Genomic DNA, 281,175 nt, shown 5'->3' on the forward strand with positions numbered 1-281,175 from the left:
CTCCCCGCTCTGGAGGTGAGCCTTTCTGTTGTCCTGCCCAACGTTGGCCTGGATTCTCTTTGGCCCCAAAGGAACAAAACAAAACAAGATATTTCAAATACTCCCTGCCTCGGTCCTGTCCCTTTCGCATGATGGACAAGCCTGCCGCAAGTTGGGGGCAGATAACTCCGAGTGGCTTCTCTTCAGAGGCAGCCACACTGGCTATCTCTGGGGATGCAGCCTGCCTGGGCTGCCGCTCCTGCTGCCCGCCTGGCCGCCTGCCAGCATGGGGGGGGGGAGCCATTCGGCAAGGCCAGGCCTTGGCCAGCGAGGTGCCTGGGCAAGAGCTGGGGCCGGCCTCACTGCTGGGACACTGTCTCCCCCGCCCCCTTCTCCCTGTCCCCTCGGAATATTAAGAGAGACACGTTTTAATCTATTTTTATTAGCTCATTGCTTATTAATATCACCAAGGAACCTACTTGTTTAGGCCTGTGCTGGCTTTTCTATCCAGAGGCAAATGGTTTCCCTTTCATTTAAGCCAAGGATTCCCAGCCCCAGCACAATGGGCCTTTTGGATCCGATCATTCCTAGTTGTGTGGGGACTCTCCCGTGGACGCTAGGTATTCTGCAGTGTCCCTGGCCTCCCACTACATGCTGGCTCTGCCCCATCGCAGGGTGACAGTCTAAAACTCTCCAGACATTGCCAAAGACCCCCACCCTGCTCCCCCAGGTGGTGGGCAAAATCGCCCCTGGCTGAGAACCATGGATTTCGAGAAATGTAAAAGGCTCATTTTGGAGATGGTCAAGCGGAATCTCCTTGCTGGAGGTTCCCGGGGGAGGGGCGCTTTCTCTGGGCCCCAGTCAGTACTGGGGGGGGGGGTGGATGAGTCTAATGTAAAGCTTCACCCAGTTCCTTTGGGGTAAAGCACAAGGGGCATCTCCAGGGGTGGACCTCCTGAAAGAAAGCTCAGGTGTTGCATTTGATGTTGGGAGAATTGAACCTTTTGTTCCTGCTGAGCTTGGTTTAGCTCTGCTTTTGAGTCTAGAGGCAGGGCAAGGTACAGGCTTTAGGGATATGAGGTCATAGTTGGGTTGGAAGTCTGAGTGACAGCACTTGCTAGCTGTGTGATGCAGGGTAGCTCATTTACCTCTCTGGGCCCACTTCCAGGTTCCTAACAAGGCTCCTTCCTTCATGGAATCAGTCTGTGCAACACTCATTTAATAGTCACCGCACTCAGGCTTTAAGAAGGGATAGAAATGGGTCTCCAGGTTGAGGCCTGCAACATTTGGGTTTCTTCATTTCCTGTGTCTTAGCCACATTCCACCAAGTCCAGGAATGACCCTTAGCAGGCCAGGCCGGGCCTGGCTTCCTCTTCAACCCGCATCCCTCCCAGGATTCCATCTGCCACCATACCTTTGTCTCGGTCCCCAGCCGAGCTGTCATTTTCCCAGATAACCTCAGACCTACCCGAATGCCAGCAGCATTCCTCCAACGGAGCTGAGCTGCCAGAATAAGCCAGCAGCTTCCTGCTCTTTGCCCCAGAAAACATTTCAAGTGATCAAGTGATGGGGAGAGGGTGGAGGGCGGGGGAGGATGCGGCAGCTGCTTATGCAACAAGCTTTAATCCACGGTTAAAATCCTCCACGCGCACCCGCGGCCGCTTTCATTTCCTCATCTGGTCTTGGAAGTTAGCTGCACATCAGATCCGCCACCAGCCCCGCCATCCTGTTGGTTCCCCCAAAAGCAGCACCCGCAGAAACCGTGTTCCCAGTGGGATGGTGGAGGGCTGCCGTCCGCACAGCCAGGAGAGCACAGCTCCACGGCTCAGGCCTCTGCCATTTGTCCCTGGAAGTTCCCCTCCCCAGGAAGAGCCGGCTTCTCCCTTCTGGTGAGGCCTTTGCCTGTTGCACTGGGTGCTGGATTTTTGTCAGCCCAAGTGGCTACATCTCAGCCTCAGTAACCTAAAACAACGAAATCCTGTCCCTTTTCAAAAGCCTGGGCCTGGTCCTACTGTACAGTGTGTTTGGATCCCCGGCCAGATCCTGATTCTACGATTCCCAGCCAGGAGGAATTTACACACCCGCTCTAGGTGTCGCTGGGGGCGGGGGCAGGGAGAGCAAGCAATCTGCTCTTGGTTTTCTTTGTGGGATGGTGTGGGACCAGAAAGTCCACAAGTCCTCTTTTCCGAAGGAGAGGAGACTTCAGGGCAGCTTGTAAAGAAAGGCACTTATTTACCTTCTGTTGTTCCGGCTTGCATTTTTTAAAAAACAAGTCTTTTTAAGCACCTGATTGTTGAAAAACAAAATAAATGCAGAAAAAGAAAGCCTCCTTGAACATTTTTAAGATCCACTTGGATTGGCCTTTCCTTTGCCTTCTCCACAAAGGCAGCTGTAGGAAGAAACAGGCTCTGGCCTCCTAATACTATGGAGATGGGTGGAATTATAAGCAGCTCGGAAAAACTAGTTAATGTTTTACTGGGGAGCAGTGCCGGAGATGGGGGGGCGGGAGGGGCCACCAAGTGTAGGTCTGTGTAGCTGTTGCATCCTCCTTTGGAGCCCAAAGAAGCCGGTCTCCGTGGACATAAATTGAAGCAAGAATCTTTATGAAGCTCTTGGGATTTGTGTGCCACTGAGGAGGGCCCAGTTCCCTAGAACACACTTCAGGGAGGAGTGGTGGGAAGGGCTAACCTGTGGGTGTGCGGGCCCCACTGTAATAAGGGTGCTTGTCTCCTGGCCGGGTTTGACATCTTTCTTTCTCCCTCTGGATTTAAATGGCTTCTCAGACTGAGAGGCAGACTGCCTGTGCCCTGGATTCAGAAGGTACACGCCTCCTCGGGAAGCAGAGGCGAGAGACAGCGGCTCTCTCTCTCTCTCTCTGCATCTGCCCGGGGAGCTGCAGCTGGTACTTTTCCACAGGCCTTTTCTGCGATCTCAGGGCCTCGTTTTTCCCAGCCAGACCCAGAGTCCGAGAGAGGGTTAACAGGCAGGAAGCTGCAGCCATAGCAGACTAATACGGAAGTCAGATTTTTGTTTAACTGACAGGTTTAGCAGGCCTCAGGGGTGGGGGAGGGGGCTGGAGGGGAAGGGAAGTTAGTAGGTGGAGGCCTGTGGCCTGCTAGGAACGGATTTGGCTTTTCCTGGGGTAAGCAGGAGAGGGCCCCCGTGGCAGCTTGGCAGGGAGGCAGGAACCATTTTGCTCTTCCTTTGAGGACTGACCCAGGGGGGCCAGAGGTTAGACTCTGGCCTGGTCGGCCGCCAGTGGCTCCCGGGCCTGCTTTTCCAGGAGGCATTGTGACAATGACTGTGCAGACCTGACCACGCTCCCCTGCTCCCCTCCTCCCCGCAGTGGCCGGCTGCTGTCTGGGGAGAAGCCCGGCGGCCTGGGGCTGGTTCCTGGGGCTGGCACCAGAGCTGCTCTGAGGCCTCCCTGCAGCCCTTCTCCTGTCCCTCTGGGCATTTCCCGGGCTCCTCGCTCTGCTCAGCATGGCCCTTGGAGAACCGCTCTGCCGGCTCGCCGAGGAGCAGGGCCAGCCTTTCTCCTGAGGAGCAGGCCAGGGCCGTGGGGCCAGGTGAGGGTGAGCCCTGGCAGCCCACCCCAGACCGCCTTCCCCGTGGCCTCCGGGCCTCGGGCTCTGCGGGAGCAGGTCAGGCTGGCCGCACTGGTTCGCCAGTGCCGGGGAATCCAGCCAGGGTGTGGGAGAAGTGCGTGCGGGGGCCCCTTTCCCAAGTTTTTCTTGCCGCAGAAGGCCTAGCTTAGCCTGTCTTTTTCTATGCACAGGATGGCTCTGGCTCACCCGAGCCTCACAAAGATAATCGCTCAGGAAGTGTTTCAGCCAATCCGGGGCCGCTTTACACTCCGATTGGCCGGCGCAGCCAATCGGGGATGAGCTTTTATTAGGCGGCCAGATCATCAGCCGAAGTGCCAAACCCTTTTTCTGTGAGAACTAGGAGCCTGTCCTCCATGTTTTATAAGTATTGACATTACACAGTGTTAACAATGCATCCACAGAGGTAAGCTCGGCTTTTTAACCATCTTTTTCCCCCTCCCTCTGAGACATCCGAGTTGTGGGCGAGCAGTGTGACTTCTCTGTGGCTGGCTGTGCCCCACTCACCCCAGAGCACTCAGGTTAACTTGGAACTGTTTAGAGAGATTTTTTTTTCCTCCTTTTTTTTTTTTTTTTTTTTTTTTTTTTGCTTTCTTGGGTCACATGGCTGAGTAGCCATTAGCCATAGCTTGGTTTTGCAACCTGGCCAGGGGGCCTGGCACACCTTTGCCTCCACCAGGGCATGGTGTTTCTGGAATAGTTTGAAGCTAGACCCTGGTATGCCAAGAGAAGAGCTTTCTTTCCCTTTTTTTTCCCCCCTCCTTTCCCTCCCTTCCCCTCTCCTTCTCTCCTGAGCAGTTTCCCCTGCACTATTGTCTTCTCTTGGGTCACATGCCTGCTGGGGGAAGAAAATGGAAGGTGAACACGCAGGCTTCTCTCCAAGGAGCGCTCATGGCAGACAGCAGAGCAGGCAAGTTTGCCTTCCCAGAGAGGTTCTGGGAAGGCTGGACTAAGTTCTGACAAGAGAGGCCGTGCGCTGGAAAGAGAGCCCAGCCCTCAGCAGAGCAGCCAGGAGCCAGGGTAGCTCTGGGCCTAGGTGGGTGGCGGGTGCGTGCCTCCTCTTTCTCTTCCTCTCCAGAGCTTCTCCCTTGAAACTACATTGTTCAGCCTTTGCTCCTGACTTAGCTTGATACAGAGTGTTCTGCAAACCAGCCTACAGCCAGCAAATGTTTCTGAAAGTGTTTGCTAGGCTCTGGAGGAAGTTTTTGGAGTAGGGATAGGGTTTGGGGGGCGGGGTGGGGGGTGGGAGAATCTTGGACAACATCCTGCTTAAAAAAAAAAAAAAAAGAAAGAAAGAAAGAAAATCTGGGAGGACCCTGAAGCCCAGAGCTTTCTACTCTTGCATGATTTTCAATGAACTAATGTATCTTTTATCTTTGTTTTCATTTTTCCCCTTGTTTTAAACATTGTATCATCCTCTGTGCTCCTGGGTGATAGAGTGCAGAGGAAATAAAATCATGTTTGTGGCTCCTGACAGCATTCCCTATCCAGTTGTTGGGTTGTATTGTTGTGGTGCTGGTGTGTGTTTTTAATAATACCATGTAACTGTTTAAAAACAATTTCGTTTTTGATCAAGTCCCAAATCTGCCAGGCTGTTCTCTCTTCCTAACTGTGGAAAAATGAGACGGTTACTTGAACATTTGTTGGGTAAGTAAAGCAATCCATTTCCTCTGTGACCATGTAGCCAGAGTTTTTGTGAACATTTGGGGTCTGTTTGGAAGAGGGGGTCTTGGCTACAGCAGCTGGGGGCTTCATTAGCAGGAACAAAATAAGAGCTTTTATAAAGAGAGTTTGGAGTTTAGGTGACTGTTTGAATCCACTGTTTTTCCTGATAACCTGCAGCTAGGAGGGAGGATTTCACTTCCTGTTTACCCTCAGCCAGGGGAGAAATGTTCAGGGCATCTTCTCTTGCTTCTTTCTACACCTTTAACTGGGTTTGTTTGGATCTTAGAACTCTGGGTAGGAGGTCTGCTTGTTGTTAGTTAATGCAACTGCTTGTTCTTAGAGTCACAGAGCCCTACAAACATGGGGGGCGGGGAGCTAACTGGTGGTGTGAGTGTGGGGGTGGGGGTGTCAGTACTTAGTTTTAGGGTTACTTATTGCAAAATCCCATCCACCACCAAACTTGATTTCATTCAGGACTCAACTGACCAACAGAGTTGGCCTTTTTCCACGCTTGACCCACACATCTGTAAGCATGCTGGCCTGACTTGGCTTTATTTGTCTTTTTCTACTTTTCCCCTGATCTCTGGATGCTGTAGCTAGAATTTAAAAGTGAAAAAAAAAAAAGTCAACTTTTGCTTAGCGTTACCTTTAGAATTCCCTTGGAAATTCATTCCATACATTTCCAGCTAGGAGACCAATTCAGCAGGATTTTAAGTGCTAGAAATATATTCAGTATCTGTGTTATGCCAACTTGATGAAGTCAGTTAATCTTTTTTTTTCTTTTTAAAGTAGTGTCCAGCCTCCCAACTTTTGACACCAGTTGGATGAAGGTGCATTGAATAAGGAGAAATGCACCAGATTCTAAGTTGAAGTCTAAGGTGGGCTAGCATCTTAGAGTCAAAGCGCAGAGGGTGGTGATATTTTATATGGAACAGCCCCCCCCAACTTAAGTTCAGACACTTAGCTATTTTCTTTGTTCTTATCTCCTTGCTCTAAATGGAAATTTCATATTGAGCTTCTCATGGTCTCCTTAGAAGCAATATCTAATCACAAGACGCCTGGTTTGGTGCCTTCAGTGTTTGCATAATACTGTGTTTGTTGGGCTGCAAGGAGACTTAAGGGCAGAGCATCTGTCCTCTAAAAGCTTGCATTAAAATGGCTCCCACAGGTTTGGAAAGCTAAGACCTGTTTTCAAGTGTGCTGCCCCAGCACCTTCCCGGCCCTGGATCAAGCTGGTCACTTTTCCTCTGGTACTGTGGCCATCACCAAGCACGGGTCAGTAAAAAGTTAATTGCTTTTCAAAGTAGCCCTTATTTCCCAGTTCCTAAAGGGAAGGAATGTCTGCATTGCAGCAGGACGAGGTAGAGACAGCAGTGTGGGCCCACGGAGCAGCCCAATGGGCTTCCTCTCTCTGGCTCTTGAACCAATAGACTGGGAGGAAAGGTTAAAGATTGACAATTGCAGTGGCCGGACTGAGAAGGGGTGTTCTGGAAATTTCTACTACCATCTTTGTTCCTTTCAGGAAAAGCAGCTCCCCAGGCTGAAGAGTCCTACATTCCATTCCTCGGGCCTCCCCCTTCCTTCCCCCCTGCTTCTCTTATCAAGGTAGAATGTTCTTCTGCCACATTGGTAAATTGCAGAGGGAGGAACAGAATGATGGGCTGTTTTCCTTTTTCCTTCTGCCTCCTCGGTCCCCAAAGAGGATGACAGCTGCAAGGAACAAACACAGACACACTGGAGCTTTTGATTCCTTTTTTTTTTTTTTTCCCCCCTCCAAGACCCTCCAGGATGGATGCACTTTCTGCTTTGGGAAATTAAGTGGTATTCACGTGGGGGAGGGGGAGGGGGAAGCAGCGGCTTTTATTAGCTCTAGAAAATGGTCAGTGTTCAGTCTGTAACTAGGAATTAATTATATATAATCACTCAGTAAACTTTCTTCAGAGTTTTTCTAATTGCTGAGCATGAACATAGTGAGGCCGTTGGAGCCAAGTCCAGCTACTTTTATAATTAACAGCTCAAAGATTTGAGTCAGAAAGAAAGAAACAATGAGGGCCTCTTGGTTATAAATTAGGGATGAAAACAATAGTTATTTTCCTTTCTTTCTTGTAACCCCTTTTCTTTTAAACAAAACATCCCCCTTTTCTTTCCCTGGGGAGAGCCAGTAGGGATCTCAGAAGTAGAAGACCGAGTCACTCTTTAGAAAGCTGGGTGACAGTAACCTAGCAAAACCTGCAGGCAGGGGTGGGTTTGGGAAGGACCAGCCACTTCCAATGGGTGACCTTCTTTGTTTCTTGGGCCTTCTCTCCCTTTCTCTCCCCTGGCAGAGGCAGCCAAACATTTGTCAGCCCTGGATCTTGTTTTGCCTCGGGTTGACCCTGAAAAGAAAGATACATTCAAGGGGGCCTTCCCCACTCTGCAGCAGAGACCTGAAAGCTGGCCTGTTTGGAGGCCCCAAGTTGTTCTTAAAATGCACAAACAAGTAAGGATTCACCCTTGGCCTCAGGTTGCGGCACTGGGGCTGCCCTTCCCCCCCTGCTCTCCTTACAGACAAACAAGCAGGCGGTGGCCACTCCAGCTCTGCAGCCTGAGCCTGCCAGGCTGGCCCTCCCCATCGCGGTCACCTACCTACCGGCCGGCACTGAGCCAGGGCCCGTCCTCGCCCTGGCTTGGCCCTGGGCTCTGTGCCCTCTTTCTCCCCTGGAGCAAAAAAGCCGTCACCTTGAGACTCCTCGTTCCCAGCTCTGGAGGAATCCTGAGGCCAGTTCTCAGACCCAGACCTTAACCGTCAATGACATTATCCACCACGAGGCTGTTAGTTTGGCCTCTGAAAACGGGTTTTGCAAAACCTATTGTGCATTCTCAGGGCCCTGTTGGGGGTGGACAGAAACCTAATTTGTGAGTATCCTGTTCCTTGGAGAGGGGAACGTGCGACTTGGGGTTGTCTCTCCTTGATGTTCACGTCTTAGGGGTGGCTCTGCAGAGGGCTGGGTGGATGGTGGCCGTTTTCAGGCTGATAAACAGCCTTTTAATTCCACCTTGGCCTCAGCCTGGGGTGCAGCCCTCCAGCTTAGCTCTCCAGATGCCTGCTGTTCCAGAAGCACTTTCATTTTACCTCACTTGCAGGACGGATGCAGAGCTGGCCGCCCTGCACGGAGAAGGGGGAGTGGGCTTCTTCCCACCCCCACCCCGCCCCCACCCCCAGCCTGCTCCCTGGGAACATTTCCTGTTTGCAGGGACACCTGTCTGTCTGCCAGTGTGATTCCTAACCTTCCACCCACCTAGTTCCAGGGCCAGAAGGCCCCATCCCAGAGCCTCCTGTGGAAGGCTCAGAGTCTGAAAGGGAAGGCTTTTCCTCAGGAACCTGCGACTTCACAAACTCTCTCTCCCTGTCATTGAAGGATCTTTTTTTTTTTTTTTTTTTAAGCTTCTAAACGTTGGGTTGTTGGTGTCCTTTGGTCGAGCTTCTCCTGGTTCTGATATTTAGGAAGGTGGCTTTGAAACTAGCAGGGCTGCTGAGACACAGGCTCAGCTATTGAACAAACTGCTACCATTTTAGCTTCAATCCAGGAATGAGGCAGTGTTGCCAGACGCCATTTTAAGAATCCTGCATAAATAGCTTAGCCACCGATGACGGCCTGTTTTAGGTGAGTGCTTATACAAAGCTGCTCTGCTAACCATTCCCTCCCCCTGCCAATTTAGAAAAAAATTAATTGCAGATTTTAGGGAAGCATGTTTTTTTTTTTTTTTAAATTTGGATGTTCACTGTTTTGTGTTCTAGAAGAGGAAGATGTTCTGCCTTGGGGATTAAACATTTCTTACAGCCTGGACCATTTTGGGATTTTGAATGAAAGTAAAAAAGCCAAGAAAAGTCCTGTCGAATGATGCATGATTCTTGAATCGCCGTGTGATGAGCCTCCTCTGAGAACCAGGGTCTTGTGCATGCTGGTTATATATTCTAGATGGGTTAGAGATTGTTGGTTAAAAGTCAGATAGAAAGGGCACTTAGGGAAAAGAAATATCTGGGCATTGTGTATCTAGGCATTTTTTTTTTTCTGTCAAACCTGGATGCTTTTTCTTCTCTCTCTCTCTCTCTCTCTCTCTCTCTCTCTCTCTCTCTCTCTCTTGGAAGTGTGGAAGGGATGAGATTCCTGGGAATTACGGACCAGCCCTGAGCCCTTCTGAGTCCTCAGAATTAATAACCAGAAGGCTTAAAGCATCTTGGAGGTGTAGCAGTTCATCTGTAACTTTTAATTGCTCTTTTTTTTGTTTTTTCTTTCAGTGCATGCAGGTTCAGAAGTAAGCGCAGACTTTTCTTGATTTGGCATTGGGGGGAAAGCTTTTATTCTTTTGGGGGCCAGGGTGGGGGATGGTCTTCGTTGTGTTTGTAGGTGCTGTTCTTCTTCCTTCTTTGAATTGCCTGGACTGTATCAGTTTGTGAAATCCACAGGCAAGTGACTTGGGTAAATGTGAGTGCCAAAGGTGGTGGTGGTGGTGGTGGCCGCGGCTACAGTGATGTGTACAACTAGTTGATGGTGGATTTTCCTATGGGCTGTGGGGTGGTTTTCAGCTAATCTCACCCTTTTCTTTTAGCGGCCCCCAGTCTCCCCAATAGACCTTTAAAAAAAGAAAAGGCATGCCAGTTTGAAACCAGGACTTGTCCTTCCTTTGTTTTTGATTTAAATGATCAGGTTGCAGGAAGCTAGCAGAGATGGAAGGAGAGAAGCTATGTATTTTCTAAGACTTAATGTGTTAATGGCAGAAGTTCAAAGCATCTCTCCAGATGCAGCTGCCTTTTCTTTTTAACAAATATTTGACTGTTTTTCCCCCAAATGACCTAACAGTTCTTAAACCTAAGTTGACTAAGATCTGTTGGGCATCCAGATAGATACAAATCTTTTCTCATCACCTCTTTTGGTGCAATATTTATAGCCCCCCCCCAACACACCAGTACTTAACACTAAAAAAAAAAAACAAAAACAAAACAAAAACCCCTGAGATCAGCGGTGTAGAAAAAAAAGGAAGTCTCTTTAGATGTGGCTATTGGAAATGACTAATTGTGCGTTCTGGTCTTTGCTTTTGTAAACGAAGTTTTTTTCCCCCTTTTAATGCATAGGCACTGCAGTTTCCTTTAGTCAAATATAAGTGTGTGTGTGTGTGTGTGTGTGTGTGTGTGTGTGCGCGCGCATGTGCCTGGGCATAGGTGTGTGCACGGGTTTCTTTTGAAAGGATGGCTTGCTCATCTGTGAAAAAGATGGTTTTCTCAAACTGTTGTGCTTGAAATCCTGGGCTAGGGCTGGTGGTGCTGTTGCTGAAGTTAGGAGATCTTGGTGCCCACTTGTAATACTTGGAAGGATAAAACAGCTCAACCCCCCCCACCTTTTGCTTCAGAATTGATTATCTTAAACTCAGCAGCAAACAGCTACCCCATCACTAGTTTGCATTTCTTAGCCTCTCAGCAGCATTCCTGCCTCAAGTATTCAGCTCCTCCAGGCTGTTACAAGCCAAATAATTGTTCTCTTGAATGCCTTCCTCCTCCATGATCAATACACCTTTGAATGTTTTCATCTCAGCAGAAATCCTTCAAGTGGGTTTTGGGGCTCTGTTATGCCTAATTGTTGCTTTCATCACTGTACGTTTTAGTTGGAGCCCAGATTAGCGTTTTCTGCATCATTCAAAATATGGGATCGGTTTCAAGAAGTTTAGGATTTCACAGACTTCTTGCTAGAGAGGGAAACCAAATTCTAGTTGCTAGAAAGATCAAGGTTGCTCTTTAACCTTTTGAAGTTAACCATCCACCCATCTCTGAGAGCAGTGTGGGGCTTTTTGTTAAAATCTATTTCCAGTCACTCCAAGCAAGAACCAACCTAGCAGCACAACCCGTGTGTGTGTGTGTGTGTGTGTGTGTGTGTGTGTTCGATCCAGCGGTGTGTTGTGGGCTGAGATGTGTAGCTCTGAAGTTGGAGCAAAGGAGTCTTGGTGCTAAAATCACCTTCGATCAGTCACCGTTGTGTTATTGTATGTTAGTGAGGTGTTTAAATTTAGCAGGCTGCTCTCTTCTGACGAAAACCATTTGTGACAACGTGTCAGTTGTTTCTTTGGTGATTTGTGTCACTGGCTTCTCTACAGATGCTGTGTAAATTAAGTTGTTAATGGGGTCCAATATGGGAATGCTAAATGTGTTAATATCCTGATTTAAACCCAGGCCAGCCTCCTCCTCCTCCTCTGCTGGGACTAGTTGGTGGAGGCCCGGAGCTCCTGTGATTTAACCCTGAGCTATCACCTTTTCCTTTCTGCCTGCCGCCCATCCTGAACTCTCCTCCCAGCAAACCTGGGGCTCTTCTGAACACGTCTCCATCCTACACTGGGGTTCCAGGCCCAGGCCTTTCTGGACTCTTTTTTTGCCTCGTCACTGTCTCAGACAGCCCGACGCAGACAGGACGTTCTTCTCTAGCCCTCTTCCTGCCCTGGCTTGAGTCTTCCCAATGGAAAATTCCAGCCCTGTCGGTTGGCGACGCACCTCTTGCTCCTTGTGGAGCTGTGGCCTGATGGAATCGCATTCTGAGTGGTGGCCGGGTGGAGAGTTCTAGCGCCTCCAGCCCTTCTTCACACCTATAAACTCACTACGTCACGTCTTCCCTGGGCTTGGCTTGGGAGGTGGTATGGGGGGGAAGATCTGGAATGGCCCAAGTTCCAGCGGAGAGGGAGAGAAGGTTCTGGAAGACTTTCCAGCTAAGGGTGCTTGCTCACCTTCCTTCTCTCCCCATCCCTGACTCTTGGCGGGGTCTTTCCTCATTCCACTTTTGTGGGGGGGGGATAATTAGTCCAGCTCCACAGGGAGCCAAGCCCCCACCATGGAGGGGTGTGGGGTGCACAGACCCCTAATTTGTTGAGTGGATGCTGATGGTTGGAATTGTTTCGCAACCAGCTCCTCCTTCTTCTAGTCAGTCTGGGCATATTTCACTACTTTGTAATTTAACCTGTATCTTTTTATTTTTTTTTTCCTCCTTGTGTTCCTGCCTCATCAGAGAATTGTAAGATTTTTTTTGGGGGGGGGCGGTCTGGGAAATACTCACTGCAGAGATGAGAACTCTGGGAACTCTGCGAACCCTTCCGCTGCCTGACTTTGAACCCAGTGCTGGCAGTGAGAAGCTTGTTGGTTTGAAGGCTGGGTTCACAAGAGCCCCAAGGGGTAGGTTGTAATTGTGTATCCAAAAAGATCCGCTTCTTTGCATACCCAATAGCATGGCAATTGGAATAGTAATTTGACTTAAAGAACCCTCCAGGGTTTTAAAGGAGCCCTTTAGGGATCTTAACACTGAAACCAGGTTTGTCCTTTCCCCTGAGGTGGAGAAGGAAGGGGGCAGGTTCTAGGCCACCTAAACATGAACATCATTTGCTCTATTTCAGCTTGGCTGAAGAGGAAATAAAAACAGAACAGGAGGTGGTAGAGGGCATGGATATTTCTACTCGCTCCAAAGGTGAGTAAAATTCTTGCATTATCTATTTCTGCACAAAGGAAGGAATGGGGGTTTCTTTTTATTGTTGGGGAGCCGTGAAGGGTGGCCCTCTGAGCTGGCATTGCCACAGTCCGTGAATTGTGAGATGTGGGCCCTTTGATGGCTGAACCTAACTTCTGGAGAAATCTTTGGATCGTCTTTCCCCTGCATGTATGCATAGGTGGACCTACTTGTCGGGAATCGTCCCGACATTAGGTTTTGGGCATGTGTTAGGCCTGGGGATGGGCAGCTGCTGCTGGCTTCCTGATTTTAGCAACAGGCCTCTTTGGGATCTCAGAAGTGGGATGAAGTTGGCCTGGTGCCTTGGGAAACGGTGGGCTTGGGTCAGAGAAGAGAAGGAAGATCTGGGCTTTCTGGAATGCTGGGGCAGTGTTTGCATTTAGGGCAAATCGTGGCCCATGAGGGCACATCCAGTTTGTTGGCTCAGGGTGTGAGCGGACTCCTCCGCCGTGGCTGAGGGATTGGTCCTCCTCCGCTGGTCTGTGAGACTCACAGGCCTCTGCAGAGGGAGCAGGGCCTCACTCCTTCCTCAGGGTGCTTTTAGAAGTGAGCTGCTGAGTCCTCTTCATGTCTGATTGATGAAAATGCTTGTCCCTAAACTTAGTGGCTGTACCAGTGTTTTTATTCCTTTGGCACCTCCCTGAGTGCCTGCCTGCTCTGCGTGCAGGGAGGTGGGAGGGGCTGCAGAGAGGGCGCTTACAGATTATTCCAGAAGGACATTCTCATCTGGCTAGAGGATCACAACAAGTGACTCCCTAAAGGCTCCTGAAACAACAACAGCAAAAAAAATGTTTTGAGGATTTTTATAAAGCAGCACGTCTGTCTGTCTGTCTGTCTCTCTCTCTCTCTCTCTCACACACACACACACACACACACACACACACACACTTATTCACTCATTTTTCGGAGTACTGGGGTGTGACCAGGGCCTTGTGCATGATAGACAAGCACTTGACCATTGGGCTGCACCCCCAGCTCTTTTTATTTTGGGACAGGGTATTTGCTAAGCTGCCCATGCTGGCCTTGAACTTGGCGATCCTCCTGCCTCAGCTTCCCTAGTGACTGATGACCAGGTCAGCATGGCATTTTGGGCCCAGCTGCGGCTCAGATCACCAGCAAGGCCGGGCTGGCTGGGGGTGGCCTGTGCTGTGGAGCAGGAGAGGACGCAGCTCCTTCCTGTGCGGGGCCATCGGGGGCCATGGTTGGGGAGAGTCACGGAGTACCTCACTCATGCAGAGGAAGTGCCTTCCCAGAGCCGCGTTTGGAGACAGTGGTGCCCCTCGCCTGCTTGTGGCTGGGTGCAGTGAGCTAGAGAGGCGGGTGGCCTTGTCCTTGCTCTTCTGCTTGCTGACTGTCTGACCTGCTGTTTTCTTATTGTGAAGGGTGCTGAGTCTGAAACCAAGGCTCCCTCTTCCCCCACAACTATAAAACTGGCACTGTGTCTGTGAAGTGCTAATAAAGGCTTGGCCCATACCTGGCCAAGGTATGATGAATTCCTCTAATCTTTTGTCTTTGTGGTGCAGGGCTTGCGCATGCTAGGCAGGTGCTTTGCCACCGAGCTCACCGCATCCCCTTTGGTTTCTAATTAATTAATTATCATTATTTTTTTTTGTATCGGGGATTAAATCAGGGGTGCTCAGTTACTAAACCACACCCCCAGCCCTTTTTAATATTTTATTTAGAGACAGGGTCTTGCTGAGTTGCTTAGGGTCTCACTGAGTTGCTGAAGCTGGCTTTGAACTCGTGATCCTCTTGCCTCAGCCTCCCAAGCTGTTGGGATTTCAGGTGTGCGCCACAGCGCCCAGCTGATTTTTTTTTTTTTTTATTATTTTGAGACAGGGTCTTGTTATGTTTGAGCTTGTGTCCCTCCTGCCTCAGCTTCCCGGGAGGCTGAGGTGGTAGGCGAGGGCCTTTGTGCTCAGACGCCAGTCCCCTTCTGAGGTGGGAGCTGTCATTTCCGCTTGCAGATGAGGAACCTGAGGCTCCAGATGGTGGGGTCTCCTGGGTGGTCAGCAGCACAGCAGGACTGAACTGAGACTGGCTCCAAGGAGGTGCCTCCCTCCTGGATGTGCCTGCCGTGGCCCCTGGACCCTCACGGTGACAGTCAGGGATCACCATCTAGAGCAGGCACTGCCCTGCTCAGGCCCATCTGCCTGTGGAGACGCCTCTTCTGGCCCTGTAAGTGTGGAGACCTCTTCTCTTCATCTCACGCCTGGGTGCTCCTGACTCGTCACCAGGTGGCAGCCCCTCTGCTGCCTGAGTGACTGCTTCGGGTGACCGTGGCCTCTCCCTGCTGGAGCTAGGAGGATGGTAAAAAGCGTCTCTTTTTTGCTGGCCCCTCCACTGACCTGCCAGCACCCTCCGTCCCAGTCTGAAGTCCCTGTGCCCTGCCTCCCGAGACAGCCTTGCTCCCTTCCTCTTGTGACATCCTGTTCTCCTGGGGCCATTTCTCCCGACTCCACTCCAGCTCCTGGCCTCCTGCTGTGCCTTCCTTGGGGCCTGTGTGCCCTCTGTCTGGAACACGCTGCCCTAGGACCTGGCTGCCTGTGTCTTGGATTCGTCCCCGAGGGTGACTTTTCTTGGCCGCCTGGTCTGAAGGAGTCGTTCCTTCATTTTCTGTTGTTTTTTGAAATGAACTTTTTGCGTTTTAGAGTCACTTTAGATTTCCAGAAAAGTCGTGCAGACAGTGCTGAGAATTCCCACGTCGCCCGGCCTGCGCGCCCACCCCATCCCGTTCCTAGCATCCTGGGGTGCCAAGCATTTGTCAGAATCCGAGGTGGGGTGGCACGTCATTACCGACAAAGCCTTCACTGTGTGCAGATGTCCTTAGTTTAGCCACTGAGGCCCCTCTCTGTTCCAGGCTCCCCTCCGCCATACCTGGTTGTCTTATCTCCTCAGGCTCTGGCTGTGACAGGTTTTCAGCCTTGCTTTCGATGACCTTGACAGTTTTGAGGCGTGGGCCAGGCGTTTGGTAGGCTGCCCCTGGCCTGGGTTCATGTGGCGCGTCTCAGGATGGATGGCGAGTTGCTGACCTCAGGATTGGCGGGATGGGTTTTGGGGGGAAGAACCCCTGAGGCACGTGCCATTTCCGTCACATTAAGGGTGCCTGTTATCAGTGACTTACATCGGTGCTGATGTTGACCTTGGCCACCTGGCCTTGGTGACAGTTCCTTCGCTGTTCATATGGTGTCCTTGGGAGGGAGGTCGCCCAGGCCACACTTAGAGTGGGAGGCCCACTCCACCTACTGAGGGCGGAGGATCTCAGGAAATTATTTGGAGTTTTTCTGTGTAGGAGGTTTTGTTTCTTCTGCCCTGTTTGTTTGTTCATTTAATCCTCCATGTGAGTGTGAATTTAAGGATAATTGGTTTATACTTTGGGTTGTAATACAATGCTAATGATCTATTTTACTGCACATTGTTCCTATTTTGGAAGTTGAACCCCCCCCCCCCCATAACTGAGGATTGAATCCAGGACCCCTCTACCACTGACTACATCCCCATCCCTTTTTATTTTTTATTTTGAGATAGGGTCTCACTAAGTAGTGAAGGCTGGCCTTGGACTTGAGATCCTCCTGCCTCAGCTGCCTGAGAGCTGGAGTTACGGCATGCGCCATCTCACCTAGATCTGTTTTTTTCTTTTTCTTTTTTTCCTTAATTGGAGAATGGTATTAGAAATCAAGATCTGGGGCTGGGGACATAGCTCAGTTGGTAGAGTGCTTGCCTCACATGCACAAGGCCCTGGGTTCTATCCCAGCACCAAAAAGAAAAAGAAGTCAAGATCTGTGTGCTGGGCATGGTTCCTGGGTGTCTGTGCTTTTAGGTTCTCTGATTGACAGCGGGGAAACATTTACCTGTTGGTCGCCAGGGCATAGGCACCTGTCTGTCCATGGTCCTGCATGTACCCATCTGTGTTAGCTAAACGTGAGCTCATGAGATCCTGCACTTGACTGCATGCTTTCCCATTCCTGCACGGATCCACTCTAGCCTCGTCCCCCTAGTTGAAGTCTCCCCCTTCAGCAGGGAGAAAGGTGGCTCCTGCTGTCTGCCCTTGGTGTACCACGTCCTGGTGCGCAGTTAACCTGGTCTGTACATACAGCTTGACAGATGACTGAGCGAACACTTGGGGGGGCTAGGACTCGGGTCAAGATGATCGAGCATCGTCAGCATCCAGAAGGTTCCTTGATCGCTCTGATATGGCTCTCATACTGTATTTGTTGGTTTCTGTGCCAGAATGCAGATGTCTTTTTTAGAAGGGCCTGGGCCTCCATGCACTCCTCCTCTCCCTTCGGGGGTCAGGAACCGCAGAGGTTTCAAAAGCCAAACTCCTCCGGCCAGATTCCCTGGTTCTGGGTGGCCTCCTCCCTAGTTCAGTGTTTATTCTCTGTGGCTCGGTTTCCCCACCTGGGGATGACGAAGACGTACGGTTAGTGCTGAGGTGAAGTCGCCCACCTGTAAGTGCTCAGAGTGGAGCCGGGCCGTGGTGAGGCCGAGGGGCTGGCTGCTGCTGGAGCAGGCTTGCAGAGGCGGGCGTGTCCAGGTGGGCCGCCAGGGCCGGTCCTCCCTGCTGTTCTGCTCTCCAGCCTCTGGGAAGAGGGTGTGCAGGCAGCTGGGAAAACGGTATCCAGCCCGACCCCTGCTCAACAGGGAAGGATCACGTCGGTGGCCCCGCCGATGGCTCTGGACCTCTGTCTAGACCCCGTCCCGGGCACCGCCCTGCCCCTGCCTGTCCTGCGGCCGCTGCTCTGCCGCTGTTTGGTTTGAGCTCCCAGGTGCTCTGTGTCTGGAGCTTGGGTGGGGAGTCCCTGGAGGGGCTCACCTTGTTTTGAGGGTGACTTTCTCTTTCCTGGGAGGCTGTCCTTGGGTGGAGCTGAGTGCTCTTTCCTGGGGAGGGTGGCTGTGGTGGTGGCTTTTGTGTCCAGGACCTTTCTCACAGAGCCACTGGCACCCGGGGAGGTAGTGACACATGCAGTGACCTGGGCTTGACTGGGTTGCTGAGACCCAAGTCTGTGTGGGCAAAGGTGACAGTTGTGTTTTTGGTACCAGGGATTGAACCCAGGGCGCTTACCCGCCGAGCCTCACCGCCAGCCCTTTTTGGTATTTTATTGAGAGACAGGGTCTCACTGAGCTGCTTAGAGCTGTATACGCTCAGTGGCTGAGGCTGGCTTTGAACTTGGCATCCCTTCCCTCAGCTTCCTGAGCGGCGGGGACTTCAGGTGTGCGCCACCGTGCTTAGCCAGTGGGACATTTGTAGAAGCGAACAGGACGGCTGCGGAGCCCGATCTCTCTCTGCTCCAGTTACCGCCGGTCCGCGGCGCAGGGCTCCTGACTGGGTGAACGCGGGCTACTCCTCCAGCCTGCTTTTCTGTTTGGGAAAGTCAGTGCTTTGGTCCCACATGACACTTCCCGTCCGGTTCTTTGGATGTGAGCCGTGGCAGCCAGCTCTCGTTCATGAGGACAGGAAGGAAGATGGTCAGTGGGCGCCCAGGAAGGCCGCTGGTCCAGGTGGCTCTGGGGAGTGGAATCAGTCTGTGGCCTCTCATGGACAAGAGAGTCCATGTGTCATGTGTCTGTCCTTTGGTTAGGGAAGGTACCCACCAACACCGTCCCCTCCAGGGAAGAGAGAGTTCTCAAAAGGAGCGGAAGGGACCACCTTGGCATCTTGGGAAGCTGGCGGCGGTGCTCTGCTGGCCGTTAGAAAACAGGCCTGGGCCGTGCTCTACTTGGGAACCTCGGACCCTGGTGATTGGCCCAGAATTCTTTGCTCCTTCTCCGGCATCTGCTCCTTACAACTTCCAGGTTATGTGACTGGATCTCCACCTGCACCCTCTGCCCAGCGAGCTCACCTGTTAACCAAGTCCCACGTCACCCTTTCCATTATGCCAGCCTTGGCATTTTTCAGGTTTTCAAGATGACACTGGACATTTGTGTCCAAGGACGTGTCATCAGGATTCCAGGGGTGTTTGCGGGGCTCATGTTTTGTGAGCACTTACTGGGCCACAAAAAATTTGCAGATGACCACATTTGGTTCTATGATGATGGCTTGGTGTAGGTACGCTGTCCCCCTTTTATAGTGAAGGGAATCGAGGCTCCTGTGAGCCGACAGGAGTAGCACTGCCGTCAGACTTTGTCTTTGGCTTTAAGCCTTTCACTTAACCATGGACCGTATCCAAGGGTTTTGAGTTCAATACGTGTAGGGCCCAGCAAGTAGGTCAGTGGCATGTGGGATTCTGGGGGCTTCTGTGAATGGGGGTGCTTCCATTTCATTGTTGACCCCTAGGGATACGGCCTACATGGTTTAGAAATGTGGTAAAAGAGAGAGGAGAGATGTAGTCTAGGTACACCAGCTTTTCAAAGACTGTGGATGAATTCAACGAAACATATCTTGAGATGGAAGTGGCCGAGGACTGTCAGTTTGCATTCTCTGTGTTCGGTTGGTCACAGCAGAGTTCTTACAGGACTTTGGCCACCCTATGTGTGAGTCAGGACAAGCCCCTGGAAGGTCTGGCTCTAGAAGCTTGAAGAGTGATGGGCGCGGGTTGAGTCCTGTCTCTGTACAGGAGGCACAGTCCTGCCGTGCACCGTCCTGCCATGCATGCATTCACAGCACCGATTGTGGTATGCGTTTGCCAGGCTGACAAAGCTGAAAACATTTTTAAAAAATGTCTGTGTCATGTCACCAGCACAAGGGAGTGAGCCGCTTGGAAACCAGGCACAGATGCAGCGGAAGCCCAAGATATTAAAATCCTGCACGGTACCGTTGTCGCCGAGATCTGCCTGGGTAGGAGATGTTTTCGGAGACAGGATGCTAGAGAATATACAATTATAGCAATTTGCTAACCAGCCCCAGACCTTAATTAGTACAGGATCCTCGTTTTCATTGTTGTATGTAAATTAAGATTCTCACAAAGGGGTTGTTTATGAGGATGGCTCTGAGATAGAGACCTTCTGTCATTTTTCAAGGAAACTCTTTTAAGAAAATGAAACCGTAAACACTTTGTAGAAGAGCTGAGAATTTTTTTCTTTGAAGAAATGAGCATCGTAATTTCGAGTCTACTTTGCCTTTTTTTTACTTCTCCAAGTAGCACCGTCCGTGGACTGTGCACTAGAGTGTATTTGTGAGTTAGATCACCACCAGATTCCTCTCCCAGCAAGATCTGAAATATCCCGGGACTTGGAAGATGCCTGACTGGGAGTGGGATGTGGTCCACCCTCCCTGCACGGAGCCCCGTTGCTGACGCCCGAGTGACTTAGTTTAGCTTTGGGGTTCACTTGCAGAAACCCTGCGCCTGCTCCACGTTTGAAGCCTGACCCTGGGGCTTGTTTGTGGGACTATTACTGTTCTGAGGGACAATGGTCAGAAATAGACCCTTTTCAGCCTTAAAAAGGAGCCCCATCTCTTTCTTCCTCCCAGTGCCCCGAGTAGACCCCAGGGGCCCCGAGAGCTTTTGGAGACCCTGACACTTTTTCACTTGAAGTTTTGGGTAGTGTTGCAGGTTGGGTGTCCTTTGTCTGAAATCCTTGGCACCGGAAGCGTTTTGGAGTTGGGATTTTTTTCCCTTCAGATTTTGCGATGTCTGGGTGTGCATACTGCGGTATCTTGGACGGGACCCGAGTCTAAACAGAGTCTAACAGAGTTCATCACTGTTTCCTACGCGTCTTCCACGAGTGGCCTGTCGCTCATCTTGGGCAGTATCTGTAGTGGGCCTCTCTTGCGACTGACCCGTCACGTGAGACCGGGTGTGGGATTTTCCGCTTGTGATGTCACATCAGCACAAAAAGTGTCGGATTTTAGAGCATCTTGGGTTTCGGGTTGTTGGACTCCACCTCTACTTCATTTGGCGACAGTGGACTTTCTTCTCTTCTTTTGACATGGGATCTCATGTGTTGCCGAGGGTGGTCTTGAACTCGGGGCTAAAGCCATTCTCCTGCCTCGACCCCCTGAGTAGCTGGGAACACAGGTCTGCGCCTTGGGAGCTGGCTCCTATAGTGGATCCTTTACCAGTGACATAGGAAGGCCATGGCTTGTGGTGGGAGTGAGTGCAGTGCTGTAGGTCCCCAAGGCCCCCTTCAACCTCCTGGGAACCCCCGCTGCACCCCTAGGAACCTAGAGATCGGCATTGCACAGACATGAAGAAACAGCCTGATTGATCCCCGCCTCTGCTGTCCGGTGTGTGCCTCGATTCCATCCTGGACACGCCTTCTCACAGGACTTTGAGGACCATGCAGTTCTAGGTCAAGAAAAGCAAATCCCACCCCTTGTTCTATACCACTGACCTACACCCCTGCTCTCCTTGGTTTTTCGGGTGAAGGTCTCTGTCTTCAAATCCTCATACACTGCCCCTGCCCATCTTCCTGCCCACCTCAGTGGCCTCCTTACTCCCTGTATCCCCCTCTTCTTCATTCACACTCCGCCTTACAGATCCTTGAAAGAGTCACTGCTGGCCACAGGGCCTTTGCTCATACCTGGAAACTCTCTCCTCCCCTTTCTCTCCTTGACGCCCCTCCCTGCCCCATCATTTAAAGCTCTAGGAGAGGAAGAGTTCTGCCTGTTGTTTGGGTCCATCCTCTTAACTAGTACTGTGCCTGTCGTAGGTGGTGTGCAATGAATCTTTATTTTGAATGAATAACTGAACTTTGTCTATCTGATGGATGGAACTTTGATCCTTTTGGCTGGGTTTTTAGCATAATCCAGTGCCTGGAAATACTTCCCTGGCTCAGGTGTCTGTTCTCTGTGTGCTACATCTCGTGGCTTATCTCTTCCCTCCAGGGACGTGGGACCGTTGCACATGGTCCCTTCCCTCTGATTGCTTTCCGTCTTGACATACTGTTTCTGCTGAGCTCTTTCTAACACACAAATCCAGGTGTTCAACTCTCCTGCTTGAGGGCTGCTGCGGATTGGGCTGCTGCAGATTGGGTGGTGCAGAGGCAGACTCCTGGTTGTGTTGGGGACGCCCTGCGGGCTCTGCAGACTGGCCGCCTGTGGTCCTGTGATGCGTCCTTACTGAGCCGCCCTTCAGCTCCTTCCAGGCTGCCTCTCCCTGAGGACACCTTCCCCTGGTCCTCCATATCCCTCGAGACCCAGGCCCGCCCTCCTGAGCCCTGATTCACACAGTGTCACTCTTGAAAGTGATTAAATGGCCCAGGAAGGGAATCCGTTTTCATCAGAAATCCTTAGCCTTACTAAAGGTCTGAGAAGTTTCAAGCTAGACTAAAGGAGGATTGATGTGTCCACCTCTCTAGGCCTGAGTTCACCTTCCAAACGCTCTGGCCGATGGGGAGGGGCCTGCCTGTGGCCTGTTCTGGGTCTTCCCATCAAGCTCCAGCTGCCCAATATGGCAGCCACAGGATGGCAGTGTGTGTTTGATTCACAGTTTGCAAAACCAGACCTCTTTCCTGAGATCTCGGTCCTCGCCCCGCTTCACGTGCACAGCAGCCCCGCGGGGCTGGAGGCCGCCATAGTGGACCGCACAGATGCAGAAGAGACCCAGAACAGGGCCGCCATTATAGCAAGCGCTGTCGGGCTGCCCTCCTCTGTGGCTCCAGAGGTGAATGGGCTCATTGTGAACTGAGCCGGGCTCGGAGGGGGACGCACACAGCCGGGCCCAGGGCCGGGTGGATACTCCGCCTGCGTTGAGTCGACATTTTGCTTGATGAGATCTCTCTTCCCATCTTCCCAAGTTGGCATTTCTTGCCCAGATCCTGAGCAACTGCCTTTTGCCAGACCCCAACCGAGGTTCCTCAGGGGGGTGGAGAGCCAGCTGCCCTCCCCTGGCCTCCTGCCTTCCCTGCTTTGGGTGTGTTTCCTGTCCCTGCACGGGGGTGTGTGGGGGTGTGGGTGGGGGGGGTGGGGGGTGTGTGTGTGTGGGGGGTGTGTGGGGGGGTGGGGGGTGGGGGGAGGGCGGTAGGCCTGCTTCCTGTCCCTGCATCCCAGGGCTCCAGCCCTTGCATCTCCTGACTGTGGGGCGGTCACCTCATAGTAGCTGCTGAGTACATGCCTTTTTCAATGAAGGGTGTCTTCCTAGAATTAAAATCAATTTTAAGGGAAAAAAATGGCTTGTTGGGTTTTTCCTTCCCAATTACCATAAAATCAGTGTAGATCTCCTTGCGACACGTCAAACCGCTCAGAGGAAAAGCGAAGACCCCTCTTTTGGCAGGTGACCGTTGTTAACAGTGGTGTCTTGTGTCTGGACCCCGCCCCGTGTATAGACAAACCTGTTCAGATCCCCGGAAGCTGAACCTGAACCCCCCACTCCATCTCCCCCAGTCCCGCTTCTCCGTGAGCCGCTAACAGTGGAGACTGGCCACCAGGGAGTCTGCAGTCCCACCCGAGGGGCAGCCGTGGCCAGTGCTCTGTGTGGAGCGGGAACCCTGCAGGGCCTGATTTGGCGACTTCACATCTGGTTTTAAAATTTAGATTCTACTTTTCTTTCTTTCTCGTTTTCTTTGGTGCTGAGGATTGAGCCGGGGGTCTCGCACATGCTAGGCTGGTGTTGTACCACTGAGCTGCACCCTAGCCCTAGTTTCTGCCAATTTTAAAAAATCAAATCAATTAATTAATTATTTGGGGTACTGGGGGTCTAACCCACGGGTGCCTGACTGCTGAGCCAGGTCCCCAACCCTTTTTGTCTCAATAAGTTGCTGAGGATCTTGCCAAGATGCCGAGGCCGGCCTCCGTCAGCGCCTGAGTCTCTGGGATCACAGGCCTGTGCCACTGTGCCCAGCTGCCGATTTAAAAATTTTAGAATAGTGATGTCCAGCTGTGGGGGCCTCTTTGGCACCACCCCAGGCCTTGCTGGGGGTTCCCCTGGCCTGAGTGCCAGTGGGGCCATCCTGGATCACTGGTTCCCTTGTGACCTGGTTTGTCACCTCCTCCTCCCCGTGAGCCTAATTCCCTTCCTGGCACTTCAGTCTTTGGGGACCATCTTTCAAACCAGGTGGCTATTTTTGTGGGGCCAGAAATAGTCAGCTGTGAAGAGTGAGGGACTGTGTGGTAGGGTAGGTGGGCATCTGAAATCTGGACCAGTTTGGGGGCCGCGGATGCTTTGCCAGGCTGAGGAGGCCGGGCGGAGGCTGAGGAGGCCGAGCGGAGGCTGAGGAGGCCGAGCGGAGGCAGGAGGTTGACTCCTCTCACTCCTGCCCCGGGGGCTGGGATGGGGTGACAGGCTTGAAAGGCAGCTTTGGCCTTGTCCTGGCTGCAGGAGGCTTCACCACTGTGCAGGTACAGAACTGAGAATCCCGGTGGCCGAGGACCCTGGGAGGTGTCCCCACAGAGATCTTCAGACTTAAAAGGCCCTAAGACAAAGGTCAGGGAGGCTGGGGCCTCTGGTGCCTGCGGTCTCCTGGCAGGGAGTGTGTCCCCCCCCAAAGTCACTTCTCTTTTTACTGCCCAAGAGGTGGGAGGGGTGGGAAGTGGGGGGCCAGGAAGCCTCCCCAGTCCCCACCTTGGTCTTCCAGTGGAGAGTCTGAGCACAGCCCTGACACACTCAGGGTATAGATCCTCCCTTAATCCCTTTCTTTTAGGGGGAAATGGGCCTGAATGGCCCTGTGCCTGTCCAGAGGGAATTTCCTGTTTTCAGGGCCCCTTTGGGCTGTTGCCTCCACAGTCCTGCTCTTCTGGATTGGCTGAAGACATTCCTGAAGGCCGGGAAGACAACCTGGAGTGTCCAGGTGGCTGGCGCCCCTCTGGTCCTAACCTGGTCATCCAGATGTGTCTGGGGGCACCTGGCCAGGTTGTGTGCCCAGCTGTGGACTGCGGCAAGGACAGGCATGCCGAGATGGAAGGCCCAGTCAGGAGGAGACACAGTCAGCCAGGGAACTGGCAAAGGAGGAGAATCACTTATTTTACTCATTTATTTTATTTTTGGTCCCAGAGATTGGACCCGTGGGTGCTGAACCACTGAGCCCCATCCCCAGCCCTCTGTGGTATTTTACTTAGAGATGGGGTCTCACTGAGTTGCTCTGGGCCTCACTGAGTTGCTGAGACTGGCTTTGAATTTATAATCCTCCTGCCTCGGCCTCCTGAGCGGCTGGGATGACAGGCTGTGCCACCACACCTGGCAGAAAATAACTTGGTAGTCCTCAGGGAGGGACGGCGACCCAGGAAATAGGCCACAACTTCTGGATACTGCCATGAGGAGGCTGAGGCCAGGGTAGTCAGGGAAGGCCTCTCTGGGGAGCTGGTATTTGAGCCAAAGTTGGCCAGTATGGAAAAGATGGCAGAGAACATTCTAGATGGAGGTGCATCCATGTGCAGGTGGCTCGTCTGAGCAGCAGAAAGGGGGCCCCTGCTCGCTGGGGGCGCTGTAGGTCTTGATAAGAGGCTCTCAGAGGAGGGCTGGAGCAGGATGTGCCTGGTCTTGTGGAGGCCAGCAGACCAGCCGGTGGTTGGATAGTCATGGGACTGGAAAGTGGCAGCCCAGAAGGTTGGAATGAACGGGCAGAAGTGATGGTGGGGCAGGAGCACCCTTTGCTGAGCACCTTTTAGGTGCCAGGCACCCTAGAGACCTGTCATCCTAACCTGCCTCCCTCCCTCCCTCCCCCCCTCCCTCCCTCACTCCCTGCCTTCCTTCCCAGCACTGGGGATCAAACCCAGGGTCTTGCATGTTTCGGGCAAGCCCTCTAGCCCTGCCCTTCTGATTTTGAGACAGGGTCTTGCTGAGTTGCCCGGGCTGGCCTCCAACTTGCAGTCCTCCTGCCTGAGCCTCCTGATTTCCTGGGATCAGGCCTGAGGCACCACACTCCCTGCACCCTGGGAGGTGGAGGATTCTTAAAGTAGCCGAGAAATGTATGAGCCTTGTACAAAAAGAAGATAGAGAAGTACTTCCCTTGCCATACCTTCCTCCCATACGTAATCACACATTCCTGATGTTTCTTTTTAAACTTTTTTTGTCTCGAATGCAGTCAGTCGTTTTGAATTTACTAGCCATGTGACCATGTGACCCATTCCTCTGGGCCTCGGTTACCGGGTCAATAAAATGGGGTTTCTGAGAACCTACTGTCTCTGGCAAGATTGTGGTGAGTTGGAAGTCAGTTGATTCTTATTTAGAAATCCCCCCCTCCCCCTGTTCTGCGGGAGGCAGCTGTTTGTTTCTGGCCCTCCCCCCTGGAGGGCAGGCCCTCCCCCCATGCTGGTGGCCTGGATATCTGGAGTTGCTTGGTGACTATCTGTGAGTGACTGTGGCCTTTGTTTTCTTCCCTTTGAAATGCAGGTGAGACGCTGGGTGTCCTGGGCCCAGGCCTGGCCAGGCCGGTTGCAGCAGTGGGGTGGCATGTTTACTCCGGGTCAGGCCTCCTGCAGACTCACCAGAAGGTCCTTGATACTGGGCTTCTCTGCACAGTGGACATTATGGACCCGATCAGTCTGTCCTGGGGCCGTCCTGTGGGGTGTTTGGCGGGAGTCCCTGGTCTCTGTCCACCACAGGCCAGTAGCAGCCCCTCTCTTTGTCTACCGTATCAATAAAATGGGGTTTCTGAGGGGTTTGGCAATTACCAAAATGATCTCCAGACGTTGCTGCTGGGTGTCCTGGGGGGACCCACTTGGTGACCTCTGTTCCACACTGTTTTAAACATCTGAGTCCCATCAAGGTTCCCCCGGATGGATGTGCGGTTGGGGGAGGGCTGCCCTGAGCTCCTGCTGGATACTGGATCCTGGGGATACAGATCCGGGTAGGAGCACCTGGCCTGTCCTGAGGGTTCCATCAATCTGTTGTCCCCATCCTCCACTCACAGTGTCACAGCATTCAGGGGCCCAGCACTTACTGAGTGTCCTAGGTCTTGGCCAGCCCAGCGCCTGCCTGGCCCCTCCTGCACCTGGGTCTTGTGGCTGCCTGGTTTCTGAGGCCTTTGTGCCCTGACAGCACACAGATGCGTCTCTGCATCCCACCATGTGGCCGCCCCGCGATGCTCCGCGTCCCACTCCCCCGTGGGTGGGCACTGCTGTGTGTCCTGTCTTGGGCTCCCATGGCCACGCTGCAGCGGCTGCCCTGGTGCCTGCTCTGAGCACGCCTTGCCCGTGGGCGGTAGGAAGGGCATCTCGGCCTCGCCCACTGGGGTCCCGGGGACGGGAAGCCTCCCCCCTCCCTCCCTGGGCTCCCTGAAATGTGGGGGATGTTCTACGTCTGAAATCCTCCCTTCCCCAGAGGGGTGCCCTGCGTCCGCGGTGGAGGGCTGTCCTTCTTCCTGGTCAGCCTGCTCTCGTCTTCATTAAGGGGCTTCCCAGAGGCCTGCGGAGCGCGGCCCGGCTCCCGGCGGCACCTGGGCCTCCATCCCCTCCATTCTGAGGCGCCTTTCTTCCCCTTTCTTCTCCCAGACCCACTTCTGGGCTTCAGCTGCAGCCGCACAGAATCGCCTTTTTGTTTCTGAACGGGCCCTCGCGCCGCCACGGCTCCCACTGCCCCATTTGAAAGCGTGGGGCACCTGAGCTTCCCAGAAGCCCGGCTGCGCGGTGGGGGTGGCACGGAGTCCCTGCGGCCGCGTGAATCACGCACATGGGTCTCTGCCAGCAGAGCCAGCGGCCTTGGGCCGGCCCGAGGCAACCGGTTCCTCCACATTCCCTGTGTGGTCTGGCCCAGGTGGCTGGCCGCCCTCTATGTGCCATGTTGGAGTGGCCCCGAGGCCTGGCCTCTGAGGGCGGGGGTCAGTGCTTTCCTGGAGCAGGTTGGGCTCTGCCTCTTGGTAAATTGCATGGAGTTGGTTCTGCAGCAGGAGATCCCTGGCCGCTGCTCTCGCTCTTCCTCCCCCAGGCCCTCAGTCCAGCTCCAAGGAGAAGTGAGGTCGCTCAGGCTGCTGAGCTGGAGACAGAAGCCCTTTGGAAACCAGCCCCTTCCCTGGGTAGAAGCAGGTCCACCTCTTCATTCCAACTGCCCTTTGATCCCAGTGTGCCCGGTGTGTGGGGTGGGGGAGGCTGTGCAGGGACCGGTCACTCCTCCCGCACCAGGACGGGCTTCTGCCTTCCAGGAAGCGCATCAGAACTCAGAGGCAGTTGGAGCAATTATTAGGACAATTGAAAGCACATTGAAAATACCAGGCACTGCCCGGTCCCCTTCCCCTCCTCACTCCTGGCCTGCAGCACAGCTCCGGCTCCTTGTGTTTATTCACCTTCACCTGAATAAATGGCTCTTTGGTGCAGTGCACCGAGGACTTGCAGCTTGGCTGTGCTGCTGTCGAGGGTGATAAATCAGAGGCGAAGGCTCAGGGACATCAAGGCAAGCCTCTGCCGCAGATGGCCTGGTCGCAGAGAGGTGATGGTGTCCTTGCCCCACCAGGTGACCTCATGTGTCCAGGACCAGGGCTGGCCTGCTAAGTGGTGACTCTTAGCCTGTCCTCTGCTTCTTCCTCCTCCCCCTGGGAGAGGCTGCCGAGGAACCGGAAGCAGGAATGTCTGCAGAGCAAGCCTCTGTGTCTTTGGAAAAGGACAGGCCAGGCCCTCGGAGAAGCCAGGCTTCCTCCATGGCCGGTAAGTGTGCCCTCCCTGATTCCTGGGCTCTATTTGGGTCGCGGTGCCCGAGTTGCCGGGGAAGTGACCCTCTTATCCCGCTGCCTTGTTTTCCCTTTCACCCCGTCTCCTGGTTCTGGGTGGGAAGCTCCGGTCACCGAGGGCGTCCTGGAGGAGCCACCAGGGCCGTGGAGGAGGCCGCTGCCCTCTGACCTGGCAGGCCCAGGGGGGCGCCGTGCTCCCCATGGGTTCCCGTGGCTCCGAGGCCGTGTCTGCCCCAGGTCTGTGGGGACTCACATGCTCCTCGAGGCTCAACTTTCTTTGCTCTAAGGACAGTTTCCCTCCCTGCCCCCCTCCTTTGCCCTGATTCCTGCTCTCTGCCAGGAGGAAATTCCGGGCCTTTTTTTTTAAACGATGTATTCGATGTATTCGCTCCTCTTGGAGGCCCCAAGGTTCCTGCAGTGGGAGGCTGCTTGGGTCCCTGCTCCGTGTCCCAGGAGGGCAGCTGCTTTGGAAGTGATCAGCCGGGCTCCACCTCACTGCTTCTGGGAGGGCAGCTGCGGGTGGTCATGTTTGTGGCGGGCTGTGCTGAGGGCCGTGGTCACTGAGAGCCCTCTGAGCCTTGCCGGCCTCCTCTGACCTCCTCTGTCCCTGGAATCCTGCATTTTTATGGTCTGATTGAAATGCAGAAATCCATCCTGGCTCATTCCGCACTCCACATGGACTGATGTCTTTGATGACTGTGAACTGTTTGTGGGGTTGATTTAACGTGCACTTTGGAGAAGGCATGCTCTGCTTTGGGGGCAGGGTGGTGGTGGGGAGGAGGAGGAAGAGGAGGAAGAGAAGGAGCAATGATTGAGATAGTTCCTTGATTGAGCTCACTTTGTGCCCAGTCTTCTCCTGAAAGCCGAGCAAAATCAACTCATCTCCTCCTTTGGTGACTCTGCCCTTATCTCCGTCTTCCAGAACAGCCCAGAGAGGCTGAGTTGCTTCCTCATGGTCACACTGCTGGGGAGAGCGGAACTATGTTCTGGAGGCTGTTAATGCCAGAGAGCAGTTTCCTGACCGCCTGTCTTTGTTGTCTACGACCTGGTGCCTCTACTCTGTAGGATGACCAGTTGTTCCAGTTTGCCTAGGGTACCCCGCTGCGGTGGTGGACATGCGGTGGTGGACATGCGTGTCCCACTTATCTTGCATGCAGGCCCCAGCAGGCTTGTGCAGATGTTGTTAAGGAAATTTAACACCCATAGAAACAGGAGGCCTGGGCCTTGGCGCTTCAGCCCTTCCCCTGGAGGGAGGCGACGATTCCCTGTAATACGTGTCATTTCCGAGACCCAGGAGAGCATCCAGTGCTGACTCAGGCCCTGGGCGTGGGTGGGGACAGGGTGCCTGGCGTGGCCTGTCTGGGAGGCCTCGGTGGAGACAGAGAAGGGAGGGGAGGTGATCCTGGAGCCCCCAGCCTCTTTTGTAGCACCCAGCAGTTCTGATGCCACCGTTGGAAGATCCGAAGGTGAATGTGCTCCTGGGCGAGTGTCGTTGGAGAGAATGGTGTGCCACCTTCGCCCAGTTCCCGCAACTCCTGGTGGGACCTTCCCTGCCCCCACAGCTGTTGGGGAAAAACAAAAACAAAAGCAAAACGAGAGCCACCTGTTCAACCCTGGGCCCTAACTTAGCAAGTCCTCGCGCTCGGAGCCAAGGGTGAGGCCCTGCTGGGGCGAGGTCCTGGGGTGCCAGGGTTGGCATCGTGGGCCTCAGAGCCAGCACAGCTGCCTGGGTTCAGTTCCCTGCCCGCCCCTCAGCAGCTGTGCCGTCTTGGACAAGTGACCTGGAGGGAACCCCAGGGAAGCATTTTAAATGGTGCCTTGTGCTTATTGCATGTGACAAAGGACAGTCTTGGCTGTTAATAACTGCGGCTCAGGAAGGCTCAGATCCAGGCCTGCTTGGAGGATGGATCCCCTCAAGTCACGGTGTGGCCGGGCAGTGGCGGGCAGGGTTGTTTCTGGTGGTTCCCAGTTAGGTCTGGGGAGGATCTCATCACATGCTTGGCTCTTGGTACCCAGGAGACTTCCCGTATTCTGAAGATCTCGGGGAAGTGTCACCAGCCGGGAAACGTGCTGCTTCCTGTTGAGGGCCAAGATGTTTCCCAGAGTCATCACCCTGGCCCTCCCCGGCCCGGTTCACCCGGAGGATCCCTCCCAGGCCAGACCTACCTGGAGGGCGGGTAGGGGCCCAGGGTTGCTGGTGGGCCAGCCCCATAGAGTCACCAGAGAAAGTGGCCAGGAAAACCCAGACCGAAACAGAACCCAGAAACCCTTCAGATCCAAGGTGAACCCTTCCCCGCGCTGCAGTCCAAGAGGCTGTTGGTCATCCTTCCAAGTTCGAGGATGAAATGTGCTTAGCAATACGGCCTCGTCAGAATGAAATCATTAAAGGAGGAAAAAAAAAAATTGACTCAGCCTTTTGGAAAAGCTCCCTGTGGTGGCTTCGTTACCTTGACGACAGCCAGATTTCTACCACCATCTTGTCACCACCCGAGGCCTGGTCTCAGCCAAGGGCTTGCGTCAGAGCTGACCGCCATCTCCGACCTCTGAAGGGTGTGGGGTCCGGTGGACGTTTCCTGGAGTTTCTGCCTCTGAGCCTTCACAGAAGGCCCTGCTCTTGCCAGATGTGTCTGCTGATTGGGGGCTATTAAATTTCTGCCCCTTGGATACAGCCACTCAACTCTCATTAACTCTGGGGGGAATCGGGGCCTTTGTAACCGCTTTTAATTGCTTTTTTTTTTTAATTATTTATTTATGTTTTTAAAAATGTTTTTAGTGGTCCATGAATACAATACCTTCATTTTGTTGGTTTAGTTTTATGTGGTGCTGGGGATCGAACCCAGGGCCTCGTACATGCCAGGCAAGTGCTCTACCACTTGAGCTACAACTCCAGCCCCCACATTGGGGTTTATATGTTCTGCTGAGACTGGAAAGTTGGGGATACTCTTCAGTGTGGTGACCCTGGGCCAGACCCGTCCTTCCACAGTGCAGGACCCAGTTTGCTCCTGGTGTCCTGGTGGACTTGGGCAAACCTGCGTGGGGCGCTCTAAATGGTTGAGGGGAGTATTGATTTCTGGTGTTGTTCATGGCATTAAAGGATTTTGAAATCCCAGAGGGACTTTGAGATCTGCTGGCCCCGTGGTCTTGATCTCTAGGACACCTCTGAGAAGCCTGAGTAGGCTTGGCCGCTCGGCCCGGGGAGTGGAGTCTGTGTGCAGGACGCGCCTTGGGTTGGTGGTGGGCTCCAGGGGAGAGCTTCATTGGGTCCCTTTCCTTCTTCCTTCCCCACTTTACAGACCAGGCACTGAGGCCCTGAGAGGGAAAGACACTTCCTAGGGCTCTTTTTGATGTGGCTTCATTTTCCACCTGGTCACCTGGCCTGGCTCTGTTTGTGGAGCCCCAGACCAGCCCCCGCAGGGTGATGGGAGGTGGAGGAGATGCCTCCCCAGGCCCGAGACCTCACAGTGCCCCCAGACACACACCACCCAGAGCATCTCAGACTGGGCGCCTCTTAGCCCTGGAAGGCCGTTGAAGAGGGTGGCTGGACCCTGCCCCAGTGTTTCTGATCCTGTGGACCCAGAGCAGGGCCCCAGATTGTCATTTCTAGTGTATTCTCAGGTGCTGCTGCGGCTGCTACTGCTGCTGGTTGCCCTCACCCCAGGGGACCTCAGTCACAGAGATCACAGGTGCCAGGGGGAGCTGGCGCTGCTCCGGCCCCGGCGGCCACCTGAGCACTGGCTGGCTGGTCCCATCACCAGACCCTGTGTGTCTGGGGCCTGGGGGAAATGAGTGGCAGGTGCTGGGTGGTCCTTGCAGTGAGCTTCCCTTCCAAGATCCTCCCGAGAAACCCTCCCTCCCTCTCCCACGGGTGAGCTTTTCTTCTCTCCCAATACACTTGAAAACACACCAACCCAAGCCTTTGCCTGATGGCGCTCTCTGTGTGTGTTTTGTGTGGCTGGGATGGAACCCAGGAGTGCTTTGCCACTGAGCTACACCCCAGCCTTTTTAAATCTTTTTATTTGTTTATTTTTTTGGTTCCGGGGATTGAACTCGCCGGGGGGGGGGGGCACTTGACCACTGAGCCCCATGTCAGCCCTGTTTTATTTAGAGACAGGGTCTCACTGAGTAGCTTAGCGCCTCACCTCGCCATGGCCGAGGCTGGCTTTGAACTCTCAATTCTCCTGTCTCAGCCTCCTGAGCTGCTAGGATTACAGGCGTGTGCAGCCGGGCCCGGCCCCTTTTTATTTTTTGAGACAAGATCTTGTAAAGTCTGGAGGCTAGCTTTGAACTTGTGATCCTCCTGCCTCAGCCTCCTGAGTCAATGGGATAACAGGTGTGCACCACCACTCCTGGCTCAGAACACCTTTCTTAAACTTTAATACTCTTGACACTTGAGCAGAGTATGGGGGTGTACTAGAGTCGTGTAGCACAAATCCCCAGCGCCTTCTGTGGCTCTCAATCCAGTCCCAACTTTATCCACCTGGGACGTTTTTATCCTGAATTGGGTCTCCTCCTTCGTTCATCAGGGACTTTGGTTCGCACCTGCTGCTTTCTTTTTCTTTTTTTTTAAATGTGTAACTGAATTTTATAAATACTTTTAATCTCCCTTATTTTGATAAAGTCATCCAGGCACATAGTGAATACAATACACCGAGGTATACAGTGAAAAATAATCTCTCTCCGCTCCCTACAGGTCTCCTTCCAAGGCGGCCACCTGTCCCCATGTAGAGCCCTGCTGTGCTTTTGTGTTCATGTGGGAGTCTTCTGAGGATGCACAGGCACATCCTTACGGGTCCCTTAATGTGCTGGATACCTGTTGCTTGGCAATGTCAGTTCATGGGGAGGTGCCCTTTGGATCCTTTCTGGTTTGCAGTGCTAGGGAACACGCCAGGGCCTCGCACATCCCCGGCCCTTTTTAATTTTTACTTGGAGACAGGGGCTCACTAAGTTGCGGAGGCTGATCTTGAACTTGCCCTCCTCCTGCCTCAGCCTCCCGAGTCACTGGGGATGACAGGTGTGGGTCACGGCACCTGGCTGCCTGTCTTTCTCAAGGGCTGGAGCATTCCATGGTGTCTGTGGACTGGCTCTTCGTGGACACATAAGTTGTCCAGTTCTGGGCACAACCCACGGTGGGGGACTGTGGAGCCAGGCAGTGTGGAGAAAGTGAGTTTTCCCGTCCGACAGTGGAGAGGACCCTTCTGGGAAAGCCGTTTTCCCTGGGTGTCGGTCCCTATTCCCGGAGCCTGTCCCGGGTTCTGTCTTTTACCTTTCTCACTAACTGACTCCTGTGCCGTGGGGGAACCCTTTGGGCTTTCTGGGCCTCCACTTGGTGTCTGTGGGATGCTCCCCCAGACCCTGGTTTCTTCACCCTCAGGACACCTGTGGTTAGCACTGAATTTCCTCTCATCACTGGTCTGCCGATCATGGGTTCAGAACTTTCTGGAAGCCTGGTGGTGAGGCAGGAGAGTCCGCTCATGGTCAGGCCTTGTGCACCCACTAGAGGCTGCCTGCCCGTCCTCCCAAATCAAAGGGAGGCCTGGCATTCGGTGATGTGGGACCAGTCCACCTTCCCTGAAGGCGGGAGATGGTGCAGGGTGGTGTGTGTGCTGAGACTTGCCCGGTGTCGAACCGCAGGAGGAACATCTTTGGAGATCGTCATCTTCCTGCATCTCACCTCCCGTCCCAGCCCGGTGCGCGGGGTGTGCTCTCTGCTCTCCCCTCTCCGGTGTCTGTAGCTTTTGCTCTTCAGGATGTCAGCTGTCCCAAGCTGCGCCACTATTGTCCATAAGCCACGGAGGCCACCTTGGGGCATGGGATGGACTCTGGTCCTTGCAGGTGAAGACTGAATGGATGGTGGCAGAAGGATGCACTGAGACACTGACTGGGAGGGAGGCTGGAAACGAGGGGTGTCTGGTAAGAGGGGGGCTGGTACTTTTCAGGCGAGGATCAATAAGAATGTGATTCGTATTGATTTCTTGGGAGGAAGATCTCAGAGTGCCCACTGTTGACAGCCGGGAGAACTTTCCGGTGGGCAGGGTCCTTCTTTTTACCCCTTCTGTTTTGTCAGCTGTGAGCGTACACAGCAGCGCTCCTTTTCTGCACAGAGCAAGGTGCTGTCGTTGCCCTGGTGTGTGGCCTTGGTGACCTGCCTTTCATCGTTTCCTGATTGGCCATTTTTGTGGGTGTGGAAATGAAGTTCTTGGGCATGTGAACAGCGCGGGTGCCTATGTGACGCCTCCTAGGAGCTTGGTTGCGGCCTTGTCAACAGGGACACAGTCGGGAACGGTGATGAGTGTGCCGGGTGGAGGCTCATTCTCACCCCGACGTGGGATCGACGTGGGATCGACGTGGGATCGACGTGGGATCCTTGCTCACTTTATCTGGTGTCGTCACGGCCTGTGGGCCCTGAACTTTTTTTGTTTTGGCAACCAACCAAGATTTCATAAAGATATCACGTAGGAGTGGAGAGTGGTGGTTCATGCCTGTAATCCCAGCTCATTGGGAGGCTGAGGCAGGAGGATCACAAGGTCAAGGTCAGCCTGGGCAAGACCCTGTCTCAAGATAAAATTTTAAAAAAGGGTTGGGGATGTAGCTCCGTGGCAGAGGGCTCCTGGGTTAAATCCATAGTACCCTCCCCCTCCAAAAAGTCACGCACATCGAAGAAAGACTGTTTGACCTTGACCTTGGACAACAGGTATATTCTAGGAGGAGGAGTATACTTGCAAATGACCTTGAGTTTGGGGGAAAATGCACCCCATCACACTCACCCTCCTGTGGGACCCTGGCCACCCTGGTGCTTTAAAGCGTGTGCTCCCGTGTGTCTCTTTCAGATCCTGGCTCTGCAGACAGAACAGCCCAGAAAAGAAAGTTCCCCAGCCCCCCACATTCTTCCAATGGCCACTCGCCGCAGGACACCTCTACAAGCCCCATTAAAAAGAAAAAGAAGCCCGGCTTACTGAGCAGCAACAGCAAGGAGCAGGTAAGGCCGCGGCTGGGCGCGGCGTGGCATGGGCCGCCAGCGGGCAGCCGTGCTCCGTTCCTCGGGGCGGGCTTGGCATCTGTTCAGCAGGCTGCCCTGGCGCTGCCTGCCATTTGCATGTGCAGAAAGGGCAGCTCAGAGGGGCTGTGTGAGGTGTCCAGCGGGTTCTCAGATCTGTTTGGGGACAGAGCAGTGACCCAGAGGAGATGAGGCTATTGTTCTCGGGGCTGGGGCTTCTCCCTGCTCTGAGGACTGTTTTCCCGGTGGCCTGAGGATCTCCCCTGCTGACCAGTGCTGGGCGACACAGCTCCCTGCCCATCTCGTTTTCTCATCTGTAAAATGAAGGGTGTGGGCCCCTGGTAGAGGCATGGCCCAAGGGTCCCCTCCCCTTCTCCTGAGCACAGGCTCCCCGTCCCCTGGGCTGGCAGGACTGTCAGAGGCTGGGAATCCTCTTCCCCATCCTGGGTCTCATCTCGGGAGCCTTCCGGCTCTAAAATTCTCTAGTGCAGCTTAGACATTCCAAATAGGGGACGTGAGAGCACTGTGGACCCACTGGCGGAGGCGTCCACCCCTGTGTGGACTGCGAGGTCAGGGGTCCTTGAGTGGTTCTTGGGCTGCGGTTCCTGGCGACCCGCTCGTCTGTTCTGTGCACTGACGGGCCCTGGAGTGGGCCCTGGGATGGAGGGTGGCATCAGACGAGGTTGCTGCCTTCACGGTTAAGTGCCCGGCCTGGGAGAGGCGTGTGTCTGAGCGCAAGTCTATTTTCATTCTCAGAATTATAGAGTGAACTGCCAGCTCTGCCTCAGGCCTGTGACTGTGGGCACGAGGACCTCTGGGAGTCTGGTTTCCTCGTTCACGGAATTGGGCGCCCTGGCGTGCTGCTCGGGCCCCGGGGCAGTCATGGAGACTCTTGGAGCTCGCGGACAGGGCAAGAGCAGAGTATGAGTTGACGTTCCTCCTGGGAGGCAGGCTGTTTCTGTGGCAGTGTCCTAGGCTCCGCGGTCTGCTGCTCGTGAGCCCTCGAGATCGACCAGTGTCAGGGAGCAACTTGGTCTTTTCTGTTTCAAGTGACGTGGCCGCCTGGGGCTGGTAGCTGCCTTGCCAGTTAGGATCCCATCGGAGGAGGAGCAACTGGGGGTCCCTCGTGTGTTTCCAGGGGCTCTTGGAAATAAAAAAAGTGTTGATGATGATACCGAAGCAGTGTTTGCCCCAGGTCACCTGCTGTGGCAAACATTTGTGTCAGTCTGAATGTTTGTGCCAGGAAGGGCCGTGTGCGTCACATTTTACAGTTGAAAACATAGAGATTGAATTGCTCCTTCTGTCCCAGAAGCTGGTGAGGACCTGCTGCAGTCTCCCCGGAGCCATCTCAGAGCTATTAGCCATCTCAGAGCGGCCAGATAACCCTCAGCCTTCATTAAACCACAGTTTGGCTTCCTGAGCAGCACTCCCTTCCCAGTTCCCAGGGAGTCCTGAGAGCAGATGTCCTTCCTGGCCAGAAGCTGTCCTTTCCTGTCCCTTCCCTCTGCCTGTGCACCCATGCACACCCATGCACACCCACGCACACCCACTGTGGGAGTCCCCACTGTCCTCTAAGGATTTGCTCACAGTCCTTTCTCTGGAAGCTAATCCACTGGGGTCTTTGCTGCTTTGCTCTTACCCTGTGTGAAGACCGTTTCTGTGGCACAGAAACCTCATGACCAACTGATGTGTCTGTAAGTTGGTGTCCCCCGCTTTGGACTAGCAGCCTCAGAGAAGGAGCCAATGTGCAGGACTGTTGTCACCTCAGGGCCTGACACAGGGTGGGAACTCATGGATGCAGAAGGCGCTCGGCCATGGGCACAGCAGGGCCAGGGCGGGGGACACAGGGCCTGAGCACACTTCCTGTCCTCTCCAGTATCCACAGGTGGGGGAGGTGCTCCTCTTGGACACAGGATCCTTCCAGGTCACGGCATTTCCATTTTTGATGGAGACCTGTTATTATCAAGAGCTGAGCCAAGTTTAAGTGCAGCACTTTTTTGTCTCTTTTTCACATATTGGGAACTCAGGACTTTTAGAGGGAGGCTTTCTGTTCTTTTTTTTTTTTTTTTCTTTACTTTTTTCTTTCTGTGGTGGTATTCATCAGACCCAGGGCCTTCTGAAGGCTGAACATTTGCTCTACTACTGAGCTGTATCCCCAGGGGGAGTTTTAAAAAAAATTTATTTTTATTTTTTTTGGTATTGGGAATTGAATCCAGGGACGCCTAACCACTGAGCCATATCATACCCAGCCATTTTTAATATTTTATTTAGAGACAGGGTCTCCCTGACTTGCTTAGGGCCTCGCTGAGTTACTGAGGCTGGCTTTGAACTTGGGATCCTCCTGCTTCAGCTTCCTGAGCCTCTGGGATTACTGGTGGAGCACACCTACCCCAGGGCGGGGATTTTAAGAAGAACTTTAAAATACTTTATTTGGGGCTGGGGACGTAGCTCAGTGGTAGAGCTATTGCCTCCCATATAGGTGGGTTCCCTGGGTTCCCTCCCCACTACCAAAAAATAATAAAATAAAACAGAAAAACCTTAACCCACAAAAACACAAACGAGCGCTTCTCACGGCAGTCCTTGCTTGGAGTAGGCAGCATATTAACCGCTGGAACAGTTGGTGGGGACCCCACAGGTTGGCGTGGGCTCTGCCCACCCTCCCCTCACGTCCAGGCTGGTGAGGGTTCCCCACTCCGGGGTCCGGCTGGTTCCAGGGCTGTGTGACTCTCACGGGCTTTGCAGTCAGCTCCACTCCTTTGCAAATGCAGGACAAAAGCTGATGCACGGTGCTGTCACTCCTCTGTGCCACCTGAGTGGCCTCTGCAGGCATGTGAACTCGTGGCCTCCCCTCCACCACACAAGTGCAGGTCCAGAGCACCTGTTCTCGGGTGGATGTAGACGAGGTGTTGGCGACTGCTGCCTGTGGCCCAGGAGCCTGTTTTTATAAAGTTTTATTGGCACACAGCTCTGTGGCTGCACTGCACGGCCAGAGCTGAGCACTGTCAGTAGAGACTGAGTGGCCTGCCAGGCTCACCTCTTTGTAGAAAGTGTTTGCCGCCTCTTGGTGTGCACAAAGACATTCCAGAAGTCAGCGGAAGGGTCTTTCCCACTCTGCTTGTCATGCCAGCCCGTGGAAGGGCAGAGAATGAGAACATGTGCTCTCAGGACCTGTAACTGTCCCATGATATCCCAGGCTGTAACCTGCCTGCTTCCCTGTGGGGAAGAGAAAATCATAACTCATTTTGCCTGAAATGATTTGCTTTTCCTTTTAAAAGTGTTCCATGTTGTCAGATTATTTTTATGGAGCAGGTAACACTTACAAGCAGCAGATTAGGAAAGGATCTGATTGACAGGCGATTAATCAGGCAGCTGGTTCTCGGCACCCAGGGCTGCTCCAGGAGAGGAGGGAGTCTGGAGACTGGACCAGCCCAGCTGCCCCTGTCCTCTGGGGACAGCCACCCGGGACAGTGGGGTGGGATAGTGACAGGGTGTGAGAGACACTTCATGCTGAAGGATCAGTCACCTGCCTTCTGCTCAGTCCCCAGCACCAAGGAAACAAAAACAAGACCAAAAAAGATCCAGCTTGTATTTGACGGTAGATGTGGTTGCAAGTAAGGGAGGTTCGAGGTCACACTGGACTCTTCCTGTTTTATTATCGTTGTTATTTTTTGGTAGTGGGGATGGGACCCAGGGGTGCTGAAAGCTGAGCCACATCCCTATCCTTTCTTGTGCTTTATTTATTTATGGTGCTGGGGATTGAACCATATTTGCATGCAAGGCAAATACTCTACCCACTGAGCTGTATCCCCACCCCCCCCCTTTTTATGTTTTATTTTGAGACAGGGTCTCACTAGTCCTGAGGGCCTTGCTAGGTAGCTGACCTGGCTTTGAACTTGTGATCGTCCTGCCTCAGCCTCCTGAGGCTCCTGGGATTATAGGTGTGTGCCACCACACCTGGCCCCAGCCCTTTTTAAAACAAGTTTTTTGAGACAGGGTCTCACTAAGTTGCCCAGGCTGTCCTCCTGCCTCAGCCTCCCAAGTTGGGGTTACAGTTGTGCGCCAAGCTTTCTCGATCACTCCGCTAGTTACCGGGGCTGTTTGATGCTCCCCGTGGACTGGATCATAGATTTAAATAGGATTCCATATTGGAGGGTGATGGCGGTTTTCCTAATGAGTTTCTTCTGAGTGATTTAATGTGCCTGGAGGATGGCTTTCCTGTATTTCTGGTGTCCCTGGACCTGCCACCAAGTCATCTTCCTGAGTTGTTTGTAATGAAGGCTGAGGTTCTCTGGCAACTCCAGGGGCCTCAAGTGTTCAAGAGGAAGGTTCTTGTTGGCTCACAACTTTGTGCCTTGGGGGTGGCCTTAAAAATGGAAGATCATTTTTTGGTCCCTCGAATCCAATTGCTATATTCTCTAAGTGCCTATAGTATGAAGACTCCCAGGGCAGATTGCACACTTCTGTTGGCTTTGTAAACGTGAACTTGTGTACGTTGGGCTCTTAACCATGGGGACGACATTGGTGATGGTGGCACCGTGTTAATTCCATACATTCTGTCCTCTCATTTGAACACAGCCCCATAATCCCGTGATGGTAGGTACCTCACTTTCATTTTACAGATGAGAAAACTGAGGCCCAGAGGTGGGGAGACCCGTCCAAGGTCATGCGGCTGTTTAGCGGTAGTTAAAATTTGTACCTACGTAGGCCAGGGCCGCCTGGTGACTCTGAGACACTAGTGTTCAGTCTGTGGCCTTTTAAAATGGGAGGGAGGAAAGACCCTCGTAGTTACCCCATGACCTGCTCATGTTGTGAGCAGTAGAGGAACCGCAGCTAGCTCGACTGTTTAGCAGATGGGAAATGCTGTGATTTTCTTGTGTTGTTATTGATGTACTTGTTCAAATTCCTGTTGAGAATGCACATTTGTTTTGAAACCAAACCTGTCTTTCTTGCCTACATTTCAGTCAGAACTAAGACATGGTCCGTTTTACTATATGAAGCAGCCACTCACCACAGACCCTGTTGATGTTGTACCGCAGGATGGACGGAATGATTTCTACTGCTGGGTTTGTCACCGGGAAGGCCAAGTCCTTTGCTGTGAGCTCTGTCCCCGGGTTTATCACGCTAAGTGTCTGAGACTGACATCGGAACCAGAGGGGGACTGGTTTTGTCCTGAATGTGAGGTTAGTTCCCAACGAATGAATACATTACCTGCTTCGTTTCCTCTCTCTTCTCTTCCTTTGACTTACAAACTTTCCAATATTCCAGATAAGGGGAAAAGAGACATTTCTTGCCTCCCACCCGCTCTGTCCTGGCCACCCCCCTTTTGGTCCAGCATCTGCCCCTGGCTGCGGTCCTGCAGCTCTTGGAGAAGTGATCGCAGGGAATATTGTCTGGGTTCTTCTCGAGTCTTTGAATCGCTTCGAGCTCTGCCGCTGTCTGCTCCTTCTGGAATGCACGTCTTGCACGTTAACTTTTGAGCCCGTTGACAGTTCCCACGGTCTGAAACGCTCTCGCGCAGCTTCTCTTGGGTGTGCCCTGCTGCGTCATGGGATCAGCAGCAGCTGCCGCCGACCTGGGACGCCCAGTTTGGGGCCTGTGTTCTGGGTGGTGGCCGTGCCATCTGAGTCTTTCTTTCATGCAACAAGTATTTCTAAGGGAGATCGGAGAGTGCTCAGAAAAGTAGGCACAGATCACTTTCCTTTTAACAGAAAAGGACAGAAGTGAAAATAAAGTTAGAAATAATGAGTTTGAAGAGAGGTGCAAATTGAAGATGGGGAGTAGGGAGTTCAGGAGCCACAGGGCATTCCATTTTAAATGTCCAGGCCTGGAAGGCCCCTCTGAGATTTGAGAAGGAGCTGATGGAGGTGGGCCCTGCCGCTGTCTGGGGGAACCTTCCGGGCAGGGGTGCGGCCTGGGCAGAGCAGGGGAGCAGTGAAGGCAGCGTCGGCTTCGTGGGTAGCCGAGAGCTGCCCGAAGCCAAGCTCCCGCTCTTATTAGACCAGTCCCTGGACCTGCAGGGTTCTGAGGCGGCATCTGTTCTTGGCCATTCTGGACTAGGAGGCTCTTTCGGATGCTGAAAAGAAGAGTCATCTGAAAGTCATTTAGAGTAGAATGTCTCTTGGATCCCTAGGCACGTTGGCCTCAGATCTCACATGAAGACGCATCTGGGGAGCCGAGGCGGGGCTGCCCGGATGTTTTCTGTGGAGAAGAAAACAAGTCACAGATAGTGTCCCTGCCACCACTTCTGTGCAGGGGAAGGAGGAAAAGAGAAAATAGGTGAAAAGAAATCAGGCATCGAGTCCGTCTGGTGACGACCCTGGGATGCACTCTGCTTCCGAAAGGGCTGGAAGGTGGCTGCTGGTTCCCTTGGTCACTCTTCCACGGAGACAGAGGTGGGCTGGGCGTTGCCCAGCCTGCCCGCCTGTGTTTGGAGCCAGATCTTGTTCTGCTACACCTAGAGCGCGACCTGGAACCTCCACCGGTGTCCTTGGGGCCTAAGCGACTGTTCCCATTTGTTTCATCCCATTGCAGAACAGGTGGTGGTTCCCTGGGACGCCTCCTCTGCAGGGAGAGCTCCTTTGGACTGTGCCTGAAGCGGTGGGGTTTATGGTCTGCAGGTGTGGGAAGGGCCCAGAGATGGGGCCAGGCCCAGCTGGTGCCCAGTCAGGCCCTTTCCATCTCATCCCGAGGCCACGTGTCCCCCTCAAGGCCCTAGGTGGGCTCCAGGGGCATGTGTGGTAGACAAGAGTCCTAGTCTAAGAGGAAGACACTTCTGGCATCTCTTTGTCAAGTAGAAGGATTTTATCCTCATTCTCCAGCGGATTTACCCTGACCTCAGGGTGAGCTTCCCATCCGCAGTTCCTGTGCAACAAAGGCTTCCCAAGGGCTTCATGTAGCACTTTCAGGTGGTGCCAGCCAGGCGGAGGGAGCAGGGGGTGAGGGAGTGAGGGACAGTTGGGCATGTAACCCGAGTGTTCTCCTTGGGTGCAGCCCAGCATCCAACTGGAATTTAAACCATCAGGAGTTCTGCGTGCACGATCCACAGCCTGATTTTCTTCCAGGGTCGCCCTACGTAAGGCAGACTGCTGGCAAGACTAGCTCTTCAGGCTCTGGTAGCCCAGGGATGAGAGGCGTGCATCTGCAGCCTTTCTAACTTCCTAGTGACTCTGGGGTGGTCCTTCTCCTCAACAACCAGCCAGACACATCTGAGCGTTCCCAGAGAAGTGAAGAGTGGAAACAGTCCAGATTATCCAAGAAAACTTATCGGCGCTCCTTTCACAGATGGCTGAGGAACACTTCATGACTTAGGTTGCCGGGACATGGGCCCTTGAATCCCGGAGATATGGTATCACAGTCCCACGGCAGAATCCACTTTCCATCATTTCTCTCTGTCTCCTCTTTGATGGGACTTTCCCTTGTGAAATGACATCTCTTGCCTGTGTGGACAGACAGGTAGATTCTGCCCTTTGGAAATGTGCCCATGAATCCCAAGGGAGTTCACATCAGTGCTGATGAGCAATGGAGTCCTATTAATTATCAGTCCACTCCCACCCCCGGGTTCTTCCTGCAGGGAGCCTGTCTCTTGCCATCAGACAGTGCTGGGCCACGTTCCTGCACGATAGCTCTGAGTCTCAAGAGGCTCGAGATAAGCAGCTGATGAAAGTTCATCTTGGGAGGAGATCCCTCCCCGAATGCATCGTGACCTTCCCGTTCACATCCCCTTCTTGAGAACCGAGGTTGGGATAAGGGTGCTTTTCCAGATTCCCATCTCCCCCCACCTCCCCCAGATCCTGCCGTCTCCCTGAGCTGGAGACACTTCCTTGTAAGGTAGTCAGTGGGCTGGTTGCTTTCTAATGTCTACCCACAGATCCAGTATATTTTGGTCTGGTAGATTGGAGTCCTTGCCAAGGGAAACAGCTATTCACATTTAGATGGGAATCTCTTTTTATGTATGTTTAAAAAAAAAAAAAAGAAAGAAAAGAAAAAGTAGAAGGAGAATAAACCCGTGGCTCTGTGATTTTCTTTTTTCTAACCGGATGTGTGTGTATGATTTTTGACTCGTAGAAGATTACAGTAGCAGAGTGCATCGAGACCCAGAGCAAAGCCATGACAATGCTCACCATTGAACAGCTCTCCTACCTGCTCAAGTTTGCCATTCAGAAAATGAAACAGCCAGGGGTAAGAGGATCGGTCCACCGGTGTAAGCGTAAATGAAGATAAGACTCTTTAGTTCTGTTAGCAGCTTTCCGCGTGGCTCGTCGGCTTTGCTTTTCAGATCCCTCTCCGGGCTCTGTGGACTTGTCTTGTGTGTCCCCATTTTAAATCTGTCAAGTGAACGTCAGGTACGGTGCCCTTCAGTGAGCTCTCTGTGTCCCCACCAGGTCCAGTCGTCAGCGGGGCCTTAAAGTCCTGGTGGGTTGAGAAGCAGAACTTCACAGCCCCCTGGCCCTGACGGCTGTGTGCTCCTTCCCTCAGCCTGGGTGGAATTCCGCTTCCGGGAGAGGAGGGCGTCCCAGTTTATTTATAACTGAGGTCTGGTGTGGAACCAGGGAGATTTCCATAATGGGTGAGAATTCGGTTAGTTCCGTCAATTGTGAAATGAGTCCTGCTGCACAGCCTTTGCTACTTTTGGAAACTGTATGACAGCAAGGCTGCCAGGCTTGGCTGTGCCTTCACATGGCACCCTGCTGGGAGGGCCCGCCATACCCTAGGTGTGTCTGTTATTGTTATGATAGTTTTCAGGAAAATGGCAGAGGGATGTCTTCTGTCAAAAATAATATGATGATACAGTGGACATATTAGGACTCTGTCTCCCTCCAGATGAATCTAAAGAAACTGAAGGATGGGTCCCTCCTTTCTGATTTGCCCAGAGCACCCTCTGTGTTGTCCTTGGGTTTGCTTTCTAAGTCAAGGGCATATGCAGGAGCCGAGTATCTCACTGCTTAGAGTGACCACCGGGGTTTTGTTTCTTTAAACAAATAAAAGTTTGCTTTGAGAGATTCTGAAATTTGTTATGATGAAGAAATTGAAGATGTGCCAATTAGATATTGAATTAGTTACCTATTTATCTCTTGAATCAAATCTCAATCGATGGAAGCAAAGCTGTGCTAGCAGCTTTAGTTTAGTTAAAAAACAAAAATCTTGGGCCAGGGATGGAGCTTGCCTAGTATCTATGAGGCCCTGGGTTCAATCCTTGGAACCATTAAAAAAAGAAAAAATCTTTTTTTTTTTTTTTTCTTAAAAAGTCTTGCTTTTATTCTTTTTTTTCTTTTTATCTTTAATTTTTTTTTTTTTTTTTACTGTGGAGTGATTGAACGTGACGACTATTTACAAAAAGAACGGAGTATGTAGATTTGTCAACTCTGTCAAGTTTTAAACCAAAGGACAAATAGAAGAAAGCTTTACTTTCTCGCTCTGTTTGACGTAAAGTCGCTGATTTTGTTGAAACCTCCATTCTGGAACCCGGGGCCTGGCACATGCCAGGCAAGTGCCTTTCCCGTGAGCCATACCCCTGCTCTGGAGCATTTTTTAAATTTACAGTGGTCAAACTTTTCCTTCTGGATTGAAGTGAACACAGGTGATTGCAAAAGGAAATCTGTCCCGATTCTTTGCCGGGGTATAATTGGTATTTAATTAAATCTTTGGATTTAAAAAGAAAGAAATTGCTAAGTAAATACCACCCAGCCATCTTGAGCTGAGTCAAGTTAGAGCTGGGTGCAGGGAAAGACTTTTGGCCCACTTCTTGTACTGAGGGCAATTTGACCTCTGAAAAGAGGAAAGAAATCTCACTGTCTAGATTTCCCATCGCATCAGGAACATCTGTGGGCACCCAAGAGACTTTGTCTGATGTGTCATCTTTAGGTGTGAACACATTTCCCCCCAAGTCAGTTCTGGTGATGAGTCCCTCTGGGGTGTGGGGACTCTCAGCCTCACTGGAAGGGGACAGAACCTGCTACTTGGGTGTATGTTGATAGCGAAGCAAATAACAAAACCCCCACCAGTTCACCTGGGCCCAGGATTATCAACATCCAGGCAGCCTGGGGTGTGGCCAGTGGAGCTGCCCACGGCCTCCTCCCGGCAGTCTCGGAGAGGTCCTCTTCAGCGTCTCGGTCCCGTGTTGGCTGAAGCGTGGTCTCCTGGCCTGTGCATGTACCTTTTCTCTTACAGACAGATGCATTCCAGAAGCCCGTTCCCTTGGAACAGCATCCCGACTACGCAGAATATATTTTCCACCCCATGGACCTTTGTACACTGGAAAAGGTTGGCCTCCGCCGCAGAGCCTCCCGTGCTGGCCCCGGGGGTGGAGATGCCAAGGCAGCCCCTCACTTCCAAGTTAGATCAGTTTTATTTGGAGAGAAGAACTCTTGGTCCGCTCACTTCCTTTCCCCTGTGACGTCCTTCCAGGGGTGAGGGGGTCCTGGGAGATATGCTCACTGCTCTTCTGGGAGCGATTCCAGCTTCTACCTGAAAGAGCCGTACTTCTAGGAATTAGCGATCTGATCGATTCGCGCCTTACGTGCTCTTCTCTTTCTTTCCGAGGTGCTAATGAGAGCAGCAGGAAGGAAGAAGAGAACGTTTAAGTAGCTGGGAAACCTCCAGATTAGCAATAAGGACGTAGCTTCTTAGAATCGGCTTCTCAGCCGATAAGGCTATTTTGTTAATGCCCGAAGGTGTTTTTCCGAGTGCATGCTAAATTCCATGCTGAAAATTATATTTGTTAACACTTTAGATTGTGCACACCACCGTGGTGCTGATCTCAAACCATGAACTCAATATAGGTAATGAAAAGTATCTATGAAGAGGACACATTGCTGGGTGTGTTGGTGCACGCCCCACATCCCAGTGACTCAGGAGGCTGAGGCAGGAGGATCACAAATTCAAGGCCAGCCTCAGCAACTTAGTGAGACCCAGACTCAAAATGATATAAAAAATGAAAAGAAGGACTGGGGATGTGGCTGAGTGGTGGAGTGCCCCTGGGTTCTTCCCACCAAAGAGGAGGAGGATGCACCTTTCACACTGTTGGCATAGCGTTGTGTGAAGTGGGGATGGTGATGTGTGCTTCCTTGAGTTTTCAGGAGGCTCATGTGAGACCTGTCTTTATAATTAATACAAATAGAGAAATCGACCTCTTCTTGGAAGGAACCTCTTAACAAATGACAGCAGCGTTAAGATGAGAAAATTCAAGTTCCTATGATGGATTCAGTGGTGCATTTTTTAAAATAGGGTCATAGATCTCACAATAATAGGATCATGGGAAATGAGTGGTGGTGAGCGGACGGTGTGAGGGGCAGGTGGTTCTGCGTGGTGTGGAGCCACTGCTTACTGTGCCCCGTGGCTTTTCTTCCCAGAACGCTAAAAAGAAAATGTACGGCTGCACGGAGGCCTTCCTAGCTGACGCCAAGTGGATCTTGCACAACTGCATCATTTATAACGGGGGTGAGTGGCCGCGCGGCGTCCGGAGAGGGTGCCCCGCGCCTGGTGCGCACTCTGCTGCCCCTCGCGAAGAACCGGGCTGCAGAGTGGAGCATCAGGCTTCAGGGGACCGAGGACACTGTGTGCGCATGGCCGTGGCGTGTGAACGGGGCCAGTGCGACGTGCACGGTAAGGCGTGAGCCGACGTCCGTGATGCGCGGCTCTGACGGTCCTCTCCAGACTCCATAACTGAACGGAGGTAAATGTCAGGGAAATGCGCAGGTTCATGAGCACGTTCAGTGACTTGGACGAGCGCGCAGGGCCACACCTCAGGTCAGGTGGAGGCTTCGCAGTCCACCTCCGTTTCTGCCGGAGCTCCGCTCTCCCTCTGTGGCCTAGAGTTCCAGATGGACGGGGCTGGGGGTGCTCTCCGTGTGGGGGCGCACAGCCTGCGTTGGGATTTGGCGTGACTGAGGATGGTGCCTTTGTAGTTGCCAGGTGATGTCTTCCGTGGTCAGCAGGCCGCGGTGGGTCCCTTCCCCTGGTTAATGGTGGACGTTCCGGTGGTCTCCGTCTTTGGGCTGGGGACTCCTGTGGTGCCCGTGGTCTGGGCAGGTGTGCCCGAGGCTCTTGGCTGTCTGGTGCCGCACCATCGAGCGGGTCATCTTAGCTTCCTGAGCACCCTTGTCCCAGTGTGTGCACAGAGCTCATGTCAGTGTGCTCCCCGGGCAGACATGGGATGTCCCGCGTCCCACATCCTGGCCCTGCCTGGCTTTTTGACGTGGCCGTTCTTGGGTGACGTGAAATGTCTCCTGTGTCACCAGGGGCTTTGATTTGCCTTCTCCCCATGGCCAGGGACTGAGCCATCATTTCATGTACTCACAGTGATCTGTGTGTTGGGGTGAAACCCCCGACTGTTCACTCGGAAGCTGGGCTGTTGCGCTCTGTGGCTCACTGCCGGAGCCCTTTATGTGCTGGATCTAGTGCTGACAGTTGTGTGTTCGTGGATTTGGAGGATGGAGGAGAACTTCCATCTGATTCTCCTCTGGGCACCTTCCTTAAGGTTCTTTTCTGTCTGCCTCTGGCCAGGTGGGTCTCTCCGTGTCCTGCCCACCTGGTGCCCTGGCCTGCAGGTCAGCTTGTGCTTGTGCTGGGTGGTGCCTGCGGCTGACCCTCCACCTGCCTCTGCCTCCCTGGCCTTCCCTGTGCCTCAGCCTCTCGGCCTCTAAGACTCCTTCCCTGAGGCCCAGGCCATTGGAGGTCCTGGGCTCTCTACTGACCCTGGCTGCATCACCAAGATTCCCGAGTGGCGCTGTTTGTATGGGCTTGATCTCGGCGCCAGAGGTGACTCCTCCGGGGGCGGGTCTGCCCTTGTTCTCTGCCTATGAGTGGCCAAGTGCAGACCCTCAGCCAGCTTCCAGGGGTCTCCCTGAGCAGGAGCCCGCATACTGCAGTTCCCGGAGAAAGGGGAGGCGCTGGGCGGTGAACAGAGAGGCCCACTGAGCATGGGAGAGAGTGAGTGAGTGGGGTCAGGGGAGGAGAAGGCCAGCAGCCCTGGGGATGGCTGGTGGGGGAGGGGAGCAGGGACTCCGGTTGTTTGGAGAGGCTGCTGTTGGTAGCTCCCGGGGCTTGTGGGTCGCAGGAGTTGGATATCTAGGTCAAAGAAAGCCTGGTTTTTTAACCACCTCATCCCCTGCTTTAGAGCAAAGATGAGGATTTGGGTTAGACCGGTCCAGGTCTCTGCTTTGTTATGAGTGTCCTGGTGGAAGAACCTGACCTTGGCTTAGTTGATGATGGAGCTTGAACGCTCTTCCCTGCTTGCTGCTGTGGCTCCTGGAGGACTCTTTTGGAAGCCCCTGGCCCAGCCACGTGGTGACGTCCCTGTCGCCTTCTTGGGTTGCTGCAGTCTGGGGTGACGGGTACAGTAAGGCTTCTCTCCAGGACTTTGGAGCCTGTAGAAGATCAAAACCTTTTTCAGATGTTAATCCGTGATCTGGGGAAAGCCACACCAGTTGCTCGGTTTGGGAGATGACCTTGAGGCATCAAAGACCGGTTGGTCTTGAAGGGCGAATAATCGGAACTGACATGAGAAAGCAGAAACTTGGGTCAGCTGCTGGAGGAAAGCGAGCCAAATGTTGTCAGGGGACATCGAATTGCAAGGTGGGGTGTTACAGTGTTTCCGGTAGAATTAATCCTATTTTCTTATTCCCCTAGGAAATCACAAATTGACGCAAATAGCAAAAGTAGTCATCAAAATCTGTGAACACGAGGTATGTGTTTCCCGCCGACCCGTAGACGCGCCCAGAGCGGGGTGCTGGGATCTGAAGGCGCGGTGGGGGGCCGTGGCCACCGTGGGCTTGGTTGAGGGGCCGACCGCGTCCCCGTCTCTTGAAGGAGGTGAAGGCGACAGGAGAGGCGCCTTTGCCTCCCGGTGGCCTCAGGGAGGAGATGCTCCTCTGTGGTTTTCTCCCTGAGGTCCTGGCCACCGCCGGGGTCCTGAGCTCTTTTCCTGGTTGTCACTAGAGCTCGCTGTGTCTGGCCCTGGCTGCACAGCCTGTGGCTTGGAGTCGGTGAGAGGTTCTGTAGGGGGGCCGGGGTGTCCTGGAGTGGCTGTCCTACGACCCGCGCAGGCTGGGCTGGACCTGGTGGGTCTGCGAGCTGTGAGACTCCGTGTGGTGGGACAAGATGGCAACCAGAGCGACGAGGGGCGGCGTTCTTTACCAGATCCCTCTGTAAGAATAGCAAACCGAGACCCGTCTTTGTGTGTCTGTCCCTTCCTTCCTAAGCGGACCTGCCTGGGATGGCTGGGGAGCCTCCACGAGGCACATGCCTCTGTGCGTGTCCACCGAGAGAGAAAGTGCCTTTTCACTTGAAGTTCGAGTACTTTCTATTTTCTGGGTAATTGAACACATGGGAAGAACCAAGTTTTTCATGGCTGCGTAGTATCCACGGACATTTTTTTGTCATTTGAGTGGAACCTACTTGTGACAGCGCTTTACCTAAGGTGACGATGCATGCCGTTACCCCTCCGTCTTGGGGTGTCCCATCTGCTTCTGATGGTCACTTTGCACAGTGTTTAGATACGCAGTGACCAGGTCGGAGGATGTGAACAGGGCAGAGGGCTAGGTAGATGCTTCCCGGTTGTCTTCCAGAAGAGCTGTTACACCTCACACAGCAGCTCGGGAGCAGACAGCGGGGAGTGGTCTTCCCTCACTGTGGTCACCAGTTTGCCTTTGTTGGATGACAGGTGGCTGTGTACGTGGTGCCTCTGGAAGAGCCCAGCAGCTGAGTGGGGTGGGAGGAGGTGCTCCCTCCATTTACTCATGTCTTGGGTCACCTGTGAAGTCGGTCGGTTTTCAGTAAGTGGCCCCTGGAGTGGTGAAAGGTGATAAAGAGAAAATCAGGGCTGCTGTCGTGGGAGACAGTAGCCGCAGCTCACCAGGCAGTGGGGGAGCTTCAGGGCTTTGGGGTCTGGTTGCCTGGGTTTACTCCCTGACCCAGCCACCTTGGTGCTGGGACCCTGGCACAGGTTCCTCAACTTCTCGGGGTCTCATTTTCTCCTCCTGAAAAATGGTGGTAAGAAAAATCTCCCCTCGTTGGGCATTGTTGAGCCGATCCTCAGCGAGCACCCAGGAGGCCACCGCTCCCCAAGTCTTGGGCAGCTGTTCCCTTGTGTGGATATGTGTCATCTGGCTCATTCTGTGTGTTTTATTAACCCTGCGGTGGGGTACCGATGGCACCCTTTTCTTTCCGAAGAAGAGGGGAGGATCAGGGAATATGGAGCATCTTTTCCTAAAGTTACTGAGCTAGGAAACGGTGGCAGTGAAGTTGGATCAAGGAGCTTCCTGGATGTACATTCTGAGTCCGGAAGTTACTGTGTGCTGTCTTCTGCAGGAAAGGGACAGGAAAGAAGTTGGGTTTTTGGGTTGTTGTCACTGGAAATAAAGTAGGGATGGTGTGATTAGAAATGAAGTGGAGCATGGTGTGTTGGGGGACAGAGCAGCCGGAAGGGCTTGGAGAGCGGCGCTGGTACCAGGGGAGGTGAGTCCAGGGAGGTGTTTCATTGTTAGTTTCTCAAATTGGCATGACTGGTGTTTGGGGCCTGGGAACTCTTGGTCCAGGGAGCTGTACCCCCCAGGTGTGAGCATCCAAAATGCCTCAGACCTGGCCAAGTTCCTGGGGCAGGGGAGGGGTGAGGAACCTGCCTGCAGACCCAGTGCAGGGAAGTCTCCGGAAGCTTTTGAAGCCAGTTCAGATTTCTGTGGCTCTGGGTCCCGTGTGGGGAATGTGCTGTTGTGGGGCAGAGTCCAGGCTGGGTACCTGGGGTGTCCTTGGTCCAGAATGCGATGGTGGTGCCAAGGTTGGGTCTATTTCCCAGGTATTCCCACTGTGGCCCAAATCATTAAAATCATGAAGCAGACTAAGTGTGTGAGCCTGCAGTCCCAGCTCCTCAGGGGTGGGAGGATCCCTTGAGCCCAGGGTCTGGGACAGCCTGGGCAACACAGCAAGAACCCTGTCTTAAAAACCAAATCCAGCAAACAGCCAAATCACCAAAAAAAAAAAAAAAAAAAAAATCCCTGGACATTCAAATAAAAGCACAAACACTTAAAAAACAAACAAACCCATCAAGCATTTATGAAGGCCTCCCAGATGTGAGGCTCCTGGTTGACATATTCTAATGTATTTTTGTTTTACAGATGAATGAAATTGAAGTATGTCCAGAATGTTATCTAGCTGCTTGCCAAAAACGAGATAACTGGTTTTGCGAGCCTTGTGTAAGTTGGATTTACTTTCCTTATTTCATTTTCTGAACTCTGTCTTTGATGGCTCAGCCTTCTCCGGGGGCTTAGGAGACGAAACTTTGGATGAAGTTTTAATACGTGTTTTTACTGATAAAATAACCTAGATAGAATAAGCCTCCTAGGCTGTCCGTGTGCAAGAACTAGTTAACCCTGGAGAACTGCAGAACCCAGAGTCGAAGGGAATTTGGTAGGAATGTGGGATGCAGGCAGGGGGAGGTGTGGGATGTGGGATGTGGGGGGACAGGACATGCATGATGTGGGTCACAGGTTGCATGAATAATGCTGAGAGTTTTGTCATCCACAAATCTTCTTGGGCCTGTTTTAAGAATGTTAGAAATACTTTCATGGATTAATGTTATAGACTCTCCAGTCCATGGTGGTATTTTTTTTCTTTCTTTCTTTCCTTTTTTTTTTTTTAAATTAGCAAAGAGCAAAGTTCCGCTTTTTTTTTTTTTTTTTTTTTTTTTAGAGAGAGAGAGAGAATTTTTTTTTTTAAAGAGAGAGTGAGAGAGGAGAGAGAGAAAGAATTTTTTTTTTTTTTAATATTTATTTTTTAGTTCTCGGCGGACACAACATCTTTGTTGGTATGTGGTGCTGAGGATCGAACCCGGGCCGCACGCATGCCAGGCGAGCGCGCTACCGCTTGAGCCACCTCCCCAGCCCCCAAAGTTCCGCTTTTTATTGAAAATGTTAAGAGCTGTCAAAGAGACCAAAGCCTATGCTTGAACCTTGGATTCTTGGTTTCCATTTTCTTCTCTGGGGCAGAGGGAGGGAGGGGAGGGACCTCCTGCTGACACAGCACCTGCTGCTGCAGCGCCCCCACCAGCCCTGACATTGCAAATGCAGCTCCTCAGTGTGGACATTGGCCAGGGCCTTTGCAGATAAACCAGGCCAGAAAGATTCAACATTTACACCACCTGCCTCAACAAGGTATTGATCTTATCCTCTGTGACAGTCACCTTGTCCTCGTGAAGGATGAGGGCAGAGTAGATGCCAGCTCGGGGACAGAGGCCATGGCAGGCTGCAAGGTGAAGTGAGATCTTCACCCCAAGTGGCCTTAGTTTCCTTGGAAGGACCGAGCACCTTGGTGGCATCTGAGGAAAGAACAAATCGTGGTTCTTGAGGACCTAAAGACACCTTGGTTTCTTACTGAGGATCTGAATTTCCAAAATGGTGTTTATTTTTGCCCTCTGTGATGCTGGAGGTCAAAGCCAGGGCCCCGTGCATGTCAGCTGGTATTTAGCAGAGAGAAGTGTATGGGGGTGGGTGGGTAGAGGGGTGGGGATGGAGGGCTGGAGGGGCATGACCGGGCAAGTGAAGGGAGAATCCAAACGTGCCTATGTCCCTTCAGGCCTTTGGAGGTAAACACCTGGATAGCTGGGGCTCAGTGGCTAGCACGTGGGAGGCCCTGGGTCCGATCCCCAGCACCACATAAAAAAAACTAAATAAACAAAATAAAGGTATTATGTCCATCTACAACTAAAAATATCAAAAAAAAAGAAAAGAAAAGAAAAGAAAAGAATAAACACACCCTCTGCTGCCTCTGTGCTGGCACAGGGCACGTCAGCCCACACCTGGGGGGAGAGTGGCTGCAGGGCTCTGTGTGGTGCAGGAAGGTGAGTGTCCAGGTGACAGCGGAGCCAGGACTCCAGCCTGGTTTTGTTGTCCTCAGATTCTGTCCCCTCCCCTTTGGAGCCCTCCCCAGCTCTGTCCCTCTCTAGGGAGCCCCACGGGGCCCCTGTGGCGGCCTTCTCCCCGCCGTCTCGCCCTCCCCAGCCGGGAAGTGTGTCTCACTGCCAAATGTGTGCCAACTCTGGGTTCTGTTTTTCTTCTAGAGCAATCCACATCCTTTGGTCTGGGCAAAACTGAAGGGGTTTCCATTTTGGCCTGCAAAAGCCCTGAGGGATAAGGACGGGCAGGTCGATGCCCGTTTCTTTGGACAACACGACAGGTGGGCGTTAAAAACAGGCTTTGAACATGTAGCTTCACCTGAACCTTTGACACTGTCATTGGATAAGAAAAGAGGTGGAGGGTATGGCTATTATTTTTATTATTATTACCATTTTTTAAAAGCTGATTTTTCCTCTTGTTGTTGGCTGGTATGGCTGTGATTTGTTTACTGTCGTGATTCCGACCCTTGATCTCGTAGTGGGAAATGTTTTCCTGTGCTGTGTTAAGCCTGATAATGTGTGGGCTTCAGTTTTTTTTTTTTTTTCCAGGTAACGTTAGAAAATAATCTTACTTCAGTGGTTTTGTTGATCTAACTGGCATCGGAGTGAATTCCCGGGCTATTTTAAGTGCTGCCGTCCTTTTTTATTTTTTTATTTTTCCATCATAAATTAAATCTCTGTGCAAATTGCTTTTCAAAATAATGCTTTCAGGGATCAGATGTATTTTCCCAGATTGCCGGTAAATGAATCTCTTATCATCCTGCTGGGTAGTTCCCTCCTGTTCCCTTTTCTCTGTAGCTAACCAGGGAAATTACCAGGGGCTGCTGTTTTGACAGGTGTGAGCCTCCCCTCCCAGCATCTCTGCCCTCCCCATTTCCGCCACACGCCGGGAAGTGCCTTTCAGCTAATAGCAGTTCCCTTCAGGGCAGAGCCCCTGCGCTCAGAACAACAGGTAGACAGGGATGAGCAGGTTTATATTGCAGTCCTCTCCTGGCAAGTTCCGTGAGGGTTAAATGAGGCACATGCCGGACCGCCCCTGCCCCTGCAGTTTGGAGAGTGCATAGGGGAGTCTGTTTAAATACATGCAGCACAAATTATACCCCACACGGAATACACAGAAAATGCAGTTTGTATTCTGAAATTTTGCTTGAGGTCTTGCAGATCAAAGAACAGTGTGAATTCCAAAGTAACCCACTTCCTTATTAGGAATCCCGACAGTGCTTTGTCAGGAGACCAGATGGAAATTCCTTGATAGGGCACTGGGTTTGATAGGAGGTTATCATATTTGGATTTTAATGGCTCTTGTTGGAAATCTGCTGGAAATTCTTTTATTAAAAATTTTCATTCAAAGTAGTATACATTTGGAGCCTGCTCAGCCTGGGTGCTAGGTGCTGGGGACGTGGGAGTGAACAGGGAAGATGGGTCACACCCAGGAGTCCCCTGGGCTAGCCATCTCCATCAGGAAGCGGTGGTGGGCCTGGTGCAAAGGTTTGGGCAGAGTGGGCAGCAAGAGCAGAGGCTCAGGCAGGGAAGGGTGGACCTGGTGTGCGATTAGAACAGGGTGCAGGGAGGAGAGGATGGTGGGAGACCGGGTCCCAGGGGTGGGCAGGAGTTGTTGTTCTTATTTGAAGAGCTGGAAGGATCCGTGGCAGCCTGTTGTCCTGATCAGAGCGTGGGAAAGTGGGCGGTCTTGGTGGTTAAGGATTCCTATTCTGTAGGCTGGCACAACATGGGGACGTGCACTGGGATGTAGGTGTCAGGGATAGCAGTGCTTGCCCCACATACCAAGTGCACCAGGAGCTGAGTCCATCATCCAGCTCCCTCTTCTGGGACCATCCTGCAGAGACCTCTGGTCCTCCCCTTGCCAGCCATCCGCTGAGAGTGGCTTAGGTTGCGAGAAGGAAGAGCGTGGGCTTTGCTCCCCGGTGGGCAGAGGCTGTCCCCACAGCTCGCAGGTTCAGTCTTTGGTTCTAGGTGGGAGCCGCTGGGAGCCAGGCCCTTTGTGTGAGGTGGTGAGACTGCCCTCTGAGTGTCTCTAGTACCCTCTACCCTGTTGGTTTGAACTTGGGTGAGGGGGGCCCAGGCAGGGGGTTTGGTGAAGACCGTCCACAGTGCTGCAGTGACAGAAGAACCCTCACATGTCCAGCTGTTCTCCGAGTGTCAGAAATGACCGGCATCCTGAGTCCTGACAGCCACCTTTCTGCCCATGCCTGCTGGGGAGGTTCTCCCCAGGGGAGTCCCTCTTTCCAGGAAGGGTTGCTGCCTCCCCAGAGCCAGGCACAGGGGGCAGGCTCACGGACAGCTGCTCTGGTGGAACCCAGCAGCAGGACCCAGAGTCTAGGCTCGATGGCACAGAGGCCAATGCACTGTCCCTTCTCAGAGAGTTCAGAGGTGCACCAGAGGCCAACCTACTGTCCCTTGCTCGGGGAGCTCACGTTGGGGTGGAGGAGCCAAAACATAAGCCTGAACCCGCCCAAGTGAAGTAGGTCGGTGGAGGAGAGCTCAGCGCGCAGCTCCTGTCAGCTTAGTGAGTGCTGGTGTGGGCCTGGGGGCTCTGCCCGACTCCAGGCGTGTTCCTCGAGCCCCATCTGTCTTCTAGAAGACTTTTGCTTGTGTTTTTTTTTTTTTTTTTTTTTTTTTTTAAGTTTTATGATAGACCTGCACATGCACAGCCAAGTTAAAAATTTAGGAACTGGGTTGGGAGTGGTGACGCTGGCCTGTCATACCAGCTACTTGGCTAAAGCTGGAGACTGTCTTGAACCTAAGAGTTCAAGGTCAGCCTGGGTAACATATCAGGATCTGTTAAAAAAAAAAAAAAAAGACTAGATGACAACAACAATGAAAAAAGAACTATTTTATTAAATACTTGCAGATTTTTTTTTCCTGTTTTTTTGGGAGTTACTGGGGATTGAATTTAGGGGCACTTGACACTGAGCCACATCCCTACTCCTATTTCGTATTTTATTAGCGACAGGGCCTTTCTGGGTTGCTTAGCACCTCTCTAAATTGCTGAGGCTGGCTTTGAACTTGTGATCCTCCTGCCTCAGCCTCCCGAGCCCAGCTGGGGTTACAGGTGTGCGCCTGGCTCAGAATTTCTTTTTAAGCTAACATTAATTGAGTACTGCTTGTGCAATAGGCACTATTTTAAGTTGCTTTTTTTGGGGGGGGGTTATATTTTTGTTTTTTGTTTTTGTAAGTTGCTTTTATCTGTTCTACTGATAAGAACACGGGGCCCAGCAGTGCTTTGCCCGGGGTGACTCAGCTAGCAGGTAGCCAGAATGGCTAGAACCATGAGAATGTAACTCTAGCCCTTGGGCTCTGTAGGGTGCTGCTCGGGACCTCTCATGACATGTCCTCTCCCAGAGACTTCATATAGTAAAGCAGATCTAATTTCCCTTTAAATATTTTCTACGCTAGTTGAGGGAAAGAAGCACTTTCCCAAGGCCCCTTTGAAGGCACCTAGGAACTTGGGAGGAGACAGTTATGTACTTGAAGCACACAAAAGCCTGGGCAGAAACAGGGTCACAAGATGTGGCTGCAGGCTCAGGAGTCCCTGGTGGTGCCTGGCCCTTGGCTCAGGTCCACTGTGTCCGCTCCACTGGGGAGGCCTTGGGGACCTCACCTCCTATCGGATCCGCCCTGTCCAGCCCGCGCGCCACTGGAGAGAGGCCTTTGTCTCCTCCTAGCCTCCCCGATCCTGAGGGAGGTAAGGCTTCAGACCTCAGCAGGAGGTGGCTGTCAGGATGCTGGTCATTTCTGACACTCAGAACAGCTGGACATTTTAGGGTTTTTCACTTTTGGTTTCTGTCACGAGCCACTATTGTCAGAAGCCAAGAGTGGCAATAAGGCACCTGTGTGCTCCATCCCACCCCCACTGATGGCCTTACTTCCTCTTGAAGCACAGGACTTCAGGGTGGACTGTGGGCCAGGGGGAGAGGTACTGCTAGAAGCCCACAGTTTTGCTTCTTTTCAAAGCATGAGAAGGCGGGGCCTCTTGGTCCAGGTCCTGCTCCCGCTGCTCTGCACGGCAGGGAGTAGGTGTCCGGCAGATGGTAGGTGTCCGCTTCTCCCGGGAGCAGGCGCAGGCATCTGTTCCCGGCACCCACTTGGCTTCTCCTTGGTTTATACCTGGATTGAGCTCCTGTCTGTGAAACCCAGAGGGATCCCTAGAAGACCTTATTCCCACCACTTAGCAGTTTCAACCTCTTGAGCTGGGTCATCAAAAGTGCCGCAGGCTGTGTTCTGATGTCCCCGTGTGCCATCACCCACAGTGTCTGTCCAGGTGTGCCGGCCCCTCCTGCAGCCACGCGGCTCCCTGGCTCTGTGAAGCAGCCACAGTTGTTTTCTTTTCTCCCCCTTGCTGTCAGGGGTCTGTGCAGTGTGCTGGGCTGTGGGGCATGGATGCTGGGAAGATGGGACTGGAGGTGGCCGACCTGAAGGCTTGGAGGGCTGCTTTGCAGTGATTTTCCCTTGTGAACATCTCACATGCACAAACATGAACCTTCTTCTAGGAATGGGTTTCCCAAGTCCTAGTCCCTTTTAGAATAGCAATAAGGAAGCTGTTTGTGTCCGTGTGCAGTTGAGGGAGATCTGGGGAATAAATACCCTTTTTGGTGGTACATTGGAGGAATGCAGTAATTTTTGTTTTTTTTTAATTCTCTACCAGCTAAAAACCAGAGGGGATTTATTTTGTGTGTGTGTGTGTGTGTGTGTGTGTTTAATGGATTAAAGTGACTAAGACTGTCGAGCCTTTTACTATCTTTGCTGAGTTTTGCTGTTCTGTGTTCTGTCCTTGTGGCAGAACATGCCTGTTAAGTGGATCGTTAATTAAACATTGAAACCAAGTCATTTATTTAAAAAGAGAATAAGTATTTAAGAATCTTGGCAAACATGCTAGGCTAATTTGGTTTGTATTCAGGACAGAAAAAAGAAAAAAAAAAGTCTTGCAAATCACTAAATTTGACTTGAACTTTCTTTCTCTTTTGCCCTCCCAGGGCCTGGGTTCCAATAAATAATTGCTACCTCATGTCTAAAGAAATTCCCTTTTCTGTGAAAAAGACCAAAAGCATCTTCAACAGCGCCATGCAGGAGATGGAGGTCTACGTGGAGAACATCCGCAGGAAGTTCGGGGTCTTCAATTACTCTCCCTTCAGGACGCCCTACACGCCCAACAGCCAGTACCAGATGCTGCTGGATCCCGCCAACCCCGGCGCGGGCACGGCCAAGACGGACAAGCAGGAAAAGGTCAAGCTCAACTTCGACATGACGGCCTCGCCCAAGATCCTCATGAGCAAGCCCCTGCTGGGCGCGGGCGCGGGCCGCCGCATCTCGCTGTCGGACATGCCGCGCTCGCCCATGAGCACCAACTCCTCGGTGCACACGGGCTCCGACGTGGAGCAGGACGCCGACAAGAAGGCCACCTCCAGCCACTTCAGCGCCAGCGAGGAGTCCATGGACTTCCTGGACAAGAGCACCGGTCAGCCCCGGGCGGGGGACGGGCGGGACAGGGGACCCGAGGCCACGTGGGCCAGGGAAAGGGCTCCCTTGGGGGAGGGGCTGGCCGCGAAATAAAGGCCTTGAAATAAAGGCAGAACCGAGGCCCAGATCAGAGGCGGGGCTGGACGAGACCAGAGGCGGGGCTGGACGAGACCAGAGGCGGGGCTGGACGAGACCAGAGGCGGGGCTGGACGGCTCCTAGCGGCCGGTCACGGGATTGGTGGGAACACGGTTTCCAGTGGGCGGAGCCTCGGGGCCCTGCTGCTTCACCAGAATGGGGTGGGGTGGGGGTCAGCCGGGTTTGGCACTAGCTGGTCAGGGTCACACCCCTGCGGTGCTGTGCTGGAACTGGAGCCTAGAAAGGAGCTGGGGAGGGCGTGCTGGGGAGGGCGTGCTGGGGAGGGCGCGCTGGGGAGGGCGCGCTGGGGACCAGGCTTCTCCCACCAGCCGGTCCCCACTGGGAGTCCAGATACCAGGCTTCCCGCCTAATGGCCCAATGTGGTTGCTGTAGTTCACGCTCCATTCACCGATGGCTCCCTGCCCCCTTGGGCGCCAGCGCCCGAACCCCGCAGCCTCCGCGGGAACTGCAGGGTTTTGCTTCCCTGCCTGCAGATTTTCAATGAGTGATTAGATGGGATCCTTGCTCTGGGGGACCTACAGATGAGATTAGTGTTTCCAAAAGGCTCACTAGAGTTCATTCCTACACCTGGGTGGAGGTGGCCAGAAATCCTTTTAGAGTTCACTTCTAATGTCACTGCCTTTTGGACTGATCACGGCAAACTCCCCATAACTGTTCTTCTCTAAGGATTTTATTTTAATAAATTGACTTCTCAGTACATTCACATTCAGTGCTCAAATATCACAGAAACACCTACGGTAAAAAGTCCTTGTGGGGCTGGGGTCATGGCTTGGGGTAGAACGCTTGCTTGCCTGCCTAGCACATGAGAGATGTTTGGTTTGATCCTCAGCACCATATTCAAAAAATAAAGTTGATATGAAAATGCCATTTCAGGTCTCCCTGGAGTTGTCCTGCTCCTTCAGGGTCCCTGTCTCACAGTTGCATTGCTTGTTAGGGACGTGTGTGGAGCACTGGGGCAGGGTGCTTGTGGTCTGTGCCTCGGTTTCCCCTCTGTAACGTGAGGATCTTAATGGTGTGCCTGGGAGGTTCTTGTAAGTAAGAGGAGTTGGGGTGCACTTAGGACAGTGCCCCAGACAGCCCACGCTGCGCAAGTGCTGGCTGCTGCTTCTCCTGGTGCTGCTGTCCACGTGGGTCAGGGAACTGATGCCAGCAGGGATGGCCACTGGCTGAGAGGGAGAAAGGTAATGGTGACTTGAAAGAATTCTTTCTTCCCCAGAAGAATTCGGTCATGTGTTAAGTATTCTGTGAACCTCATTGCCTTCTTGAATTGTGATATTCTCGTTTTTTGTTGCTGTGCCTTTGAGATATCGGCACAGAGAACCTTCTGACCCCAGCATGATGGTCCCTGGTTAACTGGCTGTTGAGAATGGTGGAGACGGGGACACCCAGGGCATGTGCCTCATCTCAGGGACTTCACCTGGGGCCACCATGCAAGAATGTGGCCTTGGGGCTTTCAGATCTTGGTATTCTTCCAGAGGAATGGAAAATGTGGATTTTTAAGTAAAATCTCCACTGATTAAATGTCAGGCTGAGACGTCTTGGGGTGTTTTCTGGGGTAGCACATGTGCAGTTGGAACAGCAGCTTTAGACTTGGAGCTGAAGTGCTCACCTTTAGTCGACGTCCCGCCTTCCCACTTGCACCATAAAACGATTTTCACTTCAGATTTTTTTTTTTAATCATAATAAGCAATAGGAGACTAGAGCCCAGCAATAGAACTTACTAGCATATGACGACTGTGGAGCCATTAAAGATAAGAGAGTCCTGAAGGATCAGCCATCGCTCTTCAGGAGACTGCTAATGACCCTAAAGGTAAAATAATGATGGGGACTTGGTGGCTGTGCACTCAGAGGTGCACACCGATTCTGCTGTGTTGTCCCTGGATGGCTGCAGGGAGGCAGAGCATTGGTGCTGGGTGGCTGCAGGGTCTTTGTTGTAACAGACTACAGCTCTACCGTGTACCCTGGGGTCCCCCATACTCACAGGACAGCTGTAGAATGTTGTCCCTGGAGCCCATAGCTTGTGTGGACAGCGTCAGAAGGTCTTTCCTTTTGTCCCCTGGTTTCTGACCCAAGGTCCTTAAAATCTTACTTTAATCCCATGCATGGTTCTGTGATGGTCTGGATTCCCCGGACCCCTCGGCCTGTTGGTTTTCGTAGAGAGCTTGAGAAGGTGGGATTTCAGTTTGGGTGGCTACGCTGCGAGTCCCCGTCACTTTCTGTGGAGCTTTGTTCCATTGTTGGATGTTGGGTCTGCAACTCAGCTTTGGCTTCTGCTAAGCGAAATGTGGTGTAAGCCCCTGTTTTTAAATGGCTTCTTGTTTTTTTTTTTCCCTTAATGCCATGAGGTTCACTGATGTTAACACATAAGTTGCTACAGTAAAATAAAAAATGCTGGTGTGTAAACTGCCACTGGTTCTCCTGGGCCACAGGTCAAGAGAATACAGTCTGTACCATTAGAACACACCTAATGTGTTTAATTTAGCCTCTCTCTTCCTTCTGGAGCGGCAAAGGAGAGGGATAAATGGCCGTAGACTTTGTGACAGAATTCCTCATCATTTGGGTTTTTAGGTGAGAAGCCAGTAGATTCCCTTTAAACTTCAGTTTCTTTCCTAAATTATAACTCTCTTGCTCAATATGTGCTCGGGAGTTGGCTAATCCTGAGCCCAATAGTGTAGGACAGGGATGACACTTAGAATGTTGTTGTTGTTTTTTTTGCAGGGCCTTACGCAGGCCAGGCAGGGGTTGCACCTCAGAGCAATCCTTGGTCTTGCAATCCTCCTGCCTCAGCCTCCAGGGTAGCTGGGATTATAGGCATGCTCCACCCCCGCCAGCCAGAGTCATTTTTATCTTACAAATAGCCCCTGTTTCTATAAGGGGCCAGTAGTAGATATTTCAGGTCTTAAAGATGTATTTTGCAGCTGTAGACGTGAGGTGGGTGAGCTCTAATAAAACTTTGTCGGTGGACACTGGAATTTGAATTTCGTGTGACTTGCATGCTTTATATGAACTTTTAATTCCTTCTTCCCTCCCAGCCACCTAAACATGTCAAATCCTCGTAGTTTGCAGGCCACATGGAACAGGTGGCATGTCAGCTTCCGCCCGTGGCCCAACTTTGACAACCACTTCTACTGACTGAGCGCGTTAGGGGCAACTCTGGGCCAGAGTCCTGGTTTCACGGGGGCCATCCAGGGCCCTGCAGAGCGCAGGGAGGCACAGAGCCTGCTTCCTCCCACGGCAGCCTGCTGCCCTCTGCTGTCCCAGTCACAGGAGCTATTAATGGCCCCCACGCGACACAATGGAGACAAAGCTGTGGCTTATCCAGAATCTTGCTTTAAAGAGAAGACCCGTCATGTCATAGGATAGGAAAACCATATAAGTAGTTTATGACAGTGACAGAATACGCAAGTCGCAGCACAAAGCCACAAATTGGAATAAGTTACTCTGTAAAATTTCTAAGAGACTTTGGAAATCTCCCTTTTGTTTGGAGGATTAGAGGCGCAGACATGGGCCCTCCTTCTCGCGGCTGGATTTGCTCTCTGAGAAGCTCTTTGGTCAGCGGGAAGCCGTTGGCTCACGGGTTCCTGGAGCCCCGCAGGTTGATGGCCAAAGTGGTTCTCATTCTCAGTGGTTTTTCTGGTTTCTCATTTCTGTAGGCCTCCTGGCCAGAATTGATGCCTTCACCAATATCGGCTTTCGGGATTCCCGTGCAAGACATTAAAGTGAATTAGGGGAGCACCCTGGGGCCTGCTCTCGCCCCTCTCGGGGCTAATGGTCCTTCGGTGTCGGAGCTCCACTGTGGGGTACCAGTCAGGGAGCAGGGAACGCAGCTCTATGTTCTCATCTCATGGTGACATCAATACTTCTTTGTTGTAAGATAATTGTTAATTACAAGAACTAAAGTCACTAATGATCCCACCCCCCATAGTCAGCCCTCTGATGTTATTTTAGGGCCTTTTGGGGGGTAGGTTTATAGGTCACACTATTCAACTGAAAACTTGAACTATTCCCCCAAGGACCGGGCTGCTGTGGAGATGCATAGGTCAGACGTGGTGGAGACTGTGGTGAGGAAAGCCGCAAGACACAGCTGTCCCGACCTTCGCACACGTCTGCCTGTGTGCACATTTGGTCACACTGCCACACATGCTCATTCTTCTGATAAGGGGATACACTGCTAATGTCTGTGGATTTTTTTTTTGTATGTTTTGTTTTGTTTTATTGTAAAGGAGATGCTTATAGCTCACTAATGGGTCTTGATTGACCTGTAGCTCTCAAAATGTGGAGCGAGCTACTGGGGCCTTGTCTTGCAGCTGGTTCTGGCTAAGGGAGCTAAGCAGGCTTCGTATTGCCAGATTGGTGATATTTCAAGAGCATCCGTAAATGGTTTTTCAATTGCAGTCTACCCCGATTTTTACCCACCGTTTCAAATTTTCTAAAACTTTCTCTCTCCTGAATCGAACGTATTTATGAACTGCTTTAGTTCGTAGATCCCCTGGTTTCCATGTCTGGTGTAAACGGTGTAGGATTCTTGTTGTAATTTTGAGCCTCACTTTCTTTCATTATTGAGATGGGGTCTTGCTGTGTTGACCAGGCTGGCCGTGAACTTCTGAATACATGGGATCTTCCTGCCTCAGCCTCCCAAGTAGCCGTGACACAGGTACATGCTACTGCACCTGGCATCTTAACCCTCCAGGTGTGTTTCTGTGTTAGTAAATAACCCTTAAAAACAGCATTTGCCCAACACCTCTTAGCCCACCCTAGACTGTCCGGTGTCAGTCTGCCGCTCGGCTCACCTGTCCTGAGGCACCTGAGTCTGTGCAAGGTGCAGCGCCTTGAACATACGAGTCGTTTTCAAGTTTTGTGAGTTCTGCACATTTAGCATGAATCATTAAGTCCTCCACCCACACCCGCCTGCCCCAGAGCCGGGTGTGTGGGAGAGAACGAGGGGCACATTTTTCTAATTTAATTCTAAGGCTCCTATGTTTCATGGAGTCAGAATAGCACTTAGCTCAGGCCAGGGTTCTGTAAATGGAGATAATAGATGATGTGTTTTAGCCCACACTCGTGAATTGTACATCAAAGTGTAAAATCTGATTAAATTATTTGTGACTTCAAAGGCAGTTAGTTCTTCCTTTGGGCAAGATTTATGGCTTTCTAAAACGATTGGCGTCTGTTTCAAAGTTTAATTGAAATGAACATTTCCAAATGTCTATGATGATTTAACGCAGTGTTTCTCAACCCCGGCTCTCTTGACATTTGGGCTGGACAGGTCTGTTGTGGGGCCTCTCCTGTGCACTGCAGAATGTCCAGCAGTGTCCCTGGTCTCTTCCCCTGAGATGCCAGGAGCACCCAAGTCACAGGACTGCAACAGGCAAAAGTGCTTGCGCACATTTATTGCCAGATGTCCCTGGGGGCAAAGTGACCCCTCCAGTCCCTGTGAAGAACCTTGGATTTAATAGATGTCCTATGTCAGTCTTTTGGACCTTAGCATTGGTGATATGATTGTTTGAAGTTCTTCAATATTTTAATTTTAACGTTTAATTTTGTGTCTTTTTCCTGAGTACACAATATTCCGCATACTTTGGAAGAGACCCAAGTGCTTCCTTCAACTTCCTTCAACTTGACATCTTCCTGTGTCATCCTGTCAATATGCTGTGTCCTCCCCTTCCCGCCCCTGTCCTCCCCTCCCCTCCCCTCTCCTCCCCTCTCCTCCCCTCCCCTCCCCTCTCCTCTCCTCCCCTCCCCTCCCCTCCCCTGGAACCCAGGGCCTTGTGCATGCCCGACAAGTGCCCTCAGTCGTGGCTGTATCCCTGGCCCTATATCTTTGTGTCACTGGTCACCAGCCTTATTTGTAGTGGGGCACCATATGAAGATGGACTCCACTGATGTTTCTGTATGAAAACGTCGTATTTGGACGTCTTCATCGTGTCTTTGTTGCTTGTCATGACCACCGTAAGGAGAGGAGAAGCGGAGTCCCCGTTCTTGGGTGAACGTAGTAGGTGCGCAGGACGGTTGGGCTGTGACCTGGGGGTCCGGTCGCCTGGAGGAACTGCTCTCTGACATCCTCACAGCCACAGGGAGCCATAAACCCATGTCACCTTCCGTGGGCCAGCAAGGGAGAGCTCTGAGGTGACCAGCGGCCAGTGTGTGGGCAGGTGTGAAGGCTGGAGGTGGGAACTGGCTGCCCCTCCCAGGTGTGGCTGGAGCCCCCTGGGGTCAAGGACTGGACGTAACTGATGCAGTGTTTTTGGTGCCACTGTGTCGCTCGCGGGCTTCCTGAGGTCGGGTGTGGAATTCTGCTCTCCTGCTGTCGTGGGGGCTGGCGGGGAGGCTCAGGGGTAGAGCACAAAGTCCTGGATCCCCTCCCGGCACCAAGAAAGAAAGGTCCAGTTCTGGAGCGTTTTGGGTTTTCAGGTCAGGGCCTCGTGTTGGATGTGTGTTTCGTACTGCGTGTGCCCTGTGCCTGACACAGAAGGGGAGCCGGACACCCCCGGCCTCCAGGACCCTGTGCGGCATGTGTGCAGACAGGACAGCAGGAGTGGAGGTCACGGAGAGGCGGGGTGAAGCGGGGTGCACAGACCCCGGTGAAGAGTCAGGTCGTCGGAGGCCCGAGGGCACTCAAGGAATTGCATGGGTGGAGGGTTGATTCAGTGGCACTGAATTAACGGGATGGTCATGGCATTAACTGCGAGGAGCAGGACAGGTCAGGTACAGGACACTGCACGGGCTGGGGAGGTGGGACAGGTGCATTTGGAGGTGGCATGGGAGGTCTCTTGCTTAAGGAGACACAGTTCTGCCCAGATGGGATCTGTGGGTTGCTAGGTGACCCCAAAGCTGCGTTCCTTCCCGAGTCTGCGAAGCTTCGCAGTCCTAGACCCCCGGGGCGGGGTGGGCCCTCTCCTGTCCAGACCAGTGGAGACCACCTCATTCTTGCCACAGCCATGTGGTGTGGCCGTTTCTTCAATCCTAATATTTCAAGGTTATCAAAGGAAGCATCCGTCGAGTTAAAGGCTTCCAATTATTATTTTCAGTACACATGCACGTATATAACAGTTAAAGAAAAGCGGCTTCACCCTGTGGGTTGCTAAAACCCCCAGCGGGATCTCAGGGGGGACTGTCCTGCTAGAGCCCCTGTTGGCTGCACTCGCCTGCTCTTCACTTGAACTTGACCCCGTAAGCAGGGGACTCTCCGAGTTGGGTTCTGTGTGCTCGGTGGCTCTGCCGTCCCTCAGGATGAGGTCTCCTTGTCAGTTCCCGAGAAGTTCCTGACTCATAGTTGATAGGAATGAGAGAAGCTCTGGTCCTCCATCTGCACAGGGAATTCGTTATCCGGATCTTTTTAGCTACCACAGATCTGCAAGGAGGTACGACCTACACAAATAATTATTTAAAAGTCCATAGTAAAGATCTTACTGGTCATGTTTCCTTAAAATGCCTTTTGTGTTCATCTTGTTTCTTTGTGTCCCGGGGTAATGATGGTGATAGTGGCAGCCACGCCCCCAGTTGAAGGACTGTTCTGTGCCACGGCTGGGCCAGTCTGCCAGTCCTCACTGTAGAATGGACCTAATTGAACATTTTTAAAACCTAATTCTCAGGATGATTCCTCCCGTTAATTGAGCGCTTGCTAAGCACGAGTGGATGGGCCCATCTAGCCCTCACCCTGCCCCCGCTTCTCGGGAGACGAGGCTTTCCATGTGGCATTGGGGGCCAGGTAGTTCTTGGCTGTGGGGTGTCACAGGACATTTAGCGGTGTCCTGGGTCTCTCCCTACTAGATGCCAGCAGCAGCCCTGCTCCCCTGGTGCTGGCCACCAAAATTGCCCCTGCACATTGCCAGTCCTGTCCTGGGGGGGTGATGGGGGTAGGGGGTGCCTTTGCTTCTGGCTGAGAGTCACGGGTTCCATGATGAAACCGAAGCCTTCGAGGTCAGTGAGGACATAGAGAACAAGTGCCCAAAGCAAGCAAGGGTCAAGCACTTGGTAGGTTCCAGGTGAGGCTCAGGCGACGGGCAGTTGCTGGACACACTCCCCACAGTGGCCCCAGGAGGTGTAGCTCTCCTCCTCCCCTCGGATCAAGCTCTGAGCGTCCCCCTCTGCTGCTGCCAGGTTGGGGGCTGCGGGACCGCCTGCCCGAGGCCACACAGCAGGTCAGCAACTGGGCTGGGATTGGAACCGCAGTGTCTGCCTCCCGACCCCTGCTTACTCCAGGCCCCCCCAGTCTTTCCCACCAAATGACATGAAGAGAAAGCCGACAGGTGCCGGGCCGAGCTTGGCTGATGGACACTGAGCCTCGGAGCTGTGTGCAGAGTGAGCCCGTGGGGTCCCTTTTCTGCACCTCTGTGTTGGGAAAGCGAGGGGGCGGAGGCCCGCCCCTGCCCCAGTGGACCCACGCTCTTGAAGTCCCTGGGGAGTCACTTTCCTGCTCCCTTTGCCATCGGTGGCTGTCTGTCAAGACCAGGTGGCCTCAGAGTCGAGGTTTCTTGCCTGTCTGAGGAGGACTGACCATTTGTCGTGGGTCACGACTGTAGACCCAGCTGGTCTAGAGGGGCCCAGCAGGCCCGACGGTACAGTCCCAATGCAGTGGCCAGGGCCAGCTGGCAGGGTCTGGGGGGGCCCTGCTTGGCTCCTGGTTTTATTAAACTAAGCATTTGGTTTCTTCCTCCTCCTCTCCCCCAGCGAAGGGAGGCGCAGGGCCAGCAGGTGGGTGGTAGGTGGTTTGAGGTTCAGAGCCGCGGGCAGGACCACCTTCGTCCCCCTGTGGAAGTTCCAAACACAGAAGGAGGGGCGAGTCACCCACGGCTCCCTCCCTCCGTCTGGTCCTGAGCCGGGCTGTCTGCAGCCTGGGAACCTCTGGACCAGTGGCTGCAGATCTCCCCGGGGCTGCCTTGCTCCCCGGCAGGTGTGGGCTGTGGGAGCGGCCCCTGTCCCCCCGCCCCCTGCCTGTGGAGGCCATGCCGCCTGTGGAGGCCATGCCGCCTGTGGAGGCCATGCCGTTTTCCAGCCTGGCTCCTGATCTCCACATCGGGACCTCGTGGGGGCTGCCGCAGTTCACTGATGTTTATTTTGAGATTTGCACCCGTGGATGGGCCAAACCAATTTTGTGGGCAGCTTAGCCGATTTGTCTTAGAGCTTTGTGTTTCATAGAGGACTGGGGAGGCCGCCTTCCTGGTGGCTTTAATGGTTTAGCGTCGGGTGACGCTGGAAATCAGGCACCAGCCAGCCCCGCCCTCTCCTTCCACACGCCCCTTGTCTGGCCAGAATGGCCCACCTGTCCCCCCCGCCCCACCTGTCCCCCCCGCCCCACCTGTCCCCCCCCCCGCCCCACCTGTCCCCCCCCCCCACCTGTGCCTGCGGGCACTCCTGTCGGTCTGTGAGTCCCTCTTCTAACAGTGCCATCCCTTTTCAGCCTCGCCACCCTCCATGAAGACGGGACAGGCAGGGAGTCTGTCCGGCAGCCCGAAGCCTTTCTCCCCGCAAGCGTCTGCGCCCATCATGACGAAAACGGACAAGACGTCCACCACCGGAAGCATCCTGAACCTTAACCTGGGTCAGTTGGCGCCTCTGGCAGAGTCTTTCTGTGACAACTGTGACTTGGCAATTGTAATGTCCTTTTCTATGTGTGGTTCTTGAACCTTTGAAGTCTTTTCTCTGTGCAGATAATTAAAAAGGTGCAGTGGGTGAAGGTGAGGTGAGTCATGCCCCCAGCCCTCCTTAACTTTGTTTTGTTTTTGGCATGGCCTCACCGAGTTACTGAGGCTGGCCTTGAACTTGCAGTCCTCGGGCCTCAGCCTCCTGAGTCACTGGAATAACAGGCATGCGACACCACACCCATTTGCCGCTGTTCTTGTCTTGAAGGGCCTCAGGGCAGTGTTCAGAAGCTTGTTTCTCCTGGAGCCTATGAGCCAGATCACTGATGAGTGAATACATACATGTGGCCGAAAGAGGTTCCATGAACCAGTGTTAACTTTCCTGCGCCCAGTGCACTCTGATACACTGTTCCCTTTAACTTTCTGATATCGATTTTCATCCCTTGAATCGTTATTTTTTAATCCATCGGGTTTTAGTTGGTTATTTAAAAAATACCGTGTTAGGAGAAAAAAAAACCTACGAGGCCAAAGTTTTACACGTTTGCACTAGTAATGCCAAACTGCCAAGTACGAGGTCATTTTGAGCCATTCTGTCATGACTCCTGATTTCGTTGAGCCCTAGTATTGGGAGTATCGTAGGCTGGGAGAGGTCGGCCCGTCAGCGAGGGACCCGGCTCTATCAAAGCTTCAGGTCCAGGGAGGGTACTCAAGGTGGACGGGCAAGAGGGTTCACGCCACCTAGGAGGAAGAGCCAGGCGTGCCGATCACCGGAGGAAAGGAGAGGGGAAAGAGGAGGTTCTAGAGGTGGTGGGTGAGGCCCCACTTGCTGTGCTGCAGGAGAGGCCAGGAGGCCGGGGTGGCTGCATCCCGTGGGCAGGGGCAGGAGGGAGTCCATGGAGGGCTTGCAGACCCTGAGGCAGAGGGGCCTGTGCCCACCTGAGGTGTCTGTCAGAGGACAACTCTCTGTTGATCAGTCATTTGTCTGGTCAGTTGTGTCTCCACCCCATGTGGGGCCATGTCTGGGACATTTGCTTGTCCCCAGTGCCGCTGAGTCTCCTGCGGTGCCCAGGACCCTCCTGGCGTGGAACTCCTGGACCACGCGGTCACGGGGCCGACTCCCTGGCCAGCGGCAATGGGCCAAGAGCTCCCCTTGGAGTCTAAGATGCTTGTCGGCCCCCCAGGTGGGGAGGGCAGAGGGCACTTGGCGGCAGGCGCTCTGAGGCCAGCTCTGCGGGAGGGGAGTGCCGGCCATCTAGGCGGACAGGCAGGGCTGGGGGCCTGCAGTGCCGCTGGAGCTGGGAGACGCCAGGTCTGGACAGCACCCTGGGTGCCCAGCAGCCCAGGTGGAGCCCAGCTGTGTGTCCTTGGAGCCTGGGTCTCCTGAGTGCTGGGTTGCCTGTCCCCGAAGGTGGAACAGGGTACTCAGGGTGGAGCTGGGGGTTCGGATTCAGAGTGAACAAAAGGGAACCCACTTGCTGCCTTGGGAACATGGACTGTTTCCTACAGTCCCCAGAACGGTGGCCTCCTTTCCCTCGCCTCCTCCCTCCTGCACACTCGAGCAGCCGGGCTGGGCGAGGCCTGCTCCCTACGTTCCTCCCTGCCAGTCCCGTGCGGCCAGGGGGGTGACCGGCGGGCATCCTGGTGACACTGTGGGTCTCAGTGTGGCTTGATGCATGTGGGAGTGCAGGACCCTTCCTGGGGTGTGTCTGGTGGGTGGGGCGCGGCCGGTTGTGGGCAGTGGTGGTGCTGGCTGCGGCTCCTGCTGCCTCTCTGGAGGCCCCACACAGTGGGCAGTTTTGCCGCCTCCCTAGCAGGGATGAAGGCCTGTGAGCCGGGCGGTGCCTGGGTGGCATCTCAGGTCCCTCATGGGGGAGGATTGCTGGGTCCTGAAGTCCAGCAAGGGCAGCCTGCCTGGGGCTGAGCATGAGCTTCGTGGGCTTAGTCACGTCTGTCCCTGTGACGGCCTTCGGCAGACAGGGGGGATACAGGGCGCCAGAGACAGATGGACGGCAACAGTCTCACAAAACAGAATTCCATTAAAAAAGTCAAAAGCAAAAACAGACAGACAGGGGCTGGGGATGTGGCTCAAGTGGTAGCGCGCTCGCCTGGCATGCATGCGGCCCGGGTTCGATCCTCAGCACCACATACCAACAAAGATGTTGTGTCCGCCGAGAACTAAAAAATAAACATTAAAAAATTCTCTCTCTCTCTCTCTCTCTCTCTCTCTCTCTCTCTCTCTCTCCTCTTTCACTCTCTCTTAAAAAAAAAAAAAAAACAGACAGACAGACAGACAGAACACTGGAAAAGGCAAACTCACAGTGATGGAAGCAGCCCTGGTTAGGGGTGGAGGAGGGTTGGACTGCAGACCAGGAGGGGGCACTTGGGGACAAGGTCTTGCCCCGGGGGGTTTGTCCCTCTGTTCGGACAGACCTGGATTTCCTCCAAAATGAACTTTGCTCTCTGTGGATTAAAGTGACTTTTTAAAATAAACAAGCAGCACAGCCTTTTAGGTAGGTAAGACAGCCCCATTTTGTGGAAGGGCAAGGGGGGCACAGAGAAGCAAAGTCACCTGTGCACAGTCACACAGGATTGGGTGGGGCTAGGCCTGTCTGGAAAGCTGGAGCCTAGAACCCGAGCTGCAGTGCTGTGAGCCAGGGCTGTGCTAGGCTCGAGGGCCTCTCCCTGGAGTCTACTGTGCCTCTTGGGTAGGTCAGCCCAGGGGTCAGGGCTAGGTGAGGGTTCCTCTGGGCAGTGATAATGTGGGGGACAAAGGAGGAAGCTCCTGCCCGTGGCGGCTGTGTTTGGAATTAAAGACCAGGATTCCCCGTATGAGCATGTACCCTCCTAGATTTAAAGTCTTGGCTGTTGGGGCTCGCACAGTGGTGCACACCCGTAATCCCAGTGCCTGGGGAGGCCGAGGCAGGAGGATCCCAAGTTTGAGAGCAGCCTCAGCAACTTAGCAAGGCCCTAAGCATCTTAATGAGACCATGGCTCAAAATTTGTAAAAAGGCTTTGGAGATACAGCTCAGTGGTAGTGTGTCCCCAGGTCCCCTCCCCATTCCCCCCAGTGCCCCAAATTAACATAAAAACTGGCTCATCTGCATTAAAAGCAAATTATAAAACTCTACTTGGAGAGCCAAATACAGCAACCCAAAATACAAAACCCGGCCCCTGGGCTGGCAGCTGGTTTCGAGGCCGGGCTCAGTGAGTCACGGTTCCTGCGCTGGTGAGGGTGGGAGCGGCTCCCGCCCGCCCGCCGGCTGGCTGCCCTCACTTGCTGTCTCGGCCTCTGCTCTCCTCCTTCAGACAGAAGCCGAGTCCCGCTGGCTTGTTTCAGGCCCCCTTCTGTGACTTAATGGCAGCGATAAATCACACCCGAAACCTGAAATCTGCTGAGAACACGGTGCTGGATTCTTGTCTCCTTCTAGAGCCCCTGGTCAGAGGTGAAGGGCCAGCAGGCCAGTGCTCCTGTGCTGGCCACAGTGTGCCCAGGTGCTCTGTTGAAGGTGCTGAGGGAGCAGTGGAGAGCTGTCTGGCCTGGAGCATTGCTGCTGTCCTTCTGCTGTCACTGACAGGGGCCACCTTTGTCCCTGTGCAGGGCAGTCCCTTGGAAGCCAGCCATTCCTTAAGAGCACCGTGTGAGCCGGGCCTGGGCTGCCCAGATGTTTTCCCACCTCCTTACCGCGAATGGGCTGGGAAGCCCCCTGCTGGGCTTTGGTTGAGAGGGGCTTCCGAACTGTCTCCTTGAAGGAGCCGCCATGTTGTAGCTCCTGGAAGCCCACTCGTCATAGTTTGCCAACAGCGTTAAAACAAAGGAGATCTGTTTGTTTTTAAACTATTTATCCAGGCACCTTATTTATTGGCTCCGGGTTGTGGTCTATTTCTTGGTTATTGAAAACAGCTACAGGGAATGCTGATTCTGGCCACGGGGGACAGTGTCCGTGGGGTAAACTCCTAGAGGTGGAGTGGAGGTCGATTGCCAAGTTGACCTCTAAAGGGGATGTTCTCATTTGTGCTCCCTGCAGGAGTGTCAGGTCGGGCGGCTTTCTCTAGCATGGGTATTTTTTTTTTTTTTAAATCCCTGGCTTCCATTTATAGGCTGAGCTGTCTTCAGATCAACTGAGAAATTCAAAATCCTGGCAGCACAGTGAATTCTGAAGATGGTCCCGATATAGAAGGGCAGGGGTGGGAGAAGGCCTGATAAGCCACCACAAGCCACAGGAACAGGAACGTGTTCCTTCTCCCTGTGGAGGAGAGAGAGCCCCAAAGGCTGCTGATTGCAAAACGCTCACGCCCCGAAGGTCCCAGGGCCTGAGCCACCCCCACACTTTATTTTATTTCTTCCCTTTTTTTTGGAACTGGGGATTGACCCCAGGAGCACTCAACCTCTGAGCCACATCCCCAGCTCTTTTTATATTTTATTGAGAGACAGGGCCTCACTGAGTTGCTGAGGCTGACTTTGAACTCTCGCGCCTCCTGCCTCAGCCTCATGAGTCACTGGAATTACAGGTGTGTGCCATCGTGCCTGGCTGGTGGTTTTTTTTTTTTATCTTTATTGTATTTTATGTTTTAAATTTTTTTCTGTGTGGTGCTGAGGCTTGAACCCAGGGCCTCACAGGTGCTGGGCAAGTGCTCTGGCCCAGAGCTTCAGTGGCAGCCCCTGGTGGCTTAAAGAACGGTCTTAGTAGCAGTTGATGGAGGCGAGGACCCTTATTTTGTCAAAGAGGGGGCTTTCCCTTCGTTGTGTTCTTCCTGTGAATGTGCAACAGGTGAGTGTTCCTAGAGTCAACTTGAAGGGCCGCGTCCATCACGGGCGGGCACGCTCACACACGTGCACACACAGGTCGCACGCTCAGGTGAGGGCTGTCTCTTGATGAGCCCCACGTACCGGGGTGGAGGCCGGGCGGGATTTCTTTACTCACAGAAGTGGTCTTACACCAGGGTCTCACCTGGGTGGGGGTTTCCCCAGCTCTCCCAGACTGTCAGTCAGGGTTTCTGAGGGACTGACGGATGCTGTATGTCAGGACGTGCATATTTTTTATTTTTGGGTTTGTTTCTTCGTATTTGTTCTTAACCCCGTTAACATTAAGGCGCCTAGGGCAGAGGCACGGGGTGTTTGCGCTCCACGTGAGCCTCAGTTCACCGCGGGGTCGGTGCGCTGTGCTGCTGTTTCACTATCAATGCTCTTTGTGAGCTGCAGATCCAGGCAGGTGCAGGTGAGTTTCCAGTTCTTCCCTCCCAGGCCTCCTCCCTCCCTCCTCCCTCGAGGGCCTCTCTGCGCAGCCTCCCAGGGCCCCGTGAACACACAGTGCAACCTGGACTTTTGAGGGCGCTGTTCTGGAACCACAGCGGTAGTGTCTTTGCTAGCTGTGAGCACTTCCTTCCAGAATCTTGCAGGTTTGAGGAAAGAGCCCTGCTCTAGGGTGGGGGCTTTGGGGACCTCGCTCCTTCTGGTCACTAAAGGAACTGGTTTCTCCACGTGCAGTGCCGGAGGATGCCCTCGCTGGTTGAAGGAGAAGGGCTGTGGCTCACGGCAGAACAGGAGGAGGAAAGCCAGCGAAAGCTTTGCCAGCGCTGGGGTGCTCTCCGGGGCTTCTTTAACAGGCCAGGGAATAGTTGCCTTGAGTGCGGGGTCAGCAGGGGACTGAAGGAAAGTCCAGGAGATGAGCCCACAGTGGCCAGGAACAGGCTCAGAGGTGGCTTCTCCTCTCTGGTGGGCGATCAGATGTCACCTGCTTTCTGACCTGTGTTCTGGGGTTGGCTGGGTGGGGTTGGAGGGAACCCCACAGGATAAGGTCAAGGGAAAGACAGCTCCCCTCCCCCGTGATCTCTCACTGCTTTATGGACCTTTGTGGCCACCGTAGTTCTCTTCCTCCTCCCTGGCTCTGGGATGGGAGAGCAAGTTCATCAACATGGGCTCATCGGCCCGTCGGGTCATACAGAGAGCCCTTGGTGGAGTGACGGAGGGGACTTGGGTTAGGAGATGTCATCGCAGAGGGCTTTGCCTGGGAGTCATGATGAGGAACTTGGGTTCTTACCTGAGAGACCTGTTGGTCCCGGGTGAGTGTGCAGGAGGCATCTACTTACCTGGCCTCCGAGGAGGCTGTCGGTGAAGGGAGCCACAGCCGGAAGACCTCCTCTCCCCGGTTTTCCTTTTCTAGTTTGACCCCCCGATTGGGTAGACCAGGAAGGACCCAGGAAGCCTCTGTGGATGGTAGGCAGCCAGGGTCCCAGCCCCAGGTGTCTCTGGGGGCCCCCAGCCTCATTTGGTGGAAGCCCCCTCCCTGGGCTTGGGGAGTTTGGAGCCGTGTTGGCTGCCGGGTGCGCTCTCCCTGCCGAGTGTGAGACCCAGCTCCTCTGGCTTTGGAGGGTCTCTGCCTGGAACCCTCCAGCTTACACCTGAAAGCCGCCCGTGGGAGTGCGCCTGCTGCGGGAGCTCGCTGGCCGTCACCCCAGCCTCCACGTTGCAGGGGGGAGCTCTTTGGTGAGTGCCGCCCAGGCCCCGCGCCTGGGCTTAGGAGGGTGCGGTGGTGTCTTCCAGATCGCAGCAAAGCCGAGATGGACCTGAAGGAGCTGAGTGAGTCCGTGCAGCAGCAGTCCACCCCGGCGCCCCTCATCTCCCCCAAGCGGCAGATCCGCAGCAGGTTCCAGCTGAATCTCGACAAGACCATAGAGAGCTGCAAAGCACAGTTAGGTATGGCTCCTGGCGGCTGGCTGTTCCTGATAGTGTTTCTGGTTGTTTGTAACGATGACATCCACCTGGACCGCGAGGGTCCAGTCCTGGCTGCTCTGACCTTGAACCACTGGTGGAGCTAAAGTGTGTTTCCACTCCTGGCAAAGTGTCCTGGACCTGCTGGTTGATTATTTAGTTGGTCCTTGGTGAAGACGGCCTCGAGGACTCACGGTGCTGAGTTCTCCTCTGCCCCCGCCTCACCTGTGTCTCACGTCTGTCCTGAGTGGGTCTATAGGAACCTGTCCCCACAGGTGGGCCGGTCACTTAATCCCTCTTGGGTCCTCCCACCCAGCTTTGTAAAGCCCTCCATTCCTGTTTGCTGAGTGCCTCTGGTACATCCTGCCTTGCGCTCAGCACAGTGCCTCCATCGTTCTGGGAGATGGCTACTCTTCTCAGTCTCATTTTTCAGATGAAGAAACCGAGGCTTAGAGAGGCGCATCGCTTGTTCAAGGTCACACAGCCAGTGACCCCAGGAGCAGGATTTAAATGGTCACCATTTTGATTCTGGTACCTAGTACTTACCACACGTGGGGTCCGGCTTGTCTTTCTTGGGTCCAGACATGAGCTACACTAGCACAAACCTGAGATCTAAAAACCATACCACGCCTGGGTGTTCTCCACGCCGGGTCCTGGTGGAGATCTGCCAACCTCCCGCTCCTGGGCTCCTCATGGCTCTGTCCTCTTGTGGGTCTCTCTTGGTGTGTCCAGGTCAAGACGATTCAAGAGGCCGTTGCTCCTGAGTGAAGGCCGTCCCAAGAGTCCACTGGGTTTTCTTTCTGATTTTAATTTTGGTGTTTTTTACCTGTGGCCTGGCCACACTCGGGCATTGCAGGAAGCGCAGCGGGGCTGAGCAGGACTGCTGCTGGGAGGGGCTTCTCCCCTGTTGGGGCACCTGCTGTTTTGTGCCCCCCTCCTTTTTTTTTTGGTGGAGCTGGGATTGAACCCTGGCCTTGTACCCACTGAGCCCTATCCCTGGCCCCTGCTCTTCCCTTTCGGTGGACATGGGCACATGCACGTCCGTCTTGGCCCCTGTGAGTGGAAGAACAGTGAGCAGTCCACTCTGTCCCGGGGCCTGCCGGTCACCCGAAGAACCCCCGCCCCTCCCCCATGGCTGCTTGGCCACAGGCCTGTGTCCCAAAGTAGGCGAGTCCTCTGCTCTTGGCTGACTCTGCCGGCCATCTTGGTGAGTCGGGCACCAAAGCCCAAGTTGGAAAAAGCAAAACCCAGACAAAACGGGTGCCGCCCACATGGCAGTCCCCGGTGAAGGTGCCCGCGGCTGGGTGGGCTCAGGGCCTTGCTTCCTTGGAGCCCTGGACAAGGGTGTGAGGGCACAGAGAGGAGGCTGGTGACGAGTCCGAGCCCGGGATCCGCCTTCTGCTTTGTCTCCTGGTCGGCTGTGTGTCCCAGGACAGGTGATTCTCTGAGCCTCTACTTTTTTTTTTTAATATGTTTTTTTAGTTGCAGATGGGCTCGGCACGTTTTATTTTATTTATTTATTTTTATGTGGTGCCGAGGGTCGAACCCAGGGCCTTGCATGTGCGCGGCGAGCGCTCCACCACTGAGCGGTGACCCCAGCCCTGAGCCTCTACTTTTAAACCTGCAGGTCGGCTGGTCGGAGTGGCTTGTCCCTGTGTCCCTCCAGCCCTCTCCCTCTCTTACCAGCGATGTGGACTTCGCTTGTTTAATCATGTGTAGGGAGGTCCCGGGTCACCTCTGAAGGCTAAGGCCCGAGGCCTCTGCAGACACGGCTCCCGCTGGTCACTTGTGTCCAGCCGCTGCTTCCATTTCCTCCCGTCCCCCGCGCCAGTGTGATGCGATTTGAGTGTGTTTTTGTCCCTCCGGCCTTTGGCATGGGCACCATCGGCACTTCCCGTGACTGCGCCTCAGCCTGGGTTTTCTCTCTTGAATTTAGGCATCAATGAAATCTCGGAGGACGTGTACACGGCCGTGGAGCACAGCGACTCGGAGGATTCCGAGAAGTCGGAGAGCAGCGACAGCGAGTACCTCAGTGAGGACGAGCAGAAGTCCAAGAACGAGCCGGAAGACGCGGAGGACAAGGACGGCAGCGCGCTGGACAAGGAGCCACCCGCTGCCAAAAAAAAGCCCAAGCCCGCCAACCCCGCGGAGGTCCCCGAGGAGCCGAAGAGCGCGTCTCCAGTGGGCGAGAAAGCAGAGCCCGTGGCCGCCAAGGCCAGCCCCGAGCCCGAGAGGGACTCTGCTGAGAGAGCGAAGCCGTCCCCGCATCCCGCCAAGGACAAACTGAAGGGCAAAGATGAGACGGATTCCCCGACGGTGCACTTGGGCCTGGACTCGGATTCAGAGAGTGAACTTGTCATAGACTTGGGAGACGACCATCCTGGGAGAGAGGGCCGGAAGAACAAGAAGGACCCCAAAGAGCCGCCTCCCAAGCAGGACGGTAAGTCCCTGTGTCCGTCTGCAGGTTCTCCCTGGGCTTGCCACGCCCCGGCCCATGTGTTGGCAGAAGCCATGGGCCCCCAGCACCGGGCAGCGAGGAAAGCTGGACGGCCTTGTGGCTGAGGACAGAACAGGACCAGGGCTTAGGTGTCGGCCCCCGACCTTGGCCTGCTCAGTGCCCACCATGATGGCTTGGGAGCCCAGCAAGGAGGCACTTAGGAAACGGTAGTTGGTTTAGTGAAGTCCTCTTTAGCCTAAGCCACTGCTTTTCCAACAGGCTCACTCATGTCCCTGAAGTGTTTGTTGACATGTCGACCTCTGACCAGGCTCAGTCAAAGGTCCTCCTTAGTCCAGCTTCCTGTCTGTCCCTCATGCTCCTCAGGCATTACCAGGTACATTTTCTTACGAGAATGTGAAACTGTTTGGTAAGGGGCAGTGTCTGGTGACATGCCACCTGCTTTGTCCGTCCTGTTCATTTAGCTGACCCGAGCCCAGGGCTGGCACTAGTGACGCTTGGCCAAGTGGAGGGTGTCAAGGAGCATCCTGGCCTCTACCACTAGGTGGCGACAGGACCTTCTGGTGTTGGCTGTTAGGAGTCCCTGGAGGGCAGGACACTTCACAGAGCACCCTGTCTCCGCAGGAAAGCCCTCTAGCAGGAGCTTGGGAATGAGTCGGAGGGTGTTCTTGCCCCGACAAAGCCGTCAGCACATTTTCCAGCTGACTTGGCAAATGGGTGGTGGGTGGAGCCCAGCATGCCCACGGAAGGGACTGAAGAATTAATCAAGGGTCCCTGGAGAAATGTTGCCTGAGGACAGATTAGAGGTCACAGCCATAAAGCCTTATGTGCTTTGTGGGTAACTTCAAGCATAGCCAGGTTTAATTTTTGACTCTGCCTTACTTCTGACAGCTGCTAACTTCTTATCCAAACCATTGAGTAGGATGTGGGCCTGTGTCCTTTGAATATCCCCAGCCTGGTGGCTTGAAGCAAGGTCTCAGTGTGTGTGCAGGTCTTGCTGCTGTGGAGTCTCAGTTGTTAGTGGGGAGAGAGGGTATCCCGCCGCTCAGGAAGGGAGAACAGGATGTCTCGGAAGCGTGCAGGAGGGGAGAGGGAAAGGAGATGCAGCACAGAGAAGGCAGGCCGACCGGCCCTGGCCATCTCAGAGATTCATAGATGCTTCTGAAAAACAGTGACGTCAGGCGTTGAGCTCTGAGAGGCTGCTCTTTATGGTTGCAGAGAACACGGGCAGCGGCATTTGTTCCGTGAGGATGGTGGAAGTGTGATTCGGGTGTAGGTGGTACAGGACTCCTGAGGCACATTCAGACTGTTCTGTTCTTTCTGGAACAGGCCTTTTGATTCGTTCAATGCCCCCTTCCTCTTCCAGACAGGATTTGCAGCAGATTGACAAGAATGCATAACCATGAAACAGAAAGAAAATAGAGCAGTCAGTGTAAAAGGGAAATGAAGGTAGAATAACTGGGCAACAGTTTTAGGCAAAAGCACGTGCTATCAGCGCTTAGAGTTGGGCTCTGAGCTTCCTGGCCCTGAAAGCAAAAAAGGAAGAGATCCTTAAAAGAGCTCACACTCTCCAAAAACTCAAAATGAATCCAGTTGTTGAAAAAAATAGAGCTTTTCCTCATGCTGATGTCTCCAGGAAACTTCTCCTGGAGCCCCTGAGTAGATGCTGGATGATTGAGCAGAAGATTCTAGAACCCAGTTCAGTTGGCAGCTTCTTGGCGATTAGGAAAAACCAAATGATCTTAAATCCAGAGTCTCATGGTGGTTCGGGTCTCGAAGGCTCAGTCTTGGGCTCTGCAGTGGGGCAGGGTCCCCACCAAGTGCCTTTGCTTGTGCTCAGTTGAGGGGAAGGGCGTTTGGGACGGTGCCGGGGGGACTCCCGCTCACCCTCGGCATGGAGTGCAGCGTGTGGTGGAGTAGGTACCTTCAGAGCAGAAACGCTCTGATCAGAAGCAAAGGGAGCCCCTAAAGACCCCTGCTCCCTGCTGCGCCCGGGAGTCCTGTCACCCTTCCCCACGGGGATGCTAATGCAGGGTGGCAGGTTCTGGAATATGTCAGGGAATTTGAATGGGCAGCTCCCGGGGTGCCGGCCCTTTAAGGGCTTCACCCTTTTGGGATGAATTTTGGGTGATTATATTATACTTCAGATTTCTAGCCAGTGAAGTTTCCTTGAGATTCCTCCCCACCAGTCATCAGAATACCCTAGAAATTAAAATTTGCCTAAATGATAACGTGGGGAGCTGGAGGCGGGAGACTTTTGGGGCTCCCCACCCCTTTTCCTGAAGGAAGAGCAGCGTGACCCTTGCAGAGCAACTGCCCCACCGCACAGCTGTGAGTTTGCCCTTGTAAATCAGGAGGGAGTGACCCTCTGGCATTGCCCTTGGCAGGGGCACGCAGGCCACAGCGCCCAGCGATGCACACATTTTGTCGTTGGCAGAGAGGGAGGCGTTGAATGAATGCGCTTCTGCAGGTGGGAGCCCGGCTGTGCCAGGCCTCTGCCCGGCTCTCAGTAGAGCCCAGGTGAATGCCTCCTGTGTACCTGGAAGGGGCAGGGGCTGTGTCCAGTACTCGTAGGTCACCCAGGAAGGACCCCTCATTGCAGGAAGAGACCCCGCCCAGCCCCACTTGGGCTGATGCCCAGCAGCCGGCTGAATGCTCCCCTCCAGGGAAGCAGGAGGGCTGCCCCAGGCCTGCCCCCAGTCTACCAGCTGCTGTCCCTCAGCTTCCTAAACCCCACGGCGTCCTGACCGTCCTCCCTGCATCACGCTCTCGTGTTTCATATGAGGAGTTTGGTGTCCAGGCAGCACGGAGTCTGAGGTCAGGGGCGGTGGACCCGCACCCGTGTTTGCATGTGTTCCCTGATGGCCTCTTGGGGCCAAGTCCACCTAATCCACGGTTGGGACTTCGGTGGCCATGACCAACCCCCTGGCTGAACGAGCTCCCTGCTCTCTCAGTGCTCCTGGCCCGCTGTCTCCTTACCACGGTGGCCCTGTCGTGGCCCGGGCTCCTCCCTCTGTCCTCCCTCTGTCCTCGCTCTGCCTGCAGGAAGACCGCAGGGCAGCGGGCGCCACCTCAGGCCTTCACGTGCCCGGTTTTTGTAATTCTCAAGTCCTGCCTGTGTAGTTGTTGACAATATTTTTATTAAAAGAAACTCATTTTAAAAGACGTGAACACGTTCCACTTGACCACCACACACTAGGAGAGCCTGGACTGTGTGCGTGGACACGGGACGGCCGGGCGGGGCGGGCAGACGTCCAGAGCTAAACCTCGCAGAGTGACGGTGCTGGGGAGGTCCTGGCCGTGCGTGGGTGGGGCAGAGTACCTGTTAGTGTCGGCACCTCCCTGGGACGTTGTCCTGGAGGGGATGGAAGAGACAGAGGGGGCTGTTCTTCCTGGGTGGTGGCTCCGTGCTGCTCAGTGCTTGGCAGAGGAGAGGCCCTCTGGTTCTTGGGGTGCGGGTGTTAGGGGATCCCTAGCTGAAGGGCTTCCCCTGCCCCTCTGGAGTGAGTCCTTTCTCGGACAAGCACTTGCAGGGATTCTGTCGCCCACTGCTTCGTGTTCACCTCCTGACCCCCAGGGGTCATGGCTTGGGTCTGGATGCCAGCTGGGCTCAGTGGAGGAGAGATGGAAGGTGGGCGCCTGGTGCGGACCTCCCTGGGCACCCCTGGCTTTGGTGGGTTTTGCCCAGAACTCAAGGCAGGTCCCTGCCGGAACCGAGTCCAACCTGCTCTGTTTGTCTGTCTGTCTCCACGCCCTGGCTGTAGTCGTCGGTAAAGCGCCGCCGTCCACGACTTCCGGCAGCCAGTCTCCCCCCGAGACGCCGGTGCCCACCCGCTCCTCCTCCCAAACCCCCGTGGCCAGCGTCCCGGCCACCACCAGCACGACGTCCACCGTCACGGTCACCGCGCCGGCCCCGGCCGTCACAGGAAGCCCGGTGAAAAAGCAGAGGCCGCTCTTACCGAAGGAGACTGCCCCGGCCGTGCAGCGGGTCGTGTGGAACTCATCAAGTAAGTTTCAAACGTCCTCCCAAAAGTGGCACATGCAGAAGATGCAGCGTCAGCAGCAGCAGCAGCAGCAGCACAGCCAGCAGCAGCAGCCTCAGTCTTCCCAGGGGACGAGATATCAGACCAGACAGGCTGTGAAAGGTACAGCCCCCTTCTGCTCTGCGTGGCGCCCACTCCCGTTGCCACATGGACAGGACAAACTCCATTGCCGTTTTATTTTTCCCTCCCGTTTGTGTCCCGGCCATCGTGTCCTGAGGGCCTCGCACGTTCCATTTGGTGTTATTTTTTTTTGAAGTTGGTTTGCAACTCACTTTTTCACTTAAAAAAAAAAATCAACTTTTTTTTAAGGTGATACATGCCTCTCTTCTCCTCAGAAAGGGGACAGGATGTTTATAGAGAATTTTGTTGAGTGTTGTCCCGTTCACCTTCCATTTCATTGTCCTTCCTTCCTGGGTAGCCACGACCAGTCACCTAAAACCCTTTCCTATGCATGTACGCACAAGTATCTACACACCCCCCCACCCCCACACACACACGACACCATAAAAGTACTTATTTTCCCCTTTTTTTCTTTTTTAAGACATAAAAATGGTACCATACTTGCTTTTTTTCCCCACCCATCAGCATGTTTCGAGGTCTGCCTGTGTCCCAGCATACGGCCCTGCCTTCTTCTTTTGGACTGCTGCGTAGTATTCCCTAGTTTATGTAAAGCATTTTCTTCTCGGTGGGCTTAGGTTACTTCCATTTTTTTTTGTGCCATAAGCAGTGCTGCAAAGAAAGTTGTACCTTTGTGTAGTGTTTCCATGGGCACATGAGCAAAGCCCTTGGCCTTGTTTTGGGAAGAGTACGGTCAGGTGTAAGAGGTTGACAGCAAAGCTTACTCTAAAAACCAGGGATTTGCCACACCCATGAGATAGGCCAGCGGCAGGAACTGCTTGCTGAAGTTGCAGAATTGAAACTCCCACCAGAAAGCAGGACGCTCCATCTGCAGCTGACGTCAGGGCACACAGAGGGCTGATCTGCCCAGGGTCAGTTTGCCCAGGTTGGTGAGGCTGGGGTACATCTGGTTCCTCGGGGAACCTCCTCCAGATCCTGGAAGGTGGGGCCCCTGATTGAAAGTCTCCTAGTGAGTGCACCCTGGTGAGCAGGCTTCTGATTAGCAGCAGGATGCAAGGTAAAAGTTCGCTGGACCTCAGAGGAGCCTCATGTAACCCTAAGATTGGGGAACGGGAGAGGAAGGAGGAAAACTGGAGAGGTCAATTGGAAGACAGTTGAAGTGACCTAGTGCTTAAAACGTGGTTGGAGCTGGGCACGGTGGCCCACACCTGTAATCCCAGCAGCTCGGGAGGCTGAGGCAGGAGGATCGGGAGTTCAAAGCCAGCCTCAGCAAAGGCGAGGCGCTAAGCAACTCAGTGAGACCCTGTCCCTAAATAAAATACCAAATAAGTCTGGGGATGTGGTTTAGTGGCCCAGTGTCCCTGAGTTCAATCCCTGGTACAAAAAAGAACAGTTGTTGGGACAGAGCTGGATCTAGGTTGCTGGAGATGAGGATGAGTGCGTCTTGTCTTCCTACCCGTGAGCAGATGGTCCTTCCCCAGGGGAGGCTTGGTGCTGCCAGAAAGACTGGTGGACATTATGGTCCTCGGCTTTCCAATTGTCTCTATCAAAATAAAGTGACACAAAGACCGATGGCATGTTTGCAGCACTAGTTAAGGTGGTAAGACACACCTGAATCAGCTGGGCACTCCCGCACCATTAGTTAAGGTGTAATCAGTCATACACTGGTGTGCTAGACAGGGAGTCCAGGTGAACTGACCTCTGCTTTGACCTGTGTGGAGGTTTGGGGCCTGTAGGTAGGTTGAGGGAGCAAGGAGGGTGAAGTGGGGGCTCAGGAGAGTCGGACAGTATGGGGGTAGAAGGGCTGGGTTGTCCAGGGTGGTGTGGGGCCGGAAGACAGAGCCCCCTCAGAGCCCTGTTGCAGGTCGGAACCAGCTGGGGTTCCTTGGGCACCTGGCGTCTGCCCCGGGCACTCGGGTACCAGGGCTGCCTCACAACCTTCAGCTCTCAGGTGGTTCATGTTTGCTCAAGTGTTTCTCCTGGGGTTGGGACCCAGCCTGGCTCCTTTGGTCACTGTAGAGTAGAAAAGCCCACAGGGTGTGTCAAGGGCTGGGCTGCACTTGTCACCACAGCGTTGTGCTGGGACAGCCCTGCCTATGTTTCTGGGGTGACCAGGACCCTTTCTTCTCCTAGCTGTCCAGCAGAAGGAGGTCACGCAGAGCCCGTCCACGTCCACCATCACCCTGGTGACCAGCACGCAGCCATCCCCCCTGATCAGCAGCTCGGGCTGCACAAGCACCCTGGCGTCGTCCGTCAGCGCCGACCTGCCCATCGCCACCGCCTCGGCCGACGTCGCCGCCGACATCGCCAAGTACACGAGCAAAGTGAGTGGTGGGCGCCGGGTGGGCTGCGGCGGGGGGCCCCCGGGCAGAGGACCCTGTTGCTCCCGGCCCAGATCCGCCCTGGCTCTGAAGTCCGTTCTCGGCAGGGTATTGCAGGGCGGACTCAGTCTCACGCCAGGAAGGCTTAGATCCTAAAACCAGCCCATAAAATCCACCAGGCGCTGCAGTCCCCTTTGGCATTCAGGCTGCTCACGAAGGACAGGCTTTCCTTGAGTGCTGGAGCCGAGGACAGCTGACCCAGGGCTTCAGGGCCCCCGAGGTTCTGAACAGGGAGGATTCCAGGGTCAGCCACGTGCCACTCGCGATGGTTTTCTGGCCTGTTCATGGCCTGAGCCAGTTTTGAGTTAATATTTTTATTTAAACTTAATTCCTATTATTTAAATCCATTCAGTTTAAAAACCTAAGTAAATGAAGCTTAATGTCACCAGATACTGTTTGTGTCAAGGCTTGGACCTGGAGGGAGACTGACGGGGGTGTGGCGGCCCCCACCCCCGGGAGCCTCTCTTGCTGACGGCTCTGGGGGGTTGGAAGAGGCTGATGGGGACGTGTTTTGAGGATCGACGTAAGGTGGTGTCTGGTGTTGTCTGTGTGTATTTCAATGTGCATTTGTCCCTGCTGTCCCCCTCCTGTGATCGGGTCCCAGCTGATTACAGATAGGTAAACTGAGGCCGGCCGGTGGTCAGGCTTGTCACTGACACTAAGCCCATGTTCCCGGCTCCTGTGGCCGTGGGCCTTCCCCCGCCCCCTGCGGTCCCCTTTCCCCTGAGGCAGGACCTGTTTCCATTGAAAAGAACCAACAGGGTCACTTTGGGGGTGGGGGTGGGGTGTTCCTGATGAACTCTTCTCTCTCTGAGGTGACCTGACCTTGGAGGCCCGGGTTTCTGTGTCTTGGCAGAAATGCCTTCCTTATTAATTCCGAGGTCGGGGCTGTGTTTGGAAGTGGGTGTGGAAGTCACTCCACAATCCATCTGTAAAATGCAAAGTCAGCGTTGCCTTCGCGGGTATTGAGTTTCCCCACTGCCCCGCGTTTTCTCATGAGGCCGTTTGGTCCAGGGCTTTCTGTGGACGTGCCTGACAGCAGAGTCCGGGGGTCCGTGAAGAAAGACCCCCTGGGAACCACGCCCAGCAGAAAGTGCGTACCCTGGCGGCAGCCTGCAGAGGGCGGGACTCGCAACAGATATTCCACTCATTTGACTCCCATTTTGGGGTGAATTGGGGTTCCTCTCTTGGGGCCCGCCAGCTCTCATGCAGTTGCGTCCCTACACGGATTTGTTTTTGTGCAAAACGGAATTCGAACAGGCCTTCCTTTATGGCCACCTCCCCACTGGTGGGCAGGCCCGGGGCGGCCTTGGCCTGGTTTTCCCAGTCCCTTGTGCACACCCCGCCGGGCGCTCTGTTGGCACCTGGCCTTGTTCCAGGGAAGGTGAGGAAACTATGGCCAGACAGAGGCATTGGAGGCAGGGTGTCCTTTGTCCCGCCTTCCCTCTGAGCTGGAGCTTGGGAAAGCCCAGGAGAGACTGGCCGCGGTCAGAGCAGGCCTGACAGACCTCGCTCCTGACCCCTGCTGGCCCCTGTGGCGGGGAAGGAGGAGAGAAGGTCTTCCCCCAGACACAGTTGGTCAGCACGTCTCTGGGTGGCTGCCACAATGCCCTGGCTGGTTTCACAGGCTGACCGGTGCCTGGAGAGACTCGTTAAAGGGAAAGAGGATGGGAATGAAGTAGCAGGCAGTGCCCGGGCTGAGGGCATTAAAATGGCGAATGGCCAAGTCCACCTGGCAGCGGCAGAGGAATGAGACGTTGCAGGTGGGCAGGCCTCGAGCCAGCACCGGGGCCTGCGTGGTGCAAAGTTCATCTACAGGAAAGGGTTGGAACAAGCCAACCTGTAGGGGAGAGGGCAGGTGGGGTTTGATGGACAGCTGGGCACGCCTGTGACCGCGGCAATGTGAGGCCAAGGCGGGAGGAGCACAGGTCTGAGGCCCGAGGGGGCTACTTAGTGAGACCCTGCCTCAATATAAGAAATAAAGTGGACTGGGGGTGAGCTCGGAGGGACAGTGCCCCTGACTGGGTTCAGCCTCTAGTACCAGAAAAGGGCCAGGGTTGTCAGAGACCTGGGAGGTGCAGGATGGGGACATTGGAGGGTGGAGACTAATGGGGAGCGGGCGTTCTTTGGGGCATAATGAAAATGTTCTGGAATTGATTTATAGTGATGAGTGAGTCACTTCAAATATTTTAAAAGCCATTGTGTGCATGTTTGAGCGTGCTCTGGGGACTGAACCCAGGCCCTTGTGCCTGTTAAACATGCTGTGGACTATCGTGTCACTGAGCTATGACCCTGGCCACTCAGTCCCTAAAAACCACTGCATTAGGGGCTGGGGGTGTGGCCTGACATGTGTGAGGCGCTGGGTTTGATTCTCAATACTGCAAATAAATAAACCAAATAAAGGTCTGGCAACACTTAAAAATGTTAAAAATGAATAAATTTACATTTTAATAAAATTGCAATATACAGTTTACATGGTATGTTGTGGATATTCTCTCTCTCTCTCTCTCTCTCTCTCTCTCTCTCTCTCTCTCTCTCTCTCTCTCTCTCCCTTTCTTTCCCCTCTCTCTCGGGATTGAATTGAATACAGGGGCACTTTACTACTGAGCCTCTTTATTTTTAAAAAAATTTGACACAGGGCCTCACTCTCTGGCCTTTAACCTGTGATCCTCCTGCCTCAGCTTCCCTAGTAAACGTGTTTTTAAAAGGAGAATCGATCAGGGCTGGGGTGGAAGTCAGTGGTCGAGCACTTGCCTGCTATGCGCGAGCCGCTGGATTTCATTCCAAGCCCTGAGAGAGAGGGAGTGAGACCCCGACAACAGCCACGAGACCCCCTCTCCCTCAAACCTGCCGTGTGAGGCAGCACCCACCCGTGGGCCGGTTGGGCCTCTCCGGCTCAGTCTGCGGGTGCAGAAGTAGCATGAGAGTGTGGACTAGTCTCCAGGGCAGGAGGACCAGTGACTGGGAGGGACACGGTCACGGCGGCCTTCTCCATGTCGTGTTAGTTCTGTGGCCTGGAGCAGCCGCCGATGGTGACTGGATGGTCTTTCCTTATCTTTCAGATGATGGATGCCATAAAAGGGACGATGACAGAAATATACAACGACCTTTCCAAGAACACGACAGGAAGCACAATCGCTGAGGTCAGAGGTGACAGGACTCCTTACTGGCCCGGGACCTTAGAGGCTGCTCTAAGGGTGCCGTGGTGCATGGCTGCCCGGCCCCCGGGCCTGCATCCGTGGCCACGGCCCCTGCCGTCTGAGGGGTGGGCGGGCTACTTCCTCCCCGATGCCCGGCCAGCAGCTGTGCCCCTTGGCCAGGTGTGACGAATAGCCCCCTCCGAGCCGGAGTTAGTCTGTGGGTGAGACCGGAGACCCGTCCTTCCGCTTCGTGTCGCATCCGCGCCGTGGTCTGTCCGTGGGCCTGGGCCTCTGCAGTCGTGATGTACGCATTTGCATTCAGAAATGCTCAGGTGACCCAGGGAAGCCTCAGACTTCTGCTGAAGCATCAACTGTCCCCTGGGAAAGGGACTCTCTAGTGCAGTTTGCACAATTCCCTCTCTGGCCGATAGACCTGGAGAACGCGCTGCTGGCTGTGTGGCCGGGACAGCGTGTGGCCAGGTCACCAGGTGAAGTGCAGGTGGCAGGGTGTCCGGAGTCCTGAGGGGTGAGGATGGAGGTGGGGGTCCCATGCACAGCCTCTGACAGGGTTCTTGGCTTTGCTCAGACAAGAAGGGGGGACCTGGCAGTTTCTGAAGGAAAACTGTGTGAACGTAAAGGGTCAGGAGGAGTGGGTTTAGGAATTCCTTTTAAGAACCCACCTGTGGTTGGGGGTGAGCGGGTTCCTAGTGTCTCACCTGAAACCCTGGTCAGATGGGGGCCGCACCTCTTTTCCCATTTTGGAGGGTGATATCCAGCCCCCTCCCCGCCCACTAGACATGAGGTTTTGGCACTGAAATGAGGTGGTTCACCCTCGGAGGGTAAATCAGAAGTTTTCAACCTCAGCCCCTGTGACTTTGTGCTGGGGACTGACCTTCACAGCACCACTGGCGTCTAGCCACTAGGTGTCAGTAGTGATCCTCACTTGTGACAACCAAAGTGAGTCCACATTGGCATTGTCATGTGTGACCAAACCGCTTGATGACTAAAACCCTCAGATCAATTCAGTCCAAGCTTACTTTTCCCATTAAATCAATATGGTCCAAATCCTGGTTATCCTCCTCCCCCCAAGATACCCTTTCATTTCAAAGATGTTGGGCTTTGGAATTTCAGATGAATAATCATGGATTCCACCAGGATGTTTTATTAGGTGAAAAGTCACAGCTACCTTTATTTAATTTTCTTAGACAAAAATGCAAATTTTTAAAAATTATTTTTGGGGTGCTGGGGATTGAACCCAGTGGTGCTCTGACACTGAGCTTCACCCCAGCCTTTCCGTTTACTTTGAGACAGGGTGTTGCTTAGTTGTCAAGGCTGGCCTTGAACTTGCCATCCTCCTGCCTCAGCTTCCTGAGCCTCTGGGATCACAGGCTGTGCCACTGTGCCCACCTCTATCCAGACTTTTGATGTCTTGTTTGGGGGACTTGGTCCTTCTCTCTAAGTGGCTTTTTCTAGTTCCGGGTCTTTCCGTGGTAGGTGGTGCTCTCCGCTGGTCTTCAGAGCCAGCATTGCTCGTGAATTTGGGTCAACCTGGGGCTCCGCTGGTCTTCAGAGCCAGCATTGCTCGTGAATTTGGGTCAACAGGTGCTGGGAGAAGGTCAGCGCCCAGCCTGGCTGCCCGAGTCAGCCCCCTGGCACCTGTGACCCTTCCGGTCAGGAGAGGCTGAGCTCTTGGGGCCTGCTGGGGAGCAGCTGGACCCACTCAGGGCCTTGTCAGAACCTGCTTTTCTCGTTCCAGATCCGCAGGCTGAGGATCGAGATCGAGAAGCTGCAGTGGCTGCACCAGCAGGAGCTCTCCGAGATGAAGCACAACCTGGGTGGGTCCCGGCTGCTGGGCCCAGAAGTGGACAGAGTCCATGCTGGGCCAGTGGGACGCGCCATTTGTGTGTGCTTGAGGCGGTAGACACACTGAACCCTGGGGAGGCTCATCTGGAGAGGTCACTGGTGGGAACCTTGCTTTCCTTTGAGGCTAACCTACCGAGGACGGTCACCGACTTCAGGGGTTCAGCTTCCAACTCCTCCGTCACTTGCTGGTGCCTCAGTCTCTTCACTTGAAATCTGGATACAACAGACCCCCCACATGGGGCTGCTTTAGGAATCGCCTTAGCCAGCGCGGAGAAAAGTGATTAAATCCCAGGAGATGTCTCCTGAGAAGGGTCAGCGGGGCTCCCAGAGGAGACGGGTCCCGCGTGGTACATGGCCAAAAAGACTTTCAGCACAAGCCAGGCAGAGGCAGAGACAGGGTGATGCAGGACGGGCGGGCACAGGCTGCCCGAGAGTGGGAGCAGCCCTGGCCTGGGCTGGAGCTGACATTTACAGCTGGGCTGGACGGGGAGCCCGGGTGGGGCTACACAGTTTCCCCCAGGTTTTCCTGGGTTTGCATATTTCCCTCATTTCACGGGGCGTGGGCCAGGGCTTGCAGCTGTGCCTTCTGAATCTCAGTGGCTTGTGGTGTCTCCTTGAGGAGTCTACATTCATCTCTCTCCTGAATCCCTGTGTCAGTTGGGTGGCTGGGAGGCTCAGATCTGCCACCGAGTGGTGGTTTTCTTTGTCCCCGCCCCTTATTGGAGTATTAGAGATTAAACTCAAACACTGAGCCACAGCCCTGTCCTTTTATTTTTAAATTTTTGATACAGGGTCTTTTTAAATTGATGAGGGCCTTGCTACATTCTTGAGCTAGCCTCAAACTTGGATCCTCCTGTCTCAGCCTCCCCAGTCTCTGGGATCACGGGCCTGCGCCCCGGCTCCCCGCTGTGATTGCCTTCCTTATAAGGGATTAATTTTTCTGAAAATTTTTCAAAATTCAGAAAGAGTATTTCAGGAATTGAACAGTGATTCATTTTCCTTTATTGCTACCCAGGTCACTTGCAAATGGTTTGCAGGTGGACTTATTTTCTGAAGTACCTGGTCTTGACGGCCTGATGTAAACCTAGGGAACTCTCATTGCTGGGTCACCTGACACTTGTCCTTAGCACAGTGATCAGCCCCAGAGTTCCTCTGGTGCCTCGGATCTAGGGCCACAAGACACACCCCTGAGTCCCAGCCCTGCTCTACCCCGTTTCCTCTCTGGGAGAGGAGCGGAATGGTAGTCCTTACCCCTCAGAATTATTAGAAGGGTTCCACAAATTAATTAAGTGCTTCGAGCCACACCTGCAGAGAGTAGAAGCTGTGTAAGTGTCTGATAGGGAAACAAAGTCTATGCTAATGATTACTTGAAGGGTTTGTTTGAGGAATTCCTGTGGTGTCCTGTGGGGTGGAGAATCACCATTGGTCTCCTCTTGTCTCCATACTGGGGACCTCAGGGACACTGTCACCTGTGGCTCTGTAGGCCCGAATGGCGGATTCCCGGTTTACAGATGATGATTGGGCTCAGAGAGGCTGTGTTATGGGCCCAGAGTCACACAGCTGGTGGGGGCCTTTCCAAGTCGGGGTTTACACCCCTGCCTGTCTGAGGGTGGGGGTGCAGACACCCTGTGCCCAGCTGGGGTCAGTGATGCAGCCTGCGCCCCCCCCCCCCTCCCCCAGAGCTGACCATGGCTGAGATGCGGCAGAGCCTGGAGCAGGAGCGGGACCGGCTCATTGCCGAGGTGAAGAAGCAGCTGGAGCTGGAGAAGCAGCAGGCGGTGGACGAGACCAAGAAGAAGCAGTGGTGTGCCCACTGCAAGAAGGAGGCCATCTTCTACTGCTGCTGGAACACCAGCTACTGCGACTACCCCTGCCAGCAGGCCCACTGGCCCGAGCACATGAAGTCCTGCACCCAGTCAGGTAGCGCGCACCCCGGGCGGCAGGGCAGGGCCTGGGCTCCCCGGGACCCCGCGCTGAGGGCGGCCGGCTGATCAGTGTGGGTTCTGAGAGCGAGCGGGAGCGGGGCGCACAGACGGAGCCGCCGCCTCGTGGACAGGGCTCTTGATCTTCTCTTAGGGCGGGGAGGGTCCTCAGCATCCGCGGGGCACAGGGCAGCCCCAGGACAGAGGGGGCCGTTCCCCGGGTCAGCAGCACTTGGGTCGGTCCTGTTTTGGGGGTGAGAATAGACCCCATCTCTAAATGACGGGGATTCCTACGTGGAGGCCCGGGTGTGGGTGTGCGGCCTGTGTTGCTGAGGCCGCGGCAGCAGCCGGGACCCCTCCCCAGATGGAGCAGGCCGTGACCCCCTCCCCAACTGGAGCAGGCCGGGACCCCTCCCCAGCTGGAGCAGGCTTCGGCCGAGAGCCGCAGCAGGGAGGACTGCCTGGGGGGGGGTTTCAGTAAGGCCTCACAAGTGGATCTTTAGAGCTAGCTTTTGTGGCCAAGGACTCTGGCTTTTGGGGGTTGGAATTGAAAGTCTTGGGCTGGGGTGCCGCTTGTGGTAGAGCACCCTGAGTGCCATCCAGAGCACTTCCTCACCCCCAAAAGTCTCCATTTCAAAGAATTCACTGAAAATGTTATATAAAAATCACAAGGTTGGATGTCTGTGGCAGAATGTGCAGAGCTGGCGTGTGAGCGATTCTGACTTGAGAAACGGCAGTCCAGGGCCCTAGTGAATATCTGAGGCTTCGTAGCCAGAACCCGGCTGAGCGCCAACAAGACGCCATTCGTAAGAGCCGACTCACTTTCTGTCGCCGTCCACGGGAGGTGTCTTGTCGCAGTCTTTAGACTCCTGCTGCCGTGGCGTGCGTGGCCCTCCGCTGGTGTCTGGAGTGTGTGAGGTGCCCCTGGCGGGCCCTGCAGCTTGGCCACACTGTCCTGCGGCTCTCGGGCGCGGTGAAGCCTGGTTTATATGAGTCACTGTCCGACGCCCGCTGTTCCCACTGCCCTCAGAAGCTCTGTGCTCTCTGACGGGTCTTTCCCACCTGCCTCAGACAAAAACAAGTGTCCAGGGCTGTGGAGGACCAGCCTCCAAGTCGTGGCGGGCTCTTGAGGACAGGGGTCATTAGCTCCGAGAACACGCTTTCCCTTCCTCGATGACTGACTGAGTCGCTGAGGATTCGGGAGCCAAGGCGCTCTCACAGACCCGGAGACCTCTGGGGGCCTGGCCTCCCTGGGTCTGCACTGGACCCTGGGTGGGGCCTGACCGCTGGCGCCATGGGGCGCGGAGTGGGCTCCACACAGGGCCTGAAACCATTGTGCTTGGCTTCCCATGGCTTCCCTCTCTCCCCTTTGTCCCCAGCCACCGCCCCTCAGCAGGAAGCGGATGCGGAGGTGAACACAGAGGCTGGGAACAAGCCCTCCCAGGGGGCATCCTCCAATGCCCAGCCAGCCGCCTCGGACACTACCACTGCCTCCAAAGAGAAGGAGCCGTCAGCCGAGAAGAGCAAGGACAGTGGCTCGGTGAGGACCCCCTGTGCCTGGCCAGTGCCACCCACCCTTTGTGTCAAAGACCCTTGCCCTTGTGTGTCCCACCCACCCAAGTCCCATGCTGTCTGGGTTTGTCTGGAACAGTCAGAAGACAGGGGCCGAGGGCGTGCCCCCGTGGACGGGCCAGAAGGCGAGGCCGAGTTGACCTGTGCAGGACCTGGCCGCTGCTCTCGGGACCCTCCCAGTTCAGGGCAGCGCGTCCAGGGAACTCTGTGGTGGGGAGGATCCCACCCACTGTGGCTGCCAGTAGCCCCTGCGGCTGTGGAGTACTCAGGATGGCCAACGAGACCAGGCATCAGATTTTTAAATCTGACCTTAGTTCACTTAGATGCCAGTCGCCACATCTGGCTGGTGCTGCCATATTGGACCATGAAGGTCACACCCGCTCATCTCCCGTTGGGCTGTACCCGTGACATCGATCTTAGGGGGCACACGGATCATCTTTTATGTCTGTAGTCATTGTGGACTTTGGCCGTCATCGTCAGATTATCAGTCGAGACCCTGGTCTCAGGGATGGTACTGCCTCCCAAGAGGCTTCCCACGTGAGCGGATCCATTTCTCCTTCTGTGGTGCAGCAGACTGTGCGGGTATTGGGTCGGTCAGCCAGCGGGTGCAGGCCACGGGGAAGGTTCTCAAGCTCAGACTGAAGTGCTAGGGAGGGGCCACCCCCGCGCCGGAGGAGTCTGGGAGCCAGAGCACAGGTGTGTGCACACCTGTCCGACTCGGCCCCGCGGACCGCGCCAGGTGGAGGGCACCGAGATGCCCTGGGGGAGCGGTGAGCACTCCCAGGACTCCCTGGGTTTCCCTGGGGGGCTCCGTTGGCCCCAGTGCCCTGAGTCCATCTTTCTTTGTATTTCTAGACCCTCGACCTTTCTGGCTCCAGAGAGACGCCCTCCTCCATTCTCTTAGGCTCCAACCAAGGCTCTGGTATGTCGCCCCCTGGTGGGCGAATGGCGCTTTCATTTCACGCGGGCAGGTTGGGAGCCATCTTGTCAGGGAGCCCAGGGTTAGGGCAGTGATTTGCAGGCTGTTCGGGATCTTTGGGGTGCCTCAGCTGGGCGGGCTTGTGGGGTGAGGGTGTGGCTGGGCGAGGCAGTTTCCTCACACTTCTCCGCGCTGGTCAGGATTCACCTGTGTTTTGTTGACCGGGGCCCACGTGACACTATCTGGACACAGGGTCCTGCCCTGGGAAATGCCAGGGTAAGCAGAGCCCCATAAAGTCGGCTCCTGAGGGTCCTGGGGCCTTCATGGGGGTGAAGACAGTGTGGAGGGGGGCGGTGTTTCTGGACCATCCTTCCCTCTGGCAGGCTGTTTGGGGACTTTCCTGAGACGTGTGGATTTCTTTCCTGGGGTTCGGGCCGCCCTTCTTTCTCAGCCCCGTGGTCTTTTCCCCGCATTTTCCTAAACCGGTTCTGGCCACTGCAGGTGGGCTCAGACCCAGGCCTGGCTTGTTGAGGACCGTCTTGCTGAGTTCAGGGTTCTTGCCTCTAACCTTTCACCCAGGGCCATTCTGCTTGCTGGTTCTCTTCAGCTGGAGACCAAAAACGTCATGTCACTTGTGCACACCGAGCGCTTAGAGGAAGCAGTGTCTGTGGTCAGGTGGGGTAGGTTCCCCAGAGGCCAGGCCTGGAAGGGCCGGTGGGAACCGGATGGTGGAGATGGTGGAGTGGCCGGAGTGAGTCTAGGCAGGATGTGAACTTGGCCTTGGATTTGATTGAAGTGCCGTCACAAAAGCACCGCCCTCGGGCTGGGATCGTGGCTCAGTGGTAGAATGCTAGCCTGGCATGTGTGAGGCCCTGGGTTCGATTCTCAGCACTGCGTATAAATAAAATAAAGGCCCATCGACAACTAAAAAATATTAAAAAAAAGCACACCGCCCTTCATGCTCCCTTGTGGTCCCCAGAGGGAACCTCCAGTCACGGCACAGCGTGGCACTAAGACGCCACGGCATCTCAGATCGGTTCAGAACAGAGCCAGAGCGACTTCAGGTCTAGTGGCGTGGTAGCCCCAGAATATCGCCCTGCAGCTTGGCATTCATGACGGTAATTTGAACGAGTTGCAATGATAAAAGCTTCTTTTGGCATCGAAGTTGAAAAAAAAGAGCTTAAAACAGGAACTGAGCAGCCTGTGAGGGGACTGTGGGTGTGTCAGAGCGAGGGGGCAGCATGAGGAGGGCCAGGCTGGAGAGTGCTGCTGCCCACAGCCCGTGCCGTTCAGAGGTTCTGCATCTGTGAGGTGCCGACGGAGGTGGCCCGGGGAGACTCGTGACGCTGTGTGTGTGGGGTCTGCCAGAACAGGGATTGCATGTGGCACGGTGGCCAGGAGAGAGTGGTCAGGGCTGGAGGGTCTTTTTGTAGGTGGTCAGAGAGTAAATGCAGGCTCCGTGGTCTCTGTCCATTTGCTTCGCTCAGCCGTGGTAGCAGGAAAGCAGGCCTGAGATGACACAGAACCCATGTGAGGGTGTGTGAGGGTGTGAGGGTGTGTGCTAATGAGTTTGGAAGTGCAGAAGCAGGCGTTGGGCTATGCCGGGCCTGAAGCATCGTGGGGTCTGGGGAAGTGAAAGGAAGGTCACTTGGGAGCCTGTGGCTGCTGCGGGTGGGGGACCTGAGCTGGGTAGGTAAAGCCCCTTCTGGCGCGTCGAGGGTGGCAGAGGAGTGCTCACTGGTGCTTCCCGAAGGACAGGGGGCACTTGCACTCCTGGCCACGCCCAGTGCCTGGGGGAGAAGTCACTATGTCCTGCAAGGCCCAGAGAAGCTGACCCAGAGGCCCGAGTCACTTGGAGAGTGTTTGCCGAGCCAGGACTCCGGTGACCCCAGACCAAAGCACTGCTGTTGGAAGTCAGAAGTGGTAGTGTCGTGCGCGTGGGGCTCAGTCACAGGGACAGCAGACGTGGCCCTGGTCTTGGTGTGCGCCTCCTCCCGCTCCCCTGCTCCTCCTTCCTACGTGGCCTGCGTGGCTTGGTGTCCGGGTCCAGCGCTGGGCCGCAGTCTTGCTCAGAGGCCCCGGGCGCCCGGGCCTTTCTGTTTTCTCAGCGAGGCATCGTGACTCCTCACCTGCACCCGAGCCTCGGCGCAGCTGGAGGAAGTTCCCCGGGACCACAGATCTGTCCCGTGGCCCGTTTAATCTTGATCGCTGGCCTCAGAAGCACAGCTCCTCATCCCCCTCATCCTCTCCCTTCCATCAGCCCCCCTTCCGCCCTGCACAGGCCACGTCCTTCCCTGCTCCCTCTCAGACTCCACCTGTCCTTCCTGCTGCCCTCCGTGTGACATGGGGACACGCTCTGCCTTTCCCTCCTGGCCACCTGCAGCGTCTGACCGCCTCTTGCTTCCTTTTGTCACAGCCAGATTCTCCGCTCGGCTGCCCCCTTCCCTAGGTGTTTAATACGCTTCTCTCTCTCTCCGTGCTCCCTCCTCCACCGCCCGCGTTGCCGATGGAATGTTGTACCCTGAAGGCCGTGTCTTATATCTGCACTGTGCACACTGGGGGCCACTAATCCCTGTGGCTGTGGAACCCTCAAGCTGTGACTAGGAGTGGAGTTTCACATTTACTTTAGTTGACTTAACAGTAGCTCTGCCAGGTACAGTGATCCACACCTGTGAATCCCAGCAACTCGGGAGGCTGAGGCAGGAGGATCACAAGTTCAAGGCCAGCTTCAAAATTTAGCAAGGCCCTAAGCAATTTAGTGAGACCTGGTCTCAAAATAGAAAAGGGCTGGGGGTGTGGCTCATAGGACTTCCATGTCTAAAGGGGCCTTCCCCCAGGTGTTTTTTTGTGAAGATTGGGACTACACTGAAGGAGATGTGGTCCCCCGTTTTACAGCTTGGAAAGAGACTGGGCAAGGGCAGCAGGGCTGGGGTGTGGTTCCGCTGTGGAGCACTTGCCCTGTATGCATGAGGACCTGGGTACTGTCCCCAGCCCCACCAACACCCGCACCCCCCAATTTTTTTTTAATTTTAAAATTTAAAATAAAAGTATTTTGGCCGAGGAGGAGTACCAACCAGAGGGTTCATCGTCAAAATGGAAGGACAGGAGTACTTGGCGCCAGGGCACTGGTGACATCTGCGTGCTGAGCAGCAGGGCCATGGGCCGTGGCCCTGTGGGATTGCAGACCTGAGTGCGCTCATTTCTTCCCAAAGCCACGTGTGCTGAGGAGTTGTATCAGAGCAGCAGGACTCTCATCTCCAGCCCCCTCACCCATTGGCTAGCTGGTCAGTGCATGGGAGATGTGCAGGAGGTGGACCGTGCAGGGGGCACCTGAGCTCTCTCCAGTACCTGTGCCGGGGGGACTGAGGAGTCCGTGTGGAAGGAGAGGTTTAAGTAGGGGCGTGAGCTCCCTTGGTAGGTGGCATAGGCCTCCCCTGTTCATCTTTTTCTTTTGTTTAAATGTATGTTTTTTAGTTGTAGGTGGACACAGTGATTTGTATGTGGTGCTGAGGATCGAACCCAGTGCCTCACGCATGCTAGGCGAGCGCTCTACCACTGAGCCCCAGACCCCAGCCCCTCTCCTGTTCATCTTTTAAGACTTCACTGGCGTAGGCCTGTAATCCCAGTGACTTGGAAGGATGAGGCAGGAGGATCACAAGTTCAAGGACAGCTTCAGCAACTTAGTGAGACCATGTCTCTCAATACAAAAAAAAAAAAAAAAAAGATTTTATCTAAAGCAGCTGCTCGGGCCGACAGAGGGGAATAGGAACTAGAGCAGGGGTCTCTCCCCAGCCGTCTCCTGCTGGTTCTGGTTCTTATTAGCATCCTCTCCTGTACCTCCATTTCTTGATTTGATTTTTAGACAAAAGGCAAGGGTGAGGTCCTCCTCCAGTGTCACTTGGGCTACTACTTGGGGGCTACCCTGCAGGCCATGTCCTCAGCACCCCCTTTTCTTGTGCTGCCGCTGGAGGCACCGTCCACTGACCCCACTTGACCCCCATCTCCTTCCCCCTCCTTCCCGTACCCTTTCGGGGACTGGAGCATCTGCTCTGTAACCGTGGTCAAGTCTCCTTTTGTCCATCTGAGTCTGCAAAGCTGAGGGACAGTGGCCACCTGCAGGTCTGGGGTGGTGGGGTCATCGCGGAGTCCCTGGTCTGCTGTGGTCCGTTTCCTTCTCAGGCTTCCTTGCCCCTGGAGGCCTCCCCCCCATCTTATTTTCAGTTTTTTCCACCAAACTCCTGACCACGCCAGCTGTTTCCCTGAGACCCTTTTCTTCCACTCTTCGCCTCTTTCAGCTGCAGGTTTGATTTGTGGGCGAGGAGTGGCCTCGCCCCTCTGCAACCCTGCCCCCTGCCCCCAGCTTCTCCAGCGCCCTCCATCCCTCCCTGGCCGGGTCACCACTGTCTTCACTGACCCGGATGCTACCTTCCTCCCCTGGCGTCCAGCGCCTGCCTGTCTTCTTGCTGGATTAGGCTGTTAGCAGAGCAGGTGGTTTTGAGGATTTGGCTTTCAAAATCTGGACAGCCTGGGGCTTATCAAGTGCCGGTGGCTTTCTGTTACCTGCGCCTTGTCGCCCGCCTGTGGCGTGTGCTGTGTGCAGTGGTCCTCTTGGGGTTTGATCACGTGTTTGAACGCCGCAGTGGCCCGCAGTGGCCTGGGTGGGAGCACAGGAGCCAGGGGGTTCCGCAGCTAGCGCCCTCGGGGTTGTGCCGAACCGGCGGAGACCGACTCTGAGCTGCCTTGGTATCTCTTCAGTTAGCAAAAGGTGTGACAAGCAGCCTGCCTCCACCCCAACCACCACAGACCACCAGCCGCACCCCAACTACCCCGCCCAGAAGTGTAAGTATGACCCTGTCCAGCCGCGGCCAGCTCGGCTCGCCAAGCCTCGTCCTGTGTGTGTCCGTGTTCCTCTGTGGCCGTGTCCTCCTGTCCTGTCGCGTGGGCTCCCCTCGCTCTGCAACTTTCTTCTTAGTGGCGCCTCTCGAGGCCACTGCCCTCTGCTTCAGGGCGAGAGCCGGCTGGGCTGGGCTTCTGGAGGGTCAGCCTCCATCTGATCCCAAGACACCAGCTCTCCGCGGCCGGTGGGACGCATCCACCGCGCCCCAGCTCCCTCCGCCCCCTCCGCCGTGTGGCCATGCTGCGCCCGGCCCCCTGCCCCGGGTCTTCCAGGACCCCAGCTGGTCCCAGTTGTCACCAGAGCCGCAAGGGTGACTGCCCTGTGGGACTTTTCTCATGTGTAGTGATGACCAGCAGCGGCACCCCCTAGGGACGCTCCAGAAGAGCTCCAAGGGCAGGGAAGCCTAGTGGGAGGGGCCGGAAGATCAAGGCCCCACCCGTTTCTGCCCGCCACAACACTGCCCCCTTCTGGCCGGCCACATGAGTTGCCAATAAGTTCTCTCCTGGTGACACCCGCCTGCCATCCGACCCTCTTGCCCCGAGTCTTCCAGAAACAGCTCCGACTTACCTCACGTGCCTCTTGCTAGGCACTAAGAGTTGCAGCCCCGTTAGGTAATAGCAGGGTCCCTTCCTCAGCCATCAGATTCTGCCTCTAAGCTTGATCCACGACCCCTTCCAGCCCAGTGTCCTCCCCTCACCTCAAAAATGCTTAAAAAAAAATCTGTCTGAACGTAGGAACTTGGTAAGTGACCCGAGGCACGCGGGAGCTGGCTGCTGGCCGCGGAGCCTGCAGAGCTGGACTGCTGGAGGAGGGCCGTCACTGGCTGCTCTCTGACTCTTCTGTCACCGCTTGTCACTCAGCTTCCTTCCTAGTGCTGTGTCTGTGTGTCCTTGAAGCCATCCTAGGTCTCGCTCTGGTTCTGCATCCTTATTAGATCCCCCATTGGGCCTGTGCGTCCAGGTGGGCTTAGCCCTCTGGTCCACAGTTGTCCTTTTTATATGATCCTCCCCCTTGGGTGGACACTTGTGATTTGGTCCTGGGTCTTATTTTTCCAGTTGCCTCTAGATTGGTTCGAGGACCGCGGTGGGGGGAAGCACACTGCCGGCCAGTCCCCAGGGCCTGCCTCCCTGGCTGAGCCTGGACGGACGCAGGGGTGCCCGGGTCTGACTCAGGAAATCCTTCCTGGGCGACTGAGCCCTGACCCAGTGATCTTCATCCTTGACACCCTACTGATTTTGCAGCCAGCTGTGTTAAGTCCCAGAACTCCTCAGCTAGAGGTCCTAAGTTCCACCTCTGTATTCTAGAGAGCCACAGATGGGGGGAGATGGACGTGGCGGGATCTGGGCCGTCCATCGTAGGGGGTGGGGAGGAGAGGCTAGGAGAGGCTAGGAGAGCGCGTGGCCGGCGGAGCGGGCAGGGGTGCTGACCGGTGCCTTCCCCCCGCAGACCACTCCCGGAGTAGCAAGTCCAGCTGCTGGGGCGGCGGCGAAGAGAAGCGAGGGTCGGCCCGCTCCGAGCTCGGCGCCGGCTCCAGCGCCAAGAGCCTCATCCCGAAAGAGTCTCGGCTCGACGCCTTCTGGGACTAGGGGCAAGCTGTGACCAGACCGCCCGTCCCACGGGGCAGGACCGCGGACACCCGGAAAATAGGAAACGGCGGAGACGGAGAAGGACCCCTGCAGGCTCGGGAGGGCCGCGGGCAGCCCCCACGCGGCCGCGTCCAGGCCCTGGCCGAGCGCCCGCGGGAGGGGACCGCTGCTGTAGGTGTAAATAATGTACAATTTGTGGATGTCACTGAACTAGAGCACCTTCCCTTTTTATATTTGTATCGACTTTAACTTATAAAAAAAGAAAAACAAGTTTAAAAAAAAAAACACCCAACAACGAAAGGAATGTTGGCTGCGCAGGCGGACGGACGGGCAGCCCGCCCTCGGGGCACGCGCTCCTGGGCCGGGCCTGGTGGGCGCAGCGGTCCTGGGCCGGGCCTGGTGGGCGCAGCGGTCCTGGGCCGGGCCTGGTGGGCGCAGCGGTCCTGGGCCGGGCCTGGTGGGCGCAGCGGTCCTGGGCCGGGCCTGGTGGGCGCAGCGGTCCTGGGCCGGGCCTCACCCTCGGCCCCTGGGGAAGCCAGCGTTGTCCTGTGTCTGTCCACAGCACGTTGGTGGGGGTCAGGAGCTCCAGCCCAGGCTCTGCCGTGGGGACCCGGCACGCCAGGCCGGTGGCCCCTTGCGGATGCCTACGTCACTGTGTCCTGCCACGCAGGCTCTGCCGGCCAGGAGCCATGGGGGAGGGCCGTTTATTCTGTGTGGCTTAAGTGGTGGCTCCTAAAAGGGAAAATCAACATCCTGTTTACAGAAGATGCTCGGAGGCTAGTGAGCCCTGCCCAGCTCGTCACCAACTCGGCAGCAAAGAGAAACCTTTTCTTGTTTGTGGTTCCTTTGGACACTCACACACCCACGGGAGGAGATGCTGTGCTTCTAGAACAGGAACTCAAAGGCAGATGCACACCGAGGAGCGTGCGTCGGAGGAAGCATGTGTGTATTATTTATATGATGGAGCTCTGCGTTTTTATGTAAGCATGAAACAGTGGCAGTATGAGAAAGCAAGACCGTCATGCTGTCTGTTACACTACGTAAGCTGTAGTACCATTTTGTATGTTGTGTAAAACAAAAAGCATTGATCAAAGCAAAAGGTGATGTATGTATATGAGAATATTAATTGTACGATATCATTCCAGTACATTCTGTTGTACATTTTAGTCTCGTTTACTTTCTCTTCATTGTTGATAAGAGGATGCTGGCTGTACGGTTTCCAGCTAGCCACCCACATTAGAGAAGAAAGAAGAACAGATATTAGAAGAAAGCAGGAGAGAAAGAACATTTGTGAATTGCAGTTGTCAAAAAAAAAAAAAATAGCCTAGCTGGCCTTATTTGTGAAGCATAATTGCTTTTAGCATATGGAAGTATTTTTTCACATTTTCTTTGTATAAAATTTGTATTAAACTTAAATATCTTTTTTGAAGATGGTGTTTCTTTGTGACTGAGCCCGTGGAGTCGCACGGTGTGGTCTTGGGTTCCTTCCCTCCCTCCTTCCCTCCCTCCCTCCCTCCTCTCCTCCTTCCCTCCCTCCCTCCCTCCCTCCTCTCCTCCTTCCCTCCCTCCCTCCTCCCCTCCCTCCCTCCTCCCCTCCTTCCCTCCCTCCCTCCCTCCCTCCCTCCCTCCTTCCCGCTCCTCTTTCCTCCTTCCTCGGTCCCCCCTTTCCTCCCTCCCTCCTTCCTACCTCCTTCCCATCCCCCTTCTCTCCCTCCCTCCCCCTTCCCTCCTTCCCTCTTCTCTCTCCCTCTCTCCCCTTCCCTCCCTCCCCCTTCCCTCCTTCCCTCCTTCCCTCTTCTCCCTCCCTCTTTCCCCTTCCCTCCCTCCTCCCTTCTCTCTTTCCCTCTCTCCCTCCCCCCTTCCCTCCTCCCTCCCAGGTTTTTTAGATTCTTCACTTTTTTTTTTTTAAAATTAAACTGTTTTGGCAAAATGGCTTGGTCGTCCTCGAATTTGCAGTTTTCCCGATGGTGGGGATGGCTGTCCATGTTTGCAGCCAAACACAGGAGGAGGGGCCCTGAGAGGCCAGCATCCCCCACAGGGAGGCACCTGACACCAGTGGCCCTTGCTAGCACCGGGGTGTTGCAGGAAGGCGTGGGGCAGCAGGGATGACTTCTGTGGCCTTGGAGACCTGAGCCACCTGGATGTCCGTGGGCTGTGCTGGCCTTGGTGCTCCAAGCCTGGGAGAGGGCAGCAGCCTGGAGAGCCTGAGGCTACTTGGTCTTCTGGGCAGCAGGGTCCGTGTTTGCTCTGGCCAGTGGTCCCCAGATCTCCAGCCCAGCAACCCTCCTGCCAAGGCCCCCGTTTGAAGGTGCGTGCCGTGTCAGTTCCTGAGTGGTCTGCAAATGTGTGCACTGCCCCGGCACTGGGATGGGAGGTGGGATGTCCCCACCCTTGCCAAGCTTGCATTCCCTTGGGGTGACAACCAGTCATCCAGTCGTGGGGCAGCAATTCCCAGGGGACCTGCTAGGTGCTGGGATTTCAGCAACTGGAGTAGAGGAGAGTAGGGACCAGGGGCCTGTGGGCTCCTCCTCCCTTGGGCTCGCAGGAAGGTAACAGAGTGAATCTATGCAGGCAGGATCCTCAAGTCCACCAAGGGTCAGCGTGTCAGGCTTTGTGGCCAAAGCAGCAAAAGGGGACTATAAGTGGACGTGGCAAAAACCATAAAGTGCCATAGACCGACATTTGAGTTTCAGTTTATTGCAAAATATTTTTTCCCCAACCACCTAAAAATGGGAGCATTTTCTACTTATGGGCCCTGAAAAAGCAGAGAATGGGCTGGTATTGTCAGGGAGACAAGGGGGGTGGTGTAGAGGAGGACCAAGAGGCACAGGTGACTGCCCAGTTGCAACCATCCGGCCTCCTCTCTGCAGAGGGGATGTTTGAGCTAAGACCTGAATGAAGAGCTGGCTGTGGGAGATCACGGAGGTGAGGAAATGGTCCAGACCGAGGGACCAGGAAGTGCAAAGGGACCGGGGCACCTGTGAGCTTCATGGGCTTGATGGACAGCAAGAAGGCTGTGTTGGAGTGATGGTTTGGAGACACCATGCTCTGGTCGGGGTCTGTAACACACAGAGTGGGCTGTGATTTTCCCCTTGATGCTTGGCTGTGAGCCACCCTGAGAGTGTAGTCCCTGCCCCCTCCGCCTAGCTGCTGTGGAAGCAGGCCCAAGGAAGTGACCAAAGTGCAGAATCAAAATTCAGAAACTGTGAGTTTCCTGTTACGGTTGCCCACGTGCCCCTTCTCTGTCGCCTCATCCTTAAGGTCAGGAAGGGGGGGTGGGCTGGAGCCCGTAGGGCCAAGGGGCCCAGGGGACAAGAGATGAGGCGCTGTCCCCCACTGTCTCAGCCCCAGCGGGCCAAGCCTTTTGCCTCTGGGCTTCTGTACTCTGGGCCTGGCGCACCTGTCCATGGCTGGCACAGTGAATTTTAGTTTTACGATTTATTGTTCTAGCTCCTTCTGTCGCATGACTAAAAGTTCAAGAAACACAAGGGCCCACAGTATCAAGCCCTTCCATTCCAGCCGGCTCCCTTCAGTGTCCTTCCTGCATGTCCCTGGGTTGGCGATTTCCAACAAATGCAGACATCTTTCCCCTCTCTTACAAAAGGTAGTGTCTGTCCTGCCCTTTTATCTAAAACCTTGGCTGTGGTTCCTGGTTGGTACAGTTCCAGAGCATCTGCGGTTCTTTGATGGTGGCGTGTGCACCAGACCCGCAGCAGGAGCCTGTGTCACAGGGGGGGTACCATGGAGTCTGGCCCCGGGCAGCTGCACCAGAGGGTCAGTGCGTGGTAGAGAGGGGGCAGGGCTGGAGGTGCTGTAACTTTCATCTGGGCCCACCTAACGTCTCACTCTGTGAAGACGTGATGGGGTATGGTGAGCCCGGAAGAGGCTGCTGGGACCTTGCTGGGTCACATCCCTCCTAGGGACCCGCTGGGACCCCCAGACCAGAGAGTCTAGAGCTGACTTTTTAATGTAGTTGACGCTTGCCACCTGGTGGCCACTTGTGGAACTGCAGCCACAGAACCGAGTGATGGGACTCCTGGATTCTGGCCACAGCTGCTTATTGAGGCGAGCACTGGGACACGGTGGAGCACAAAACAGGTGCCCTCTTGGTCTCCATTGAGCCAGAATTCTCCCTGGGAAGAAACCACCCAAGGACATCGGCCTTTTCACGGTGTCTTTTGACGGGGGCCTTCTGAGATCTGCTCCGATGACCCTGAGGGGCAGCGAGGGTTGAGAGCCACTGACCTGGCTGAAGAGCCTCCAGGTGGAAAGAAAAACAACCTACAAGCCCTGAGGTGGGCCCCCACATTTCTCAGGAAGCAAAGGCAGGCCCGTGAGACGGGGGAGGAGGAATTGGGGTGGGGTGTGGGTGAGGGCGCAGCGGGAGGGTGCGGGCTGCCGGGGGAATGTGGTGGGCCCTTGTGCCCCAAAGAGGGCAGGAAGCTGGCACCGGGGTGGCTTGTTTTTCTAAACATTTTATTGTGTTTCATTCACTCATTTAAATTATAAAATGACATGGAGGCATCAGTGGGGGGTACAGGGGGTTGAGCTCAGGGGCACTGACCACTGGGCCACCTCCCCAGCCCTATTTGGTATTTTATTTAGAGACAGGGTCTCACTGAGTTGCTCAGCGCCTCGCTGTTGTTGAGGCTGGCTTTGAACTCATGATCCTCCTGCCTCAGCCCCCTGAGCCACTGGGATGACAGGCCAGTGCCACCGCGCCCGGCTGATAGGGAGGCATTTTACATTATTAATTGAAATTGTGATAAAACATAAACATTTGCCAGTTTGGTCATTGTACTGTGCACTTTCTGACGTCGAGGACGCTGGGAAGGTGAGATCCCGCTTCTGCTCTGCGACCTCCGTTGGTGGAAGCTGTGCCAGCCAGAGGACTCGCGTTGACAGAGCCGTGACGGCTGCCCTGCGGGCCCTGAGGTCTCTGGTCGGTTGTAGGGAGCAGGATCCACGCAGCCAGGGGCAGGGGAGGCACTGATGTCGGGTCAGCACTGTCGCGAGGCTGGTGGGAGCCCCAGGGTCTCCCTCCTGCAGTGCCGCCCCGTCGGGTTAGGGTTAGGGTTAGGGTTAGGGTTAGGGTTAGGGTGGAGGCTTCCAAGGTGGAAGGGAGGCAGCGGCCTCTGGTGGCTGTGATTAGATCTGGTGACAGTCCTCAGCTGCAGAGCTGGCAGCAGGCTCCCCAGGCTGTGTCCAGGTCTCCCAGTCCTGCTGCCCCGAGGCTGCAGAATCCCAGGCCCCAGTGGCTGGACCTGCGGCTGAGCCTCATCAGGTGGCCTTCGACTCCCCTGGGCGGAACTCCCCAAGCTCCTCCCACAATGGGCGGGTCTGATTCCCATTGTAGGGGACACCTCTGCTGCGGTCCCACAGGCAGGGCCGATGCCCGCTGCCTGACCCCCATCCTTCTTCTCACTTAGTAGCAAATGCCGGTCTCCAGTGACTGCAGCTGCCTGGCAGCTGGAAGAGCACCAGACCCTGGCTCAAAGGAATCCAGGAGTTTAGCTTCTTCAATTCAGGAAGGTTGGGCGGAAGCGGAGGGAGAGCTGGAGTTGAACCAGCCAGTTCTCCTCAACCGTGCGGCAGGGAGTCGGACCCTGGGCTTTGCCATCTAACCCAGGGCTCTTCATGACTACACCAAACTGCTGCCCCTGGTCCAGCAGACAGCGGGATCCTGGGCCAGCTGACCATTACTAGGTTTGGAAAGACCTGGATTCCCCTCGATGAACCCAAGGGGAGGGAGTGGCCTTGGGGTGCACATCTCCTGCCCACCAGGTAGTTGATTTCAAAGCATCCTTATGACCTGCCCAGAGAGACTGAGCAAGCTGTCTGAGGCCACACAGCCAAGCTGGACTTGAATCCAGTCTGACCTCTCTCTCTCTCTCTCTCTCTCTCTCTCTCTCTCTCTCTCAATGCCTGCTCCTAACCATTACAGTATCTCTGTCATCACTGGAGATGCTTTTGTTTAAAAACTATAAATTAATTAGTGACTAATTAGGCACTTTCTTCACTGAGCAGTTTCTGGCGCTGGGGACATGCTGGGGACATAACAGAGACACCGGGTGGGGAGTTAGACGGGCTGCCAAGGCCATTCTCCAGGACCCAGAGGTGGGGACTGTGGCCAACGGGAGAGCGCAGCCAGTGCCAGTCCCCTGAGGGCGGGGGAGGGGCTCCTGGTGAGCATGCGCAGAGGCAGCCGGGGCGCGCCAGACCATCCTTTTCTACTTTAGAAAAGTTGAGAATTTAGATTTTTTTTTTTTTTTTTTTGGTACCAGGGTTTGAACCCGGGGGCACTTAACCTCTGAGCCACATCCCTAGCCCTATTTTGTATTTTATTTAGAGACAGGGTTGCTGAGTTGCTGAGGCTGGCTTTGAACTCTCAATCCTCCCCCATAACCAGCTCCTGCCTCAGCCTCCCAAGTCACTGGGATGACAGGCGTGCGCCACTGCACCTGGCTGAAACTTTTGATTTTGAGTTAAATTCCCCTAGTTTCATACAGCTGGGTTAAAACTTGAAAAAACAGTGTGCAGAGCAGTAAAGCTTCTCTGTGGGCGGCCCGAGTCACCAGGAGCTGCGCAGGGGCTGAGCCCGCCCCCTTCCAGCTGCAAGGCCGCAGCTCCTCTGAGCCTCAGTTTCCCCCTCTGTAAAACGGGGTTTATAAAAACAAGGAGTCCTTGGATGAGCTCGTTTGCCACGCCTGTTTGAAACTGGTGTTTTCCAAATCCTGGTCTGTGAAACTGATGTAAAAGATTGTGACCTGCATCATTAAAAACTCAAGGGTGGAGCGGCAGGGTGTGTGCAGCGATACAGTGGGCGTGGCGTTGTGGAATACTGTAGTTAAATGCGGGCACGCTGTGTACACACTGGCGCTTATCTCTACACACACGTTACACTGGGTCTTAATGCGATCTTTTCTTCTGGTTTATCGCTATATTCAGGATATATTCTTTTTGTCCTTAAAGAGTTCGGGTCTCACTCTATTGCCAGGTGGCCGTGAAGCCCGGGCTCAAGTGCTTGTTCTGCCTCAGCCTCCTGAGCAGCTGGCACTGCAGAGTGGCCACCGTGCCTGGCTGTCATATGCAGCCTAAAGGTTTGAAAGCCACTGTTGTAAGTGCCATGTCTGGGGGCACTCCGGGCTGGCAGTGACGCTGGAAGGCCACTCCGCTGTCATCTCATTTTACGGCTGAGAAAACAGGTTTGGAGAGGGAAGCTCCTGCGGCTGGAAAGGAAGGGCTGGGGTTCCACCCGGCCCCGAATCTCGGCTCTTCCTCTCCAGGAGGGGGATAAGGTGGGCAAGGCTTTGCCCAGGGCCTGGCAGTGGCAGGTGCTCTTGAGGGTTAGCAGCGGGCTTGAGATTGTGCCCTCATTGGCCACACAGGTGGCCAGGAGGATCCCTGACCTGGGGTTCTGTGGGCCCAGATACCAGCGGGGGGGAGCAGGCAGGGCAAAGAGGTGGCCTCCCCGTAACCAGCTCGCCACATAGTTCACGGTGACTTTTAAACTCAGGGTCTGTCCAGCGTCAGATGAGTGCCGTCCTCCAGAAACTTCTGGGTGTCAAAGTAAACCCCCACATTTTCTCACTTGATCTACTGTGACACCCTGGAGGCCGGTGGGAGGGTTGACATCGAGTGAGCCCCTGTTTCAAGATAAAAAACATGAAGGACGGGGCGCAGCTCCCGGCTAGAGCGCCCTGGGCTCAGTCCCCAGCACACGCGCACACACGTGGGGGGCCCAGGTTCGGAGCTGGGCAGAGGGCAGGACCCGCCTTCCCCATCCCTGCGGGCTGCCTGATAGCGCTTGAAGCCACCAGCCCCCTCACATTGTGTCTGCTGAGGCCTGGTCAGTGTAGAAGGGACCTCACGGGAACTCCTGGGCCTGAACAGGCCGTCATGGAGCTGCCATCGCATCGGAGCCATCCTGGCAGTGAGCACAGCTTGAAGGAGAAACTTTGGGGAATCTGTTCAAGACAGGACCTGCAGTCCCCCAGCACATGCGCACACACACGGGGGGTGTGTGACTTGCATTCCCCCAGCACACGCGCACACACATGGGGGGTGTCTGACCTGCATTCCCCTAGCACACGCGCACACACATGGGGGGTGTCTGACCTGCATTCCCCTAGCACACGCGCACACACATGGGGGGTGTCTGACCTGCATTCCCCTAGCACACGCGCACACACATGGGGGGTGTCTGACCTGCATTCCCCTAGCACACGCGCACACACATGGGGGGTGTCTGACCTGCATTCCCCTAGCACACGCGCACACACATTGGGGGGTGTGTGACCTGCAGTCCCCCAGCACACGCGCACACACACGGGGGGTGTGTGACCAGCAGTCCCCCAGCACACGCGCACACACATGGTGGAGGGTGGTGTGTGTCTTGGTCCCTCCTCGGGGCATCTGAGGGCAGCGCCAGCCAGCTGTGGGCTTACACTGCCCTCTGGTGGTCAGTGGTAAGCACAGCTTTAGCAACCATTGCCTCCACCTAGGCTCAAAGCACCAGGAACACTGTCCAGCGCTTTAAACCCCAATTCCCCTTTACCCAGCAGGAACTTTGGCCCTTGCAGCCACACGGATGCACCTCGAAGACAGCGTGAGGGGGCCTGGTGCGGTGGCGCAGGCTGTGATCCCAGTGATTCAGGAGGCTGAGGCTGGAGGACTGCAAGTTCAAGGCCAGCCCAGGCAAGGACAGACAGCGCTTTACCACTGAAAATCCTGGTTGGGTTACAGCCTCACAGCTTCATCTCAGTGTGTCCCTGTGGCCCACAGACGAAACCAAAGGAGAGGAACGGAATTTAGGATGGAGGGCGAGATTTGAGGGACATGTCTTGAATTCTGTATGGGGCAGGTTATCTGGGGTCACCCATTCCCGGAACTTTCAGACCAACGAGCCAAGGAAGTCTGTTTTAAGCCACTTTGTTTCTGTCATTTGTAATGGGGAAAAAGATCCCAAAGACAGCTCTCTGAATTCCAAATCCCTCCGCCAGGCAAGTCCCTGCTTCCTCTCCAGAGGCCAATCTGGGGACATCTGTGGGGTCTCCATCCTGCTGGGCTTCTCTGGAAGATCTGGAGTCATTCGGAACCTCTGAGAGGCAAGTCCAGAAGGGTCGACCTCCTCTACTGCTAGAATGTTCTGGAGAGCCGCAAGGGACACAGGAGAGACAGGCAGGTTGGGACCTTGGACTCGGTGATCGGTCTGTTGGTCCATTCAGCCAACCATCGGTCTCTCTCTCATCAGGGATGCGTCCATCCATATGCCACCCACACCCGTCCACCCAACGTGCACAAAGTTCTGCTTTACGGTGGGGACTGAGACCACAGAGACGAACGAGAAAGACGCCGTCCTTCCCTTCCGGCAGCTCTGGATCATCCAGAATCCCAGCTCAGACGCGTCAAGGCTGCACTGCCACCTCTTCAACCCTGGGTCATCGCCACAGAAAGGCAGTCCACACCCGGGGAGTTCGACTTCCACGTTAAGGGGAGAGTCCATCTGTTTTGCCCAAGATTGCCCTGTGTGCCGACTGAAATTCCATTAGTGTTTCTAATGGGCACCTGTTCAGTGAAAAAGTCTTTTAAATAAGTAATTGACTGTATTTTCCCAGAGAGTGAGCTCTGCTGTTAGCAGAAGGGCGGGTGGAGAGAGTGTCACCACTCATGGTCCCTGTGGAAGGGGGGCCGTGGGGAGATGGGGCACCCAGGACGTTCCCTCCCTGGATCTGGGCGGCTCTGCTCCGTCTCCGTCTCCACTCCAGCCAGGAACCCGTCCATCCAGTAAGATCCTCGGTTCATCCCGGAAGAAGCCTGAGCTTGTAGCCCGTAGGAGCCCGAGCCAGGTCCTCAAGGCAGGGTTAGAGAGCGTCACCTCCTGGGCCCTCCGTTCACAGCCACCCACCCGCCACCCTGCCGCGTGTCCACTCACTGACCTTGGTGGCCATCTGTCCCTCCTTCCAGCCATGCCCTCATGCACCATGCAACTGTCTGATTGTCCCTGCGATCGTCCATCCCATCACCCCACACCCACAGTCCACCCAGCCACCCACCAGACATCGTGATCCACCACCCTCTACCCGCCCAGATGTTCTGCCATCTTCCAGTTGGCCAGCCGTCCAGTCACCTCGCCCCTCACCCACCTCCCACCCAACGATGAGCCACCCCTCAGCCATCTGTCCAGACGGCCATCCACCCATCCAGTTGCCCAGGTGACCACAATTCCACTTCTACAGTCACGTGTCACTTGAGGACAGACGTGCCTTCTGAGAAGGTGGTGTCAGGTGATTTCATTGTCACGTGGCCACAGTGTAACCAGGTGACACCATCTTATGGACCAATGCCAGGTGGGTATGACCTGCTCTCCTGTTCTCCCTGTCCTGTCTACCATGGGATGAGTTTATGGAGACAGAGAAGGGACCCAGAGCACCCATGCCAGGGAGCTCAGAGGCCACCAGGGACTCTCCGTCGTGCTGAGGCTTTCCAGTGTCACAGATTCTTGTTGGGAGCCTCCCGTCTGCACGGGGCAGACCTTGGCCAGTCGGTAACACCTGGGGTCATCACCCACAGGGGCTTGCATGTCTGCTGGTATCCAGTCGTGGGGAGCCAGGCCCTGCTGGGTCCCCCACAGGAGTGACAGTGTTTGTGACGTCCTTAGAACTTCCCCAGATATCACCCCCTGTCGCTGGGTCCTGGAATCATCTCGTATCTACGGGAAAGTCGAGTCCTGTCGTGGGAATGGAAGTTGGCTGGACTTGCCAGCTCGGTGGGCTCTGTCCCCAATTCTTTTAGTCATATGTCACTCTGACTGATTTTCTCCCCTGGGGGGGCTAGCCTTCTCCAACTTTCTGATCTCAGGGGACCCAACCCTAAATTCAGGTCCATGAACACCCCACGGCTCAGCTGCAGCCAGTGAGGGGCAGCCCAGGCCTGGGTCCCCATGGCTGTGGAGAAGGTGCTCTTTCTGGCTGCGTGTTTTTTTTTTTTTTTTTTTTTAGAGAGAGAGAGAGAGAATTTTTAATATTTATTTTTTAGTTTTCGGCGGACACAACATCTTTGTTGGTATGTGGTGCTGAGGATCGAACCCGGGTCGCATGCACGCTAGGCGAGCACGCTACCGCTTGAGCCACATCCCCAGCCCTTGCTGCGTGGTTTTGAAGAAAGGCTCTTGGAGCCATTTTGCCACGACAGGGAAGAGCCTAGCCCACCTGAGAATTAAGGACAAAGTCACTGATCACCTGGATCCAGCCGTACCTGAACACAGGTATCAACTAAAGTTGCCGGAGGCTTCTTTCTCTCTCTTCCCTCTCTCAGCTTCAGCCAATTGAAGTTGGATTTTTATCTTTTTGCAACTGAAAGAGACCAATGTATCTGGAAGCCTGAAGAATGGGAATAGAGAACTACCATCTGCCCCACTGCAAAATGTAAACGTGGTTTTATTTAATGCCTTTTATCCGTCACAAAGTACCGCTTCCTCCGCAGCGTCCTCCTCTCCCCAGGAACAAGATGGCAGCATAAGGCACGTGTGCTGTCCACAGCCGTCTTTAAAACAAAGGTGAGCCACAGTCTTCCCAACAGCCCGACGCCTCCCTCACAGTCGCTAGAGGATGATCGTCCCCCAGAGCATGACTTGAGCACAGAGCCCTGAAACCAGAGCTGCCCCCGGGCCCCCACGAGGCTCAGCTGCCAGACCAGCCACCAAGGAACCAGCACGGTGCCAGAGCGGCCAGAGTGCAGGCCAGGCCATAAATTAACAACGGGACAACAGGAAGCCACCTGCCCTCCCCCGGTCACCAGTCCCCCCTGGGCCACCAGTCCCCCCTGCTGTCCTGTGCGTCTTGCAGAAGTCGGGACTCCAAGCAGCCCCGGCCCCACGCCACCGGCCTTCAGCTCTCGGGATCCCACTGGACAGTCCTCGGGGTGCAGCGCTCTGCCTGGGGTCCGGCGCCCGGGACTTTGGGGCTCTTGGAGGGGAGGTGGCGGCTGGGGGCCCGGTGGGTGTGGCGATGGCAGGTGGCGATGGCGGGTGTCGCTATAGGTACTCGAGCTCCAGCGCGTGCCTGAGCGCCTCCAGGTCGGCGTGGCAGGAAATCCGCCAGAAGGGCATGTTGTGCTGCGGACAGAGCGCAGGTTAGTGCGGCTGCCCGAGCAGGAGGGCCCTGAGCTGGCCTCGGGGTCCCCCCCCCACCCTGGGCCGGGCCTTGCTGGAGCCCCAGATCCCACTGCACCCTCGGAAGCACAGGCGAATCCGCTCTGCCCTCGGGTGCAGGCCATAGGGCCACAGGGCCACAGGGCCACAGGGCCACAGGGCCACAGGGCCACGTCACACAGCGAGGGAGCGGTTCCTGTCCAGACTCTGCTCTCCCTACATCGTGAGGCCCCTCCAGGCTCTCCCTGGAGTTGGATCCCCACCGTGAGGCCTTGCGGGGCTGGAGACCTTCAGGAGGTGACCAGGTTGTGACAGCGGTGGCTGCCCTTTCACAGAGGGATGACTGGTCCCCAAGAGGCTGTTAGGAAGCCAGCCTGCTGTCCTGTCTGCTGTGGGCCCCCATGGCCTGGGGACTGGCAGAGCCCCCCCCAGCAGGCCCCCAGTAGACGCAGGCCTGTAGGCCCCCAGCCCCCAGGACCACTGGCAGGACCTGCGCTGCAGAACTCACCCGCTGTGGGTCGGGTCCCCAGTCCTGCTCCCCCAGGGAGTGGGGCTCGCTGGGGCGAGGCTGGCTCCACTGGAAGGAGCACAGCTGCCCTGAACTCCCCCTTCCTTCCTTCCTTCCTTCCTTCCTTCCTTCCTTCCTCCTTCCCTCCCTCCTTCCCTCCCTCCTTTCTTCCTGCCCCTGCCTCATCATTGGGGATGAACCCAGGGGTGCCCACACCGAGCTGCACTCCCGGTCCTTTTTATTTTAAGACAGGGCCTCCCTAAGTTGCTGCATCTGGCCTCGAACTTGCGATCCTCCTGCCCCAGCCTCTGGAGCTGCTGGGTGACAGGTGTGCCCACTGCGCCCGGCTCTGCCTTTCCTTTCAAGCGTCTGTTTCTATCTCCTGTCTTTATAGCAGGTGATGCCGGCTCTGTGTTGTCATGATAGCAAGTTTTTGATTTTAAACCATCATGAGCTGAAAGAGCACAATAAATAACATAGACAGCCAGGGGCAGAACACGGGCAGGGAGGGGTGTGTGGGCGCATTGACTGTGGCAAGACATCCCTAATGAGGAAGGGTCACCAAACTCCACAGGGTGACTGACGGCCAGGGGCAGCAGGGCTACCCAACCTGGTGACCTTAGGGTATTTACTGCCTCTCTTTAAAATGGGGACGATACCCGCTGTGTACAATTGCTGCAGCAGTATATGGCACATACTAAATGCTCACTGAATACTAGCTGCTGCTGTGACTGTGTCTGCACACATGAGGACAGATCTGGAGAAACAGGAGGAGGTCGGGAAGGTGCAGGGCAAATCATGGACCTAGTGTGTGCACGAGGGGGTGGATCTCGTGACTCCTCAGTCATCCAACAAACAACTTAGTCAACCTCTCTGAGCCTCAAATCCACCCTCTATGAAATGGGATGTGATGATACCTACTTTGCAGGTTTTTTGAGGATTAAATAAAATGATGATGTCAGTAATAAGGAGTAGCGGTCAGGTCATGAGTTAGGTGGGCCTCCCAGGTGTCTGTCACAGCGCTGCCTCACACTCCCATCCTCCCTCCTCTTCTTTCCAGGGCCTCCCATTTTCAGCCGGGCACCTCGGGGCTGACCAAAGTTCCATCTCCCAGCTCCCCTGTACCAGGGAAGAGCTGCACCCACCAGGCCTGGGCGTGGCCACGAGGGGCCTGGGCGTGGCCACGAGGGGCCTGGGCGTGGCCACGAGGGGCCTGGGCGTGGCCACGAGGGGCCTGGGCGTGGCCACGAGGGGCCTGGGCGTGGCCACGAGGGGCCTGGGCGTGGCCACGAGGGGCCTGGGCGTGGCCACGAGGGGCCTGGGCGTGGCCACGAGGGGCCTGGGCGTGGCCACGAGGGGCCTGGGCGTGGCCACGAGGGGCCTGGGCGTGGCCACGAGGGGCCTGGGCGTGGCCACGAGGGGCCTGGGCGTTCGGCGCTGTCGGGCACCTGCCGCTCCTCAAAGCACATGCTGATGGGAACCTGGGTGGGACGGCCCTGTGGACCCCCCTGGTCTGGCCTCTGCTGGAGGTCACCCGGACCCACCCTCAGCCCTGCTCAGTTTGTGGGAATCAACACCAGCTCGCCAGAGGGGGGACCTGGGACTTCCAAAGGCCCCTGCCCACCCCCACAGCAGTCAGAGCAGAGCCACTGCAGCCTCTACCTGTGTGTGCTCAGAGGCCCGGCGACGTGGCACCTTCCATTAGCCAGAGATCCACAGACCAGGAAAGGCGGCTCAGAGAGGGGGCGCCCTGCCCAAGGCCACACAGCCAAAAACGCAGGATGGAAGACTTCAGGCCAAATGTGCTCCCTGATCTGATGTGCCGGTGGGGGAGGCCCCTCCAGTCCCCGGGCGGGAGGTCGGCGTGGGGCAGCCTCAGAGGAGAAAGCACCTGTCCCTGGGGGGCCTCTGGGAAGTTGCTAGGACATGGGTTTTGACTGGGTGTTTTGGGGCCGGAGTTCTGCTCACCCCGCTGCCTCCTGCCTAATAGATGGACTGTCCTGCTGCCGCCCAGGAAAGCCTGAGCTCGGCCTAACCCTCTGCCTGGACCTGGCTGTCCTGTGTCTCATAGGAACACAGCACCTGTCGCATGCTTTTAATGCACTCTGACATTTTTTGTTTCTTCAGGGCTGAGGACTGAGGCTGGGGCCTCCCAGGGAGGCGCTGGGCCACCAAGCTACACCCCCAGCCCCGGAGTGAGGTTTTCAGGGGTGCAGCTGCGGGGCACTGAAGGAGGCCTGGCTGTTTTACCCAAGCCGTGCCCTGGGCTGCTCAGCGGCTGGAGACACTGCGGCGGAGGTGGCGCCTGGCATGTGACTGGGCGGGAGCTGGTTTTGTGCCCCAACACTGACCTCTGGAGGCCGGCGACTCTGAGCTCTGCGGCTCTCTGTGGGCCTCTCCCTGCAGGTGCTTCTGCAGCCTGAGCTCTGGAGGACGGGACCCTAAGGAGGCTGTGTGTCCCCTTCAGATAGCAAAGGGGCATCTGAGGACATGTGTCACTGCTCCCCCGAGCCTCTCTGGCCATGGCCGCTGTCCCAGATCCCTCTGTCATTCTCCAGGTGAGAAACAGGCAGGGACGTGAGCCCTGGGTCACAGGCCTGGGCTGGTCCCCCGACCTGACTTTGACAGAGGCAAAGTGACTTTGAATCCGCCCCCTCCCCCCAGCAGAGCGCCCTCAGATCTGCATTTGGAGGAGCAGAGCTGGCCCCGAAGGCCTCCCCATGCGGGCAGCGGGCTCCAGGCTCAGTACCTCATGCATAGAACATCTGGAATGCATGTGGCAGGTCACTAGATGTGCTTCCCCAGGTTTGGCCGTGTCCTTGTGTGTCACCTGACTACCATTATTTACTTAAGGTCCTTCCCCTCTAGATCAATTTATTTTAAAAGAAATATGCCTTTAAGAAGAAGTATACAAGCCAGACACGGGGGTGCACACCTGTAATCACACCAGCTCTGGAGGCTGAGGCAAGAGGATGGTGGGTTCAAAGCCAGCCTCAGCAACTCAGTGAGGGGCTAGATAACTCAGCGAGCCCCTGTCTCTAAATAAAAAATTAAAAAGGCGGGGGATGTGGCTCAAGGTGGTTAAGTGCCCCTGGGTTCAAGCCCTGGTGAAAAGAAAGTATTCAGAGTAAGAGCGGAAGTCCTTTCAGTGACCCCAGGCACCTCCCTGATCCCACCTGCACTGCACCCCTCTCTCCCCACCCTCTGCTGAGGCCGGGCTGGCTCAGACCTTGAACAGGGCTCCTCTTGGGATGCTCTCCCTCCGGGAATGCGCGTGGCTCACCGGCTCTCCTGCCATCTTTGCTCAGATACCACCCCTCACGGAGGCCTGCCTAGATTACCACCTATGCTGTAACCTGTCCCCACCTCTGTTCACTCTCTGCCTAATTCTCCCAAGCTCTTGTCACCCCATGGTGCGCAAATCCCACTTCTCTGTCCCAGCTATGAGCACGCAAGGGGTGGCAGGGCCTGGTCTGCTCTGCTCACTGCAGGGTCCCCAGCGCCTTCCGCAGGGGCAGGGGCTGGCACACAGTAGGTGCTCAGCTAGGGAGAGTGTACGCAAGCTGGAGGGGCTGGGACTCAGCAGCCGGTCATGAAGGTCGCTGTTTGATGACAAGATGGGAGAGTGCCCTGCAAGGAGAACATGGGCAGCGGGGAGGGCGCACAGGCCCCCCACGGGCTGAAAGGCAGGGGTGGGACTGGCCGGGGAGTGCTTTCCACTGGAAGTGCGTCCGTGAGTCTGTCCTCACCGGAAAGGGGAGGAGCCTTCCAGGTGGGGAACAGCCTGTGCGCCGCCCTCCAGGCCCCTCCCCCTCCCTCGTCCCCGGGGACCTTCCCTTTGCTTCTGAGTCCCTCCGCTGAGACCCTGAACATTTCTGCATTTCCTCGGGATTTGCTGCCAGGGACGGAAGGGGGAAGCCAGTTCCCCCCAATTAAGCTCCGTGACATTAACAATCTGCTTCCCAGGCCTCGGGTGGGGGGCGGCAGGCTCTCTGGGGCGCCGTTGACAGGTCCAGACCCGGGACTTTGGCAGCTGTTTCTTTTCCAAGAACAGAGTGGCGGCCACCAGAACCCCCTGCCCTCTCCCCACGCCCGAGATCACAGATGCGGGATTTTCTTTTTCATTAGCTTAATGCTGTCTTTATTAACTGGGAAGCGTTCCTGGAGCACGGGTCGGCGAGCATTCAATAAAACGCACACACGTGCGTGCGCCCCCGGCCGGCCCCCGCCCAGTGCCTCTGGGATCCCCGCGGCGCCCAGAAACAGTCCAGGGCTACCAGGGGCGCAGCCAGAGGCACAGGGGGGATTTGCAGAAGGAAATTACTCAGGATGCTTCTGCGATTTGCAAATGGGAATGGACTGGCCAGCGACGGCCGGCCGGGAGGAGCGGGCGGCCCGCGGGAGGCGGAGGGAGCGCGCGCCCGGAGCGGGAGGAAGCGAGCCGGGCAGGGCGCGGCGGGTGGCGGTACCTTTTTGGCTCCTTGCTCCTCTTCCACACCGTCGCCGATCACGATGTAGACGGCTTTCCTGCCGAACCTCTGCATTATCCTCTCGAAGCAGCTCTCCTTCCCTGCACACGCGGAGGGAGGGAGGAAGAGACCGCGGTTCCGTGAGGACCCGGGAGTGGCCAGCAGCCCGCGCCTGAGGCCGTCCTTCACCCAGACACCCGGCGCTGGGACCATCCCCACCCGACGGATGGCAACGCAGCCCCTCGGAGGCGAGCACGTGCTCAAGCCCGGGCGACAGCAGGAAGAAGCCTCGCGGGGCAGCCCGAGGCCGCGGTGCGCTTCCCGCCCCCGCAGTGCCCCCTGCTGCACCGGGTCCGCGGCTGGGGCGGGGCCCAGAGCACCTGCCCCGCCAGCGAGGCCCTGGGTGACCCCAGCCGCGCAAAAACCAAAGCAAAACCAAACCCCGAAACCCACGGATAAACAAACAACATTTTATATTGTTAAATTGTCACAATTAAATTTTTAAAAATATCATAAAAGTAAGAGGTACCAAGGCCACCTGCCTAGAGGAGCCAGGAAGAAAATGAGAAGGCCCCAAGGTTTTGTTTGCAATGTTAGTCTGACAACCGTTTTGGCCTGAATCGCGGTTATTTTAAACTCTAAAGGCTCCTTTAAGTCATGGTCAGACTTAGAAAATCACCACAGCAAAAAGCCAAGAGCCGCTCGAAGACACTCTGCTTCCCAAGAAGTAGAAATCCATGTTTTTTTTCTTCTCCAGAAAAAAAAAAGGTAAAAATTTCTGATCAAAAACACGCCCACTAACTAGCTTTGTTTTGTATTCATATACATTTCCAGGCAGAGCGGAGCTCACCTGTAACCCCAGCGGCTTGGGAGGCAGGAGGATCACCAGTTCCAAGCCAGTTCAGCAAAAAGCAAGGCGCTAAGCAACTCAGGGAGACCCTGTCTCTAAATAAAATACAAAATAGGGCTGGGGAGGTGGCTCAGTGGCCCAGTGTTCCTGAGCTCAATTCCTGGTTACCCCCACCCCCCAAAAATCAGCTCCCCACACACAAAAAAGAAAATCAACATTCCGTGTCGTAAAGAGAAGGTAAGAGGTGCAGATCGTGCTCATGCTGTCACGCAGGAGGAGAGCCCTCAGTTCCATTCAGTGCTATTAGTTCCCTGTTATCCAATTCTAGTTGTCCACCTGGTGAAAGGGCTGTGGGGGTCATGGACAGGTCAGTAAACCTCCCCGTGACCTTTCCCTGGCTGCCCTGTTCCCAGGACAGGGAGCCAGCCCCTCCCACCCCCGGCCAGCGCCCCCTCCGGCTTCCGCGAAGGCTGTCTGCGCCCTACCTGTCTTGGTGGCACTGTAGATGTTCTCGATGGGAAACACGGAGCCCAGTCCGTACAGCAGCACTTTGGCCAGGGCAGGGATCAGTTGGGTGGTGGTGACCAGCACGTTGACACAGTTGGGCCTGAGGAAGAGGGAGGAAACTGGGGATTAGAACTCAGAGGTACCCAGGCCAGGCCTCCCCACCCTGCAGCAGGAGCCTGGAGTCGGAGATGACTCTGGGGCCATGGTCAGGTGCGGGTGGAGCCCAGGGATCCCCTGGCTCTTCCTGTCTTCAGGCCTCCAGCTGGTTGACATTAACATGCAACATGGGTGTAATACTTTGCTTATTTTTAAAAACACTTTTAGTTGCAGATGGACACAATACCTTTATGTATTTACTTTTATGTGGTGCTGAGGATGGAATCCAGGGCCTCCCACATGCTAGGCAAGCGCTCTACCACTGAGCCACAACCTTGCTTATTTAATAGCAAACGTTTATTGCAAGATCCATGTATTTGTTTAATTAGCTGCAAGTGTCTAGGTGACATAATTGGGTCACAGGGACTGAATGTAGGACCATAGGGAGGGTGGGGGCAGGGGCAAACTGGAGACCAAGTGCCAGTTCTGAGCACCCAGCTCTCCTAAGTGTGGGAGGTGGAGCCACCACTGTCTCCTGGAAAGCTCAGTGGTGCAGAGCGAAACAGGGCTCCTACTTGCCGGGAGTTGATGAGGTTTAGCGCCTTCAGGGAGTGCGTGAGCCAGAGGTCTGTCAGCGCCTCCAGCTCCGCTCGGAGCTGTAGCCAGGTCTCTCTTTTGGGAGCCCCTATCAAGCCTGTGGAGAAAGGAAATAGAGGTGTCGTGGTTATATTAAAAATGGTAGAGGGACAGAGTTGGGGAAGGGGAGTGAGCTACTGTACCCGGAAGACTCAATCAGATGGCACCCAGCGCCAACTTCAACCCAGCAGCCCCCCAACCTCTCCTGGAATCACCTGATGGGTTGATGAATCCATCCACTGACTGACACTTCCACCCTCCATGGGGCCATCCATCCACCCATTTATCTACTCAGCCATCCATTCACCATCCATCCATCATCCATCCATCATCCATCCATCCACTCATCCATCTACCACTCATCCATCTACCACTCATCCATCCATCATCCATCATCTATCCATCCATCCACTCATCCATCTACCACTCATCCATCCATCATCCATCATCCATCCATCCATCCACTCATCCATCCTTCCATCTACTTATCCATCCATTCATCCATCCATCCACTTACCCATCCATCCATCTACTTATCTATCCATCCATCCATCCACTTACCCATCCATCCATCCATCCACTGGGCAGGGCTGTATGTGCAGGGACAATGACCTTGCTGTGACACAATGCTGCCCTGAGCCTGTGCTGTCTGCCATCGCCTTCTCCACTGGGTGACCCACCACCCCACAAGGCCCAGCAGGATCTAGACACTCTCCTCCCATCCCCCACCTCGAGCCCCTCCAGCTGCCCCCTCCTCTTTATCTTCCTGAAAAGCGGAAGAACCCTTGTTCTCAGGGACTTTTCATTTGCTGTTTGTGGAGGAAACGCAGTGACTGGCCTCCCCCAATCCATCCTTCTTTTTAGTAAATATTAAAAATTTTAAAAATCTTCATTTGTAATAAAACCCTTGGTTTTTAAGGGGCTGGTGCTCTCTGGGCTCAGCTGGGTGTGCTCATGTGACGGAAGTCTTGGCAGGTGAGCAGTGGAGGTGCTGGGTGGCTTCTTGGAATTGTCTTTAAAGAGAGGACAATGTCAGGCACAGGCTCCAAGTCCGCCCTCGGCCTTGGGATGCGGCTCCCCGAGTGCCTCCTGTCCAGCCTGTGTCCTGCAGTCACCCCCTCTGAACACCCCCCGCTCGGCTCCCTAGGGTCTGTGCTGGCCTCTGGCTGGAGGCCGCGGTCCTGCCCCTGGCTCGTTCTCTGGTGCTGAAGTAGCTGGCGGGGCGGGGCTGACTCCTGCCAGCGGTGGTGCCCTGTTGACACTGGGGTACCTCGCCCCAGCTTGGGGAGAACAGAGCAGACCAACGAAGCCCAGGGCATTTCCCGGGCCTCGATGTGGTGGGGGAGCAGAGGGCTGTGTCCCTACCCAAGCACATGGCCCCTCCTGTCGAAGGCCCCGCAGCTAGGACGGTCAGCATGGGCAGAGACGGGTCCTGTCCGGGAAGAAAACCGACTCTCCTGGTTCTGGGAATGGAGGGCCCAGGACATGGCAGGCCCGCCCCTGCCATCTTAGACCCTTGTTCACCTCCGGTGCCAGGCCATCTGGAGACCCCAAGGCCTCCTGGGGTTCTCCCGTTGAGAACCACTGGCCTGGACAATCCTGGAACTGCTGACCCAGGACCTGGCCACTGCCCACCAACCCGCCTCCAGCCCCCTTCAGGCGCCTCCTTCAGGTGGCCAGGAAAGGCTGCATGTGACAACCCGGGGACCCTGAGCCTCAGGCGGCTGCAGCCAGACCCAGAGAATCAGCCGACCCCGAGAATCGGCTGCGGACATTCTTGAGGGAGGGGAGATGGGGAAACTTGTTTGGGAACCAGTGGCTCCTGGTGCCCATTGTCACGGAGGGAACCCTATTAAAGACGCAGATTCTGAGTTAGTGGCCTGGGACGGGGCCTGGGGTTGTACATCTCTGTCCAGCTCTGCGCTGCTCTGGACCCAGCCCTGGCCCTCAGGCCGCAGGGCCCCAGCGTGGCCTGGACGCCTGCTGGGCACAGACCCCGGCCCAGCTCTAGAGTTGGATCAGCAGGTGTGAGGGGCCGCAGACCCTGCATTTCTCACGAGTCCTCAGGTGGAGGCCGCTGGTGAGGTCAGGGGGAGGAGACCGCCGTGTGGGGGAGTGGGCTCCCGGAGGCCGCCTGAGCAGCAGGGATTTGCTGAGAAACTTGGGGAAGGTTTATTTTAAAATCGGGACAAACGTGACCTGGAGTCCGCAGCCTTTCCAGGAAGGGACAATGCCCGGCCAGTCCTGGGGTCCCTCCCGCCCCCAAGCTTACTTCACTTGGTAAGTTCCTGCAGCTGCCTTTCCCCCCTGACTCCGCGAGTCTCATTCTTTGAATCCATGAGACAAAAACCCAGGTGTCGCGGCCCTGGGGAGCACCTTGGCGAGCCTCAGGTCCAGCTAGGGGCACTCGGCTGCGCCCAGCTCATGCCCTGGGGGCCCAGTGCTCAGGGACAGGAGGTGCCCTCTGTCCCGGGCTTCCTCCCCCTCATCGTCAGGGAATCAAATGCCACCGGCTGGTCCTGGGGGCTGTCGCTGCTCCCCCACTGCCCGGTCCGTCCTGTGGAAGTCCCGCACTCACCGCCCACGTTGTCCCGGTAGGTGTTGTACATCTCCTTCACCCGCCGGTAGCGGAAGGCCAGCTTCCTCATCCAGTCCACGCCGCCGTGCACCCCGGTGCCCAGGCACAGGCCGGCCCCCGGGGCTGCGCTGTGGAAGCCGTCGGTGGAGAAGTTGTAGGTGCTGGGGCGACAGGTGAGGGCACAGCGGGATCAGTGTCCTTGCACTGGGAGACGCAGGGCCTGAGGACCCACGGGTGGCTCTGGGGTACCCGTGCGCCCCTGGATGAGCTCAGGGTGCCCCGAGAAGGCCTGGTCTCCTGCTCCTGTCTAAGCAGCCCCCACCCCTTTCTTCTGGATCAACAGAGCCTCTGGCTTCTTGGGGACACCATGGCTGCCCCCGCAGGCAGTGGCCACCCCAGGAAAGCCTCCGTCCTCTCCCTTTGGAATTCTGAGCTCCAAGGGAATTCTACAATAAACGGCTGGGATCGGCTCATCCTGACGGAAGAGTCCAGTTAATGCCCACCACGGCGGTCCCCAAGTCCCCACCTCTCCTCCCTCCCGGTCTCCCCACAGCCCTTCTCCCGTCTTTTGTCGAAGGAGGCGCACTCCGCTGCCCGCTCCCTGGTTGGCAGATAGGAACCTCGACCCCAGAGAAGCATGTGAGGCTGACTCTCTGTGTGGCCGGGAAACTTCAGAAGTGACACAAAAATGGCATTTCCAAAGGTCAAGGAAACACGTCCCACTCACAAAGGGGGCGGCTGCCATCCTCTGGGACCGCGCTGGGCACTTTTCCAGCTCATTCTCTATCCGCTGAGGAAGGGGCAGGACTGCTAGCCATCACAGCCCCTGAGTCCAGACCCACCTCCTGACCACCCTGCCGCCTCCCTGTCCAGCCAGGCTCCCATCCGGCCAGGACTTATTCTTAAAGAACTAACACTGACTATTAATTAGGAGGATGCCCTGAGGAGATGTCTAGAGACAGAGGCCCCTTAAGGAGGGTGGGGTGGGGTGCCCAGGGGGACCGAGGGGTCAGTAAGAGAGGGCTCTGGAGCTGGGCTGCTCAGGTTTGGATCCTGCCTTTCACCAGCTGTGTGAGCTTGGGCAGGTGTCTTGATCTCTCTGTGCCTCAAGTTCCTCAACTATGACAGGGGGTGACAGGAGACACTCTTAGGGCTGCCTCAAAGATGCCAGGGGTTAACCCACAGGAAGCATTGAAAGCAGGGCAGGTGCTCAACAAGGGCCCTGGGGTTGAGTCTCACTGCCAACCGAACCCCTGTACCCACCAAAAAAGAGACATTTGATGCTTGGTGCTGAGCCTATCGTAGGCTCAATATAGTGACTATTTCCTGAATGACTACATGGGGAACTTGACTTGGGAAACACCCTCGGACGGTGGATTCCTGGCAGGAGGTACCAGACAGCGCAGCCCGAGGCAGGCCCCAGCAGCTGCAGGGGAAGCACTGACCCCGGACCCCGGTGTCCCGCTGCCTTGAGAGGGAGCCTGGCTCCCGGAGGCGACTTCACGGAAATGACCATTAACTCTGATCTGGCCTTATTCACACCAGGAATCGGGCCGCGGGATGGCGCTGCTCCTCACCAGCCTGGGGACTGATCAGATCACTTCTGATTGTGCTGGGCTTTGGAGAGACTGGCAGAGGCCCGGCAGGGACTCCGTTCTGGTCCAGGCGTGGGTGGGGAGACGCCCAGCCCGTCACCTGAACCTGCTCCCGGTACCCGGCGGACTTGGAGGTGCCGAGCTGTGATGATTGGCCTTGGCACCGAGGACCTGTGGTTCTGTTTTGGTCACGTCTCCCAGGGGCGGGCTCAGGACATTTCGATCTCACTCCTCTGAAAGCTGCCTCGTTTTAACCAGGCAGCCGGTCACCGGATTCCCAGAAACCGTCTTAGGAGTGTTCCCCTGAAAACCGGGCTCGCCCCTTACCCGCTCAGGAAGTGTTTCTTGAGTATTGACTGAATCAATTATTTCTGTATTAAAAATACATGCCGGCTAACGAATGTCATGAAGTCTCCAAGGGACGTGGATCAAACTCTGGATGGCAATGATCTGGGGGGGGGGTGAGTTTTTACGGCATGCACCCACAACTCCAGTAAACTGGGACGGAGAGTGAGCGACGGACGCAGCAGAGCCCGAGGTCAGAGGTGACAGAGAGGCTGCAGAGGGGGGCGGGGTTGTGCTTTGAGTTCAGAGGGGCTCGGGTCCAGACCTGGCTAGTGACGGGCGCGTCAGGTCCTGGTGACCGGCCCTCCCCTCCTGAGAACCAACTGATGGACATTTCTGACTCCCCAGATTCCCACCTTAAATCTTGCCCGTTGTCATCCGATGAGACGTCATCAACGTGGATCTGGTCACAATCCTACGGAGAATTTGGAGAAAGAAGAAACAGGCCTGGTGAATGTGGTGGCGGCTTGCAGAGCCGGCTCCGCGAGCCACGGGGGCGGGAGAGCGGGGCCGGGAGCCAGCGCTGGGGTCCGAGGCTGGGCTTTGCCACTGGGGGTCAGAGGTGCTCCTGTGGGGTCTCCTCCCTCTTCCTCTCTGGTTTCCTATTAGGCAGCTGGTTGGCCCTGAGGGAGGGGGAAGAAAATCTATCACCCCAATTGGGACAGTTTTGCAAGGAAGAGGGGGCTGCAGGTGATGCCTGTGACACTGGGGGCTGTAGGTGCAAACCTGGCCTCCTCAGCCTCCCAGCCTCCAGGAAAAATGGCAGCCCTGGGCCTGAGGTGGAGGCCTGTACCTCACTGTCCCCTCTGCTTGGATGTCTCCTGCCTTTGCCCCCAAGAACCCCGCGTTCTCCCAGTGTTCGCTCCTGGAGGCCACCCTCTGGGTCCCAAAGTCTGTGACCATCACCGACTGGACACTGTGTCCCAGGCCTGCTGTTTCCACCCCCCACGGGCCCCGCGGCCTCCTGTCTTCCCTTAGTCCTCTTCACGCGCTCAGTGGCCACCTGTGCCCAGGGAGTTCTGTACTGGATTCTGCACACATTGCCTCCATCAAAGAAAACTCTGCGGACAGCGCAGCTCTAGAGGGACACAGGCGGACTCTCGGCTGGCGGGAAGTTCGGTCGGGAGGAGCGGAGACCTCGTCATTTAGCCTGCCCTGGGTTGCAAAACGTGTTTTTGGAATGAGGGGCAACAGGTCAGCTCGGGGGAGCTCTGTCTGTCCAGCTCTCTCCCACGTCCTGTCTCCGCGCTGTCCTTTGGAGCTGAGCTGTGGGGTGTCTACTGGCAGGTCCCCACAGTCTCTGCTGGGCTGGCTTCACCTGTTACCTGCCCCTGGGCATCTGACTGGAGACCTCTGACTCACAGCCTTCGTGGAGCTGGAAGGACCTCGGGCCCAGCAGGCCCCACGTGCTGGCGAGTTTGCGTTTCAGAGGACGCTGACTCCAAGACAGGCCGCGGAGCACACACGGCCTGCAGCACGTTCCCGGTGCATGGGAAAGCACCTCCCGTCCTCCCGGCCCCACAGCCCCTCAGGGGTGGCATGGCTGGCCCAGGCTGGGTTCCAGGGCTTTCCTTGATGTCAGGGGGAAGGCATTTGGGGAGGCTCTGCTTTTCTCATCTGCAAGGGGATGGTTGGGGGCGCTAAAGTGCGACAACAGTAGCGATCACATTTCGGGCTTCATAAAATACCATGACGCTCCGCTAGACACTACCTCATACCGCACCAGCTGACCCGGATCGGGTTACCCCCCCAGCCAGAAACCGGGGGCCTGGACGGTGCAAGGACGGGAGGCCCCTGGGGATTTGGGGGAGGAGAATCGATGCCCCTAGCTCTGCCGTCCCTTCCCCAGGCACGTGGAGAGGTCCCTGACACCCACGAGGATCAGGGCACTTCTGCTCTCTCCTGGTCAAAGTGTGACCCACCTGTAGAGACAGACAGAGGGTTCCCGTGGCCTTGGCACGGTAGCGTGTGGTGACACGGTAGCGTGTGGTGACACGGTGCTGAGGACCTGCGGCAGTGCAGTCTCCGCCTCAGGAATCTCTACGTTTTTTTTTTTTTTTGAGACGGGGCTGGCTCCCTGAGTTGTGGAGGCTGGTCTTGAACTGAGGATCCTCCCACCCACTTTCCTCCCAAGTAGCTGGGATTACAGGGCCACGGCACTCAGCTCGGAATGTCACTCTCTGACCCAGAAAAACACCTGCAAGGGCTTGTGAAAGGCTGTCCATCCACCCAGTGAGAAGAGGGGTCAGAGCGTGGCTCAGTAAAGTGTGGCCTCTCCGTGTGCCGACGCCTGCCCAGCAGCTCAGGAGAAGGAAGTGAACTGGGCGCCGTGGCCCACACCTGTGATCCCAGCGGCTCTGGAGGCTGAGGCAGGAGGATGGCGAGTTCAAAGCCAGCCTCAGCCATGGCGAGGCGCTAAGCGACTCAGTGAGACCCTGTCTCTAAATGAAATATGAAATAGGGCTGGGGGTGGGTCGGTGGTGGAGTGCCCCTGAGTTCAATCCCTGGCACCCCCTCCCTCCCCAAAAAGAACGGAGTAGACCTTGATGTGAACACACAGGGTGTTTCCGAGACAGCTGACAGAGTGAGAAAAGGCAGAGTGAGACATGGAGCTGGGCTCGGCGTTCACATCTGTGACCCCAGCTCCTTGGAAAGGAGGAGGCGGGGGATGGCAAGTTCCAGGCCGGCCGGAGCAACCTGGCAAGAGCCTGTCTCAAAAATCAACCAGTCAATAAAAGGAGCTGGGGATGGGGCTCAGTGGCAGAGCTCCCCTGGGTTCAAACCCCAGCACAGAAAAAGAAAAAGCGATGCCTTCAGCATATCGTGTGGGTACAAGAACATATTAAAACACCGTCTACTGCACATGGATCTCTACAGACAGTGAATGAGTGGGAAGAGAAGGGTCTAGGACCCTCACCCCAGCCTGGAAGCCGCACTCCACATGGGCAGCAGCGGGGACAGCTCTGAAGGAGAGCTCCGCTGTGAGGACACTCTCCACTTTCATCTTCTTTAAGAAACGAGAAGAACATGTGCTTGGACGGCTCTTGAGAAATGGATTAAAATGCCCAGGCAGGAGGGGGGTCTCCCGTGGGGAGGAGCTGACAGGAGAGAGGCACCGGGCCACCCGCCCTGCAGAGAGGGGGCAGAGGGAGGGGACGGTGTCTGTCCCCCAGACGCTCAAGGCCCAGCCCCACCGTCTGTGACCTTATTTGGACACAGGATCTTTGGAGGTCACTGAAGATGAGGCCCGGGTGGGGGGCTCTAGCCCACGTGACAGCGTCCCTATAGAGGAAGAGTGCCATGGGAGGTGAGGAGTGACACGCGGGTGACAGCTCTCCCAGCCAGGGGCCGCGGCCGACCAGCGGGAGGAGGAGGGGATCTTCCCCTTGGGCGGACCCCCTTGACCTTGGACTTCTGGTCTCCCGTTCCTGTGGCTCACGCCACCTGGTCCGGGGCACTTGGTGACACAGGCCTGACACGGAGCCCAGGGTGCCGTGGGCGGAGCAGCCGGGTCTGAACGCAGGGGCCTCTGCTGTGTCCCCAGAGACGCGTCCACCCGGAGAGGAGAAGGCACGCGGCCCTGTGCCCCACGTGCACGGCCATCACCCATCCTGGGCCACTGCGGCCTCCTGGCCTTCCCTCGCCGTCCTCCACAGGCCGGCCAGCAGCCCCTGGCCCTCCCTTCAGCCCGCACCACGACGGCCATGCCCCCTCCCCACAGCCCTCACAGGGTCCAGCTGCTGCCACCCCCACCTGGCCCCAAGGTGGCCTTTGGCCGTGGGTGGACGCGCGGTTTACTGGAACAGGCTGGGTCCTCAAGTTCGCGCCCCAGCGGCTTTCGCCGTGTGATGCCATGAGACGGCGGCACAGCCCGCAGGGCCTGGAGCACGGGCCATCGGGCCCTTCACAGAGCAGCTTGTCCCCGCTGGCTGAGACCACTGCAGTCCCCTCCTCCTCTCCCTGCTCCTGCCCTGCCCCCCTACTCCCCCACCCCATCTCCGTCCAGCAGCCAGGTGGGCCCTGCTGAACCCTAAGTCAGATCATGCCCCTCTCCTGCTCCAAGCCCCACAGTGGTTCACCTCCCTCCAAGTACAAGTGTCACTGTCATAGCCATGGCAGGGAGCCTGCCCCACCTGCTGCACAGCCTCATGCTGGCTGCCACTTTGACCTCATCTCCTGCACCCCTCTCCTAGCCTCCTGCTAGTCTTTCAACAGATGGCACATCCTGCCACAGGGCCTTTGCACTCACTGTTCCTCTGCCTTGAATGCCTTTCCCATCTTTTCCCATCTGTCAAAAGCCTGCCAAAGGCTTTGTTTTTCTTCTCCTTCTCCTTCTCCTCCTCCTCCTCCTCCTCTTTCTCCTTCTTCTTCTGTAAAAAATCCCCCAACACTGGGGTGGGGATACAGCTCACTTGTTAGAGTGTTTGCCTTGCATATACAAGGCCCTGGGTTCAATCCTCAGCATAGAAAAAAAAATCGTCCCCCAACCCTCTCCCAGGTCATCTGGGTGACTTCAGATTTCCCTCTTTACTGTGTGGGCCTCTAGGGCTAACTTGGGCCTAGTACAATGACCATTTTCTTCTTTCATCTACTAACTCAGAAAAGTCCACAGATGCTGCCTATTTTTTTAAATCAGTTTTTGCAAGGTGGACAATAGGGCAGATAAAGGCACAGATTCTGGGGCCTGGATTCAAATTCTGGCTCTGCCACTTACTGACTGTGTAACCTTGGCTTCCCCAGGGTGGCTGAGCTATGGACATACCTACCCTGCAGGGGACATAAGGACTCAGTGAGTGGACACAGGCGAAGCCACTGAAAAGCAGAAGTGTTGCTCTTACTGCCGTTTTGAGTTGGATAGGTCCAAGCTCTGCCTGGCACAGAGTTCCAGGAGAGTCACAAACAGCAGACGCGGAGGGGTCAGGATGCTGCCGATGCACCTGGGGTCAAGTTCACGCCCCCAGGGTGTTAGGGTGGCGTTTGAATGCCGTCCCTGGGCTCCACATTGTTGGGTGTGGATCTAGAGGAAGTCACTTACACCTTTGAGTCTTCAGATCTTTAGATCATTGAATAGGTGTAGACCTACAGAAAAGTCGCAAAGAGCAAAGACCCCAGGAGAGCTCTCAGGCCCTCTTTGCTACGTCATCGTCATCGTTGGCTCCTGTTAGCCCTGGGGTCGGATTCCCAGAGCTGTCCCGCAGTGTCTCCGTTCTGTTCCAGGGTCCCATGGGGAGGGGAGGGCACGTGGGGTGGGTGTCAGGGCTCCCTGGGCCCCTCTGGGCTGCGGCAGATTCCGACTTTCCTTGCTCCTGAGGAGTGTCAGGGAGCGTCTCTCAGCTGGGATCTCTGTGCGGTTCTTCCTGTGGCCTGGGTCAGGGGCCTGGGTGGGGGTCAGCGAAGGGAAGCGCCCCCCATAGTGAGGGTCATGTAGCACTGTTGCAGTGGACCGTGTCCCCTGGCTAAGGTGCTGCCCCTCGGGCGTCATCTGTACGGTCCCTGTCCCTCTCTGAACTGTGTTTTGGAAGGAAGCCTCCAGGCGGGGCTCACAGGGGGTGTGATATCTGCGTGAATTATTTGGGGCGTTTTGGCGTGAGGCCCTTGTCTATTCCCCACTAACTTGTTTTTGTGTTCGTTTATCTCCATCAGCCTGGACTTAGGGACACCTACTTGACATTCTGGGTCAGAGTCAACACTGTGTTATTTCTCTTTTGACTAAGTTGTTTGAAGCTCTCAGCTGGATCCCGTGTCCCTTCCGTAGGACCCGTCCTGGTGGGGTTCTGAGCACACCTTAACTTTCAGCCCCTGTCGGATGCTCCTGGCCCATCCTGTACCCCCTGCTCCAGCCGGCACCAGCCATCTCTCCAGGGAGCTCCGGTCCTTTGATGGAAGGATGGTGTTACAGACTAAATCCTGGGCCCTGGTGGCTCATGGCGATAGGGGAGTCATGGCCCTGGGCCTTCTCGGTGACAGGACAAGGTCACTGGTCTTGTTCTGTGTTTTTAAATCATGAAAAATGGCCAGAATGCCTGCCTGCCGGTGTGTGCTGAGGCGGGGGCAGGCCCCCAGAAGCTGGTCCAGATGCATCCTCTCACCGTGTGAAGGCTGGCGTCCCCCAGGACCCCAGGGAGCCTGTGTGGAGAGAGGCAGGGGCGGTCCCCTCTGCTGGGACGGCAGGACACCCCAACCTTCACGGGATGCAGTGTGTCCACTTGTCCATAAGCTCGGAATCCGGCTTTAGTTTCAGGGTGACAGCAGAAGCGTGGAGGGGACATTCTTCCTCTTGGCTGTGACGTTGTGCAGAGTGGGACTGAGCTTTCCTGGAGGGCTCGTGGGAACTCTTGTTCAAACCAGCGGGACCCAGTGCCATTTTGGGGAGAAGGACTTTAGCAGTTTGACGCTCTCTTGTGATTATTTATTTATTCTTCATTTCCCTTCGGCTCCTTTGGGTGATCCACATCTTTCTGAAGGGGTCAGCCTCACCTGGCTTTTCCAACTCACAGCAGCAGTTCTTCACGCGGTGGCTGCATGATGACACAGACGAACCTGCCCTAACGCTGCTCTTCTCACGCTGGCGTGGCTGGGTGACTTGTCCCCTGCCCCTCACCGTGCTGGCCCGAGGCTCGTCTATGTTCATGGCCTGTCCACCACCGGCCTCAGGAGTTTCCTGGCTCACCTTCTCCCACGCCCCCAGGGTGGATACTGCAGAATCCTTGCTGTGCCTGTCTGAGCGCTGGGGACAGACACCCGGGAGAGCCTGCTGGGTGGAGCTGCCGAGGGCTGGCCCTTCCCCAGCTCTCCTGTGGCCCGGCCTGTGACTTTTGTCACCAGCTCTTGGAGACGGAGTGCAGAACACAACTGTGGACGGCTGGGCTTTAGAAAAAAGACTCTGGTCGCCCCAGGAGCTTCCCGACCACTCCTCCTTCAGGGAGGTGGACTTTAAAAGTGAGGCTGCTGACCCCTTCCCCCGGCTGCAGGCAGGGGTCCGTCCACTCTCCTCTCCAGAGCAGCCCGGGGGGTGCGCTGCCTGGCGGGACGGGCTGTCTTCCTGCGCTGTCTCCATGTTCAGTTGTCCCGAGAGCACGCGGGGCTTGGCCTGCGCTGTCTTTGTGGCCCGTGGGGAAGGACACTGTGACAGCAGCTCAGACCTAACACAGTGACACGCTCTCCCCAAGGCTCCTGCGGAACCGTGATGCAGACGGTCAGCAGCCCCGGCCGCCCCCATTCCAGCCGCTTCTGACCCGCCAGCCTGGTCGGTCCCAAAGCTCCGGGGCCCCACCAGGCCGCCAGGCTGCTCCGGAAGGCTCCCAGGCTGCCCCGCCGGGACCCTCACGTTCCCCTTGCTCCCTGGCCGAGAGTCTCCAGGGCTCTGCTCATCCTCGTTCACAAGTCACCTCCAACGTGCGACTCCACGAGGGACCAACAGCCCAGGCCCACACCGCGTCCGTCCGCTGGCTCTTGGAGTGTGTCCCCGCTGGGCCCCAGTGTCCTGTCTGGGCAGAGGGAAGGACACCTCCCTGCAGGCGGGGTCAGGACTCAGGGGGTCCTTGCGCGGGGTGCCAGGTGCAGTCGGTCCGTGGTGCGCGTCGCAGTGGGGATTTCGGTGCCAGTGTCCTGTCTCTGCAGCGGGGGCGCGGGTCTCCCTTGGCTGTGGCCCACATGATGAGGGACAGGCAGGTGGCTCTTCAATCACTGGCTGGCACCCATCGGCTACCTCTGGGATGGTGCCCATGACCTCCTTGTGTGCCCACACCAGCCCCCACCGTGTCATGACCCCTCATGACACGGTCCTCGTCCTTCTTTCTGGAAACGCCTTAGGGTCCCTGCGCCGCTCTCTGTCCTCGGGCAGTGGGGTGGAGGCCCCGGGCTGGAGGCCGTGACTGTGAGCCTTGGTCTGCGCTGTGCAGGCCCAGGCCCGGGCGGGGCTCTCGCGGGAGCGGGTTTCTGGACAATCCCGCGACTGTTCATCACGTGCCCCACTCACTCGACTTCACTCCCTTTTAGAATCATTAAAGACCATCACCTCAGACACTGTGGTGGCCCTTCCCTTCCTTCTGAGATGGGGACTTGCCTGTTGCCTGTTGGACCTGGGCTCCTGGCTCAGGGGACTCCCCCGCCCCCGCCCCCAGGGAGTGGGATCACAGCGTGGCCACCACGTCCCCCGCTGTGACGGGCCACAAGCAGCTGTGTCACAAGACTTCAGTGGGCCGCTGTGATGGGTGGCCGCTGTCACAGGGCGCCCCGCCTCTGTGTGCCTTGCTGTGGGGGTGAGTCGGGAAGCCAGCTCTGTTTTCCAGATTCACAGTGACATAATTGCCGACGAAGAAAATGGAACCATCCGGAAGGTGGCACCCTCCCGGTGTCCCTGGGGTGCTCAGAGCCCAGACTGTGGGACCCTGTGCTGGCCCCCTTCATAGTGACCACCCAGAGGCGGGGCTTCCCCTCGGCTCAGCTAACAGAGGAGGAGACTGGGGCTCAGAGAGGCAGAGCCGCTGGCCCAGGTCACACAGCCAGGGGAAGGTGGAGCCTGGGTGCACATCCCCGCCATCCCGACCGGCCCTCGGGCCTCTGGGCTCTCCTCTGGGAGTGCTGCCACCTGGGGTCCTCAGAGCCAGTGACCTGGCACAGACACCTGCTTCTCTTCTCCCCTGGGCAGCCACAGTCAGCCTGTCATGTCATTGAAAGGTGTCCAGTGGCCCCTTGTCACCCTTAGGGTGGGATCCAAAGCCTGGCAGTGGCCAAAGGCCCTGCCCCAGTGCCCGCCCCAGCCCTTCCTGCCTCCTTCCTCTCCCTGGAACCCGCCAACCTGGGACATGCCTCAGGACCTTTGCACTGCTGTCCTTCTGTCTGGAACATCTTCCAGATGCCCACGTGGCCCCTCTCTCACCTCTGCAGGTGTCTGTTTAAATGTCAGAGGAATTTCCTGGCGAGACAATACCCCGTGACAGCAGCTTCTGCTGCCCTTTCTTTCTTGGTCTCTTTGGACTGCTCCTTATTGGACACGAGAGTCTAGATTCAGTTCTTTAAGGTCTGCCTCCCGACCAAGAGGCCAGTGCCTTGAGGTCATGGGTCTCGTTCCCACTGGGGACTGAACTCAAGGGTGTTCTACTTCTACTCACACCCCACCCCTTTCAGAAAATTAAAAAATATTTCGAGACAGGATCTAAGTTGCTGAGGCTGGCCTTGAATTTGTGATCCTCCTGCCTCAGCCTCCTGAGTAGGAGGATGTGAGCCATCCAGCCGGCCTCTGGCTGGTTTTGAGTGTGGTTGAGCGGGCAGCACTCAGCCGGGGGTGAGTTCTTGGGGAGAAGCTGCTGGAGGCAGGAAGGGAATCCTTATTTGCAGGTGGCACGGCGGATCTGACTTTGCTCCCTGAGCAGGTCCCTCTGAAGGAGAGGCCTGGAGCTGGCCTCGGCAGGCCACAGGCCCTCCCTGCCTGGCCTCCCGGGAGCCTGGGGCTGCTGCTTGCCTTCTGACAGGCGCCTGCACCAACAAACAGTGGCTTTCACCTGTGGGCGTCTGAACTTCTCCTGGCGTAACCTGGTTTCAATGCTGCGACGTGCCCTGGGGGCTCCTGGCACTGGGGACATTTTTGAAAAAACATTAGAGAATAAACCAAACTGGCTTCGCTGCGCAGCTCCAGCTGGTGATCAGGACCCTTCACAAGAGGTGGGACCCAGCCTTGGACTTTGGGGCCAGCAAGAAAGAGCAGAGGGGAAGGGATTCTGAAGACACGGCCTGGAGCCCGCGGGGGTCCCCCAGGCCAGCCCAGGTCCGCGGCAAGCCTCCCGCGCCCTTGGGAGCCTCGGGTGCCTGTGATGCGAGGAGGGTGCCCACGGCATGCCCACGCCCTCCGCTTGACTCATCTACTGACCACACATGGGCAGACCACGCCAGGAGTCCTGCCAGCCTCTGCCCCACCCCACGCTTCAGCAAGTCCCTGGGCTTCACCTGGTCCCCAAAGCCCTTCCTGACCCCTGGCTCCAACCCACCGTTCTCCCCTGCTTGGTCGCCTACGGCCACCTCTTCACCTGCTCCCACCCCCACGCCTCCCTGCCCACTGCCCACTCTCCATGCAGCAGCCAGAGTGGTCTTTGGAAAACCAGGTCATGTGGCCTCTCTTGCTTAGTGTCCCCTCTCCCGTGGCTCTGCACAGCACTTGGGATACGCTGATTCCACGGCACCTCCCTCTCCAGACTCGTCCTCCTGGCTGTCCCTAAACAGTCACCCAGTTCCTGTGCTCACCCCAGGGCCTTGGCACTTGCTGTCCCACCTGCTGGGATCCATGTCTGGCCGGCGCCTGCCCTCACTCCCCTGGAGCACCGTCCCTGGAGGACGCCATCCGCCCACCACCGCTCTCACCTCTGACCTCTGATGCTCCTTGCACCCCTTCTGCTGTCACAGACAGGCTCACTTTTGGATTTGATTGGCTGTTTCTGCCTGGGCCCTGGGGGTTTATGCAAATCAGGGTGCCCCCCCCTGCAAACAGGAGATCTACTCTGGACTTTTTGACCTCGAGGGCCCGCCGTGCCCTCCCTTTTTATTCTAAAGCAAGTTAGATTTTGATATTCCCAGTCAGCTCAGTCTTTGTTACAGGTTCCAGAAACACTTGCTGAATTTAATGGCCATCAAACAAACGAACGAACAAACAAACAAACAAACAAACAAACAAACCCTCCCGAGCTCTCTCTCTTCCTGTTCTCCCCCCGCCATGGGGGCGCGCTCAAGAGCACCTGCACCTTGCTTTGGCCAAGGACAGCGCTGGCCTCGCTGCCAGAGGCGTTCTCCCCGACACCGAGGCTCCTCCTTACTCACTTTCCACCCAGACCCTTTCCTTGAATCGGGTTCTCGTGGGGCAGAGAACATCGAGTCTGTCTTTTGGATGGAAAGACAGAGCCCAAGACTGCCAGGATTCCTGTCTCTAGCCGGAGGACCCTTCCTGAGGATGAATATTCACACTGCCCTGGGCAAGGACAGGTTTGGAATCCACACCTTTATATTTCAGCTCTACAGCTCAGTCCCAGGGATTTTCTAGAGACTGAGAAAACTGTTCCTAGTAGGATAAATAGAATTGTTCTTTCACATACAGTTTCATGGTAAGATGCCTTTATTTTTCAATCTGTGAGCCAAAAACCTGATTGTCATCTACAAAGCCAGAAGAGCCTCACACTGATCTTTTCTATCACTCCAACCTCTCTTCACCTGAGGAGAGCTGCTTATTCCTCCATTTGAGGGAAGTAATTCATATTTCCCTTCTTGCTTTGGTCACCAGGAAGCTCAGATTCACTCTGAACATGACAAAAGCAGTTCTGAGCCTGAATTTTTAAAAAATTCATGACGCAGCTCTTGATCCCTTTGCTTAAATAGTTCTCTTTTAAATATGTTTTCCATTTGAAGTCCTTCCCGAATCTTTCCGACAGAGACTGTCGGAAATAAATGACTTAAGTTTATTTCCGAAGCTGCCCCCCTCCTTCCTACCTCCCTTGCATCTTGCCTGGGGGCTCAGGAGCAGATACACTAAATAAGATTAGTCCCTCCGCTCGCTCTCACTCTCTTTCTTTGTAAAACATGCTTTCAGGGGAATGTAAATTGTTTTTAAAAGCTTCCATCCTGGCCCACTGCTAATCATCGCTGACCCAGGAGGATCTGCCCTCATTTGCCTTAATAAACTTATTAAACAGCAAATTTCAGGAGGAAGAAGCGACACGGCCCTTATTGGATTAGCAGGACTGCCCTGGACATCACCGGGGCAGGGAGAAGGCCCGAGAGCCGCGCAGGAAGGCAGGGAGATAATCCGGCCAAGTGTTTCCAATAGGCCATTGTTGGCCCAGTTCTGGGCCTTCTTGGGAGTGGCTAGCAAAAGTTTCAAGCCTCTAAAAGAAGAAGAGATGTAAAAAGGAAAGAAAAGAAAGAAGAGGTGGAAAGAAGCATCTGCTCTCCCCTGGAGGAGGTGATTAAATATGGCAACTCCTACGGGGACCAGGGACTGCAAACCTCCAGGTCATTGAAGAAGAGGTGTGTGTCCGCCAGGTTGAAGATCATCTCCTCCATCATCAGGCCGATGCGCACGGACGTCGTGGTGTCCTGTGGGAGAGAGAAGGCACAGTCTCATGCAGGCGCAGCCTCTGGGTCTCAGCCTCCCTGCCCACCCCTGAGGGCAGCGTGGGTCCTTCTCCTCGGCCAGCTCCCGAGTGGCCTGGAGTGTGCCCGTGGGGGCCGGGCTGGTGACGGCGCCCAGCCTCCAGGGCCGGCTGCTAGGTCCTATCCACCGGCTCCAGTGTGAAGTCTCCTGCAAACACCTGGCTCTGTAGACACCTCAGTGACCGTGCCACCAGGACACATCCTACGGAAGTGGCTGTAGCCAGCGTGGGCTACAAGACCTGGCTCTGACCGTCACCTTTAATCCCTCCTCTCTCCTCTGTGCCTTCCCAAAGTAACTACTGTCCTGACCCCGGAGCACCCACTCAGATCTTGGTAAACACGTCAGCGCCCAGGGACAGCACTTTTTGGTTTTGTGGGACGCCGGGAAGGCTTCAGGGAAGGTGTGTGGGCACTGGGAGGGCCTGACCGTTGGTCTACAAACTTGGCTATCAGAAAGAGTCTGCTGTCCCCAATACAGTGACCCTGTTGAACTCAGGTGTGACCACGTGACTGGCTTTGGATGATACTACGTGGGCAGAAGTGGAGTTTCCCTCTTGGCCAGGGCCTCCGTGAGCTGATGCAGGTGTGTCAAGCTGCCTTTCTTCCCACTTCACAGGAGGGAGCGTGTTCTGGATGAAGGCTATTCTGTCTGCCTGGGTTCCAGGCTAAAGGTGGCACCCATCCAGCTGCTGCTGGTAATGGACTTACACCACAGTGAAAGGTAGACTGAGAAATAGAGTTGGGGATGTTTGTTACTGCAGCGTACCTCACCTATGCTAATGGATGCACATGGGGAATAAGGAGCACACTCATTTTCAGTCCTGCTTGCACACTGTGATGCCGTGTGGAGCATGAAAGAAATCCCAGCCTCTGCCTGCACTGCATACCAAGACCAGGATCGCTGTGGGGTGCTCCAGGCACCCGGAAGCTCAGAGTCCCCCGGTGATTCCCGTGTGCTGCCACGGTGCAGAACCACTCGTCCAGAGTGTGCCCAACACCCCGTCCTCGATTCCTGACAAACACCCGCGAAGCGCTTTCTCTGTACGCCCTGGAGTGTGATCTCATTCAGTCCCCGCGAAGCTCTACGAGGGCAGCAGTGATTCTCCCATTTTACAGATGAAGAAACTGGGGTGCACAGGGCGGGGTGCCCAGTTCAAGGCCACAGGAGCTGGTGAGCACTGGGGTCTGACCCCAGGTCACCTGGCTCCAGAGCAGCTCCGCCTCTGAGAGGACTCCAGGGCTGGGGTCGGGAGAGAGAGGAGGCCTGTCCCCCCTCCAGGAACTAGTTTTCCTGTTGGGATCTTTCACTGGGCGGCCGTCTCACCTCCACCATGAAAATACACAATCAGGAACATAGACCCTCTTGACCCTAAAAACTAAAAACCAAACGAACCAGAAAACACACATGAAAGAAAGAAGGAAGGAAGGAAGGAAGGAAGGAAGGAAGGGAGGGAGGGAGGGGGGAGGGAGGGAGGGAGGGGGGAGGGAGGGAGGAGGGAGGGAGGAAGGGAGGAGGGAGGGAGGGAGGGAGGAAGGGAGGAGGGAGGGAGGGAGGAAGGAAGGAAGGAAGGAAGGAAGGAAGGAAGGGAGGGAGGGAGGGAGGGGGGAGGGAGGGAGGAGGGAGGGAGGAAGGGAGGAGGGAGGGAGGGAGGGAGGAAGGGAGGAGGGAGGGAGGGAGGAAGGAAGGAAGGAAGGAAGGAAGGAAGGGAGGGAGGGAGGGAGGGGGGAGGGAGGGAGGAGGGAGGGAGGAAGGGAGGAGGGAGGGAGGGAGGGAGGAAGGGAGGAGGGAGGGAGGGAGGAAGGGAGGAGCAGCTGCCGACCTCAGGTTTGCCTGTGGTGAGGGAGGAGGCGGGGAACAGCCCTAGGCCCAGTCCCTGGTTAGGCTGCGGAGCCCACACCCGGTCCCTACGGTCCCCACGGTCCCCACGGGAGTGGCTGCGGGGAGCTTGGTGAGAGACTGGGGAAGCAAAGCCGGTGAGTGGGCCCGAGGGTGAGGGCCTCGGAGGAGTAAATTCTCATGGGATATTTCCTGAAGCCGAGATCAGGCCTGACCCAGAAAACGATCAGACGCCACAGTATCAGCGCTTCACCTAGAAATGCAGAGGGAGGTGACCACAGAAGAATCAGCCCAGGATGACAGTTGTTGCCTTAGGGTGAAAGAAAGGGTGATGCGGTCACTGGGCAGTGGCTGGTTTCCATGGACGTTTCCTTGCAGAATGCCATGAATTTAACCTCTGTGTGTGTGTGTGTGTGTGTGTGTGTGTGTGTGTTTCTTGTGTTAAGAAATGAAGATCCCAGGCAGCAGACGGAGAGATTCTCGTTTTCTTTTTCTGTTTTTGTCTTTGGTACTAGGCTCCACCACGGAGCCTCCCCCCGACTTCTGTACTTTATTTAGAGACAGGGTCTCCCAGAGTTGTCCAGAGCCTCACGATGTGGCTGAGGCTGGCTCTGAACTCACCGTCCTCCTGCCTCAGCCTCCCGAGCTGCCTGCGGGGATCCCAGGTGTGGGCCACCACACCCAGCCACATTCCAGCTTCACTGTTTATCCTAGAGAAAAACTCACGCACCTGAGCAAGGACGAGACGGTCCTTAGGGTGGGAGCCGCGTCACACGCCTGTAACCCCAGCGACTCGGGAGGCAGGGGGATTGCAAGTTTGAGGTCCACCTAGGAATCTTAGTGAGACCTTGTCTCAAAAATAGAAAATAGAAATAATGGGGGACGTAGTTCAGCAGTAGAACACCCCTGGGTTCAACCCTCAGTACGGCAAAAAAGAAAAAAAAAATTCAGTATAGAACTGTTAGAAAGGCCAAAGGTTGGAAACGACTTAGCTGCCCGGCCGAAGGAGACTCAGAACACGATGCAGCCTACCGCTATGGAAAACTGAATTTCAGTAAAAGAAATGGGCTGGGTCTCCATGGGTTAACACGAACACACCAAAAAATATATTCTCGGGTGAGATAAAACCCACCTCTACGTTCTATACTGCATACTGCTGGCACGTCTTGGTGACACGGTCACTATGTGCTGTCCCTGGGCGCTGACGTATTTACCACGATCCCAGTGGGTGCCCCCAGAGTCAGCACATCGGTTACTTTTGGAAGGCACAGAGGAGAGAGTAGGAATTAAAGGCCATGGTCAAAGCCAAGTTTTGTATCATCCAGAATATTCTAAATTTTTTCAAAAGAAGATATTTGAATATTTACTGTGCAATTAAAAGTTAAACGACTACAACAAACCCAAAGTACCCGAATGTCGGGAGCCCGTGGACCACCCGCCCGGCTCGGCAGGCCCCCACTCAGGTTCCCGAGACCCGCTGAGGTCCGCGCTGATGTGGGAGCTGCCCAGACGGGCCTCCTTTCACAGCTCCTTACTGAAGACCCGCTGGGCCCCGGGCAGGGAAGTCGGCACCAGCCCCCAGAGGAGCACCCAGAGCTCGGGGACCCCGTGCCTCCTGCACCCCAGACAGACCACGGTGTCCAGGGAGAAGGTGCTTCCCCAGGGCTGCAGAGACAGAGGAGTTAACATCAAGACTGGGGAGGACTCTGCGTGATCAGTAGAGGACACATTGGACTGCATCGGGACCAGAGCCGTCCCTTTCATCTCGCGTCATCTGTGGAACTTGTTGTCCCCCACACACCCCATAAACACGCCACCCGTCTCTGTGGCTCCAGCCACCCACAGCAGCGTGGAGGGGCACCCTGTTGGACCCAATCAGATAGAAGTTAAAATATGGAGCCTTCGCGCCGCGCTCTTCAGCTGACCAAAGGCCTCTGACCCCTCAGAGCCACTCGGATCTCCACCGCCCGAGGGAGCGAGGGTTAAAGGAGATGGCAGGTGTGTAAACACCGGGCCCAGCCCGGCTGGCAGCAGGATGGCAGCAGCTTGGGGATTGTCACCTCCCTCCCACCCCTAAGCAAAGAACCTGTCTCTGTCAACCCAGCAGGAGCACCGAAGGCACAGTCCAGAGCGCGCAGAGGACCCTTTTCCTGATCATTCTGTACTATTTGGATTCAAGAAAAATCAGTGTGTATTTTTCCAAATAAGCAATAGTATAAGTGGGTCCCTGTAAGACAAGGATCAATTTAAACCAGAGAACTGACAGAAGGGGGTCTCCCACACAGGCTTGCTCCCGGGAGGGGCTCTGCGGGCCGCGGGCTGGTGGGTGGAAGGGCTTCCCGTAGCCTGGAGAATCTGCGGGTGTCTTCCACTGAGCTGCAGCCCCAGCCTGAGGCCACTGTTTTTATTTCAAAACAGAGAGTCCAAGTATCTACCCAAAGTTGCTTTAATGAAGCAGAAGTCGATCTGTCCACTAAAGAATTTCCTTTCTGTATTTCCAACTTTTCTAAGCTCAGAACATTTTTTGTCATAGATGACTATAAAATGTGTTTGACTCAAAGAAGGGACACTAGTGCACTCTTTATCCCCATCACCAGCCTTTGGACACCAGGACGGCAGGTTCCAGGCTCCACAGAAAGGGGCCCCTGTGACGGGGTCCTCTGGATCCCTTCACTGTCCCTGTTGGATAATAATCATAATGACATAATGGAGTTTCTTGGTACCGGGGATTGAACTTAGGGGTGCTTAACGCCTGAGCCACCTCCCCAGCCCTATTTTGTATTTTATTAGAGACAGGGTCTCACTGAGTTGCTTAGTGCCTCACTATTGCTGAGGCTGGCTTTGAACTCATGATCCTCCTGCCTCAGCCTCCTGAGCCACTGGGATTACAGGTGTGCACCTGGCGTATAATGGAGTCTTATTCAGCCACAAAGAGGAATAAAACTATGTCATCTGCAAGAAAATGGGTGGAACTGGAGAACATCATGTCAAGTGAAATGAGCCAACTTGGAAGATGAAGGTGGTCTGCTTTCTCTCCTTTGTGGAATCCAGAGAGGAAAAAGCAGCAAGGTGGGGTGGGGGGGGTCTCCTGAAAGTCTAAGGGGGATCCGTGGCGTAGAGGGAAGGGAGCCGGGAGAGAGGAGGGAGGGATCATCCCCGGGGCATGGCCCAACGCACTGTTGATGATGGGCAGGGACAAGGGTGTGACCACGGACCCCATCACCACACACCACTGGAGGCACCAACAAAGACGTGGGAACTAGGGACAGGAGCCGTCTAACTGAGAGCGTGGGGCAGGGGCTCCGCGGTGGGCGGTGACAAGGGGATGTCCCCAGGCCGCCATTCAGCCTGAGAGGGCCTGGTTTTCTCCTCTGTGAGCGGCTCGCTTACTTGATCTGGTGTGAAACGATTCAATGAGTTTTTCCAAGTGCAGGTTACAGTACTTCTACCGAGAGGTGAATGACCGGCATCAAAACAGAAAAAGACTGGAGAGTGCCATACGTCTGGGGTCAGCTGAGCGCGGCCTGCGGCCTGCTTTTGTGAGTCAAGTGTTACTGGCCACGGCCATCCCCACCCGTCACTTCAGGTGGACGGCTGCTCTCCTGCCACATGGCGGTCCTGAGCGTCACCGCACAGACTGAAGCCAAAAGTATTCACTCTCCCTTCATGGAAGGAGTGTGCCCATCTCCAGGACAGACAGGGGAGTGTCCAGCCACCGCACACAGCAACGGGGACTTGTATTTCAGCACAGGGGCGGGTACTGGGTCCTGGTGCAAATGTACTTTTTTCTGTGCTGACACTGACGCACTTAAAAACCGCGAGTTAACAACTCGGGGACACGGAGCCAGGCCTGGAACAGAGCGAGCGCGGGGGACCTGAGCTTGGTCACAGCGACTGTTACGTGTCATCGCCGCTAACTCGTGCGATGTCACTCAGCTTGGACAGGTGGCTTTGGGTTGAAGCTCACGACTGATCTGACCCTCCATTCTTGGGCTGTGTCCTTAATGCCCAATAGGGTCACTCTGCCCTGAGGGGGTGGGTACCCTCTGTGGCTCAGCGTCATGACAGGACAGGTGCTTCATGCCCAGGAGGATGGGCTGTCCCTGTCCCCACCCCCACCTGCATGCCCCAGACGTCGATGGTGAGTGGAGGTCTCCCGTCCAGCTGAGTCATTTGGTGGATTTCCCTCGGGGCCTCTGCGGTGAGGCTGTAGAGGCTGGCTGTGCAGGAAATGCTGTTGGCAGGCCTGGGTCGGGCACGGTGAGGTCGTACCACTGGCCCCCAGAGAGACCAGGACAGCAGGGCCCAGGTGGGCACCCTTTGCCACCCCTTGTGCCGGGAGAGTCAGGGGGAGCGTCTGTGCTCCGCCGGGAGAGGGTGCCCGGGAGGGGAGGTGGCTCTCTCCTGGACTCTGCCCTGGGCCTTTTCCCTTGGTGACTTCACCCGTGTCCCTGACTGTGATAAACTCGCTGTGACTACAACCGCTTTCCCGAGGCCTGGAGTTCTGGTAAGTCTGAGGGTGGTCTTGGGCCCCGACACGGTGTCTTTATTAGGCACCTGTAACACCCACGGCTGGCTAACCAGGGGGGCAGTGTGTGGTGCAGAGAAGCTGACCTATCCCTTGCTGGCCTTCCAGGGTGACCACGAACTGAAGGCCTGGCCAGGATCATAGAGACTGGCTCAGGAAAGGCCTGGGGGTCAAGCTGAGCCCAGGGGAACTGGCCGCAGGACTTCAGCCATGACTGCGGGGAAAGAGGCCCTTGGTTCCCCAGGGGGGAAGGTAGAGTGTAAGCCCCGCCACTGCCCAGGAGGTGACAGATCCATGTGAGAGCCACAGGAAGGTGTCTGGGTCTGGACATTCTGGTCACACCAGCAGGTACATTTTCTTTTTCCTCAGATTACCTTGGGCCACTTAATTGCATCTGCAAAGTCCCCCTTGCCACATAAGGTGACACTCACAGGTTTTGGGGACCAGGACGTGGACATCTTTGGGGGCTGTGAGCCCATCAAAGCACGCAGCTAGGCCGTTTGCGAGAGCTGTGTTGGGCACGTCATCTAAAGACGGGGCCTTGGGACAGAAGTTCTCAGCGGGTGTGGCTGCTCCCCAGACCTGGTGTGGAAACCAGGGTGCGCATTTTGGCTGTCACAGTCACGGGGCGTCTTGGTATCGGAGGTGCCGAGGGTGTTCACGCCTCATGACGCGAGGGGGGACGCTGTCCACCTCGGGGAACGGAGGATTCTCACACACACACCCAACAGGACTCAAGTCTGGCTGGACGTGCACACAGAAGCCCTGCTTCTAATGACCAAGCCTGGTCCACGCCTGCACTGTATAAATAAGTGCAGGGCATCTTGCCCAGGATGATGGGAACGGGTCTTCTGTCTGCACGACCAGCGCGCCTGTCCTTCTGAAATCCCCTGCGGCTGCTTCGTTTTCTTAACTGCGAAGGTCCAGATGAGACGTAGGCGCAGGCTGAGAACCTCACGCCTGAGATGCTTGGCACCAGATGTGTTTTGAATTTCTTATTTTTTCAGATTTTGGAATATATTTACATATGAACAATGAATGATTTGGAGATGGGACCCAGGTCTAAACTCAGATTCATGAACATCTTATAGACATCTTCTACACGTCGGCTGGAGGTCATTTTAGATGATACTGTTAAGGCGCCTGTGTCTGATTGTCATCTCTTACACAAGGTCTTCCCCATTTGACGGAAAAGTCCAGACTCAGAGTGATGAAGGGGCGGTCCCAGGTCACCCTGCTGGTCAGTGGCCCAGGACGGACTCAGAAGCAGACCTGGGCCACTCACCTCACCACTAGGCTCCCCATGAGTCTGTGCAGGGACGAGAATATAAAATATTTTCCCAGCCCCATGTTGTCTACTTTTTAAGGAATAAATGATTCGTGGAATGAAATTCTCCTTCCCAGGAGGGCGGCCGTGACAAGCAGCCATCATCAGGAACCCGCGCTGCCCTCCTGTCGGGCCTCGGGTGGCCTTCCGATCCTATAACCGCCAGGCTTGGAGGGAGGGGAGGTCTGTGGGGGGGAGAGGCCCCCCTTATTGCCTCTGAGCGTCTGTGCCTTTAATTTCCTGGATTTGATAGGAAAAGGCAGAGTCAACTGTGAGTCCCCTTCCTGGTGCCACAGGGCTCCGCGGGAACCAGACCTGGGCGGGGTTTGAGGCAGCCCATTCCAGCCCTGCAGGCTCAGGACTGTCCCCTCTGCTCCCCAGCCTGCCGCACTTGGGTGTGGCCCGTAGCTCCTTGAGGTGTCACCTGGGAGGCAAAAGAGAGGGGTGCTGTGGGACACTTAGTTTGGTGACCAACTTGAGGGTCATTCATGTTATCAGGTGCGACGGTTCCAGAGTTTTCAGAAACACACGCGCCTGTGGGGAGCCAGGTTTCTTGGTGTCCCGGCCGGGCTCGGCTTCCTCCTCGCAGGGGCCTCGAGGGGGCAGTTCTGCTGTCATTCCTCCCAGGGTCCCTCCTCCAGATGCACAAAATGACATTCTAAGCCTTAGACTCCACCTGGCCCCGGGCTCAGCCCTCCTGAGCTGTTATCTGCTTTATTTTCAGCTCCAAACACCTCAGAGCCGTCCCAGGAGAGATGAGGGCCTCTGTGGCCATCTTGGGCAGCTGGGGTGAGGCATGATCTCCCTGCTTTCCGCTCCCCGGGAGGCACTGCCCTAGGGAGTCTGGCCACCAGGCGCAGTAGGTGCCTGGGAGTCTGCAGTTGTCTTTAAATACGAATGCGCTGCGATTCCATCCATCCCTACTGTTTAGGAAACACCCTTAGCTCTCTGGAAGTGTTTCTGGGAGACTTCTGGTGCCTGGTAAACAAATTCAACGGGCTAATTAGTTCCTTTTTTTTAAAAGAAGGGTTTTGGACTGGTTTTTTTAAAGGGGGAATCGGTGGGAAGGTCAACATTGCTTTTGCTTGTTTACAGAATTCCTTTGGGCGTTTTTAGCATTCTATAAATCAGGGGTTTCGACCTCGGCTTTGTTGACGTTTTGAACCAGGCAACTCTGTCGGGGTGCCCTGTCCCCTGCAGAGCGTGAGCGGCGCCCCTACCTCCACCGGCTCGATGCCAGTTGTACCCCCACCCAGAGAACACAGCCACAGGTGTCTCCAGGCTTTATTAAATGTGTCCTGGGGACAAAAGTCACCCCCAGTTGAGAACATGTGGCCTACTGATCTGAGAATCATGAAAAGTCAGGGTCTCTTGGGTCAGGAAATTGACCTTGGAACTGCAGAGCAAGAGACGTTAAATGACACCAGCCTTCCAGCAAGGTGACAGCTACAGTAACAACAAGAAGTCTCCAGCCGAGAGCGAGCGGGAGGTGCCACTCTCTGGGGGCCGGATGTGACCCCGTCGTCCTGTCCCACCCCTGCAGCCAGGCACCTGGCTACAAATCGGGGCTCTGCTCTGACTACTAGGGACTTGGGCAGGTCAGTAGCCCTCACGGTGCCCGTGTCCTTGGTGTCCACCTCCTGGAGGCAGGGTGACGGGTGACGAGCCGGTGACAGGGGCCTGGCCCACAGCGAGCACTGTGGTGGGCCAGTGGTCCTGCTCACGTCCATCACCTGCCCTGGCCTGTCCTTTCTCAGGTGCCACCTGAAAGGAGGGCCAGGGAGGTGCTGGGCTTGGCAGCTGGTGATCCAGGCCCGTCCCTCTGCTGTCAGCGCCCAGTCTGTCCGGGAGCCAGGGTGGGTCTGGGGGGGCCCTGGGCGGGGCGCTGGTGTGTCAATCACCCGACTTGGGGACAATGGGCTCTCACCTCTTCCGGATGGGAGTCCTCCCTCCCTGTCCTTTAAAGAAAAAAACAAAACCCGCCCAAGCCCCGGCCTTGTGACCCACCTTTAAAACCCCCGCCAAGTCGCCAAGTCGCTGTTTACAAGCTGAGCAAATAATTACCCTGCCACGAGGAAGAAAAGTCTTAATTAAAGCTATTCACGAAGCAGCTTCCCTATTTGGCAGGGCTTATCTGCAGAGGTGTCAGCCAGAGGTCAGGGACGGATTAGCGCACACCGAGAGCCGCCTGCCCTCAGCCTCCTCCTCGCAGTTGGCGCCTAATAATAAAGTTGTCATTAAAGGAGAGGATTTAATGGTTTTAATTGAGTTTAATTACTTGGAAACTCCTGGAAAACAGATCAGCTTGTTGAAAAAAAAGAAAAAAAAAACTTCTTTAGGGGAAGACAAGAAAATGCAGGTGGAAGAGCAGGAAGAGGTGGACCGCGTGTTCAGACAGTCAGGGAGGAGCCCAGCCAGAGCAGCACGGAGGCCCAGACGCGGAAGGTGGACCTGTCTGCACTCACAGGATCCCGACCCAGGCTGCAGGACAAACTCTGAGCCACAGACAAGCGGACAGACAGTGAGCCACAGTCAAGGGGAAGGAAAGGTCCCCCGGGGCCTCTTTTGAGGGCCAACCCTCAGCCTCAGGTGTGTTGCCTTTTGGAGATGGTCCGTGGCTGCAGGAACAACGGCTTCTGCCACGTTTCACTAGGATGCCAATTTGAGGGGTGGGCCCTCGACCCCTGAGCCACGTCCCCAGCCCTATTTTGTATTTTATTAGAGACAGCATCTCACTGAGTCGCTTAGGGCCTCGCCATGGCTGAGGCTGGCTTTGAACTCGTGATCCTCCTGCCCAGATCTGCCTCCCGAGCTGCTGGGATGACAGGCGTGGGCCGCCGTGCCTGGCTGGGATGTAAATTTATTTTATTTTTTACTTAATATATTTTTTAGTTGTACTTGAACACAATCTCTCTATTTTACTTATTTATGGGGTGCTGAGGACTGAACCCAGGGCCTCTCACGTACCAGGCGAGCGCTCTACGCGAGCCACGACCCCAGCCCCTAGGATGTAAATTTAAAGGCAAAAATCAATAGATGGATGGAGCTGTGAGCATCGACAGGCGGTGACCACCCTGACGTGTCCAGGACTGTGGGGCTCCCCGGGGCCCGGGACTGTCAGTGCTGTAAGTGGGAAAGTTCAGCCTCCACCGGGCCCGAGGCCGTCCTTGTCTGCCTCGTGGGCCACCACAGTGGCCTGCCCCGAGGGGACAGCTTCAGAGCAGGCTTCCAAAGCCTCAGTGTCATTCTACACAGGCTGCCCCTGCAGCAGGCCCACCCCCAGCACCTGGAGTCACCTCCTCAGGGGCCCTGGGAGGTCAGTCCTGCTGCCCTGTGCCAGGCCCACGGTGGACACCCAGACACAGAGGCAGAAGCACTGGTGGCAGGTCACGTGGCCTTGGACTTGAGCGCTGGCTCCAGAGCCCTCGCTCTGCCTCCACGGGGTGAGATCTAAGGCTCCGGGCTCTGAGGCCTGCAGGGTCCCGCCTCAGCTCGCGGCCCTGGGCGGCCATGAGGGGCGGGGCGCGGCTGTGTTCCCATAAAACTAGCACCAAGCCAAGTGGGGGCCGGGCGGGGCCTATTGGGTGGGTGTCCTTTGCCGACCCCTGCTCTGGACCACCCTCCCAGACACCACCGTCCCTTGCCACGTGGAGCTTACCTAAGGGAGGAGGAAGGGGACATGAAAACCTAAGAAGCATTTCAGGTCACACACAAGGTGATGTACTATGGAGAGGGAGAAATGAGCCGGATGGAGCGTGTTGTGGGGGAGGGCTGCTAGCAATGGGGTGATCAGGGAGCCCTCCCGGGAGGTGACATCTGAGTGAGACTTGATGGCATGAAGGAGCCAGCCATGGGGTGGGGGGAGAAGGAGCAGCCAGTGCAAAGGCCCCGGGGTAGGAGCAAGTGAAGTTTGTTGGAGCAGCGGAGAGACGCCAGGGAGTATAGTAGTCGACGGGAAATGGAGGAGATAGGCAGGAATCAGGGCACCCCAACCTCAGCCCTAACCCCGACCCTGACCCTGACCCTGACCTTCACCCTCTAGACCCAGGGAAGAGTGTGAATGTGATCTGAAGTGAGTCAGAAACCTGGGAACACTTTCCGGAAGGCCTGACTTACATCCCCAAAGATGACCCCAGCCGCCCTCTTGGCCCAGCACTGACCTGTCCAACGCGACCCCGGAGCTGGGTGTCCTCCTCACACCCACTTCCCTGCCCCGAGTGGGGCCTGGGCGGCGCACACCGCCTGCAGCTGTAATCCTCCCACTGCCCCCAGCTCTTCCTAGAGGACCAGAGTGCCCCTGAGAACAGGTGGCCTAGGGCTGGGCCACCTGGGGGGGCCTGCAGCAGACTGGCCAGCGCCCGCCCTATTTAAAGGAGGCAGGCAGTTCCCGCCGCGGGGGGCCCGCGTGGCCACACCCTGTGACTTCTCTAGAGAACCCAGGAACCTGGCTCTTTCTCGTTAGAGCGGCTCTGACTGGACTTCAATGCGCTCCTTCAACACAAGGAGCAGGGACATGGCTCCACTCTCTCTGTTTCCTGGTGGTGAGACCGCTCAGAGTCCCGCTTCCAGCTCGTCGGAAACCCACCCGACGTCACCGTTAACTGTGGTCAGCCACCAGGGCAGGGGCGGCGTCTCTGCACCCGCTGGCCGCCCCTCCTCCCCGGGCGAGAATCTCGAGGCCACTGCTCCAATGTCTACTTCCATGGGAACGGCTCGTTTAGGTTCCACGTTTGGGTGACATCATGTGTCTTTTGTCACTTAGCGTCCTGTCCTTGGGTTCCACCCGAGTTGCCAGAAATGCTGGGACAGAAATCTGAATTTTAAGGTGGAATCTCCTGGTTTTAAATCCTGGAAACTAATATAAAAGGGTCATGAAAAGACTGTGTTCCAGAGCTGGGCCTGGCCTGTGGCCCCCCGTGCCCCGTGGGACAGCCGGCATGGGAGGAACGGGTCCCGGTAACACGAGGAGGCTTGGTGGCCGAGGGGCTCAGAGTGCTGGGTCTGGTCCCTTCTCGGCCACTCACCAGCCTGGTGGCTGGGGGGGTCCTCCTGGGTACAGGGAGATGGCCACATGGACCAGGCGGGTCTGTCTTTTGGGAAATGAGTCACGTGAGGCGTCTGGCCTGGTGCCACACGTGGGAGATTCGGGTTCTCCAGCAGCGGGACCCAGGGCCCTGGCTGTGGGTCATGGGCTACAAACTCATAAAAGCAAACACTTCGATTTTGATGCTGAGCGCTCGCTGCAGGAACTGCACCAGGAATGAAAGAGACCGATTCCTGGAAAACCACAGACTGCCGACTCTCCCAGATGAGATCGCGCCGTGGTAAAGGAGCTGGATTCACAGAGCAGCCCCCACCGCCCCCCGGCCCAGCCGGCTCCGCGGGGGACGCAGGGGCCAGGCCTCCTCAGAGGAGTCGGGGCGTCCCACCATCTCTCCCAGAACCACAGGCCGGGCCCTTCCCACCCGACACCGCAGCCAGATGGAGACCGAGCACCAAGCAACAGGAAGAAAATGACCCAGTTTCTCAGCAAAAGAAAGTTCTCGTCTGCTGCCCGCAGGTGGCCTGGTGCCCGGGGGACCCGCCGCAGTGCCCCGGCTTCTCTCGTGGGGTGGGCAGGAGCTCTTATTCCCCTAGACAGAGGAGCAAAGTGAGACCCCAGAGGAAGGGGACCGCCCCAGGGCTTGGATCCAGGAAGAGGTGATTCGATCCCAGGCCTGTGGACTCCGCCACGTCACTCACCGTAGGATTCTGATTAGAAATGGCCCAACAGGTGAAGCAAGAAGTGGCCTTCTGCCCCATGGGCACCCTGGGTGGGCCACCAGCCCCCAAAGCCTGGGCGGAGTGCTCTGCACACCTAGAGCATAAAACGAACCATTTAAACGACACAATTTGGTGGCATCACAGGTTATGTAACTGCCACCTCCGTCTGGTTTTCATGACCCCAAAGGAATCCCTTACCCATGAAGCACTGGGCCCCTCTGCCCTGGTCACCCAGTCTGCGCCCTGTGGCTGTGATTCACCACTGTGGGTACTTCACAGAAGCGGATAACGGGAGACCCTCGTGTCGGCTTCTTCCACCCGCGTCACGTCCACCCGCGTCACGTCCACCCACGTCACGTCCACCCAGCATCACGTTCTCAAGGTTCATCCGTGTTGTAGCCCCTATCAGTGCCCCTCCTTTTCATGGCTGAATACTACTCCATCCTACTAGGATTCTGCACTTTGTTTCTTCCTTCATCCATGGATGGACGTTTCCAAAGAGATCCATAAACGGCATTTTTCTACTTTGGATTCAGCCCCTCCTGGGACCTGGCGTCAGAGTTCTCCCACTCTGACACTGGAAAGGCACAAAAGTTCACCAATTCAAAGGAAGCGTGGGAAACGGATTCTGGTGAGGGGGACAGGCCCCATTTTCTTATCAAAGTCAACCCCGAACTCGATGGCGGGGTTGACCGCCTCTCGCCTGGGGCAGTGACACCCCATCCCCAGGGGCTGCTGGAACCCAGCCATCTTTGAGCAAGTGCCAAGACCCTCTTGTGGGGAAATAGGTGGCACAGAGCACGCAGGTGGGGGGCCGGGGGACAGCTCCTCAACCCGGGGGTCAAGTGTCAAGGAAAATCGTCCCCATGATTCGGGTTCCCTGGGTGCCGGGCGTTTCCACCCTAGAGCATGTGAGTGGCACCCCTGTATTTACAGGAGACAAAGAGCTCCTCGCTCCCGCCCACCTGACAGTTTGCTGCAGGAGATTTAAATCCGTCTCTTTTTTTCCCTTCAGCATTCACCAGAAGGTGGGCTGGGGAGGGGGGGAGTTGGCAGAGGAGGTCTCGGGAGCCAGCGGGCAGGCTCGGGGCCTGAGCCAGCCCCTCGAGTGCCCCTCGCCCCAGCTGGGCCACTCACCCAGGCCCCTCAAGCTGCAGAGAGCACCCAGCTTCAAGGAAAGTCTGCTAAGGAGCCCGTGGCTGACCACCATCTCCAAAACGTCTTTGCTGTTGGAAATCATCCTTTAATGCTCTAGGAGACGTGAGCGGAGGTGCTGGCCAGGAGGCGGTGGCTTACCCAGCACTTATCACAGAGGGTGCCACCTCCGCCAGCACCCGCCGCGGTGCCATTCACCTCCCCACGTCCTTCAAAGTCCTTCAAAGCGTTTCCAGCTTCTTCCTGGTTCCCCCCCCCTCCCCAAGGGCTCCTGCAGCTGCCTGCGCCTCTTGGAGGATGGACCAAGTGGCTGGTGAGGCCAGCTGCCCTGGGGCCGGGCAGAGAAGCCCGATCCCCGTTTCTTGATTAGCCTCGAGGACCAAATACCTTTCATTTAACTGAAAAGTGAGCCGGGTGGGGGAGGCAGGGTTAACCCCCGGTGGGGGAACGCAATCCCCGACTTCCTCAGAGAATCCTTTCCAAATTGTGTTCATCTTGACTTAATCCACCTCCACCGAGCGAATGAGGCCGTATTTATTTTGAGAACCTATTTTATGGAGTTCCAGGGCCTCTGTTTTGCTTGGGCAGCCCCGGCTCCCTGTTCGGGACCTGAAGGCCGGGCCTTTCAACTTGCAGGGCGCTGCGCCCACGTGACGCGCAGGATAAATAAACACAGCTGAGCCGGGAGAGGGAGGTTTTCTCATTAAAGAAATAAAATAAACAGATGTCCTTAAGCACTTTGGCTTGTGTTTGTCCAGGACGGAAAGCTCTCCATGTCTGCCGTGAATTCGACCCCATCTCAGGGTGGAAGGGGGAGAAAGAAAGGAAGGAATCCGGGGTCCTCGGAATTGCCTAAGAGTCCCCCGGGGAGGGCGCTTTGGATTTGAACCTTAGCAACTTCTACAAATAGTTTTTAACTGCGGGGTCGTAAAACCAGGGTTTTTATTTCTTCTCAGTTTGTAAAGCAGTAACGGTCGGGCGAGCCGAGCTGCGTATCGCCAACTGGATCTGATTGAATCCTGATGGCACGGAGCTGGGTCCTGGATTCCGGAAGGCGAGTGGGAATCACGACACGGCACCCGCTGGGGACTGCGGCTGGTTGGAGGGGGCAGAGGAGCCACGGTGCGGGGAGCAGGCCACCATCCGGCCAAGCCCCGTCCAGCCGGCCTCCTTCAGACGCACTGGCTGGGGCGGGCTGGACCCACAGGAAAAGTCACCGCGGGTGAATTCAGGGCTTCATGTTGCGCCCAGACCGTGACGTGTGCAGGAGGCACCCAGGAGGAAGCTGAGGCGCAGAGGCTGCTCAGGAGGCCGGCGCGGGCCTGGATTCTGCACCGCTGACCTGGCCCGATGCCGGTTCCGGTTCCGGGATGGAGTTTGGGAGCCCGCGGGGCTTGAGACACAGCAGGGCGCTGGCATCAGGAGCCATGACCTCTGTAAGAAGCCTCTGTCAGACGCACCCAAACACTGCGCGTCCTCCCTGTCTTAGTTTGGGTCCCCCCACAAGCTGACCCTGAGTCCTGGACTCAGTTTCCTGGGAGGTGGCCCCGTGGGGAGGGAAGGAGGGTGGGAGGAAGGCTGGCTCAGCGAGCGGGTCCCCACTGTGGGGACACAGGCCCTTCCTCCCTCTGGGCTCATGGGCGCTCTCTGTCAGGTCTGTGACCACCCGGTGGCCCTTCCTGGTTTGTGGCTCTGGGCGGAGTTCCTGGGCCTCAGGATGGGCAGCGGCCAGTAAGCGCTTTGTGCCCTCTGCCCTGGCCACCCACCAGAAGGACCCAAGAGTCCTTCTGGTCTCTCCTCCAGAGTTTCTCGTGGCGACTGGGTAGCAAGTCCGCTTCCCAGGACGGCTCTGCAGCCCTGCACTGATGACCCTCACCAGCGTCCTCCTCGCGGCCCCACACGGGGGTCTGGCTGGCTGGCTTGACAGAGCGCGGCAGAGGTGCCGGGCGCCCATTCCCAGCTGGCTTCGCCTTCTTGCCTCGAGAGAAACACGGTGTGACCACGAGAGCAGCGAGCAGGGTGTCCTCGCTGCAGGGAGAGAGGCTCCGTGGGCAGAGACGAGCTGTCCCAGCTGAGGTCACTCTGGACCTGCCATCTGTCAGCTGTCTGTGGCTACCCAACAGAGCCCAGCCCAGATGGGCAGAGCCTCTGCCAACCCGCCATCGCATGGGCTTAATAAATGCTCACTGTCTAGCCGCTGAGCTGCGGGGTGATTGCTTGTAGCTAACTGATAACACAGCTAAGCCGGGAGGAAACCCTGGTGACTCTTCTTGCCTTTCGGTTTCCCTGGAGTTGATAATGGCCTTTAAAAAATCCTCTCCATCATCTGGATGTACCACGTATCTTAGCAAACTGTCTTCACGAAGACGTCTCTCCTGGCACCTCTGACCTACTTCAGTCAAGGTCAACAGCAGCTGTGGCTTTCTTTCATACTGGGACCTATTATGATCTGGGGATCCCTTTCACTTTGCTACCATGTCACATTTCCTGTTTCCCCCGCTTTCCGCCAGGTGCAGTGGTGGGTATCTGCCTGTAGCTCTCTGAAAAGGAGCTAGTAGAGGGTGACTTGTTTTCAGACGTGGCCTCCCCACTTTCCTGAAAGTGGCTTTATTCTAGTTTCCTACTTGACAGTTGGGCTGGGTATTGAATTTTTGCTTGGAAAAAAAAATAACTTTCCTTCATAATTTTTAAGCTTCTATCTAAGGACTCTGGCTTCCCGTTGCTGGGAAATCCACAGTCACCCTGATTCCTTAAAAATATGGAGTGAATCTTGAGATTGCACGTCATCCTTGTGTGGGGCCAGGGCTGGTGACCCCTATACGCTTCCTGAGCACGTGGGCTCTGGGACAGCGTCCGACTGGGTTTGTAGGCTCTTGTTGGGCAGACACAGTTCTCTACTTTGGGTTTCTGACTTTCCTGGTACCGGTGGGTTTAAGCAGAAGAACCAGCCTTTGTGAGTGAGTGGGAGGTCTACTAGGGCTTGGCATTCTGCGTCTTGTTCATCGGGAGTGGCCTCCTGGACCCCTGCGCTGTCCCGGGCAGCCGGATCACAGTGTGACGGGGCAGAACAGTTCCTGGGCTCTGTTCCCATGTAGGGGAGGCAGACTGAACAAGTAGTCACACAAACCGGTCAGGGCCACCAAGGAGAAGTCCAGGACGCTACGGAGGTGAGGGGGCTCTCTGAGGAGGTGGTGTCTGTGCCGAGACCCGAGGGGCGAACAGGCGTCGGCCGGGTGGACGGAGCTGTTTCTGCAGAGGGAGGAGCACCTGCGAAGGTCTGGGGTGCGAAGGGACATGGAGGGCTTGAAGGAAGGACAGATGTGACTGGACCATGGAGAGCGAGCAGGAGTCTCCCAAGATGTAGCTGGAGGGCGGCTCGGCCTCCTGGGTCGCAGCAAGGAATTGTCTCCAGGCCTGACTCCCTCCTTCCTAGAAGGGACTCCCGGAGGGCGGAGGCGTTGTCTGCGGCGTTGACGGCCACGTCACCATCCACACGAAGCTCGGGGTGGACGCGGAGATACTACCGAGACTTCTATAAACGGCCTCTGAGTTCCCTTTCTGGGCACCTGTTCCCTGTCCTGTGCACCCCAAATCTGTGCACCCCATTCGGAGGGCTGCTCTTGGGATGCTGAGGCCACTTGGCTTAGATGAGCTCAGAGTGGGAAGTCCCTCGGGTTTACGTGGCTCTGGGGAGGTGTGTCCCTATGATTGATGGGTAGGGGGTGTGCAAGTCCAGTTCTGTCCCTGGAGACGGGGCCATCATGATGGAGGCGTGACCTACCTTCCGGAGCTCAGGCTGAGGCTGCCCCCCCCCCACTCTGCCCCTCCCCCTCCTGCTGGAGGGACCTTCCCTGACGGGGACGGCAGCCTAGGAGGGTGTGCCAGTGTCACCCTACGCAGTACTGGACATCCCCAAGCCTTCCAGCAGATGGCGCACTTTCAGAAAACAGGGACCCGGGTGAGCTGAGGACACGGGGCCTGCCTCAGGGTCCCTGAGAACTCAGGCCGACTGTGGCCAGAGGCGGCCACTGCTCAAGAGAAGCCAGATCTTCAGATTTTGTGTCAAAGTGAAATGGATTTGAAGATCCCAGCCATGCATTCAGAGCTCCAGTGCCAAGGAGCCCAGCCCGACCTGTCCTCCGGCCAGCGGGGACCCTGGGTTGCCAGGTGGCACCTCCGTCTTGAAGTCTCGAGCAGGGCCTGGCTCGTGAAAGGCAGGAGGGAGGGAAGCTCAGGCAGGCATCGAGGGACACCTGACCCTGCCACCCAGCCCTTGGGCCCTGCCACTTGGTCCCAGCCCAAGTCCCCACTTGCCAAAGTGTCTCTGGCCGCGAGCCTGGTAGTCCCTGTGGTCAGTGTTCCAAAACCTCGGCCCAGTCCCTCGGGGGCCTGGGAGGGGCAGGCCAGGCTGGCACTGGTCACAGGGGTGGAAGCTTGTTCCTAGAGGGCGGGCTCTGTGGATGTCACTTCTGCTGTGTTGCCACTGAGCAGGCTGAGAACTCCCACTGGTGAGCTGTTTATTGATTTGTTTATTCAGCAGACACTTGTCCAGCCTGTGCCAGGCCCCGTGGCGGGCAGGAGACGAAGGTGTGGACATGTCAGGCCGCTCCGTGTGTGGCTGAGCTCACAGTCTGTGGACAAGCTCCCTCCAGAGGCTTTTAATATTCACCCTCCAGACAGTCACATGGCCACTGACGCTGCATCACATGACCACTGGCCCTCGTCACATGACCACGGGCCCTGCGTCACATGGGTAAACCAGTGGCCCACGTCTTGCCTTTATCCCTTCTAAGCTGGGTGACCTTGGCCAGCCACACCACCTCTCTCAGCCTCAGTTTCCCCTGAAATGACTGGAAGAGGAGGAGACTGTAAGTCTGTGGTGGGTCACTCCCAGAGGGCCTAGATCTGTCCATAAAGGGACTGTGTCGCCTCTCTGTCAACCAAAAATGAGCATGACATGCCAAATGTCCCCCAGGATGCAAAACTGCCTCTGATCGGAAGTCACTGAGTCAGAGCGATGGGGAGGGAAGGGTCTGGAATGGAGTGGGGTTCCCAGTACCACTCACACCAGGGAGAGGACAGGAAAGGACCAGGGCACAGGTCACAGGACACAAGGGAAGTCCACATGTTCACCGAGGGGGGAGAAGGAGATGAACGGGTTTAAAGAAAACTCATCTGCCCCATGGGAGCCAAGACAGGGACACAACTGTCCCCGTGCGCTGGAGCCCAACCGTAAGAGGTGCCCAAGTTCACGGCAGGGGGCGCGGCCTGCAGTCAGCCGCAGGGAAGGCTGAGGGACTCGTACCAGAGGAACCTTGCAGTGGGCAGCAGGGGACAGGAGATCAGGTCTCTTCAGGGGGAGAGACTGGACAGAAGCAGCAGCCCAGGGGCTTCAGACGCCATTCTCCTTCCTCTGCGACCCCCGACGTCTCCTGTTTCCACGTAGGAGCCAGCCAGATTGCTGCTCCACACCCGCTTCCTCCTGCCCGGACCCTCTCCAGCCTCATGGCCTCACTGCTGTCCCTCAAGCTCATCAGGCCAACTTCTACCTCAGGGCCTTTGCACTTGCCACCCCCGGTCTTCCCCCAGGTACCTGATCCTCACTCCCTTCAGGTCTTTATTCGAGATTCAGCTTTCCTGTGAGGCCTTCATTCCTGCCTGCTTTTTCTTAGATTTGATTTCAACCCCTTTCCCTGCAGCTCTTCCCGCTCCACCTCCCCTTCCAGCTCTTTTCCTCTGTACTCATTGTTTGCCTTGTTTACTGTCTTCTCTCCAGGAGGTGGGGCCTAGGTCAGTCCTGGCTACGGGGTGCATGACGCAGTCAGGGACAAGCGGACAGACACCCGTGTCCCGGCGCTGCGTCCCTGAGCTGGTTCTCCCAGGCGCTGTGCCCCTGATCGCCATGGCAACGGAAAACACCTCCTCTTCAGTCCCAGTTTGATGGGCAGGGGGCCCAAGGTGTCCTCCCACAAGGACATGGTGGGTGTGAGCTCTGACTCCCGAGTGGCCTCCCGTTCCCGAGGAGCAGGTGTGGCCCTGGGGCCTGGCTGGCGAGTGGGCTGGTTTCTGGCTTATTGCCAACAGCTGAAGTGCTCTGAGAAGGGACTTTTCAGGGGCCCCTCGCCCTACCTGAGCCCTTCAGTGTCCGGGGTCCTGTACCCTGCTGCCGGGGCTCAGAAGCAACCCCCAGGGGGACAGCCCGAGCAGCCTGCCAGGCGAGGGCTCGCCCTGGGTTGACGGTGCATGGGGAAAACAATCTCCCCCCAGGCCCCTGTGCGGCCCATCTCTCCCGCCACAGACCCCGCAGCGGCCTGCCGGCGCTCACACATCCGCAGGCTTCCTGAGCCCCTGCTGGGTGCCAGGCTCAGAGCTCCCTGGCACTTGCCCTTTGTGGCCCATTGTTCCTGCCATCGTCACCTGGGAAGCCTGCCCCACGGAGATCTAAGGGCCGTGAGGGCTGCAGAGTCACGGGCCCACGGGAAACCAGCAAGAGCCCATCTGGGTTTAAATGATAATATCCAACACGCCAGGCGGCGGCCAGGCTGGTTGGTGAGGAGCTTTGAGGCTGGTTCCTGCGTCCCCGCGGAGGAAGGAGGTGCAGCGGAGGATGCTGGGAAATGAGCTTTCCTGGCAGAGAGGCAGGCACAGGGTCCAGCCCATGAACCATCTGCCAGTTACAAAGATGGAGGCTGGTCACCTGGCACAGCTGGGGAACTCGGTCTTCCTGATTTCAAAACTTACTAGGAAGCTACAATCACCAAGACCCAGTGGTGCTGGCCCAGACACAGAATATCCATCAATGGAACCAAGTGAGAGTCCAGAATTGAGTATGATCAATTGTTTTTTTTTTTTTTTTTTTTGTGGGGGGGGTGCTGGAGATGGACACAGTAAGGCTCTACCACTGAGCTACATCCTCAGCCTTTTTTTGTTTGGGGGGATTGAATTCAGGAGCACTGGACCCCTGAGCCAGGCCCCAGCCCCATTTTGTATTTTATTTAGAGACAGGGCCTCACTGAGTTGCTTAGCGCCTTACTTCTGCTGAGGCTGGCTTGGAACTCATGATCCTCCTGCCTCAGCCTCCCAAACTGCTGGGATGACAGGCGTGCACCACCGTGTCTGGCTCCCAGCCTTTTTTACGTTTTATTTTGAGACAGGGTTTTGCTAAGTTGCTGAGGGTGTCCTTGAACTTGTGATCCTCCCACTTCAGCCTCCAGAGTCACTGTGATCACTGGTGTGTGCCACCGCACTGGCTGGTCAAGTGAGTTTGACAGAAGGCAGAGACCGCTCAACAGGGAGGGGAAAGTCTTCAGAGAACGGTGCTGGGCCACTGGATGTTTACGTTTTAAAGTGGCTTGGACCCCTGCGTCACTCAACGTGGGTCACGGACCTGAATGCAAGAGCTACAGTGACAAAGATTCTTAGAAAAATGCAGAGGCCCAAATCTTAGTGGCCTGGATCAGGCAGCGACTTCTCACCCAAATTACAAAAGAAGAGAAAATACAGAAGAATTGGATTTCATCCAAATTAAAACTTAGTACTTCAAAGGACACCATCAAGAAATTAAAAAAAAAAAAAAAACAGAATGAGAGTGAATATTCGAAAATCACGAATCTGGCAATAATCTGGAACTCAGACATATAAAATTCTTCCGATTCAACCATAAAAAGACAAGTCAGTCAATTGAGAGTGGACTAGGGTTTGAATAGAAGTTTCTCTGAAGAAGACATGCTAATGTTCTGTCTAACTCGCCAGCTCACACAGTTAGTTACTAGGGACACGCCAGCCGAGCCACCATGAGGTACCACCTCACACATCCTGGGACAGTGACACCACCAGAGACAGTAATGAACGTTGGTGGGACGTGGAGGAAGCGCTCCGTCTTACACTGCCGATGGGAATATAAGACGGTGCCGCCCGCCACCTTGGAAAATACTCGGGAGGTTCTTCCACTGCTCAGCTTTAGAGTCACCCTGTAACCCACAGTTGCACTCCCAGGTATAGACCCACGGGAATCAAAAAGACACGTCCACGCCAAAACCTGTCTGTAAATATCCACAGCAGCGTTATCATGACAGCCTGGACCCCACGGTCCTTCCGCTGGTAAGTGGGTAGACAAGAGGGGGTATGGCCACACAATGGAGACCCATGTGGTCATTAGAAGGTACGGAGGACCGAGAGCCGCTGGCAGGATGACCCACGTATGGTGTGAGTGCATTTAGACGCACCTCCAGGAGAGGCAAGACCAGAGACAGGAAGTGGACAGTAGTTTCTAGCAGTGGGGAGATGGGGTGGCGGGAGGGGGATGACTTCTAAGGGGTATTAGGTGTTTTTGGGGAGTGATGAGGATGTTCTAGAATCACAGCTCTGTGGTGTACTAAGACCCACTGAATCGTCTTCGTGGAAAGGGCAGGTGTGTGCTCTACAGACTGCTTCTCACGGTTATTAAGGAGAACAAGGACAGGGACAAGGGGAGCAGCTGTCCTTGAGTTGAGTGGCGCCCTCACTGGGCGGCCTGGCAGGCAGGGTGCAGGAGGAGTCGGGGCAGACTTGCTGGGGTCCCCAGCTCGCGGGGAGTCCCCCACCTCTCCCTTCCTCTCTGCCGGGGATTTCTAGAGCACCCACCAGGTGCCAGGAGACACAGTTACTAAAGGGCTGCTCGGGCTCCGCCTGGGGCCGAGGGGTGGGGAGGAAGTGCAGAGATGACCGCCTCCGGCAGCCCGTCCCTGATTGGGACCAGGAGGAGAGCCCAGTTTCTGTTTCAGGATTCAAACACCCAGTTTTGAATCACGGCTTAATCGGTCGGCTCTGCTGGCCTTACTTTCCTAAGTGAACAGCAGACCCTCCCTTGGCTGGGGCTGTAAGTGATTCGACTCCTGCCCCCCGCCCAGCGCTCGGCGTGGTGACCCTAAGCCTCGAGGTGCCAGCGCTTGGCATGATGTGTGTAAGGGGGGCGGGTCTTGGCCTCATTCCCTGGGCACAGGGCCCTCTCACTTTGCTGGCAGGAGCGCTTTGGCTCCCACTGGGCTGGTGCCCTCCCACTCGTCCATCGGGTGAGATGGAGCAGCCCAGCTCCCCACTCCCTCCGCAGAGTGGGCTCTTGGTCGGGGCCGGCCAAACTGAGCTTCAGAGGCTGGCCTGTGGGCCGCCCGGGACCCAGGCCTCGGAGGGGGCCGGAATCTGGGCAGCAGAGGTGCGTTCTTTTTCGTTGGCATCGCTGGGGGGAAATCGCCGCAGGGAGAGAAATAAATAAGGAAAGAAGGAAGGAAGGAAGGCAGGCCCAAGAAGACCGCCTGAGCTCCTGGACGCCATCAGCCAGACCCGAATCCCAAGTGTCCCTGGGTTCCTCCAGTTGTGATCTGACAAATTCCCCTTTAGCTGAGGCATCTGGGCTTCCAACGGAGAGTCCTGCCTCCCACCTGGGCTTCCCACGGCTTCCCACGGCGCAGCTGCTGGAGAGGCACAGAGAGAACCTGGCCGGACATGGAGGCGGTGGGTGTTTCTGTGGTGGATGTCCCCACGATGCGCCTCCCGGGTCTCAGTGACTCTGTCTGCAAAATGGGGCTCACAGTCTTGTGCCCGCCAGCCCCCGCCTCGTCTTTGACTTCCAGGGTGAGAGCTGACGCCGGAACAGCTCTCTGGGGTTTCAGGCCCACAAATCCAGGTGTCTCCTGCGCCTGGTCAACAGGACTCACCTGGTTCTTTGTCATGGCTTTACTCTTTCGTAATTCTTCCTGTACCATGTGGTCCGTTGGGCTAGGCAGTGCCCTGTCTTCTACTCTTAGAGCAGCAGAATTCTTGCAGTCTGACTTGGCACCTGGGTGGCCCCAATAAGGACGGGCCTCGCAGGCTCTCCTGCAGCCAGCTGTGTTCACGTGACCGAGTTCTACCCAGTAGGACATGAGCAGGAAGGCTCTGTGCGTTTCTGGGTTTGCCCTTACAAGAGCGACACGTGGCTTCCCTTTCTCCCTGGCGGGGATGCAGACGTGCGGGTGGGCCGTGACTCATCTGGCAGTGCTCAGGGGACGGCAGAGAGTAGGACTGAAGGAGCCGCAGTCCCTTTGCCACTCAGCAGCCTGCACCGCTGCTTCCTGGACCTCCCATGAGTTCAAGGTCAACCTGGTCTGGTTGTTTTGCATCTCATTTTGGGTTGCTGGATTTAGCAAATAAAAATGCTCATCTTGCACCTTATGGAGAGCTGGAGGAGGGGAAGGAAGATTCTAGAACAGGAGTGAAGACGTCCAGACATCACAAGAAGGCAGCGTCCCACTCTCCTTTGCTCTTGGACCATCTTTCCCCTTCTCAGCCTCAATTTCTCCTTACGGACGAGGGAGACTAACTGGACGTGATGTTCTGTTCCGTTCCCCAGTTCTGACCTTCTGTGGGTCTTGCAATCCGAGGACAGATGTCGACACTCAGGTTCCAGGGGGCCAGAGAGGCCCATGGCTGGGTCTGAGGGCCTGGGGTGGCCATGGCAGGCTGGAGCACAGATGTCCCCCCTCTGAGGCCCTGGCCGCAGGCTCCTGTTGATTGCGGTCACAGGGGAGTGCAAGATGGCCGGATGGCCTAATTTTTCAAGAAGAGCTGGGAATCTAGATTGTTTTGGTCTGTGCAATCTCCTGATTTTTGAATGTTGGCGATGAATCCACATTTTTTTCAAACACTCTGGGGGCCAAACAGAAAGATCTGCAAGATGAATTTGGCGGGTGGCCACCACTTAGGAATTTCTGTTTTGACACTACTTTTCTTCCTTCCTTCCTTCATTTCACCAATATTTACTGGACGCCTACGGAGGGGGTGCACTGTTCTCTGCACTACAGATAAAAAAAGCAATGAGGAAGAGGGGGGTGGCCCTGTCCTCCTGCAGCCTGACGTTCTAGGGGGTTGTTCCAGTCCATTCATGTGACAAGGGTCTCTTCAGCAATTCTGTCCTGTGCTCTGTGCTGAATTGGGAAGATTAAAAAAATAAAAAAAGGGCCCACGCTCCCTGCCCTTGTGGTGCTTACAGGCTACAAGGGAGGCGGACGCTTCAGACGCAAATGAAAAACAAGGGTATGGACAGATGCCATTTAGATGGAAGGAAGAGTCAGGAGAGGTCTCCTGGAGGGAGGGAGGCCCACACCAGAGTCCCAGCAACTTGGGAGGCTGAGACTGAAGGATCACAGATCCCATGAGTTCCAGACCAGCCTGGGCAGCACATCCCATCTCAAAAAGGAAAGAAAGAGTAAAAATAAAAAAAGAACAAAAACATAAGTAGGGCTTAATCCATACAAGAACATTCTAGAACAACATTCTAGATTACAGCAGAGGCTTCCACGTGCCCCTCTTCCATGTCTCCTCAGCTGTGACCATTCTTTTTAAATCGACTTTAGAGTTGCAGCTGGACACATGCCTTTATTCTATTCATATTGACGTGGTGCCGAGGATTGAACCCAGCGCCTCCCGCGTGCTAGACGAGCGCTCTACTGCGGGGCCCCAGCCCAGCCCAGCCGCGGCCATCTTGCACACACAAGCCTTCTACCTCAGCACCCCTGTTCCCCACCTTAGGGTCTTCTTGGGAGCAGGCCTCAGCCCTCGGTGGGAAGGATTTTGAGGTGACTATCCCGCTCCCTCACTTCCGGGAGGGTTGATGCCAAGGGGAGTTCCATGACTGGCCCGTGGTCTCCTGGGACTCGCCTGCTGCCCGGAGCAGTTACGCAGCCTGCTTGGACGTCCTTCCCTCCCGCCTTGCTTCCTGGGGACACCTGGGATCCTCCCAGATCAACCACGGCACTCACTGCTGTCTCAGGGTCTGGTTCTGGGGGCCCCCGGTGGCACCCGGTGGGGACAGGACAGGCTGGCAGGTTCAGGACAGAGAGCCGCTCAGGGCACGTGGTAGGAAACGGGGCTGGAGGGGCCACCCGAGGAGGCCCTGGAGGCCACGTGGGTTTTCAGCAAGGGGTGACGTCACCAGGCTGGCATTGAGGACGGCCCTTCTGTAGGGGCAGGGGTAGAGCTGGAGGGCAGACGGGAGGTCACGCTGGAGGTGGAGGTGGCTGGGATCAGGGTGGGGGTTGGAGAGGGTGACAGTGGGGAACGACATGGGCCAGCAGGGAGCTCTGGGCGGTGTCCTTTACTGAGAGAGCCCCTGATTCGGCTCAAGGACAGGTGGTGAGACCCGCCTGCCAAGATCATACCCAAGGTCACCGGGCCCCGCCCAGGACAGGGTGAGGTGTTCCGGAGCCACAGAACTCCACGGTGGGCAGCCTCGAAGGACAGGGAAAGCTGGGTTGTGTCTGTGGGGCGGGGGTGACATTACTGGGGCCGGTGGGACAGCCGGGAACAGCCTGGCTTTGTGGACAGTGTACTACTGGGGCCCTCGGGGGCAGCCGTGCGCTCTGCTGCCCCTGACCACGCCGGGCACAGCCCAGAAACCCATGCCGGTTCCCGCAGCCCTGCTAGACACATTAACGCATTCCTCCGCGGCCAGGGCTTTCGGCACCACCGACACCGTTTTCACATCCTCCGACGCGTCGTGGCAGACAATAAATCTATCTTGCTAATTGCACATCCAGCTCGCCGCGACCCCCATAAAAACCAGGCGCAGCTGGAAAAGCCATGAGGTGAGGTCAAATCATATTCTTGGTCTCTCAACAGAAACGGAGATATTTTCCAGGCGCTGGCCAGAAGCAAGGTCCCACCCGTGCAGGGAGCAGCTGCCGGGGGTCACTCACCTCCGAGGAGATGATCACTGGGCTGTCCTGGAAGCACTGCCCCCTGTCCCCAAGGGTCCCCTAAAGAGATGGCAGCTGTCTGGGGGCATGGCCTGGGGTTGGGAAGGAGTCCGCGGGATGGGTGCGAAGAACCCACAAGGTTTTAGCCATCGGGGAGATTCCTGCATCATTCAGGGGTCTCAGGTCTCTTCACCCACCACCACCAACCGGCACATTTGCCCAGAATTCTACCCGGACGGTCCCCCACGTAATCTGTCCATGATACACTGGCGAAGCTGTTGCTAAGTCCATGCCGGGGTGGCCAGGCCTCTCCCCCGTCTCTGAAGACTCTGAGACTCTCGGCTCAGCAGCAGGGAGAACCTTGGCTGGTTTTCTAGCAGAGACAACTGCCTCTGGCCACAGGGTGTCCCTGCCCTTTTAGGAAGGGTCAGCTGAAGCTCACAGCTTGCATGCTACCATGCAGAGGCCAGTCACTTGGTATACGGGGAGAAAAGGCTTGGGGGACAAGAGAAGGGGCACAGAGTTCTCTGGGTACAGAATCTAATTCTAATTACATTCTCACGCGTCAAAGGAAAATGCTCGGGAGGTTTCAAACCTGGGCAGATCTGAACAGGTGGCTCTTGTTGGAGAAGCCACCGGAGGAACTGCCCCGACAATTCCCGGGAAAACTGGCTGCACGGAAAGCCACGTGGTTAAAGAAAAGAGAGAGAAAGCGGATTCTTACCTTCCCGTATCTGGAGGCGAAGGTCCCCGTGAGTAAGGAGTGGAAAATAATTATGGTCTCATCCAGGTCCCACACGAACACGCGCTGGGGGGACAGAGAGGAAGACAGTGGGGACAGAGGGACTCGTCAGCCTCTGACGTCACGTCTGCAGACGTTAATTCCCCTGGAGGACAAGTCTGGAAACACTCCACCCTTCAGTCACAAAGCAGGGGACTCTGGACGGGTCGTGGGTCCCCGTCCGACCTCAGCTGCGTCAATGTGTCATGCAGGCCCACCTCCCGGCTCCTGTCCACCCAGCAGATGCCAGAACCAGGGAGCCTGTCCCTGCCTCCACACAAGGACTCGGGGAAGGAGGGCTCAGGCCAGCCCAGCAAGGAAACCACAGCATTCACGGGACAACCTGAGACAGGACCACCTCCACTTCTGCCCACCCTGAGTCGCACCGTTCCTGACCATTCTGCTCTCCTGGGCTCGCGGCCACCTGTCTTTACTCGTGGATCTGCCGACAGTGTGGTGGTGTCTCCTGACTGGCAGTCAAACAGGAGACCCGATATGCTATTTCTCCTGTCACCCCTTCTCTCCGACATCTTCATCTCTAGCTTTACTTCTACATTGTCAATGGGGATGAATGGGTGTGTGTTTGGTTTTATATCGAAAATCAAGTCTTTTGTACTCTGTCTGCATGTTGATTCTAAAAGTTGGTGACCAGTAAATGACATTTGCGTCTTATGATCATTCTTTACCGCAGAACCAAAAACGTTCTAGATGTCAATTTTTTCCCTCTCTCTATATATGTCCAGTCTCATAGCCCCAGGTCCACTCTAATGACAATGTTCTTACTGTCAAGGTCGTATGTATTCTCTTCTCTTGAATTCCTTCCTGATTGAGATAATATACCATATGCCAGTTTTATGAATCAACTTGTCTAGTAGGACTTTTTGTTTTTGTTCGAGTTTATTCATTGCTTTTATTTTTTTCTCGTTTTCTATAAATGCCTTCATTATAATGTCTGATTTAGTCACACCCTCTATATCAAAGATGAGCATCCTCAGCATCAGTATCAGATTTCTCTATCAGAGATGTGCATCCTCTGATAGAACTCTCCCAGGTGAGCAGGATTTATATGGACTTTCTACAGAACGAATGCTCTGAGACCTCCCTCTAGTGCATTTGGGGGTGGGAGCCACTGTTACTTGGATTCCAAGTCTCTCTCTTACTTGGTTTTCTTCCTTGTTTTACTTGAGTACATCCTTAAGTCGCTGTTTCTGAGTGGATTCATGGAAAGAAATCTTTCTGAATTCCTACATAGCTGCTGTCCTTATTTGCTCTAGAGTTTCTCTGGGTACAGAATTCTAATTTGAAAACCATATCTTCTAGACCTCTGAAGGAATCATTCGTTATTTCCTCGTATCCATGGTCATTGATAGAAGATCTCATGTGTCTCTGATTCCTTATAGATTTGACTTTTGTTTTCCTCTAGGGTTTATAAGGATATTTTGTTTTTTTTCCTTGATACTCTCAAATTTCATAAGGCGTTATTCTACCTAGGTGTGATCCTTTCTCATTTATACCGTTTAGCACTTGAACATTGTAATCCAATGACCTGCGTTTTCCACAGCTCTGAAAACTATTTTCTTCTATCTTCAAATAATTCTTCCCACCTTTTTTTTTTTTTTTTTTTTAAATTTTCAGCCGTTCTCCCTTTCTGGAATTTCTGATAGTCAGATTAAACGTTTTAGGATTGATGATGTTCTTCCTTTAAAGAAGATTTTCTATAATGTTGTCTTTTTGATCTATGCTTTGGGATATTTCTTTCCTTTTTCTTTTGGTACTGGGGATTGAACCCAGGGATACCTAACCACTGAGCCGCATCCCCAGCCCTCTTGGTTTTGACTTAGGGTCTTGCTGAGTTGCTGAGGCTGGCTTTGAACTTGTGATCCTCCTGCCTCAGCCTCCCAGGTCACTGGGATTTCAGGCAAGCACCACCACACTTGGCTTCTGGGAGATTCTTAAACTTTCTTTTTTGACCGTTCTCACAGTCATTTAAAGATTTTCCAATACTGTCTTTTTTTTTTTTCTGAATATTTCCTTCCCAATAGCCTCTACTTCTTATTTTATGGATCCAAAATCTCCTTGAATTTTTATAAGAAAACCAATCGAATTTTTCTAAGTTCCTTTCTGTTTCTTAAATTACTTTGCTTTTTGTTTATTTATTTATCCTCGTTTTTAAAACTGTTGGGTTTTCCTCATTTTTTTCTGGTGATGATGATTTTTAAGAACAAAGGACTTTTTTTTTCTTTTTTTTAAAATCTCTGTGTTGAGAGGAGAACAAATACATCTCCTCAGACTGCCTCTGCGGCCACCTTTGAAAACTCTCTGGAGGTCAAGAATCATATCTCCGCCAGGCACTGGCCATGCCTTTAAAAGTACAAAGAAGCATCTAGAATGAAAAAGTCAGATCATCATGTTCAGCCTCTAACACAGGGGTCTCTGAAGCCATCCGTAGAGTTGGGTGTTGTCTGTAAGTTGTTTTGGTTCAGCGGGTCGCGTGTCTGTGTGGTCACGTGCCTGTGCCTGTAGGTGCTGGGTCACATTCTGGGTGTGTTTCTTATTCGGGTCGTGGTAAAAAAGCCACTGTTTTTGAGGAGGCCCTCTGAGGTTCTTAATAAAAACGGGGGGATCAGTTTAATTTAGAAATTTTAGTTATGGAGGTTTTTAAAATCAGGGAGTATTTTAAAAGTTCATCCACCCATTCCAACCCTCTGAAGAAGTCCTCCTCCCCCCACTACCTCATCCTCCGTGTCCAGCCCTGGAGTCTCAGTGGGTCCCCTCTCCGTGGCCGTTGTGCAGGGGACCCTGTCCCTGAGGGGCCACAATTTGGACCTCAGTGGGTTCGTGACCCCGGAGGGGTCAGATCTTTATTTGGAAACTTAAAATTGGGGTGTAGAAAGAAATTCAAGGTCTCTGGGGGCCGGGGGCCTGTTTTGACATGTGATCTGAAGGACAGAGATGGCCAGTCCACAGGGAGAGAAGGACAGAGGGTGAGAGAGGACCCAGCATTTTCCCAGGACCTGATTTCAGCTGAGAGCAGAGAGGGGCCAGGGGAGGCCTGGGGGGACATGCTGAGGCACCGTGTCCAGGCACTAAAAGACACCCTTCCTGGGGACTCTGGCTGATTCACTGTGGCTTGTGGCAGGGGAAGGCATACACATCTCCCTGCCCTGTCCCCTGGCCTTGGCAATATTCTGCTGCTCCTCTGGCCTTGAGTTCTAAGAGGGTCTCTGCAGCCTTAAAAGAAATTCTGCTTTTTCACTTAAGCCAGCTCAAGTTGGTTTCTGGCACCTGCAGCCAAAGGATTTTAGCTAATACACGCTCAGAATTTTCCTTCTTTCCACTTCGACATAATTTCTCTCTCTTGGGCTGCAGTCATTAGCAGAACCGCCGAAGACTTAAGAGGTGCGACCCAGGCGGCCCTCCCCGTTGACATTAAGCCCAGAAGCGAAGCACACCTCACACCTTTCTGACTGTTCTCTCCCAGTGGTCCTTACTCTGCAATCAAGAAGCAGATGTTTCCAGAATAATATCACCTCTAATCCCCGACTTCCATGCCACAACCCTTCTCAGTTTCATGGAAAAATGTCTCTCCACTCCCAACGTCCCCTACCAAAAGCAGAAGCCATGTTGGGTGACCCAGTATTTGGGGGGAGGAAATATAAAAGTATGCATTGATGACCTCCCTCAGCCTTCTGCAAAGGCCTGAGCCCACTGAAGGCCTGGGCAGAGCCTGCTTGATTTGGGAAGCGGGGTGGGGGTGGCTTTGAAAACGAGGGGAAGCTGGTCCGTGCTTGATCTTGGAGTCCCAGCACTCTGGAGTCTGAGGCAGGAGGGTCGCCTGAGCCCAGCAGTGTGTTTGAGGCGGGCCTGGGGCAGCACGGTGAGGCGCCATCTCAACAACAATAATGACGGGAAAAGCAAGAACAGGCAGAGCCCTCGGCCAGGTCCAGGGCTGGTATACCGCAGGAGGTTGGCTGATAGTGGGGGACAGTGTGATGTGATACCTTCTCGGACCATCGGCCCAGCACCTGCCGTAAGTAACCGCCGTAGCTGTGCTGGTGGATGCTGGCTTGATACCAAGTCCCTCAGATGCGGCGTCTGTGCTCTGGGCCCCCAGCCTCCAGCCCAGGTCTTTGGAGAAGAGCACCTGGGTTTTCCTTCCCCAGTGTGGGCTGTCTTGGTGGAGATGTCAATCAAGGGGCAAGCACGTGACCCAAGCCGGGACCATGGGATGCTGTCCTCTTGACTCTGACACTGGATGAAGCAGCACTGGAGCCTAAAACGGGTGCTCCTGGGTGGAGCGAGCACCCGGAAAGTTCCCTAGATTCCCCAGCTCGGCCTCGGTCCCCTCCTTCCTCAGCGTGGTCGATGGCCGTCCCTTCCAGTAAGTCCCTTTTCCTTAAGTAACCAGAGCTGGATTCTGTGGCTTGCCACCGAAGATCGTAGCTGATGCTCCCACGTTCTTAGGCTCCACAAGAATCTCCACGCCCACGATTCAGCCCGGAGACTCCAGCCAGCGGCCAGACTGCAGATGACCCCTGCAGGCGTGGCCCACCAGGAAGGCGGTGCTGACCAAGCCACACGGGACAGTGGAGGTTCTTGTGTTTTCTGAGGCCACTTGAACCCTGGGATCTCACACGATTCTTGGGGGAGGGAGGCCCCAGTGACGAGATGGAATTTCCCTGGTGGGATGGAGACTTGGTGGAGGCGGCATTTCTTAGTGTGTTTGAGTTTGTGGCCGAGCTTGGTAGCTGCTGCGTCAAGTGCACAGGGTACGAATGGGAGTTGAAGACCGTGCAACTGAACTGCTGGCGCTGACCCAGGCTTCGCCAATACCACTCGGGTGCCAGGGCGCACTCCAGCCGACGGACGGCCACCTTTTGCACAGATGCACAAACCTGCAGATTCGCTCATTCCTTCCTTGATCAATAATGCTCACCTATGTCTGCGTTTTGGAATTCATTAGGCCTGTGTCCCCACTAGGATTCTCCCCATGCACACTGTTTTTGGAGGGGAATTTCAGTGTGACCCACAGTCATCTGGTTTTAACATGGTAGGAGCAGGCCTAGGCCTTCAGTTCTCAGCCCAGGCTGCACATCAGACCCCTCTGGGAGACGCCTAGGTGCCCCCTCAGGAGGAGGGGTACAGCTTGAGAAGGAAGGGTTTCTCGGAGCTCTGCAGTGATTGTGAGGGGCACCCAGGCTGAGATCAGGAACGCAGCAGCCCCATTTGACCCCCGTCCTGGTGGTTAGTACGACTTTGAAAACTGCTCCAGAGGACCTCGACGTGTTCCGGGATGGGGCCAGGCATTGGGATTTTACATCCTGAGGACTCTGCCGGGTCACCAGGGCAAGAACCCCCTACCCAGGCCAAGGCTCCTGCCCATCATCTTCTTTACCAGGGGCTCTCAGGGCGTGCCCCCCCCCAAATCCAGGGCAGGTCAGCATCCCCTGGAGACTTGCTAGACACGTAAAGGCCTGGGCCTACCCTGGACCTAAGGCACTGGAGACTTTGGAGGGTCTGGTGGTCCCTTTGAGAAGCAGGGCTCAGCCCTGGGCCTCAACAGTGCTCCCTATGGCCCGCTCTTTCTCTTACTGAGCTTCGTGAACCCCAAGGGCAGTACCTACCCCCTCTTCCCCTGCGCGTGGAGAGTACTCTGCACCCCTCCCGTCCACCAACACTGGGGCCACAGGGAGATCACACCAGTCACACTCAGGCCCTCTGGGTTACCTCAATCTCATTGTCCCCTGTCGGGGAGGGGTCACTGCTCCGCTTCGACCGTCCCCGGAGCTTCCCCTCGGAGGCCCGGTGTGGCCTGTCTGTGTCCCCCTCTTTTGCCGGCGTGGAGGGTCCATTGTGCGTGTTGTATTCACCTGGAGCAAGGCAGGGAGCGGTGGGTGGATCAGAAGTGCTGCTGGAGGTGGCTTTCAGGAAACAGCACACCTGCGGGAGGAACTGCAGAGCCGCAGCCCGGGGCAGCCCAGGGGGCCCAGACGCGGGGCCCAAGCCTCCTCGGTCAACCGCTCACAGCACTCACGAACTTTCATTCATCCAACAACCAGTTGTGACTCAGGCACTGGGCCACCTGGCACCTGGGGTTAGCACTTAAAAACTCCACTGAGGGCTGGGGACAGAGCTCAGTTGGTAGAGTGCTTGCCTTGCACACACAGGCCCTGGGTGCCATCCCAGCACCACAACCCACCCACACACACACACACACACACATACAAAAAAAAAAAAAGAAAGAAAATAAAAAGTTCTTCGAGAGGAGAGAGACCTCACCTGGATAAACAAGTCATTCTAATGTCAGGAGGGACATAGCCATCAATCAGGGCTGGGCAGGGCTGCTGAGAGGTCAGCCCATTACACAGGGCTCACCACAGAAGGCCTCGCGGGCGAGGGGACACCTGACCAGCCATCTGGAGGAAGGGAGGGAGGGGCCCTGGCAGAGCTCTGTTGATGGTGAACAGCTTTATGTTGACAGCTCTGTGCCTCCAGAAGACGCCTGGTAGGTAGCTGGGCACCCAGGATTTCTACTGCTGTGGTCTGGGTTGGTTTAAATGTCCCCACAAAGGTCATTGTGTTAGGGGCTTAATCCCTAAGGTGGCCGTGTTGAGAGGCGGGGCCTAGTGGGGAGGCGGGGCTTAGTGGGGAGGCGGGGCCTAGAGGGAGGTCCTTAGGTCAAGTGGAGAGGTCACTCTCTCAGAAGGAACTGACGTCCTGCCTGGTGGGGTGACCTCTTCCTCCTGCAGACACTTCCCAGCTTGTGATGCCATCAGTCATGAGCTCCTCGCCAGAGCTGAGCTATGCCAGCCCCATGCCCTGGAACCTCAGAACTGTGAGCCAAGAGAATCTTTTTCTTTGTAAAGTGAGTCTGCCTCAGGGGTTTCATGATAGCAAAAAAAACAAAACAAAACAAAAAAAAACCCCAAACTGACTAATACATCAACCTTAAAGATGGTCCTCCCAGAAGATTCCTCAAAACGCTAGGCATGGACCACCATGAGACCCAGCTGTACCACTCCTCAGTATCTATCCAGAAGAATTGAGGTCGGGGCTGGGGATGTGGCTCAAGCGGTAGTGCGCTCGCCTGGCATGAGCGCAGCGCTGGGTTTGATCCTCAGCACCACATACAAATAAAAAATAAATAAAGATGTTGTGTCCACCAAAAATTTAAAAATAAATATTAAAAAAAAAGGATTGAGGTCAGCATACTGTAGCCGTAAAGCAGCGTGATTCACATCAGCCCAGTGGAACAGCCTGGGCGTCCATCAATGGATGGATGGACGTGTGGCCTATATGTGTGATGGAGTTTTATTCAGCCACGAAGAAAAAATGAAATGTGTCATCTGTAGGTAAACGGATGGAATTTGAGACATTACGTTAAGTGAAATTAGCCAAACTCAGAAGGTCAAGGGTCATAAGTTCTCTCTCATATGCCAGAGCCAGAGGGTAGAAAAGAACAGAGTGGGGGGATCTCATGGAAATCAGAGGAAGTTCAGCGGAGGAGAGAGACCTGCCAAGCTGTACTGTGAGCTGTGGGAATGTGCAGCACACCCACCATCACGGACGACTGTCATCACCCATGGACATACAGGAAACAGGAAAAACAAGTCCAAACATTTCAGTTAAAAATCATAGAGGGGCAGCCCCCAGAGGTAGATGGGGCAGGTGGGAAGAGCTCCCTCTGTCCTCCTGTGGGGGTCTGGACCGGGGCTCGGTTACAGCAAGTCTTTAGGCTCTGCCTGTTGAGGTTTGCTGACCTGAGAACTCTGTGACATTGTCTGTGCGGAGCGTCCAGGACGGGCCAGGCAAGGCCCGTGACGCAGCCCACAGGCCCACACAGGTCAGCGAGAAGGGTCAGAGCAGATGGGACCTGTGGCTCTCATCAGGGTGGGCTTCAGGGTGTGGCCACGCCGAGAGGCCGTCGTCCCATAGCCCCAGACCAGGCAAGCTGTTGGCTACACCCACCATCTTGGTTTAAGTAATGAGGGGCCCAGGCTTAGCGGGGTGCTCCAAGTTGCCTGCTGCAGCCTGCAAGTCAGTGAGAACTGAGGCCTGTCTTTGTCAGGAAAGAGTGACAGAATCTCGAACCTGCATGGAGCCTCGGGGGACCTGCCCTCCCACTTTCTTCCCTCACTGTTGCTTGTTAGCTCCCAAATGCATCCTGCAGACCCATCTCTCCTGCCGCCATGGCCAGTTCTTGGACCATCTGGGGGAAATGCCTTCGTCTGAAAGCACTTGGCAACGGACTGACTCTTTTTCCTACCCTGGAAGGACTGTTTTCCCCCCAAACCCAAGGGACTCGGCATTGTTTATTTAATGTCTAAAAAACTTAGCAGACTAAGGACATAATAGAAAGGATGGGATCTTGGATCGTCAAGACAACCCGGTGTTCTCCAACACCCGGGCATTTTAGGACATAGCATCAGAGATTCCCAAACCCTGAGCTAGCAACCCTTTGTTCAGGAGGAAGAATTTCTTCTAGACTCACAGAGGCCCAAGAACAATGTCATAAGGTCCATCCTGAGTCACTTGGTCATTTAAGGTATTGGGGTTTAGAAAATAGCAGTTATCCCCATTAAAATCCAGGAAAACATTATTTTTCAAGGGATAAATGCCAGCTGCCTTACGGAAGGTGTAGAATAAAGTGTGTGAAGCCAGATTAGCAGGGGTGCCGGGGCTGGGGGAGATATAGCCCTTTCTCCAACCTTCCACATACTTGACATCGAAGAGCCCAAGTTCAAGATCAGAGTCAGCAGTCCTCGAGATAGAGCAATTCATCCTCCTTCCTGGGGTCACTTAACTCTTTCCTTCTCCCTTTTAATGTACAGGTGGAGCACTCCATATTTGAAATGCTTGGGATGAGAAGTGTTTCAGATTTGGGAAATTTTCAGGTTTTCCAATATTTGCATAGACTTTATAGGGTAAGCACTTCTCACCCAATGGAGCTCTGGACCTCAAATAGTTTTAGATTTGGGGAGCAATCTGAGTCTCCTTGTGATCCTGCCTCTGGCCCTGCTCCCCATGAAACCTCTGATCTGTTTCCTCCACTCTCCATTAGACTCGTCCACTAGGGTTTTGAACAAGTGGAATCCCACAGCACAGGTGCGTTCTTTGGCCGTTGCTACGGTGGGTCAGCAGCTCACGTCAGCAGCCCGTCCCTCTGTGACTACACACAGTTGGTTCATCCATTCACTGTGGATGCACCTTTGGGTTGATTCCAGTTTCTGGTGGCAATAAAGCTGCTATGAATGTCTGCAGATCAGTCTTTGTGTGGACAGAAGCTGTTTTTCTTTTAGGAGTTCGTGACTGCTGGGTCACATGGAAAGCCATGTTTGACCTTGTGAGACAGCGCCGGGCTGTTTGGCGCAGTGCCTGGGTCACTTCGCCTGCTCCTGCTGCTCCACCCCACTGCCAGCCTTTGCAATGCCAGTCTCTCGTGTCTTATTATCATAAGGTCTAATGTGCCTCTCTCTAATGACTCACGACACTCAGCATCTCGCTCATGTGATTTTTTTCCCCGTTCCTGGATCTTTGGTGAAGAGTATATTCAAATCTTTTGTCCCTTTGTTTACTGAAGAGTTTCCCTATTGTTGGATTCTGAGAGTTCCATATTCATTCTGGATGTAGATACTTTATCAGGTAAATTATTTTCTCCAAGACTACAGTTTGTCTTTTCATCCTTCTGTTGGAAATTTTTGTGAAGTTCAATTGAACTTTATATATATATATATATATATATATATATATATATATATACACATTTTTTTTCTTTTTGCATCAAGCTTTTGGTGTTATGCAGGAGAAACCTTTGTAACTCAAGTCACAAAGATTTCCTCCTATGTTTCTTATCAAAATGGATAGTTTTTATTTAAGCCTATGATCTACTTGCCATTACTTTGTTGTCTTGTGGAGTGTAGGCTGAAGTCCAGGTTTTCTGGATATAGATGTCTGTTTGGCATCTTCTATTGAGAAGATTACACTTTCTCCATTGAATTGCCTTGTTTAAAAAATCAGCTTGTGGTCAAAAATCAGTTGTGTGGGGCATAGCTCAGTTGGTAGAGTGCTGGCCTTCGTGCACAAGGCCCTGGGTTCAATCCCCAGCACCGCAGACACACAAAATCAGTTGTGTGGATTCATGTGGGGGTTATTTCTGCCTCCATTTGGAACAGTTCATTGTCGGTAACTGTTGTCACCAGAACGCACAACGGCTGAACTTATTCCTCCTGTCGGACGGAGCATTGTACCATCCCGCCCCCTGATGCCTAGTCCCTGGCCACCATCAGTGTGAGGTGCTTCTGAGTTGCACGCTTTAGGCTCCACATACAAGTCAGATCGTGTGGCATTCTGTTTAAGTACAGATGCCTTTAGTGACTTTTCTCGTCTTATTGGACTAGCTAGAACTTTTGTATAGTGTTTAGAGGAAGTGGTAAGGGGGACAGCTTCATCTTGTTTTGATTTTAGGGGTAGCTGTGGGTAGCTTTAGCTGTCCAGGACTATAAGTTTAGTCTGCTGTGACAAAAAATGCCATGAGTAGGCGGCTTCAACAATAGAAATGGATCTCCCACAGTTCCGGAAGCTAGAAGTCCAGGACCCAGAGGCCAATGTATTGATTTCCTGGTGACCGCTTACTTCTCGAGGGCTTTCTTGCTGCATCCTCACACTGGGGAGAAAGAGGGAGAGAGAGAGAGAGAGAGAGAGAGAGAGAGAGAGAGAGGATATCTTTTCTCTCTTGGTATTTCATCTCTCTCAGAGAGACAGAAAAGTATTCTCTCTCTCTCTCTCTCTCTCTCTCACCAGGGATTGAACCAAAAGGTGCTTAACCCCCGAGCCACACCCCCAGCCCTTTTGAGCAGGGTCTTGCTAAGTTGCTTAAAGCCTCACTAAGTTGCTGAGGCTGGCTTTGAACCTGTGATCCTCGTGTCTCAGCCTCCTCCGATGCTGGGATTACAGGCGTGTGCCACCTCACCTGGCTCTCATCTCCTCTTCTAAGGTTCTTGTCAGGGCACTAACCTCATTTATAAGGGCCCACCTTCATGACCTTAGCACCCCCCAAAGCCCCCCCTCTCAACGCCACCATATGGATGACTAGAACTGCAGGGTACGGATTTCAGTGGTGGTGCTGATGGGGACAAACGTTCGGGCCATCACACGTGCCTTCTGATTTAAAAAGGCTTTTTTTATACCCTCCTTCTGGTTTGGTGTTTTTGAAATAGATGATGGGTTCTATCCAATGTGTTTTCTGCATTTATTGAAATGATCTTTTGCCCCTCAGTTTGTGAATGTTGCAAATTATACTGATCGAATCTCAAATTTCAGACCAACTCTGCAGCCTTGGGACAGACACCACCCTTCTAAAATACAGTGTTGGACTCAATTTGCTAACATCTTGTTCAGAAATTTTATACCTGAGTTTCTGAGGCCTGATGGTGAGTAGTTTTCTCCTTTGTCTGATTTTGATATCAGGATAGGACTGACCACAGAATGTGTTGAGAATCACGCTTCCTTTTCCATTTTCTTGAAGAATTTGTGTAGAAAGTATATTTCTTTGATAGAATCAGTGAAGGCATCTGGACTTGGCATCTTCTTTATGATCTATTTTACTTTATTTCTGTCCTGGGGATTGAACCCGGGCCTCCAGGATGATAGGCCGATGCTTTGCCACGGAGTCACATGCTCAGCTCTTCTTTATGATTTTTTAAAAAACAACAAAAAGTCAATTTATTTGACAGACACAGGCCTATTTAGGTGACCTCCTCCTGTGTGAGTTCTGGTAGTTTCTTCTTCTTTCTTTGTTCTATTGGAGCCTCACCGCCACCCAGGAGAGCCGGGTTCACTTGATGTGGCCACACACACTCGGAAGTCAGTCTGCCTCAGTCCCTCTCCAGCTCGGTCAGTTTTGTCGTGTGAGGAACGTGTCCATTTCACGGAGGTTGTCAGATTCTGGGGCATGACAGTCACATCGCATGGCTGTCCTTGGCCGACTCTTGGGACGTCACACCTGGCATTTCATGGGTGACTTTGTGCCTTCCTTTTTTCTGACATTTTCTGGTTTGGAGCTCGTGGATTTCATTCTGATCTTCAATGTTTCCTCTGGTGGAAGACTAGGTCCTGCTGTGACCTTTCTTCTTTTCTGATTTAGACCCTCTGCGCTACAAACGTCCCCGTACGTACAGTTTTAATGGTATTCTCTAAATCCGGAGAAGTTGTGTTTTAATTTTCATTTGGTTCAAGTACTTTTGAATCTCCCTTTGGCCCGGGGGTCATGTGGAAGGGTGCTAGTCAGCTTCTAAGCAGCTGTGTCCACTGTGGGCAGTGATGCAGCTGCTGACTGGGGTCAGCACAGAGTGTCCTGAGGCAGGAGGGGGTGGGAGCGTCAAAACAGCATCGGCAGGTGGGTCTGTTGGTGGCAGCGTGTGAACCGCCAGCCTCTGGAGCTTGGAGGGGACCCTGGATAGTTCCCAGCTGGTTTTTGTGGAAAGCGTGCCCACTCACATGCCCTTCCCTCATGTGCACACTGGCGAGAGGAGGCCCAGGGACCTGAGTCGGAGCTGACCACTGTGGATGTCATCAGGGTTTATGCGGGTTTGTTAGACCCACGGTGAAAGCCAACTCACCCACTTATTGTTGGACCTTAGACCGAAGGATCAGTGAAGGACAGGGGAACACAAAAAGAGGGATTCAGAGAGACACAATGTCACTTATGCTTACTTCTGACGGGGAACAAAGATGACCTTGTGGCATGACCCAAATTCTTGGAAAGGGAGTCTTTGGAGTCCTCTTTGCCCTGGGATCATGGAGACATAGTAGCATCTAATTAATTCTTCCTTCTGTCCTTCCTCTCTTCCCTAATTTCTCATCAGTTTTTTTTCCATGGTTGAAACCATATGGCAGAGGTCACATTCAAAGTGTCTGAAGATAATCCAAGATTATGAAGAAGGAGTTTGTCACACTTCCTGCTCTCCAAAGAAAACAAATTACAAGTTGTAAATAGGTTCTATGCATATGCATGGACTCTGGAGCGAGAACACAGTGACCAAATCAATGCTCAAGCCTCACACGTCCTTAAAAATTGACTTAAAAATGCTTGTCCACCTTGTCGGCGTCTGTCAACAAGGCAGGGGTAAGCACCCCCCCCCCACAGACTCTGCCCTCTGTGGGCGGGACGTTCTGGGTTGAATCCATAGCCACACTGAGCACCCCAGCTCTTCCTTTTCTGTTCTTTCCCCCGAATCCGCATCCACGAAGGTCCACATGCCCTCATGCTAGGTTGGCTTCCACGAAGCCCCAGGACATTGGTGGCTTTCAGAGAAGAAGACAAGGGATCTTCATTCGGGCTTTACTGCTGCCACGTTACTTAACGCTGAGCCCAGCACACCTCGTAGCGGGAAGACGCGCGTGGAGCAGGTCCGGGGAATGAATGCAAGACTCCGCAGGCTGCTGAGCGGCTGCGAGTCTGCCCACCAGGCTCTGCGATCACCAAGGGCCAGGACATGGACTCTGCCGCACACTCTTCACCGGCGATCGGCTGCCGGGAGCAGTTGTTCTTGGGTGCCCAGTGCGTCCTCTGCTTATGAGCTCTGGGTTTCTTTGGAAACCCCCTTTCCCTCATCTCAGCTGACCCCAACTGTAGCTCCAGCTGTGGACGTGAGACCCGGGGTGCAGCTCCATGCCACAGAGATGGGTCTGGGGATGGACAGGTGACCGAGTCCCGACCAGCGGGAGCTTTCCAGGGACAGCTGTGATTGCAGGCAGGACTGAGCCCCGTGGGGTGGGAGGAGCCTGCTTGCAGAGCCTGGCTAACAGAGAGGTGGCCTAAGACTGTTGTGCCCCTGGGGGAGAATGCCTGGGGACTGCGGGAAGTGTTCTGCTGTCCCGAGACCCTGCAGTCGGTGCCCAAGCCCCTCTTGGAGACAGAAGCACCCTTGAAGGCTCTGCGCCTCTGAGCCTCTGCTCTCTCTTGGGCTGCGGGTCACACGGTCTCAACACGCAGGGCCAGTGAACAGCATGAGCCCCGACTCGGAACCAAGAGGCCTGGGTTCAAATCTCAGGGCCACCAAGCACTAGCCAGTCGCTCCCCACTCTGATGGTCATCGTTTTTATCTGGGAAAGGGGCCTAGGTAATAGGAAACCTGCTTTTGTGAGAGCCACGGTTTTCCTATCATGTGGTTAAATATGTATTTGTGTGATTATTTGATTACTTTCTACAAAGACCAAGTCTACGCTGCCTGGAAAATCAGCAGGTGCTTCATGAATACTTGGTAATAAGTCTACAAACAGAGAAGACCAACAGGTATGTCCTTGGCTCAAAATGGATGGTCGCGATACCAGTCTCCCTGCCTTTTGGAGCCCAGTTGAGGCTCCGAGGCCGGCGTGGGCCAGGTGGGTAAGGCATCTCAGGTGAGCTGCCCGCGCTGGAATCCTCGCACCCTTCCTGAATGCACCAGGCGGGCTGCTTCAACCAAGCACTGCTCCTTGGGACTCTGGCTAGGCCAGCAGAGCTTTCAAAAGAAGCCAGAAGTGAGGATCTTTAGGTAAACAGTTCTACTTTTGGACTTGGATACAATTAAGCGCGCACACAGACACACACACACACACACACACACACACACACACACACGCCACGACACATCTGGGGGTGGATTTAGCCCTGGGGTGACCAGTTCATGACAACTAAACCACATTTGGGCCCCTCCTTCATGTAGGAGCTCAGACCACACAGTCACAGGGACCCCCGAAGGTGACGACGTACGTACCGGCCAGGGACTCAGAACTCTGGTTGGGGACGCTGTGCGGTGCGTCCTGGAGGACGTAGGCGGACGTGGACAGGGGCGAAGGGCAGAGGCTGCCGGCCGGGACGTAGGGAGCGCTGTAGGACGAGCTGTAATACTGGGGGTACTGGCTCTGGGGGAAGCTGGGGTAGGAAGGATAGTCCTGGGGAGACAGAAAAGCCCGGCGTGAGCAGGGGGCCCCTGGGCTGCGCCCCGGGCCCAGAACTGTCCCCCACGAGGGTGGACGCTCTCCAAGGGTGGGGGTGTCTCCACTGCGGTTTCCCAGGAGCGACACTAGGACAAGGACCAGTACAAGTAGCCCATCTGGAAGGGGAAGGAGACCCCAGGAGGGGAGGGGGAGCGAGAAGGGAAGGGAGGGCAGCCTGGTGGGCTTCCTCAGTGGGCGCTGAGCTGACCCGTGCTGGGCATCCCTGGGGCCTGGGCTGGGGGTTACACCCCACTTCACCCCCTTTGAGCGCTGCTCCAGGGGTGACACCCCGGCACTTGCTCCCTGCCCTGTGCACTAGAAAAACTCCCAGGGACAGGGACGCAGGGATGGGCAGTTGGAGGTGACCCTGAAGGATAAGCTGTGGCCTCGACAGTCAAGTTGGCCACTGTGGCGTCCCCAGCACTGGAACTCAGTGAGGTGACTGAACAGCGAAGGCCACGTGTACCCAGGAGCCCAGGTCACACCGGGGCTCCTGAGAGAAAGGTGCAATGTCACAGCCCCTGGAAGCATGAGGGATCCAGAATGTTCTTTGAGGGCGTCACAGAGACCAAGTCGATGTGTCAGTCCCCTTTGGTCAAGTTCATTTAAGCAGGGCCGACTGTCCAACCCCCCCAGAGTCACCGTTTCACACGGTGGGTCCCACCGTCACCATGACCAGTCTCCTCCCTGCAGGGGACTCACAGGGAGGTCAGCGTCCTGGGCCCCAGCCCAGATCTACTGAGTCAGAACTTCCAGGGACTCTGTGTTCTTGATAAGGTCTTATGGTGACAGGGACAAATGCCTGGGTCCCTCATCACACCCACAGAAGTTCTGTGGCACTGACGAGTGCCTTATCTCTATACAGAGTTCACTGGAAATTCACAAGCACACGTGGAGCCATGTTGGTGTCTTCCACGTCTCAGTGACTCAGCTCTTTCATCTCACAGAAGAAGAAATGGTGCCTTCCTCAGGGTCCAGAGCCATCTGCCCCGGCACAGTTCTAGAACTAGTCTGAGAGCACCTCGTCTCTTGTCTAGAGATAACTGGCGACCACAGGCGGGGAGTGCCCACGGCGCCAGCTCTGAGCCCTTGGACAGGAGAATTCCCTAGGAACTCCCTAAGTGAACCCGAGGCTCTCGATGGCAGTTGGTTTAACCAGGATTTTTGAAGCACCTACTATGTGCAGGGCTTTCAGCTTCGGGGATGCAGAGGTGAGCAGGCTATGCCGCCCCTCTGAGAGGCCGCGGCCTGGTGAGAAACACCTGCCCCTCACTCATAGATGCAGCAGGTGTGTGGGGGGTGGGGACAGGGCAAGAGTGAACATTCACCCCCAGGATATCCTGGAAGTCTTCAAACAGATCTTTCCAGGGGCCTCTCGCACAATCGGCCCCTGTGGGGCTCAGAGGAGGGAGTTCTGGTGGACACCATGTGAGGTGGGCTGTCTGAGCTCCCTGATTTAGGGGAAACTGAGAAAATAGCCGTGTGGGCCGCACTGACCTGGTGCACCCCGAATCCCGCTGCGTTGGTCAGTCCGTTTGTTCCTTGGTAGAGGCCGGCCGTACCTGCAGGAGGAGACGGGGTACAGATTAGGCTTCTCATGATCAGAGAGAGAGGTGGAGGAGAAGGACGTGGTGGCCAGGTGGGTCTTGGAGGTCGGAGGCTGGGGCAGGATCAGAGCCTCCATTACCAAATCTCTCTGAACCTCAAAAGTGGGCAAGACAAATCATGTCCTTCTGCAGGAGGACAGAAATGAGACACTGCACACGACACCGATTCCCTTGAGCCTCGAGGTTTGTCTTCTTATAAGTTATTTATTTTAGAAATTGTGGTCAAATGACCCAATATTCACCATCTCAGCCGTTTTAAAGTGTGCAGCTGGGCGGCATGATAGACACCTGCGATCCTGGTGTCCGTCTCTAGGACCTTTTCCAACTTGTTCTGCACTGAACAGCTCCTCACCCCGGCCATGCTGCTTCCTGACTGTCAGTCTCGGCCAGGAACCTCGTCCAGGGGGACCCCACCGTGTTCATGACGGGCTCATTCCACTCTGCACAGTGTCTTCAAAGCTCATCCAATGATGCGGCCTGTGTTAGATTTCCTTCTCTTTTCAGGCTGAAGAACATTCCATCGAGCACATAGACCATAGTTCACTTATCGAATCATCTGTCGATGGACATTTGCGTCATTTCCAACTTTTGCCCTTGGCTAACGCAGCTGTGAGCATGGTGTACAGGTGTCTCTTGGAGACCCTACCTTCAATTCTTTGGAATATATACCCAGGAATGCAATTGCTGGGTCTAGGGTAGGTCTGCTTTTGATTTTGTCTTCCATAGACTGTCCCACTCCACGTTCCCACCACCAGTGCACGAGGTTCCAGTTCCTCATCTTTACCAAAATTTATTTATTATCATTTTTAGAGTAGCCATCTCCATGGGTGTGAGGTGGTGATAATTTTGTCCTGAATAAATAAATAAAATGACGTTACCTCTCTGAGCTTTAGTTTCCCCATCTATGAAATGGGAATAAAATGTACCATCACTACTAGAAAGTGCTCTTCAGTGGATAAGTAGAAGGATTCACGAGTGGGGTAGTATTTAAGCCCGGATGGACAGGGAAGGAGAATCTGAGGTGACATTTGAGCTGAGACATGATTGATCAGAGGCCAGGAATGGAAATATCTCAGGAGGAAGAATATTCATAAGCACTGAACGCAAAGGCCCTGTGGTAGGTGGGCATTAACTTGGAAGAGCAGAGAAATGGGAAAAGGGCTGATGGGGCAGGAGCCTGCAGCGAGAAGGGAGTGACCCAGCAGTGACCTGTGTGTCAGGCACCGCGCTGAGCTCTTTGTGGGGGGAAAGAGAGACAGAGAAAGGCCCAGTGCCTGACCAAGGCCACACAGGTGAGGGGACAGCAGCTGGGAGAGGTTCCCAGGCAGGGTGGCTGGGGTCTGCTCTCAGCATTCTACACATGGCCTCTGTCGCATTTTAAAACTTATTAGGGTCTAATTTATACACTGTAAAATCCCTCCACTGTGTCTGTTCGATGACCTTTGAAGCACCTTGGTAGAATTGTCTCCATGATCCAGTTTCAAAGCATCTGTTACCCCAAAGCTCCCCTCTGCCTGTTCACAGCTAGTCCCCAGCCCCAGCATCAAGCTGCCGCAGAAGTGTTTCTGATTCTATAAAGAACTTTCTGGAAGTTCATGTAAGTGTGATGGTAGGATACATGTCTGCACCATTCACCCAGCGGGGGCTTAGTTCTCATCCATGTTACAGCCAGTATCTGAGGTTCACTCTTTTTTTTATCGCTGAATAGTTTTCCGTGGCGCATGCGCACAACGTCCAATGCTTAACTGCAATGGATGACGCAACGATAAACATCTGTGTACCAGGCTGGGTGTGTGTGTGAGTGTGCATGTGGGGGTGTGTGTGTGTGTGAGTGGACTGTGGAGTTATGTGGTAGGTGTATGTTGGACATTGAAATAAGTGGCACATTGTTTCCCAGGGTGTCTGTGTCATCTTGCGGCCCTACTACCCAGGCTCCAGGGTTCTCCTTTCCAGGGTCTCCAGCCTCTGTATTCCCTCTGTTTGGTTGGAGCCATTTCAGTGGGTGCCCAGTGGTATCTCATGGTGACCGTAAGTAGCATTTCTCTAACGACTGATGATGTTGGATGATCTCCACGTGCTCATTAGCCTCTCAATGAGATGTCCACTCACAGCTTTCACCTAGCTGGGCCCAGCGGGGCATACCTGTGATCCCAGGTTTTGGGAGGCTGAGGCGGAACTCAGTCCCCAAGTCTGAGACTAGCCTGGGCCACACAGTGAGATTCCACTTAAAAAAGCCTTTTGTCCATTTTTTAAAAAGTCAGACTTGTCCTCTTATGAGTTATATGAATTCTTTACATATTCTGGAGTCAAGTTGTTCCTTAGATATGAGCCATAGAGTCATCTCCTAGCCTGCGGTTGATCTTTTCCAGCTTTTAACAATGTCTTTTGAACAACAGGAGTTTCTAAGTTCTCAGCTTTTTCAAGTCTCTTTTTACAGTGGTAGCTCTTACGTTGAGGTCCATGATCCAACCTCAGGGAATCTTTGATGTGAGCCCAGCTGGCCGGGCCTTCCTGAGCCTGCCCACAAGCTGGTGGGCAGGGGACGACGGGCACTTAAATGCCCACCTCTTACCCCTTCATGTAAGAAGTTTCCAGAGCCTTGGGCTCTTTTTTCTGTGGTGGCTGGAATGGACACCAGGGGTCTTCCCAGGGACGGCAGAGGAGCAGGCAGAGGACAGACAGTGGGGAGCCGTGGACACCTCCAGGAATGTCCAGGGTGACAGATCACATGGGACAGAAGGACTCAACCTGCTCTGCATTAGCATCTCCCAAGGAAGCAAGCCCAGCCGTGCGGCACCTGTCTGGAGAGGTCCCATGCCCAGCAGGGCTGGGAACCAGGAGTCGCTGCCAGACCCGCTCATCCACACGGGAAGGCCCCCAAGGGAAGGCAAGTGGCCCGGGCTGTGACTCAGAGCCTCGGTAGCAGAGCGGGCGGGAGCCGGCCTCCTGCCTCTCCTCGGCAGCACACAGAAGCACGAGTCCCACGGGGCATCGGGCCACGAGTCCCTTCCGCATTCAGCTGGGACTGCCGAGCGCCATCTGCACGAGCCCTGAACCAGGCGTTCGCACCACGTGCCACTTCACTGTCACACCCACCCCGGGAGGGCACAGTCACCAGCCCCAGTTCTATTCAGAGAAAGGAGGGCTGCGGAATAGGACTTGCCAAGGTCTTAGAGCCGGTCACCCGTGAGGGTGGGGTCCACCGTTTCTTCTCCGTTGATTCCAGTGAACACCGTGCGGCCCAGGGCAAGGCCATCCCAACGACAGCGGCTCCGCTCCTGGCCCACGGAGGCTGGAAGGAAGGGGCGCAGGCTTCTCCCCAGCTTACAGAAGAGAGCCATCAACCCGGGTCCTACAGCCAGAGGAAATGTCCTTCAGGGTGAGGGAGCTGCCAGGCGTCCTCCAGGGAGAACGATGGGGAGAAGCTGGCCTCCCGGGAAGTTCTTGAAGCAGACAGGAAGTTGATTTACACAAATGTAAGGAGTCAAAACATGGTGGTAAGTCCTGCAGGACGGCTCCCCGCTGTGGGCTCGCCTGGCCACCCCCATATGGTGGCTCCTCGGCTCCAGTTTGCTGCCAAATCGTAGGAAGTTTCCGCCGTGCCTTGTAACTGTCCCCAGGACCGCCACCGTTCCACAGGCGCACCGCTCAGCGAACCGACCCCTGTACTGCAATGTGCTGGGAGGAAGCCAAGGCTCTTGGGGACCGTTTTCCCAGGGAGTTTCAGGGCACAAACAAGGTCCTGACTGGGGAAGAGGTGGGATCAGGGAAGGCTTCCTGGAGGCAATGACAGCCAGACCCCCCTCCAGAGGACGGAGAGGGGCCAGCTGGGTGGGGAGCTGCCCAGACTGGGAACCCTGCCAGGCCCGGGCCTTCTCTGCTGACCGTCCGCTGGGCTACAGCAGATGGACATCAGGGACGTTTTGAGCCTGTTGTGACGGAGAACCTGACCTGGTTGATGAACTTTCCCGAGTTTCAGGTAAACGTGACTTTCGGCCCCTGGCTCAGTAAAACACTCCGAAGGAGACACTCATTCCCTCCCTCCGCCAACGGCCACGTGTTCCTGGTGAGTCCCCAGTGTCACCACTGTCCTAGATATGGGGTGGCGCCTGACATCCGGAGAGGAGACAGACAACTAGCAGGAGAGCAGGCCCGTGAGGAGCGAGGATCAATCCAGACAGACCACAAGGCAGCGATGGCCGAGCACAGGCTGCTGTGCCCTGCAGACCCGCCCCACACCACAGGGCGCCCCACGTCCAGAGAATACAGAAACTGGGGCGAGGAGTAGACACCTCGAGAGTGACCACAGAGGAACGGAAGGTCTGCCAAATCTCATAACAACAAATCAAATTGCATTTTTGGATTTGGTTTTAAAATAATTTAAGAAATTAAAATGGTTCCAAATTTCCTGTTTCTCAACCTGTTTTTCATTACTGCCAGCCTTCTCCAGGGATTGAACTTGGGGCCCTCGACCACTGAGCCATGCCCCCAGCTCTATTCTGTATTTTATTGAGAGACGGCGTCTCACTGAGTTGCTGAGTGCCTCGCTGTTGCTGAGGCTGGCTTTGAACCCACGATCCTCCTGCCTCAGCCTCCCGAGCTGCTGGGATGACAGGCCTGCACCGTGGCGCCCAGCTCCGGGGATCATTTTTAGACATTTTTCTCCCTAACAACCCCTCCTTCCGTGAAAATTTAAGATTCAAGTTACACTATTCGTCTGGTTAGGTCCTGTGCACGCGTTTGTGCTTTAGATAGAACTGCGTGGACTGTGGTCCCTCCAGGACCCGCGGTCTCCCTGGCGGGGTGGGGTGGTTATCGCCTTCCGAGAGCACGCGTCCTGGTGACTAGTTTTGACTGTACTTTGTGCTAAGTGAGGGGAGAGCCGGGTCCTCCACTTCAGTGAGAAGCACCGGGGGACGTTGCCTGGCGGTGGCCTCGGCACCTGGTGGTGGCCGCGGTGCTGGGGCATGATGCCCCCGGGGCGGGGGGGTCTCCTTGGGTGCCGCTGCCCACCCTCCAAGGAGGTACTTGTGGCTCAGTTTACAGAGCCTCAGTGCTGGAGACCCTGGGACTCAGCCCAGGGCGCCAGAGCTGGACACGGCGACCCCCGCCCGGCTCGGTGGCCGGATCCATGCAGAAGAGGGAAGAAAAGAAGGAGAGAGAGAGAGAGAGGGCGGGAAGGGGAAGAGAGGGGGCCTGGGAGTGGGGCGTGTAGGGCTCCACGGGAAACCGCAGGCCACTCCTTCAGAAGCCCCCAGAATCACCCGGAATCACCAGGAAGACAGAAGACACCCATCGCAGCAGCCGAAGGTGGAAGTGACCCGAAGTGACCCGCATGACCGCTGACGGACGGTGGCAGATGAGACGAGGCTCGGGGCCACCCCGAATCCCAGGATCCAGAACCCCAGCGCCCACGTGTGACACCTTGAGAGTCACACCACGCAGGCGAGCAGCCCCAGGCCACGCGGCCCGGTGGCCTCGCACACTCCCTCAGACGGGTCGAGCTCCGTGGCTGAGGGGAGCGTGAGACACGATGACGTCAGCTCAGCGGGTCCCTCCCAGGGTGTCTCATTTTGCATGTGACAATATTTCCAAAATCTGAAAAAATCTAAATCCAAAGCGTCTCTGTCCCCAGCATTCTGGATAAGGGACACCCGTCCTGCGTCTCCAGACAATGGAACGTCGTCCAGGTATCAAGAGGAACCAGCGACACTGGCTGCGGGGCGGACGACGCTCGGGCTGCGGGGCCCCGTGGTAGCCGATGTGAAGCCCCACGGAGTGACCCCCGTTACCTGAACCCTGAAGTGGACCTCCCCAGGGACCACAGGTGGGCTGCCAGGGCTGGGGGGCGGTCAGGAGCCACGGGTGCAGACTCTCCTTTGGGGTGATAAAGGGTCCTGGAGCTACCCAGAGGGCGGCCACCCCTCACGGGGAAGGAACCTGACGCCTGTCAGTCATCTACCATAAAGTGGTCGATCTCATGTCCTGGGAATTCTGTCAGTTTAAAGACCTGAACCAACCTGGGCCCCTGCGCCTCCCCACGTGGGTCTCCAGGCCTGCAGCAGAGGGGCGCGCAGAGGGGGGGCGCAGGAGGCCGGTGCCCTCCTCTGCCTGCTGGCTGCACGCGAGACCCAGGGAGACAGCACCTGAGTCCACGGGACCTTGCAGCCCAGCCTGAGGCCAGGGGACAGTGCCCTATCCTTCCGGGCCAGCCCTTCCCACCTCTCCCCGTCTCTCCTGTGACAATGTGAGCAGGTGGGACTGCGTCTCTGTAGAAGGCTCCTCCTTGGGGGACACAGGGCCTGGCACTCTGGGCTGGGTGGACCCCTTGTGAGACCTCCAAACAATCCCGCCCGGGGAGCTGCTGGAAGCTGGCGTGAGATCCCGGATCTTTCAAAATATCGGTTGGCAAAGATGGTCCCTCCCTGGTCCCAGGGACCCACGGTGCCTAGGCTGGGACCCGAGTGTGTCACCCGACCCGCTCCTGGCCCATGACCCTGAGCCCTCCTGTGTTCCTGACGCCTGGAGGTGACCACATAAAAGAGCGGCTGCCGCTTGAGACTGAGGGTGCCTCCCTGGTCCCCGCTGTGCCACCCAAGAGGCCACTTGGGAGTGGACGGCTGCATTCCAGGTCCCGGCGTGCGAGGTGCCTCAGGGTGGTGCTTGCCGGTGTCACTGGCGGTCCCCTCGTGGGCCGCAGCCCCTGGGCTGGGCTGCAGGGTGGTAGCAGGGGAAGGAGCAGACACGAGTCATCCAGCTCCCATGTCCCAGGGCGTGGGCCCCAGCGCCTGGGAGGAGAGGGCGTGGGCAAGGCTGCCGACCAACCGTCCAGCCCTGTCGGAACGGAGGCCAGTGACCCGCGGTCAGCACACTGTCCCGCCACAGGCGATTCTCTGGGAGAGTCGACCACTGCACACCCAGGGGCCACAAGGAGGCTGAGGAGACCGCTGACCCAGGGATACCTAGTGGCCGCAGAGGCCCAGCAGACAGGAGCCCTGTGTGCCCCCCCCCAGTGCCCAGGAGGAACTGCAGAGGGGAAGGGGGTGAAGGGGCGCCAGGGAGTTGGGGCAGGTGGGCGGGGCGGGGTGCAGAGTGAGCAGGAGCTGGGCCCTTCCACCCTGAACCCAGGAGGCCTCTCAGGCCAGCAGGAGACGGGAGGGAGGGAGGGAGGGAGGACAGACACGGGGCAGACCCTGTGATCAGTGGCTTCAGTGTTGGGGAGCAAGAGGGAGTGGTGGGGACTGGGGCCAACCGGCATGGACCGGCTCGGCCTAAGCAGCAGTAGTTGGTGGCAGACACCACTTGGCTGCCCAGCAGGCGTCACCGATCCCTTTGTCCTTAGCTTCTCCTTACAGAGGGCAACAGAGACAGCTTGCTTTCCTGGCCTAGTGTTTTCCTGTCCTCCCTGTACCTGGCTCCTCCCCTGAATCATGAGAGGATGTGGTGGTTGGAGTTACAGCAGCCATCTTGGGACGTGAGGCCGTGAGCATAAAGGTGTAAAGCCCCACATGCTGAGGCTGAGGCACGGAAAGATGAAAAGAAACCAGTCTTCAAAGATATAATCGAGCTGCGGAGCCAACCCCGGGGACCAGATGGCTTGCTAAATGCACACGAAATGTGATCATGGTCTAAGGCGATGTCAGTTGGGCTTTTTAAGTGAACTGCCCAGGGCATTCCTAAAGATCCAAGGCTCTCGGCTCCTGGCTCCCGGGCTCTGCGGCGGGGCGTGGGGACCCATGTGGCCAGAGCGCCGACTTCTCAGAAGACAGAGATCTGGATCTGTAGGAGAGCCGTCTCAGCTTTTTTAAATGCAGGCAACAGACACAGATGAGTCGGACCCCAAACAAGACCAAAGGAGACCAACCAAAGCACATCTGCAGGGTGGGCGTGGCCGAGGCTTCCAGTCTGTGACCCCCCAGGGGACAGAACCTGAGAGTCCTCTGCCCCAGGTGGCCAAGACACAGCACAGCGGGAAGAGCTCCTGACCTGAGCAGAAGCAGCCCGGGCCCCACAGACACATCAGCGCCAGGTCAGAGCCCAGAGCTGGGCCCAGGATTCTGGAGCCCTGGGGAAGGGAGGGTCCAGAGACCAGGATGAGGCTGGCCTCCCCGGAGAGTGGAGGCTGGGAGTAACTTAGTGCTGACGGCGTGGACCTGGGCTCGCAGGCTGAGGCTCAGACTAACTACACCAGGGATTGGTGACGTCCCTGTAACTGTGCGTCCCCCCAGGTCAGGGACCCTGTGTGGACGGCCACCACAGCCAGCCCACCCCGCCCACCCCACACCGTGGTGCTAATGGGAAGTGAATTCAGTGCGTGGCACTTTTTCCACGTCAGTCCCACCCAGGTCTCCTCTTTTGGTGGCTGGCTTCCTCTCACTCTCCGTCCCTCCGCTGGCAAGAATTCTGGTGTCTGATGCTGGATTGGTTTGTTTATCATAGAATGAAATACCTGAGGTCAGCTGACTTTACAAAGAAAAGAGGTTTCTGTAGCTAGGAGACAGCTTCCTGAGCTGAGAAAGGGAAGAAATGACAAAAGGCTGGTGGAGGTCACAGACCTGAGCCTGAAAGCCCAAGACCAGGCTGCCGCTGACCCGGCCCTCATCGTCCCCTGCCACTCGCCCCCTCCATCCCATCAACGTTGGCTGAGGGCCTACTACGTGCCCAGCAGGCAGCGCCTGAGAGTGCTGGCGCTGACCTCCTGGGTGTCAGAGCCCGGAGGGGCTGAGAGTCCACACGGGGTGGACGCGTTCGCCCGGGTCTGAGTACCCGTGACCACCGTGGAGACGTCACAAGTCACCAGGGATCGGGAGTTCAAAGCCGGCCTTAGCCACCGCAAGGCCCTCAGCAGCTCGGGGAGACCCTGTCTCTAATCAAACACCACACAGGGCTGGGGCTGGGGCCAGGGGTCAAGGGCCCCGAGTTCAACCCCGGGGACCCAAAGCATCCCAGGAAGGTTCAAAAAGACCCCCCTGTGGGGCCCAGACCCCAGTGCCCGAGTGGAAACAAAGCTTCGCGATTGGCCCTCAGCTCTGGGCCAACAGGGACCAGGTGGCCCGTGTGCGGGGAGGGGGGCGTCCTGGCTGAGGCCGAGGTGTCTCCACGTTTGCCGTCTTGAAAGCCCCCAGGGCCACGCGGGGCCTGCGCCTCTGACCTGGCTCCCGCGGGCAGCCCGCATCTGGGTTTGGTCAGGCGGGCTGTGCATGTCACAGAGGCCTCGCTCACAGGTAGCGCAGAGCAGATTTAACTGCCATAAAGCAGCCCACATTCCTGAGAAGCCGATTCCGAGGGCGGCCCTGTCACCGTGTCTCTGCCACGGGAGTCGGGTGACGCCGGGTGGGGGCCCAGGAGCCGCGGGCCGCAGGGGAGAAGCCGTATCCACAGCCCGCCCCAAGCAGGGCCCAGAGGGCAGTGCCAGGTGATCGGGCCACGGCAGGCCACCCAGGGACAGAACACGCACCTCTGTGGGTTCCTTAGAGACGCCGTGTCGTCCTGTGCTTCACCAGGGAGCACCGAGCGTCTCAGGGGACGGGCTCCCTCAAGCCCCAGACGTCACCAAGGAGCCCCTCAGTGACCCGCAGGTCCAGCAGGCGGAGGGGTCCACCACGCTGCGGGTGATGCCCGGGGGGGACCTGGGCAGGACGCCGCCCACCCCGCAGCCTCCTGCTCCAAGTCAGGGACAAGGGACCTCTCTGGCCCTCCCCCGGTCCCCCTGCTCCTCCCAGCTCACGTTACCCGGCTGGGACCGTCCTTTCTTTGGTGGCCCTACCCTCCTGCCCTCATCTTGCAGAAGCAGGGGCACCGCTCTCTCCTTCCACCCAACCAGGCTCCAGGGGCCTGTCCTCCTGTCCCCTGGCCAGGCCCAGTTCCCAGGAGAGTAGGAGGTTCCTAAGAAATGGCAACAAGAGAGCAGCTGTCTGTCCTTGGCCGATTTCCACCTCGGGCACAGCCCTGGGCACGGGGCAGACGTCCGGTGCCCACTTACTGAAGGAGGAAGTGAAGGAGCGAATGAGCCGACATCATCACCAAGTGCCAAGCAGTGGCCTGAGCCAGGTGCTGTGAGCCCCTGGCTGCTTGGCCCAGTCCACCCTCCATTCCACAGGACATCAGCAGGGCAAGGGGAGGCAGGAGACCACCAATCACTTCACTGACACTCCTGAGCACCGACTGTGTGCCTTCACCATTTCCTGAGCACCTACTGTGCACCTTCACCCACGTTTCCTGAGCACCTACTGTGTGCCAGTCTGCCCAAGTCCTGGGGGGCCACAGGAGTGGACAGAACCGTGAGGAGCCCTGCTCAGTGGAGCGGACACCCTGGTCCCGGGGCTGGAGGGGAATGTGGTGACGTGTCCTGAGGTGAGACGGGCTGGCCATGGGGAGCAAGGAAGGGCCTGTGGGGTTGTCGGGGTACGGTGGGGTTGTCCACATCTGATCCAGGATTCCCAGGACAAGGGAACTTGGCGGCAACTTGCGACCTCTAACTGTGGGGCTGTGGGCAGCAGAGCTGGGGCCTGGAGCCAGGTGGTCACCCTGGGCTGGCCGGTCACACCTCCATTTTGTCAACCTGCTCTCCTTTCTACCCCCGAGACTTCTGAGCAGCTTCAGTGGGGGTCTGGCTCCATGAGGCTGCAGGCCTCTCTAGGGAGGAGGGGACACAGGTGTCCCCGACACGGCACGAGCTCCTGCTCCCAGCCGCAGGCGCCTGGTTGGTTTGGACGGTGCCAGTCACATGCCCACGGGGACGCTGCAGGGGCAGAGCCCGCAGGACAGCAGCCCTCTGCCAGGGCGTGGCCTGGGACAAGCAGCGGCCAACATCTGGCTAGTGGCAGGGTGGCCGTCCAAAGAGCCAAGATCCGCCTCTGGTCTACAGTTTCCTGCAGTAAAGACGGCCGTCTCCAAACTGATACTTTTTCAAAGAGAGAGGTCAAGGGCTCACCAGAGTGACCTCCCGCGGCCATCCTCCGACCGCCTGGCGGGGAGGGGGAGGAGCTCGTCAAATGCCCCAGGACTCCTCTCCTCTGCGCCCGCCAAGCTGCTCCGCCAACTGTTTGCCATTAGGAATCCGGTTCCTTCCGCAGCCCTGTAAATTCCAAGGGGGTCCCTCTAATGCACCCAGGAGGATGCGGGAATCACTTAGGCGAGAGCCCCGCTCCCTTAGGATGTCGTCCCCTCCCAGATCAAAGCCCTTGTCCCCGTCCTGGCAGCCATAACTCACTCCTGGCCTCAAAACTCAGGTCGCTTTTAAGGTTTGATGCTCTGAGCAGCTGGACGCCGGCTTTCATCTCGGCAGGGGCTGCTCCCCACCTCGGTCGTCCCCTCCACGCGGCACAGGTTAAGTTGTCGCCAAAGCCCTGCGTCGGGGCGCCCTGCCCACGCAGCGGGGTTTAAAGGTTCCCTGAAATTCCGGGGGCGTCCCACTTCCTGAGCGCTTCACGGGTACCGGTCAGCAGAAGGGACAGGTGAGGCCCGCTGAGGTCTCCTGCTGTTTTTTTTTAACATTTGGTCCCCTCTCTGTACAAGGCGGCAGGTACAGGGAGGGGACAGGCGCTGCCCATTGAGCTTCGGCACTAGTGACGGCGTCTCCGTGCCACAGCCCTGGCGGGATGTACAGGCCGAGGGTCCAACCTCACCTGCGCGGCCTCCTTGACCACCACCAGTTTGCACAACCAGCAGCTGACCACAGGGGACATCAGACACACTCAAGTGAAGGGCCAGTCCCCCAGCACCTGGCCAGCATTCACCCAAGGCCTCGAGGTCAGGGGAGCCTAGGGAGGCCCAGCGACTCACAGCAGAGGGGGACCTTGGGGGACCCGGGGACAGGAAGAGGACCCTGTGGGGAAACGGCTGCAGCTGGGTCAGGGGGTGTCCGCTCCCAATTCCTCCCGCCTCTGCCCGCCCGCGGGTCGTGGGGGATCCGCCTTGGGGCAGGTTGCGGGGGCTCTCCGTGGGTCCTTGGGCGTCTTCTGCAGCTCTGTTTTTCCGTCAGGATGACGACGCCACAGCGCAGGGTCAACCCGCGGGTCCCCACCCAGCCCCAGACCTGCCTCAGTGACAGAGGGAGGACGCTCTGAATCCACCCTCCCTGGGCGGTGGGTGTGGTGGGCACAGCGTGCCCTGCGCCCCAAGAGAGTCCACCCCGCAGCCCGTGACGGTGACGGTGGATGGCAGAGAGGACGGTGGATGGCAGAGAGGACGGCAGGCTGCGGAGAGGCCGAGGTGGCCCGTCAGCTGACCTGAACTAGGCCGTCACCTGGCCCCCTGACAGGACCCAATTCCATCCCCCAACTCCATCGCCGTCATCCTGCAGGTGGGAGAGGGAGGCAGAGAGTCAGCATGGCGGGCAGCTGCGGGGCCGTCCACTGTGGCTGGCTCAGAAGAGGCAGGGACAGATTCTTCCGGAACCCTCGAGGAGCACAGCCTGCGGACACCCTGACCCCAGCCCGGGGAGACCCTGTCCCTCTTCTGACAGGTGGCACTGTGGTCACTTGGGACAGCAGATCTTGGGACTGAGGTACAGGGACACTCTGCCCTCCCCCCATGGGGGCTGCCTGGACCCAGCTCTGACCTGTCCCCACACCACGGCTCCTGCCCTGTTTGCGGGCTGCAATGACCTCCTGGGGAGGTGCGGCTCCTCTCACCCACATCTGACAAATGGGGACCCTGAGGCCAGTGAGTGGTGCCGCTTGCTGTCACCAGCTGACAGGTGGCAGGGGATGGAGTGGGGGGGCCGGTGTGCAGGCCAGGTTCTGAACCCCTGCACTCGGCCATGGTGCCGAGACCAGAACTCTCAGGAGGGGACAATGACAGCAGGAAGCTTTGCTTTAGGCCACAGAGGGGAGGCTCCCATCCGTGCCCGTGAGCCATGCTGGTCCCAGGGCGGGGGGCAGGAAGCCCACTCCTCAGGACACTCACCAGGCCGCCCGCCCATCCTGAACCAAGTGGGAAGGCTGTTTAGAAACGCTACAGTCAGCAAGCAGGGGTCTGTGGGGCCCCGCCAGCCAAGCCCGCACCCCGCCTGGCCCTGCTGCTGGGACGGCCGCCGTGACCCTGTGATGACCCTGCCATGACGCTGCGTGCTGGCCCCCCCGGTGACCAGGAGTGACTCCCCGCTGCACGATCACATGGGTTCCTAAGGCAGCGCACACCGCAGCCTGTCTATTTTAAAACGTGACCCTCTGCTCCTCGGGGAGCTTCCGCACAAACTTTGACTCTCTAAGTAGCACGCAGCAATGTCACCGCGACTTTGGAGATTTTGGGGGCACTTAGCTTTTGTAGCGGGGCGGTCACCTGCTGGCCTATCCTCATCCGGCCTGGAAACCCCTGGGCTTCCCTCTGGAGCCTGGGTTTTCTCCTCTGTCAAGTGGCAGCCAGTCACTACCCGCCAGGGAGTGAGGACCAAGTGGTCAGAGGTGGGCCAAGGGCTCGGCCCGGCCCCTGGAGGCCCTCGGTCAGGGCCAGCCCCGTCCCTGGTCTCTGATCACTCGGCACCTGCCACTAAGTTAGCCGCCCATTCCTGGTGGCTGTGGTGACGCTGACCATCACTAGGTACTGGTTAGGGGACGCTATTCGGCGTCATTGCCTCCGGGCTGCCACAGAGGAGGACGTGGGGGCGGAGACTCCACAGAGACATCTATTATGCATGTCCCCCGGGGAGGGGTCTGGGCGGTGGTGGACAGAAGGGGCTGGTTTTAAAACAATAAAGCCAATTTGGCACGGTCTGCCTGGTGTTGTGCGATCTTTGAAAGAGATATTGTGTGATGGGAGGGGGCGGCGGGAAGGGGTCGTATTTACACTGTAAAGGGGGGCCCTGACCTTTGCTGGCGGCAGCCTCTCCCGCTGAACTTGCTGGGGTCCAGCCCTGCCGAGCCGCCACAGCGTCAGACTGAGACTAATGCGAGCCAGCTGACCGCGAGGCCCCTTTGCTGGGGGTTTCGATTCTCGCTAAGCCCGGGAGTCTTGGGAGGCGCCTCGGGACGGAGCCCGGTTCTTTGCAGGGAGCCTGTGGCTGCTCAGCCAGGGACCCCGATAAGGTGATGCTATGGGGTGACCTGTGTCTCCTGAAAAGATGGAGTCGACTCCTTGCCGCCCTGTCCCTGGGTGTGACCTCATTTGGAAATAGGGTCTTCGTAGATGTAAAGGCGTGAAGCCGAGGCCGTACGGGATTAGGGGGTCCTTACAAGAAGACAGGCACTGGACACCAACAGCCAGGGGGTCCCCAGGGATACTGGGGCAGAAGGCCTGGTCTGCAGGCCCGGGAAGGCTGCAGCTGACCTCCACCCGAAGCCAGCGGAGAGGCCTGGGGGGCTCTCCTGGGAGTGTCCAGGAGGAGCCGACCCTGCCCACACCTGGTTCCCACCCTGGCCTCCAGGACCCTGAGACTTGTATCCTTTAGGGCCACCCAGACCCCGGCCACGGGGAGGGGAACCCCAGAACGCCGACACAGGGCCCCGCACACTGGCTGGCCTCACAGACTTCCTTCCGACTTGGGCAGGACGGGGCCATGGACTCCGGGCTGGCCTGGCCTCCGACTGCAAGACTGAGGCTGCCTCCTGCCCCGGCCTCTGGGGCGCTGGTCGCCCCAGCACGTCCCCCTGCCGGCCTCCCCTTGTCTGTGGGGAAGATGTTGAGCTGGACCCGAGTCCGGGCTTCCTGGTCCCCTGCCCCCGCCCACTCCGGCCAGAGCGCCAGCCCCCACATTGTCTCTCTCACTGTTTTCTCACATCAGCTTCCAGGGGTCTCGCGTGTTTGGTGCAGGGTCGCTGAATCCCAGGCCGTGAATCTGTGAAAACATATTCCCAGAGACACGGAAGGCCTGCAGGCGCCCAGGGCCACGTCCTGCTCACTTTATCCCTGAACTGTGGAAAGTGGAAGAGGACAGAAAGGGCAGTGGCCTCCTCGCCATGAGAGCAGCTTCCGGTGCCACTGTCACCTCCGGCGTGAACTCATCTCTGGTGCTAATGACAGTCAGGAGAGGTGATGGTGTGCTGTGGTGACAAACATCCCCCATACCTCAGTGGCCTGCGTACACCCCAAGCTGCTTAACTCTGTGTCCACTGAGGTGGCCAGGGGCTGTGTTGGCTGGAGTGTCACAGTCCAGGCAGTGTCCCCCGCCCAACCTGAACACTGTCGGAGATGTAAAGAGCTCCCGGGGGGTCTCGCATCATCCCTGGACTTCCCGGAAGTGCCCTGGTCATCCCACTCTCAGCTCTCTGGGCAGAGTGGACCAGGGGCCCCTCAGGAAGGGCAAGACACGCAATCCTGCCCCCGGGTCATCTGGTGTGATTCAATATTGGCACTGATGGCGGTCACGCGACTCGGCCGATCCTAGGCGGACCGAGACAAACCCCTATCAGGAGCTGGCAGACTATGGCTGGTGGTGGCCGCCTGTTCTGGTCAGTGAAGTTTCACTAGAACATGACCAGGAGGTGGACTCCAGGGTGTCCTGGGCAGCACCCCGGGCCGAGTGGCAGAGTGGAGTGAGGACCCGGGACCACCGCCTTCAGGGCCCACAGCCCCCCTGCTTGGACCTTTGTAGCCGAGGCCTGCTGCCCTGAGCTTGAGCCAGATGGCGCCTTGCCCGGAGCGCGTCCTGGGCCCCGGGACACAGATTTGGGCACCTGCTATTTCTTTGCCCCTCAGAGATCAAAAACCTGCCCTGGCCCTGAGTTCTCGGCCCACATCAGGAAGTAGACGCGTCTCTCGGTTTGGACTGTGACCTGCGAGGCCGAGAGCCACCGACTTCTGTCCCACCTCACCTTACAGAGGGGACGTCCCAGAGGGAAGGCGTGCCCCCTGCACTGTCCTGTGCTGGGAAAGCCCAGAGGAGCCCTGCTGCCCTTTACCACCTGCCCCACCCGTCCAGCCAGGGCTCTGAATTCCCCAGGTCAGTGGGGGGTGGACTGGGCTCAGTCCCAGGCGCCCGGCTTTCCCCGTGCAGCCCTGGGAAGCCAGACCAGAGACAAGCTGTGTGTGTGTGTGTGTGTAAACTGACTGAGGGACCCGCAGGGCACAGGTGCAGAGGACCAAGTCATAAGACCACAAGCACGGCAAGGCGCCACTGATGTTCCTAAAACCCCAGAGTTTCCTACTGGTGGGAGAGAAACACACACACACACACACACACACACACACACACGTAAATACATAGAGAAAGTTCTGGAAAGACACTGTTATCCCTTATGTGATTTAAAATGGATGACAGAAAATAAGGAGCAGTATAGGAGGCAGGCGGATTTGGGTCTGCAGGACGCGGTGGCCCTCTGGGGCACACAGAGCTGCTGAGGATGAAATACCCCTGAGCCTCGGGAACTCCCTGCGGGTTTCCTGGCTCAGGGTGGGACGCTCCGGCCTGGGGCAGCCGGGTCTGGTTCCCAGTTAGCGTCCGACTTCCAGGAGCAGGTGAAACCCGATCTGTCCTAAAGGTGCAAACTGCGCTGGCTGCCGGGGCCTCTTCTGGGTGGAGATGGAGGGGCTGCGGCTGCTGGTCTCCCTCCCCGTGAGGAGGCCCTGCCCTGTGAGGCCCTGCTCCCCCTGCCCGAGGCCCTGCTCCCCCTGCCCAAGGCCCTGCTCCCCCTGCCCGAGGCCCAGCTCCCCCTGCCCTGTGAGGCCCTGCTCCCCCTGCCCAAGGCCCTGCTCCCCCTGCCCGAGGCCCTGCTCCCCCTGCCCTGTGAGGCCCTGCTCCCCCTGCCCAAGGCCCTGCTCCCCCTGCCCGAGGCCCAGCTCCCCCTGCCCGAGGCCCTGCTCCCCCTGCCCGAGGCCCAGCTCCCCCTGCCCGAGGCCCTACTCTTCCCCCAGGCCGTGCTCCCCACCCCCCTTATTCCATGGAGACAGAAATAAGGAAGGGCCTTGGGTCCTTCAGGAGGGAAGGTGAGCTGGATGGTTCTGGAACTTTCCAATGGGGGGACCAGGGCCTGCAGGGTAGACCCAGGCCTGGACCCAGAACCACGCTCCACGATCGCCTGGCCTGAGGAGGTGGGCGGAGAGGAAGCACCTCTGCTGTCCCCCACAGTCACCAGGTCTCTAAGGTGCAAAACGGACCACCCCCCTGTTTTAAACCCCCAGGCTTCCCAGGAGGCGCCCCGGGAGAGTCCCAGGCCTTCGATGCCCGCCTGCCTGCCTGGCCTCCTCTGACCCCCCTCCCCAGCACCCCTCTCCTGCCTCCCTGCTTCCGGACTCACTGGCTCTGGGTCACCTCCCAGCTCCTCTGGTCCCCTCCTGTGTATGGCCTTGGATGCTCAGGACCCCTTCACGGGCCGAAGCCGTGACTCCCAACGCCACTGTGTTTGCAGACAGGGGCTTTCAGGAGATCAAGGTCAGATGAGGTCGGAGGGTCATCAGGACACTCTCCTTATAAGAAGAGACACCAGAGACCATTCACCAGGTGCCCAGAGGACAGGCCACTGTGACTGACAGCCAGGAGGGGGGGGGCAGTTACAGCCAACAACAGAGCCCTCCCTCCGGACTCCGCCATGGGCACCTCAGTCTGTGGTTCTCTGTGGGCAGGCCAGTGTCCTCTCCCTGGGACGTGAGAGCCACCCAGGCCCAGGACTGCTCAGCCTGCCCCTGGCCTGTCACCTGGGACGGGCCGTGCTCACGAGTGCTCGCTGAGTGAATGATGACGGTCCCCTTCCCCCAGCCACCTCCCTGCCTCAGCGGTCACCGTGCAAACCAGCAATGGTGTGGGCACCCTGCCTGGAAATCCATGGGGATACTTTGGGGACACTACTGGCATCCGGTGGGCAGGTGACAAGGGCCATGATGTACTGCCACTCGGGTGAGTCCAGCAAACTGAAGCTGGTCTCAGGTCCCATCTGACTTTCGAGCGTCCCACCAGACCCTCACGCCAGTGGAGTCCTGGTCACGATCCTAGGACGCGGGGATGTGTCCAGGCCACCACTCACTCTTGTAGTGACAGCCCTGCGCTTCATTTGTGGACCCATCACACCTGCCCTCAGTGACAAGGGCACGGTTACAAGTGCTTGGGACAGAGGCTCAAGGCCATCAAATCTGAGGCGCTTTCTATGTGGTTCCTTACAGTGAAGACCTCGTCCCAGCACGTCAGCGCCTCGGGCACCTGGTTAACACGCGGGACGTTTTTCCAGGGCTTCGACCCACGCGGTCGTGTAAGAAGTGATGGCGTCGCATTCGACGGGAGCTGACGGGTTCCATCACTCTTAACTGGAGGTTGACCGATATGCCCTTGTGCTCCGAGAGAGACCGAGAGGTGAGTGGCTCATGACGGTGTGATCTCGCTCGTCGGTGAGCAGGGAGCTTGTGACATCTGAGAACAGGAAAGTCAGGGACCTTGTGGGGCAGCCTCAGGGGACGGGATGGAGGGAGGGAGCAGCGGAGGAGTGTGGATTACGGATGGAGAGGGTGGAGAGCTGACCTTGACCTCACGGCCAGCCACCGCGCTGACTCTCCACATTGGCCATGCCCATGGAGAGGCTCGTGGCCCGTGGTCACACTGCTGGTGACGTCTGTGTCGCCCAGATTTTCTCCCGAGAGTCTGCATGGCAGTGGGCGGCTCTTCACCCCACGGCCACCGAGCAGAGCCGTCTTCACGTCCCCCAGCGCCAGTGGGCTGCCTCCGACCCTGGGCTCTGCTGGCCCCGCTCTTCTCCAGGCCTGGGCCCGCTGACCACACCACCGCTGGGCAGTGGGGTGGCTGGGGACAGCTCACGCATAACCCGTGGTCCTCGGTCTTCTTGGAAGTCCGTTTATCGGCCCTGTCACTCGAGCGTGTTGACTCGCTCCGGGCTGCTCTCCCCCATGACCCGGGGCTATCGAGGTGCCCCGTGAGCCCCAAGCTGGGCAGGATGGCTGTACGTCCGGATCTCCTTCTGATTTTAAGAAGAGATGTCTACCACGATGGACAGTCACGTCACCGTCACCACACTGCCGGTGACATCTGTGCTGCCTGTGACACCAAGCCGTCAGTCCCCTCGTGACCTCAGCTGACCCCGACTCCCTCACGAAGGCCCACCCCCAAACGCCACCCCCTCAGGGGTTGGAGCTTGAACCTGCGCGTCCTCGGGGACCGACTTCGGTCCCTAACACTGACGGGTCACCCTCTCACCCACCCCTGCACACACCAGGTTAAGTGGACATTAAAAGCTCCCTTAGCTGGGCTGCCCAGGCCCTCAGCCACACGTCCACCACCTGAACACCACAGTCCTCCGTCTCCCTGGCCACATTTCCAGGGCTCCGTGTCCCCCGGGGCTGGCAGCGGCGACAGGGCACCGTGTGGACCCAGGAGGCTCCAGAGCCACGGGAGGTCCACCAGACGGCGCCGTCCTGGCCACCTGCCAGCTAGACCCCCCGTGACCCCAGGCTCAGTCCGTCTCCGGCTGTTTTCACCCGTCATTCGCGTGGCGTTTGGAGAGAGGTGACCAGACTCGCCATCCAGCCAGAGGAAAAGGTCACCTGTTGACCTCCCTGTGTCCAGCTGCAGAGGACTCTGCTCCAGAGGGCAGTGAACCTGCCGGCCCGCGAAGGTGACCCCGAGAGGAGAGGCCACAGGGACGCGGGCAGGGGACCCCACCCACCCTGATTCACACCCGGAACCCGGCCTGCGTCCAGCAGCCCGGGGACTCCAAGCCTGGCTCCCGTCCCGATGGACGCAGTGAGATCAGGCCGCCTGGGCCTGCTCAGAACTGGCCGGGCCAGGAGAAGTGGGGACATGGCCCTCTTCACCAGGAGGAGGTCCTGGGCCCAGACGCTGCCACCCAGGCTCCCAGGACACACCCCCCTGTGAAATAAGCCAGGAGCTGGCATCCGAAGGGCCCCCAGTGGCTCCTGGGTCCCCCCAGGCTGGGACTGGCCCCCTCCATTCCTGGCACAAGGCCCTGTGGTTTGGTTAAGAAAACACGGAGCTAGACTGCAGGACGGGGGGACAGACGCCACACACCTGCTTGTGGGCTCCCCTGGGGACTGGAGGGCAGGGTCGAGGTCCGCGGCCAGTACCGGGAAGTGACACGGAGATGCCACACTCAGATGCTGTTTCAGGGCATTTCTGGAAAACGGATCTGCCTGCTGGGACCCCTGATGTCCTGCAGCCACGGGCCCAAGCCAAGCAACACCCTGCCCCCGGCTTCAGTGGGGTACAGCTTCCAGCTTGCCACGTCCCCACTACCCTCGCAGGACGCCTGGCTCATGTCCCCCCTGCACCCCACCAGAGCCCTGCGCCATCCCACTGTGATGCCCTCACTTAGAAGAATCACGGCCCAGAGCAGGGTCAACCCGTAGAACCGCTGTAGTCCCTTTAAAAAAAAACTAAAAACAGCATTTTTTTTTTTCTTGGTACCAGAGATTGAGCCCAGGACCCTTGACCACTGAGCGACATCCCTGCCCATTTTATATTTTATTTTGGGACAGGGTCTCGCTAAGGTGCTGAGGCTGGCTTTGGGCTTGCAATCCTCCTGCCTCAGCCTCCCAAGCTGCTGGGATTCCAGGTGTGCGCCACCCTGCTTGGCTGACATCTGTTTTGATTTTGAAATGCACGGATTTCCTCCCAGTGTGTCGTCTGTTTTCTGTTTGGTTGGCTTGTTTTTGTGGTTTGGACCTCGCCTTCATTTCTGACCTTCTTGGCCGCGCCCCTCCTGTGGTTGAACTTGTCCGTCTTTCCTTCCTTCCCTCCATACTGGGGTTGAACTCAGGTGTGCTTCATCACTGTGCTAGATTTTCAGCCCTCTTAATTTTTAAATTTCGAGACAGTGCCTCTGGCTAAGTTGCCGAGGCTGGCCTGGAACTTGCGATCCTCCTGCCTCAGCCTCCCAAGCAGCTGGGATTACAGGCGTGCGCCTCTGCGTCCAATCTGTTCCTCTTTTCTCATTTATGGATTTTGGATTTCTAAGTCGTGGTGAGAAAACACTTTTCCACTCCGAGGTGATAAAATTGTGCTTATTCTCATTTTATTACTTTTATGGTTTTCTTTTGGACATTTAAACTGTTGGTCCATTTGGACTTTTTCGGTGCCTGGTAATGGGGCGTGACCTTTTTGGCTGAGCAGTAGTCCAGGAACACCAGTTGCCGAATGGTCCGTCTTTCCCCAGTGACTTGAGTTGCCATTTCCCCAGGTACTAACCCTCCCGTCCCGGGTCCCTTTCTGGATGGCACGTTCTCGCCCACCAGTCCATCTGTCTGTCCTTCCTGGGATCACACCACGTCGATGGCTGAAGCTGCCTGACACCCTTCCCGGTCGGCCTGCCTAGTGCCTGCTGCTCTTCTTGTAAAGAACTCTTCAGTCTGATCCACTTCACGGAAGGGAAGGTGGACGTCAGAGACGCAGTCAGGACACCTGTGGCCACTCCACCCCGAGGTCTGGTCTTCACCAGGTGGCGACATCGCCTACAGTCAGGTGGTGCTGGGTCGGCCGGCACGCGTGTGAGGAAACAGGCATCTTCCACGTGGTGGTGGGGCTGGCACTGGTGCAGGTCCCAGGGAGGGTGACCTGGAGAGCTACTGAGTTTAAACATGGACTTGCCCTTCCACCCTGAGTCCCACTTCCTGAAATGGAACTGCCCTTCAGCTCTACTTGTATCAATCAATCAATCAATGGATAAATAACATACAAGTGGGGTTTTCATAGCCACATCCACCATTGATTAGAAAGTGCCAAAGCCTGGAACTGAGCCAAAGAGGCTCTGCTAAGGAACCGGTTAAATCGTTCACGGCACACCATCCAATGGAATAATAGGCACCCAGGAGAAAGAATGAGGATGTTCTTTGTACGTAGCGACTTAGAACGTCCTCCAAGGCCTAGAGCTAAATGCAGAAAGCAAGTGCAGAAGGGCGGGTATCGAGTTTTCTTTGGGAACAAGAGCGCGTACAGATGTTCCTGCCATCTTCTAGAAGGTATCGTGTCTTTCCGACGGAGCTTATGAAGAAAGGGAGGTCTGGGCGGGAGGCTCAGTGCCGTTGTGCAGTCAGAGTAGCAGCAAAAGGAGTCACCGTCCTGGGGAGACCTCCCAGAAAGTGCAAAGAAAACCCATAACACACAGGGCCCACAGGAGGTGAGAGTCCTTAGCGGGCGGGGCATGAAGACCCTGGGGTGTGGGGTCATGAAAACAAGGACAAAATGCACCAGGAGGGGCCAGAGGGGCCAGAGGGGCCATCTGTGCAGAATCAGAGCCGGGGCAGGGCAGGCGGAGGCGCTGAGCTCCTGTGGGAGGGGTCTGCCCGGAGCTGCTGATCATCACACGGGCGGGAAGACCCAAGGACCCAAGGCCAGGGGACGGCAGAAGGGACACCGCTAATGAGATCAGTGTCCAAGACGAGGGGCAGGGACGAAGCCAGCAGAGGGACATGAAGACACAGTGTGAAGACACAGTGACCCACACGCTCCCCAATTTGGTGGCGACTACAGACCCACAGGTCTGAGGAGCCCCGTGAACCCAGAGCACAAGACTCGCAAAGGAGACCGCGCCAGGACACGTGGCCAGGACACGTGGCCGTGTCCACACCTGCCACCAGAGAGCACTGAGCGCTGAGCCAGGGGTGGAGCTCGGCAGCCGAGCAGCCGCTGGGCAGATGTGGGGCCCTGGGAGTGATCCCCAGGGGCAGAGAGAGAACCGCAAACAGACCAGGGTAGCTCTGCAGTCCCCGACACCGAGTCCCTATCGTGAGTCACACGTGAACTCACTGTTGTCGTGGTGACAGGTGGCGTAACAGATGCCCGTATCCCACTGGGATTTGGGAAAAGAAGTTCCGGGTGGGCTCAGAGACTAGGACAGGTGGTTCATGGTTTGGGGACTGGAAGCTGGGTGGCGCAGGGCCAGGGTAGGTTTCCTCCGGTGTCAGAACCCGGTCAGTGACACCTGTCCCCGAGGTGAATGGGCCTTTTCTGAACCCACAGGGACACACGGAGCAGGGGAAGTGGCCGGGGCTGCTCTGGGCCCGGGTTTCTTTGGGGATGGTGATCCTGTTGGGGAGTTAGTGGCGTTGGTGCCCCGACTCTGTGAATGCGCCCAAACCCACTGGATTGAGCACTTCAAAGGGGCAAAGCTGGCGGTGTGAGACTCATAACTCCGTAGAGAACAGATTAGTTAAACAAGAAAAAAGCAGTGCGTGTCATCGGAAAAACTAGCAGAGAACAAACTGTTTGAGCACTTCACACAGGTCATCGCAGGGTCTACCTGGACCTCCTGAACCCCACTCCGCAGGAGTCCCAAGGTGGGACACCCGGCCACACCCTGCAAAGGCTCCGAGACGCTCTCCTTTAACTTCAGGCCACACACGCTCATCGGATGTTATTTGATGCATTGGACCATGTCCTTCTGCGACCCCTTTATTTCTCCGTGGAGCGTCTGTCAGCACTAGAGCTGGGGAGCACAGACAGAGCATTTGTGGCTGTGACTTGTCCAACGTCACCCAGCTCGTCAGTGCCAGCCACGGTGCTGAATTTCACAAACCCCGCACAGAGAACCCGCCGACCCGGCCTTGGAAGCTCGAGCTGAGATGGCTGGCTACAAGCCTTCCCTGAACTCTAAACCTGCTGTGCCCATCCTGAGTCCCTGTCCCAGGCTGCTCCTGAATGGCCGCTGGGGTTCTGAGCTTTGGTAAAGATAAGAGGAATCTCTTTTAAACTTTGTGGTCGTTTCTGCCAGGAGCAGTGTGCTGTCAGGAGAAGCCGAGAGGAAACTATAAGGACCAGGAAAGCATCGGCCAGCCGTGCGGAGGCTGTGGGGGCTGTGACCTTGGCTCCTTTACCTTTACTGTGCCCTGGTGGAGGGCAGGGCTGTCCGCCTGGATGCAGACCTCAGCCCACGCCTCACAGGACCACGGCTCTGCGGAACTTTCTGGAAGGTTTTGAGAGGAGCTGGAAGAACTCAGGGCGGCATCTGGCCTACCCAGGGCTTGCCCCTCCATCTTGGTGCCCCAGCCCACCCCCTGTGGAATGAGGGGCGGCCCCTACGTGTGTCCTTCCCACACCCGTGATTCTCATTACCAGGAAAATGGCTCAGGTCACCTGGAGGTCGGCGTTCCCAGTCCCTCCTCATTCCTAAAGCCACAAAACCACCCCCTCCAACGTCCACCCTCCAGAGTGCTCCGAGTTGATGCAGAATCGATTTCCCCTCGGGAACAAATCCAGGGGAAAGTTAAGGGGAAGCACATGGGCATGATGGGTGTGTGGGCATGTGGGCATGTGGGCATGTGGGTGTGGTGGGCATGTGGGCATGTGGGCATGTGCGTGGTGGGCATGTGGGCATGTGGGCATGTGCGTGGTGGGCATGTGGGCACGATGGGTGTGTGGGCATGTGGGCATGTGGGTATGGTGGGCATGTGGGCATGTGGGCATGTGGGCGTGGTGGGCATGTGGGCATGTGGGCGTGGTGGGCATGTGGGCATGTGGGCATGTGGGTGTGGTGGGCATGTGGGCATGTGGGTGTGGTGGGCATGGTGGGCATGTGGGCATGTGGGCATGTGGGTGTGGTGGGCATGGTGGGCATGTGGGCATGTGGGTGTGGTGGGCATGGTGGGCATGTGGGTGTGGTGGGCATGTGGGCATGTGGGCATGTGGGCGTGGTGGGCATGTGGGCGTGTGGGTATGGTGGGCATGTGGGCATGTGGGTGTGGTGGGCATGGTGGGCATGTGGGTGTGGTGGGCATGTGGGCATGTGGGCATGTGGGCATGTGGGCGTGGTGGGCATGTGGGCATGTGGGTGTGGTGGGCATGTGGGCATGTGGGTGTGGTGGGCATAGTGGGCATGTGGGCATGTGGGTGTGGTGGGCATGGTGGGCATGTGGGTGTGGTGGGCATGTGGGCATGTGGGCGTGGTGGGCATGTGGGCATGTGGGTGTGGTGGGCATGGTGGGCATGTGGGCATGTGGGTGTGGTGGGCATGTGGGCATGTGGTCATGATGGGCATGTGGGTGTGGTGGGCATGTGGGCATGTGGTCATGATGGGCATGTGGGTGTGGTGGGCATGGCGGGTGTGGTAGGCATGTGGGCATGGTGGGCATGTAGGTATGGTGGGCATGTGAGCATGTGGTCATGGTGGTCATGGTGGTCATGGTGGGCATGGTGGGCATGTGGGCATGGTGGGCATGTGGGCATGTGGGTATGGTGGGCGTGGTAGGCATGTGGGCATGTGGGCGTGTGGGTGTGTGGTCATGGTGGGCGTGGTGGGCATGTGGGTGTGGTGGGCATGGTGGGTGGGCATACAGCATGGTGAACATAATAGGCATGTGGGCATGTGGGCATGGTGGGCACTCGGGTGTGGTGGGCGTGGTGGGCGAGCCTTGGTGTTTGTGTGTGAAGACACACTTCAGGAGGAGACTGTCAGTCCGGGGAGGGCCAGGCTGTGTAACTGACACAGAGCAGCGATGGCCCCAACGTCAGGCTCAGGACAAGAAAATGACCCCTCACCCCTTGACAGTGTGGAAATGTGGCAGGAGACCCTTCCTGGTTTGGGGGCTGGTGGGGATCGAGGGGGGTCCCAGGCCTGAGAATCACCTTCTCGATGGTTCTCCCAGGTGTGGAGGGGGCTGTGCGTCTGGGCTTGGGGTGCAGCTGCCCGGCTTCAAACCCGCTGCCAGCCAAGGACTTTGCTTCAGCTACTGACCCCCGTGCCTCTGTCTCCCCGCCGTGAGGTGAGGGGCGACGGGGCCACCATCACAGGGCTGCTGGGGGCTCAGAGGAGGCTGAGCTGAGGCCCTCTGTTGGGGGGTGGCGGGGGCACAGAGCTCAGGCCAGCACCGGGGAAGGCAGCTGTGGACAGGCAGCAGGCTCTGGAGTTCTGGAAACCACGTCGAGTCCCAGCCTGGACACTCCCTGGCTCTGGGTCTGGGGAAAGTCCCTTGCCCTCTCTGAACCTTTTCCTCATCTGTAAAGCAGGGGTTGGCGGTGTCCAGCTCACGTGGTCACTGGAAGCACCAGAGAAGGAAAACCTGTTCTACGCGTCCTGGTCCCCAGGCTCCGGCTTCAGCTCCAGGCTCCCTCCCTCACGGTGCTCCTCAGGCACCAGTCTCCTGCCCACGCGCTCTTCCCCTGGCCGTCCCCAGATAGTCAAGATGTCCCCTGGAGCTGCTCCTGCCTCCGGGCCTTGGCCCTGGCTCTGCCCTCTGCTGGACCGCAGTCTGCTCCTCCAGGGCTGCCCCCCTGCATCCGCAGGCCCCTCATCCCCTTACTGCTGCTCCCCCTCCCCTGGTCACGGCCACCACCCTTGGTCCTTCTTGGGCTTTAACGAAACCTAGGATTATCTGTTTCTTTGTCACTGGTCACACCGTCTCCCCCTGAGGGAACTGTCCTGTTGACCTTGCGCCCCAGCACCTGAAGGGCCAGGTGCACAGCGGCAGAGCGCTCGCCTGGCCCGCGCGAGGCACTGGGTTCGATCCTTGGCACGTAAAGAGGAACAAGTAGAATAAAGGCATCTGTCCGTCCGCAACCACAAACAGACAAGAAAAAAACAAAACAAAACAAAAAACCCCAAACCAAAACCGAGTGAGGGGGAAGGGGCGCCCCTCCACCCCGTCCCTCTGTCCCTCTACCCGTCCCTGAGCAGGCGGCGGGGGCTGCCTCGGGTGGGAGGTGCCCGGTCCAGCTCTGTCGTCCTGGCAGCCCGAGGCAGTGAGCTCGGGTTCTACTGCGAGAACTGGGAAGAAGCTGGCCGAGGTGGGTCCAAACCCAAGGTCAAGTTCAATGTCCTCCAAACCTTCTCCTAGATTGGCGCCACAACCTACCACCGCCCCCGCAGCCCCCTGCTAGAGACGGGTCCCAGGGGCTTTGACCCTCACCAGGACTCAGAGAGTCCACTGGCAGGAGCCAGAGGTGGAAGGAGAGGACACAGGCCCGTCACGGTCAGGGCGGGGCCCCGGGCGCCTGGGACTCCACGGCACCCCCAAGGGGTTCGACTCTGTCCCTTTCTCACTGTGTTTGTCATAAAATCTAAACTCCTTGTCCCAGAGCGGGTGACCCGGTCACTTCCTCCATGCCTCAGTTTCCGCCTGAGGGTGTCACTGGGGCTGTGTGGATGACCCACGCAATGTCACCTGGCGCCTAGTGAGAGCTCAGCCGAGGTCAGCTGGCACCGTCCACAGGAGCCCGTGCTGCCTGGGAGGGGTGACAGCTCCTGTGCCTTCCCCCAGCACTTGGGGTCCCTCCTGGACCCGCTGGTCCCGCCACACCCAGAACTCCAGGCGGCTCCTCCCGCCCCGCGCACTGACCGTGCATCTGGTAGGGGTAGGGGCTCTGTCCAGGGGCCGCGGTGCTGAAGCTGGAGCCGTAGCCGAGGAACCCGCTCTGGCTGGGGGAGTGGTTCAGGTTGTCCTCCGTCTTGATGCCTTGGGAGGGGAAAGAGGCACCGAGGACACAGGGTTAGAAGCTTCCCACGGCTGGTGGAGACCCGAGGCCAGTCCCCATGGCGCCGCGTCCTCAGCCTCCAGCCAGCAGCCGCTGCCCATGCGCTCTTCCCCTGACCGGCCCCAGATAGCCAAGATCTAAATGAGGTACTCGTTGTTTTTTGGAAAAATCATGACATTTCACCCCAAAGTATATACTGATGGCTTCTCTGAGAACAGGATGGCCCTGCACAATGGGACCGTGCTACCATGTGACGGCAGGCTGTCCTGGCCACCGTGTGACGGCAGGCTGTCCTGGCCACCGTGTGACGGCAGGCTGTCCTGGCAGTTTCCCGTGTCATTCATGGGCCCAGGGCTGTCTCGGTGACATCGGGCCTGGTGCCAGGAGGCTATTTATTTCTTACATTCTAGGCACTATGACAAGCGGGGACGCTACCTGCCTGGCTCTCGGGGTGTGTGAGCCCCTGAACCCACTGCATAGTGCCAGGTATGGCTGAAGTGTCCCTCAGGTCCTGGGTGAAGGATGTCACTTCATGGTAAGACACACCCTCTGCCCTGCTCTCGGGGACCTGCTGAACCAACACTGGCAGCCACAGCAGAGATCTGCCTTCTGACCCAGCAAACCCGACATGATGACCCGTAGCGAGGGGCCAGCCCGGAGCAACTGGCTGGGGAAGGACAGCGCTGAGGGTGACAGGCTGACCCCTCCCCGGCGGCCCACTCACTTTCTTTTTCCTAAAATGTCATGAACACACTCTAGAAAATTCTAACAGTCAGAGGCATAAAGAAAAGCGTCTTGTCCTCCCCTGGCCCCGGACCCAGCTCCCCTTCCCACAGGCAGCCACGGCTACTGGGCTGTGGTTCCTGGGTTCACCTCGCAGACAGGTGTGTGAGGTCACAGGTGGGCACTCACTTTTTAATAAACGGAAGGCTGGGCGCAGTGGTCCACGCCTGTGATGCCTACAGCTCAGGAGGCTGAGGCAGGAGGATCACGACTTCAAAGTCAGCCTCGGCAACTCAGTGAGGCCCCCAGCAACTCAGCGAGACCCTGTCTCTATACAATGTTAACGAGGGCTGGGGGTGTGCCTCAGTGGTCAAGCATGCTGGGTTCTATCCCTGGGATCAAAGAATCAATTGATCAATAAACTGAAGGGATCTATAATACTCTTCGGCAATTTTCTCTTTCATGGCCACAGATCATGAAGCGCCTCCTTCTCCCATATTCGCAGCTGTGCCGTCTTTCACGTCTGTAAGTACCACACACACGTATTTGCCGCAGCGTGGTTCACAGTCATCACACACACGCTTTGGTGCGCCTGTATAAGTATGTCTTGGGTGAATTTCCAGGAGTCCCAGGGCAGAAGACGTTTCTGTGGACGTTGCTAAATAAATAGGGCCACGAGCCGTGAGCGCCGGCCCCCCCCACCCTCTTCCTGTCCTTGTGGAACCTGCTCCTCCCTGTCTGACCGCTCGGTATAAAGCAGGGTCTTGCTGCTGTTTGATTTTTCCTTTCTTTAAAGGAGGTTTCTAGTTCTGGGGGTGGTTTTGTGGTCGAGGGTTCCCTTTTCCACGGTCCCCCTGGGAATCGGGAGCTGGACTCGGAGTCAGGAGACGCGGCTGGGGGCCTGAGGCTCGGCTCCACTCCTGGTGACCTGGACAGCTTGTCCCGCGACCTCGGCCAGGAAGCTACTTCCCCAGGAAATGCAGGTTGTCAGGAAAGTAAAGGGAGGAAAGGGCGGGAGCTTCGAACCCTGACGAGGCACCAAGAGCAGACCCTTCATCCTCTCGGCAGATCCACTCCCCGGGTAGCTCTCTCCCCGTGTTAGAGATGTGGGAGCCAGTGCAGGTGACGGGTCCTGCAAATGGCAGCTGACAGCGAGGTCAAGGGTCCTCCTCTTGATCCTGTGGTGGGAAGGGGTGCTCTGGTGTGGACATGAGGTGACCCCAGAAGCTCCTGTGTCGATGCAGGAATGTCCAGAGGTGAGGTGAGGTCGGGGACCTCATCTGTCCACCCTGGCTGGCATGGGCTGGGTGGTGACTGCAGGCAGGGGGTGTGGCTGGAGGAGGCGGGTCACCGGCCGGGTCCTAGAAGGGTCCCTCTTCCCTGCGGCCCTGGCGCTGTCTCTCCTGCTCCCCAGCGGCCATGACTGGACCAGGGCTCCTCCTGCAGGCCCTTCCACATGATGCTCTGCCTCCCCGAGGCCCAGAGCAAAGGAGTCGGCCTCCGTGGAAGGAGCCTCTGAAACTCTGAGCCCAGACTAACTTTCCTCCTCTAAGTGGTTCCTGTTGGGTCCTTGTGGGTCACAGTGACGTAAGCTGACCGACACCAGGGGCTTCCTGTGGCAGACAATTGGCTCTTCAGTAGCAGTGACCACAGAGCAGCGGCTGAACTTGACCTGCACCTTCTTTTGCTCGGGGTGCCAGGCTCGGCCAGCCAGGCGCTAGGGACAGTCTGTCTCCCTGGGCACCTGGAGTCACCCTAAACCGTGTGGTGCCACCCCAGGTCCCGCGTGGGCCCTGCCCCGGCCTCCCTCGCCTCCTCTGCTCAAGCCACGGCTCAGCGTTTCCTTCATTTTAGCGGCTGGCGTCCACGTCCCCATGTTCAGCCAGTGCCTGGGGGGGGGGGCTTCTGGGTCAACGCCAGGTCCTACCCTCACGGCCCAGGATGGAGGGACGCAGCTCTCCTGCAGCACTAGGGCGTCTGTCTCGGCCGGACCTGGGCAAGGCATTGGGACATCCTGGGAGTGTGGGCCTCCTTCATGGTAAACAGAACTGCAAGAACCTCTCTGCCCTCGGGGTCTCTGCAGCGGGTCCCCGTCTGGAATGCACGCCCCGCTCCTGGTTACGCCTCGGTCTGCCAACGGCTCTCATCCTCCGTCGCTCAGCTTGAAGGCTGCCGCCCAGGACTCGCTGGGCCCCCACAGCAGGGAGTCCGCCCTCAGGTCCCTCATCACCTGTCCCCTCCTGAGGCTGAGTGCCCAGAGGGCAGGGGCTGGGCAGCCTTGTCCACTGTGGTATCCCCCCACGTGGCTCCTGTCTGGCATGTAGCAGGTGCCCAGTACACATCAGAAGAAGGAATGAACAGGAAGAAAAATAAGGATTCTCACCCTTTTGTTGCTGAAGGGCTGGATCCTAAATTCTGACCCTGAGGACGGGAGGAGGTGGCCGGGGACGTGAAGGGCCTCATCCTGTAGGTCAGTGTTGCTGGGCTGCGGTCTGGGCGCCGCCACAGCTCACAGTGGGAAAGGGCAGGTGGTGGGGAGGACATGGTCACCCTCCCAACCTGGTGCTGCCGTGGCTCTGAGGCCCTGTCCGGACTCGTACTTCGTCACCTTTTTAAACTCTCAGTGTCATTCAGTGTCATTCGTTTCTTTTTATTTTACTCAAGTGTCCTTGGGATGGACTGAAAATTTTAAAGCAAAAACTGAAAACCTGGTCTTTCCCGTCTATGGGAAGGCGCTGCGCCGCTGGCGGACACGTTCACGGCCAGGGCAGTGGGGACCCGCCACGTGCCAGGAACCCCCCATCCAGGAGCCTCAGGCTGCAGCTCAGGGAGGCATGGGGGGGGGGAGCATTTCAGAGAGGGTGTCAACAGCGGGGCACTCATTCAACACGCCTGTCACCCGATGTCCCCAGCAGCTGCAGCAGGCCCGGGACGCAGGCTTCAGGTGCTGGAGCTGGGGTTCCAGGAGACTGCGTGGTCAGCACAACCCCAGGTGCACTCGGGCCGCACGAGGGTCCGCCTGGCTTGTCCCCCAGGCCCAGCCTGCTCTCCCCGCTCCCTGATCACCCTCACACCCCTCAACCCTCCAGACACATGGATTCCTGGGTCTCCGTGTAGAGTCCTAATGATGTGATCAAGAAAAACAAAGCAGAGAAGGACATAGTCAGGTTCCGTGAAAGCGAGTCCGGAGTTGGCATTTTAAACAGGGTGATCAGAGAAGGTCCGTGAGGGAGGTGATATCTGAACAAAGACCCAAAGGACGTGAAGAGAGCAAGATATGCCATGTCCAGAGGGAACAAGAGGTGCAAAGGCCCTGAGGTAGGTCATGCTTAGTATGTTGGATGAGTAAACCTGGAGGAGGCCAGTGTTGGAGAGCACAGTGAGCAAGGAGGGCAGAAAGGCCGTGGAGTGGGGGCAGGGCAGGTGTATGGAAATGGGAAACCTCTGGCTTTGACCTGGAGTGACAAGAGTCCTGGGGGGCTCTGAGCACAGAGGATGGCAGGAACTGGCTTGTGCCTGAAAGGGCTGCAGACCCCCGCGTCTCAGATCTTATCATTGTGCAAATCCTTGATCAGCATGTAACACAGACTTCTCTCCCCGTTGACTGGTGTGCACACTGCCCGAGGTCCTCCCTGCACCCAGTCACCCTGCACAGGCAGCCTTCCCAGCTGGCCTCGCAGACCCGCCCTCGCTCCCCTGCTGGCCTTGACCGGGCACTTGTGGGCTCTGGGTACTTCACGGGAGCAAAGGGAAGAAGGAGGAAGCCTGATTCCCCCAGAGCTACCGCCCCTTGCTCTTCCTCGCGGACAGGCTGGGAAAGCCGCGCCCGCGCAGAGGACAGGCTCTCCTGCTTCCTGGGTTTCCACTCTGCCACTGGATGCCAACAGAGATCCCCGCGGCTTGGGAGGCTGAGGCAGGAGGATCACGAGTTCAAGGCCAGCCTCAACAACTTAGTGAGACCCTGTCTGTAAGTAAAATATAAAGGCTCTGGGAACGTGGCTCAGTGGTTAAGCGCCCCTGGATTCAATCCCTGGTACAAAAAAAAAAAAAAAAAAGAAGAAAAGAAAAAGAAAGAAATGCAAGGAAACTGTAAACCTGCAGGGGTCTCTGGGAAGACAGGAGCCTCCCCCATTAATTTTTCAAGTTGGACGGTCAGTTCTTGGGTGTTTGTGGTATTGCTCTTTATGTTTTCCTCCATGTCTTAAATATTGCATAATAATGGAGAAAAAAAATACCGGCTGCTCCCAACACCCCTGTCTCTACTTGCTCCCTTCAGTTGCCCGGCTCCCGGGGCTGTTTAAGCCAGAGTGAGCAGTCCCCTGTGCCCGGGGCAGGGCCTCTCGACAAGATTCAGCAGGGTCTGAGCGGACGATGACACATCTGCGTGCTCAGGCACGGCCAGGCAAAGGAAGCGTTTTCCTCCACCCGCTGTTCCTCAGTGACTCGGACACTCCGGGGCTGTGTGGCCGCCTGGCTTCTATTGACACAGCTGTGACATTCACTGGGCACCCCTGGGAACAGGGCCCTGAGAGCCAAGCCCTTTATATAGATCAGGGCCCATGGGCTGAGTCCGGCCCCTGGCCTGTGAGTGTAAATAAAGTTTTATTGGAACACAGACACTCCCATCAGCGGACACACCATCTGGCTGCTTCCAGGCCACCACAGCAGAGCGGAATATTTGTGACGGAGACCACAGGGCCCACAAGATAGGCCCTGTTTAACATCCAGCCCTCCTCAGACAACGTTAAGATGATCTCTGACATAGGTAATTCTACTTAGTCCTCACAGCAACCACGGGAGGCTGGAGTTAGTACACTACCATTGTATGAAGGAGGAAATGGAGGCCCAGGGAGCTGAGGCCATTCATGGGGCCTGACAACCGGCCCTGGGCGGCGGAATCCCAGACGGGTGATCTGAGCACCTACCCTGTGCCATCTGGGAAGGTCACTGAGACAGTTAACTAACCTTGAACCAGATTAACTTCCATCCGTCGGATGCCGTGTTTTGTCTGGGAACAGGGCTAGTTTCTCTTTTATGTGAAAAATAATGAGGCTGCATTTTTCTTGGCTGTCAGCCAGGCCGGGGAGCTTACATGTGATTATATCATGGTGGGGGGATGGGGAGAGTTAGCAAAGATGCCCACACCTGTCACAGGTAATCCCCCAGGATTCATAAAACCCACATCCGGGCAGTGGGGCTCGGATCCAGGCTGCCTGGGTTTAATTCCACCTCTGCCACCAGCCAGCTGGGTGACCTTGGGTGAGTTGTTTACCCTCTCTGATCCTCTGCTTCTGTGTTTCTCAAGGGAGGATCATGATGTGACCTTCCTTGTAGGGGTGAGATGGGGACTAAAGGATTAATGGACATCAAGCAAAGTGAGGGTGAAGTCGACGATGGTGGCGATGGCTAGCATCCGCTATCACGGCTGGCAGGACCTGTCCCTCCAACCTCTGGAAGCTCCATCAGCTGTTTCTGCAGCTGTGGGTCCCTGCCGTGGCCTCCAGATCCCCCCTCGGTCTCTCCAGTGGTCTTTCTGCTTCCCCAGCCTCTGCCCTCTGCCCGCTGGCCTCCCGTGGCTTCCTGTCTCACCTGGAACAGACCCCGGGTCCACTCAGAGGCTCAGGCTCTGCCGCCCGGTCCACCCGCCTGGCCCCAGGCGCCGGCTGCTGGTCTTCTTGGACCTGCCCGGTCCCTGCCTGTTCCGCAGCTGCCCTCTGCCTGGGTGTCCCCCTCCTGTGCCTGCACGAGGCCCCCCTCTCCTTCTCGGCCGAATTAGCTGCTCATTTAAAGGTCTTCCCTGCCTTGAACCTGAAACAGACCCTCCGGTTCTCAGCTCTCTGGGGGGCTCCTGGTCTTCCTTGGAGACCACACTCTTGTGGTTTGAAATGCACAAACATCTGAAGTGTGTCTCCTCTTTTTCTCCCTCAGGACAGGGCTGGCTTATGTAGTTAGTTTTTTTATGTGGTGCTGGGGATGGGACCCAGAGCCTCACACATGCTAGGCCAGTGCTGCTCCACTGAGCCCCCGCCCGGCCCTGGGGCAGGGTCTGCAAACGCCAGGGTCTCCCTGGGACAGGGAAGTCAGTGGGCGGGTGGGGCAGTGGCAAACCGAGGCTCATGGGAACAGCGTTAGCCAGGGACCCCGTGTCATCACGCGCCAGCCCCAGACGAGCGGCTGATGTTTAAAATGCGAGTTTTAAAACATCCAACGGATCACGTCCACAGATCACGCCCCCGCCCCCCGGGGTCTTCAGCCTGCTGACCGCCGTCCGCCCACGACCACAGAGGAGTGGAGGAATGAGAGACGGGGCGGAGGGGGGGACTGTGGGGGACAAAGGGAACCCGGGCCCCGTCTCTGCAGGAAGCAAGGCCACGTGGCTGGGAAGGCAGCGGAGCCTGTGACCTCACAGGTGGGGAGCCGAGGCCTGAGGGCCAGGGTCCGGCATCTGGAAGGCAGCTCTGCTGTCCCCCTCCCGTGCTCTCTCCCCTGGACGCCAGGATCTGGGTGGACTGCACGCCCACGACTTGGGGGTCCGCTGCGTCCTCCTCTGTGGCCTCCCTCCCTCGTATTCGACCAGCGGCCCCAGGCGAGGCCGACCGCCTCTGGCTGCATGGTGGACGTGTGGTCAGTGTGGCCATCGGGGCGTTCCCCCTTCTCTGCCCAGTGTCGGGGTCAGGGCTGGGTAGGGGGCTCCAGCTGGAGCCTTTCTGGGACTGGGTGGGAGGTTCTATTTTGGGGAGCTGCAGCCTGGAGTTCTAGGGCTTTCTCTGCCCCCACAGCAGGAGGCCTGGCCTGAGGCGGGCCCACGCTGAAGGACACAGGCCGCGTTGCTCAGATATTGGATCCAGCCCTGCCTGAACAGGTTGGTCCCTAAGCTGATGGGTGGGTTTGGTCGCTCACTACCTAGGGGCACTGGGTGACACTTCAATTAGACAGAAGGGAACGGGGTGGACAAAGCCCAGAGACAGGGCAGACCAGCGGGTTCCCAAGTGCCCAGTTCCTAGCAGGGAAGTGTCGGCAGCCAGGAGGGGAGGCCACACCCGTTCCTCCCTCCCCTGACATCACCCGGGAAGAGAAGCCCTGTCACCCCCAGGCAATCCCCGGCCTCCGTCTCCCTCCCCACCTCTGTGAGCGCTGCCACAGGACCCAGTTTGACCAATGAGGGCCCAATGGGACTCTGTTGGAACCCCAGGAAGATGGACTCCATTGGAAACGCTGAGCTGAAGGGAGACAGTCTCAGGCACCGTCTCTGTTGCTGCGGGGAGAACTCAGGTGGAGTGGGACACATCCCCCACCCTGTCGTCTGAGCCCCTGGATCCAGCCACACCTGATGACATTTGGATCCCCAGATGTACCAGCTTGTGAACCACTAAGTCCCCAGTTAATCCCTCAACTGTCTTGGGTTAGGTTTCTGATTCTCGCCATCAAAAGAGCCCTGGCTTGAATCTAGAGAATTGGAACCATGTGTAAAAAACCATGGTCTTTTTTCTCACCTCCAGTCCAAAGCCTGGCTGCATTTGTCACTCTGCATTTCACTGGGGCAAAGGGAAGGACCAGGAGTGTGATGTCAGGCCCCCGTGTTGAGGGCAAAGCCAGGGCTGTCAGGTACTCACTGTAGGAAGGGATTCCGTAGGCTTGTGCCGGAGGCGGGTAGGCCGTGTAGGGGACAGCCTGCTGGATCCCCCCGCCGTACTGCGTCTGGCCGTAGGCCGCCATGGCGGTGGGAGGCTGGCTGGGCAGGCCACGGGAGCAAGGCCTGTGTGGAGGGAGAGACGCTGAATCTCCTGGCACAACCCAGCAGCCCTTCCCACCACCTTTCCTGGGGTATTAACTCTTCCCAGGGAAGAAGCGAGTTACGCGTCCATCAGATCTCACCTCATTTTCCTCCTGGGAATCAGGAAGATTGATTCCCCTGTTCCCCTGTTGCCGTCAGACCAACCCATGTGGCAGTCATACTGTAAGCCACTCCCAGGTGGGGCCAAGGACCACCCCCCCACCCCGCACTTCCTGCTCTCTCTCCTCTTTTGGTAACAAAGGTGGAGGGCAAATTTGCAAGGGCAAAGTCATGATCTGGGAAAACCTGTGTCCCTGAATTGGCTAGTGGAGGAGGCTGCCCCAGAGTTTCACCGGATCCATGCTGGACTGGATGTGAGTAACCAAAAGCAAACAAACCAATAAACAAAAACAAAAACAAAAACCAACCAACCAAATCCCCCAAACCTTTGTCACGTGAAACCACTGAGACTTCAGGATTTGCTGCTTGTTGCAGCAGAACCTATCCTACCCTGACTATCCATCCTAACTGAGATACCTTCCCAGCTTCAACAGAGCTGTCAATCAAGATGTCCTGCTCATAGTCAAGGGGTGGGACAGGGTGAAGGTCAGCCCTTACAATTCCCATGTCAGAAATGAAGGACTCAGAGCTTGGAGACCTGCAGAAGTGAATGTCACCTGTCCGCGTCCTGCCCTGTGGGGCCTGGCGGCCACACCCTGCGGACCAGGCTTCCTCCCCGCCAGGTCTTATTGGAGAAGCCTCTGAGGCGCCCTTAGAAGAGGAGTAGGAGGCGGAATCCAAGACGATGCTCCCCTCCCATCCAGGCCCATTTAGACTTGGATTAAACTGGGGCTAAAGTTAAACCCCAGAGAAAGGGTGGGGACGCGCTCTGGCCTGGGCCTTAAAAACCTCCAGGGGACTTCTACTACCTACACCTCAAAGGTGACGGGAAAGGCCGGTGAGGAGCCTTCCGTACACTGGTCCTCCCCGGGAAGGAAGGAGAGCTCTGATGCTGAGGAACGCACCCTCTGGCCCCAGGGACACGTGGACACCTGGCCCCAGGGACACGTGGACACCTGGCCAGCCAACTCAGGGCTCCATGCACAGCCAAGGACTGGGACTGGCGGCTCCGGGGGTGGGCAGCAAGCAGAGGGCCCTGGGCACCTCACTCTGGGGCACTTAAGGCCCTGGGCTGGGAGCTGGTCCCCTGCTCTGTCCCCATTAGACTGAAGCCCTCCGAGGGCAGCGACTGTGTCTCCGTCTCCGAGTCCCAGATCTGTGCTGAGGGGAGTTGGGCGGATGCTAGAGAAGGAAGGGGCGGGGGAGGAAGGAGAGAAAGACGGAAGAGGGGAGGGGGAGGGAGGAGAGGGGGAGAGAAAGAATGGGGGGGGAGCAGGGGAGGAGAAAGAGGTGGGGCGGAGGGAGGCAGGACAAGGAGCCAGGCCAGGAGGAGGAGGAGAGGAAGAGGAGACACCAGCGGCCTCCCAGACCAGGCCCACTTCCTGGGTGGGCTGCTGGACCGCCCCCTTGTCCCGAGGGGGTGGCGAGAGCGCGCTGGGCTTCCTGTCCAGGAGCCCTCTCCCAGCCTCACCCCAAGGAACAGGGAGAGTGAGCAGGGGACACACTCACCTGGCTAAGAGCTGGGACACGCTCGCAGAGGCCGGTGTGGTGACACCTGAGGGGAAGAGAGACGTTGCAGGGCTCAGTGGCTGCGGGTTGGGGACACTGTGCAGAGCATGTGAGTTCCAGGGCAGCTCAAGCCGGAGGCGTTGAGGCCGGGACTCTCCGCAGGGGAAAGCTCATCTGAGGGCGGCAGGGAGCCCTCTCCCTGGTGTGGCGGGTTCAGAAGGGCCTCTGGGTGCCCTCGTGTCCCTGTACTCAGTGACGGGTGACAAAGGCCTGTGGCAGCTTGACGATCAGAGCACAGTCCATGCCCCTTCACAGGGTACCAAGGCCACGCTGAGGTCAGAGGGAGGCCGGCCCTTGGACGGAGAGGGGATCTGAGCCCAGCAAGTGAGTGTCTCCACTCCTGGGAGAACCGCCCCGCCTCAGCGGTAGCCCGAGCCCCGGGGTGGCAGACGCCGGGTTCTGATTATTCCATTTCCCCTCTGCGGGTGACATCATCCAGATGTGAGTTGGGGCTGATCACCTCCCTGGCTCCAGCTGGGACCAGGCCTGCCGATGTCCTACGCGCATCGGGCAGCTGCTGGAGACCCTGTGCGGGAGGTGACGCGCGGGGAGAACGGAGCTGGGAGGGAGTCTGCCAGGGGACAATTTGCAGGTGGACAGTTCACCTGGGGGCATTTTTGGGCGACAGCATCTCTAACAACCAGCGCCATGTGCTCTGGGCAGAGTCTGGTCGATCCTAGACGGTGGGTCTGGAGACAGGGCGCACCCCTGCCACCACACCGACACCTGCTGGGGTTGCGGGCCGGGGCTCCAGGCAGGGCCCTAAGCCTCGCTCGGCCTCTGAGCTGCAGACCGGCTTGCCCTTCCCACTCCACCCTCCCCAGCTCTGAGGCTCCGTGGGGCTGCCTCCGTCTGGGGCCTCCGAGGCCTCCTGTGCACCGGGCTGGGAGTGCTGCACGCGCATGCGTGAGGAGAGGTGACGGTGATGTCCATCGCGCACCGGGTGCCGGTTACGCACGTGCCCCACCCTCCGCATTACCTTACCTGGATTAACATTTTAATCCTCATAAACGCCCTATGAGAAGGGTGCAGTCTCAGGTGCAGAGCGGAGGCTCAAGAGTCTGAGGAGCTCACCCGGGGCCACACAGAGCATAAGGCGTGGAACCGTGATCTGAAGCCAGGTGGCCTGGCCTGAGGTCCCAACCGCCAACCGCGGACCCTGTGGCTGGACGGCAGCCTCATGGTAGAGCACTCCCCTGGGAGCCGACTAGGAGCCGGCCTGGGTCAGCGGTGTAGGCGCCTGACCCACTTAGTCCTCACAGCAGGGTGACAGGGAGGCAGTGTCCATGTCCCCTCTGCACCGAGAAGCTGGGGCTTCAGAGGTGAAGGGCCACGGGTGGGGGGGAGTCCATGCCTGTCACCACCCGGTCCAGCTGAGTCAAGTGCTGTTGGGCCCCTAAGCGCTGGGCCAGGGGGCTCCTTAGGTCCCTCTAGAGAGAAGGGCTGGAGGGTAAAGGGACAGGTCTGGTTTAGTCCACTACAGTCAGCAGCTCGGCCCAGAGAGAACCGGACCGTCTTCCAACAGAGGTGAGTGTGTGGAACGAGGGCGTCAAGACGTGTTTATCACAGGTCACAGTGCACACGGCGAGCAGGCAAGGGCGTGCCCAGTGCCAAGGAGCCCTGGCACCCAGCCAGCGCTCCCTCCCTTCGGCCAGCGCCCCAGGCAGGGCCCCCACATCGCCCCTTCCTCCTGGTCCCCAGGACCAAGGGACCAACGTCTCATTCCAGGTGGAAGCTCCTGACTCGGTGTGTTTAGTGATGAATAAATGACTGAATTAAACATCTTGAATGTTTTCTTTAATAAACATGTAACTATCCACAAAAATCCAAATCTGTGGCGGCGGCATTCCTGTGGGCGCAGGCGAACTTGGCTTCAGGAACGGAGGCGAGGCGAGCTTGCTCTCTCCAGGGGACCTGTCCCCGCTGCTCTGAACCACGCCCCCCCAGCCTCCCTCCGCCCCCTCCCTCCGCCCCTCTGCACCTGCCACCGCTCCCCTTCCCCCCAGCAAGGGAGAAACTGGCCCTGGTGAGCGCAGGGCTTTCCTTCTGCAGACTGCGCCAGTGCTTAAAGAAGACTCCCCGTGTCCTCTACGGTGACCTGTTGAGCCTCTCCATCCCAGGACGCCTAGGGGACAGGGGAGCTGGAGGGCAGAGGCTGTCTGCAAGGGCCCTCTCTCCCTCTGGCTGGGGTGTGGACTCCCCTGAGGGTCCCCACAGCTGTCTAAGCGCCTTCCCCAGCAGAGACACCAGGCTCAGTGGGAGCAGCACCGCTCTGGGGCCGGGCAGGCGGAGGCCAGCTGTGTTGGTGCCCCTGGACGGGCCACGGTGGACTCACTGCAACAGGGAGGTCAACAGGGCGTCATCCATGACGACTCAGAGTGCAGCCCTGGTGACCCGACCCCAACCTGGCCCAATCTGTCCACTCCAAGCTTCCCCTTCCTGTCGCGGGGACAGCGAGCTCTCAGACGGGGAGGGGCAGAGCCCCCTCCCTGACTTCCGCTTCCCTCACAGCTTCCTGGGGCAGGGGAGGAGGGTCCGCTAAGCAGGCGGCCAGAACCTCCGGGACAAGCGCATCCATTCACCTGTCGCCCACCTGTGCTGGCGTGGGCTGCAGTCCTGGGAGGCAGCAGGCTCCTGCCCTGTGGAGGCTCCTGTCTACGAATGAGACCTGATTCCAGTTACCACGAGGTGAGAGGAAGACAGCGGAGGCTGTGGCCCCTCCACGTGCCCAGGGCCTCCTGGGACCAGCCAAGATGCAGGCTGTGGTCCTGGAGGTCACAGGGCTGGTGCTGCAGGCCAGCACCCTAGGCTGACCCAGGACTGCACGTCACTGAGGTCACTAAGAAGCATCACAATTCTGGGTTCCTAGGAATAAATCTTCACCCAGAAACCACAAACTCTAAAGTATGTTGGAGTGAAGAAGGGAACACAGTTTAAGTGTCCCTTGTCTGAACTGCTTGGAACCAGAAGTATTCTGGATTTTTCCAGATCTCAGAATATTTGCATATGTATACTATAATGAGACACCGGGAGATGCCTTAGTCAGTTTTCCATCCTGTAACCAAATGCCTGAGGCTGTTCATGTATAAAGAGAAAAGGTTTATTTTGGCTCAGGGTTCTGGAGGTTCAAGACTGAACTGAACCTTATGGCTTTGGGCCTCTGGCAAGGGAGCCACACCATGATGGGAGTGCTCGCCTCAGGAGCCAGCATGTGGAGAGGAGGAGGAGGAGGAGACCCTGGAGGACATGCTGACCTAAGGACCCCCTGCTGGGCCCCACCTCCTGAGACCCCCAGTGCTTCCCCACAGAGCAGTCTGAGGACCAAGCCTTTCCCACGTGTACCTCTGGGGGACATTCAAGATCCGAATGTAGCAGGAGGGGGCCCAAGACATTTCGGTTTCATGGACACCTTATACACACCCTGAAAATAACTCTATGTAACGTATTTAATGTTTCACGCACGAAGCAGTTTCATAGTGGAGAGTCTCTCACTTGGACGGGTCCTCGTCTGCCCTCAGAAAGCTTCAGTTTTGGGAGCTTTTCGGACCAGGGTGCGAAACACAAGATCCAGTTCCTACAAGACACTATGGCTGGATTCTGTGCGGCACACACTCAGGTGTCACTTGCCGAGGACACACACACGGTCCATGCGTCCGTTCACGTGTTCGGCAAGCGTTCACTGTGCACCTACTGTGGGCCAAAGCCGTGATCCAGGCTCATGACCTGCTAACTTAACCTCTGTCCAGAGAAAGCAGCAGGCCTCAGCGGTCAGCTTCAAGTTCAACTGCAGACCTGGCTCTGCGGCACTGGGGCTGTGTGGCCCTGGGCCCGTCTCTTCCCCTCTCTGGGCCTCAGTTTCCTCATCTGAAACACGGGGCAACGGCTCACACCTGCGGAGGAGGCAGGCACCTGTCGAGTGGCAACTGCTTCACAGGTGAGGAGCCACACTGGCCTCCCGCTCTGGGGGCCTGCTGAAGCCTCGGCCATCTGTGCACCTGCCCTGCACTGCGCAGCCTTTCCCCGCTCACTGGGCCATGGAGAAGCTAAAGGTTCTGAGCAGCCGCCCTGTCACCCTGTCCCACTGGGCCCCAGGGCCAATGCCTGACCCCTCCCCAGAGAGCGGAGGGGCCTCCGGGCAGTGCAGCCCGGAGGCAGATCCCGCCAGCAAGGTGACATCTCCCAAGGGAGTCATCTCGCGTCCCTGAGCGTGGTCAAGTCACTCCCATACCAGGGACGCGCATTTGAAGAGCAGGGGACCAGGTCCAGCAGCACGTGCCCCAATTCCGCCTCTTCCTCTTGTGCGCCTGAAGTCACCCTTTGTCCCTTGTGGTGCTGAGGACAGAGGGATGAGGTGGCATCTCCCCGTGTGACGGTTTAGGGGACCCACTGAGAGAGGCTCTTTCCTCAACTCTCCAGCTCCTCTTCAGGCGGGCAGCGGGCACCAGGAAGTGACCGAAGTCATGCCCTTGAAGTGACCTTCTTTCTAGGGGCTGCTGGAGACTGATTCATAAGTGGGCAGTTGGGACGTCCCAATCCTGGAGTCTGGGGTGACCGTGTGAGGAGGAGGGGCTGGGGGACTCCCAGAGGGCAGCGCCCGCCCTCAGCCGCGGGGTCTGCGGTCCTCAGGGCTCCAGCCCAGCTCCCCGAGTGGCCCTGGAGTGAGGCCCTGCCAGGCCAGCCTGGGAGCACTGCGGAGGCCCAGAGAGGGGCGGGCGGGGTCCAGCGCTCTCCAGGCAGGACCCGGACAGAGCCCTGGGCGGCTGGACTGGGGGACAAGAGGCACCGAGCTCCACCAGCCTCAGGCTGGAGCCAGCCGGACTGAAGCTGAACATGGGGCCTGGGCTGGCCCAGGGAGGGGGAGGCCCTGGAGGGGGAGGCCCTGGAGGGGGAGGCCCTGGAGGGGGAGGCCCAGGGAGGGGGAGGCCCAGGGAGGGTGGGGCGGGAAGCTGGGAGCACGGGTCCCACCTGCCCTGAAACACTTAATGAGATTAGGGCATCTTTTGAAAGAGGAAATTCCTTCCATTCAGCAGCGGCTCTTAGCCTCTCTGCCCGCCCCCTTCCAGAGAGGGACAATTCAGTCCGATTTTCCCCTCAACAGCGATGACTGACAGGCCTGTCCCCAGGTGGCTCCTGAAGCCGGGCGCCTGCTCCAGGCGGATTAGCTGCTTTCTCCCGTAACCACCCGCCAGGAAGGTCTCGTCATCTGTCCCTGCAGACGTGAGCAGGCAGGGGACCTTAGAACTCCACCAGGGCTCACAGCCAACAGGAACCGGAACTGTCTGTCATAACCTCCCCGTCCACCCATCTGTGCCCGCGTCCGCCCACCCATCCACCCTCAGTTTGCCATCTCGGCTCTACCGCGACCTGGGCACTAAGTCCTAGCTGGACGGGAAGAGGAACGGAAATCCCCGTGCAGGACGGGAATGTCGTCTGCGTCGGGAGGACCGGTGCCCAGGTCAAGGACTCTCAGCCCGGGTGCCCAGCTGACTTGGCCGGAAGTCCACCCTGACCAATCAGACCGGGGGCTGGGATCCAGGAGAGAGCATTAAACACAGAAAGACAGACACTGCCCAGGTGGCTCCAGGACGCAGCCAAGTTTGAGAAGCACTACTGGAAACCGGTTCTCAAAGTGGGATCCCTGGCCAGCCGCACGGTCACCTGGGACCTGATGGCAGGGCGCGTTCGGGGACCGCCCAGATCTTGGCAGTCAGAGTCTGGGGAGGACCAGGGGCTTTTGTGACGCACAGAGTTGGGGGGCCACCGAGTTGGGGCCTTGCTGTTCTGGGCTGATGGACCCACACCGTGGGGATCACCTGGGAGTCTCAGGCTGGGTCCGAACCCCCAGTTCCGCAGGGTACCCCAGTGCACTCCCGAGGGGCAGACGCAGCATTCTCTAGAGTCCCCCAGCGTCGAGCACCTGCGCGGCCTTTGCCAGGTACTGTCCTGAAGTCCTTTCTAGCCTGGGTCACGCCCTGCCGTGTCCTGCTTCACTTCTTCAAAGAAACCCCCCCGACCTTCCTTATTTGACCTTCCTTATTTGACCTTCCTTATTTGACCTTCCTTATTTGCTTCAAGATTCAGTACTTGCCCTGGGACCAGAACTCAGCTCTGTGTTCCTCTTCCCAGCCACCACCCCAGGGCCTGGCCCACACAGACATTTAGGAACTACCTTCTGAATTCATTATCCAGAAGAGGAGACTGAGGTTCAGAGAAGGGCAGGGAGTTGCCCGGGTTCCCACAGTGAGCGAGCGATGGCCGGGAGGCACACGTGGCTTGGGTGACTCCAGACTCAGGTTATGTGCAGTGACCATAGGGAGATGCAAAGGGCACGACCAGGAGCAGAGTGACCGTCCTAGGGAGCAAGTCCCTGAAAGCAGTCAGGGGTGGCCTGGTTCTCCCCTGGTCCAGTGCTTTGAGCAGAGCAGCCCGTCCACCTGGTGAAGCCCACGCCGGGAGGGATGGGGTGAAGGAGGACAGTGAGGACCAGGAGCTCCCTGTGGAGGCCCCGGAGTTACAGTGGGCAGGAGGAGAGGGGACCCCACGGTGCTGCAGGGTGACCCCAGATCTCCTCTGGAGAAACAGCACCCGGTCAGAAGGCCACGCGATCAGAAGTCACGGAAAGAACCTGGTGGTCACTGCGGGGGACAGCTGAGTGACCGGGGCAGGGCAGTCCTGTGCAGCTGAAGAAACAAAGGGGGCGGTGTCCCTTTGAATGAGGGAGACACAGGCCGGAGGACAACCCAGCAACCTGTGACCTCTGCAGCCCGCGGGCACCTGGAGATCCAACGGCCTCAGGAAGGGCCCGCGGACGAAGGTGACCGCGTAGCAAACCGCCTTCCCCCGCAAAGCCCCAGGACGAGGGGACTGGCCATTCCGGGGGGAGAAGACCGGATGGCCTGGTGTGGAAGGACCCTGGGCCACTTTCTCAAGGACTGTGCATATACCACCCGGGGCCTGGAGACTGATTCACCCTAAAAGAAAAAAAAAGGGGAAGAAAGGCCTCCAGGCGGGGGACAGCAGGAGCAGAGGCCCCGAGGCAGACCACGCCTTCCACTTACACCAGGGAAAGAGGGGCCGGCGAGGGGGGGAGGGGAGGGGGGGGAGGGGAGGCGGGCAGACAAGGGGAAGGACTTCCATCCTCTTCTGTCCTCTTCTCCGTCTTTCAACTCAGGTCACCTTTGAGGTCGGGGGATGACTGTCCTCTTGAACAGATGGGGCAGTCCTGGGCCCACTCACCCAGGACACAGACTGATCACAGGGGTTGCTTCATTCAGAGGAGACACTGAGCGGGCTCCAGCGCTCACCTGTCCCCCAGGAGGGCAGGCGCTTGGCACTCAGGCTGCAAGTGGGTGGTCGTCATGTCCCAGGGGACAGTGAGAATCGAGGTCCAGATGGGCCCCCGTTGCCTGAGATTGCTGGGCCGGGGACCGCAGGGCTGGGAGTCAGAGCCCCTCCCCCGGCAGCCCAGGGCCTTTCCGGTCCCCAGAGGCTAAGGACAGAGGACAGTGTCCCACGTGCCCTACGTTGACTTGTGTCTCCACTCAGGAGGACAAGGACACCGCCTCTGAACAGGGCTGGGTCATTCCTCTCCAGCTCTCCAAGAGACCAGCCGTTTACACGCTCCGAAGCCCCAGGAGAAGAGGGTGTGTCCTCCACCACCCAGGTCTGGCCTCAGAGCCCAAACCCTCTTGGGGGACTTCCAGGAAGGTTGTCCCGGCTTCATAACCTGTATGCAAAGGGGAATGCCACGTCCCGGTGACAGCAACGATCACTCACGGAAGCCTTTTTGCTTAGAAGCAAATTCCTTGTGACCTCATACTCCACTAGACCCATTTGTGCCCATGAACTGTCATCAAACACATGAAAAGAAAGAGCCGGGGGTCTCAGAATACCAGCAGCAAATCCCAGAGCTGCCCAATAAAGGGTTAAGCCCAGCACTTGGACTTGTTAGCTTAGTGCCTTCTGCTAACCCGAGCTCCACCAGGAAGGCACAGAGCCCAGCAGAGCCAACAATCGCTGCCATTGTTCTCCTGAAAACTCGCCTCGCTGCCTCATCTGCCAGTAAGTTTTCAGAGAGCTTCATCTCTCCTCTGCTTCCTTGACTCCAACCCCACCTGAAAGCAGACGGCCCACGAGCCCTTGTCCTATGTCAAACCCTGTGAACAGAGCGCAGGCCGGGACCCGGAGACGGCAGAGGACACGGAGGACACACTCAGAGCCACGGCCCGAGGGCCACGCCCAGGGCTGGGCCTGGAACAGCCCCGAAGCCAGCTCTGGTCTGGGGCGTGCCGCGAACCCCAGGACCAAGACACAGAGAGAGGCTCGGGCACGAGCGTGCACACCTGTCCCTCGAAGGATGGCACACAGTGGCAGTGACGTGTGCCAGAGTATTGATCTGGGGACACCATGTAAATGACAGCTGGGGACGGGCCCTAGGGACGGTGGCTCGGGACGTGCCGGTGGTCCCTCTCCAGCAGGGAGCCCACCACCTGTCGCGAGAGGCCTACCTTCTCCGTCACTCAGGGCCCCCAGGGCGTTGCCGACGCGGCTGAGGCTCAGGAGTTGCTGGCGGTGGCTGCTGACAGTGAGGCTGGGTGGGATCACTAGTTCTAGCATTTCCTTGTACCTGCGGGGGACAAAGGGGACGTGATTTATTCATTAATCGTGCATGCTCACTGGCAGAGAGCATGAATATCAAGGCCGATGAACGCCCCCCCAGCCTTCTCAGGAACCCCACGTTATAAAAATGCACCGAACTTTTCATCCAAGGGAAACGAGGAATTGAAATGAGGTACCTGGTCCCCAGGAGAGCTCACCCGCCTGATTAGAACGTCCCCTCCCTCCTGCTGGGCTTTCCCATTAGAAAAATGACATCCAGGACTCTCCTGCGGGCCGGCCGTGTCATCGGGATGGAGGGCAGCGAACTCTGGGGCTTCCTGGGGCAGGCGGAGGGGGCGCTGGGGTTTGGACTCCCGGAGGCCAGAGGCTCGGGTGGGCTTGGACGCCAGGTGGCTAGGACGGGTGTCATTCGCACAGGTGCAGAGAGGCGGAGGCGGGGCCTCTAGTGCCACAGCCCAGCCGCGTGGCCCTCCCAGGCCAGAGCTCACTGATCCCTGAGCTGCTCAGGTTGGAGGATGAGGCAGGCCACAGGGACAAGTCACCTTGGGCCTCTCTCTTTTTGGTACCAGGGATTGAACCCAGGGTGCTTAGCCACTGAGCCGCACCCCCGGCCCTTTCTATATTTTATTTAGAGACAGGGTCTCGCTGAGTTGCTGAGGGCCCTGCTCAGTGCTGAGTCTGGCCTTGACCTTGCAGTCCTCCTCCTCAGCCTCCCTAGCTGCTGGGATTACAGGTGTGGGCCAGGGTACCTGATGGATTTTCTCCCTTTTTGCTGAAATGTCTCCGACCCCTGCACCTGTCTGTGTCCACAGAGACTTTCCCACACTCCTGCCCCCGTTGGGTGGGGAAGTGGAGTTTCTAGTGAATGCACCAACATCACACTCAAGGGCTCAGCCACACCTGACGATGGTTAAAGCTCAGTCAAGCAGCCTTCAGAGAGGGCGCGGCTTGCTGGGAGCACCGCATTAGCTCAAGGTCACCCTGGGCGCCACCCGTCACCCCTGCATTAACACAGCACAACATGCGCGAGCCACGAGCCGATCAATGGCCCATGGTTCTAGACTCAGGTTTCGTCATAAAGAGGCCATGGATTTGGAGCGTTTTGATATCGTGAGCAAGTTACCAGAACAGTCTAAAGCCCGAGTTTTCTCATCTGGAAAATGATCGAAGTAGCTTCCTGACAAGGTCAAGATTAAGAGATTAAGAATAAGAGATGAAGGCTGTGAAGAGAGGACCCAAAGGCACCACCTGGATGCCATCCACTGCCACAGGAACAAGCTGGGATGGACAGGCAGAGTGACCACAGAGTGGAATACAATGCAGCAGAGAAAAGGACTGACCCAGCTCTTCACAGATGCCAGATGCAGGCCTGCCAACGGAAGCCGGAGCCCAGCAGGGGCAGAAGGGCACTGGGTGGGATCCTGTTTCCACAGAGGCCAAAGCCACAAACCCACATTCTGTGTCACTGAGGAAGCGGCTGCACACGAGGAAGGGCTAAGTGATGCAGGAGCGGGCGGAGGACACCAGTTTCAGGAGAAGGTCTGGGGGAGGCGATTTGGGAAGTGGTGCCCTGGGGCTCCCCCCGAGTTCATGCAGCGTGAGTTCTGGGGTTGCCGTGAACTGGGGGCCATGGGCCCAGTCCAGCACATGCACACCCATGAGCTAAGTGTGACTTTCACGTTTTTTAATGGTTGAAAAAAAATCAAAAGAAGGATCCCATTTCGTGCCGCGTGAAGATGTGGTAAGATTCACATTTCAGCGTCTGTGGGTGAAGCCTGATCCGAACACACCCTCCTCCTGGGCTTGCGTCTTGTCTGTACCTTCACGTCGCCGCAGCTCCTGGGCTCAGTCGTTTTGACAGACCCATACCGGCCTCACAAGGCCGAAGACATTTTCTATCTGGCAAGAAAGACGTGCCACGTCCTGGTTCCGCGTATCATCGGGCTCTGGGTAGAACCTACGGCCCGGCTTACTGTGATCCTGCAGGCCTGCGATACCTCACTACCTACCGTTATTAATTACTACTGTTACTGGTATGACACTGGAGATGGAACCCAGGGCGCATGCATGCCAGGCAAGTTCTCTACCAGGAAGACACAGCCCGGCCCCGAAGGAAGCAGCTTCTCTTTTTTTTTTTTAAGGCAACCCTTATCCCAGGATATCCCAGGAAACACGCACACGTTAGTCCAGTTCGGGAGTTCCAAGCGGATCAGCTTCTAGTGCTCGTGACTTTACATGAGCTAAGAAATGGTGGCTCCTAGCGATCCCAGGTACGCGGGCAGGCTGGGTACCATTTCCCCCATGCCACAGGGCAGGGCGGGATGGGGCCGGTGTCCTGTTTCTTTTAGACCCAAAGCATGTGGTCTTCTGCCGGGCAAAGGGCAGACAGGGAATCTGCTGCCGGATCGTAGGGGCCAGATTTTGTGTTTTATCCAAACCCACTCCCTTCCTTCTTTTGAGTGTGTGCCAATACTTTAAAGTTAAAAAAAGAATCGAGGGCTGGGGATGTGGCTCAGCGGTAGCGCGCTCGCCTGGCATGCGTGCGGCCCGGGTTCGATCCTCAGCACCACATACCAACAAAGATGTTGTGTCCGCCGAGAACTAAAAAATAAATAATAAAAATTCTCTCTCTCTCTCTCTCTCTCTCTCTCTCTCTCCCTCCCTCCTCTCTCTCTTAAAAAAAAAAAAAAAGAATCAATGCACAATTCAGCATTGGTCTCCAGACAGCTGGACGCGATGGCTCTGGGCAGCAAAGGCAGTGGACTGTCAGTCAAAGTCCAAATCCAGTTAACAACAAATAGAGAGGCTGGGCTGGGCTCAGTGGCAGACTCTTGCCCACCACGTGTGAGGCGCTGGGTTTGATCCTTGGCACCACACGAAAATAAATGAATAAAACAAAGGTCCATCATCATCTAAAACAAAAAACTAAAAACAAAAATCAAAAAAACCCCAAATGAATTGTTTCTACCCCCTGAGGTTAAAAAAAATATTTCAAGTAGTTGCCAATATTTTAAAAAATAAGGCAGTTTCACATAAAAATCTGTATTTTAAACTTGAAAATGGAAGACTATCGCCAGAATCCAGCCTGGCAGCCGTGGGCCGGAGGTGACCAGCCGTGGCCCAGCCTAGGGGAAGCACAGGATTCAGTTTGCCCCAGGCCCCACGGCTCCCCACTGGCTGACACCCGGACCTCTTCTTCCAGTGGCACGATTTCCTCCTTGTCCCATCTGTGATCGAGACCCCTGCAGCGGGACACTCCCAGCCTCTGTCACCGGCTTCTTTACTGAGTGCTCCTGTCACCCCGGGAGCCCTGGGCCCAGCCGGCCTCTGTTGGTTCTGCAGCAGGGCGGGAAGGTGTGGGAGGTCAGCTCTGGGAGGGAGTGACCGCTGACAAGCCGGGTGTGCACACCCTAGTCCCTCGCCCAGGATCCCGAGGCCAAGCCAGGGGGAAGCATCTCCATCCCCCACAGCAGCGGGCGCACAAGCTCGCTCATCCCTCATCCCGTCATCTGCAGCTTGTGCCGGAGGGTGGAGGAAGAAAGGGACAGAGGGACAGAGGGACAGACGGCAGGAAGTCCTTATGTCCAACAGGATTGTTAGAAATTCCTGCTGATCTTCATTCTCACCCCCCCTCGGCAGCGGCTCTAATGGGTTAAATATGTAAATGTGTGCCTTAGGTGTGGCCTGGGTTTTAATTTACATGTTCATCAGGTTTTTTATTTTCGGTGTGCACCGTCAGTTTAAAACGTGTGTCTGTGACGTGTGCATGTATTGAACGCGTGTGTACGTCTATGTGTTTAAGCGTGTGCGTGGATACCTGCCGGACGGAGAGCTGGCTTCTAGCTACGGTTCTGTACCAACTACCTGCTCCATTAAACTGACGCATTGCCCGCGTGGGGAGCAGGTGGCCTGCCTCCCCCAGCACCCTAAATAATGCAATGAATATCCTCGTTTATCTGCATGACAAGTTTGGGGTGCTGCTGCCCATATCATTCACCCTGGTCTGGTTTTCTCCTTCATTTGTGGGGGCGCCTCGTATTCCCTCATTGTTGGCTTCAGGTGTCATGGATTTCTTTTCTTAGTCTTCATCTGACTGTTTTCTTCTGATTCTGACGTCTTTCATGATACAAAACCAAAAAAATCATTAACTGTTTTCCCAATAATTACTTAATTTATTTTTTTCCTTTCTTTCTTTCTTTCTAGGTATATAAAAAAATCTTTCTTTATTCCTGAGATTTAAAAATTGGTCCACGTTAAGCTATTCCCTTGGAATTTCACCCTTCCTATATAAATCTTGATTCATCTGAAGTTTTGCCTTTTATGTGGTTTAAAGTAGAATTTTTCTCTAATATCTGGGAAAATTCAGATAAGCCTCTTTCCTGACTCACCTCCCGGCTGACAGGACACCTTGGATTTCTAGTCAACTGCACGATCATGATCAGAAACTAAAGCCCTGAGGACAGTTTTAAGCCCTGGAAGATGACAGACCAGGACCTGGAGGCCCGGATCCCAGAGGGGGAAGTGGGTTGAGTGCAGTCGGTCCCCACCCCTTCCCTCCAGACAGTCGCCATCGCCTAAGCAAAGAGTGACAGCCTGGCTTTCCCCTGGCCTCAGGACAAGGCAACTCCGTCACCAGGAGGGGAATCCCGGGGTATGAGGGCCACAGAGGTGGGAACCACCTTGCTCCCAGCTGGTGCCACCGCGGCAGAGGCTGGGTCTAAGCTGGGGGGGGGGGAGGCAGAGGAGCCAGGCAGAAAGGGGGGGCTCAGCCAGGACCAGCAGAGCTTCTGGCAAGTCCCCAAGACCAGGGGACCAAACCGGAGTGCATGGCCCCCAGGATGAGGAGGCTTAGGCAAGACCTCCAGCTTTCAACCGAGACCCCCGGGGTCATCTCCTTGGATTAAAGGTGAACAAACAGATCTTGGTGTGTGTCATCTTGATCTCATATTGGAGCAAAGTGATTGGCCTCTACCGTCACCATTTGCCAAAAGAAAAGTCACTCTTCTTTTGGGAAAGATGTCATCTTCTAGGGCCTCCACAGTTTTTCATTCATGATAAAAATGACGGGGCATGCCAGGAGACAGGACCAAGCACCCAAAACTAGACAGAAAAACAAACAGATCCACGCGAGGTTCAGACGGGAGTGTTACACCTGGGCTGCCCACTGCCTGTGACAACGGACCAAGAAAGAGAAAAAAAAATCCTTCAAAAATGGAGACTAAATAAAAATGAAACAAAACATGATTGAGATTATTTTCCAACACAGATCTGCACTACAAAAGAATGTTCTAGAAGCATGAAAATCCGAAGAGCAACATGAGTATGAAGAGGTTAGACCTAGTTAATATATTTTAGGATCTTGCATTTTTCTAGAAATGGTAAAGGTTCTAATTTATAGTAAACTTTCAGAGACATCAGGGATGCATATGATAATGTGTAGAGTAACCACCTAAAGTAACAAATGCAAACTTTTAATGTACACTTACGAGACTCTTTTTAATATAAATATATACAAAGATTAGAATCCCCAAATTGGGGGAAGTCCATATGATACAAATATTAAATCAAAGGAAGCTGGCATTTAGTCCAAATGGACTTTAAAATAAAACCCATTATTAGAAATTGAGAGATTCAGAGCTGGGCACAGTGGCACACACCCATGATCCCAGGGGCTGCGGAAGGTGAGGGAGGAGGATCACAAGGTCTGAGCCAGCCCCAGCCATTAGTGAGGCCCTAAGCAATTCAGTGAGACCCTGTCTCAAAAGAAAATATAGAAAGGGCTGCGGATGTGGCTCGGGGGTTAAGCGCCACTGGGTTCAACCTCCCGTAACCAAAGAGAAAAAAGAAATTTAGGGAATTAGAGAAACATGTGATGGTGATAAAAGAGTCAACCCACCAAGATATAACAATTAAAATGTCCATCCTTTGCAAAAACAGCTAGCCAGACCCATGCCTCTGTTAGTCCATGCAAGATCTAAAATTCAAACAGAGCAATCCTAGCTCCTCATCCTCTGGAGGTGAACAGGTAACACTAACAAAGCGAGTCGGTAAAAGTGCAGGATTCCCACTTGGGAAGGTGCCGGTGCTCTTTCCTGCTGTCAGCCGCAGCTCCAAGTACCCACACGGTAGAGGGATGTGAGTGGACGGCTCAGGGCAACCCGGTCAGCAGAGTTAGAAAAGTCCTTCCAGAAATTCTGATCTCAGCCCCTGTTTTGTGAGCACCTACTATGTGCTAGGCAATCATCCTGATGGCTTTACATTGTCTCCTTGAATTCTCTCCCTCCCCGGAGACGGATGACGTGGCCACGGGACACACACTGAGGTCTCGGCCCCGGCACCTGGAGAACGTGAGTCATTCCTGTGGGTGCCCTTACCCTGGCCCGACCCGGGGTCTAAGAAGCAGCGTTTTGAATTTCTGCAGTCGGTGGGTGAGAGTTGTGTGTTGGGAGTCACGTGGTTTATTGCTGAATCACAGGGGGTGCGGGAGGGAGACTGATCTCTGGGGGTTCCGAGGCCTCCGAGGGTCTTAACCGGCCCTGATTTGGCGCTCCCCTTACAGAACAGGGAGGTAAACAGCCCACACTCAGGGAGCGTTTCCTGGGGCCAAGAGCTCTGGCCAGCGTTGGCTCCTTCCACCCTGTGAGGGAGGCAGGGTGAGGGGACTGCGGTTCAGGGTGACTTGGCTCCTTCCTGGTGGGGCCAGGAGCCACGACCAGGCAGCCTGGCTGCAGGGCCTGGGCGCTTACCATCGCTTCAGAGAGAACTGGGTCAGACTCTGAATCCAGGGCCCGTGGGATCCGCAGTGACTGCACTGCCGGGTCCGAGCACCCAACCTGTCATCGTCCCCGAGGTTCACATCCTAGCAGCTGTCTCTTACGGCTGTGACTCCCGGGGAGTTGACGGAACTTCTCTGAGCCTCAGCCACAAAGACAGAGAAAATCACAGCACCTCCCGGCGGTCACCCTGAACGACAAGTCAGAAGCACGTGGCCGGTGTGGTCATTGCCTTCATGCCCACAAGGCTTGGGCCGAGCAGTCCCCACACTCCAGGTGACTCTGGGAACTGACCTGGGCGTCACAGTGGGAACCCGTGGTCTCCTGCAGTCTGGGGACAGCTTCCCGCCCCCTCCCCCTTCTTCACGATGATTTGAAACAGGAGAGCAGCAGGGGAGGGGGGAACGGTGGCTTTCCCAGAGTGGGCCAGAGGCCTTGGCTTCCCTTTATCAGGGCAGGGAACTGCGGCTGGGGCGCGGGATTCATTTACCAAAGAGAAAGAAAAAGAAAGTTCTGGCATTATTGCAAAACCCCGCTGTCTCCACGGCCTCAGGGGGCGGGAAGGAAGTGGGGAAGGAAGAGGTGCCGAGCCCCCGCCCCCGCCTTCTGGGCCTGCTGCTGCGCTGGCCGCTTGCACCATTTGTTACCCTTGTCACCACCCTGGTCCCCGGGGACTGGGAAGCTTTGGGGGAGCGCGGCCCCCCGCCGAGGAGCAGAGAGATGACAGCTGGAGGGTGGGGGCGGGGCGGCTTCAAAGGCTGGGAAGGATGTGAGCAGATGGAGGGTCCCAGGCGGTGGGCCCCACCTCTCTGCACCCCGAGTGCACAGGCCACCTCGGTGAAGACAGGCCTCCTGCCGGCGGGCGAGAGGCAGAGGACAGATGGCCAGTCGGCCAAGAGGACTTCAGAGCGCGCCAGCGCCCAGCACCCAGGAGGGCCTGGAAATCGGAGCCGCCGCCGCGATCGCGGGCTGCTGGGTAGACGGCAGGCAGCTGTGGCCTGGACCCCCCCATTTGATTTCAGATCAGAATACATCTGCTTCCTGCAACCCGACTGGGCCCTGGTCTCTCCCACGTCAGGGGACAATTGCTTCTGAAAGCAGAAGGTCATCCCCACTTCTTCAAGTGTCCACCCATCGGGTGCCTCTCCAGGTCTCGTAAAGTTCCCGAGGTCTCCTGTGGGGCCACGGACAGCAGTTCTAATAAACCTCTACGGTGTGATAAGTGAATGTACTATCTCAATAATCGCCCTCATGAACCCATACTCAGGGGTGCTGGTGACCTGCGCCAACCTGTGCCTGCCATTGATGTCAATCACTGTGTGATTCACACCGTCCACCCTCCAGCACCGAGCCAGAGGCCCCCAGTCCCCTCTTCTTCCAGGATCGACACTGCATATAAGACGAGGACAGAGTATGTGACTTGGGACTCCAAGGTCCCAAGCCATCCCCCAAGGGACAGACACGCACGGGGCCACGGTGCCTCGGTCACCACAGCCATTTCCCGGGTAAGCTCTGCGAGTGCCCGGGGCAGCCCTGGGCCAAGGAAACCGGAGGAGAAAGCAAACACATCCACAGACAGGGAGAGCGTGTCGGGGACAGCGTGCGGGGACATGCAGGCACTGGGGACATGGCGACCAACCAGTTCCCTGCTCTCGTTGCAGTCCACATCCTGGAGTGGCATTGGCCCTCCCGACTGGGCTGGAGGTCATTAGTGGCTGCCCCCAGCCGTGGGGAGTGGAGGGTCCTGTCAGCCTGGGCCTTATTCCTTTATTCCCCTTAAAATATGACTTTTGACTGGCCAAATAATATCTCAAAACACTTGTAAATAATTCTTAAAATTTCAGAGAAGATCCAAGCCACCCTTGGCCGCTGCCTCCCCTCCATGTAGTCAGGATGAATACATGGAGCAGATCTACAGGGCTTTCCACACACACCCAGGAGCCCACAGGAGCCCACAAACAGATGCTGCTGTTCCACAGGTGTTTGGTGAACATGTTTTTATTCATGTTACTGACCTGTAGATCCTGTTCTGTACTCTTTCCACTCTCATAATTCAATTCCTGGGCGTTCATGCCCCGTCAAGCCACAGAGATCTCGTTTATTCTGTTCCTTGCTGTATAGTATTCCCAGGTATGCCTACCCCAGAGTTCATGTGGCCAGTTCTTGTTTTCCAATTTTGTGGTTTTGTTACCAAATCCACAGTGACTGGGACAAGCCTTCTTGGGTTCTTATGTGGGTAGTTCTCTAGGAGTGGCTCCCCAAGGTCAAATTGCTAGGTTTTCTCATTTCCCATTTGCATACTGCTCCTGAGAGTGTCTCATCCAGTTAACAGTCCCAGGGGCCACGTCTTGTTTCTCCTCCTGACCATGTTTCTACTCCCTGATCTGAAGGCTGTGATCCAAAGCTCTCGCAGGAAGACAGTGGGGTGTGTGTGTGTGTGTGTGTGTGTGTGTGTGTGTAGGGGTGCTGGGGACACAACCCAAGGCCAGCATCCGACACACAGCTCCATGCGATTAATTTAGCCCCATCTTTCGGTCAAGCAGATCGGGAGCCTCGAGTGGGGGGAGAGCCAGCTGGTCCGGCTCTGGGTCCTGGACTCCGTGCCCGCCCCCAGGCCTGAGGGGTTCTCACTGCTGCGAACTTGGCGCAGGTGAAGGGCCCGGCTGAGCGCTGCACTCTGGGTGCCTCGTTCTCAGCGCAGGTAAAACAACGGCTCATTATTTGGCTAATGAGGTTTTGCTGTCCGTGGATTTTTTTTTTTTTTTTAGAAACTTTAAACCCTGAGAATAATTGGAGAGTCACAAGAATTTGCAAAAATAGTGCAGAGAGGTCCCGAGTACCCTTCACTCAATGCCTCTCCTGGTTTCATCTTCCTTAACTACAGTGTGACATCACAACGGGAAATGGACATTGGCAGGGGAACCTGTGGAGTAATGTCCCCACCGCTGTCACCAATATAGAGAACAATCCACCACGCGAAGACTTCTCCCCATGGTGAACCGCCCTGGTCCCTCATCAACACCCTTCACCCCTGGCGACGAGTCTGTTCCCCACGTCTGAAATGCCATCTTGAGAGCATTACATAAACAGAGTCCCCCGGCATGTGACCTCCTGTGACTGGTTTAAGAAAACAAACGTGACCCATGATGCAAATGCAGGGCCTGTGTTTTACGACGTGCGCCCCAATATTCTCTAGGCCCACAAGAGGCGACCTTCCAAAAAGCACCCAGTGTGCGGTGACAGGCGGCAGACGGGACCACACACGTTCATCTGATTTCTGGTTGGGTTCAGGAGGGCCCTGGAGCAAAATACAGAACTTTATAGAACATTTCTCATGCAGAGCCATAAAAAGAAAAAACCCAGACCCACGCCCCAACCCACAACCAGCAAAACAAGGCACCGAGCAAATTACCAAGGACTCCCTGAGCAGGGCGGGCTGCCCTGGCCAAGGACAGCAATTACGCCAAGTGCTTGGGGGCCACAGGGGGGCCTGGGTGCCACCAACAGGCCAAGGGGGAACCTGCCTGGGGGTGTGTGTGGGGGGGTAAGGGCAGGCTGCTAGAGGTCAGTCGCTGCCCCTACGCTCCAGAGATGCCACCCTTCACCGTCCCTCTTCTTGTTTACCCAACTACAGTCCACCACAATGACCAGACCCACCAAAAGGGGACAAGCCTTGTCCTGATGTTATAAAGCAAGGGCATTTTAATTTGGGAAAAGGGATAGAGAGGGAGAGAAAGATTGGAGGAGCAGAAATCTGAAACCAAGTAATAGAATAACTGCATTCGCGGCTTCCCACCCGGCCCCTTGGAGCACCGGCTGTTACCAAGAGGAAGGTGAAATTAAAGACCACTCAGACCCGGGCCAGCCCCAGAACAGGACCCCCCATCTGCCCAGTAGTCCCTCCGCCTGGCAGAGTTTCCATCCCATTTTATAGAGAAGGACAGTGAGGAGTTGAAGACACTCGCCTTGGATCCAGCCCCAGCACCAGAGCCGCCGTCTGACCCTGACGCTGGGGTCTCCACGTTCCACTCTCCCGCCATCTGCCGCTGACAGCAGCAGATGTCTTCAAATTAATCTTTTCTATGACCCATCTCCTCCAATTACACCATTAGCCTGACTTCGAATGGGCCATGCAGTGGTTCGGGGTTTTTGAATGTTGTTATTCTAGTTTTGAGGTTGGCTGGGTTTTAGGCAGTTTCACAGTGAAGCCCCCACCCCACCCCTGCACCCGGCTCCCTATTTGGTTAGCTGGTTTCCAGGTGAGGTCCAGCAGGTCTTTCAGAGGCACGAGGCAGATCCAGGAGTGGAATGGATCGCAGAGAACCCACCGCGCAGATGGAGCAATTTGTGAGTTGATCGCACATATCTTTGGTCAGCTTTTTTATTTTCCTCTTTGCTAAATAGTGTCTGGAACAAACTCAGACCAGCAGTCTCTTCTCTCCACCACACTTCATTGAACAGCGGACCGCCTCCCTGAGCACACGCAACTAACCCTCACAGCTGGCCCACCGCCTGAACAGCCCAGGCCCACCTCCCGGGCCCCGCCCCGCCTCCAGGGCCACGCCTCCCAGACCACGCCCACCCTAAGCCACGCCCTGCCTCCCAGGACACGCCTCCCAGGACACGCCCCACCTCCCAGGACACGCCCCGCCTCCCAGGACACGCTCCGCCTCCCAGGACACGCCCCACCTCCCAGGACACGCCCCGCCTCCCAGGACACGCCCCACCTCCCAGGACACGCCCCACCTCCCAGGACACGCCCCGCCTCCCAGGACACGCCCCGCCTCCCAGGACACGCCCCACCTCCCAGGACACGCCCCACCTCCCAGGACACGCCCCACCTCCCAGGACACGCCCCGCCTCCCAGGACACGCCCCGCCTCCCAGGACACGCCCCACCTCCCAGGACACGCCCCACCTCCTAAGCCACGCCACGCCTCCCAGGCCCCACCCCTTTCGTTTGGTTTACAGGTCTGTGATCAATACAGATCACACCTGAGGTTTGCCTATGGTGTCTGTCACAGCCCTAAGATGGAGAAGAGCCTCCCCTCCTTTTAATAGCCTTCTGACGTGTTGAAGAACTAGGTCAGTTGTCTTTTAGAACATTTCATGTTCTAGATTTGTCTGTTTATATCCGCATGGTGTTAATTTCTTCATCTTTCCACTGCATTTCCTATTAACTAGCTTTAACACCTGTGAGCAGGTTCAAGTAACGGGGGCAGGAGGGGCAGAGCAGTAACTCTTCAGAAGTGGCGCTAAAGGGCCAGGGGTGTGGCTCGGTGCTAGAGCATTTGCCTAGCAGGCATGAGGACCTGTTTTTTTTTTTTTTTTTTGAATTCTACTCAGCAAAACAGGAGGCCTTCAATGCCCAGGGCACCCCATCTCCCAAGCAGCCTGGGAGGTGGGCAGAGCCAGCAATAGCCTGGAACAGTAGGTGACTACGCAGGCTCCCTGGGGTTCCTGGGTCTTGGGTTCAAATCCTGGCTCTGCCATTTACTAATGGTGTGGGATCTTGCCTGGCTTCTTTACATCTGCAAAATACCCAGAGCCTCCTGATGGAGACCCTGCCCTGTCCCCCAGCCCCAGCAACTATCATCTCAAGGTCAGTTCTGTCCCAGATTCACACCATCTACGTTCCCTCTTATAGTATCTTAAAGTGAATTCCAGAATATGGTTCCATTTGTAAATATTTCACTATGAATCACTAATGAAAAAGACTCCTATTGAAAACAGTCTAATCACCATGATCACGTCTACAGAATTCCTGAACACCACCCAAACAGACATTCATTTATTTTAACAAAAATTCTGTCGTGTGTGTTCTTATTCCAACTTAGAAGTACACGTGGACAGTTTTAACATCAGTACATAGAACTACCTGGTCCATGGCATTCCACTGAAATGATGTGCCCACGTTTATTTAACCCTTCCCTGACTGGGTATTTTATATAGAGAGGCAGATGAATAAACTGACATAGGCTTGGCTCAGTGTATCAGAGAACGTAAACAATATGTTGCCATTTCTATCAATGATGCAATGAATATCTACATATCTCAGGATTTCTCAGCCTTGGCAGCGTTGAGATGTGGGGTAGATGGTTGCTGGTTGTGCAGGGATACCCTGTGGACTGTAGGCTGTTCAGAAACACCCCTCATCCCCCTCCTCTCTGGATACCAATGGCTTCCCTCTCCCCTAGTTGTAATAACCAAAAGTGTTTCCAAATATTGCCAAATGTCCCATGGGGTCAAAATCAGCAATGGTGGAGAAACTTTCCTCTACTTGTATACACACTTAAGCAAGTAGAGAGCTCCAGTTTCCACTGAGAAACCAGTGGAGAAACAGAAAGAGAGGAGATTTCAAAATGGCGGCCACTTGTGGACACTATCAGTTCCCACCAACACTGGATTTTAGGAAACAATTTCATTGTATTTCTATCACGCTTACTACAAAGATCTGAGAACTGACTTTTCACCAAGAATTGCAGTTTAGTGTCTTCAAATTAAGGGTGCCAACCAAAGATCCCTTCAGTTGCTCTGTTTTTGAACATCATGCCTTGGTTTAGTGGAGGATATGGATGAACATTTGATAAAAGTGGCCTTAGAGATGGGAATGGCATTGTCGCTTTGAGTTGTAGGGTTACGTTTCTGGGAACAGGCTGGCCTCTGCACCCCCCACCCCACATTCAATCACAAACTGCTGAAACAGGAGAAGGGAGGGACTTCCAAGTCCTAAATGAAGCCCCAACTCAACAGCCTAAGCGCATCCCCCCTTGGCCACAGTTGACGCCGCGCAGAGCCTGCTGGGGAAAATGAGACAGACCCCCAAAGGGCGCCTCGTGGGCTGAGACAGGCCAAGGGGATTAGGGAGTCGGTTGGAGGTTCCCAAATCAGCTTAGCCGACTGGAGCTTCAAATGCTGAAAGCAGGCTGAGGAATCCCAGGCTCTGGAATTTCTGGGGCAATGAAAATATAGCCACAGGAAAAACAAGTGAAAACAGAGAAAACGGAAAAGGAGGAAGATGGGGGAAGAAATCTAAAAAAAAAAAAGCCACTGTACAGAGAGGACTTAGGTCACCTACTCCTTCAGCCACACGGGGAGCACCCACTGTGAGCTCATCGCTGGGAACCTGGCGGGGAGCCCCTCACCCTCGAGGGCTGACATCCTGGAAGGAGGCGCCGTGGCTGGGGCTGGGCCACGAGGTGTCCAGGACCCTGGCCATGCCCGTTGCCCAGATGTGTGAAGTGACGGTGCGGCCACAGCTGGCCATCCACGTGCCCACTGCCACGGCCAGACGGGTGGGCGTGACACCAGCAGTTGCGCCCTGGGCCTCCTGGACCTGGCTCCATCAGTCCCTCACTCCTCCACCCTCAGTGACATTGACATTCTGTTGTCCCCTAAGAGCAGCAGGCTCCCTGCGACCTGGGGGTCTACGCATAATTACTCCTGTGTCCCCTCCTCTGAGTCAATGTCACTGCTTCCAGGAAGCCACCCCATCCCTCCTCTGCCAGTTCCACACTCACCCCTCATCCCCTGCACCCTGAGCTGTCCCTCTAGTCCTTAGGGCCCCTGGAGTCAGTAGGCCAGTCCTTAACTCTGTGACAAACAACTTCTCCCTTCAGGCGTACCCAGGGGCGCGAGCCACGTGTGGCTGGAGCCGTGGCTGCTCCACACTGAGATGGGGCCATGAGGCGCACGTCAGGTCTCCCGGAGTCGGCACCAAAAGGAAAACCAAGTGCTGGTGATGCTTTTAAGTTCTGCTATCTTGGGTTTTGCTATATTGTGTTAAACTTTTTATATTTTTAACCTGGTTAACAATCCGCCTCCTCGTGGAGTGCGGCCTGCTCCGTGCATGGGTGAGGCCTGGACGTCCACCCTGGATGGTGGTCATGAGACCAGCCGCTCCCCGAGGAGGCGGATTGTTAACCAGGTGCTCCTGTCCACCCTGTGCCCCGACGGTCCTGCACAGAATGAATGAGAGAGATGGACAAACCAAACAGGGAAGACTCCTGGGGCTGCCCCCGGGTCTCCTGGTCAGGGACACCCATCCCCCTCCGGCTGCAGTCCCACTTGCCTAACCCCCGGCGACGCGGGTGCCAGTTTGCAGACGGTGGATTCTGCAGACACCTCGGGTCTCGTTCCCTGAGCAACTCGCATCCCAACAGAGGACAAGGAGCCAGAACTTCCTGCAAAAGTCAGCAGACGGCGGCTTGGAAGTCCGTCAACCTTGACTGGACAAACATTCTAGGAAGGGCCACTCAGACCGGTGGGGCACGGCCTGGCAGAAGGAGCCAAGGGAGGCGTGGGCGTGCCCAGCTCGGGAAGCCAGGAGCCAAGCCAGCCCGGGCCTGCCCCAGCCGGGTGCTCACCTGTCTGGTCCCAGGCCAAGGGAAACAGTGCTCCGCGGGGAAGAAGGCACCTGAGGTCAGGCGCGGCAGGTCAGAGCGGGGATCCGGCCAGTAGGGCCACCGGGCACTGTGACTTCTTTCCAGCCTCTTGCTGGGGCCGAGGGGGGCTGTCCTCTGCAGTGCCCAGGGACTCAGGGCTCCCAGGTCTGGGGCTCTAATTTCCGCCCACGGCTGGGGGTCAGAGGCGAGGGGAGAGGACCAAGAACTTGAGGGGCGGGAGAGAAGGCAGATCCAGCCTCGTCCCCTTTGAAACTCCAACCCAGGAAGCCCGGCTCCCAGGGAACCGCCCCCGATGGGCCAGGACCCGGGCCTGAGGCTGCGGCACTGGGCTGGAGTGCCAGTCTGCCACCTGATGTCAGCCGTGACCCTGGGCAAGCAACTCAGCCTCTCTGGGCCTCGGTCTCCTCATCTGAGAAATGGGATGACCACACCTTCAAGGGGGTTAAATGAGATGATGCCCCCGGGTGCTTTGCAGACCCTCTGGCATCAGGAAGTACCCAAATAAGAGCCCCTGGTGGGCCATGCTCTGATGCCCGGCTCAGGAAAGGTGGTGACCGACGTCAGGGCTCCCCTGGGAGGGCTGGGAGCGAGCCCTGCTTCCCCTCCACCCCCTCCACAGCTCGTTTCCCTCCAGCCGAGTGCAGCCCTGTGCTGGGGGGGCTGCTGGGCTCTCTCTGCCGCCTCCCCAGACGCCAGCAGCCTCCAGAGGCACCTCCCAGCCTCCGCTGCCCGCCTCCCAGTCCTCTTCAGCTCCTGGAGCAAGGTTTAAACACACACCTGACCTGGCTGTGCCCCCACTAAAACTTATTTAATGGCTCCCCACGGCCCTGGGGCTAAATTCCAAACTTTCACAGGGACTAGAAACGGTGGCTTTTGAATGCTCTGACCCAGACTCAGGTTAGAAACCCCTTGACAAGGCAGCCCTGTGTCCCCCTCTATCAAACCCCGAATAAAAGTCCCAGAACACCGTGCCGTCCCCGTGTGCACCACAGGCCGGCGTCTTCTCTTTTGACCTTGCCACCACCTCCCCTGTGGGCTGTGGCCCATTGGACGGGTTTCATGGCCCACTGAGCGCTGAGACATGGCCCACTGTGTGCTGGGACCGCAGTCTGAGCCCCCTTGGCTCCTGAGCACTGAGAGCCAGGGCGGGCAGCTCTTTGACCCCATCTCTCCCCACTCCTCCTGGATGCACAAGTTCTGCTGAAGCTCCGGCACCATCTTCTCTCCTGCCACTGGGCCTTTGCACATGCAATTCCTTTGGCCTAGGGCCTTTATCTGCATGTCCATCTGGCTTAGCCAAAGACACCTCCTCAGGAAGGCCACCTGCCCACCCTCACCCGCTGAACGGTGCCTCGCCATCACCCTGACCCACCCACTCGAACCACTTTGGGACTTGATAAAACAATGCCTGGCTCCTCTTCAGACCAGCTGGGTCAGAGGCCTTGGAGTGTGAGACGTCAATCTCAGCCTTTTAAGAAGCCCATGAGAATGGAGACGCCCACCCGCCACCGCGGTCCACTGCTGGGCCTGCTTCCCCCCTCCAGGTGGTAATCTGGCTCATCTTACGTATTTACCTGTTTGTTCCCGGGTCCTGTTGCTGGAACCTCAGCTCATGATCTCGGGAGGGAGTTGCTCTCCTGGGCTCAGCCCAGCACCTCTCTCGCCAGAGCTGCCCTGTCCTTTCCAGAGTCTGACCACGCGCGGGCCTGCCCTGAGGCACCAGGGGGTGGGGGATGGCTGTGCTACTGAGCCGGACTTGCCCACCTCTGTCCTGGAGGGGCTCCTGGGCCCAGCCACGTGACCCTGTCCTGTCACGGTCCCAGGTCTCTGTGGGGAAGGTGGCAAGAGCGCTCCAGGTGGCACCTGGCGTTTAGCCAACGCCTCCTGGCAAACCTGGGTGCTGAGGTTCCTACCCGAGGACCAGAACGCCCTGGGGCCCAACCCCAGCAGCGCCTCTGGCCGGTGTCCCTGGGCAAGAGCTGGACTTGTCGGGGACAATGTGACCTGCTCTGTCAGCCGAGGGGCCCCTCCCAGGGTCGAGTGACGGCAGCTGTTTCCAGAGAAGCCCCTCGTCAGGGTTCAGACAGCGGCAGAGAAACCTGGGCAGCAGGTGCCCACGTCCCCGCGGAAGCCCTGTTCCTGGGAGCAGCCACTGCACCTGCAGAGTCGGGGTGACCAGGGTGGACGGGCCACTGCACCTGCAGAGTCGGGGTGACCAGGGTGGACGGGCCACTGCACCTGCAGAGTCGGGGTGACCAGGGTGGACGGGGGGGGGGGACTTCACGTCTGACACTTCAAGATGCCAGAGTGGGAATGGGCGCAGCCAGGTGTGTGTGTGACTGTGAGTGTGTGTGTGTGTGTGACTGTGTGTGTGTGTGACTGTGTGTGTGTGACTGTGTGCATGTGTGTGTGTGACTGTGACTGTGTGTGTGTGACTGTGTGTGTGTGTGACTGTGTGTGTGTGTGACTGTGAGTGTGTGTGAGTGTGTGTGAGTGTGTGTGAGTGTGTGACTGTGTGTGACTGTGTGTGTGACTGTGTGTATCGGGGGTACCAGTGGCAGAGAGAAGCAGGAGAAGCTGACGCCCCCAATGTCAAGTTCATCCTAAGCAAGGTGAGGCTAAAGTTCCCTGGAGGGACAGTGCCTGGCCATCACACTCAGGCGGTGACAGGGGCGATTGTGAATGTGTCCCCCACCCCCATCCCAGCATAGAGGACATTGGAAATGTGTGGCCGTCCCCTGGTCGTCACAGTTCTGGAAGGCAGGGGCCAGGGGGTGGCTCGGCCCGTCCTACAGTGCACAGAGCCCGCCCCTCTGTGGAGGACCCAGCTCCGAGACCCCACAGTGCCGAGCTGAGACCCCGCGCCCCCGCGCTGGAGGGAAGGTCCGCGCACAGACAGGAGCAGAAGCAGCCGGAGAGGGCTCCGGGCTGCCGTGCCCTGCTTCCTGTCCGTCCCACACTTCCTTCCTATTTCCTGGGCATGTGCCACGTGCTGGGGTGAGGAAGACAGAGGGTCCCTCGTGGGAAAGTGACCGCTTACTTCTTTAACGTTACTATCTACATCAACCACGAGGGAAAACTCACACAATATGTTCCTTGTTTTTTTTTCATAATTGAAGAAAACATCAGATTAATCAAAGATCAAGAAATTTTCTTGCATCCAGGCATGTCTAATCTCCCTGTCTAAAGCATCCCCTGAGCAGCCCGGAGCTGGCTAGAAATGACCGGGTTGTCAAGGTGTGGCTGGGCTTCTTGAGTTTTCTCATTTTCTGTTCTTTTCCCAGTCCACCCCAGGGCCTTGGCACATGCTGCTCTGCTCGGTTGCTCTTCCCTACCTCCTCTTCACATCACTGCTCTTCCTCTTCCAGTGTCTGCTCAAACATCTCCTCTGTGAGTGCCCCGTCATTGGCTGGTGTCATTGGTCCCTGCTGATTGTCTGTCCCCCCCACCCCCAATGTCAAGTTCATCCTCCAATTCAGAACAGTGCTTGGCACACTGTATCAGTTCCACACATGTTTGTGGAAGGAAGGAAGCAGGAGGCAGGAAGGAGAGCAATTAAGAAAAATAAGAGCAGGTGGATAAGAGCAGGTGAATTTGGGAATGTCTGGGAGAGGAGCAGCCTCCTGCCCGACAGCTGTTTCCCTCCAAACTCTGACCTGTGGTTTAGGGACCAAAGATGTGCCCGGCAAACAGGCTGCCGCTCCCTTGGAGGGACACTAACATTTTTATGCTGTATTTCTCCAGAAATCCCCTGCCAGTGAGCGACCTGTGCCCTCCAGACAGCACAACCACATCAGCGACGACACAGGCAGATGTCCCTTCCTCCAAGCCACCAAAGAAGACCTCGTGTGTCCCCCAGACAGCAGGAGCCGCCCCCAGCCACTGCCCCCTTAGGAGCAGGGGCGCCTGCGGGTGTTGATCGGGGAGCCCTTCGGGGACTGGGCCGTGCTGTCTGCGCACGTGGGGTGCGAGGGCCCAGCTCCAGCGCCGAGGGCGGGCGGCTCCATTCCGTGGGTCCTACGTGGCTCCAGGGGGACCTTGCCTGATTCACACCACTGTGCCCCCTCCCCCCCGGGCCTGCTTCTTCAATCCCGGGCTGCACCTCCTGGGTCCCCCCTCGTGGGCCACTGCCCTGAGTCAGGATCCGCTTCTGGGGAGCCCAGCAGGAGATGCCACCCTCCAGCACACGGCGAGTGGGGACTGGCTCCTGGGTCCCCGTAAGAGCTGCCGAGCACCAGACCTCTCTGACCTGCTCAGCGGCGGCAGAGGGTGTTCAAGCGCGAATTCCGGATGTCTTGGGGATGCGCCTGCTCGCCAGGGGCTGTCCCTTCGGGAACCCAGCTTCAAAGGAGCCTGGGAGACCCAGTCTGTCAGGCCAGGAGGGGCCAGGACGAAGCTGGAGGGGATGCTGCAGAGACACGGCATGGCCCTCACAGGCTCCAGCACCCCTGGCCACAGGGCCGCTAACGTAACCCTGGACGAAGCTCTTTCATGTACCGGGCGATCATGCTGTGCCCAGGCCCTGCACCTGGGCTGTGGAACTGACCAGAGCCCACCGTCCACGCCACCACTTACCTTGTCCAGACCAGGCAGCCCCTTGTCCCCTGCTTTCCTGTGTGTCACATGCACACAGGACAGCGCCCACTTCCTAGGGTGGATGCAGACGTGGGACTCAGCTGGATGGGTCAACACCCTGCCCCAAGTCAGGTAGCAGCCAGGGACTGCAACCGCAGCTACCCGCCTTCACACGGCCTCCGTGCAACACACACACACACACACACACCTTGAAACGGGAGTCAACACCTAAACAAAATCATCAAGCTTGCCAGCTTATCTGAGTAGCTCATGCATTCAATAAACATCTACTGAGCACCTACTGCATGCCTGAGAGGATGTGGGGCCAGAGAGGCCCCCCCATCATCTCTGTGTGCAGTCTGAGGATGACTTCAGAAGAGTGAGAACAAAATGAAGTCGAGAGTCAGAAAGCAGCTGGAGTCCTTTCTGTATTAGGGGAGCCTGGATCCAGCTAGACCTGAAACTGATGCTAACCCCAGACTCTCAGTTCCTTGAGTCCACCAGTCCTTTTTACTTGAACCAGTTTGAACTGGATTTTCTGATACTTGTAACTGAATGTCCTGATTGTGAGAGGTTTGGCCCAGCTTAGCCTCATACTTAGGATAGTTCCGAAGGCATTAAAACCTCTCTGTTTCTTTGTCTCACCATTAATGTCAGATTTTTCCGTAAAAGAATCTGGGTCACGATGTACCATATAGTGCTTTTCTAAGCAGACTCCTTAGAATGTGACCTCAGCTCAAGTTTAAAGACCTTGTGTTTGGGGGGCCCTGGTGGCCTGACCAGGGGGTAGGACAACCTGAGGCTACACACCCTTGCTGCCAAGCCCAAAGCCCCCGCTGCAGCCCCCTCTCTACCAGCTGTGAGCTCCAAGATCAGACACATGACTTCAAGATGCCATTTCCTCAGCCGTACAATGGGAGTAAAATTAGTCTCCACCTCCTGCAACTTTTGAGAAAATTAAATGAAATTTAATCAAATGCTTTATATATATACATAAAGCAGCTGACACATAACAGTAAATATGTATGAATAAAACAGGTATGTCGTCGTGCACGGTGGCACACACCTGTAATCCCTGTGGCTCGGCAGGCTGAGGCAGGAGGATCGCAAGTTCAAAGTCAGCCTCAGCAATTTAGTGAGGCCCTAAGCAACTCAGTGAGACTGTGTCTCTAAATAAAATATTAAAAAAGGTCTGAGAATGTGGCTCAGTGGTTAGGTGCCCTGGGTTCAATCCCTGCTCCTCCCCCACCAGTAAATAAACAAACAAACAAAGATCTGTAAAGAGCTGGGCTTCCAGAGTGTGGATTTCAACACTGCGTTGACGGTGTGACATCTCCAACCTGGATGAAATCACAGTGCTCTTTGAGGATGGGCGTGTGCTCGTGTCTGTGAGTTCAGAACTGACAGTTACCTTGGAAGGAGGTGCTCATCAGCCCCGGGCCTGTGCCGGGCACGCAGGACACAGCCCACAGCAGCTGAAGTCACCAGGGTCTCCAAACTGCAGAGCCACACCCCAGGGCTTAGTGAAGTCCGTGTGGTGGGCTGTGATCAGCGTTTTTTTTAAAGAACTGAAGTAGACTGAGGCAGGAGGATAGCAAGTTCAAGACCAGCCCGGCCAACTTAGCGACAGCTTGTCTCCAAATAAAATCTAAAGGGCGGGGAATGCAGCTCAGGGGTAGAGCACTTGCCAGAAAGCCCTGAGTTCAATCCCCAGCACCACCACCATGAAGGGAGGGAGGGAGGGAGGGAGGGAGGGAAAAGAAAAAAGAAGAGGAAGAAATAGACCAGGTTGTCAACCCACAGCCCCTGGGACAAACCCAGCCTGCTGCCTGCTTTATAGATAAAGTTTTATTGGCACCCAGAGTGCTTGTTTGTTTTCAGGTTGTCCGTGGCAGAGCTGAGTGGCGTTGACAGAGACCGTGCAGCCCACAGAGTCAAATATATTTACCCTCTGGTCTTTTACAGAAGAAGTCTGACGCCTCCTGCCATAGAGTCATGTGATATTTCACTGATGCTGTTCACCAGATATTTTGGATTTACTGTCTGGGTCCACAGTGGGTCTGCACTTCATCCAGTTTAGAGTATGTCTCCGGACTCCCACTGGTCAAAGAAGTGGTAAAGGAAATGGTGTGTATTCCTCTGGACAGGTACTTGGAGAGCGAGTGTGTGATGTTCTGTACCTTCAGGGTCCCCAGATGACCCAGGAGGGACATGGAGCAGGAACAAGAGGTAACTGTCTATTGTGTCAAGTCACTCAAATTTGGGGTTATTTGTTACTGCAGCATCATCAAACTGATCCTGACTGATATAAGTGGAAAACATGAGTGCTTGTCTCTGGTGGTAAGGATGAGGGTCGTTTCTGGAAACCTGCTTTTATACATGTATTATGGGGGGGTAGATGCAGTTTTTTTGAGAGTGTGATATAAAATGTGTTTCTCACTGAGGATCATGATCTAAAACTGCATAGCAACACTTGTCTAGAATTGGGAAAAACTTAAAGAGTCCAGAGAATAACACTGAACAGATCTGAAAGACTAAACAAGCAAACTTGGGAGGAGGGTCTCAGAAGCCGCATGTGGAGGCCTGGTTTCAAGGGTGTGGAGCACATTTTTAAAAAGCTGCTTCTCAGCCAGCCACTCCGGAGCTCTCAAGGACAGGGGTCAGCAAATGCACTGTGTAAAGAGCTGCACAGTGAACATTTTAGGCTGCGGGGGCCAGGAAGTCTCTGCGATAACAACTCCATTCTTCATTGTAGAGGGAAAGAGAGCCTAGAAGAGGCAGAAGGGCAAGGGTGGGGACGTGTGTCAATAAAACTTTATTTACACAGCAGGCAACTGGCCAGATTTGACCTGTGGGGCTCAGTTTGGCGACCCTGCTCCAGGAGAGGACAGGAAGGAGCATAAACAGGTTGGAGCAGCAGGAAGGAGGACTGGCATTTAGACCCAAGAAGGACTAAAGAGAGCTCCCATTGAGTGGGGGGGTGGCAGCAAACCAGGGCCTCTGGGCTAAATTCCAGCTGCTGTCTGTCTTCACAAATAAAGTTTTATTTGTTTATGTGTTGTCTGTGGCTGCTTGGACATAGACACGTGATGACCGCAGAGTTAGGTAGGTATGACAGAGGCCATCAGTCCCCAAAGCCTAGAATCCTGGCTCCCTGGCCCCTGAAGCCCTATAGGCTGGCGCTGGCCTACCGCCCCTACTCATTCCCAGGCTCTGGTTCAAAGAATGGTGTTTAACGGCTGGGGGTGGACACGGGCCACGTCCAGAAAAGCCCTGAGGACAAAGGGAGCCCCAAGCAGAAAGACATTTTTAATAAAGTAAATAGGGCAAAAGCCAAAAAAAGAATCAAAGTAACCCCTGGCCCCACACCCTGGAGAGATCTTGACCGCAGTGACGCTGGAGAAGTGAGTTCACAGCTAAGACGACTCCATAAATGTTAAAATAACAAGAACAATAAATAGTAATAAAACACAAAGCCACGCACCCGTCTCCGGGCAGGGCCTCCAGGGTTTGAGCTTAGGAACAGGGAGGGCAGCCCCTGCTGTCGGCGGGGCCTGGCAGGGCTCTGGGGTCCTTCAGGAACCCCATGGGGGAGGCCCAGAGGGGAAGGGAGCTGGGATGTGAGCAGGCCCTGGGAGGACGGCGTGGGCCACCGAGACTCCAGCTCCCATCTGGGGGGTCAGATTCTGAGGCCTCCAACTGGCTTTGAGGGTCGGGTGCTTAGAGCTGCCCGAGTTGGCGTATGGCCTTGTCCCAGCACTCGGACCCCAAGTGCCCAGAGGAGCCAGCTCAGCATCTCCTGCACCGTGGCCTCCTGGGCCTGCTGCAGCTGGTGGCCTGGGGGCTGGCCTGGCTCCTCCACCCTGCGCAGCTGAGGGCGGAGAGGTCTGCAGAACTGACCGCAGCGTGGAGCACAGGGGTCTCGGGCAGGAGGACCCTCCACGGGCAGGGACGCAGCTGTGGGCTTGGGGCTGCTCAGCGCCCCGGGGTGTCCTGGAATTGGCTAAAAACAGGGCGCCTGGGGCTGGGGCCCAGTGGTGGACACCCACCCCGCCCGCCAAGGCCCTGGTCCCATCCCCGGCACTGCCAAAGGAAAGGGCAAAGCAGCCCCGGCTCAGTGGCTCGGGAGGTGGAAGTGCTTCTCTAGAAGAGCTTGCTCCACCAGGGCGCCTGCAAGGCGGCCGCAGCGGCCCATTTTACAGACGAGGAAGCAAGGGCAGAGAGGCCATGGCCACCCAGCGAGGGCAGGCAGCTTCCTGCGCCAGCTGCAGGACTGCTCTAGGGAACCCAGGGAGCTGCCAGATGACCCGGAGGGCCCGCGCCTTGTCCCGGCTTCGCTTGTCCACTGGCACCTCTTCCCCGCACGCAGGAGGCCTGGGAGAGGAGACTGGAGAACCACGCCTCACAGGGCTTCTGGAACTCTCCATGTGCCGGTCCTGCCGGGACAAGCAGAGAGCTTGTCGGATCCTGCGAGCGCCGGAGGAGCGGGCGCTGATTTCCTCCCCATCCTGGAGATGAAGGTGCCCGGGTCAGCAGGCCCCGAGGCGCAGGGACACGGCACGCCCCCTCCCCCTCGTCCCGACCCTACTGGCCCCTTGGCTCTTCCCAGTGCCAGGAAAAGCAGTGCCCAGGAGCCCACCAACCTGCTCAGCACCGAGAGCCCTCCACCACCCGGCGCCCATGGACATCGCGCCCGGCCTCCACCTTGCCCTACCAGGGCCCTGGACCCCACACCCACTCCGTCCAGAGGAGCTGCTGCCTCCCTGGCCGTTCCTGGGGCTGCCCAGAGCCAGCCTGAGGGCAGGACCAGGGGGGTCTTGGTCGGACCCCAGAGCTGCCAACCCCGGGAGCGGCCAACCCCGGGAGCGGGGGCACCTCCGGCCCCAGCCGGTCCCCGCCCTTGGAAGGTATCTTCTCCCTGAGAACGAGCAGGGGAGGGAGGAGGGGACAGAACGAGACCAAGGCACAGGAAGAGGTCACCAAGGCATGGCCGGGCTTCCCGCCTTGGGAGGACCCTTTACGGAGCAGCATTTTGATGACTTTGGCACAAATGAGGTCATGACACGTGGGTTCAGTTGCCCCACAATTCTTCCAGCTCGGGGCGTCGGCGGGGAGGGGCGCTGGCAGCTGATTGGCCGAGCTCTCCTCTGAGCACTCTGTGCCCCCTTGGTCTGAGCTGCCATCCTGCCCTGAGCACGGGTCGGCATCCTGGGTGAGTCCTCCTGCCCAAGCTCCAGACTTGGGCCTCCCAGTACCCCTCGCTGTCTCGTCATTCAACAGCAGATGACAGTCCCGGGGTCCCCGAAAGGGCCACAGCTCGGGCCTCTGGGCATTTGGGTGGTTTTTCTCATTAAGCCTCGTGACCAGTCTGAGGTTGTCTGCATTCTCTCCAGGCCAGGAGAAGCCGAGGGGGGAAGCCCACGCTCCTTCAGTCATTCAACAAACACGAGCACTATTGTGCGAAGGCCTGCTTCACCTCAGCATCTTTGTTGACGCTGCTGCCACCCGGGCCGGGTGGCTCTGTGTGGAGCAGCATCCCTGGCCTCTGGTCCTAGGGTACCCGTGTGACAGCCAGAGAGTCTGCAGACACGGCCAACCCTGCCCCCCCCAGGAACAGAGTGGCTCCCGGCCGGGAACCGCAGTCCCCTGAGGATGAGCTCCGAGGTGCTGCAAGCGGCAAGTGCACCGTATCCTCACCAGACAGAGGACGTCCTGGCTTGGAGAAGCTCGCCTGCTCAGAGTCACATGCCAGCGCTGGCGAGGGGCACAGACCCACTGGGTGGCCCTCTCACGCCTGACCCTGAGGGCGAGTCACACCTTGGAGGCCCTGGAGAGGCTGCTTCTGCACGCGGCTACCTGAAAACGCCCCTCGTGTCCCCTCAGCCCTGCTCGCGCCTTTCCACTGGGAGGGCTTCTCTGGTGTAAAGCGGGACTTTCTCAGATGGCCCGCCGCCCCCTCCTTGGTGTGGAGGCGCATTTGTACAGAGAGAATGTCACTAGTCACCAGCACTCCTGGACTTGCAGAGCAGCCTGGATCAGGCCCGCTCCTCCTGCTGAGCTCCCAGGGCCTCTGACCTTGTTCTAATCTTTAGGGCAAACTTCTGCAGGGGGGGCCCCGAGACGATCTCCAGGATACAAATGAGGAAACTGAGGCACAGAGAGGGAAGGAACTTGCCCAAGGCCACACAGCTGGGGAGTGGCAGAGCCTGGGTGCTTAGCTCCTCCGCTAACCCGCCCCTCCTGACGGGGCTAGCTGAGGCCTGGGGACCTCACACGCAGGAAGGCGTTTAATCTCTCACTGTCTGACAGGTAGATATTATCACCCCTATTTTATAGATTCAGAAACAGAGATCCCCCAAAATTATAGAGGCAGCTCAAAGCCCCCAAGTTAGGAGGGGCAAGCCTGAGGAGCTCGCTTCTGCCCTGGCTGGGCCCACCCCTGCCAGGCCTCGGAGACAGCCTGGTGCATCTCCCGAGGTCCTGCGGGCCCTCTGTGGAGGGCCATGTGCCCATTTTATAGACGATACACGTGACGGGATGTGAGCCTGGGTCGGTGGGATCTCAGGGCGCAGCTCTTCCCACTGTCCCCTGGGTGTAAGGACGGGATGCCTCGCTCAGCCCCGCGGCTCCTCCTGTGGCCGTTTGGCCATTTATTCCAAAGGGCAGAGCCCACATGGCAGCTCCAGGTGGTGGGACAGATGGGGTGGAGAGCGAGGGGCTGCAGGCAGACCTTTCACCCCGGGGTCACCCGCTCCTCCCCGCAGGTCGCCTGGGGCCAACAGGAACCGCTCTGCTGCAACAGCTGTCAGGGTCTCTGCCGTGAGGAACCCGGCGCTCGGCCTGGTCAGCGAGACAGCTGGCCACTGTCCCCGATGCCACCAGCTGCCTGGGGCTCTCCCCACCTGTCCTTCAGCAGCCATGGCCGTCCCCTCCTAGAGTCCTGGCTTGGTCCTGGCCACCCTCACAGAACAAAGTCTTCAGCCCTTGGGGACAGGAGGCCTGCAGGTCTGGGCCTGCGTCCTGGCTGGACGTGACCTTTGTGGCTTCTCTCTGGGTCTTTTCTTTCTTTTTGAGATGGGGTGGTGCTCTGCAGCCGAGGCTGGCCTCTCTGCTCAGCCTCCAGAGCAGGAGGAACTACGGGTACACACCTCTGGGCCCAGCTGTCTTTTCTTGTCCTCATTCAGGGTTTGAGTCTGTGCCCCCAGCTACACGGCCACAGCAGCTGCTCTGTTTTTACCATGATTTTCTTTTTATTAGTGACCGTAGCAACGGCAGAGTGGTTAGGAACGTGGGCTTCAGGTCTGGACACTGCCTGAAACTGGCTCCTGCTTAGGTCCAAAGTGATCGTGGGCAGATGACTCAGCCTCTCAGTGCTTCTGTTTTTAATCTGTGAAACTGTTCCTTTTTAAAGTGACACCAACCTTGAGGGCTGTCAGGACTATGTCACAAGCTGATGGACAAGAGGCACTTAGAACAAAAACTGGCACACAGAAAATGCTCAGTAAGTGCTAGCTATTACTATTCATGACTTGCACTTATACCCAATGTGTACAGGAAGCCCTCACTATCCATTGTATCTTACAATTTGGATAGATCCTTGAAAGGCCAGACCAAACCCTTGCTCCTCCATGAAGATTTCTTGGATTCCCTGCTGAGTATATCACACCACCTGTGCGTCTCTACAAGTCTTAGCACTACACTAGCCACACATGGGCACTTAGTATGTGCCAGTACTGTCCCCAGGCTGAACAGACATGACGTTATTCTACTCTCTTCTCAACTTTACATATAACAACAATATTCCACTATAGATGAGGAAACTCAGGCTTGGAGAGATAAAAAGACTGGTCCAAGGTCACAGCAATGGTGAGTGGACCAGGTGGAACATGATGAACCTCAGAGGGTGGGCACAGCTTGTGGAAGGGAAGAGGAACGGGCATTTTTGCTGCCCATCTCTGCCTCTTGCAAATAGAGAGAAACATAAAAACCCAATGTCTCAGATCAGTGAGGCTTTTCCATAGCAAGCTTCTGTTGCAAAGAATGACACATTTTCTGTGGCAAGGATTTACCGAAATCCTCTCTTTCGCTGGAAGATGCGTGTATTAGTCAGGACCCTCTCCCATCCACATAACAGGAAATTCAGCTCAAATGGGTTCAGATTAAAAGGGAGCTCACTGACTCGCTTACGGGAAAGCACAGCAGTCGCTGGCTTCAGACACACTGGATCAAGGGATTTGAAGAAAAACAAGGAGGAGGCCTCGTTCTTTCCCGTCCCTAGTGTCTCTCCCCATCTCTGCTTTGCTGTCCTCCACGTTGGCTTTATTCCCTGGCAGCCTTCCCCACAAGCTGCTGGCAAAGACGTCTTCCAGGGCCTTCGACCTCACCCGGATCCGGGGAGTACCCGCTAAAATCCAGGAATCGTCCTGATTGGCTGAGCTGTGGACCACGTGCCACCTCTGACCCAATCACGGTCCCCAGGGCCATGCTCAGCACTCATTGGCTGGATCGGAGTCATGTGACCTCTGCGGATGGGGCGAGGGCTGGGTCAGTCCCGGCTGAGCTGGGGGGACTCCTGGGGAGGAGGTGTGTCCCAAAGGGACCATCAGGGTGTCTGTTGGAGCAGGTGGGGGATCCAGCCTGCCACGGAGACCCGGACAGCCACCGCGGAGAAGCACAGTTGAACGGAGGAGCGGGCGCTCTCTATGGGGCGGGCGGCCCCTCGGGCCAAGCCGCCCCTTAGCTCCCTGGTGTCAGGGTCCCGGCCGCTCCGCGGGAGGCAGGTCCTGGAAGGTGGATTAAAAGGGACCGGAGGAGACGGGCCAGGAGAGACGGTTGCAGGTCCCCCCTGGACGGGCTTTCCTGTGAGCGGGGCAGAAACCCACGGATCCCTGAGAGTCTGAATAAGGTAGAAGCAGCGGCTCCCTTCCAGGAGGGTCCATGGCCCGGGGACTGTGCCCACTGAGGGCATTCATCCTTACGACCTTGGAAGCAGTCCTACGACCTTGGAAGCAGCCCTACGACCTTGAAAGCAGCCCTACGACCTTGGAAGCAGGTTCTTTTATACAGTCAGGCACAGAGATGTTGCCTGGGTCACACAGCAGAGGAAGCTGCCTCTCAGGGGGCCTCCCATCAAATCCTTGTGCATTAACTGATGGTTTTAGGCTCCTATTCTCCCTGAAGTTCCCCCCCAGGTTGGTGTACTGAGCTCACCCCCCTCCCTCCCCAACAGAGATTTTTTTCCCCCTCCTGAAACATGAGTTCGATGCGCCTGACGTTATAAACACAAAGGGATTTATTATGTTGCCATCAAACTGCTCCTGGGCCGTGTCCTCTTCCCTCTCAGGGCAAGACTGTCATCAATTAAAAGGGCTCCCCATTCCGGTCGGCACTTAGCGGGGCCTCCTTCAGCCACTGTGGACTCTGCCCTTAGGTGACCTTTCCAAACCGCTTTCCAGGCATGGCTGGCTGCTTCCGGGCGGGCAGCGAGAGCTCTGGTCTCTAAGGCCCCCACAGATGGTTCCCAGCATGAGCGAGAAGAGAAATCCCTGAGTTACCAAACCAAAACGCCAGCTGCAGTGGCCTTCTGGGCTACAGAACCTTGGGAGGGTGGGGGACACCCCGCCATCATCCTGGGAGAAGGCGGTGGCTGCAGAGGGGCCAGCCTCCAGCCTGGAGAGGCTCTGGGCACTTGTCCCTACTGATGGTGTTTCACGCCCCGCCCCCAATGGGCAGCGTGTAACACCCACACCTTCTAGGAGAAGGGGTGCCCACTATTGTCACCAAAAAATGGTGTCCCTTTGTCCCCCAAAGTAAATGCCATCATTTTTCCTGAAAGTGTCTAATGAAACAGTGATTCTGGTAACAGTCATCATTACTAACCCTCAGTGTATCACAATGGGGTCACTCACGCCTACGCACTGACTGTCGGATGGCTACTAGTAAATAGTAACATAATGCAAGCTCCATCATCACACTATATTAAAATCACCATCTGTCACAACTTAATACCATAAACAAGTGATAATGTTTATCTACTCGACACTGATTGGAAGCTGGCTGTGTGCCGGGAGCGCTTCCCAGTGGCTCACATCACGCCCCGTCCACAGGTACTGATGTTGGCCCTATTTTTTCAGCTGAGGAGAGTGACATATTTGCCCCGGGCTGCACTGTCACCAAGGGGCTTACCCTTCCACTAAGGTACCTGCTGTCTGATCCCCATTTCCCAAGAGACAATGACGAGGACCATGAGAAGGTGACTCACCCTGAACCGGTGATGGTAATAATAGCAATTAATGAGATTCCTAGTGTCGTCACTTCAGCACCTAGACCTGAGCACTGTCCTGCGTAATCCTTGTGACAGCCCTTCGAGGTAGGCCATTTGCACAGGAGACGGAGGCCCAGAGAGGGGAGGCAGGTCACACAGCAAGTGCATGGGATGGCAAGGATTCAAACTTAGGCTGAGTGACAGTTGGTGGCAGTCTGGGCCAATGGATGCTACAAAACTGATTCTCTGGCTGCCCAGATGGGCACCGCAGGGGCCTGGAAATCTGCCTGCAGAGCTCACCCTACCTGGGGAAGGACTGGTTTCCAGTGGAGCCCAAGCAGGGGCGGCATGCTCCACACCCCAGCTGAGACTGGTCCTCCTGTCCCAACTGGAGCCCTGGCCTCCTCTTGGGCCTCCCCCCCCCCCCCCGGCCTCCCTGCCTCTGACAGGACACAGCATCTCCAGTCTTGGCTCTATCCTTGCCCTGGGGTATCATCAGGCTACAATCGGGATTTGTTATTAAATCCCTCTTTTTGCTTCAACTACTTTGAGATTCTGCATCAGGGTGGAGCTCGGCCAATTCCGTGGCTCCCAGGAGACTGCTCTCCTCTTGCCCCCCCAGGTGTGGCTGCAGTCCAGAGTCGGCTCCTGGATGACAGCGAGGCCTACCACTCGTGCTGTCCGCCATCTGGGCCTCAGGTTTGGTGTCACCATGGGACTAGGATGTGAGGGCTGCCACGGGGCTGGCCGGTCGGGACCTGTCTAGGTCAGCGGGTCTGTTGGCTCCTGGCGGGGCCAAGCCTGTGGCAGTGTGGCCGAGTGGCCCGGCAGCAGCCGCAGTGCCAGAGCAAAGGGATGGAGCGACTGCTCAGCCCCCGCAGGAGGCTCTGGGGGCCCAATGGTCCCTCCTGTCCCCAGCTGTCTGAGGGGTCCCTTGATGCATCGCGTGCCCTGAGCTAAAATCGACGGTGCCCTTGTCCCCTGCTCAGCACAGGGACTGAGCGACTGGTGTGCTGCCTTCTCAGGTTTCCACCTTGGGCGGCCCACGAGGAGGAGCGGGGAATCAGAGCCCATTCCCCGGGGACAGCCACTGGAGGGAAGGCCTCATGCGCTGGGGACACGGGATTGAAGGATGCTGGAACTTAGCCATGTGGGGACAGGCAGGTGACCACAGGATACAGAAGGTACATGGTGGAGGGACCCGAGGGCTGACCATCACTGCATTGGCCAGTGTGGGGGGGCAGGAAGCAGGCGACCGAGGGGCCATGAAACCCCAGGCAACCCACCCCCAGCTTGCCCTCCCTGCCACCCTGAGGGGTCCCCAGCCAGGCACTCAGTGGCTCAAGTGGGCTGTGGCTTCCGGCCGCCGGGCTGGCACCTGACACATGGCAGGGGCCGCTCGATCCCAGCGCGGGGACAGAGTGTTCCAGCCATCTGCGGCCACACGGACTAATCTCTTCCATGTGCAGAGATGGGCCGTCCCGCTCCTGGGCGCCCGGCGGGGGAGGAAGCGGGGGGGGGGGGGTCAGCCTGGGGGCTCCTGGGGACACTGAGCCAAGCCAGGTGCTGGCTCCCTGGTCAGCAAAACCTGCCCCCAGGTGCCAAGCAAAGGTGCCACCCAGAGATGGCTCTGGAGGCCCCCCAGCCGGGCTGAGGGGCGTACGGAGGTCAAAGTGGCAGATGACGACGGCAGGTCGCATGGCCCGGCCGCACCCTCCGGCAGCGTCACCTCTAGTCCCACACCAGCCCTGTCAGGAGCGTCCCCATCGGCCCCAGTTTACAGAGGAGCACACTGAGGCCAGAGGGGACAGCGACGGCCAGGGTTCAGAGGTGGTCAGGGGCGTCGTAGCTGGTTGTCAAGTTCAGCTCTGCTCCCGGCGAGGGACCTGCCTCAGGCTCAGGGTTCTCTGCTCCAAAGCCAGCGTCCTGACAGTGGGACAGGTCATGGAAGGTAATGCAGACGTCACACAGGCCAAGGGGACAGCCGTCCCAACTGGGGTGAGTGTGCCGCTGTGGGTGCTCCTGCCTGGGACGGACCCTCCTCCTCCCTGGCTCCTCCCGAGGGGCTGCCATGGGCCCCTCTCAGTGCTGAGGAAAACCAAGGGACGTTTTTTGCACAACTTATTTGTGGTGGCCAAGCACGTCCCCAGGCCTCTCCCTCCCCACGTTCCCTGAGCTCGCTCCAAACCCTCAGGAACAAAGCCTCCATTTTGCTATTTTCCCGAGTCTCTCTCCTCCTGATGGTCTGTTGGCAGAAGGACCCGCATTTCAAGTAGCCTGGGTGTGCTCTTGTTGGAGGGAGGGCGCGTGTGGAGTTGGGAGGTGGAGGCCACCAACATCAGCACAGCAATGTTGCCAGGCCACACAACCTTCTAGAACCTGGTCCACAAAGCCCCCGAAAGCCACGGCATCCTCATCCTGACCCAGCAGGGCAGGGAGGCGGAGCTCCCGGGGAAGCCGACCTCCATGAGCAGGTGGAACACTTACTGTCTGCCTACGATTCTGAGCCTCTCTGAACCTCAGTCTCCTCGTCTATAAGATGGGGATAAAAGTACTTACCTCCTGGGGCTCAGAGTGAGGAGAAAGAGGGATGAGTAAGGCACTCGCGGCCCCTGGCGCCCGGCAGGTGCTCAGTGAACAGAGATGTCATTACTGTCCTTGTGTAGGAAGAAAGTGAGGTTCATGAAGGTCAGGAGCCACCAAAGCAGCCTTGAGAGTTCAGACCCAGGCCGAAGGCTTCACGTTCCCATTTCCCTTGATTCAAACTCAGGTCCCGAACGCCCTGGGTACAGCAGGGGGCTGAGAGGAGCCGCCCACCTCCTCCACCCGAGGGCTACCTACAGCCTCGGAACCCGGGGCTGGAGGGACAGCTCGAGATCCAGGGAAGCGTCACCTGTGTCATTGCTGAGGCAGCGGTGAGTGTCCGGTTGATGGACAGCTCACGGGCACTTTCTCTGCCTCCTGGGCTTCCACGCACCCTCAGTGGCGGGTGCTGCCCCCACGCCCTTTCTACAGGTGACAAAAACCACCAGGGGAAGAGGCAAGGGACTTGCCCAAGGTCACAGGTGGACTGCGCTGAGAATTCAGTGTCACTTAACTACTGAGTCCCGCTGCTACTGCCCGCTGTGGCAGAAGGCGGAGGTCCCCGCGGGTCACACTGTTTCCTGAGCACCTGCCCTTCCTCAAGACCCTCTGCCTGCCACAGGCAGCCTGGGCAGTCCCCCTGCCCAGTGGAGGGGCTGAGGGTCAGCTCTGCGCACACCCTGCCCAGGCCGCCTGGGCCATGCACCTGGAGGCAGACATGCCTGGTGAGGCTCACGGCTTCAACCAAGGCACAGGCTGCAGCTGAACGGCCACCTCCCCCTCAGGACACTGCCACCCACACTGCCATCCATCTGCTTTGGCCAGAGTGACCTGCACTGTCCATGGTACATGCTCCTCTCAGAACAGCCAGGGGGAGCACCCTGGGGACATGCAAAGGGCAGTGGGCAGTGATCGGTGGACCCAGGGCCACCTCGCCCCACATCCAGGGTCTCCCATTGATTTTCAATTTAATTTTTAAAATAGAGGCCACAGGCTGGGTGTGATGGCACAACCTAGAGTTCCAGCCAACCAGGAGGCTGAGGCAGGAGGATCCCAGTTGGAGGCCCACCGGGGCAACTTAACGAGACCCTGTCTCCAAAGGAAATATAACAGGAACCGGGGATGTAGCTCAGTGGTAGAGCACCCTGGGTTCAATCCTCAGAACTGCAAAGTATCGTAGATGGACAGACAGACAGATACCACATCCACGTGACTCAAAGGTTAAAATGCTGAGGGGAAACGGGGCTCTCTTTCCTACCCCACCATCTGCCACCCTGTGAGCATCTGCCAACCTGCCTGGCCACGGGCTGCCAGGCTTCACATGATTTGGGGTTGTGACTGTGCGGGTGGGATTCTAGATGACATTAGCAGCGGACTCTGCGGACTCAGTAAATGGCTCACCCTCCGGCTGTCAGCCAGTCCTTTGAGGAAAAAGAACAAAAGATGGGGGGGGAGAAGGAATTTGTCACCTCTTTTCCCATCTCACTTTCTGCTTCTGCCTGAGCTGGGGCTTCTGTGTCACCCGGCCCTTCCCCGCCCTGGGCTGGGACTCAGGGCACTGCCTCCCTGGTTTTCAAACCTCTGAACTTGGGTACGTGATGTCACAACAGGTTGTGGGACCCCTCCGTCTCTGGAAGTGCCTGTGTCCCTTTCTCAGAGTACGAGGGGGCGAGGGGCATCTCCCACGGGGTCTGCCTCTCTGGAGAACTCTGTACTGTTAGTCTCTTATGTATCCTTTCAGCAAATGTGAAAGTATGTTCCCCCTTTTTTTTTTTTAGAAATTTTTCTTAGTTGTAGTTGGACACGATATATTTATTTACTTCTCTTTATGTGGCACTGAGGATGGACCCAGGGCCTCACGCGGGCGAGGCAAGTGCTCTATCGCTGAGCCTCAGCCCCAGCCCGGAGGTATATTCACATTCACCCACCCCTGCTTTTTAATGATCAGTAAGATAAGATATTATTTCCTTTTGCAGATATTTTCCCCAAAAGCTTTTACCAATTTAGTGGCCTGAGTGTCCCCAGTCCTTTGTATGGGTCTGCCACGATCTGGGAGCATGTCCCCAACTTTTGCTATTACAAACAAGGGCTACGATAAAGACTGCACTCCATCTGCCGTTTTGCAAATGCACAGTGACGTCCCTAGGTTAGCAGGCGGTGGGTTCACTCCTACTGTGGATGAATCATGCCAAACTGTCCCCCAGAAGGACTCGAGGGATACCCACTCCCACCAGCTAGAGAAGAGGGTGCCGTTGGTTCCCAGCCTCACTGCAGACTGTGTGATCCAATTGTGGAATTCCTGTCAATTTTATGGGCAAGTTTTGATGGCCTGTCTCTTATTTTCTGTCACATGGGACATCTTTTCACAGACTTCAACGCCCTTGGTACTTCTTTCTGTGAACTGTTTGTTCGTGTCTTCCATCTGTTTCTCTGGATCCTGGTTTTCAGATCTGTTTCAGACCAGTTTCTGGTCGACCTGGAGGAGAACAGCCTCTTGGCTGACAGCCCCCAAACGCTCTTCCCAGTTTGCTCTTTGCCTTTTGATTTTGCATGTGGTGTTTGTCTGTGCTGAAGGGTTTTATTCAGGGCCACTCGTCACCTGTTTCTAGCTCAGGGGCTTTAGAATACGCCTGTGTCATGGACCACATGACACCCCTCAGAGAAACAGGTGGACGTCCCTCTCCCAGGACCTCAGGGAGAAGTGGGGTCACTGGCAATGCAGTGAGTGAAAGTGAGGTCACCTGGGGCAGCCTGGCCCTCCTCCCTCTGACCATCCAGCCTGACTCTGCTGGACCTTGTCCTCCCTGTGGTGGCCCGGGTGGCCAGGCACAGAGGCTCAGTTATCCCGTTAAACTTGGGAGGAAGGAAGAGGCGGTGGCCTCCTCAGGGCCAGCCTTCCCAGACGGCGGTGTTCATGAAGCAGGACGGCCGGCCGGTGCCACCTGACCCACCAGCATGACCTGCCGTGGCTGGACCCGCTCCCTCCCAGCCCTGCCACATCCAGGCGCTACCTGCACCAGGCGGCTCTCCTTTCCCTGTGTTTTCTACAATTTACTCATTTTGCAACAAATTCAGAATAAACATTAGTTAACATACCTAGATATAGACCTAAAGCCATAAATCTGTCAAGAAGTGGAGGGCACTAAAAAGAACTAGACCCACTGAGACTTTCCCCTGGTCTTGATTCAAAGAACTGAAGAAAGCGCAAGTGAGATTTTTAAAAACCACTAAGTGACTTTTCTTTTGGTACCAGGGATTGAACCCTGGGGCTGCTTCGCCACTGAGCCACATCCCCGGCCCTTTTTTTATATTTCATTTAGGGACAGGGTCTTGCTGAGTTGCTTAGGGCCTCACTAATTTGCTGAGGCCGGCTTTGAACTCAAGATCCTCCTGCCTCAGCCTCCTGAGCTGCTGGGATCACAGGCGTGGACCGCGGCACCCAGCACTATGTGATTTCATGTCACTCAGTGCTCTACCGGGCACCGTCTGAAATCATGCTGGGCAGGGCCCTGGGCACTGGGAAATGCCGGAGTCCTGGGCCAGCGGGGGACCGGGAACACGGGTGCTCTGCAGACTCTGACCTAGGCGAGGAGCACGCACGCACACGCACGTACACACACGTGTGTGAACTTCCTCCATGAGCTCTCCCACGGCGAGTCCCGCACATCGTACCCTCTACCCTGCCACCCCTGTGGCCTTCCTGACAACAAGGACCTTCTCTACCTCATCTCAGTCCCCTGTCAACTCGGGACCTGAAGGCCGGTGCAGCACGTTATCTGACCCACCTCCACAGCGCCATCTGTGGTGACCACACTGTCCCCTCCCAGCTTCCCTCGAACAGGACCGGTCACTGCTGTCCCTCCTCGGCTCCCTCCACCTGGGAGGTGGCCTCCACCTTCCTCTGTCCTTTAGACACCGGCACTTTCTGGAGAATCCGTTGCCTGCTTTGCAACAGAAAGCTCCGCACAGCCCCACCCCCGAGGGGACTCAGGTCAGGCCTGGCCCAGAGTCCCCATGGCCTCCATTCATCCGCCTTCACCAAGGAGGCCGGCTCTGGTCACCCCGTGATATTTCCCCTGGAATCCAGCGGCCATCTGTGTGGGGCTCTTCACCATCACCCAAAGCCCCCTCCTACCCGGCCACTCCACGCGGATTCCGGTGCGCTGGGTCCCCGAGGAGCTGGGCTCCAACCTCGACGGCCCCAGCGCCTCCCCCAACCTCTCCAGGGGCGCTGCGCGTCCTGATGGCGCCTCCTCCCTGGTTACTGCTATTCCTGGCCTTGACCTCGGGCTCCCGTTTTCCCCAGTGCCTCTGGCTCATGGCTTGGTGCTCCTGTTCCAGGTCCAAGCCTAGGTGACTGATCACTCGGCAGCTCCTGCCCCGTAGAAGATTCCAGAAGGAGCAGGAGAGCGAGTCAGAAGGAAGCGTCTCCCTGCCTCCGTGCCCCCTCCCATGGCTCATTACCGTTCCCCGTTTCTCCTCGTCTTCCAGAGATCTTTCTAGGCACCACGGTTGCTGAGTGTCCCCCAGGCAGTGAGGGGCTCCCTGACCTTGCTGGGCTGCTCCTCAGGTCACACAGGACTCCCCCTCCCTGGGCGGGGGGGTGCCCGGGGGCTTGCTCCACATGGGACACAGCATCTGGAGGTGTCAGGAACCTCTTCACTTCCCTCTGCACCTCAGGTCCCTTGTCACCAAAGTCCGTCCAGGGAGTCTCACGGACAGGGGTCAGCGGTTGTCCAAAGGCTCACAAGGGCCTCAGAGCTGAGTGGCGGTCCCATCACCACAGGAAGCAGGGTGACTTGGCAAGAAGACAACTACGGGCATGAACCAGCGAGCGGGAGAGGCCTCCTAGACTTCTCCTGGGGTTGTCCTACTTGGCAGCAGGATGCACTTGGACATGTCCCACCCAGGTGGACGGCACTTCCTCTTTCTCCTTTCTCCTGGCTGTACGTGACGAGGAATCTCAACAGTCATATAGCTGCATCCGTACACAGGGTAACAATGTGTGGCTCATTACCGGCCATCCTACCCCAGACCCCTCCCTCCCTTCAGTCCCCTAAAGTAGCTCTAAAGTAAACAAAAATAATGTGTTAGCTGACATAGCTTCAGGAAGAGCTGGATCCAGGTGCTTGGGTAATGTCCCTGGGAATCTCTTGTCTTCTATCTCTTGTCTGTTTTCCTGAGTCGCCTTTATTTTCAGGCAGGACTTCCCTAAACCAGATGGCCACATTCCACTAATTGAACAACTCAGCAAAGAAGGCACCTTGCCCCAACAATCCCAACCAGGTCCAGAGCTGGACCTCACTCCACCTGTGCCCAGGCCAGTCATCGACTAAGGGCAGGAAGCGAGCCTGTCTTGATGGCCCTGGCGGGGGCCACATGTCCACACCTGGGACTGGGACTAGGGTAATAGCCTGAATGTGCAGAGGGAACCAGAAAGACAGGAGGAAAACCAGACGACAAACCGGTGCCCCCAGTTAGGGTGAGCAGCGTGGGCCAGGGAGGAGAGGCCGCGGCTGGGTGGCCCCCGGAGCTGTAAGGTGTGGTGCGGTCCTGCAGCCCAAGACGGGCAGAGCCTGAGCACAGGTCTCGCAGGTCTCCTCCACCCGACGGGCTCCCAGCTCAGCGGGGGCCGGTGTCTCCCGCCCGCGTCTCCACAGCCCGCCTCGGGTCACAGCCTCCCCTGGAGGCAGCCCTGGTACTGGGAGCCAGCGAAGTGGGCACAGCTGCAGGTCTGGCAGCGGTGAGAGGTGGCACCTGGTGGCCTCTGAGCTTGGACAAAGGGCCTGCAGGGTCAACCGTGGGCAGACTCGCCAAAGTGACACTCTGCTCGGCAGGTGGCTGTCACTCGCCTTTAGATGACAGGTGTCTAGGTTGCTGACACCAAGAGACAGGGGCAGAGCCCAGGGGAAGTGCCGTGCCAACCCGGGGGCCGCGTGGCACCGGTTTTCCCAGAGACGTGAGCCCCGCCCTCACCGTGCACCTGCGGGACACTTCTGCCACCCGGGAGGTTGGAAGGCAGGTCCCTGACGCTGCCCTGGTCCCTGCAGAGGCCTCTCCGGGGCCTGGAGGGAGGGGACATGCCAGGCTCGCCCCAGGCCGGAGGACAGGGACGTGGGCCTGCGGGGCTGGAGGGGGCTGGGGCGTTTACCCAGGGTCCTGCTGAAGCCCCCAGGGAAGCTGAGGCCCGTGACCCCGCCCCAGGGTTCCTGCAGTGAGCATCTCTGCCATAAAGAGAGACAGCCCAGGCAGCCCCAGGCACCCGCGAGATCTGTTGTGTGAATGCGCGTGAGCAATTTGCTCATAAAAAGAAAGTCTGTTAACACCCTCAGAATGGAAGGAAAACAACATGACACACTTCTGTGTGCGTGTGCAAGTGCTGGGGTGGAACCCAGGGTCTGGCGTGTGTAGGTGGGCGCCGGCGGCTGAGCTCCCCTGGCCCAGGCCTTCCTTAAACCAAAGCCAAGAGCTCTCTGCACCAGGCCCTCGCTTCCCTTCGCAGCGGGCCAGCTGTCCAGTCTGACCTGAGTCCCACGTATCAACGTGGCAGAAAGTTGATGGGCTCTGTCCAGCCCTGGATCCCACAGCCAACTTGCCAAGCCCACCCGTCACTTAGCTTCTCTGACCCTCGGTTTCCTCATCTATGAATCGGGGATGTAACTCCTCTCTGCAGAGGTCGGCGCTCACTCACTGGTGTTTCTTGAGCACCTACTGTGGGCCTGGAACACAATGACAGAAAGACAGGAGCAACCCTAGTTGGAAGAAGACGGGATCATTCAAGAGATCATGCCATTCAGTATTTAATGACAAGTTCAAGGGCTTTGAAGAAGCACAAGATGAGTGAGCGTGTCTACGGACCTCGGGGCGGGCTGGTCGCCTGACGGGTGCCCTGTGGGAGGGTTGACTTAACAGTCGCTGGTGGCTCTGCCCCATTCACTGCCACCTGAACTATCTGCTTTTCTCTTTAAATGGACTCTTTGGTTCCCCTTAAGTAAACTGAGCTTTATTCTAAGAAACGCCACTCGTCCACAGGTGGCCCCTGGGGTTCTCCGTCCATTCTTTCCCTAACGCACATCAAAAAGAACTGCCAACATGAGAAGGAAGTCCCCAGGTCACCCTGGTGGACGGAGAGTGCGTCCAGCCCCTGGGGGGCATTCTCAGGCTGAGCCCTCTGCTGCTAGATTCCCCTGGGATGAAGGTGACCCTCATTTCTGAGACTCGATAGCCCCCAACTCTCCTCTCCGTGGCCCCCAGGATTTCCCGGGAGGAGGGAAAGGCCGCTCACCAGCTGGCCTTCAAAGCAGGGCCAACACGGACTCTGGTCGGCTCACGGTGAGGGAGAGACCCAGCAGTGGGAGTCTCAGCAACAGGGACACTCGTCCCGGGGAAGTCCCCTGGGTCAGGAAGCTGTCACACATGTCACACCCCCTGCTCCCAAACACACATACACAATCCTCCACTCACACACCCGCAAACACATCCACGCACAATGAACTTCATCACGTGGCACACCGACACACTTACAATGTGCTCATACACACCCACACTTACACACACACACACGGCATACCGACACACTTACAATGTGCTCATACACACCCACACTTACACACACACACACACATGTCGCACACCGACACACAGTGTACTCATACACACCCATACTTACACACACACACACACACACTCTCAAGCAGTTAAAGTTACTTAAACTTTTAAAAACTTCTTAATTTGGTTTAATAGCATTTCAAGTTTCAGAGAAGTGGGGCAGACTTAGGTCAAATAAATTTAATTCTGCCTTAAAAAAATAAGTGGGGCCTGCACCCTGGGCGGCGGGATGGCAGAGTCACTCGGCAGAGAACGGCGTGGGGGCCGTGGCCGACGCTGACAGGTTCCGTGGGCGTCTCTAACCCACAGACTTTTTCTCCCTGCACAGAAGGAACGCTCTGTCCCGCGACCGTTCAGGGCGGTCATCGCAGTGCGCCTGTGTTCCCGGTCTCCACAGAGGCCCAAGGTCAAGACCTCTCCTGCCTCCTCCTCACCGCGGCCTAAGGGAGCCCAAGGGGAAGCTCTGACGGCGACCGACACGGCCCTGGTGTCTGGGGCCACCAGAGGGGTGGGTGGGGACTGCGGCACAGAGCAGGGCAGGCTCTGGTTAAAGGGAGAGGCCATGACTGAGTCCTCAATTGTCACCACGCAAGAATGCAGGCCTCATTTGGCAGATGGCCCAAGGGTTCACGAGAAGCCAGAAATCTGGCTTTTTATATGGAATCTCCTGATTTTTAAACGCTGGCAACTCACTGAAATCCAAACACCCTCAGGCCAAAGAAAGCACATCTGTGGGCTGGAGGTGGCCGCAGGTGGCCCGTTTGTGACCTGCGAGGAAGGAGGGAGAAAACGGGCCTGGAATCGAGAGATGTGGACAGAGCCGGGCTCTGGGACAGACCCACTGCATGGGCAGGCTCCTCGGCTCCCCGCCCCAGCTGACCATCCACATAAGGCCGAGGGCCGGCCCAGGGGGGTCCACCTGGCCCCCGAGGCCCCTCCGAAACTCTCCACACCGGGTCGGGAGCTCACCAGGACCAGCGTGGCGGCCCCCGCGGGCTCACATCTGGGGACTTGCTGTGGAGAGGACACAGCGTTGGCCTTCCGCAGACGACAACTCGGGGCAGAGACGCCAGGCTGATGTTGGCTCCTCCGGGGCGAAGCGCAGTCAGCGGCCTGGGGGGGACTCCTGAGATCCCCGAAGACTCCAAGTGGGGCCTCCGCCTCCAGAACAAGGAAGAAGGACCAGAGAGGCCAAACCGCAGCCTCTCAGTCCCAGGTGCCCACAGCCCCTGTCCCCGGCTCTGAAGGTAAGCCAGGCTTTGGCTTCAGTGATGGCCCCGTGCCCGCCGACGGCCCAGGGTGGACTTCAGGCCCGGCACAGGGCTGGGCCCTTAAAAGCACGGTCTCACCCATCTGAAGGGACCCTCGCTGCTCCCGTCACCCAGATGGGAAAACAAGGCTCTGGTGGTGGGGCTGGTAAGGGGTGGAGTCCGGGTTCCCACCAGGTCCCAGCAGAATCAGAACCTGCCACACGACCGACCAGGGATTTTGTTTTGTTTTTAACGGCGTGACCTCTCCTATGGGATCTGAACCTTCCTGAGGGTCATCCAGAGAATGAGCCATGGAAAGAGGCCGGTGATGGAGCAAAAGTGACCCCCGCTTGGCGCTGACCGCTGGGCCACTCTCTATGACAAGGGAGAGGGTCCTGGTCATGTGGTCGGGTCCTCAGTAGAGGTTCTCTGTCCCCATTCCCTCAAAACAAGGAGGGGGAAGGGGGCTGGGAGCCGAGACCCGGCAGGAGGACAGCTGTGGCCGGCTGAGATGCAGGCCTGGCCGCACGCCCACAGGCCAGCCCGGGCACACCGTCCAGCCCCCTGCCTCACATCCTCTTTAAAATGGGCCAATAAAATACTCACCTGTGAGGACAGAAGGAAACCGCGGGCGCTGGCCGGGTCTGCTGCCAGGTGCAACATGGGCTGCCCCTGGCTTCCTGCCGCCCTCCTGTCTCCTCTTCCCAGGGGTGGCTGGAGTCGCCCTGGACGCCTCCTGCCTCTGGGTGCCCTCCCGGAGCCAATCCCAGCAAGCCTTATCAGCCGTGCCTGGACCCAAGTACTCCTCCAGATCCTCGGCCACCGCCTGGCCAGGCTTCCCCGAGCCATCTCCTAAGGTCCCCCAGCCCGCCCTGTGCCCCCTGCAGTCTGTCCTCAGGACTCAGGTCTGTCCTTCCCTCGAGATCTGACCTCACTCAGCCGCCCTCCGCCGCCCGCTTGGTGCTTCTCTGACCAGGTCTCCGGCCCTTCCCCGCAGGAGACGCTATAATAAATCCGACTCTTCCTGACCCCAGACAGACCCACTCAGCTCCGTGAGTGCCCTTCTGCTAGAGCGTTCCAGAGGCCTCCCCGCTAGCCCTGTGCCAGCGCCGGCCCACGACGGACAACGTACGCTCTCGTGGACTTTATAAGCTGCTGGCTCAGCCGCCGTGGCCTAACATGGGCAAAGGCAGGAGCATGGACCCCAGGGGCAGTGACCAGCGCTGGGAATCAGGGCCTTTAGTTTCTAGGAGGGCAGCTTGCCCCAAGCCGTGGTGTCGGCCTCCCTGCTCTGAGTCAGTCGAGGGCCCTTCCCTGCTCTCCCCACAGCCCCGGGGCCCCTTCAGCCCCTCCGCAGAGCTCAGCACCATCAGAGTCCTCTATCTGATGTGTTCAGTGTCCTTCCACTAGAACCCAGAAGCTCCCAGAAGGGCAGGGCCTGGGCAGGTTTTGCTCACAGCTGCTCCCACGGCGGTGCCGGGGACAGTGGCCCGTGAGAGGTGTCCGTGAACGTGTGCTGAAGGGCTGGATGGCGGCTCGCCTGGGGTACCCAGTGGTAACCGAGGGCAAAATGACTCCCCCCTGGCTGCTCCTGTCACAGAGCGCCTGGGTGGGCCATGGTCACAGCGGTAAGGGGTAGTGGGCAGCATGCGAACTCGTCGTGGGAAATGCAGCTCGCAGAGCCAGGGCTGGAGGGGACGTCCAGAGACATGCAGAGGCGCCACGGTCCGCTCTCCAACAAGCCCCGATCGCAGCCCGCGCCTCAGAGTGAACCCTTCTGTTGGAAAAAAATTTTGAAAGGAGCATCTACCATGTCCTCCCCCAGTAGAAGTAAAGAAATCCCCCAGAGATTCTTTAAAATGGCTGAGCTGAATTTCTTCTCCAGCTTCTTGGGTCAATGGTCACAAATGGCCTCGACGGTAGGCGAGTCCACCCAGGATTAAACCAAATCCACCAACTTGTAACCTGTGCTGCCGAGGCCGAGCCTGCAGGGGGCACTGCGGAGCCAGGACAGCCCTCCACACCTGTGCGGACCCTTGCACCCATGGGGGCCCCCAGGAGCAAGGCACCCTGCTTTTGCAGGGAGCCAGGCCCACACGGGCATGAGACTGAAGCACCCAACCCCAGATGCACCCAGCACCCAGCTGGAGACACTCTGGTCAAATGCAGATGCTGCCTCTCGTTTTTAAAATACTAGTGGCCAGCCTGGATGACAACATCACGCTTTCCTGTTTTTGATGGAGACTGGCACATAAGAAAGATTTCCATCCCCTCCGGTGTCTACGGCGGGAGAACTAACTACAGCTTCCCGTGGGAAGCACTAGCTGACCGAGCCGCAGTGCTGGGGAGACGGTAGGGAGCGGTGGGGACTGTGGAAAACCCATTTACCCATCTGAAAGCGACGGAAATGTGGGCACGGTGTCGACAGATCTTGTGACTTTTTTAATGGAAGCCAGAAATCTGCATTTTTGTGTGTGAAATATCCAGCTTTTAAAACGTTGGCTCCATGCTCTGTTTTAGCGCTCTGCAGACCAAGGAAACGCACCCTGGCGGCCAGGCTGCAGCCTCTGTGCTGAGTCAGATGTCACCGCAGGGCCCCAGATGGGGCTCGGGAAAGTTCAGGGGTGGCAATGGTGGTGTGTGTGAAGCTCAGAGAGGGAAGGAGGCCCCGCTGACAGCAGAGGCCAGGAGCGAGCGACACCGCGAGCGAGCGAGGGCCTTGCTGTCCTTAGGGTCCCGGGTCCTTCCCCACTGTCCTTGGATGGCCAGTGCCTCTCCTGGGTTTGGCTGAAGTGCCCCAAATATCAAGTGCCAATTTTATATAAGACATCACGGAAAAAGGTGAGCCACCCCCAAATATCATTACTTGAAAAAAAAGATCATCTTCCAGCCTCTGGGGAAGGGTGCAGAACAGCATGGTCTTAAAGTACTGAGCTCAGAGGAGTGTGTGGGGAGAAGATGCACACAAGGAGCCCAGCACAGTGCCTGGGAGGAGCACGGATTTCATGAACAATGTAGCCACCCACGGGGAGAAGGCTGGAGAAGACTGGCCTCTAGGGTGTTCTAATAATGTTTGGGGGCCACACGGAGCCAGGCCACCCCCACTCCTGATAAATGCTATCAACTTCAGTTTGGGATTCTATCTTTCTTCCACTCCACCCTCCTCGTTCCAGCCATGGCCCAGAACAGAGCCCACAGAACGGTGGGGGGGGGGGGGGACTCAGAGGTGGGTGCATGACCTACATTTGAATCCTGGAGCCAGCCATACCTGAAACCAGACTCCCTAGAACTTTTCATTTCCCAGGTGGATCAATTCCTTCCTTATTTCCTTTCTTCCTTCCTTCTTCCCTTGGGTCGGCTCACAAGTAAGACGTCTGTGCTGTCCACAACAATTTCAACAGCCAGTCCCCTGGGCTGGGGTTTTGCCTAACAGCAGTTTTAGGGCTGAGAAGGCGGATGATGAGTTCAGCTTTCCAGCCAAAGCACCCCAGGTCTCTGAATGCTCCACCCACCCCTGCCTGACCCCTCAACTTTCCAGTCTCCCCGGGAGGAGTCCCTCAAGGCCCCTGTCCCCCGGCTCTCCTCAGCCTTTGGAATCCGTCACCCGTCGTCCTCGCAGCAGCGGGAGCGCCCGAGCAGCTCCGCCTGGTGAACAGTGGCTGACGGACACTTAGGAGACCGGCAGACATTTCAGCACTCTGCCATCAGCCCAGATGACATCATCATCATCATCAGGGAACTGGCCCAACCCGAGGGGGTGGACCTGGACCGCGCTGCCGTCACCCCGCGAGCAGGGATCAGGAGAACTCCTGAGAAAGACCGAGAACGAGGCAGCGGACGCTCCTTGGAAGAAGGCTCAGCCCCAGCCCCAGGAGACTGCAGGCTGCTTTTTCCTGGAAACGGGCTCCAGCCTCTCTTGGCGGCCTTGCTGGTCAGGAATTGGTGAAGAGGAAGGCCAGGGCCAGGGGGAGGCTTTCTGCACTGGAATCAATTCCAAGGGCCTGCCGACGTTGGGGCGGCTCGCAGGCCCTCCGCCGTAGGTGCATTTTGGACATGGCTTATCAATCCAGATTCTGAGGTCTTAGAGCCTCTGCAATCTGGGGACCCGGTTCTCAAGGGCAGGGAGCAGAGCCCAGGGTCAATGCCCACGCCCACTTCGTTAACCAGTACCTGCCTGGCCTCTCCGGGCATCTGGTTTCAGGTTCAGGTTCGGGTACTTTTAAAAGCCCTTTCTAAATTACAAGAAGGCCGATTTCGGACACGGTGGATCGACAGGCGCCGTGGCCGGGCTCCCAGCAGAGCCCTAGAGGACCTGCCCCCACCATGGCCTCGTCTCCCCCACGCTCCTCGCTCACTGCCCCCCCCACTGGCCTCAGGGCTTTCGTACTTGCCTCCTCCTCTTTCTAGAAGGTTCTCCTCCCTCCCGGGGCACTTCCTAGACACCTGTTCTTGATTACTCCCCCCCAAACTTATCAGCCTCTGACATATTTATGTGCTCATTTTCTGTCTCTTCCACTTAATTCCAACTCCACGGAGGAGCGGATTTGGGTCTTTTTTGTCCTCGGCTGCAGTCCCCGCGTCTGGAGGAGGCCTGGTCAACGGCAGGTGCTCAGGGCGAGTCTCGGAGTGGATGAATGACCGCGTCCACGTTCTAGAGGGAGCGGGTGGGCGCGGGGGGAGGAGGAGGGTGAAGCCAGGCACCTCGCGGTCACTGAGCACCAGGCAGATGCTTCCAGAGAAACACAGATTTTTCTCAACAGGAGAAAGGAAACAAGAAATAAAGCGATAATCCGAAAATCAGAGCCCAGAGCTGACGTGGGACGGTCACGGTAGGGTCAGGCCCAGCGTTCTGTGTTCCTGTCTGTCTCTAGCCAACGCTACCCTTGGTCGCTGGCTATCCCCGAGGCAGGCCTGGGGGTCTCGGCCACGACAGGCCCCCTATCTGCAGCTGAGCCCCTCCCCTGGCCTCAGCCTCCCATCTCTGCAGACGCGGGTCCCAGGGCTCTGGCTTCCAGGTCACCTGCCGACAGCTTGGGGACTCCCTGGGGAGGGCGGTGGAGGAGAGCTGGGAAGCCCATCTCTTAGACTCAGTCTTGAGCTATTTGAAAACTCCCAGAGGGGCCTGTGTCCTGCAGGGAGCGGCCGTCCCAGGGGTGATTCTCCCCACAGGCAACGACAGCTTCTAACAGTCACGGGTGGGTCACGTCACCCGTGAACTCCTGCGACACAGACGCCACTCTCTACTTCACACAGGAGGGACAGAGCTCAGGGCACACGCTCAGGGCACCCCAGGTCTCCAGGCTGGTCACGCAGCCCCGCACCCAGGGCAGGCAGCCAGTGACCACCACCGACACCACCACGGCCTGAGGTGACAGTGGGCGGAAAACTTCCCACGTGGAGCCACCAGGAGACCTCCTGTGCTGCCATCGTACAGACACCCAGCACGTGCGATGGCTGAGGAGGGCCCGAGAGTCCTGGTGATGGCCTGGAGCTCGGTCACGGTCTGCTGCATCACGCACCGACCTGTCACCCGGGGTGAAGAGCGTGCTCCTTCTGCCTGGTAAGAAGCCGCAAGAGGCCGCGTGCAGCCGGAGTCCTTGACAGCATCGCGGGGGACCCGTACCACCTGGGTCTGCGTACTAACTCCGACACGCACACGGCCCTAAACGACCCAAAGACATGTTTTCTAGAACACAGGTGACAGGAGGAGACTCTGGACTGGAACCCAGCGGGCGGCTCTTCGCTCCTGTACCGAGCCGCACCCGAGGCCCTTACAGATCACCAGCACATCCCTGGGAAAGACCGGAAAACTGCCACTAAGACCTCACGACCCCGGTTGCTTTTCATGCCTGTCCTGAACGAACTCATTGTGCAGTTAGGTGAGGGCCAAAGAGAAGGCGAGTCTGACTCTTCCCGGGTTGAAAGAGGCCGGGAGTGTGCACACGAGGAACCACGGTCCTGTGTGCAAGGCCTGAGCTCTGCCCTTTCACTCTCTCTCTCTCTGTGCCCTTGAACAAGTCACTGAACCTCTCGGTGCCTTATTTTCCTCCTCTTAAATGAGAGCAGCAAGGCGCCGCCTTCAGAGAGTCATGGCGGGGGACAGATGAGTCAGGCCCAGTCCTTCAGAGCTGTTCCTGGTGCAGAGCAGGCACCTGGGGTGTTGTTATCACCGTCACGTTCACCCCGAGGTTGGCTCCTCTTTCAAAGGCTCGAGACAGACTGAACGTGCCCAGGCACGCGCGTCCCCAGAGCTGGCTTTGCTGACGTCCTTGAGAGACCTTGTTTTTCATCTCACACTCCTGAAGAAACGGAGGCAGAACTGCCATCCTCCTCAGTGACGGGTTCCGGTTCCTCGGGGAAGGGGGACTGTCGCGAGCAGCTGGCAGGGGCAGGTTTCAGGGGTCAGACGTTTCCTTTTGAATGAGTGGGTTGTGGGGAGGCTTCAGACCTGACTCACGTTTCTCAGGTGTCACTCGCCAGGTTGGCCATCCCTGGGCGCCACTCTTGCTACTTTGGCAGACCGGATTTTAAAACCGTATTTGTCTTAAGCAGGAAAAACTTGCGAAACCCTTTGTTTGAAATGTTTGTTATTTTTTCCCAAATGCCTGATCAAACAAAAACATGACTCTAAAGAAAGAAAAAAGCTCAAGCCTATTTTAAAGCTGATATGGAGAGGGTACACACTCCATTCCAAAGAAGACCCGTGGGTTCTTCCAGAATGTTTGCAATCCCAAGACTGTGGCTACGGGAAAGATGGCAGGAATACCCCAGGGACCGGTGTCCTTCCTGTGCCCTATCTGAGTGCTCCCGGGGCAGAGGCAGTTCCACAGTGAATCTGAGGTTGTAAAGCATCGCTCCATTTACGCTGAACCGCGAATCCGACGTGGAAAGTGTCTGTTCATGAACGAGTGAGGAGACTGGGGCTCAGAGGAGGGGAGCCACCAGCCCAAAGTCCCACAGCAGGACCCCAGTGTGGCCGGGCAGCCCACCTCTTGTCCTTCCAGCAGCGGCTCCGCCTCTGGCCATCTGCCCACCAGCCCACATCCCAGCGCAGGGCCTGGCGCAGATGGCGCGGCCTGGCAGGAGACTCCACCTGGAGAAGGACGTCACAGCCCACTGCTGTTCCTTTTCTCTGTTCCTCTCAAAAACAAAAACAAAAAAAGTTCACTGGTTCTAGTGTAAAGATCACAAAAACTCCAGCTCCTGGAGGATGATTCGTGCTATTTTTTCTCCAGCCCCAGGACAGAGCCAGGCCTTGCCCGCCATAGGCCAGCAGCTACGGCGGAGCTCAGCGCCCGGGGGAGGAAGTGGCTGAGATCCTCAATAGACCATGAATAACCTCTGGGTCAGGGGGAGTCTCCAGAGTCCACCGCCAGGGTCCACGCGCATGTCCTAGAGGCCAGTTCCAGGATGCCAGCAGGTCCTACAGGAGAACGAGCCAGAGAGACCTGGAATCGTCACCGTCTTGGGAAGGGGGAACCCAGGCCCAGCTGGGATTTGAACCTGGAAAGCTGGACTCCTGGGTCCGGCTCGGCGACGTGCTCTAGCACCAGTCAGATCTGGTGAAGGATGCGATTGAGATCGTGTGAGCTCCGAGGCCTATCAGATCTGGACCATTCAAAGCTGGGGTTAGGAGGCGGCCATGAGTCTTTGGCAGGGTCAGGTAGTAAGAAAAAAAAAAAAAGAGAGAGAGAAATCTTTTGTTTTCTTTTTCAATTCATTAAGGCTCCTTGAGGGGAGCAGGGACCTCATTTTTCCCGTCCGATGACTTCCCTTTCACTTGAACAGGGAAACGTGCATTTCAAAGACCGCTCAGTAGCCCTGTTGAAGTCTCAAGTTCAATCACAATGTCCCCATTGTGGCCGGGGGACTCCCTGGCCTTTCAGCTTGGGTTATAAAAATTTGGTCTGAGCCCAAAGTCTGGCTTTAATAGAATATTTTAATTTTGTCTAATGAATATTATTTTAAATCTGTTTGGCAGTTTTAAAATGTGTTCTTTTATTTTCAAATTAAAACTGACTCCTGTTCAGGGCTTTCTTGGAGATGGGGGTGCAGTGTGGAAGGGGGGTGATAATAATACAAGCTCCCATTTATTGAGTGCTTACTATGTGCCAAACAACCTGCTGTGTGCCTTTGTGCGTGCCACCTCGTCTACTGCTCACAGCCACCCTGGGGACGGCCTCTGTTGTCTGGAAGGCCGAGAGGGCCAGACTCCAGGTTGGGACAGCGGCATCGGAGCCCAGGGCCTGCGCTCTTAACCACAGTCCTACCTGCCCTCCTGCTGACCAGCGCCTTCCCGGGACACCACTTGCCCCCATCTCAGCAGCCAGCTTACTCAACCCAGGCAAGCCCCAAGCAAAGCCAAGGCCCTGCAGGAATTTTCTGCTTCAAATTATCACAGATGAAATTGTTGTTATTGTTATTACCAAACTCACTCTGTAAAGGGAGGAACTGAGGCCCAAGAGCACAGGTAACTTGGCTCAGGTCACACAGATGGTGATTAAGAGTGACGGCAGTGACAGCAGGCAGTAGCTGACGTGGGAGTGGTGTCCCAGCCCGGGCCTTGTTAACTCGACCTCCACAGTGAATTTCTGAGACAGGTGCGCTACGCCCGCCCTGCTGTACAGATGGGGAAACCGAGGCAGGGGGGGCCCTCTGGGGGCTGGTCCCGGGCTCCACAGCTGGCAAACGCCGAGCCAGGTCTCAGCCCAGCTGTGGCCTCGGGTCCCTGCTCCTGTTCTCCAGGTGTGGGCCTGAGGCTCAGGGAGCCCTGCCGCCCGGCGCCTGCCCACCCGGCACTCTTCCTAAGAAGTGCAGCGCTGAAGTTTTCGGCACAGGAGCCAGGGCACGACCCTGCTGAGGTGGGTGGGGGTCTGTGGGGTGGGTCTCCCCTCCATCCTGCTGCCTGAACAACCGGAAACTCCAGAAGTCCTAGCCAGTCCCTCTGTCCCCTCACAGGCCACAGGAGACAACGGGCAGAGGCACCAGGGAAACACACTGGGACCCCAACTCCAGAGGGGCTCCCTCCTGTGGCCTCTGCACCTGTAGCTGAGCCCGGTCACAGCCCTGACCACAACACTACGGCACCGCCAGCCCCCATCCTGCCACCCCGCCACCCGCCACCCCTCCACCTGCCACCCTGCCACCCCGCCACCACTCCACCTGCCACCCTGCCACCACTCCACCTGCCACTCCGCCACCCGCCACCACTCCACCTGCCACCCTGCCACCCCGCCACCCCTCCACCTGCCACCCCGCCACCCTGCCACCCTGCCACCCCTCCACCTGCCACCCTGCCACCCCTCCACCCTGCCACCCCTCCACCCCGCCACCCCTCCACCTGCCACCCTGCCACCCCGCCACCCCACCATGAAATATCCCAGGTGCATGCATCTTGTCACCCACCTGTGTCCCCGTACTGCCACGGCTCAGGGGCCAGCAGACTTTTCATAAAGCCTCACACAGTTTCTACTTCAGGCTCTGTGGACCCCGGGGTCTCTGTGCTACCTCCTTGTCTCTGCAGTTAAGGCAGGAAAGCCGTGCAGGCCAGGTGACAGCAATGACACAGCCACCATCTCAACAGCTTCCAGCCCCCAGTGTTCACTAACTCCTACAAGGGTGGGGTCAAGGTGCGGGGACCAGCTGGTAGCGCTTCCTTCCAAGCCTGACTTCGGCCCCGACCCTGGGCTCACAGCCATAAGGGGCCACAGACGGAGACTGACTCGAGAATCCAACGGGGGTCGGGGTGGGCTGGGTAGCCTCATGGTCAGGAAGCAAACCTGGGTTTAATCCTGGCTCTGAACCAAGCCAGGGGACATTGGGCATGTTCCTTCACCTCCCTCGGACTCAATTCCCACAACTGCAGAATACGGAGAATAACAACGGCCCAGGCCACCCTCAGCATCTGGAGACAAAACCCGGAATCTTTCCTGAGCACAGGGCCCGGCACACAGTAAGTGTTCAATAAACAGGGGCGACTTGCTATCACCCAACAAGTCCTACAGCTCGTTTATTTAAAAAAAAAAAAAAACACCCTCACACGGTTTCACTGAAAATAAGCATAAAAATAAACATGCCAGGCCAAATTTCCAAAATCAGGTTCTTAAAGGCACCTGGGAGTCCCAGGGGATCAGAGAAGTTCCCTCCTGGCCATCCCCCCCAATCCCGGGCTCCCCGGAGTCTGCATCCACGTCCTTTCATCACGGGGCCTTTCTTGTGGGTGCCGGGGCAGCGCGGAGACATTCCGAGCGTTTCAGACATTTGCTGAGTTTAAGACATTCCTCCCCCTCCCGCCCCTTCCCTCCACACCCCAACCCTCAGCCTCTCCAGGGAGCGGGTCTGTGCTGCAGGAGGACAGCATCGGGGACTCGGGCCACCGCCGACGGGAGGCAAAGAACCTTCTGGGCTCGGTTCTTTCCACGGCTGGATGGAGCAGGCTCTGCTGGCAACACAGGCACAAGTGCCAACTTGTTGTGCCATGTGACACCGTCAGAGCCCCGTGTTGGCTTCCCTCTGCAGAACCAGCCACACAGAGGCCGAGGAGCACCATCCTCCCGGGCTGCAGACGGGCTGCACCGACGAGTGTTCTGGAACACCCCCAAACAAAGGCCCCGATCAGTGCAAATAACACACACCCTGGAAAGAAAGCAACCTCTTTGTGCTGACACCTTTTCTGTCCCTGGCAAGAAGGGGGGGTTCACTCCCTGAGTGGGATTTCCATCAGCACCTGGGTCGGTACCAAACGCCGGGACACGGCGGAGGACACTGTGCCCGTGTGTGTAGTTGAGCAAACTGCTGATCAGTGAGGATTCAAAGGTTTGTTCTTCTGCCCTGCAAACCAGCCCCACCCGCCGCCATGCTAAAAACACAGTGCGGATGATGACCCCAAACTGCTGTGGATACTATTGATACCAGACCCACAGGGGACTCTGAGGAGGGGTTGGGAGGGGAAGAAAAGGACCAGGCAACGCAGGACATGTCCACCTCCGAGCCCCACAGATCCAGGCAACGGGGAGGGGGCTCTGGAGTGACAGATGGTCCCAGAAACTGATTCCCCCCCCCCCGCCAAACTGTGAAAGGGAAAGTCCAGATGGACAGGGCCATCCCAGCCCCCGTCCCTGTTCACCACCGGCCGCCTTCCCTGTTCTCAGAACCCGAATCAAGAGCAGAAACCCGCTTGCTGTGTCCACTTTAACCAAACACGTCCAACAGGCAGGAATTCAGACTTGGCGGGGGAAGGAGCGCTGGTGGTTTTTGCCCTGTTTTGGTGACCTTCCGCGGGCTTATTTATGCACTTCAAGCCCATGACCTAATCCATGTTGGTTTGGCTTCTCTTCCCATAATAGCAGCCTGTAAAAAGCTTTTGAGAATTCCCTGTGTTTTCTCATTTTGGGTCAAGAAAATAAAATCGATATCTAAGTAACCTTAAAAAAAAAAGGCCCGCACAATCTGAACGTTTGGCGCGTTTCCACCAGGGCGAAAGCTCTCCCTGAAAGCCTCAGAGATCCTGGAAGCTGAGACCCACATTTGCCACTTTCGGGGTGAGCTATTCGGTAACGGCGTACGTGGGAATTAGCTAAGGGGGACTTTTTTGACACAAGTCAAACAATGACATTTAAAACTCACGTTAAAGCAATTACCATGCGGAATTCTTCCGTGTTTTTCCCATTTCTTAAACAAAAGTGTTCATGTTTTCAGCAGAGCCGCTCGCTGTAATTTTCTTTCTTGGCAAACCCACATCTTACCATGAAACCCAAAATATGCGCACTGCAGAAACAATCATGGTGGAAACAGACCCGGCTGTCTCTGGCATGATTTTTCTTTGCAAAATTAAAATGCCTTTTGGCTAACACACCGTATATTTCAGTTCTGAAAGACTGATCTTGGGAGATGAACAGAAAAGAAAGGGGGACTGGCAGATTGGGCTGATGGGAGATGAAGAAAGTTCCCGGGTTCAGGCAGTAGCCCGACGGCCGGCTCCTCGTTCTCTGGGAGGAGAGCATGCCGATTTTATCATTTTTCCTTTAGTGACGTTCCCAGAGAGTTGACGGCTCTCCCCTGAATGACTGCAAGCAGATCTGCTCCTATCTGCTCCATCTGGGAACACGCAGACATAAAACTCTCTAACTCTGCTAGACACTCGAAAGGAAAACAGAAGGCCAAGTCCAGTGCCACTGAAATCCCACAGATTTGATGGGACGGACCCGGCTCCATGGATGCTGAATGATAAGGTGGTCTCTACCCTCCGTTAAATGCTGTGTTAGTTTTTAAAGGTGTTGGGGTTGGCATTAGTGCGCATCTGAGTTCCTGGGTTCGATCTCTGTGAGCACCTGGAAGTGGAGACAGGCTTTCAAAACAGCCAGGGCAGCCACATCTGGGCTCTCACTGCCACCTCGGGAGGCGATGACAGCGCCCACGAAGCCCCTCTTTCTCTTGCTGTGCGGAGAACTGCTATCCACCCCCCAGGTTTCCTCCAGAGACCTGCCTCGGCCCCCGCCTGTCCCACGTTCAGGCGGCCGGTGGCCTCCCTTAATGTTCCAAGTGACAGAGATGAATCACTCCAGTTACCTGACTCTCGGGACCACCTGTTCCAAATTATTCTTTGCTCTCCAAATGTTTACGATCTAACCCCTGAACAACATCCCCCCCAGAGCGGTCCAGCACCTTCCAGTTAACCTGACCGGAGCCATGCCTCCCGTGCCGTCGCAGGCCTTTCCCCTGCCGGGAAATTTATTGACTCATTTTAGGAACTGAAATGTGTAGCTTTAGCGTCGAAGGAACAAATCAAATTAGCCCTCATGAATAAACAGTCCTCCTCCTTGATAGAACCAGAACCAGCCTGCTAAGACGACTTGCCTTTGTGATTTCTAAATGCTTGATATGATCTTTTTCCCATTTAAAACAAAAAAAAAGTCAAGGCAGTTTCAAAAAAATAATTTGTAATGTGCATCAGATGCCATCCGTATCCAGCACCTCCCCCGGGAAAGGGAGCAGGCACATTCTCTGAGCCAGGGTTTTTGTGGCACATGGCAGGGTGGGGTCTGCTGAGAACTGAAGGCCTATCTCTCAGGGTCTGTGGCCTGCGGGAGCCGTTTGACCTTGACTCAGTTTCCTTGTTAACAAGGTTGGGATGATAATGATACTCCAAAGGCTCCGG

At 56.3% G+C, this 281,175-nt stretch overlaps 2 protein-coding genes across 9 annotated transcripts; one reads left to right on the forward strand and one right to left on the reverse strand.

Moving 5' to 3' along the window:
* Window positions 1-3,907: 3,907 nt before the first annotated feature.
* Zmynd8 (zinc finger MYND-type containing 8) lies at window positions 3,908-101,354 on the forward strand. 8 transcript variants are annotated; one of them, XM_077799386.1, is made up of 24 exons: window positions 3,908-3,990; window positions 4,383-4,494; window positions 12,657-12,727; window positions 35,071-35,219; window positions 40,199-40,417; window positions 43,302-43,415; window positions 45,405-45,497; window positions 46,586-46,673; window positions 48,864-48,919; window positions 51,347-51,424; window positions 53,287-53,402; window positions 58,116-58,597; window positions 68,157-68,297; window positions 74,879-75,031; window positions 76,983-77,486; window positions 81,266-81,646; window positions 83,756-83,946; window positions 87,066-87,146; window positions 88,900-88,978; window positions 90,687-90,926; window positions 92,308-92,468; window positions 93,356-93,422; window positions 98,175-98,258; window positions 99,763-101,354. In XM_077799386.1, exons 2-24 carry the CDS (start codon window positions 4,436-4,438, stop codon window positions 99,900-99,902), a joined length of 3,747 nt encoding a protein of 1,248 aa, XP_077655512.1. In that variant the 5' UTR covers window positions 3,908-3,990; window positions 4,383-4,435; the 3' UTR covers window positions 99,903-101,354. The 8 variants fall into 8 exon arrangements, with proteins under 8 accessions (XP_077655512.1, XP_077655515.1, XP_077655517.1 ...); XM_077799389.1 differs by lacking the exon at window positions 93,356-93,422; XM_077799388.1 differs by lacking the exon at window positions 4,383-4,494 and having other exon boundaries at window positions 3,943-3,990.
* Window positions 101,355-111,733: 10,379 nt separating this feature from the next.
* Eya2 (EYA transcriptional coactivator and phosphatase 2) lies at window positions 111,734-226,526 on the reverse strand (the record flags this gene model as incomplete). The annotated part of the gene is made up of 15 exons (XM_026390955.2): window positions 111,734-112,017; window positions 117,031-117,131; window positions 118,366-118,487; window positions 119,063-119,177; window positions 121,698-121,858; window positions 123,994-124,052; window positions 135,626-135,715; window positions 163,817-163,900; window positions 169,601-169,743; window positions 178,630-178,807; window positions 180,350-180,414; window positions 207,622-207,738; window positions 216,094-216,236; window positions 217,884-217,929; window positions 226,451-226,526. Coding segments are annotated over 15 exons (1,581 nt in total), but the record flags the coding sequence as incomplete, so codon positions are not given.
* Between the last annotated feature and the right edge of the window lie 54,649 nt (window positions 226,527-281,175).

This window comes from Urocitellus parryii, chromosome 6, assembly GCF_045843805.1.
Source record: "Urocitellus parryii isolate mUroPar1 chromosome 6, mUroPar1.hap1, whole genome shotgun sequence".
Lineage (NCBI taxonomy): Eukaryota > Metazoa > Chordata > Mammalia > Rodentia > Sciuridae > Urocitellus > Urocitellus parryii.

Excerpts from the sequence above, each read along its gene's own strand:
- Zmynd8 (XM_077799386.1), top strand. The coding sequence starts at position 4,436 with ATGGAAGGTGAACACGCAGGCTTCTCTCCAAGGAGCGCTCATGGCAGA. Across the intron at positions 51,425-53,286 it reads ACTGGTTTTGCGAGCCTTGT|AGCAATCCACATCCTTTGGT; the intron begins GTAAGTTGGATT and ends TTTTTCTTCTAG. Across the intron at positions 87,147-88,899 it reads CAGGAAGCACAATCGCTGAG|ATCCGCAGGCTGAGGATCGA; the intron begins GTCAGAGGTGAC and ends TTCTCGTTCCAG.